Source organism: Sphaerodactylus townsendi, linkage group LG02, assembly GCF_021028975.2.
Source record: "Sphaerodactylus townsendi isolate TG3544 linkage group LG02, MPM_Stown_v2.3, whole genome shotgun sequence".
In the NCBI taxonomy this organism is placed as follows: Eukaryota; Metazoa; Chordata; class Lepidosauria; order Squamata; family Sphaerodactylidae; genus Sphaerodactylus; species Sphaerodactylus townsendi.
In genome coordinates this window covers 67,097,196-67,344,382 of record NC_059426.1, presented here as the reverse complement: position 1 = coordinate 67,344,382, position 247,187 = coordinate 67,097,196, and the positions used below count along the sequence as shown (strand labels likewise).

Genomic DNA, 247,187 nt, shown 5'->3' with positions numbered 1-247,187 from the left:
AAATAAACTAGACACTATAAATGGGTACAGGATCCTAACTGAACCAATATACTATGCTTCACAGGGAAAAAAACTGACAAGATGGAGCAGACCTACAGATACTGGCAAGACTGTGCTTTGCCACTGGCAAAAACCCTTATTCCATGTCTAGATAAAGCTAAAGATTGCCTCGCTAAGCATCCTTTGCTTATGATCAGAGACAGACCTCTGCAATCAGGGCTCTCTCTCTCCTAAATAGAAGACTTGCTCTAAATCTTCCAAAGATCGTACATGCCATACCTTATTGGGTCAAGAGAAACTGTCCTGGCTGCATGGTGGGCACAGTTCTAAGATCTTGCAGGTGCTGGGCCACACCTGCACAGGCACAGCTGCTGCCTGATAGGAATAAAAGGGAAAATAGCTCAGCAGCAGCAACCTAACATGTCATGCTGATTGAATACAGCAGCAGCCAATGAGATGTTCAAGCTTATTATGATGTCACCCCTGTATTTTTCCTTTAGGAGATTATGAACTAACCACTGTTCTGAAGCAGGGTGGGGGAGGGGGAAATGGAGGTTTTCCAGTGGCCTATGGCGCTGTTCTCTCAGTGAATGCATTCATATACGTGTGGGTGTGTAAAGTGCCATCAAGTCGCAGCAGCTGATTTAGGGCTAACCCCTTTTGGGGTTTTCAAGGCAAGAGACTAGCAGAGATGGCTTTTTGACATTGCCTTCCTCTGCACAACAACCCTGGCATTCCTTGGTGGTCTCCCATCTAATTGCTAAACAGGCTGACCCTGCTGGCTTGTTTTGTTGATGTTTTAGATTTATATGCCACCTGCCCCCCACCCTCACTATAGCAACAACCTATCAAATATAAATTTAAAAACAGAAACAGTTAAAATAGATTAAACTCCATAAAATAATACAAATAATAAAGATGGCATCCTAAGGTCCCAGCAGAGCTGACTCCTCACAGTAAGTGGGGAGTGGGACCAAGGGGAACATAAAGAAGAGGGATGATCAGTGAATGTAACAGAGCAGCCAAAAGTCCTCAACCATGTGCCTGGCAGAACATCTCCAGCTTGCAGGTTCTGCAGAGCCCTGGACTCTGCTGATAGAGAACTCCACCAGGCAGCTGCTGCAGCCAAAAAGGCCATGGTCCTGACCAAGGTGAATCGGATGGCTCTCAGGCCAGGGATGTCTAATAGATTTTTAGAAACAGAATGAAGCATCCTTGGAAATTGGAGGGACATGGCAGTAAAGTCAGTCCCCTGTGAGTCCCAGACTGTTAAGGGCCTTAAAGGTTAAAACCAGCACCTTGAACCTGCTCCAGAAGCTTATCACCAAACTCACCAAGGGGTCCTTAGCTTTTGAGGGCTGATGAGATCAGGCTGGCCTTGGCCATCCAGGTGAGGGCACACTGATACACAAATGGAAACGTGGAAGATTTAATGGAAAAGGTTATTCTACTAATCAGAAGTAGAGGAAAATGGGTGTAACTGTCATGCTTGTAATGCAGCGGTTCTCAACCTTCCTAATGCCGCGACCCTTTAATACAGTTCCTCATGTTGTGGTGACCCCCAACCCTAACATTTATCCATTTTACAGATGGAGATCACTGATGCAGAGAGTCTTAGGCAACCCCTGTGAAAGGGTCGTTCGACCCCCAAAGGGGTCCCGAACAGGTTGAGAACCGCTGTTGTAATGGCTGATAGCTGTCCTGGCTTGCTTTTGGGTCTTTTCACGTGGTAGTTTTTCATGGATGTACAGGTACAATCTGCAGCAATTTTTTCTCCAGGCTTTCTCATCACATTTTCTAATTTTTTGTCTTTCCACAATTTTGTTTTTTCTCCATAATTTCTCAGACAAACTTTTATGTAACTTGGGACAAAAGGAAGAATCAATGAAGGAATTGCAGAAAGATTTAAAAATGGAAAACAATGTCATTGGGGAGCTGGGATTAAAAACCATTGCAGTTTGGCAATCGAACTACAAGGAAATTGTGTGAGAATGTGCTTGATGCTTTGTCATTGCAAACGATGCTTGCTTCCGCTAGGAGGGTATTTATAACTAAGGGGCAACAAGCAGAATTTGCCTTAGGAAAGTCACTCAGCATCAACGAGACTCCTAAGCAGCTCCTTTTCTTTGACTCCAGTTAGTCCCTATTAATCAGTGTCTCTATTTTATCCTGTCTTCTTTGGAATGCTTTAGAATGGCTGCTAAGCAGATTTATATGTTCATTATTTTTAATGTGATGTCTCAAGCATCTCTATGCAATCAAGTGTATGTGTCCCAACTCTTAAGCCTGAAATTGTTGCTAGTACGTATATTCCCAGTTATGCTGATCGTATTGGGCCACATGAGTTCCTGAGGATTGCATAGTCTTAATACCTTAGTTCAAAAGGCCTTTCTCATCTAGAAAACACCAGTGTGGTATAGTGCAGTGGTTAGAGTGACAGATTAGGACTGGAAAATCTCAGGTTCAAGTTAGCACTCAGCCATGAAGCTCTCAGTGTGAACTTAGGCTAGCCATTTTCTCTCAGCATAATTTATTCTGTCTCAGCTTGCCTCAAAGGGTTGCTGTGTAGATAACACAAGGAAAACTGCACACCCCACTCTGAGTTGCTTAGAGGAAGAGGCAAGGGATAAAATACAATATAAATAGTCCTGCCCTCCAAGCTGGCACAAGAGTCGCCGTTACTGTTCTAATCCTTTTCCAATAGCTGAGACAAAGTTTCACACCTTCCAGGGAGACTTCTTCTCTCACCCTTTGGTTGGTGCTGTTCTGGAAGGAGCGGGGAGCAGAACTACAGCCACTTCCCACACTTGGTTTCCAGTCCTTTGCAGACATCCTCCATCTCTCCCCAGCCACTTTCCCTCATGCCCTAAACCAGTGGTGGCGAACCTATGGCACGGGTGCCAGAGGTGGCACTCGGAGCCCTCTATGTGGGCACGCGTGCACAGTTTGTCATGTGGGGGGAAATGGCTCCCCCACACACACATATCTGGGCTGGGCTGGGCCGCTGGACTTGATGTGCGTGCACCTCAGCGACCAGGGAGGACTTGGCTGGCAGGCCTGGTGCCTGTGCTCCAGGTGGCAGCTGCCCCGGCGGGGGCGGGGGGGGAGGAAGGCAGAAGCAGCAGAGATGTTGGAGAGGTGCAGAGCGGCGCATGTGGGACTTGCTGGAGGCTACAGCAGGTTGGCCCCTGCTTGAGGGGGTTATTCAGGTTAAATTGCCGCGTTGGCACTTTGCAATAAATAAGTGGGTTTTGGGTTGCAATTTGGGCACTCGGTCTTAAAAAGGTTCGCCATCACTGCCCTAAACCTTCTTTCCTGTCCCAAGGAGAAAGCTGACTCATCTCATAGTCTGAAAAAGAAACAGCTTGCAGTTTCTGCAAACTACACTGATGGATTGAACATATGCAAGTGTGCTGATTAGTATTTTTTTGACACATCACCACTTGGATCACAGCGACTGTCTTCTTCTGGCGCAGTGACACTCAAGCTTCTTTATTTATTTTATTTATGATCGGATTTATATACCGCCCTTCTCCCTTCCTATAGTTCTGTATAACCTTGGGACAAGCCTCCACGAACTCCTTCTAGTGGCTTCTCTGTATTTGGTTATTCATTAAATGACAGCAGAACACAATCTGATTTTTTTTTTAATTTCAACTTTTTATTATGCATCTCTGCAGCGCTCCAAGATTTATACGATTCTCCTTGGTCTAGGAGTTATAGGAGCAGCTGAAATGGGAGGGAAAGGCAGATAATTAGTACCTGCTGGGGAACCTATTTGCTTTGCCCAGGAACCTCCTAGTAATAGCTGGAAGATGAGTTGTTCCCCCTCGTGGCACGTAGGCTCCTCTTGAAACATGTGATTCCATTGCTGTGCTTGTGTGGGGGTTCATTTCAGCTCTAGGCCAGCTGAAATTTTCTAGAAAGGTATTGTTTCCATTCAGGAGATGGCTTACACCACTCGGCACTTGCCTTATTCCCCTCTGAGGCGGGCTATTAATGTTTGGAAGCTGACTGACACCACTAGTCCACTGGGCTCCTTCTGGGATGAGATCGTTGGAAAGATGGCTTCCTCTGTACAAGAGCCTCTTGGTACCATCCAGGACTTTCTTCAGGCCACCCAGGAATCTCTCTGAGCCATCCGATGTCTGCTTGCTTGTTGCATCTGGTGGTAGATTCTGCTGACTATTACCTTGGTCTTCAGAAGGCAAAGCTAGACCCATACTTCCGACCCTGATGCAGCTGGGTGCTACTTCATTTTGAGCCAAGGGTACCTTACTTCCAAAACCCGGCCTATATCCAGCAACTACCTCCTGCAGCCCTTGAACTTCACCTCCAGAAGAAGGCTCCAGTTTGTCAGGCAATTCATTACCCCCAGTATGTGACTTACATTCTGTCTGCAATTTGTTCTTGCTAGTAAGTACCTCACACTCCGGAGCAGAAGCATGTTTGGACAGCTGCTCATTCTGTCCTGTGTGCCATTCATATCCAGGAGAGGATCCATATTCATAATGAGTTTCATACACAGGGGAGTGTTTGTACCCGGATGGCATCTCATATGTAGAAGAGGACTCATAGCCATATTGCGACTTGTGAGGTGAGGTCTCATACTTGCATTGTGACTTGTGACCCAGGGAGGTCTCATGTACATATTGTGGCTCATGGATAGGAGACAATTCATACTCATATAGTGATGCACAAGTAGGAGAGCATTCCCAGCTACACTGTGAGTCATATATGGGAGAACACTCACATGTTTTTTGGGTCTGGTATATAGCAGAGCAGGGATATTCATAATCTTCCCCATTTTTCCTTGTGCATGTTGAAGGAGAGGTGCATCTGCAAGGTGACCCATAAACAGGATATGAGGGGCACCCATAATGTGATTCATCCATGGAAGGTGAAGGGTAGACAAAAGGCACTTCATCCTTCCTCATTTCATACCCCCCACATGGCTTGTTCCACCTATCAAAGGGCTCGTATCCGTCCAGAGTCTCATCATCATCATCAGGTGAGTCAAATTCAGGTTCCAGCTCACGTGCATCCTGTTCTTTGTATTCTGATGCCAACTCATCCTCTGCCTCTTTGTCACTGGCCACTTCTTCCGGGTTGTTGCTTTCTTCATCACCTGTAACCACAAAAAAGCAAAGGTGATTTGATGTTATTTTTGAAAACCTCGACCAATTCATATTACTTCTGCATTCCTTATGTTTTCAACAATGGAAATAGAACCATAGGTAAAAAAAACAGGCCCCTATAACTAAGTTACACAATTCCGCAAGCAGGGCTGACATGAAGGATCAGTATAGCAGGGCATCTGCTGAGTTGGGCCCACTTGCTCCCACTGAGAACAGAGATCATTCAGAGATCCCTTCAGTGTCACAGAAGCCCCTGGAGCAATCTCCTATTTCACTCCGAGAGTGGCCCCAATCGGAGCAGAATACAGTTGTTCCATTTAACCCTGTCATTTCTGATGTGGCTTAAAGCACAGAAGAGCCATGCTCTACTTTCCCATCCAAGATAACACACATGTGCTTGCACAGTGGGATTGTACTGGAGGCTATCTGGGCCAGATCACCTCAAAACCTAGTCCGAGACTAGGAGGCATTAAGAAACTGCTTCATCCCTTCCTTTGCTTATTGAGACAAAGTTTGTTAATTCTAAAGTATTTGTGATATCAGGAGGGACTGGACTATGACTATTGGTCCAGGACATCCAGTACAGAGGTTGGAAGAACTAGATCACATGGAGCAGGACATCAGAAGCCTGGGAAATCAATAAGTCTTTCGATAGTTAAAAACCTGCCTGCCTTGTAGCTTTGGCAAAGCATTCCCAAAAGACTACCATTCCCAAAAAACTACCAAAAGACTATGACCCACTGTGGTCTCTAAGCAGCACCAAGAATATACCATCCATGTGCCATTCAAACATCAAGAATACACAGAGTTTTTGCCTTAGTGAGTCAAAATGGGTCTCTCTTCTCCTAGCTAAAGAGAAAGTCATATTTTGATGTTTAGTACAGAAGTCCATTGAATGCAGCTGATTCCATGATTCAGGCTAGCAAGATGGAGGTGTTAAGTCTGCTGGCCCCTGAACTTCAGGAAATCTGCTTATCACAGAGGCTGCTCATGTGTGAGGGATGTGGATGGGTGGATTCACTCCAGCAGCTCTCCTAGCTGTCCTGACAACTAGGGGGGAGCACCAATAATTTTTATCAGTACATTTCAGATTCAGGTTTTTAAAACCTGGAAAATTTGGGGGGGGGGGACCCACACCCCCAAAAATTCAGTTCTTCCCATCACAGCTTCTCAAGTTCATGTTAAAACCATGGCAGGAAGAACTGCAACTGAGCCCAGCACAGCATTCAGTTTCCTCCCCCACCCTTCCCTCCCCGCCATTTCCCAAGCCCTGGAAAACTTGGGAAGCGGCAGTAGAGCAGAGAACTGAATGTGACACTGGCCTGAGCCGATAAAACATTTCCAGCTTTATCTGCTCCCAGGCTATTCAGCTCTGTCATATAGACTGACTTTGATGATGATGATGATGATGATGATGATGATGATGATGATGATGATGATGATGATGATGATGATGATGATGATGATGATGATGACAAAAATAAAAAATAGCAGTCCCCGGTGACAGCAGGGTCATTGAAAAAGAACACGAGAAGGTCACTAGATACCACGATTTGAAAATCGAGCTCAGTGTCTATGGCACAAACCAGCTGAGGTCATCCCAGTGGTAATCAGCACATTGGGCGCCATCCCAAAAACACTAGGGCAGCACTTGAAACATCTTCAAATTGACAAAATTAACATCTGTCAAATTCAGAAGGCAGCCCTGCTGGGATCCGCACGAATACTACGCCGATACATTACAACTTCCTAGGCCTCTCAGTGAGGCTCGAATTGTAATGAAGGCCAACAACCAGCTAAAGATCTGGCAGCTGTGAAATCTACAACAACAACAACAACAACAGTTATTGTTGTTGTTATTGTTGTTATTGTTATTTATTTATTTATTTGATTTAATAAACTGCCCACCCCTGAAGGGCTCTGGACAGTGTACAACAAAACAGTGAATAGAACAATACATAATAAATAATTAAATAAAATCCGTGATTTTAAACTCTAGAAAAACACAGCAGCATTAACAAACCCAATCGATAATAGTGATGGCGCCCAGTCCCAAGACCGGGGAGGGGGCGGGAGGGACTGGCAGTGCAGAATAGATGTTATATCAGCAGCGCCAAAGATGGCAACAACCCGGGGGCATCAGAGGGGGCAGGCAATCCATGGCTGGCCTCCCCAAAGGCCTGGTGGAACAATTCGGTTTTGCAGGCCCTGCGGAATTCACTAAGGTCCCGGACAGCTGATGGAAGAGTGTCGTGTGGACAAATACTTAATTAGCAGAGTTAATGCAATAATGAGGCAGACACAGTTACTTTACTGAAATGTATATAGTTTACTTACTAACAGTGAAAAAGGGTTACTTGGAAGAAAACAAGAAACAGCTTTCTAACTAGCTAGTGTGGGGCCAGGACCGCATCTCTGGTCCTACACAGCTGAATTAGTTTAAGAAAAACTTAAAGTTAGAAAAAAAAACCAAGAAGCAATTTTGAAACAGAAGATAAGTTTACTGGACAGCATAAGTATCTGACCAGGGTGTCCCCTTAAGGGTAAGAGGCACACCCACTTCATACAAAAGGACCAATTTTACAGACACAGAATTTAGACAGTTACAGAAGGTTTAACCCTTCCGGGTGGCTCTCGAAAGAGACACACCCAGTATAGGAAGAACCTTAATTTTATAGATACAGAATACAGACGTCACACAGTTCATCCCCTTAAGTTTCACGTATTATAATACATACCTCTTTCACGTGCTACAAGCATGTACCTTCAAATCCCATTGGATAGAACTGTCTCCTGGTCACATGAAGACAGCCTCTTATTCTACGTGTTCACATTCCTTCTGTTACTCAAACGCTGTTAGCGCGTGGCCCTCTACCCATATGCAAAGGGCTGGCAATACAACTAACTTGCTGTCTTTCTTGTTTCCAAGAAAAACCCGTTTTTCTTAGTTTTCTCCCAGAGAGAGATATGTCTCTAGGGTATGCAGCATTCTGACATTCCTTAGGACCATAAAACTTCTCTTTACCAGTTAACAAATATTGATTCTAACAACAATTATACCTTCGATTCTAAAACAATAGAATTATAGTGAAATACAAATAAATATCATTTCTGTATTCATTCAACATAAATAGAAAAACACTTTTTCCCATTTAACTAATCACATTCATTTAGCTAGTTCTGAAAACAAAGTCATAAAATGCATATTTCTGCTGTCACGTTGGCCCTCAGTGACAAGATCCTAAAGATGTTATCTTTGCTTGCCTGCATAGTCACTACAAGCTTCTAACATTCCTTTTGACCTGCTGCAAAAATGCAGGCTTCTAGTCACTTACACAGAAGCTCCATTTTGATTCTTTAAATCTTTGGTTCTATATGAACTTCCATATTCCTTGATTAAATACAATTTATAGACATTCTGGCCCGTCCCCACACTAGCACCAACAACCAGCTTACTGCTTAGACTATTACATGGCTACTACTGAGCGACTGGCCGACTGAACTGACCACGTGCAGACTGCAACACAAAGAACATATATCTAAAGCCTACGAGCAGACCTGCATGCAGCCCACCCAACCAATAGGTATCAATTACCTGGTCACTGACTTCTGACCTCACTAACTAATTAGCATGCAACAATTAACTCCTTCATTACTGGACTATGTGACTGGCACTTGCTAAATCCCACCAAAGAGCGTTCCACCAGGCCGGGGCCAGGGCCGTAAAAGCCCTGGCCCGAGTAGAGGCCAGCCGCATCATGGAGGGGCAGGGGGCTGTCAGTAAGTTGGCCTCTGCAGATCGCAGAGGCCGACCTGGGACATATGAGGTGAGACAGTCACAAAGGTATGGGGTTTTTGGGGGGTGATTCAGGTTTATCGAATCACCACCCCTACTCCCAGCTCTACCTCTTGGAGAGGCTGGACTTACCTCCCTCTCTACTGTGTTTTAATTTTATTTCTCTCCTTAATAATTGGCTTTTCTTCTGATCTGTTTGCATTATCAAGCAGATACATTCTTAATGATGTTTCCTGAATAAAATTGTTGGGTGTTAACACAAGAAAAAGCATGCAAGAATTAAGCTGCTAATTAAGCTGAGCTCAGCTCAGATCGTCTGTTGCCATGAACTGGAAGCTTCCAACCACAAACTGACGTGCCTTAATGACTGCCTTGATTGTTTTGCCTCATCTTACTCATACAATGTAATCATTTCATATATGGACCAATCACTGCACAGAACCATTCTAGATCAGACCTCAATTAAAAATGGAGTAAAAAAACAAGTTCATTCCCTCATTACATGCCCTTTAAAGAAGTCTAATTAGAAAGATGCCAAAGAGTGCACCCAGACAGTCCCTTAATACAGATTGATTGTGCTCTGGCATTATTTAAACAATGGGCCTCAGGGTGACAACATGGTGACCACATGCTTCCACCCTTTGAGCACGTGCTTATGGGAGTGGAGATTCTAATCCAGACAGTAATTGTGAGGACAGAGTTAAGGGATAATAGTTACTGAAGTGTGGCCTCAAAGGTGTATTCCGTGTATTAAGATATTTGCTCTGGAATCATTACCAGAATCATGAATTTTACTTCGGCCCTAAATCATTGCTCCTTACCACAAGCTTCAGCAGATTTCAGCTCTATGTCATCTTTACCTTCCACTTGCTCATCATCCGTTTCTGAAGTCCTGGGAAATGAATGACAGACAGGTGGACATGAAAGGTTCTCTTTTCCCACATCCCACAGAACTTGAAATGGTAATCTGTTTTTCAGAAAGTATTAGGATTGTCTCCTTGGTCCATCTGGAAAAATTCCAGGCTGTGCTTAACAAATCCCCCCTCTCTTCCCACACCCTTACAAATGGTCTTTAGTCTATAATAATAATTTTAAAAGCATTTATCTTGCTATCTTTCCAGCATAAGGAAAATCAAGTACCATCCCAGTCTTCCTGATTGAATCTCCATGTTCAGAATATAGTGTATCTTGCTGTGAGACAAAAGCAGGAATAGGCCCCTCATACCTGGTTTATGAACTTTCCAGAGAGGTCTGATTGATCACTGCAGGAAATATGTTGATGGTTTGGTCTGATCTAGCAGGGCTCTTATTAAATTCTTATGAGGTCTTAGGAGAACTGCTGCCAATTAGAGCAGACAGACAAAACATGGACTGGTGGCGGTCTGATTCATTGTAAGGAAAAAAATCATGCTTTGCCTGCTCTACGAAACTGTGTGGCTTCTGTGATCTGCTGTGTGGTGAGTTCTGATGAGGGAAAACATGCACAATTGGACTCGAAGGTAATATACACTTTACTGGAAGAATCCAAACATGCGCAAAAGGTCTTTGATGTTTCAGGGATGTGAAGTTGCTGCTGATGGGTATTCATTGTAGTTCTTTCTGGTGACAATAACAACCTACTAAGAGTCTTGCTACCTCTTCAAGCAGCTGTCAGTGAAATGAAGCAGGAGCAATGTGAGTGCAGTGATGACTTGTCATGTGTTGTCTTTTTCTTGTTTTGGCCTCAGAGATCTATTTTTGTTCCGTAAAAAGATGTATCTAGCTAGCTTCCATTCTTGCAACCCTCTTGGACAGCAGATGCCACTGCTTGGAGAAAGGCTCACTTTGCTTTGTAAATGGTTATCTGCTGATAAAGAAATACTGATGCTACCTTGGCTTTAGTTGAACTGAGTTATCAGAAGAATTTGAAGTGCAGGCTGTAAATTCACTGATAATATGGGAGCATACTTAGAATTCAGATCTATTGGCCAGCAAAAGCTTTCTTGACCTACTGGATCATCTCCCAGCCCAACCCCATTCCTACTGTCACAATTAAAAATTGACTGACTCTTTGCTGTTTGCAACAGGTGAGATTCAATTCCCATATTACCATCTGTTTAGAAGATGTTTTAAATTGAAGGTTTTGGGGTCCAGGGTGAAGAAACATAGTGATCTTCTGGGGCCAAATGTTATTGAAACACCTGCAGAAGAAGATAAATTAATTTCTAGATCAATTAACTGTTGACCAATGCCTCCCCTTCAGCCAATTTCTCTTCCCTCCTCCTCCATTTTTAAAATGAATTTTTCTTTTAAAAATTGTCATATTGAACTAGTAATGTAATATTGAGGCAGGGATACAAACTATCATGGTTCATTGGATCACCGCTGTCAATTTCATATTGTGTATTACTGCAAATCAAATTTGGCCCCAAAAAATGGTTCTTTGTGTGTGGGGGGGGGAGGGGGGGGAGTAGGCTTATATTCCTTCAGGTAATGGTATCCGGTCTAGGAACTGTTTTGGCTTCCATTTTAGGTTAGAAGTTCTCAATAGTATAAATGGAGGCTGAAACATGCCACTTCAAAATGTGACTGCACAGTAACACTAGAGCACAAGAGAGAGTATTGTTGTTCTGCATCATGGATTAGATTCCACCACCATCATGAATAAAATACATTTTCAGCAGTAGCATGTGGAATAAATGCAAGAGACAGTGGCGGGGAGGGGATACCTGAAACAACAGGGGGAAAAGAGGTGTGTGGAGTTAGAAAATGTTTTCAAGACACAGTGTTTGACTGCTGGCAAAAGCTGTGGTAAGCTGTGCGTGTAGAAAAGGCAGACTAATATGAGCTAGTAACACAGAAAATCTATTAATATTTGCATCCTGCCAGAGTCCTTGGGGCATCGTGTCCCCAAGAAGAATAGAACAACTAGCACAAGATACAGTGAAACAGGGATTTGAAAACTGGCCTTTTCCCCCAGTTCAAATCCAACACTCTTCTCTACTGCATCATACTAGACAGCGTGGACAAAAACAAAGGCTGGACTGGGGAAAAAAACAGCCAGACAGGCTACAACAGAAAGCACGATCCTCCCTGCAACAAGAAAAGGCTTGAGGAGAAGGACAAGCAACTAGAATTGTCAAAGCAGAAGAAGAGGAACCAAAAGGAAGTTAGAGCAAACCATTCAGGAAGCAGAAGAAAGGCACAGGAATAATACTATAATGAAAGTTAGTCATATTCTACCTGAGTCTTCTGAAATAGAGATGGAAAATAAGGGACCTCTTAAGTACCATGGAATATGGTCATCCTTTGTGGCTGAAAATACATAAAATTGGATAAATGCAAATTCAATTCTTCCCACTTTTCCCCTTCAGACTATTCCCCCATGTTGTTTTTAGTGTAATGAGTAATCTCCTCCTTTCTCTATCAAATCCTTCTTAAAGGACATTTTAATGTGATTAAAAATGTACACTTGACCTATGGCCAGTCCACAAACAATAATATAATATTGTCCCTACCTCATGGAAGAATAGCCTTGCAGAGCACGTTTATTTATTTATTTATTTATTTGAAATGACTGTCCATGAGCTTGAGAATTACAAAGTGGGTGTGTGAAGGGGTGTGTGGTGCTTAACCCCTAACAACAATTATAATACTGTCTGGATTCCCAAAATAAATGACTGTTAGAGGCTGTGATTTCTGCCAAAAAAAAAAAATCAGTCTTATTCCCCAGCCCCAGCCAGGACCCATGTTCAATGTGGTAAAACTCCTGGCTGGTTATCAGACAACCCCACAATGCAAAAAAATCAGCAAAGTTATACACTCCACTGGGAGTGCACAGTTGCTTAGACAAAACTATGACATAACGAGCTTCAAAACATCAACTAGGATGGCTTTCATTTTACTGACAAGTATTGATGTAAAAGCAGGGGATTATAATCAGGGTTCTGCCACCAGGCCAAGGAGGTTAATTGGAAATTGAGTCACGCATCCCTTGTATCTCATGCAGTTGAACCTACAACAAGCTATGTATTGCCCAGAGCACTGGGCAAGTGACCAGGAGTGAAAGATGTGGACTTTTTTAGTCCTATGGGCACAAGGTGATTATCCCTAACAACTCTGTATCTTTAAAGTGCAGGCAAATGTCTACTGGGAAAGAAACTTACCAGAGCAGGCATCTGAGGCTCCAAACACCTCCCGGAAAACATCCCAGGGGCTGCGGAAGGTAAAATTCAAATCTTCTCCCTCAGGAATTACTGGAAAAGGATACCAATTAATAAATAAATCGCCAATATATTGGAGTCCTCCCACCGTGGGTGCTTACACAGGTCCTAGCAAATTGTTCAGCCACTGGGACACTTCAGCCCTGTCTCCTTAGACTTGTGATTGGTATTTTGTTCCGAAAAGGTCATTGCAAATTGCCTCCTAAGTCATACGAGGTCATCCTTGGATGACAAGGACCAAGGACAGTTCAGGATGAACAACTGTCTTAAATCAATTACTTCTTCCTTTGTCACTCAGATAGTATTATTAAAAACAGCACCCAAAGCTTGCATAGTTTTCCAGAACTAGCACCATTGTTGTAGGAGAGTGGGCTGGATTCTTGTGGCTCTGCTCCTGAGTACAAAACCAGATACTAGACCAGGGTTCCCCAGTGTAGCACTTAAGAGTGCCTTGGTGCCTGCCAAGCTTCTCAGAAGAGATGTTCTTCTGGGCAGAGAGCTGTTGAAAAGCAGGTCTTGAAATTGGCTGAAATGAAAGGGTTTATGGCCCTTTCCCCACTTTCCTTAAGCCCCGCGCTACTCTCCTAAAGTAGCGCGGGGTTCAGCTGCCCTCCCCACTTCAGGGGCGGTGAGAACGCAGCCGCCCCGATGCTGCTTCTCTCGCGCCCCCTCGACGCGCGGAATTTCTGGCGCCTTTTCAAATGGCACCTTTTGTTGTGGGGATGCCAGGGCGCGCGCCAGGAATTGCGCGCGCCGGGAATTGCCCGCAGCAACCCTCGGGCAAAGGTGAGTGGGGAAAGGGCCTATGTTGCTGTCGCTACTGGAGAATAAAGTAGACTAGTAAGTATTTAGACTTTCCTAGACAGTGTGTGGTTCTATTCCCTCTTCAGCCTTTTCTTCTCCTCCCTTATTTTTTCTCCCCTTTCCCCCTGCGCTTTCCATCATTTCTTTTTATTGTCTTTTCTCTTTTTTATTTCCTTCCCTTTTTTATTCTCCTTCTGTGATTCTTTTGCAAAGCGAGGAAAAAGGTAATGTATTTGGCTCTGCCTCCTGCAGTAACCATTTGGGCTTGCCACAGGAGGTGGAGCCATTCTGGGGTCCTGTCCTGCACCTCCTCTAAAAGTTCCAAAGGTACCTGCAGGCTCAAAAAGGTTGGGGATCCTTGGACGAGATAGATGTAGCCCCAATGCAAGGTTAGTGGTGGGCATTGGCAGGTGTGTCAACTGGATAGCAAAGGAACTATTCTTCACCTACTGTTGAGAGTCCATTCCCGCCGTAGCAGTCATAACGTTCACGCTTGAGCTCTGAAAGAGAGAGAGAGAGAGAGAGAGAGAGAGAGAGAGAGAGAGAAATTGGCCTATTCAGAAGTCACATTTTGTTTCAGTTTCTGTTACCTGTGCATGAGACTAAAGGCTGGCTCTCATATGTCCAATGGCTTGGAAGTCTCTTCCAAGCAGTAAATTCTGGCATTACCCACAAGGCAGGATGTGGTCTCGCTGGTATGTCTTGTTGTGTCATGTTATATATACCACCCACCCATCCCTCCAAGATCAAGATAGTATTCCTCTTGAAAAGCTACAGTAGAAAACCAAAGGACAGATTCCTGAAAGGGCATTAAAGACATCCTCCTCACTCCCCTTTGAAGGAACAAGTGCTGTGCAAATCAGCATCCCAACGTGCAAATAAATAAACAATCCAGGTTACAAATAAATAAAGTGAATACTAAAGATTCCTAATTGAGTAAGAGAGGGGGGAAAAGTGACTAGTAAATGGATGAAGTTTCTTACTGTCTGACAGCACTTCATAAGCTTCTGTAACTTCTTTGAACTTCTGTTCAGCATATTTCTTGCTATCTGGGTTTTTATCTGGATGCCACTGCAGGGCTTTTTTCCTGTACCTGCACAGTCCCAGGAGAGAAAGTAAATGTCTGTATTTGAATACCATGGCATGCTGTTCAATACTAAACCACTGCTCCAACTAGTCAACTCCAATAGACAACCCTGGTGTGCTGGAGATAGTCATACACTGCCTTCTCTCTCCATTCTGAGCAGCCACCTTGGACAAACCAGGCTGAGTGACAACAGTGCTTTCCAAATTCCTGCTGAGACAAAAGAACTCCTTGAACTGTGTCTTTGAACTGTGTCCTTGATGTCTATCTGCCAGTTCTTGATGAACATTCCCTTTTATCAGGCCACTGGTGAATCACTGCACTAAGGTGGCAGTGACTTGATGTGGCAGAGGGGAGTGCACTACAGAATGCAGGTAAGGGATCATGTTGTGGCATGGTCCTCAACATTAACAATGCTGAGAAATAGGGTCAGATTCTCAATGCAACACATTTCTTCTCCTTAATAAAGCTCCCATCGTGCATGGATCTTGTCCAAGCAGGCCCCATGATCACCAGCACAGATTTTAGTGGTAAAAGAAGACCTCTTTCTCCTTTATCACCAGCCAAAAAGTTGGTTTGCTCTAATTCACAGAAAGCTTGCACGGTAAATCAAGGGAGGCTATAGAAACCCCGAATTTATTCACTATCTTAATCAATTCCATATCATTCTCTTACAGAAGACATGGTCCACACTTCCAATTACCAACCAATTACTAACCATCATATGTATTCTAATAAGAGAGGAAAACCCTTGGGAGGTCTGGTAACAACATTTATATCTTAAGGAATTGTCTAAACCAAACTTGATATATGCGAGCTAATAGCTCAAGCAATAAGAATATTGTATAGTAATAAAATTCTTATTTTAGTGAATGTATACCTACCCCCAAGGAACGATTCAGAAGTCACCAGCAGTGATTGGAAAAGACTGGTCTGACTTCATAGGCGATCTAGAAGCTAAGTATTCCCAGTCAGAGATATAACTAGTGAGTGACTTCTGTGCAATTACCTCATTCAACTTTGTTCTCAAGTAGATGTGGATCAAGAACTCCTTCAACTTCATTTCACGCCATATGCAAGGAGTTCCAAGGATCTTTTTTCCAATTTGTCTGGGTTTCACTTAGCCAAGTTGGCTCTTATTCATAATAAATTTTGGTTGAATGGACTGAACAATTTTATCATCAGTGATCATCCCCGCTTATTTTTTCCCTTAATGGGACTCTAATAGTCCCACCTTCAAATCAGAAGGTAACTAACATAACTCCCTCAATATATGGTCAATGCAAACATGCAATAAAACTAGGGGAGTGATAAGTACCACTAGCTGTATATCCTTGAGTCTCTCTGAAGTTACTGCAGATAATGTAAGCAGTAGTATAAAAAATATGAACAACTTGTTTTAGTGTCTCTCCTAGGGGAATCTAGGATGAGGAAAAATTACAAATGTAGAAATGGGTTTGATACCGAGTGCAGACAATTAAAAAAAACAGATACGTCTCTTATATAACCACTTCAGGGTTTCTAAAGCTAAGATTCCTCCAGCTGAACTATTTAACCTTAAACACATCTTATGAAATCTTATTAAAATAAAGCACCAAGAGTCAATAAAATGCAATTGGGAGCAATTATTACAAGCTACCCTAACTAACAACACAAAGCAATTTTGGCTACAAACAAATAGGGACATGTATCAAAATCTCCCTATAGCAGCTGATATCACTCCTTCCTTATGGCAAAAATATTATTCAGAAATCTTTTTTGATGACCAAGTAAATGGTCCAGCTCCCAGTATGAGTCCCAAGGAGGATCTACCTGAATGGGCTCCAGTAAATCATCAAGAGGTCACCAAACTGATATACCAATTAAAACCAGATACAGTGGCTGGTCCCAATGTTATTATAGCAGAGTAAGAACAGGTTATGTCAGTGTAAAATGGCTGCTGTTGAGACTGTACTCTTAGAATGTCCTATATATGATTCTCTTAATTCCATGTACATTTGTCCCTTGTTAGAGAGGTCAGATCTAAACATGTCAACATCTATTATGAATCTTTTATTTAAAAGCTCCTGTGATTTTATCTGTGAGAATGTTGCGAGCTTTTTAAAATGCTGCCTGGTTAAGCACAACTATCTTTCACAAAACAACATTGAGTTTGTGACTCTGGGGAAGGGATATAACTTATGCTCCCCACAAGGCAACAGTTCCACGTAAGGGCATAATGTGTATTGTGCAACCAGAAGAGTTAACACACATACTCACACCATGGTAAGAATTCTCTGCTTCATTTGTCTCAAGTTTTGAAAAACTATAGGAGTTCTGATCACAGGACACCCATCATCACATCTTAGTGGCCACAAGTTCACAGTCCAGCAGTGGGGAACTAACGTCCAGTTTCTCAATTTTTTCACATCTGCTAACTCCTCAGAAGAGATACCCATGCAGATCCATGGACTCCAACTGGAAGTTTCAAGACTGTATTTGGCTTGAAGTACACAGAGTCCATAGTGGTCTAGTTGGATACCGCAGTACAACTCCCATTCATCAGTATACACTGAATCATCAGGCAGTCACATGTTAACACAGTATGTTATTCAAAGAGGTGTTAGAAATCTCTTCACCTGTCTTTCAGTCATGGCTAGAGCCACACAAAAGATCCCAGAGCAGGTCAGTATAAAAAGCTCAAAAGAAAGACTTACGCCTTTTTAATATCACTGTCAGAGGCATCCCGGGGAACCTCTAAAAGTTTATAATAGTCCGGCACGGCAGCCATCTGTCTGTCTGGTGCAGTACCCAGGAGCAGTAAAGAGGGGGGAAAGCAGCTGCAAGAGGAACGGTGTCTCTGGAGGCACAGCCGACGTCCACAGAGCTTGAGTTGATTCTAGGGCTGATCATGGCCGCACTCTTGGCTGCACTGCTCCTTACAGCACAGCAGGAGGTGGGTGCTGTGAGCAACAGGCCCTGCAGGAAAGGAGGCAGAATTGTGGCCCAGACAAACTAGTCATTCCACAGTAAGAAGGGGCAAGGTGGTCACTCACCCAAGAGGTATATAGGTACTGATTTATACCTGCTCAAACTTCTACCAAAGTGTTCTCCAGCAGAAGGATCAACATCTATCTATTTTAACCCACATCTAGACTAGGGGAAACACCGCTACCACCTCACCACAAACCAGATGAGTGTCATATTTATCAGTCCAAAAAAACAGGTAAGGAAAATGGGTGTTCAATTGCTCTATACAAAACAGAACATTTAGAAGGATGGAATACTGGTTTAGAGCATTCAAACCCCTTTTCCATATGGCCCGCCTCACCTAATTCAATCACAGTTTTGAAAAACGTCAGGCAATATTCAGAAACCAGTAGGAGACCATTTTATTTTCCCAGAATACTCTAAAAGTCACAATTTTTCCAGTAAAAAGGGGGCACAGACATTGGACTAGCAAATCAGAATTCATCAAGAAAGTTGACAGCATCTCTAAAGAACACCAAACCAACATGGTGTAGTGGTTAAGAGCAGAAGACTCTAATCCGGAAAACTGGGATTGATTCCCCACATGAGCAGTGGACTCTAATCTGGTGAACTAGATTTGTTTTTCTGTTCCTACACACGATGCCTGCTGGGTGACCTTGGCCTAGGCACAGTTCTCTCAGAACTCTCCCAGCCCTACCTATCTCACAAGTTGTAAGGAGAGGAGAGAGGAAGGGAAAGGAGTTTGTAAGTGGCTTTGAGACTCCTTACAGGAGAGAAAGGTGGGGTATAAATCCAAACTCATTTTCTTCTACTATTCACTCAATAAAAGCATTAATCATTTTGAAAAATTAGGGAAATTGTGTGTCATCACCAATTACTGCTATTGTGAATAGTCCTTGTATTTTTCTTTATTACATTTGAAATTTGCATAATGATAACTCATTTGTATATTTCTTCCATTTTATTACCCTTGCTCTTGAGTTAATGTGCTTGAGTTAGTCCCCTTTGAAAACAGCTGAAATCTGCTTACTGCGTAGAGAGCCAGCACAGCATTATGGTTAGAGTGTCAGATTAGGATTTAGGTTCAAATTCCCACTCTACCATAGAAGCCTGATGGATGGCTTTGGGCCAGACACACAATCTCAGTCTAACCCAGGGGTAGGGAACCTGCGGCTCTCCAGATGTTCAGGAACTACAATTCCCATCAGCCCCTACCAGCATGGCCAATTGGCCATGCTGGTAGGGGCTGATGGGAATTGTAGTTCCTGAACATCTGGAGAGCCGCAGGTTCCCTACCCCTGGTCTAACCTATCTCATAGGGTCACTGTGAGGATAAAATGAAGGAAAAGAGAATTATATAAACTACCTTGGATACCCACTTGGGGGGGGGGGGGGGAAAGGGGGGTATAAATCAAGTAAATAAAACAAAATAACCGAAACCTTAATTTTGGAAATATATGAGGAGGTAGTGAGACCTCCTGCTAGCAAAACTGGGTAAAAAAAGGAATATCAGCTTTACTGGGTGAATTCCACTCACTTCTGCTTTCTGGGCATCTTAGGCAGTATATGGGTGATCAGAGAATCATTCCATAGAAAACAAGAGGTTTAGGGGGTTGTTTTCTACAGTAGAGCTGGAATTTTAAGACTTCCGGATAAGACACCACAATTATAGGACCTTTTCAGAAAGAGAGTATCAACCCTATCTAGAAGAAAAATGTAGTCTGGTGCAAAATCTGAGTTTTCCACCCTGCCCCCCACCCCATATGGGCGGCTGCCTTCCCCCATCACAACCAAACAACCTTTTTTTGCACCAGGTCTTGAAGTCAGTGTATGGACCTGGGGGGAAGGAGAAGGGGTGGGGGTGATTCCCCCCCCCATGTGACTAAATGGCCACAGCCCAGGGACATTTGACCCCATATGTCCTCTTGTGCAGTACACCCCTGGCTGTACCTTAAATTAGGCTGGGGATAGAGCGTGGCACTTGAGGAGAAGATCTCAATGCATTACCCAATGGTATTCGGAGTTCCAAATGGGGTGATACTCTACTCAGTGCTTTTTATCATATATATGGGCCCCTCACCAGGAGTTTCAGGCTGAGTTGCCATCAGTATTTATTTATTTATTTATTCAATTTTATAGGCCGCCTCATCCCCAAAGAGCTCTAGTATGCAGGTGACACCCAGCTATATTTGTCAGTGGACAGCTTATCATGTGCCTTCTTGGGAAATCTAACCATATGCTTGTAAGGCATTGTGAGGTGGTTAAAACAGAGCAGACTGAAATCAAACCTGTAGAAGTTGGAGATCCTTTGGTTAAGTGTGGGTGGTTTGGTTGGAGAGTTCAGTTTCCCAATCTGGATAGAGTTCAGCTGAAGCCACTCCCCTCCATCAAGAATCTAGGAGTGATCATGGATGCCTCTCTTTCTTTAGAGATCATACAGATCACACAGACTGCCAAACTGGTATTTTTCCACCTCCAACAGGCTCAGCAGCTGATCACCTATCTGGTCCTTATGGATCCATGTAACGTTAACCTCTAGACTAGACTACCGTACCTTGCTATATGCAGGGCTACTCTTGAGACTGCTCTGAAAACTACAACTGGTCCAGAATGCGGCAGTGTGGGTCCTGACAGGACCCCACATAGAGCCCACACAACACCAGCCCTCCACCAGCTGTGCTGGCTGCAGATTGAATTCTGGATCAGGTTCAAGGTGTTGGTATTAACCTTTAAAGCTCTCAATGTTCTGGGATCATACTATCTTTGGGATTGCCTCTCCCTATATATATCCCTCAGAGAGCACTATGCTCATCTTCTTCCAACCTTTTAGTGATCCCTGGCCCTAAAACCACCCAACTGTCCTCCATCAGAGCCAGGGCCTTTTCAGCCATGGCTCCAACCTGGTGGAACTGTCGAGCGAAATCTGAGCCCTGGGGGATTTAGACCAATTTCTCAGGGCCTGTAAGATAGAAATGTTCTGACTGGACCATCCTCCCGAGAGGATAATTTTGCTACGAAGCACCAATGTGGGAACATTTTATTAGTGATATTTTAATGTTGAATAGTAATTTTAAATTTAAATGTTATATTGGTTATAAGCCACCCTCAGCCTGGCTTTGGTTGGAGAGGAGAGGGTATAAATAAAATGTATAAGTATATAATTTATAATTATTATCTCCTCATGGTTGGTATTTCTTCTTCACTTCCTGTTTCCATCAAGACCCACTGCTTTCTTAACCCTTCAAGTTCCAAACTCCCCAGCATCCCTATTTCAACTTTTCACCCTCCCCATCTTTCCATACTACATTGCTTCCCATTGTTATTTGACATTGCCACTTAATGTGACTGTACCTGAGCTCATCCAGAGATTGCCTGTGTTCTTTAGTTTCACCTGATGACTTGCTGGGCACTTACTGTTGTATGAGCCCCCCAATCCTGTTCCTTCCCTTGATGATTAATAGCTGCAGTAGCCAATGGGAAGTTGAGGGTCATTGTGACATCAGAACTGTATACTATCCTTAAGTATATGAGATTAAAATAATGCCCAAAAGGCAATTTGTTTGGGAAAGTGTGAGTTAACATCTTATTTGATAGTTCTTGGTTCATATTGTTCCATTCTCACCTTTAACTTCTGCCATCCAAGTTTATACTTACCTGTCACACTATTTTATAACTTCTGACTTCAAAATATGTTTGATATTATTTGGGTTGGTCATAGCTTTGTCTATTCCAGTGACCTGGTGGGGAAACTAGAAAAGTCTTATATTTTCTTTGATATGTCCCCACAGCTCTGATCTGAAGTGGTACAATCCATTCTAACTTCTCAGAAATTTAACATTTCATTCCCACCTCATGTTCCTTCATGTGTGGATTCTTCTGGTTTTCTAGAAACAAAAACATGAATTCAGCAGAATCCAGTTAGACTTCGTGACAGTGAAGTTATCTTCCACAATCACAAGTAGTACATTCATCCCACTTTAACCAGTATCCATTCAAGTAATTAGCAGCAACCTATTTATACTTTAAATGCATATTGAATTTATACCAATTTAATTCTTATGGCTTTCTTCAGATTTTTTTAATTGGGTGAAGTTACAAGTTACAGTGAGCAATGTGGTTGTTTTCCTTGGATCAGACCTCCCAGTTGTGAAGTGTCATTTGTCTGGAAGAAATGGTAACAGATAGCTAAAGAAAAGTTGTTTAAGGAGTGAATCAATAGACAACAAAACCATGAATTTGTGGAATATTTTATTTTGGGAGGAGACTCCCTGCGGGCTAGAGAAATGCAAATACTTATTCCCACATCATGGCTGCACTAGTACTCATCGCCTTCTTCTTCTTCTCCTTCTCCCTCAATACTATCTGTTCCCACCTCTTCATAGTCCTTCTCCAGGGCAGCCATGTCTTCCCGAGCCTCAGAGAACTCCCCTTCTTCCATGCCTTCCCCCACATACCAGTGGACAAAGGCCCTCTTGGCATACATCAGATCAAACTTGTGGTCCAGGCGGGCCCAGGCCTCAGCAATGGCGGTGGTGTTGCTCAGCATACAGACTGCTCGCTGCACCTTGGCAAGGTCTCCTCCAGGAACTACAGTGGGGGGCTGGTAGTTGATGCCCACCTTGAAGCCTGTGGGACACCAGTCTACAAACTGGATTGTGCGCTTTGTTTTAATGGTAGCAATAGCAGCATTGACATCCTTGGGTACTACATCACCCCTGTACAAAAGGCAGCAAGCCATGTATTTGCCATGGCGGGGGTCACATTTCACCATCTGATTGGCTGGCTCAAAACAAGCATTTGTGATCTCAGCCACAGACAATTGCTCATGATAGGCCTTCTCTGCAGAGATGACTGGGGCATAAGTGGCTAGAGGGAAGTGGATGCGTGGGTAGGGCACTAAGTTGGTCTGAAACTCTGTCAGATCTACATTCAGAGCTCCATCAAAGCGCAGAGAGGCAGTGATGGAGGACACAATCTGGCCTATCAGCCTATTCAGGTTTGTGTAGGTTGGGCGTTCAATGTCCAGGTTCCTGCGGCAGATATCATAGATGGCTTCATTGTCCACCATGAAAGCACAATCTGAATGCTCAAGGGTGGTGTGTGTGGTGAGGATGGAGTTGTAGGGCTCCACGACAGCTGTTGATATCTGAGGGGCAGGATAAATGGAGAATTCCAGCTTGGACTTCTTGCCATAGTCAACAGAAAGTCGTTCCATCAGTAGAGAGGTGAAGCCCGAGCCGGTGCCTCCCCCAAAGCTGTGGAAGATGAGGAATCCTTGGAGCCCCGTGCATTGGTCAGCCTATGGAACAGGAAATAAAAGAAGGAAATGAATTAAGGAGTGGTGGGTTGAAGTGTTCTAGAGTTTTACTCAATCTTTCTCTTTCTGAATTCCTCAAGGAGCTCCATCATTAAATCCTTGAATTTAAGCATTGGAATTCAATACTATTTCTGACCAACAAGTCTGTAGGAAGAATTTTTCATTCTAGAAAAATCTTGTACTTCAAAGAATTTGCCACTATGTATATAGAAGTCTCTACTTATTCTTTTTCACATACCTCCATTTTCTTCTGAACACATTAGGCATAATCCAGTTGAAGTTAATTACACCTAAATTAGTGATGACTAATAACCCAAACTTATGTATGTTTATTTGGAAGTAAGCTCCTTCAGTGAGGTTTGCTATATGTGAGATTACAACGGTCAGTAGTATTTATTCCCAAACAAATGAGCAGAGGATTTTGGCCTAAATTCCATCCTACTGCTTTCAGTGCATTGTCTTGGATTGTGTCCATTCTTTTCCTTCTCTTTAGTCAACACAGATACAAGTACTCAGTGGCATAGAGGAGGTCTGGCATGGGGCTGGCCCCACACTTGACCTCCACGTGGAGATGTGGCAGGACAAGCCAGCCAGCTCCATTAGCAATCTCCATGTGGAGATTGTGAATGGGTCGAGCCCCGTTCACCAGCCTCCAACTGCACCATTTCAAGTAGATAGGCCCCTGACCAACATTATGTGAATTCTTAAACTCTCTATTGTAGTAATGCACTGCTGACCCAGCAGCACCGTGGTAGAACGTTGGGACGCCAACGGACCTACGGCCTTCTGGTCGCACCGCACCCCCACTCCTCATCCCCCTATGAGTCACGGGTCATGAACTGTCTGGCTCAGTCACCGGGCGCAGGGACAATGGTCTTGCCCCCAGGTCAGGATTAGGCTCCAGATCGCCATTACGCTCCTCAAGCACGTAGGCCAGGTGAGATCATGCATCACATGATGATCTCCCCTGACTCCTCCCCGCTTCCCCGGCCAGCTCTCCCGGAACTCCCCCCGGTCCTCCCTCCTACACGCCCCCGATAGAATAACAATAAAAGGTGCCAGGAACCAGCACGCGGGAGACTCGCTAGGAACACGGACCTCCGGGCTCCCGCTGCTGGCGATCTCCACCAGATGTTATCTCCGCGTCTCGTCTCGTTCTTACGCTGACCACGTGGGTCGACTACAAGCTGGTGCCGAAACCCGGGAATCCTCGAACCTCCACCCTGCTCACCGTCGCCTGGGGAAGGGCCGCGATGTTATCTCCGCGTCTCGTCTCGTTCTTACGCTGACCACGTGGGTCGACTACACTCTATTAAATTAAGTCATTTTTAAATAGTATGGGATATGCAGCTGTTTATGGTGCTGCTGGAACTATAATTTTCAACATTAAGATGACTAATATAAGTAAATAAATTTTCCCTCATTTAACATCATACATCAAGTGAGAAATATATTTAACATTTCTGTCTCAAAGACTTTCCGGCAAAGATTCTGAAACTCCTGTCATTGCCATACTTTTAGTGGTTCCATATGTCACGTTCAGCAGAACATGATCTAGAAGAATACAGATGGCCTCAAAACTAAAGGAAAATCTCATCAGAGTCACTAATCCAGGAGTAATTTCAGTTTTTACATTCTTCTCTGTTTGTTTTGTTTTTTGCCGCCAAGTCACATCTGACTTATGGCAGTCCCTGGTGGGGTTTGCATGGCAAGAGATGTTCAGAGGTGGTTTGCCATTGCCTGCTTCCATATCACAATCTAGATATTCCTTGGAGGTCTCCCATCCAAATACTTGCCAGGGATGACTCTGCTTAACTTTTGAGATATGAGATGAAACTAACTTGGGCTATTGAGGTCAGAGCTTTCTTCTCTGTACTTCAAATAAATAAATGAGTTTGTGATACCCAATAATGTTGAATTGATTGATTTATTCTTACAAAATTTCATTGAAGAGATTAATGTTGGTTCCTACTGGCGGATAACAATTGGGTCTCAATTGTCTCTGCTCTTGCCTCAGCAGAGACAAATGCCATTCTATGTACTGATCTTTCTCCACTCCACAACTTAATAAGCCATTGGAAACTGAGGCACGTGTACTAGACATTAATTATCTACACTATAAGTTCACTGAGTGATAGACCAGGGCTCCTTCCAGATCCCAAGTTCTTCCCATCCCCATACTATTAAATCCAGTTACCAGCTTCCGGATCCTGTCCAACACCAAGTCAATTATCTCCTTTCCAATGGTATAATGCCCACGGGCATAGTTATTGGCAGCATCTTCCTTTCCAGTGATCAGTTGTTCTGGGTGGAAGAGTTGACGATACGTGCCAGTCCGAACCTCATCTAGAATTCATAATATACAATTGGTCAACTTGTTCACATACTGAAAGTCTCTTTTGTCTCATCCTATCCTTTTGAAATGTGCCTTCTGTTTTTCTGTATCTGCAAGGACTGCTCTGGCCCAAGACTGGCTTGCTAGGAACTGAGCTTCATGTCATGGCCATAGGCAAGATACATAGTCTTCTTTCTAAGAGATGCTGAGAATTCATAGCCAACTTCCCAACACACATAACCAGAGAAGAGATACTCAGGAATGAACCAATACAAGCAAATTCATTGGAGAAAGGCATGAACTACAGCAATGGGTTTAAGTTGTTTTTTAATCTGTTGCTATCATTTTGAGCCACACTTGTGGCATGCAATACATAGTCATTTAAAATTTTGCATGTATGGCAACTCCAAGCCCATAATGATCTACACCAAAATGGGTTATTTTTTTTCCACCGCTTTGCTACACAAGTAAACTTAAATCGGTCAGGTCCCTTGTGGCCCAGTTTCATTCATTGGCTCCACAGCACAGATAAAACACTTGCATTACACGTTATACCTCTTAATGCAACAGTACAAGAGAACTTGGCCCAGAGTCTGGCTCTGAACACCAGGAAATGTAGATACCAGGAAAGTAATTGTTCCTGCAGACATGCCAGTTTACTGTTTGGATCTGAGCGCTTCACTATACTGTAAACATGTAGTTGATACACAGACTCATGGCAACACAGTTTTTCTTCTCATGTGTCTATTGACAAAAGTAGCAGCGCAAAGCCATTATACAATTGATGCAATGTGCAGATATTAGGTAAATAACATCTGCATCATAAACAATGTAGAGAAGGAGTCCAGATTCTAAATTTCTTATGGCTTATAAAGTATAACTGAAAGGAACCGTTGGGGGTGGCCTACACCCAGTTCAGGCTTGAGCCCAGCTTGATATAGTCTAAAATGCTGCTACTGGGAAGCACCTTTAAGGCGTAGCATGATTTTCTCTTAGGAGGCCCTCAAATTTGCATGCACATCCCATATCTTCTACTGATTTTCATAGTACTGTGCTTTCAAGGGCTTTCCCATTAGAAAATGGGTAGCATGTAATTTGTTTTATTTAGGCAAAATCAGACAGAGTTTGTGATACCCATTAGGCAGTGTGGAGAAGCCTGACGCAGGCAGCTGTTTTCCAGGAGACTACTAAAGAATTGTTTAGTAGTTGATTTATTGTTCTGTTTTTTAATCACCGCAGAAGCACTAAAATAACTTGGACCATCTTTGAATTCAGAGAAGTACCTTACAAGAGCGCAGAGAAGCCATTCTTAGCGCAATCTCTTGTGATGTGATACTCACCAATTACAGTAGGTTCCAGGTCCACAAAAACAGCCCTAGGGACGTGCTTCCCAGCTCCTGTTTCACTGAAGAAAGTATTAAAGGAATCATCTCCACCTCCAATGGTTTTGTCACTGGGCATCTGCCCATCTGGCTGGATCCCATGCTCCAGACAGTACAGCTCCCAGCATGCATTGCCAATCTGCACACCAGCCTGGCCAACATGGACAGAAATGCACTCACGCTGAAAAAGAAAGACAAACCAATCACTATTTAGAAGTGATGACAGCCTAGGACTACAAAATGTTGTCACTTCCACCGCAGGTTTTGAGAGTGATGATGGGCTTGGGTTTTCTTTATTAGGACAAGAAAAAAAGTATCTTCCCCCAGTCTTAAAGGGGTTGCATACAGTTCTTTCACAACAGTTAATTCAAGATAAAAGCATCAAACCTTCTTTCTCCCAGCTTTTATAAGTTCCCTCAGAGGCGTAGCGCCAAGGGGATGGGGGCGTACGACGCACCGAGCGGGCGGCCATGCGGAGGCGTTCTGGGGTGTGGTGAGGGCTAACAGGAACTGGGAATCGGTGCCCTCGCCCACCAACCACCCCTGTCTAAAATCCCTGCATGTGTGAGGGAATGGCAGTGCTCTAACCCCCCTTCCCCCTTCTAAACTCCTTGCATTTTCAAGGGAATCGCTGTCTTCCTGTCCACAGCGCCTTCACATGCCACTTCTCTGCAAGGTTTCTCACGTTTTTTTGCAAGGTTTCTCCCTTCATGTTTTTAATTCCACTTCGGGGGGGGGGGATGGCAGAAGGCACCCATTCATTGAAGGGACAGCTCAGAGCAGCAAGGAAGGAAAAATGGTCTCGTTCTGCTGCCAAGGAGGTATCTCAGCAGCAGAAGCCACTGGAGCAATGGAGAGGCATTCCCAAAGGTCCCCAACCTTTGCGGTTCTGGAAAGTACTTTTAACATGCAAAATCAGCACTAATAGACTTTAAAAAAAACTTTTTGCTGTGACTAAGGAGATTCTTGACTTACACTCTCCTCACCCAGGCCCATTTCCCTTTACATCTTCTCACCTAGCCAAAACACTCTTTTCCAGTTGCATGATTATTGTAAAAAAGAAGCCATGTGTTTACTTTTTAATTACTTCTTTTTTTATTATTTTATCATATTGGTATCCCACCCCAGCCCTTCGAGAAGCTTATGATGGTATACAGAAGATTATCCTGTTTTATTAATTGTCTGTTTTAAAGGCTGTAAGCCTGCACATAGAAAGCTGCCATGAACCCAGTGCCATTGGTCCATTACATTCACCACTGTCTGTTCTGACTAGCAGGTAAGTCTGCTGCAACTCAGGCAGAGAAAGATCTGCACAGCAAATGCTCTGTTACTGAGCTACAGGTTTTGAGGTCCATTGAATCTGAAATTCAATCAAGAAACTTGAGGTCCCTTCCACATATGCAGAATAATGCACTCTCAATCCACTTTCACAATTGCTTGCAAGTAGATGTTGCTATTCCGCACAGTAAAATCCAGCTGCAAAGTGGATTGAAAGCCGATTGAAAGTGCATTATTCTGCACGTGCGGAAGGGGCCTCAGAGCGGCACTACAGCCAACATATGCCATTGTTCAGTAGCAGCATGGTTATTTTTAGTGGCAAATATTAGATTTAAACATTTATTCTCAGAACAACCTTGAGAGGTAGAAATTTCAACAACGCAACTAAATGCCTGAGGAGGGATCTGAATCCAGGCCTCTCTTTTCTAAACCCAGCACTCCATTGTGCCACAAAAGCTTTTTTTAAAGCAATCAAATGGACCTATGCAGTGGTGGGGGGATTCAATAACAGGTTCCGATGGTGGGGGGATTCAAACAGTGGCGCCACCGCATACACGCACCTCCAGTCCCTATTGGGCAGGGAGGCTGCTTTAGTAACCTCTTCTTGGCACTCAGAAGAAATTAGTAACCACTTCTAGAGAAGTGGTGAGAACTGGTTGGATCCCACCACTGGACCTGTGTTTCCATAGTAGAAAGATACAAAGATACAAAGACTCTGAGCTTTTGTCTGGCACAGCAGACAGTCAAAGTTCCCTTAAACTATTTCAGCGTATGGTATGTTAATATTGCTCCTTCTTTAGAACTGAGACTGAGTCGAATGGTAGACAAATTAGGGGGAGAAACAAACAACTTTCCTGCCATATTACTACTGATTCTCTCAGCATTGTATATTGGTTAAGAGCAGTTTGATTCCCCAGTCCTCCACATGAGCAGCAGACTCTTATCTGGTGAACTGGATTAGTTTCCCCGTTCCTACACATGATGCCTGTTGGGTGACCTTGGGCCAGTCACAGTTCTCTCAGAACTCTCTCAGCGCCACCTATCTCACAAGGTGTCTGTTGTGGGGAGAGGAAAGGAATTTGTAAGCTGCCTTGAGGCTCCTTATGGTTGAGAAGGGGGGATAAATCCAAATTCTTCTTCTTTTCTTCTTCTTTATATGTTGGTTCCCTCCTCTCTTTTGTATATCTTTAATGTTATGAAATGAATCCCTACACAGAAATCTAACACGGCAGACATTTACAAAGGAAGGACACAAGGATGGCAAGAGGGAGAGATGGAATGGCCTTGATGACTAACTAGAGTGAGGCTTTAGCTCTCCCTCACCTTCAGGGAAGCTAACCAGTCATGGCAAGACTCACCATCTTGCAGAAGTTCTCTTCGACCCAGCAGTAATGAGCTCAGAGGATAAAGGATGGGAATGGAGCTGCTTTGCAGTTTCTGTTTTTATAGATTTCTAAAGCCCACCCCCAAGCAAGTGAAATTCTTTGTTGTTAGAGACGGACACGGTAGCCCTTTTCTGAATGGTTTCTGGGCTACGGCCAGACTCAACACGCACCAACTGTGAAAGGCAGAGCCAGGCTCTCCCTGAGTCCATAGTTACACCAAACAAATCCATAAGCAGGACATGATGCCTGTATGCGTGTGTTTGTGTTGCATGGTCCGCAAAAGATTCATGCATGGCATAGAAACTTTGATTAGCCAAACTACCTAGGAAAGTTGTCAGTGGACTTTTAAAAAATTGGACATTTGGCAATGAGTTCTTCCATCACCTGCTATGATTTCAGATGAGCAGCTCAGCAAATAGGTTAGAGGGCAGAATGGGGGGCAAAGCAGGGAGGAGACTGTGTGGGTGGAGAGCAATCCAGGCTCTCTGGAGCAGCAAAATCCTCCCTGCATTTCAACATAGTCTCCATGGTTGCAGTTTTGCTGAGTACACCACAATTACCATTTAGCAAACAAGGAGGAAACCAAGCTGGGTTTGGGTCAAAGTCCTCTGCTTAGTAATGAATACCATCTGCTGTGTTCCCTGTGCACCCCCTTTGCAGAGAAACAGGTTATGCCAGCATGATCTTGTGCTTGTGGCATAGTAATGGAGTGCCAGCTCTTTCCTTCAGCAGGGCTTATGCTTTAGCTGTCAACAGTGTGGGGGAGCACGTTTGCCAAGGCAGTACACACAGAGTGGGAGCAGTGGGGAAATTGTTGCAGCAGCCCCATCACAAGGTAGAAAACCCCTCCCTGGCTTATCTGTGTGGGTGCACTTTCCCTACAACCCCAGCATGGGGTGCACTGAGCTATGGATATCCTGATTGGGGTTTATACAGTACTTGATACAATTTGCAGAGTGCACAAGGCACATGGTCCAGTGGAAGGGTGTTAGCTTGTTGTTTGAGGAAATGAAGTTCATACGGAAACTTTTTAACTTAATAAACAAATGTGTCTGTATACCATATTTCACAGCTGACTTATGGCGATCTCTTATGGGGTTTTTCCAAGGCAAGAGACTAACATGGCTGTTTGCCATTGCCTTCCTCTGCATAGCAGCCCTGGTATTCCTTGGTGGCCTCCCTCCCAGTTCTAGGCAGGGCTGACCCTGCTTAGCTTCTCAGATATGATGAGATCAGGCTAGTCTGGTCCATCCAGGTCAGGAGAGTAAACTAATAGGAGTCCTCTATTAGAAGGAGGCCCATTCTAGACAGGATAAAACAGAGATGGCATTTTAAACTAGGACGGATGGAGATGCAGGAAAACATGTGCTGCTCTCCTGGTTGTAAAGTGGAGAAGAAAGAGAGAGATGGTGTTGGAAGGATGGAAGATTCCATAAGAGCAACAATCTACACTTCAAAGGACAGCACAAGAGAAGTGGACAGGAAGGATACACAAATCCTAATCTGCCCGTCACTTGGACTTTCTATAACCCTACTCTGAAGACTAAGGCTAGGAAACATCACAAAGTCCTTCAGTACCAAGACTTGAGAGGTCTGTAACTGACTGAAGACTTAGTATGCTAAGCTACAAAGGTGATTGGGAGCAAATTTTGTTGCTTGGGTGGGCACATAGCTTTCCTCCTTGCATCTGTGGGGTGATTATATGCCAGGGATTTTGGTGATGTAAGACTGCACCATTGCTGGAGAGATTATGATAAGATGAGGAAGGGGTAGACCAGTCCTTAGATTTTCTGTCTAGCTTGCCCCAGCATAGTGTAGTGGTTAAGAGCAGGTGGACTCTAATATGGAGATGCAGATTTTATTATCCACTCCTCCACATGAGCAGCACTCTTATCTGATGAACTGGATTTGTTTCCCTGCTCCTCCACATGAAGTCTGCTGGGTGACCTTGGGGTGGTCACAGTTCTTTGGAACTCTCTCAGCCCCACCTACCTTACAAGGTGTCTGCTGTGGGGGTGGGGGGAATGAAGGAGTTTGTAAGTCCCTTATAGGAGTGTCCTTATAGGAGAGAAATGGGGGATATAAATCCAAACTCATCTTCTTCATTGCCCCCAGGCACTGATGGTACATACGAACAAACCCCATGCTACATGGATGCTTCACCTGCTGTCACAGAGGCAGATATAGGTAGTGCCTTCCAAGACTTTGCATAGCAGTAATAGGCACATTTTGGAGGGCTCCAAGTTGGACACCACAGTTTACTATTTCTGGTGCTAGCAGCCTCACATCACTTGTAGGTCACCTTCAGGTACATTCAAGATCTCCATTCTCTTTCCAGGACAGCAGTTTAGCAGCAAGTGCTGTCCCCTACTGGGCTGTGTGGCCAATTAGGCATGCTTTGCTTGCATTTCCAAGGCAACGGACAAGTCTCAACAGAGAAAGAACAGAGCTGGGGAAAAAGTGAGGCCCATTTTCAGGAGCAGTGCTAGACTGAGAGGAACAGGCAGACAGGAGGGAGAGAGAGGCCTTCATGGTTGCTGCTAAGAAACCAAATTAATCTATCTTCCAAACTTGGGTTAATCTAATAGTTTAGCTTCTAGAGCTTGGTGGTAGATTTCAGATTGGGCCAGTGTGTAATCTAGTGGGCCATCCTGCCCAGGAAAAAGTCTTAGCACTGGCTGTCAGCTGCAGGCCTCATCCACAAACTCTTGACATTGAAGACATTGATCAGCAATGGATCCTATGAGGCCCATAAAGCGAGCTCTGCAAAGGAGCAGGTAAGAGTTTTCTATTGGCACAGCCACAAAAGGGTTACAGGTCTTTTTTTTTGGCGACCTCAATGCTAAGTACAATAAATAGGCATGGAGGGTGGGAGCAGTGGCTGCAGGTATCAGTCAAGGTCTGACTAACACACCCCCCCCCCGCCCCGTCTATGCAGGATAAATACCAAAATGCCCCATCTGCTTCTTCTAATGGCACCTTCCTTTGCATTAATTATAGACCTAGCTGTCTTCCATGAGAACCTGCTTTCTTTGGCTACGTCATCAAGAGATGGAGGAAAGAACTATGTCCCCCTGTTCTCCTACAAGTAGATCTTCTGCCTATGAGTACTCAAAACTGAATAGTCCAAAGTAGGGTTGCCAGCCTCCAGGTGGGAGCTCGGAATCAACTCATAACCAGACTACAGAGATCAGTTCTCATGAAGAAAATGACCAATTTGGAAGGTGTACCCCACTGAGGGCCTTGTCCTCCCCAGGCTCCATCCCCAAATCTCTAGGAGTTTCCCAACCTGGACCTGGCAACCCTACCCCACCCACATTCCCAGCCTGTGTCTGGGGAGACCCAGCAACCCTTGTCCACAGACACATGCCATCCAACCTCTTCCATTGCTTCAGCAGAGATCTTTAACTCCCGGCCTGTCTTGTGATGCTTTCTTCTTTGCGTCTGAATTGGTATAGTGGTTGGATCAGAGAAACCCAGGTTAAAGCCCCTACTTTACCATGACAGCTCATAGGATGACCTGTCGGCAGAGGTAATTTAACGCAACGGTAGAACTCATGGCAAGGAGAGAGAGAGTGGTGTAGTCTTCTTGCACACAACAGGAACCTTCTTCACTCATGGAAATAAACACTCTTCAACATGTTCTTCTTTCCATTGGAAGGCCTTCACTTAATAAGTTGCAAGATATACAAGACTACAAATATAAACTAATCTAGCTATACAGAACACTTCTAATCTATATACATCACACAGCTTTCCAAGCACACAGCTTTCTCTACAGACAGCTCATTACAGAAGAAGAAATATGCAGAGTAGGAGGTTACATATAAAGGTTCCCAAATCCAGCTTAGGCTCAGTCTCATACATTGGATACATTATCCTGCCTCAGCAACAAGCCGCCGATTGGTCCATAACTTTCCACCAATCCCTTCAAAGATCTACGCTTGTTACTTTTTACTGAAGCCTGTCATTTGAACTTTACATGACTTCTAACTTTATGATGCTTTCTGTTGGAATCTGAACATACATTCATCCATTTTGTTTCTGTCATCCATTTTACTAATCCTGACATGACCATGGCCCAGTTACTTTCTCTCAGCCTAACTTACCTCACAGGGTTGTTGTGAGAGTAAAATGCAGGCGAGAAAACCAATGCACCTTGCCAAGAGCTCCTTGGGGAAAGGCTGGAATGAAAATGAAGTAAATAAATAAATCAAGTTTTTAAGTGAGCATCAGCTGATTACCCCTCCTGTCTAGCCAGCTGGCCACACTGGCTTTCTGAATATGCAGAAGGAGATTACTGTGGGAAGAAAAAGAAGGTTGGAAATAGAGAATTATCTGACATTTGTGAAATTTGGGGGTTTTTTTCCATTGTGCCTTGTTGCAAGGACTTTGGTGGAAAGTCCCAGTGAGATATTCTGTCTGCTGATGCAGCAACACCCCCTGGTGGTTACATGTTTGTTGCAAATGCAGGAATAACATGGTTTAGAAAACTGTCTACCCTTCTGCAGGGTGAAGAATGAAGTTCTAGAACCCTGGGGGTGGGGGGTGGGGGTGCTGAACATATCATTTCAAAATGCAGGTGGGAGTCCTGTTGTTCAATAATGTCATATATATTATTCTAACACCTCTCTGCCAACAGAAAACTGCACACAATGTGATCATATTTTTAAAAATTGCAGTGATTTTTTTTACGTAGCCATGTCATCAACATTGGCATCCTTCACCTTAAAGCTTGAAATAGTATAGTCTATTATGCCAGCTCATTCTTCCACATATATAGATCAGGCTCGCCATTGCTTGTTGCTGTCAAGTAATATAAATTTTTGTTTAGAAAGGCCTCAACAGTGACAGTGATCCGCTTTCCACTAGCACCAGGGGGCACTGCTACCCATCTGATCTGTTCCAAGACCTTCAGCCATGCACTTGCAAGGAAGAACAGTGCAGATACACATTAGGCTTGCATTAAGGGCCTGCCATCCAGTATCAAGCAGTCCAAATATCTTCCCTGCATATATACATGTTTCCTGCAAAAGCCACATATAGGACCATGGGTTGGATCCAGACTAAATTTTTCATTAACGGGAGGCGCTTCCATTAATTATATGGACATTTCTGCCCTGACGCTTCTGTCAGAGTGTACTGATTTCCCCCAAATTCAGCTTCTTGGAAATGGGACCATTTCAGGGACCTCAGTGGAAAAGAGGAAGCAGAAGAGTTTTCTTCTGTTGATGGATGTGCCTTCCATTAAGAGGGATTGATCTTTGGATCCAACCCTTTTGTGTTTATATGGTCTGGAGATCAAGAACACATTAAAGACAATTCAGATCTGAGACTGATGTGTAATTGCTCAGGTCAATGAGGCCAAGACATCTTCTTAATTCCCAACTCCTTCAGCAACCTGCTGGAAAGAAAGCAGCTGTTAAGCTTCTAGCAAGTGCTTTCACCTTTGCCATGCCTCACTCCTGGCCATGGTCACATAGTAAGAAAAAGAGTAGGGTTTCACACACACACAGTCTGAACTTCCAGTACTGAACTGAAAGCTACAGGTGGCCATGATCCAATGTGCACCAAGGGAAGAGCATCCATCTACATCCCAATATTGCAAGGCCTGGCATTAGCAATTAGATAAGTGTCACAGAATCGTAGTAGGACTGGAGTCCCTTGGTCATGGCTGGCCAGACTTCTGCAATATTTCTTTTGCCTTCCCTTTTCCCTAGGAGTGGAAAGGAGGGCCTAAGAGTGGTCTGGCTTACCAGTAAGACTGTCAATACATCATATATATCAAACATTCAGTTACATTTCTTAATTTGGTATATTTGTCCTCTGCTCTTTTCCCAAGGAGCTGGGATTGCTTACCTTTCCACAGGGCCCTGCTACTGCTTCTTTTACATAGCATTCCCATGCATGTTAGGAAAAAAGTTATGTGTTCAACATCTATGTTGTAGAGGTATATGAGCTGGTGGAACTCATACCTGCATTTTAGAATCACAAGAACCCTATGAGGTAGGGTACACTGGGAGAAACTTTGTGCAAGGTCACCCTCCAGCAAAGATTTGAATCTGGACTTACTGCATCGAAGCCAAGCCACTGTCTGACATTGGTGCCTTTGGGAGAACTTTCTGGATGGAAGCTCAGTGTAGTAAGCAGAGATGCGCCATTCAAGTCAATGGGCTTAAAAGGGTCTCACTCTGCTTATGGTGGTACTATAGATTGTTTTATACCAGCCCGAGGTACTGCAATCTTATTCATCTTACCTTACCAGAAAATAGAACTGTGGCATTAATATTGCACAACTTTAATATGTAGGTGTAATATTTTTATTATTGCCAATATCATTAACACATATTCCCAGGTAACAGTTCTTATAAACTATATAGTTAGATCATCCTCAAGTTTCGTAATATACAAGGACATGTTCCTCTTCCCAGAGTTAAAAGACTCACCCAAGGACAGGAAAATCCCAGAACTCTGGGTTAGGGTCATAATTTGGCTGTTTTTAAAATGGGCTTGGTTACAGTGATTTGTCAAGAAATGTTTCAAATAACTGCTAAAGTCAGCAATGATCCATTTAAAGTGTTCATACTCTACATGCAAATAAGAAGCCCTGACTTTTTCCCTGCAGGCAAATTTTGCAGCTCTGGGGCTCTTTGCAAGTTATAAACCTGTCACAACCATTTCACCAGGATGAAAGGAACATACACTTTTAACAGCCAGGACTGCCAGATGGATTTTCTTGGCCAAATACAAAACATGCACTCCTTAAATCTGCAGCTTTTCATCTCATGTGCTGCTGAGGGTTAGCAATACACGGAATGCTTGTGGACTTCACATACTAGCCACCAGGATGCTTGATGAGGTGGTCTGTTAGGACATGGTTTCTTAACATGGTTCTGAGTTCTTGGTGGGACAGTGGAATGAAAATCTGACAAGCTGCCAAAGAGATGATTGTGGAACAAAAACAGCTCTTACAGGCCAAGGCTTCTGCAAGTTCCTTTCCCACCATTGCCACCATACAAAACATTTTAAGTCTGCATTCCACATGAAACTGCTGGGTGACCTTGGGCCAGTAACAGTTCTCTCAGAACTCTCTCAGCCCACTCTGAGGCAAGCAATAGCAAGCCACTTTGGAACATCTCTTGCCTTGAAAACCCTATGGGCCCTATAAGTCAGCTCTGACTTAACAGCACTTTCCACCACCACAGAGTTAAGGGGGCACAATGGGTTTAAAGGATCTTGTCATCCGACAGTGTCAAGTCCTGAAATGGGTATCCTGCCCTTGGCTAGCGCAACGGTATTCCTCCTGCCATAGCTAGTGGCAAAAAGAATTCTGTGCTTGCTTCTATGTAAGAGAACATGCCAGCATGATCCAGGTGAGACCAGCAGCAATTCTCAGGAAGGCATTCAATGCCAGCCACAGAGTTATAGTCAGTCACAAGCCTTTATTGGCATAAAATAAACATACAAAATCAGCATACAAAATTTGCCCATTATTGCTCACAATTATAGACACTGGTACTAAAATACTAAATACTAAAATATATACATGGTCCTTCTGTAACTATAGGACATTCCTTCAGCTAAGTTAACTCACTTAAACGTCATCGGATACTGACAGAAGCTAGAAAAATTACTGCTGGCTATATGTGGTCATAATACATAGACATTGGTTGGTATTCATCTAGACTTACGTCTATTATTGTTAGCAGAAATTTTGCTACATTCTCACACACTGTGGGATCCATGTTGTTCAAAAGCATAGGTATCTTAAGAGCATCAGTTAGATTGTTATACAGAAATGGGATAAGTGCAGATTGTGACATTCTGATTTTTGCAAATAACACACAATGAAGAGAGGGTATGATCGAGTGTCTCCACCACAGCCCATATTGCATGGACGCAGCCTCCCTCTGTTTATCAATTTGTTGATATCTGCCATAGAGCAGCATAGAAGGCGTTAGGGTGGATCTGGCCAGTGTTAAAGCTCTTCTTAATTTAGGGTTGGTGATCCCACACTGTAAATGGTGGCCATGTGTCCTTGTTCAATTGGAATAAGCCTTGGGGTCCGGGGGGGGGAACACGTTTTCCCTACGCAGCTGTTATCATATCCCGATACTCTTGTTCCTAATAGCTTAGTTTTCAAGCAGCTATATATGCTTCTGATAGGGAAAGAGGGACTAACGACTCTAATGAAAAAAAACCAAAGAGTGTTGATTTTTCCCTCGTAAGTTTCAACCACCTAGAATTTTACTTACGTAGTCGGAAAGCATGAGGGTGTAACAAACTGGAGTGATCCTGCAAATAGTGGATGCATTAGCCAGTATCTGACAGTTCTCAATAACCGAGCCATCGTGGCGTATGATATTTGCCCGAGTTCTAAACATAGGGCTGCATATGAAGCACAATTTGGTAAGCCCATAATTTTGTGGAAGAAACGGGACTGGGCTGTGTTTATATTTTTGTTTATAGCTCCGATCCAAATAGGTGCTCCATAGAGGAGCTGAGAGCTGCATTTAGCATTGAACACCTTCAATGCGGATGGTATATACTGGTGGCCCACAGTGAAAAAGAAACGCTGAATTGCTAGGGCACTGTTGTTAGCTGCAGCGAGTGCTAATTTCCTATGTACTGCCCAATTAAGGTTGCTAGTAAGAGTTATGCCCAAATATTTGAACTGGTTAACTTGTTCTATGGGTCTGTTATTGATGGTCCATGTATGACTAGGGGGTCTTCTAGCGAAGACCAATATTTTGGTTTTTTCATAGTTAATTACCAGTTCGTTCCTCTTTTTTTTCTCCACAGAGTTATAAAACACCCCAGGTCCCCAGTGCAGTGATTAGTGGGGTTAATCAAGCTGCCCATCTGATACTCTGGAGAACTGCTTGCTGAGGAATGTTCAGCTGTGTCCCAGTGTCCAGGGACCTGGGGAGCTAACGATGTTGTCGGTAGGCTTAACAGGACAAAACAGGCTGAGACAATTTCAATCTTGCAGCTCACAGAACAAAGTGAGGTAACTCTCTGCATATCCCTCACTAGTTCAGTATGAAACCTGGAGTGGATTCCTCCATGCATGCTCCTTTACACTGACACTAGAATGACAACACTATCTTGTATGTATTTTAACTCGTTTTTAATTGTTTTAATGATGTGTGTTGATTTTAATGATTTTAAAATGTAATTTTGACGTATATATTTTAAAATGGTTTGCTCCTTTGCCCCTCATGCCCCACTGGTGCCCAGGAGGGACTTGGCAACCCTACTAGGTGGCATTTGTAAAGGGAGAAAGGTGGGATACACATTTTATAAAGAAATAAGCATTAATCCATACATTACTTACTCGGTCCTCTCTCTAAATCTCTAAATAAGCTTCCAGCTGCTGTTCTGCTTCAGCTGCATTCGTCCTCTTACAGTCTGCTCCTGGTAGCAAGAGCATATGGAGGAATGTACCTCCTAGCCTTTTCTGGCAAACTCTAGAGAGGATCCTTGCTCCTGCCACTCAACACAACCTCTGTTTTCCCCAGATGTTTATTATTTCAGCAGACTGCCTCTAAGTACAGGCAACAGAAGTACTGCTTCTACTTGCTAGTTAACTAAACAAAATTCTCTAGCTAATCAATCATTGCCTCTTAGACCCCCCCCCTCCCCTTGAACTTGGCAGCCTACCCAACCACTTCTTCCTTCTCCCAATGGTTGTGTGCTCCAGCTCTCAGGGTAGGCAGGGTTGCTGAAGGGCTCAGTTTCCTCCTGCTCTGCTGGGGGTGAATAGACTGATTGCACAATGCTGGATTCTGCACATCTGTCAACTACGCCACAGGCAGTACAAATATACCCACCAGGGATGGAGAATAGGGAGGAAGGTCGTTTCTTACAAGGCTCCCTTTGTTTTCAGAACAGCCTGCAAACCTAGCCAGGTATAAAACAAATTTGCTGATAATGCTTTCAGTGGGTGGCTAACTGAAAAGGAGCTTTGCACAGCTAAAGGAGCTCACAGGCAACCTTACCAAGGAGATGTTGACACTGCGTCTCTATTCTCCCCCCACCCCCGTCCCAAAAGGAGCTGGTGAGCAACCCCCATCCAAGATCCACTTACCTCTGCATGCCTTGCAGCTGTTTATGTAACCCCTTGAACTGCCCTGCCTTGGCCAGCAGCTTGCAGCTGTGAAGTCAAAGCAGCCTCTCCTCCCTGCTATTGCCTTTCCTTTCTCTGGGTCCTTTCCACCACCACCAGGTAGTCACAGCTACCAGGTGTCTCACTTGACTGCTTTATTCACCGAGTTGTTTTCAAGATGGTAAAATTCAAACAGAATAGAAAAGTTGCACCAGCTGAATTCCTGACTGTCATACAGCAGTTAAAACAACTGGATACTTGCCAGTGCCTTGAGACATTCCTGACAGCCGAGCAAAACAAAGCTGAGGATTTATACTCTACAACCCTGGAATGCAGAGCTTATTTTTTCTTCTTTTTGACAAAGCTCCTCTTCCTGCTGAACAGTGGCAATGACAGGAAAAGCTGCAGTTTTGCCCTGTTCATTCTTATATTTTTCTGAAATGTGATGGAGCCTTCCCCTGCCCCATAAAAGCTGCAGTCATACAGGAATCCCTCACTGGAATGCAATTCCTAACTTCCAGATATACCAGCCTGGGTAGAACTTTCACCAGAGAATTCTGTCAGGCAATGTGGAATGTATATTTCATGTCTACAGATTTAAACATTTGCTACCTTCCTCCAAATAAGCAGCTGCATGGATAGATACATGATCTGGTTGGCAGAGGAAAGTATGGGCAGAATCCAGTTCCAGTCTGATGCATTGTACGCAAATGAATGCAGAAGACTTTTGCCTGGTAATGGTGCACAGAGGAAGGAGGTGGCACAACTCTCTGAACTTACAACAGCTCTAGAAATGAGGAGGGGAGGAGAGAGGAAAGCTGGTATGGAAAAGAAGGCTGGCTGCTGAAGATTTGGAGCTAAGTTATGTGCACAGCCTTTCTCCAGTGGAGCATGTCAATCAGCCTTTTAAATCCAGTTTGGCCTTTTTAGATGCTGTTGAGCAGTAGTTTAACTTATACTCATGGGGATTCTGGGCACTATGGCAATCCACATCCTAAGGATACAAATAATTATGACAAAGAGGTGTTGGGCCTTACCAATGTTCTGTATGGACCGAGGGTTACCTAACACACTGGAGAAGGCTGTGGCGATGGTAGGCAGACAGTCTTCAGGGAAACATGCCCACCATTACTGATGCTGCCACCAAGCAACCCCCTCCTTTAGAGAACACATATGGCAGCATGTGGAGCTGACTCACAAATTACCACAATAGGGCATTTCCTTCACTGCTCACACCTCTTAACAATTTTGGGGGTGAAAACTATCATAAATCATGTTCTTGTTTTCTATAATGATGTTTAGATTTTTTTTTAAAGCAATCCTTCAGTTCTATTATTCTTAAAAAGGCAAGTCAATGTTAAAACTAGAGGTGGAAGGGTGTTTTTTTTGTATTAAGAGACATTCCTCATGAACAAAAACTGCTGACAGTCTTATTCCAAGTCTCTGTCTCCTTCTCTTTCTTTCTCAGACTATAATCGTCTGCAATAAACTCTCACTGCTAAACATTACTATTTCTTCCTAGGCCTTTCCAGATTTTTCTTAGACATGTTTTGTTGGCTTTACAACCACTTACACTTCTGCCCAGACTACAACTCCCAGAATGTCCTCTTAGAAGCTACATTTCCTTCCATACTTAATGTCCACAATTAACAAGCATTCTTAAAAGTAATGCTGTGCTGTCTACAGACTCAAACATCTCAGAAAAGATACTTGGGGGCAAGGCAAAATTATCTGGGGTATTGAACAGCTTGTATACAAAGAAAAGTTTTTTAAAGTTTCTAATTCTTCTGGATGGAAAAGAGACAACTAAAAAGATTTATTTCATTATTTATGCATTTGTAGTCTACTGGTCTCATTGAGGCTTGGGGTGGCTTACAGGATAAAGCAGCATAATCAAGTTCCATAAAATCCTTTGGCGTTATATTCCAACAATGTAGCCTTTTAGAGTTCCCCAAGTTATTTCTCTGTCCAAGGGGCTAGTGGAAGAACACTGTTGTATTTAAGCTGGTCAGCTGGGAAGGTTTTTAAAAACTTTATTTATAGTCTGCCTTTCTCACTGAGGCCACTCAACCCCTCAAGGTTCTTTGGGCTTCAATCCTAAACACATCCCCTACACAGTATCTCATTCTATTCAGTGGGATTTACTTCTGAGTAAATATGCATAGCACTGAACTGCATGAAAATAGGAAGACTTGATCCATCAAAGTAATACAGAAAGTTTGTTCCTCCCATTCCTGTGGTCTGTTTGCCTATCTCACAGTGAAATAGTACTGCAAGAATAAATGGGTTTAAATGACTACCATATTTTTATTTCAGTGCAAGCTTCTGTGATCAAGAAGCAAAGGTCTTTATTAGATATTTAGATTGATATAGTTGTGGAGAGGGAACAGTTGTAAATACAGTCAAAGAATGGTGGTACAGCATGTTTCTGCATCCACATAAAGAAACACACACAGGAAGTGGTTATGGTGATTACAGAATATTTTTTAGAGGAGGGTTAACAGTTCTCTTTGGCTTGCGGTGATGATGACATCTAAAAAGAGAAGTCTACAATTCCCCATAAGTGGGTTTATGAAAGCTTCCTAAAAGCATGCTTCGCACACACACCAACCGTTACATTATTTCTTCTCAGCCCTACCTAGCCTTGACTTTCAGAGTAAGGACAGCAGAAAAACAGGTGTGCAGCCCAAGGCAGGCAGACTAGAGACCACATCTGGAATTCAGCTCCTGAGTAGCTCGAAGCATGTAGCTCAGGACAACTTTAATTCTACCAAACTGCAGTTCTACAAACTGCAGTTCTATAAAGGATGGAGTAGGAGCTGCAGTCCAGATGTGGACTGTGAGGGAGTTTTTGATAGAACTGAAACTATCCAGTTCCCAGCAGAGTGAAGTGCAGCAGAGTTGTAAAAAGAAATTATTTTTAATAGAGTTCCAAATATAAAAGGCTACAATATATATATTTAGAAAAGAACAAGACAAAACTAGTCCTGTGCTAAAAAACACAGGCAAGCAAAACAAGCTTACACAAAAAGTAAACAAGGAAAAAATACAGCAACATAGCACAGCTTACAATCATGCAGCATAATGAGCAAAAGGTAAAGGAGGAGAGATAGGGAGAGGAGGATGGATGGAGAAGTGGAGCATACAAGCTACACCATAATATGCAGACATTAAAGGTCACCCTCATTAACTACCAGCTGTCTTGCATTAACACACAGTAGCTAAATGGTGCAACTATGTTGCTCCTGCAATTACTTACAAGAGATGCCAAATATTCTAACAGTTTTGCCTTCTTGTGTGATTTAGCCAACAAGGAATCTGGTTCCCCCCTTCTTCCAGGCTTCATTGGTTATGGCTTTCCTGAGAATCTCCCTGATGGACTACAGGACAGGTATGTGTGATACTCTGCCCACAAAATGAAATCTAAGGTCATATCTGTTTGATCCAGAACAGTTTGCTAGAAGTAACAGGATGATTAATGCCAAGTGGGAGAACTACTAAAGTTTCCTAAACCAAACTTCTCAGTCAGACTTGCCCCAGGCCAGGTCATATCTGCCATGGAGACACGGGGAGTCAAGTGTCCCTGGGCGCCCCATTTGGTCACTTGGGGGGCGCAAAAATTTCAGGTTTGTTTGGGTGTTTTTTGTATTTTTTAGTGTTTTTTCAGTTTTTGGCCTGCAGGGGACACAGTTTTTAGGCTAGCAGTACCAAAATTTCAGGGATTTTTTGAGAGACTCTCCTGATGATACCACCCAGATTTGGTGAGGTTTGGTGCAAGGGGTCCAAAGTTATGGACTCCCAAAAGCCCCCCCATCCCCCATTGTTTCCAATGGGAACTAATAGATGGGGACTACATTTTTGAGGGTCCATAGCTTTGAGACCCCTGAACCAAACTTCACCAAACCTAGGTGGTATCATCAGGAGAGTCACGTAAAGATACCCTGAAATGTTCGTGCTGCTAGCTTAACAATTGCACCCCTGACAGCAGGCACCCCCCAAATTTCCCCAGATTCTTCTTTTAAATCCACCTTAAAGGGAGAATCTGAGGTCCCCAGTTTAAACACTGAAAGTGATGCTGTTTCAGCGTGGGGGAGAAAGAATCCACCACAAAACAGCATCACTTTCAATGTTGTTTTAACTGGATTTAAGGTGGATTTAAAAGAAGAATCTGGGCTCCCTAGTTAAATACCATTGAAAGGGATGCTGTTTGGGGGTGGATTCCACTGGAGATGTTTTGTGAGAGATGATGCTGACATTTGTTTGGTAAATGTTTTGCTGGGGGTGATTTGTGATAGACTTACATGCTTAACACCCATTTGCACTGGCTTGAAGCTGTTTGTCAGGCTAACAACCTACCTCATAGGGTTGGTGTGAGGACAAAATTAGGAAAGAGAGTTGGTGGGGAGAGAGCCATGTATGTTTTGCTGGGGGTCGGAAATGTTTTGTGAGCTGGTGCAAAAAATCATTGTTTGGGGGGGGAGGGTGGCCACTCATACTTGGGGGGGGGTGCCAAACTCAGGTTTTGTCCCTGGGATCCAGTTTGCCTAGATACACCTCTGCCCCAGGCATTTGAGGATTTTGGCTGAGGGTCTCATACTCAATTTGGCTGCTACACTTTGTAAAAAATTTCTTGGTTCAAATAGACCCACTGTGGTTCAATGATCAGAGTAGTGATTTGGACTGGGGAGACACAGGTTCAAAGTCCAACGGTTCTGGCAAAAAAACATGGGCCACTCACTTGCTCTCAGCCTAGCCTACCTCACTGGACTGTCAGGATAAAATGGAGCAGGGGAGATCCGCATATGCTGCTACCAGCTCATGGGTGGCTGCTGCATCTCTACCTGCTACCTCTGGCCCCCTCTTCACTTCCTTCTGATGTCAATGCCTGCCCTGCTTTGCTGTGTTTAACAGGAACAAGAATAACCACAGTGACACATAAAAATGGCCAAGTCAGGATGGGAGTAGTATCTTGGAATTACAACAAGTATGGTTACTTCCTTATTTTTCTAGCTTTGCTAGTTTAACAACCAGCTGGGTGATCTTGGGCTAGTCACACATTGTCACTCTAGCAAGGTTGTTGTGAGAATAAAATAGAGAGCAAGAGAACAGTGTAAACCTCTTTGGATCCCCACTGAAAAATAAGGTGTAGTATAAATGAAAAAAACATACAAATGAACAACATCTGGCACACCAATTAGACAAAGAGCAGCTTTTCCTGGAATAGAGATACTGGTTGGGGGAAAATTTTTTTCACTTAGTGTCTAGTTTAAGTGTTGAACTACTTTAAAAAATATAGCAGTAGAACCAGTATAAAAGAACACAACTTTGGTATTAGGACACCATGAGAGCAATATTAACAAATAGTAAAAGCCATTTTATTCAGTGGGACTTACTCCATGGAAAGTGTTCTTGAGATTGTAGTCCAGTCCACTGAGTGCAGATTGTTCCACCTGGCCCCTTAGCAAGCCGGGCTCCTACTTAGGTGGGTTTTCAGTTGCTGTCACTTGATGCCCACAGTCTTCATGGTATCCCCGGGGGTTTCTTCTAACTCTGGAAAGGTGTCACTTTTAATGGCTCTGCTCTTTTTAGCTTCTATGGCCTTGCACAAAATACTGGGAGACACCAGCTAAGCCTGAAAAAGATTTCAAGACTCAAAATTCAAAGGGAGAAAATACAAAGCACCTTCACCATGGCAACTGCTCTTTACCTCTCATACACACACAACATCCCACGGCTTCCACTTTGGGGACTGTGGCTTGTTATTTTCTTTTAGCACAGCTCCATGCCCTTTCCCACTAAAAGGTCTAAGTGGAATTGTGAATTCAACCACCACCACTTCCTACCCCTCCAACCTTCCCCCGAACCAAACACCAAGCCAGAACTGACACCAGCCCTCCTAAACCCCCTCCAACCCTCCCCCACCTTAAACACCAATCTGGGCTTGGCACAAACTCTCCCAAGGCCCCTCCAACCCTTCCCCCACCCCAAACACTAAGGGATTATTTTTAACAGTGGAAGCACACTACTCCCTCTTCTGTCAGTGCATTGATGACGGCACTTAGATCCTTAGGTGAGAAAGGGAAGCCCAAAAAAAACCTGTCCCTGCTGTTTCAATAAAAATGTCAACAGTTTTCAACTCTCACTATTCTGACTTCAGGTCTTGCTTGTGAAATGATAAATCAGAGGTAGTTCCTTTTGCAGCATGTCTTTAGCACAAAGACAATACCCCAAGGAAGTGCTACCTGTCCTAGCAAGCACATCTGGAAAGACCCAAGAGACAAGGCTCTCGTGCCTAGACCTGTCATCTCCCCAGGCAGGGCTCCTCTGCAGCAGTGCTGGGGAAGGGAGGGGCCTCTGTAGTGCTTGGGACACAAGCTAACCTGAGTGAAGAAGGAATTCTGCTCCCAGCCATCCTGCTTTTCTCCCCTTTCTGCATCCAGGTGCTACCAGGAGTGATTTCTACCATCACTGCAGCACTCTGTGGAGAAAAACCCCACCTAGTAGAACCAGGTTTTCTGTGCATTCCTCCAGTCTTACAAATTCTGGCCTCTGGGCAAAAGTCCAGGATGGTCCAAAAGCCCCTGCTGTGCTCAGTGAACAAGAGGGGGGGGCTCTCTCCATGGTGAGGCATTCTCCTTGCTCTCCCAGCCCCTTCCCTGCCAATAGAAGAGACAAAACAGTGCCCTGCCTCAGTCCCTCACTGACCTTCTTCTCCTCTGCCCTACCCCCAATACAGACAGGTGTTAGGAGGGGCCACCATGGCTCAGTGGGAGAGCACCTGATTGACATGCAGAAGGCCCTGGATTCAACCTCTGGCATATCCAGGTGAAGGATCAGGTAGCAGAGGTGATAAGAACATAAGAAAGAGCCTGCTGGATCAGACCAGAGTCCATCTAGTCCAGCACTCTGCTACTCGCAGTGGCCCACCAGGTGCCTTGGGAAGCTCACATGCAGGAGGTGAAAGCAATGGCCTTCTGCTGCTGTGAAAGACCTCAGCCTGAGACCTGGGAGAGCTGCTGCCAGTCGGACAATACTGACCTAGATGGATGGGTGGTCTGATTCAAAAGGCAGCATCATGTGTTCATGTGACAGCTGATTGCTGGCCCTGCTAGCTGTTGCTGGTGACTTTCTTGACACCCACACTTCTTGCTGTGGCTGAGAGCTGCAGATGGCACAGCTGTACAGTTGGGGGCCAGTGGCCCTCACAGCATGGGGCCTAGAGTAGCTGCCCCATATATGCCCTATAGATTGTCCCTGACCTGGAGGTTGCCTCGTACTCCACTCCAGTAGATCCCCATCCCCAACCCCCTGTCTGTGGTGCTTTCTTTACTCACAGAAAAGCACTGTCATGCCAGGACTTTTTAATGTGCTTTACCTTCTTGTTCACTGCTGGTGTGTAAGAGAACACACAGCTCTTGTTGTGCTTAGCTTCTGTTCTTTTGGTGCTCTTGTCAACTCACATTGTGGACCTTTGCAATGGCAGAACTGGCTTGCTGTGAGGCTCAGTTTCAGCACCGCCAAGCCTAACCAAAAAGTCAGACTGCGTCCTTGCGTTGGGGATGCAGCCTTTTTCTGGGAATATGCTTTCCACGTGGAGTTCTGCCACCTTATTGTTGTTCTTCACAAGTGGGGAGATTGCTAGGAGGTAGGTGAGGGTGAAAGCAAGCTGGCAATGCACCAGTTGGCAATACCTGTAAGAAAGTGGCCGAAGTGGTACTATTCCCCACCTTCTGCTTTGAGCACACAAAAGAGACGGTGAGAAATGTAACAGTGCAGTCCTAAGCAGTGATAGAAGAACTGAAACTATCCAGCTCCCAGCAGAGTGAAACACAGCAGAGTTGTAAAAAGAAATTATTCTTTGATAGAGTTCCAAATATAAAATTCAGGCTACAAAAATATATATACAAAAGAGAAAGACGAAATAGCCCTGTGCAAAAGCACTGGCAAGCAACACAAGCTTATGTAACCTCTATCTGTGGGTTCTGTGGGGCAGAACTTGGAAGGAGTTGCAAAGAACTAAATTTAAAACAAATATGGTTTACTTTCTTAACAAATGACACTTTTAACGTTAACATTTAACATTTACAATTTACAGTCCTTTTAGGTTGCATTTCAAGTCCTTATATTTACAGTCTACTGATAATGCCAAGTCAAATTCTTCTTTGCTGGTGGTTGGCTTATGAACACTTCAGAGGCTTGGTGAATGGGATTCAAGATGATGAAGGTCCCCAAAAGAACTCCCATCAAATACATGCATAGCAAGCCCTGAAACAATAAATTCTAACTTTTACAATACAGCAAAAATAAACAACTCCCGTCCCACTAGTTCCCAACAACTCTGCAGTTACCTTAAACAAGGTGTTAAGAGCTTATAAAGAATTACATCAAGGTCCCAGCCTGGTAGCCTTGCTTCCTCCAACTTCACCAGTTTTTGCAGCTTTCTGCTGCTTTGAGTCTCCACCCCTTTCTGGGTCAACCCATTCTGAACATAGGGGTTACACTTACACAAAAGTAAACAAGGGAAAATACAGCAATACAACAGCATGCAATCATGCAGCATAACAACAAGGAGGAAAAGGTAAAAGAAGAGAGATAGAGGAAGGAAGGAAGGAAGGAAGGAAGGAAGGAAGGAAGGAAGGAAGGAAGGAGATGTGGAGCATACAAGCTACACCATAATATGCAGACCTTAAAGGTCACCCCCATTAACTACCAGCTATCTTGTATTAACATACAGTAACCAAATGGTGCAACTATGTTGCTCCTGCAATTACTTACAAGAGATGCCAAATATTCTAACAAGCAGTTCCACACAGAAGCCTACTGAAGCGTACCCAGTGGGGATTAGTCCAGGCAGGAAACAGTCTTTAGGATTGTACTTTCACCTCTGTAGATCGTCTCTTGTCTGCTTATAATGGGATTAAAGTGCAATAGATTCCTTTTAGTCGTTTTAGATGTGGGACCACTATGTGGTTGAAAACCCTTCAACTTTTTATTTCTTCCGGACGTGCAGCTGTTAAAACATCTGTCTGCTATAAAAGCAAACGATTCTCACAGTAGGGTGATCAGATTGCCCGGGGAGGGGGGGGGGGGCTTAGCTCCGGTGCCTTTAATTATTGTGGGAAGACCTGTTAGCAAGCTGCTGCTTCTGTTAAGCCGCTCCTTCCACCATTCTCTCAACTTAATACATGGCACAGGGAGAAGCCCTGCTGCCTTCCCGTGGCTCTGGACACTTTCCAAGCAGTGCTGGGTCCGGCAGTGAAAAAAGTTTGCCCTACCTGCACGCAGCAGCTCAGGAAGAGGGCTCCCGCCTCGGCAAACCCATGCCTCCTAAGCCTTTAGGCGTGTTTTTTCTACTTCAGCAGACAGACCAGGCTTCCCCACTGAAACGTGGAATTTGTGGCTTTGTAGGGGAAATCCGCCCCTTCTCCCCCCCATCTCAGGCCTCCCGTAAACAACTACTAAGGGATCGTGCGCGGCCAATGTTTAGGCCCCTCCCCCTGCCATGACGCCCCGCCCCTCGTTTATAAAACAGATGCGGCAGGACGGCTGGAAGCGAGTGCAGCTGCTTCTCACTGAGACTTCGTCGCTCCGACTCAGCGTGAGATTCCGCCCCCGCGACTCCCAACCATGGTGAGGCGGAAAGGGACCCGGGAGGCCGGGAGGGGGGAATGACACCGCAGCAGCAAATTTGCCCACCGGGGGAGGGCAGAGGGTGATTTCCCTCCTGTGAGTCCGTGCAGTGCCTGGCATGGCATGTTCCTTGGGCAGGTATTTCGAACAGCCCCGCATAGCTTGACTGTTCCTGGGCAGCTTTCTCCTCTCCTTCCCCCGGGCACTTCTCGGAGTTCCGAGGGCTACTGGCTGTGTGACCTTGAGGGAGCAGGTGTGCCCACTTTGGGCCCTTCTCCCACCCCGCACCCCACCTCTCGCCAAGATGGCGAGGGCACAGGCGGGCCTGTCTGCTGAAGGAAGTCTAATTGGCGAAGGTGTTCTGCCCTGCTCCAAAGTCGGAGTCTGCACTGCAGGGCACGTGAGCTCCATGGCAGGCAGGGCTGTGCTGCACGTGGGAAGGGGTGGGGGGAGGAGGGGGAGCAGCAGCAGAAGAAGAACAGGGCAGGCCTGCCCTTTCTACCCGCCGGAGTTGGCCTCCTGCCCGGACCTGCTGCTCCGCGCGCCCAGGCTCCCGACAGCCACGCTGGATCGACGAGCAGTGGCAGCTGGCTCGGGGCGTAGGCTGGCAACTCGAAGGGCACAACTGGAGAAGCCAGCCAGGCCCGGCACTTGCTCGTGCCTCGAGCGCTCTCGGAGCCCCAGGAGACTGAAAGGCGGAAAGCCTCGACTGGCAGCGCTCGGAGTGGTTGTGCAGCAGCACCCACTCTCCACCCCCACCCGCCTTCAGTGTCACCCACCACTGGCCATTTACTATGGGGGTTGCAGGTTATTAATAGGCAGGTCGCAGCAGGCAGAGAGAGCTGGCCCAGGGCGTCTCGATGTGTCCCGCCGCCCCGCTCGCTTCCAAACAAATCCCAGGGCTGGAAATAGTAGGGCCGACGGCCGGGCTCCAGTCCAAAGTAGGTAATCCCATCTCCCGTCTCACCTCGGGGGAATCTTTACACTTTGGGGGAGGGAGGCCTATTTTTAGCTGGGCCAGTGAATGAGCAGGAAGCTGACGCCCGCCGACGCCAACACCCCAAACCTACCCCAGGCAAAGTCCTTGCCAGCGTTTCCCAGTCACTGGACTCGTTCTCCGAGCTCCGGGAGCCAGTTCCCCGCGGGTCGGGGCGTTTTCACAGTTGCTGTGAAAAGAACTTTTGGTTCTGCTGTGCGTCCCTTGTGTGCGCGCGCGATGTTAAGGAGGTGCAGAAAGCGGAAGAGATCCGGTTTACCTTCTAACATGCACGTTCAGGCGACGTTGAGTTTTTAATTCGGACTTCAAAAGGGAAGTGCCAAAAAACAACAACCCCTCAGCCCCGATGTAGCCGTCTTTTGCAAAATTATCTGGGGCCCTGGAGACGCTGTGAGAAAGGGCGGTCCTGGCTCAGAATTGTGGCGCATTTTCCTGGGCTCTGCTGTGTCTTCAATAGTGCTTCTATCATGTTCCTGTTAGAAACATAGCATTAGTAGCAACTGTGCTCCCACGCCCAGCCCTACGCTGGGCATTCCGAAGTACAGTCTTAATATGAGTTGTTTTTGCAGTATATGCTTGTCTGGGTAAGCTGACAAAGCGTGTGAGAACCTGAATCATGTCTATCCAGGCCTCTGGGGTATGGAGGTGGCAGAGGGGCTAATAGTCCCTTCCCCTCTGCTCCCAAATAGGGATTTAAATGAAGAATTGAATGGTTTGTTGTTGCTGTATGTATGGATAACAATGGTCAGCCAAACGTGCTTTTGAGCATGTCCAGTGCCCTTTTCTTCCATCACTGAGTATGAAATTAGTTGCCACATATCTGGAATAATGCCTAATTTCTGGGCTGACTTGACCTCTGACAACTGTTGTCTTGGAAATTTGGTGCTTGTTGTTAAGCCTCTGTAGCAAGGGGAAAGGGGGACCAATTTTCCTCCCTCTTCTTTCCTCCCATGTCAAGCAACAGTAGGCAAAGGGAGGAGTTTAGCTCAGCAGAATTCATTTTGTTGGATTGCTCAGTTTCATATTGCCCTCTGTGCACAGAATAGAAATTCATAATTTTCCTTCACTTGGGAGGAGAGGAGAACTGAAATTAACAGTGGCTGGGCAGGGCCTTTTCAAATAGTAATACTTGGTATTTACGTAGCACTTCAAAATGCTAAGGGGTGGTGGTTCTCAGGTTCAAACCCCTCCCATTACATGTCCGGCTTGCTTGAAACAATGCATGGAATGGAACAGCCGGAAAGCCCTCAGTCACTGAACCCACCCCATAAAAAATCTATACCAACGTCACTGCTCGGTACTTCAAACCTTAGTAGGGCTTACAGCAACCAATGCGATAACCAATATATTCCCATATGGGGAGCTAAGTCTGAAACAGTAGCTTGCCAAGGCCATCTATGAAACAAATCTGCTACAGACTAAAGCCTGGGCCTTGCAGATTTACTGCCTACTCTTGGTGACCGTATTATGATAGTTCTTCTTTTATTTGCAGAGACTTGAACTTGTATCCCAATGAAATTGTTAAAATTTCTGATTATCCATTTGGACTTCAAAGTGTCAGAAAAATAACATATAAAATGTGGCTGACAAGTTTCATGAATACGATGGGTTGTAGCAGAGAAACCACCATATTGTGGGAAGAAAAGGAGTTTGCAAATACTTAAGAGGGACTGAAGAGAGGCAGCTGAAATGAGGCTGCATATTTAAGGCACAAATGTTTGCTTTTTGAAGCTATGTTGAGTGTACAGCAAAAAGGCAAAAGGATACTTAAGTTGGTCAACCTGAATCCAAGTAGGATTTACTTGAGTAAATGTACAAAAAGTGTGTGTGTAGGATAGTACTGAAAGTATCCCTCTGCATGTTTTTATTCTAGGAGTCTTTTGAAACTGAGTTTTGCCAAAATTCAAATATCTGCAAAAAAAATTCTGCCATAGAGCAAATCTGAAAGTGGCCAAGCCTTAGCTGCATGAAGATTGGATGACACTGCCTCTAAAACTATCTCCCTGCAATGCAGCACTTGGCCTGACCTGTAGTTGTAGACTGAGCACAAAGTGCCTGAAATCTGACCAATTCCCTCCTGGGAGTGCAAGTGTGCCTTGAATGAGCTGTGGTTGGGTCCAGAATGTTGGAACAACTTTGATCTGTTTTTTAATAGGGATGGGATGATGATAATGGGGTAATCTGTGGGTAGGTATAGATGATCCTCTTTGCCAGTGGCTGGATGATATCCTACTGAAGTGTCCTCAATTTGACTTGGCTTGTATTTCTTCCCAAAGAATCCTCTGATTGTAGCCAAAAATTTCCTGGAGAAACAGGCCCTTGCATTTCTGCTGATAGCAATGCACACTGAGCATTGTGCAAGTCTAGATGTTTCTCACCACAGTGGAGTAATAACCTGATGAGAGGGTATCTGTACTGGGTTTGCTTGGAAGACTGTTTATTCAGGAATTTGTAGACCTGTTTCTCCCTGAGAGGATAAGCCTGCATTGTACCTTTTCAGACTGCAGATGGGGCTCACACAACTGATTAGTCTTCAACATGCTAGTTATCTGCCTATAGAAAAGTAATTCTTCTTTATTTATTTGAAACATTTCTCACTCGCTATCTCCTCAGACTCAAGGCAGCATAGAAGGGTTCTAGGAGCGCTGGTTTCTCCTGGCAGTCAGCATGGAAGGAATCATGTTGCATGACAAGTATTCTGTCAAGCAAGCAGTTTAAAGTGGTAGAACTCAAACAGAGGCTTTCCTTCTCTACGAGAACTAGGTCTCATTTGACAAAGCTACAGCAACCTCACCCAACCTTAATTTCTTTCCTCCCCCACCTGTCCTGACATGCAGCTTTACTTTTGAGTCATAGACTCTACAGTAGACCCGCATATTGTATTTTGAGGAGTCACCTGGTTCTTTCTCTCTTGAGGGATGTGGCTAATTTACTCATCCTGGAAAGGAGAGCAGAGGGACAGGGCTCTAGTCTGAATAAAAATACAATAATTTTATTTGCCCAGGCCCATTCAACTCTAATTTGTGTGTTGCCACAGCAAGAAGCTTACTTCTGGTATGGGTTGGGTTGCCAAACAAACTGTGTATACACAGAGAATTATTTGCCCTCCCTCTGACCCAGTTTTGATAACCCCACTGACTACCCATTGGCTCAATCTTGCAAGCAAAATGAGCACTTTGGAGGTTTTTCCACTTGGCTTAATAAGTTCAATGTTTGGTTGCTACATTATGACTTATTTTTATTAAAATGTTTAACTGTACCTTATCCTGAAAAAAGAGGGAGCATAGTGGCATGATGCCCCAATATAATCACAACCCCATAGTGAGAGGATATGTTCAAGTCATCAGTCCTGCCTAAATTTCTTGGTCCACATTTGCTCATGGAAATGGTAAGGAGCTCAGTTAATTACCCCCACTTCACTGTTATCTAGACTTGATAGATATGCAGTTGGCAAATTTGTTATAAGTATTCTGGTCCAGTATTCTTGCTGTTATCTTGACTGCCCCACCAGTGAGTGGGAAGTGAGACCATATAACCAGCATATGAATTCTGGTATCCTCACCTGGGGGAGGGCAGAAGAATAGGAATGCTTACTTGGGGTTTGAAAATTTCTGAGAATCTGGGGGTGATGTTTGAAGAAGAAAAGTTTGCATTTGTACCCCCCCCCCCCGGTTCCTCTCCTGTAAGAAGTCTCAAAAGGGGTTACAATTTCCTGCAATAGGAGCAGCAATGGCGTAGTGGTTAAGAGCAGGTGTACTCTAGTCTGGAGGAACCAGGTTTGATTCCTCGCTCTGCTTCTTGAGCTGTGCAGGCTTATCTGGGGAATTCAGATTAGCCTGTGCACTCCAACACATGCCAGCTGGGTGATCTTGGGCTAGTCACAGTTCTTCTGATCTCTCTCAGCCCCACCTACCTCACAGGGTGTTTGTTGTGAGGGAGAAAGGGAAAAGAGTTTTGGGTGCTGTGTGGTTTCTGGGCTGTATGGCCGTGTTCTAGCAGCATTCTCTCCTGACGTTTCGCCTGCATCTGTGGCTGGCACCGAAGGCGAAACGTCAGGAGAGAATGCTGCTAGAACACGGCCATACTCGGAAACAATACAGCACTCCAAATATTCCTGGCTGTAGAAAAGCCTTACTGACAATACACGGAAAAGAGTTTGTAAGCCCCTTTGAGTCTCCTTACAGTTTCTCTATAGTATACTCGGCTTACCTCACTCCAGTCCCATATGCTGCAGTCACTGTTTGGAGGGTGGAGCCAACATCTACTCCATACAAGAGCATGGTGCATGACCTTCCAATTCTGGATACGATTGTGCTTTTCTTAACAACTGTCACAAAAGCTTTACCTACCAGGCTCTCTTTCTTTCATAGCCAAAACCGAGTGGTGGTCCTTTGTTGAGGTGTAAAATCCATGAAATGGGTCTATCCTTGGATGCATTGGTTTTAATAATGAATGCCAATGAGCTTCAAAAGCTGATCTATCAAAAAAGAGATTGTATGATCTCAGGAAGTATAGTCACCCTGATGCAGCAGGCTAATAAACGCTGCTCTCCCCTTGCGCTTGGGTGTAGCATTAAAACCCTATAGCATGGCGAAGGAGTTGCGTCTGGTCTTAGAACCGAGGTTGCGACGAGCGCTGATCCTTGTCAGGTGGGATATTCTCCCTTCAGCTACCACTCAGGGTGGCAGAATACAGAAAGTGCCTTTCAATGAAAGATTTTGTCCCTGCCGTTCAGCTTACGAAGAATCAATCCAACACGTGATATTACACTGCCCGTTACACAGTTTAGCCAGGAATAAATATCTAAACCCGTGGTTAAAACCCCCCATTGATAATATTAATCTATCAATTGTGGTAACGATGTTGGATTGTGGTTCTGTGCAAAGTGTATTGGAAGCGGCTCGGCCTAACTTTTTTTGTGCTCCTGTCATCAAAGCAATGACGGTTATAACTGTACTGGAGATTGTATCATTACACTGAGGTCGCCATTTTTCTGGTATATTGCTGCTGTTTTAATTATGCCATTAAAGGTTTATATATATATACTTAGAGTCTCCTTACAGGAGATAAAGGGGGGATTATAAATCCAACTCTTCTTCTTCTTCTTTCCCTCCCCCCCCCCCCAACAAACACCCTGTGAGGTGGGTGGGGCTGAGAGTTCCATAGAACTATGACTAGCCCAAGGTTATCCAGCTGGCATGTGTTGGGAGTGCACAGGCTTATCTAGTTCCCCAGATTATCCTCCACAGCTCAAGTGGCAGAACGGGGAATCAAACCTGGTTCTCCAGATTAGAGTGCACCTTCTCTTAACCACTATGCCACTGCTTAGAGACCACAGTGAGGTATAATGCCAAAGTCCAAAGCAGCTGTTTTCTCAAGGTGAACTGATCTCTAGCCTGGAGGCCACTTGTAATTCAGGGAGATCTCCAATTCCCACCTATTGATTGGCAACTGTAGAGAAGAATGAGACTTAATTGCTCATCTCTTGCACTGATGTGCTTCCCTAGCTGAGGTGGTGCTCATGTGCCAAGGTGTGTGTGAGCCTGTGAAGTGTGCTTCATGGATGTGTGTAGTGGGGGAGAGGCTAACCTTGAAGAGGCATGTATACCATTTTTTTTTGCTAACTGCAGAGGGCAATACTTGCTGGGATTGTGCAGGAAAATGTTGTTGAACATGCCTTTTGCAGTGAGTGTGGAAAAACGCCAACTAGCAGTTTGTGTTAACTCCCTCAATCATGCTACTGCTTGTCTTCTTATTTTAGGTACTGCCACACTGTTTTTTTAATGGTCATTTAATGTGAAGTGAATAAAATTGGATGAGATCAAGGCTTCTGAACATAATGTGATTCTCTTGGCTCCTTTGCCTCCCAAATCTTGTTTTGGCTATACATAAAGGCTACGGTGACCAGCTGTCCCGATTTTCACGGGACACTTCCACGGCACTTTATGTAGAGTGTCCCAAGCGTCCATCGGCTAGGCTTATGCCATTGTCCCTGGGATTACCCGATATCGACAATGGCCCATTAGCAGCATTACACTGCCTTTTGCGGCGGCGCTCCCCAGTGATCAGGGAAACCAGAGGCGCCCCAGAAGGCACCCTCCTTTCTGGAAGCTTCCCTGTTCCCTGACTGGGGAGCGCCGCTTTCGCTGAGTGTTGCAGGCTGCTGCTGCACTTTACTCTATCTGAAAAATCTGGTCACCTTAACTTGAGGTGGAACAGATTGCGTATCCTGCTTTAATATGAAGGCTCTACTCAGAGTGCCACTGTGAAATACTTTGGATTTCTGGAACAAAAGGTTGGCTGCTGCTGACCTGGCACATACTTAGGATATTTCACTGGACTGATGGCTTTGACAAAACCCCTCCCTTTGCTGTGTGTTTATGAACTGCCATATATGTGTTCTGTCAGTACTCATGACCTTTGAGTCCTCCTGTACTCTGGGTTCTTCTTTAATCTTCTTTTTGCCAGAGGAAGTTTATCACTCTCTTCTTCCCACAGCGTGAGTGCATCTCAGTCCATGTCGGCCAGGCCGGTGTACAGATGGGCAATACTTGCTGGGAGCTGTACTGTCTGGAACATGGAATTCAACCAGATGGGAAAATGCCAAGCGAGAAGACAATTGGAGGTGGGGATGATTCCTTCACCACCTTCTTCTGTGAAACTGGAGCTGGAAAACATGTGCCCCGTGCTGTCTTTGTGGACTTGGAACCAACTGTGATTGGTAAGAGTACAAAGGTTAGGGGAGAAGTCCCCAATATCTTAAAGCCTCCAGACACCCTTGGTTTTTGGACTCGGGCAGAAGGCACTAACACAAAATGTGGGAGGTGGAGCCAACCACGTAATGTAAGGAAATGAGGTTATACATAACTCTAATAGTTAATTCAGGCAGAAACTCATTTTAATAGGATACCTTTTAAAATGAGCATATTGTTTAAAATGTTTTCTTGTATATGCACAGCTTATCTTCAGTCATGTAGTGAAGATCTGTGTCCTGTGGTGGCAACTGCTACTAAAGCAGCCTTTCTAAAATCTGCACAGCCAGTCAGAAGCCCTGCTGGGCAAAAACCCATCTGGCCCCACCCAGATTCTAAAAATACTTAGCTAGTGCCTGGAAAGCTGTTGGCAGACATAATGGTGCTTGCAGGCGCCATGCTGGAGACCCCTGTTGTACTGTCTGAGCCTTCTATTTGGAGCTTTATGCCCACTGCATGGTGCATATAAAAAAACCCAAAACTTAAAATATACCTGAAAAAGCCATTTCAGGGTTTTTTTTCAGATTCATTTTCAGAAAAAAAAATTGGTGGCAATTTTTTGGGCTGCTTTGGCCCCACTGCCATTAAAAAAACGTGGAGAGGGAGCAGAGCTGAACGCCAGAACCAATCCCTGCCTTAAGCTCTCCCAGGCTGCCTCTGAAGCCAGCTCAGACTTCTGAGGCAGCAGAGCGGAATACTGAGTTCAGCCCAGCATTCAGTTCTGTGGCTCAGAACGTTTCTAGTTTGATTTTTAAACTACCCTCCCTCCATTGAAAAAAAAATTAAGCACTATGGAGGTTTTCTTGTTATAAAATTGCAGTGTCTTTTGAAACCAAACCTGAAAAATACAATGAAAAAAAATGATGCTCATCTGTAGTGGACAGCGCTAGTTGCAGTCTCCTCACTGAGATTTGTTTTTGTTCCCCTTTCCCTGGGTGAGTTAGACTTGGGGGAAGTCAGGGGTTTTGGATTTTAGTACACTCAGTATTGGCAACTGGCACCCTCCAAAGCCAAACTGGAAACCCATGTGGAATGCTGTGGTGCAGTGGTTAAGAGCAGGTGGATTCTAATCTGGAGAACCTGGTTTGATTCCCCACTCCTCCCCCTGAGTGGCACAGGCTTATCTGGTGAACCAGGTGTGTTTCTGCACTCCTACATTCCTGCTGGGTGACCTTGGGCTAGTCACAGATCTTCGGAACTCTCAGCCCCACCTACCTCACAAAGTGTCTGTTGTGGGGAGAGAGAGGGAAAAGGAGTTTGTAAGCCACCTTGAGTCTCTTTAAAGGAGAGAAAGGTGGGGTATAAATCCAAACTCTTCTTCTAGTTCTCCAGTGAGCAGTCCTGAGGATTGTCAGCAGGTGTAGAAGTGGGATTTGACGGCAAGCCAGGGGGGAAACCCAAACTTCCCATTAACGTCTCTTTGTGTCCTTCTGTCAAAACTAACTACTGACCAAGGCTGTACTGCCTTAATTTAACCTTAATTTAAGGCACAGATATTGAGAAGACTCAAGATTCTGAAGTGGTTGAACCAAGCCATGCCTTCCATCCATGCCTTCCAGTTGTTGGGTCTCCTGTTGCCCTGCATGAATTTAACGCAACATGCTCAACCAATAGTCTCCTGCATTTATGCATGGCAGGGGAAGAGTAGCCTTGGAAGGCAGAGTGCTCTTCCAGGAAGTTCATCTGTCCTTGTTGATTTCTTAAAAGAATCCTTATTCGGTATATTCAAGATGCCTTCGTTGATTTATCAACCTGCTTGCTCGCTTATGTTAAGGGTTTGAAATCATCTACTACACTGAACCTTTTTCTGGCACCCCACCTCTTTATTTCTTTTCTAGATGAGGTTCGTGCTGGCACTTACCGTCAGCTTTTCCACCCAGAGCAGCTGATCACTGGCAAGGAAGATGCTGCCAACAACTATGCCCGTGGGCACTATACTATTGGCAAAGAAATCATCGACTTGGTGTTGGACAGGATCCGGAAACTGGTATAGATATAGTGTGTGTGTGTGGAGGGGGAGGAGAGGACATTTGGGAAGCTTATAGAAATGGAAGAGGTTTTGGTTTCCTCCTGGGAATAGCTAATAGGTTGAGAATGGCTAATTCTGAACCTAGCAATAACCTAGCGTTGCCACGTCTATCTGTGTGGCAAAGACCACATCCCGAGCTGCTCCTCCATATGTACCCATTTCTTTGTTCCACATCTCCTATTAAAGGAAGTTGTGCTGTAGAGGCTGTATTAGAAGCTTGCAATCAAACAGTCAGTTGGTTGCTTCAAGTCACTATGTAAGTGTCAGGCTTCCCAGCCTGCTCACTGGTACTCATTATGTCTTTTAATACAGCTGGCCCAATGCTCCCGTGAACATAGAGGCCACCATTAGAAAATTTACCTGCCAGAATCTAAATTATTAATGTTCAAGCTATATAATTTAACGAGTTTCTTTCATGTGTATTCGTCTAAACAACACCTAACTATTGCCATGCAAGCCAGTGTGCTGTATTATTGAGCACATTCCAAGATGCACACCCTCTTCATGTAGGGCAGTTGTCTAGGTCTTTTGTGTCTCATTGTTGCTTTTTATGAAATGAACAAACCATACTCATCCAGTTACACATGACAGAGGAAGAATTGTCAAGGAAGGTGGTAGAGCACCCTTCACATAGGTTCATCTGACCGTGCATATATTCTTCTTGAAGAACCAGGGAACTCCAACTAGAATGCAGTTTGAAAACTAGCCTCTGAACTTAGTGATCCTCTGTCCCCTTGTTTGCCAGCTGCATTCCTGCCAATAACACACAGTTCTTCCTGGCCCTATGTATACTTCTGCCCCAATTCTGCTCTCTGTTTGGCTGCTCTCTGTTTGGCTGCTCTTTTCTTGAGTTACTTGTTTGCTTACATCCCTCCCTTTCAGACCACTGCTTTCTTTTGACCCACTTTCTTTACCCCCCGCCCCCCAACTCTAGTCTTTCTGGCATTTTCCTCTCCCTCCTCTTAACAACACACAGCCTGTTCTAATATTGAATACTGAGGTTCCTCCATAGCCACCTTTCACCTCAAATACCCGTCCACAATTTCTTCTTTCTTGTTGCACTACTTAATCTCCATCCCTCTTTTTAGACTCCCTGCAGTACAATCAATACATGAAATGTGCCTTCTGCAGCTCTCTTCATTTGTGTCAAAGCCTTGTGAGTGCAGCTCCTAAAATAAGGGCAAGTTTTATTTGTAAAAAGAAAACCCTGCTACATGATGTATACTGGAGTGAGGAGAAAGGTAGGAATTGCAGGTCACTCCCCCAGAACAAATAACACCTGTCCATTGCAAAGTTTCACAGCTACAAAAGCAGTACAAGTGATTATACTGTGCCCTGGCTTTGAAGAGCTACTTGTTCTATACAGTAGAAGGGACAGAAATGCCATTCATGGTGATATGTGAAGTGTGTATGACCTAGTCTCCTGGGGAGCTAGATGAGCAACTAGTTAATTGCTGTATTCAAATTAAAGGAAATTTAAAGTTTATGGATGGAGGAATAAATGCCTGATGTGGGTCTAAATAATATATTTATGTGCAGGCAGGAATTGTCTGATATTTAGCAGAATTTCTCTTGGGGTCTTCAACAGGCTGACCAATGCACAGGACTCCAAGGATTCTTGGTCTTCCACAGCTTTGGGGGAGGCACCGGCTCAGGATTCACCTCTCTGTTAATGGAACGGCTTTCTGTTGACTATGGCAAGAAGTCCAAGCTGGAATTTGCAATTTACCCAGCTCCACAAGTCTCTACGGCTGTTGTGGAGCCCTACAACTCCATCCTCACCACGCACACCACCCTTGAGCACTCAGATTGTGCTTTCATGGTAGACAATGAAGCCATCTATGATATCTGCCGCAGGAACCTGGACATTGAACGCCCAACCTACACAAACCTCAACCGCCTTATCAGCCAAATTGTGTCCTCTATCACTGCCTCCCTACGCTTTGATGGAGCTCTGAATGTAGACCTGACAGAATTCCAGACAAACTTAGTGCCCTATCCACGTATCCATTTTCCTCTGGCCACTTATGCCCCAGTCATCTCTGCAGAGAAGGCCTATCATGAGCAATTGTCTGTGGCTGAGATCACAAATTCATGCTTTGAGCCATCCAATCAGATGGTGAAATGTGACCCCCGCCATGGCAAATACATGGCTTGCTGCCTTTTGTACAGGGGTGATGTAGTACCCAAGGATGTCAATGCTGCTATTGCAGCCATAAAGACCAAGCGCAGCATCCAGTTTGTAGACTGGTGTCCCACAGGCTTCAAGGTGGGCATCAACTACCAGCCCCCCACTGTAGTTCCTGGAGGAGACCTTGCCAAGGTGCAGCGAGCAGTCTGTATGCTGAGCAACACCACTGCCATTGCTGAGGCCTGGGCCCGCCTGGACCACAAGTTTGATCTGATGTATGCCAAGAGGGCCTTTGTCCACTGGTATGTGGGGGAAGGCATGGAAGAAGGGGAGTTCTCTGAGGCTCGGGAAGACATGGCTGCCCTGGAGAAGGACTATGAAGAGGTGGGCATTGACTCTTATGAGGATGAAGATGAGGGAGAAGAGTAGCTACAGGTGGGCATACGTTGCCTAATGGACCCTCCTGTAATTAAGTTCTTAAAATAAAATTGTTTTGTTCTAATCTGAATCCCTGTAGTTGCCTCTTTTTTGCATCTTGTAGCAGCAGCAGCTAGTGCTGACTGGTCCTCTGCAGGGACTGAAAGGAAAGGCAGCTGCTTTGGAGTTGACAAGTAATTTTGTAGAACCAGCTAAGTAGAACCATGGCCAATTGGCCATGCTGGCAGGGGCTGATGGGAATTGCAGTCCATGAACATCTGGAGTGCCATAGATTCACCACCACAGAGCTATACCCAATGTTTGTCTGCTCCAGCGGTGGATTGGAGAGATGGGGTATTAGATTCCCTTTTTGCATGACTGATCCTTAACCCTGTGTTCTGGCCTGTTCTTGGGAATCTGTTTAAACTGTGGAGGTATCTCAAGAGTAAGCGGCAGGAGGAGGCAGGAAAATATTTGTTTGCAGTTAGAACCTACTAGCATTAAATCACAAAATCAGTTATCTACTACTAAGAACATGGGCAAAAAGACATGAGCCTGGGTTGCAAAAGCTTAATTCACTATCACAATAGTGTTAAGGAAACAATGTTTTTTTCTTTGCATACTGAAAACTATTGATAAGCTGCTATTAAATACTGGTATCCCTTCCCTTTCTCCAAAATGTTGGTCCTTTTAGCAGCACACTAATTTTATGAAGTGGTGTGATACTGAATGCTGCTCAGTGAGTTTCGCACGAACACGGATTTGAGTCTAAATTTATTGCAGTATCCCACATTTTCCTTTGGGTATGCTAGAGTGATTTATAGTAGACAGCCCACAAGCTCTGGTGAGACCTGCTTAGCTTCAATTATGTTATTATTTATGTCCTGGGTAGAGGCAGGCTTCCATGTTGCCAAAACTGCAATTACTTGATACAGTATGCTGAGCAAAGATACAATTTTCTTCCTAGAGAGTTCAGGTTTCTGTCTTAGAATCTGTAAGAGGAACAAAGTTAAGCCTGGGTCTGCATGAAGTTCACTCTTCCTCAAGTTCGTCCCTCTCATCTAGCCCCAGCCATACTCCCTCAGTATCCAGATGTGATTTCTACATGCACTGCGTAATACTCATAGTTGTTATTTCTGTGTAGCCTGTGCCTTTCTGGCTTGTTTATGTGGGTAGCCTTGGCTCAAAGGGCTTAGGCTGTCGTTGAGGTTAATTGGAGGAGTTTGCATATTATCTCTGAAACAGGAGACCCTTAGGAAGATGAACTGAATTAAAAGTTTTGCTCTTGCACCTTGTCAAAGCAACTACTTCTTGACATTCACAAGAGCTATGGGTGGCAGAGAAAGAATGGCAGTGGCTTCACCCAACTTCATGCCCTAGTGCTGAATCAGGACTATCAGGCCTGTGTAAACACAGCTCCACCCTGAACTTGCCAGGGAACTTTTTCTTTTTTATTTCATGTACCCCACCCTTTCTGCTGTGCCTACAATGCTGATTATCAGTGGATATCTCAGTCTGCCGTACTTCCATCTCTTCTACTTTCAAACACTCATTATAGTGGTGGGAGAAGTAAGGGAACTTGCTATTCTATGAATCTTAGATACAAACTTTTTCCAGAAGCTGCAAACTCCTAAGCTGACTAATAGAAGCACTCAATTATTTCCTATGGTGCCCTCCCCAGAATTAGCAGATGGCCAATATGGGGAGAAAATTCTCATAATTTATAGAGGCTGCAGAGCTCACCTCTTCTACATACAAAAACTGCAGATGGGGAAGGTGCCAAATGGGAAGTCATTGTTGAAAAACATGGAGAAGCAATTCCATGTATCACTTTTCTCTGCTCAACTGCATGCTGTTGTTTATTGATCTTGCTCAGGACAATGAGTTAACATGGCTGGGTTGTGAAGACTTTATTCAGTACAGAGGCATTGAGGACTTGCCTATACCAACTGGAACAGGACACCAGCCCTTTTTAAGTAGTCCACCAGGATACTGTATCTGAATAATAAAAAACAAGCTGGGTATCTTCTCCCCACCCTGCTCCATAGCTGTGGCTAGAGTCCTAGCATACCTCAGCAATCTTCCCATGCTGTATATAGACAGCATTCAAATACAAACTGAGCTGTCTAGGCTCTATAAAATATTTGGGGTGCATGCTGAAGCAGCAGTTGCAATGGCAGGCGAGATCCAAGCATGTCCCAAACAGTACCACAAAGTCCAAGACAGGAGGTGATCCCACTGAAAGGAGTTCCTGAAGGATGAAAGCAGGGACAACACATTTTCCTGGCCCCGCTCAAACATGCAGGCCTTGTCAAGTCTTTCTGAGCAGCAACTTTCCTGCCGTCCACCTTCAGCACCCATTCTGTGGCCTTAGATGTGTGTGGTGTCCTGTCCAGGGGGAGCTGGCTGTATCTCTTCAAGCTGATTGATGACATTAGCAATGTATGGACGCTCCTGGGGATTTACCACCATTGTAGACGAGAGGAGATGTTCCAATGCAGGTGAGTACCTGAAAATTTCAGCCCTTAGCACAGGCTCTTTCTAGGATTAAGGGCAACAACAACCCATACTGCTCCCCCTTCCCCAGCTTACCTGGTATTCTGGGGCACAGTAATGCGGTTTTGCACAGCCAAGGCCACACTGTCTCCCTTTTGGAAGATCATGTCGTAAGGCCCCTCGCCAAACATCATGCAATACAGAACGCAGCCTAAGGACTGACATGTAGGGGGAGAGAGTTTGGAGCAGAGGTGTGGTCCCAGAAAGGGGATGTGCATCAATGGCACAAAGGCAAGACCTCCCTCCCCCTGGAGAACTTGTTGGACCTTACCCAGATGTCGGTACGCTCATCGATGACGCATTCACGCTCAACAGTGAACAGCTCTGGGGCTCGATAGGAGATGGTGCAACGCTGGGCAGCCCAATCCTGTGAAATGGAGGAGAGGAGAACAGAATCTTGAATCTCCAGTGGAACTTTGGAAAAGCTTTAATCCCAACTCTGAATTGTTTCTGAAACAATTACCAGATGTTAAAGAGCAATGGTACCATTAAAAGTTAACATGGCAAAAGCAACCATAAAGGGGAAAAGATAGGAGGGACCCAAAGAGGGAGGCCTGTCATAAAAAGTGGGACCGAAATCTCTGACTCTCTCCTTACCCCCAGGACTATCAGATTAGAACTATTCCAGAGATTTGGAATTCTGGCTTGCAACTTAATAAAGTCCTTTCTTGCAAAGAGATGCCCCTTTTTGCTTTCTTCCTACTTGACTGCCTTTTGTTGAAACTACACTACATTGGGGGCATCTAGAGGGAAGGTAGAAGCTGCTTCTCTTGGAACTGGCACAAGATTCCACCTGCAGCTCAGAGATACAGGCATAAACAGGCTGAAGTAGCATGCTGATGAATAAAGCTACCTTCATATAAGTCCATTAGTCAGACTACTGGTTCATCCAGTCCAATACTCTTTGGCAGTATCTGCATTGCATCTCAAGCAGAGCTTGTTCCCAGCTTCAATCAAGACTGACCTGGGTAGCCTGTGACCTTTCCCATGTGAAGCCTGTTTTCCACCATTGTGCTATGACCCCCTCTCTGAGATTTCCCACACTTCAGAACGAAAAGCTGTACAATGCCACATCTATCACAAGCAAGCCATCTACCAACAGTGGGGAGATTGCCTGTGCACCTGCTGTTCTAATCAATCTACTTTAGCAACTTTTTCTGGAAGGAACTGTTCTCCTACTCTCCTGATCCAGGGTGCTTGTCTCTTCACAGTTAAGTCACTTGTACCTGAACAGACATGGCCTCCCGGGAATTTCGCACCTCAATGTGTGCCTGATTCATAGAACCCAGGTCCATCAGAAGTGGTTGGTCATCATCATCCAGTAGAACATTTGTAGGTTTCAGATCTCTGGAAGAAGGTGTGAAGGAAATGATTCATTCAGTTCTCCCAGGGGTCTTTGCTTGCTTTAAACCAAACCCCAAGTCTTTTCCAGCCCCAGCTTTACCTTCTATTATTAATAATACTGCCATCTATACTCAGTGCTAAACTGTGGTTATTTACCTTTGCAATGCCCCCAACACTAACATACAGTCAGTCACCCATCTCATCTCTACGCCTTCCTTCCTGCGCACACGTTTGAGCTATTTCCCTTGTGCAAACATCCCAGGCTTTCCCTTCAGGCCCAGTTTCTCACCTGTGTGCATAGCCCTTATTATGGATCGCCTGCAGGCCCCGGCAGATACCATGAAGGATGGCAAGGATCCGTTCCTCAGGCATGAAGGCCCCTTTATCTCTCAGGATTTCAACCTCTTGCCAAAGAGTCCCTCTCTGTCAAGAGAAACCTGGGTGACTAGGATTGCACACATTTCCCCAAAATCCTCAGGCAATGGGAAGACGATCTATTGGAAGACATTAGCATCTTCCAAAGTCAGATTTATTATAGGAGGGAGGCACAGGCCACAAAAGACCATCCCCATTATCAAAGATGTGAAAAACAATAGGTTTCCTACATGTTGGCACTCTGCTCCTTTCTTTTTTCATCCCAATACCAATATTTGGCGGTATCCCTCACTATCTTACACAGTGTTCACGCTACCACCTTCCCAAACACTCACCTTAAGGAAGGGCAACAGGAGCCAGGCCTCATATTTGGATCCCCTCTCCATCATGGCATGTGCACACAAGGGCAGGATGTTGGGATGGTCAAAGAGCAAGTGCATCTCCACTTCGTGCATGGCCTCCTGGCGATCATCTTTGTCATGGCATAGGATGCGCTTGAGTGCATAGAAATGCCCATCATGAAACCCTTCTACAAGGTCCACATAGCTGAAACCTCTGTGTGGGGTAAAGAGGGTGTCAAAAACAGAACGAACAACTTGACAAGGGAAGAATTATAATGGTGGAAACATACAGAGTCCAGAAAAGTTATTTTCTCATATATATGCATACACAAAAAAGTATATATATATATGGAAACACAAAAACTGACCAGGAAGAAACCTGAATGTTGATGAACAAAGGCATGGCTCCTCTCTGCCCCTTAGCATAACTTTCAGAAATAGCTCAAAAGCATATTGTAGTTCAACAATCCTGATAATAACTAGTGCACTCAGCCTTCCACTGAATGTGTGTCTTGTCTATGGGGAACAATGACTGTGGGACAAAGCACCCCAGATCCTGAAGCCTCCTGCAGTTTCTTTAGAAACAATGAATCACTGTCAGACTCTTGTCTGATTTGAGATGCTAGTTGCAAATACTGTTTATCTGATAGGTCAGAGTGTTTCGCATATTTAAAAGTTGACCTAAAGATGAAAGAAAAATTCTCTTTGCCAGAGTTGTTCAAGAAAGATGAACAGCAGCAGGTTCAAACTGCAGCTAATGCAGGTTTTGATTACACATCATGAATGAACTTTCTAATTGTAATGAATGACTTCACTATGGAATGAACTGACAAGACCAGTTGTGACATCATCTTCTGTGGAAGGATCTGCAACTGAATCCTATGCATTACTTAGAAGTAACATAGAGTTCAAGAGGGAAGGCAGAATTGTATGGCCCGATCTCATTAGATCTCAGAAGCAAAGCAGGGCTGTTACTTGAATAGGAGACTGCTGAGAAAGAGTCTGCAGAGAAAGGCAATGATGAATACTCTGCTTCTCACTTGCACTGAAAGCCCCTTGTGAGTCACTATAAATACTTAGTTATTTAATCTATTTGCTGCATAGGCTTTTAAGGGATTAAGTTTTATAGGCTGATCCGTTGATTTGATTTGTTGATTTGCTGTTTGTTGGAACAGCCATGTTGTGAGCCGCCTCGAGCCCTTCGGGGATGAGGCGGCCTATAAGTTTAATAAATAAATAAATAAATAAATAAATAAATAAATAACTTGGTTACACCTTGAGGGCACTTACATATATAATAGTAAGTTCAAAAGAACAACCGGAATAGACTGAAACCTTAAGAGAAGTTTGGTCAGTCATATTTTGGGGATTGTTTATATGGAGGGAATGTTTTGCTTATAGCAGACAGGACTAGAAGACCCCTGAAATATCATCCAGCTCAGTCATTTACAAACAAAGTTCCATGAGCAAGGCAACTCTATACTCACCCCTCTCCAAGCCTATGAATTAAAAGGTAACGTTTGTTATTAATGGTGAGGGTTCCCCTGGAGCAGGTACACAGGGCATGGCCCATGATGACTGCTTCAACATCCTTTAGGCCCTACAGAAGACAAGAGAGCAAACTGAAGAAACACAGAGATGGAAAGGACCAAAATGCAAATTAGTCCAACACTGGACTACTGGATCAGATCAGTGGTCTATTTTATCCACCATCCAGTTTCACACAGTGATCAACCAGTTACATTGGAGCACTGACAAACATGAAACAGAGACCCAGGCCTTCACTGAATATCACCTCTCAGTTCCTGTATTCAGATATTTACGGCCTCTGGATGTGGAGGATGAATAAGGACTTTGATTTCCTCATTCACTATAGGTGCTAATGACCCACCCTTCACAGATGTCAATTGATTCAGTTGTATCTCTATGTGATCTCTGAACTGCCCTACAAAATCTGTTTAACATGTCTCACACGGTATTTTCCATAATTGAATTTTATGTTAATCCTGCCTTGCTTGTCTATTAACAGAAGGAACTTGTTCTTACCCTTTGGAATGGATTGATTATTCTTCGATTGGTTGTTGTTTTAGACAGGCCTCTGCATGCCACTTTCTAGTTTTTGGTTCAAGTAAGTTGATCAAGCCATCAGGGAAGACAAACTCTCCACTGTCACTAATGAGTCTGCCTGACTGGGCATAAGAAGAGAAGGAATGGATTTGTTTCCAACCTCAAAGATGGAAATCAAATGATTAATCAATGCATGTTATTTTCCCCATTTTTATTTATTTTATTAATATCAAATTTTACATAGGATAACATAAAAAAGAAAAAACATACAATAAGAAAATTAACAAAATTTTGTTCATTCTACAAGTTTCAACAGAATATCATTAATTATACCAGCCCATACAGACTGAATCTCAACAAAATTCTTATTTCTTTGATGTGCTGTTTTATCATTCAAAAACTCTCTTTTACTTTGGCTCATTAATTTCATGAGACTCTTAATCAAAGCACATTCTAAATGTGAATGGCAAGGCTTTGTGCTCACAGTTTCCCAAAATCTTTTCACTAGTTACATTAGTCCTTTATGCCCCAGAGAACTAGAAAGAGAAAAATCATCATTCATATGAACAGGATTGAAATATCTACTCTACCAACTTCCAGAACAGTTGTTACAGTGTGTCTACAGAGGCATGTAACTTGCAGCACACACACATCACAAGAAAACGAAGTCATACCACAATCTGAATAGATAACATAGATCATGAGTGGGAGTGGAAATGTGTAATTCACTGACAATTAGAGGTGTGGTGTTTACAGCTTTTTACAACATTGAAAATAAAGGTAGTATGGCTGGATTTCTGTCAGTTTCCCAGATCCCTTGTAAACCTTTTGTAAGTTACTCGCTGGTAAACATTAGTGCAGGTAATTTGAATCGGGGATCCTAATAAAGGACACTCTGCCCTCTCCCTCCCTTTACACTTGACAAGGACAACTCGTTTTACAAACGAGCAAATCGCAAATGAGCAAAAGAAAGCCGCATGCGGACGTTCCTGGGAAAAGGGGACTATTACCAACCTCTCAGCGCTTTCTCTCAGAACACCGAGCAAGCCCCTTCCCCTTTTTCCAAATCTAACGGCTAGAAAAACGCTCTACACATACTCAGAGACACCGTCGCTTGCAACATGCTACGTCACGTGTTTCCCCAGACTAAGCTCCGCCATTCGAGCTAGTTTTCGGGTCTGAATTAAGAGAAACTACTGCCACGACAAACGCCAAAGCCCTGGCCACCCTCCAGAGGCTAGAGAAAGGAGCAGGGGCTACTACGACCCTGCAACCTCGAACGCCCCGCCTACCTACAAAGAAAGGCAAAGGTGGGAGGGGAAACCACTCACCCAGTTTCGCTCAGGCGCCCAAAGCCTTTCTATGGAGCTTCAGCGCGACAAAAGCCGCTCGCGCTGCGTTAAACGTCATTATTCTGCGCCGCTTGCGTGTCCCTTAGCGCTACTAACCGCGAAAGGTTGCGTGGCAACTAACGAAAGAGGAAGAAAGGAACAGGCGACGGGGTGGAGGGATATGATTAAATAGGGAAGATATTGAATGGCGGCAAGAGTGCGTTGAAAGCAAGCCAGGAAAAAATGTTTTTGGTTTAGTTTCGTGTTGGGTTGGGAGGGTGCCAGCGTGGTGTAGTGATTAAGAGCGGTGGGCTCTAACCTGAAGAATCAGGTCCAGTTCTCCGCTCCTCCACATAAAGCCTGCTGGCCAGTCACAGTTCACTCACAACTCTCAGCCCACACAGAAGCAGGCAATGGCAAACCACTTCAACGTCTTTTTCCTTGAAAACCCTCCGGAGTCACTATAAATCATCTCTAACTTGATGGCACACACACACACTTATTGGGCTGGGATGAGGGAATTGACTCTGTCAATTTATTTATTGTAATATATACGGCAACTCCACCAAAGTGCCGGAGGTGGTTACAACAATTGATTGCAGAATAACCAGAGCAGGGAACCTGGTAAAATTTGCACTCTTGTTTTCCTGCTAGCAATGGCAGTTCTGGGTGTCTTAGTGGGGGCAGTGGCACACAGCAGATTGTCACAAACATGGTCCGGAATATAAGGGAATTGTTGCTGTTTTTTGACAAAAGATTTTGGAGGCTAGAAACAGAATTTGCCTGATCTCTGAGCTAAACATGCCAAATATGGAGTCCCAAAACAAAACAGAATTGTCCTCAGAGAGAAAAAAAGAGTAACAGATTAATATGGCATATCAATAAATATAACATACATATGGATCATGAGTGAGAAGCACCTGAGAACAACAAGAATATACAACTAAATATGGATTTGATGGCACAGTTCAAAGATGGGATATATGATTAGTGTCCAGCACAAAATCATATGTGTAAGAATGTTGTAATAACTATATTTGGTATTTGTTATGATTGAAAGTCGGAAGAATGAACTAACACAGTTTTTATATAAATTCAGAAGACTTTTTATAGATAATTTTATATGGTGTTTGAAGTTATAAGATAGTTAGCCAAAACCAGTAGCCTTGTAAAGTGGGACAACTAGGAACTGTTGCAAAATGATTTTTAAAACCTATATTGGAAATTGAAGTGATCTGGAGTGATTTTTCCAAATACGATACTGTTTGCCTGTAACTTTCTTACTGTTGATAAACCATTTTAATGGGTTCAGACAATTGCTCTCCTTTAATGAACTATATACTGTAATATCAATTGATGATATTTTCATATACTTTTAAATTAGTCTTAAAAGTGTAAATAATTATGTTTTAAGAAAATATAAAATGGAGGCAAGATGTTTTTATTTGTGTACAATATGTAATATTAACCAAAAGCATTGCTGAGGTGTACCTCTTGCCAGGAGGCAATGATGATATAGGACAGCTAACTAAAAACCAAGGGCTTTTTAACTGCCCTCCTATATCTGAATCCAGCTTGACCAGAGAATCCAGTGGTACTATCTACACTCAGTTTCCAAGACCAGGGCAAGGCTGTTAATAATAGGATGTTTTGGAGGACATTGATTCATAGGATTACCATGGGTCAGAAGTGACTTGACAGCACTTAACACACACACTACCTATACTGTGGAACTCTCTCTCTTTTAATTTGGCCTTAATTATCAATCAGTAATTCCCAAAACAATATAAAATAGCAATAAAATAATCCAGTATAAAAAAGAAGTAAAAATTATACACCATCTTAAATTTAGATCCCTAAAAAGAACCAGTGAAACAATGTAGTCATCAACAAAACCAGCATAAAACAACACAAAGTGTCATCAACTGAACAAATATGAAGCCAGGTCAATGAGATAGTATGTCAAAAAGCCTTGGTAAAAAAAAAATATGTGATACATACCACTGGATAAACAAAGGCTTGGCACCGAATGAAGAGCTGTGAGGACAGAGTTCTAGAGATAAATCTGTTTATTCAGAAGTAAGCCTTATTGAGTGGGCTTATTTTCAAACAAATGTGCATGTAATTATAGTTTCAGACATGAAGTTTATTGGTATTCCTGGTAGGTCATCTTTTCTCAACATAATTTACCTCAGAAGGTCGTTAGGAATATACAGTGAAAAACTAAGGTAGTTTCAGTGTAATCCTATGCAGAGTTACTGTCACTACTATGAAATGTAGATAAACCAAAAAAAATTCTATTTCCCCCTCCCAAAGATGAATACGTGAAGGGGCATTCCAAATACTGACTAGGTACTTCTGAAAAATGGAACTGGATGTTTCTTGTGAATTACACCAATTGGTAACCCTGATGAGGCCCAAATTCTTTAGACTATTTTATCCCCATTGTGAGGCAGCATAGAATGTTGTGATGCCAAGGATGATTTAGTCCTCACATGGATGTTACACGTGCACCACCCTATGATTACGTATGGAACTCCTACCACTGAACTAACACAGTGACTATTTCCAACCCAAGCCCACTGAATCTCTACAGATGAGCTGCTGTAAGTTGAACATGGATCAAGATCAACTTGGCCTTTGCACTTTGTTTTTTAAAGCAGACATTATTACTTTGCACTTGGCATACAAAAGGTCCCAGGTTAATCCTTGGCATCTGTAGTTGGATCAGGAGGTAGGTGATGTGAACAACACTGTACAGCACAGTTAAGATTCTTGTGCTTATTAATCACCAAGTGCAGCTTCTCTCGCTCGTGTGTGTGTGTGTGTGTGTGTGTGTGTGTGTGTGTGTGTGTGTGTGTGTGTGTGTGTGAGCTATTCGATCGCAAGGATGCTGACCGAGGAAGTCAAGTTTTTTATAACAGAAGATGAAACTCTTTCTGTTGTCTCATCTCAGGGTCTGCAGTTTGCATTTACGATTTACGGCCCCTGGGATGTCAGTGTCACCCGCTTCCCGTTGCACTAACTGTTTCGTTTCGGGTGCCGCCTCCTCCCCTTCCCAGCAGCCATTCCCGAACTTCGGAAGACGCGCCAGGTCCTGCCCATCAGCCGCTGGTCATGTGATGTCTGTCCCGACTCCCAGTCCCGCGCTGAAATGGCAGTCAAAAAAATGGGACTGGGGCTGCCTGTGCTAGTACTGGTGTTGTGGGTGCTGCCGCTCCAGGTGAGATACGAAAGGGAAATGCATGGAGGGGGTCTTTGAAGGAGGCAGCAGACTTCCGTTGCATGTCACTCTTGACTCTTCCTCCCTAGAATCCAGTTGTATCTCATTGGCTCCTCCCCGTCCTGCTATTCTGGGTGGAGCCAATAGGTTGAGTGCTAACTGGAGTATGGTGCAGAGTGTGTCCGCACTTCTTTCACATTCTTGACAGTGTAGAAAATGTTTCTTTATCCATAAACCAGCCAGGGTGAGAATGCCCTTTATCCTCAGCTGTTGTCCCCAGTGAGGATCAGAATATGCACAAAAGTTCAGCTGCAGGCAAGAAGTGAAAGTGAATGAAAGCAATACAATCTGGGTCTGCTGTAGGGTGGAGGTAATGTGAGAATGGCAAGTTATGTTTGGTGTGACTGAAGTCACAGTTTGGTGTGATTTGGGTGACACCAGAATATGATTCAGTAAGAGGGTCCCATTTAGCCATTCAATCGGTAAAATCTGCGGGGTTTGTGTGCCATTGAGCCTGGCTGGGGGAGTCAGACCTGTGTAACCCTGACTGGAGCCTTACATTTGAATTTGAGAGATTTGAAGCAGGGTGATGTGAACTTCTGAAAGTGCTTTTGAGAACACCTATTGCGTGTTTTTAGACTGTTAGGTTGGGAAGGTGGGAAGCACCTGGAGATTTGGGGTGTGGAATCTTGGGAGGGACTTCAGTGCTATAGAGTCTACCTTCCAAAGTGTCTGTTTTCTTCAGGTGAACTGATCTCTGTCATTTGGAGACCAGTTATAATAGCAGGAGATCCCCAGCAACCATCTGGAGGCTGGCAACCCTATTTACTAGCCTTGACCTGGAAGGCCCAGAATAGATCTCATAACATCACAGAAGTTAAATCGGGTTATCCCCGGTTAGTATTTGGATGGAAACCACCAAGAAAGTCCAGGGTCACTGTTCAATGGCAACTGCCTCTGAACATCACTCACTTTGAAAACCCTACATGGGTCTCCATAAATCAGTTGTAACTTGACAGCACTTTCCACCACCAGACTGTACTTAATCTGTACTTGCATATAGGAGTGTTTATTTTGGGTGTGCCATAAATCCTGTGCTTCTGTACAAAACAGGCATATTGCAGAAAACAATCATGAGAACTGTCAGTCTTGTTCCCCAGACACATTGGCCAGGAAAGTAGCATCTGTTGCTGTTTTCCGCTATGGTAGTTGGGCAGGGGATATAACACTCCTTTGCTCCTGTCAGCAAGGGCTAGGGAAAATGTAAGTTTAATATAATCATGTTTCCCCCCATCCTTAATACCAGGTCACTTCAGCAGTCCGCTCCTTCAGCATTGACTATACCAATAACTGCTTCTGCAAGGATGGTGTTCCATTCCGCTATATTTCAGGCAGCATCCATTACTTCCGTATACCTGCTGCCTACTGGAAGGATCGGCTCCTCAAGATGTACATGAGTGGACTCAATGCTGTGCAGGTGTAAGTGATCAGACAGGGATGGTGGACTTTGGTGGGGTTTAATTTTTGCTGTGGTGCCATCAAATTTAGACACCCTAAATATCAGCGTATAGATCAGGGGTATAGATGTTCCAGTCTTTGTGGTGCAGAATCCTTTTTGCAAAAGTCAGCCAGTCCTTGGAGCAGAGGAGATTCCAAAATACTGAAGGTCTGTCATGCTTCCATTTCTGCTGCTTGCAAGCAGGAACAGCATATGGGAGCTAGTGGCTGAAATGGACAATATGGAATTGCATGTACCAAATGTAGAGAAAGCAGGGCATACATACAGTGATATCAGTCCCTGCAATACAAATTATTGGCTATCTTTCCTATGAGACTGTGAGAATATCCTGTCCTATTATCTCCAGTTTGAAAACCAGAGGAAAAAGTTTCTGTTCTCCTCCCAACCCATATAGTTGTGTCAGTATTTATTAGGCTGAAAAACTAGATATGCAGAAATATAGGTGAAATACAGAGGGAGTACAGGTAGCATTTAGGGGTTTTGGCTACAGGTATGAAAGATACCTCTCCTACTACCAATACATATATCTTGGGGAATATCCTCCCTGCCACAGCCATCTGCTGCAGTTTGAAATCTGTATTTTCACCCTTTAGCTATGTGCCTTGGAATTATCATGAGACATTGCCTGGTATATACAACTTTGCGGGTGATAAAGACTTGGAAGGATTCCTGGACCTTGTGGCACAGTTAGGTCTGTTGGTGATCTTGCGTCCTGGACCTTACATCTGTGCAGAATGGGAGATGGTAAGGGCTGAGCAAAAGATCCAGAATGGTTTGGGGCATATTTGCAGCATTTGAATGCAACACCCACCAGCCCCCCCACCCCTTGAGTAAACACTTGATAATCCCATCCTCTGCTGGATTTTTGACCAATATTTCTCTAGTTTCCTTCCCTTCATATTTCCACGTTTTGCTCTTGTACGTCATACTATTTGTCTGGATGGTACCATTTGTCCTCTTTGCATAAACTGTTACCATCATAAACTCAAATCTATTTTCTCCAATCCTGGATTCTCACCTTGGGACCAGTTCCACTAGTTCAAATTGATCAGGACAGGGGGGTGAGCAATCACACATTTTGACCTCATTATGTTACCTCCTCATTTTCATTCCTAGGGTGGCCTTCCCTTCTGGCTGCTAGCTCAGCCAAATATTGTGCTGCGCACAACTGACCCAGGTAAGAAAATAACCTTAACCAAAGAGCACAGTGCCCCCAGCACTCTCTAGACAATTGGGTTGTTGTCTTCATTGCTGTTATTCATTGCTGTTATTCACACCTGTTACTGGGCAGATTATCTCAGTTTCCAGGACTCTGTTGATCTCCCCTGTGAATACTGTATAATTGACCAAAGGACCCCATTCCTCTTCTCTGTGTAACTGAGCCTCCAACTGTGACTTAGCACTGAGTAAGAAATTGTATAGGGGAGATACAGTCCTTAGCTAAGTCCTTTCGTACTCTCAGATTTTTTGCAGGCTGTAGACAAGTGGTTGGATGTCCTGTTGCCCAAGATCAAACCTCGTCTGTACCACAATGGAGGCAACATCATCAGTGTCCAGGTGCGAAGGTTGCAGATCCTGCTCAGTGCTGTCTCCAGCTTTAGGATCATATTTCTGCTATGCTTCTGATGGGCTCTTACTATAAGGTCTTTACCAAACTGGGCCTTACCTACATAAACACACATTGAGGAAATTGCACTGGAGTGTGTGTGCCTGTGCATGCATGCAGCATTCAGGTGAGCAGCAACCAGAAGACTTAGCACCCCATTGCCACTTCTAGTATTTTCTATGGAAGGGACCAAGCCAAGAAAGATGGTGTTTCATTTGGAAGGTGTTTAGTATTTGGATCATGGCAGAACAGTTCTTGCTGGCATGCCATAGGAGGCACAGTGATTATGAACAGACATCACAAAAGCATGGATGAGCCATAGATAAAGCCTGAGGAGGTACCTTCTCATGCCTGAAACCTCTTACTTTATACCTGGCCCACACTATCAAGTAGGACAGGCAGTATTAGCAGTAAGATCCTTCAGATACATAAAGGATTTCAAGAATAGCCTGTCTGCCCCTCTTTTGCAAAAGAGAAATGGCCTGATGCAGAGGCCGGGCACTACTAATATTGATGTAATATTTGCAAAGGCATATTGGAGATCTGCTCTGTAAGATCCCTGAGTCACCAGCCTTTAGCGCCTCTTGTTTCCCAGGCAGGTGGAGAATGAATATGGGAGTTACTATGCCTGTGACTATGACTATCTCCGCTATCTGCTGTCTGCCTTTCATGCTCACCTGGGAGAGGAAGTTGTGCTCTTCACCACTGATGGCCTCAAAGACCGTGACCTCCAGTGTGGAACTATACAGGGCCTCTATGCTACTGTGGACTTTGGAACAGGTAGTGGGAAATGGGTCAGTCTCTGATTGGATTGGTAAGAGTTAGACAGGAATCTGCTTTGACTTTCTCTTTCTCTGCCCTTTCACAGGCATTAACATGACACAGGCATTTGAACTACAGCGACAATATGAGCCAAAGGGGCCACTGGTGAGAGGGCCTGCCATTGTTAAGTGGGAGGATGGTGTCCCATGTCTTCAGTCACACTGGCTTCTCCCTTTGCATCCATTTAATCAAATAACTATCTGACCATATCCCTTCTGGGCTAATCCCTGCCTTTTTTCCTGTGATATTTTACGCCTGACTGCCACCTCCGTGGGACACAAATCAACAATACCCGTCAGTGCCAACCCCTTGTTTGCCCCTAGAGGTTGTTTATATGGTGCTGGGACCATGTTACTGAAAATCCTGTTTGACCAGTGCTTCCAAAAGTCTCTGATAGGCAGTGAGTTTATCTTACCTTCCTGAATGAATGCTAGTAGGGCCAACTCCATTTTGTAAGCATTTCCGGGGGCCTTGCAGCGCAATGGGGGCATACCCATCTGTGAGGTGTTTATTTTTCTGTGTTACAATTAGCTATGAAGCTTAGGCCCCTTTCGCACACGCAAAATAATGCGTTTTCAAACCACTTTCACAACTGTTTGCAAGTGGATTTTGCCATTCCGCACAGCTTCAAAGAGCACTGAAAGCAGTTTGAAAGTGCATTATTCTGCATGTGCGGAATGAGCCTTAGATTCTCATGGCCATTCATGGGATGAAGAGATGCTCCTGTCTTCTGCTAGTAAGTTTCAATAAGGGGAGATGGCAGAATTGCTAAATCCCAACCCAGTTTTACCTCAAAAGCACTGAAATTGACCTAGATACTATTTCCTTGTAAATATCTAATTCTGTCTTCCTCCTAGGTGAATTCTGAGTACTACACAGGCTGGCTGGATTACTGGGGTGAGCCACACTCCACAAGCAGTGCTGAAGAGGTGGCTAAGGGCTTACAGAAGATGCTAAAAATGGGCGCCAACATCAACATGTAACCATGAAGTTATAGGGAAGAGGGGTCTGCTGGGCAGGGGAACACAACCATTAGAAGCTATGGAGGTGGTTTATCTCTGCTACACTCTAGCACCCATCTCTTGTCCAGCCCCTTCCTCCACATCCCTGTAGGGATAGAATTTTTACTGTGATATCTCCTCTTCTTACAGGTACATGTTCCAGGGTGGCACCAACTTTGGTTACTGGAGTGGTAAGCTGGGGTCCTCTTAGGGTTTCTGTCAAAACTACAGAGGCCTATCTTCTGGCCAGGGAATGGAACCAATCCAGAGTGGGAAGGAAGAAGTCTAGTTGTCTGCTATGCAGTGGTGGGATCCAAAAATTTTAGTAACAGGTTCCCATGTTGGTCGGATTCAAACTGTGGCGTAGCGCCAATGAGGCTGGGCGTGGCACGCTGGGGGCGTGGCCGGGCATTCCAGGGGCAGGGCATTCCTGGACGGGGCTGTGGCCAAAGACCACACAAAGCCGCCATGCATGTGAGATCCTTAGAGGCGGGAAACGAATGCCTTACGCAGGCGCCAGGGCTGCCATCAGCACGCCGGTGCACCTCCTGCTAGACTGCTTCACGTTCTGCACGCTACTGCTGAGAGGAGGGGCGTAACTAAGGCAAAAATCACGTGGCAAAATCACCAATTAGTAACCCCCTCTCGGTACACAGAAATAATTAGTAACCTACTCTCGGGAACCTGTGAGAACCTGCTGGATCCCACCTCTGCTGCTATGTCTTCATAGCCTTTTCCACCCAGGGGCTGATTACAAGAAGATATTCAACCCCATCACAACTAGCTATGACTATGATGCACCCCTCTCAGAAGCTGGAGACCCTACTGCCAAGGTGCATGCCATTCGAACGGTCATTGCAAAGGTAACAGTCCACCATCCTTATGGCAGTGGGTGGGAGGAAGTGCTATTTATTGGAAGAGGACTAACATTTGCCTGCAGCATTGCTGAAACACTCATATTTTCCTTAGTCATCTGGTAACTCAATATACATTTTGCAGTTTAGACCAAACCATACTCACTGCAGTAATTCCCTGCCAGTGAAGATTAGGCGACACCGGTCATTTCTGTTCATGGTTGCTTAGAATAGATGAATGGAATGAGCTTGGTCTGTTTCAGGACAGTTGATATACTATCAGCTGCAATAGGCATCTGATTCCCCTCCATCAGTCTGACCACATGGACTTCATTTTTTTATCTAGTTTCAGACACTGCCTGCAGGTCCAATGCCACCCCCTACCCCAAAGTACGCTTACGGCTACGTGTCTCTGCCAGAAGTAAGTCAGCAATGGAAGCCATTCCCTCACAAGTGTGCCTTGTTCTTCCACATACTCTTTCCAACAAAGCACTTCTATTATCATTTATATGGGAAGTTATCCAAACCTCAATATTTCTTTCTTGGGAACAAATGTACCTTCAGGACAGTATAGTTAGAAAAATGGTGGTCTGCAGAGGGAGGGGTAATCAGCAGAAATCACCACCCCCATCCCCTGGAAATGGGTGGAGGATCTGTGTGCTACCCATCCTATCCTGAATAGATGCTTTATGAACAGATGGATAAGGCAGGAGAGAAGAATGATGAGCTCAAAAGAATAGGTGGGTAATGCTGGGAAAGACAAGAGGAATGTCTGTAAATGGTATAAAGAATATCCTGCATTGTAATAAGAACATATTTTCTTCCTTCCTGTAGCGTGTAAACCTACTGGATATTCTAGGTCTGCTGTCACCTGTCCAGCCTGTCCATACTCCCTTCCCACTGACCTTTGAGGTTATGAGTCAGGTAAGGAGTTGGACTGAAACCTGCCACAGCAAAAGACCCACATTTGTTTCTACCAGAAGATGTAAGAGAGGCTGTGGAGGAAACAGTGGTTTGAGTGTTGAACAAGAATCCGGGAGACCTGGGTTTGACTTTGCACTGGGTGACCTTGGCCTATTTTCTCTCTCTCTCAGCCTGACCTACTTTATAAAGTTATTGTAAGGGTAAAATGGAGATGAGAATGAAAAACTTGCTTTGTGCCCCTAAAGGGAGAGGCATAGGGCACAAATAGCTAAGTAAACAAAGCTGAGTTTTTGGCCTGCAAGCCAAACTCAGGTTGGCTTTCATTCTTTATTTCAGGCCCATGGTTTCATCCTTTACCGAACCATCCTGCCACATGACATCCTGGAGCCTGTCTTGCTTAGTGCCCCTAATAATGGAGTCCACGATCTTGCCTACATTCTACTCAATGGAGTAAGGGGGAGAGTATGGGCCCTTCCAGGGAATAGGGAAAGTGGTCTCTTGCTGAAGTTAAGAGCAGGATGCAGAACACATCACAAAGTCTTGCTGCAGCCTACAGTGGCCTTCTGTGATGGGCCAGAGGCTGCACAAGGGCAGGGGGTTTTTGATTGTAATTCAGCAAGGGCTCCACAGCTGGCTTACTTGCTGATCCCACTCATCTATCCTCTTCAGCAATATAAAGGGACACTGGAACGGGACAAAGTGAGTGGGGTGATGGTGACTGGACAGGCTGGGGACACCCTGGATTTGCTGGTGGAGAACATGGGCCGTATCAACTTCGGGGCCAATGTCAGTGATTTTAAGGTACATCTGAACAGTGGTACTGGGCCTGTTACTGTTCTGAGGAGGCAACATGGATTGGGTTGGGGTGTGTTTAAATTGAAGTGGGCTGGAAGTTTGACCTAGGCTGTGATGAACATTGGTCAGTAATGGGAACCAGAACCTAAACTTTCAACCCCCATCTTCCTGCCCAGGGTTTGATTCACAATGTCACACTGGATTCAACCATTCTCAAGGACTGGTTCATCTATCCCCTGGACATAGATTCAGCAGTGGCACATGCATGGCCCCCAGTTGCTCCAAGAAGCAAGGGGAACACAGGACCAGCTTTCTACACTGGAACCTTCACAACTCCTGGCATCAACTGGGACTCTTTTGTGAAGTTCCCTGGATGGACCAAGGTACAGTCATCCTTAGACTGAGTCCAATTTTACGAATTACACCATTCTGCTACTGAACAGCCATGCTATTTTGTCAGCTTGTTAGAACTTCCTTCACATCTTCTTTGTACATTATAGCTTCTTTGCCAAACTGATTGTTTCCCTGTTGTACATTCAGTTCCTAGAATTACACCTATGCTTCAGAACTGAAGAGGTATTAGTTCAAGAATCATAGTCTGCACCATTAAGCATACTTGATAGCTAAAATGACCAAACAGAGGCTATCGTACTTTGCTCACATTATGAGAAGATAAGAGCCACTGAAAAAGACAATAACAATAGGAAAAAAGAAAGCCCCAACATGAGATGGATTGGCTCTATAAAAGAAGCCAAGGCCGCCAGGTTAAGGCTGTTAACAACAGGATGTTTGGGGGACATTGATTCACTGGGTTGCCACAAGTCCAAAGCAACTTGATGGCACTTAACATACACATAAAACAGGGAATAAATTTCATTCAAATCAACAAGACTTGATTGGCGAAAATATGCTAATGGAGGTGGTGCTAGAGCTGTTGCTCTTGCCACTCCAGAGCTTCTAGCTTATGTGGCTATGCGGCAACAGGGAAGTGACTTTTTTCCTCTAAAGAACAGTAGTTCGGGATGTCAGAGTAATCAGAGACAGTATTTCTGAAACATCTTTGGTCTTTTTTCCTAGGGCCAGCTCTGGATTAATGGCTTTAACCTGGGTCGTTTCTGGCCAGCTCGTGGTTCCCAGCAAACTCTCTTTGTGCCTGGCTTGCTCCTCAATTCTTCAGCCCCCAACATCATCACAGTTTTGGAACTGCAGAAAGCTCCAGAGGAACCTATAGTGGTTTTCCTCGACCAACCCCTTTTTAATTACACACACAGCTCTACCACTAGGGACATGGAGTAACAGGGATTACAAGCCAGTGGTGGTACCCTCCTGTTCTTCTGAGAGATCAGTTTGTGTGGCTTTTAAGTGGAAACAAAAAGAGGCCCTTTCACATGCTGACGTCAAATGAACAGACGAAAGACTGGGATCAAGGCTTATCCGGTAATTGCCAGCTTCTAATTTAGAGGAAGGGAAAAGATGAAAGTCAGAAGCCAGGCGACTATGATTACTAGGACTACAGTTCCTTATCTTCCAGCTAGCATGAGTTCCATAAGTTTACTCAGCGTTTTGGGTATCAGACCCCATATTAAATATAGACCAGCCTTGCAGAGCTTTGCGATGTAGTTTTTCTTCATCATGTATAGAATGAAGGCATAAAGTACAGACTGAGGTCTACTGTGGGAAGCTATGTGAAAAATGTTATTAACACAAAGAGGACTAGTTGTAAGTGCAGCTACAAATTTCGGGTAAAAGCAAGGTGGTGACATGCTCAACATGTAAGTTCTGGCATTGAACAACAAAGTTTGGCTGAGTTGAACACTAAGGACGCAAGGGAAAGAAAGCCTACAGTTTTATTGTACCCCATAAACCATGTTTTGCAATGTGCAAACCAATCAGATCTATAAAAGAACCAAGTCAATACATGGCAACAGATCCACTCTTCCAGAAACCATGCTTTGCAGTGAAATGATCACAGTGTGTACATCTGTAGGAAAATTATCCCAGTTTTAGTACATGTGCAGGTGACAGAGAGAAGTGGCTCTCCCTTCATATAATACTTTTTTCATATTATAAAGGGTGCCTATGCTCCCTCTCCAGGAAGGACTCATAATAGAATCATACGTGATGCCTCATGGAGGAACACGTGCCTCCAAAGAGGAATGATTGTTTTCTTAGGCAGCTTCTGTAACTTGAGTTAAGAATGCACAGTCTTCCCTTGCCGATGTGCCTGCAGACAGTTCGTTGAGCAGAAGGAAAAGTCCAGGTAATGGAAGGGAACGCGGCCCAGCAGTGACTCGCCACACAGCCAGCAGCGTCTGCACATACCAAAAGGCAATATGAGCATACTGTCACATTAGCAGATGATGTCAGAAAAACAACAACACTCTAGTAGGGTACCTGGTATTCGTCAAAGTTGCAGTGGAGTCTTTAAACTGGGCAGCAAGTCTCCTCTCTGCTGCCAAAGCTCGCTGAGAATGAACAAAATAACATTAGAATGAAGGCCCAGAATTAGGGGGTGGGGAGGAGGCTACATCATTCTCTAGGCCAGGGGTCGGGAACCCGCGGCTCGTGAGCTGCATGTGGCTCTTCCGCTGCTGTTCTGCGGCTCCATGAGCCGAGCCGCGGGACCCTCTTCGCCCGCCCTGCTCCTTGCAGGGCGGGCGCTTCACTCGCCCGGCGGCTGGCCAGGCCGAGCCGCCGGGACCCTCTTCGCCCGCCCGCCGGGACCCTCTTCGCCCGCCCTGCAAGGAGCAGGGCGGGCGCTTCACTTGCCCGGCGGCCGGCCAGGCCGAGCCGCCGGGCCCATCTACGCCTGCCCTGCAGCGGGGGGTGTGTGTGTGTGTGTGTGTGAGCGGGCAGTGGGGGCGCGAGCGAGCAAGTGGGCGGGGGAGCGGGAGCCAAATGGCTCTTTGAGGGGAAAAGGTTCCCGACCCCTGCTCTAGGCAGTCCTAAACAAGCCTCATTTAGGAGATCCTGGCCGAGGCCCAAACTGCAAAAGGACTCTGCCTACTGGATACAGATCAGATTATCAGGGAAAATGAGTTACTGTCCATTCAGACTAGCAAGTTAGTTGCAACTTTTAAAGCAAAACCTAAACACAACTGGCCTATCCAGAGTTCCTTAGAAGTGCTTTGGGTTGGACAACTCATTTCACTAAAATAATGCACTGATAAGGCAAAGGTACTAGGCCTGGGGAGGAGCCAGTTTCCTCTAGAATAATCAAATGTTTAAAGCAAGAAAGAAGTTCACTTATAAGACATTCTGCTCCCTCTGCCTGCCTGCAAATTTCTGCCTCTGTTCTGCCTTGGAAAGAAACTTGGTAGAAACAAAAATGGTAACATTGATGTAAACAGGCAAAATAAATTAGCCTGATGTGAGAGTTTTACTGGCTCAATTATCTTTATTTAACAATAATTATTGACCACTTTTCTGTTCAGCCCATGTCTGATTACAGACATGGCTGTAATGCCACGTAAACAACACTAAGATACAACACTTCAGAATGGGAGCAGAGGTTCCAGATGCAGCCAGTTAATCTTAAAAACCCAGCATGGTGACAACTTTTGACAAAAGCCCACTCAAAGAAAATGTTCCAAGGTGTACAAAGACGAGCAATGAACATTTCAGACCATCTCTTGGAGCCATTCCCAGTATACTGATAGCAATCAAAAAGACCCAGAAACAAACCAAGGCAGAATGAGCTGTGCAGAGGGAGAAGGGATGGGAAAGAGAAATGGCAAGGACTGTAATTAGCACATGGCTAGTAGATGAGACAATCATGTCCTGTAGCTCTAGGCTGTTAGTGGCTTTAAAAGGTCCTTGAAATTATTCTTGAAGAAAACAGTGGAGCTGCCTTAAAGTTAATGTTATAGACGGATTCGTGCCCCATAATAAGGCACCAGCCATGTTCTGTGCTAGAGGGAACTTTTGAGGTACCTTTGGATACTCTACAGGTTATGACAACATGGATCAGTGTGGCTGGGACAGTGAATCTAGCAGGGACAACAATTTAATATCAGATGAAGATGAAAGAAGGCACTTCTACTTACTGGAGTATCAGCTTGGTTGGTGACATTACCAGATTAGTACAAGTGTTCATTTTTCTGGAGTGGGAGGAAATAGGCTGCCTTGAACTTCATGTTATGAATCATTGCCCAAACAGCTTTGGCTGTCAAGGGAAACTCTGAAAGTAGGACAGGCCTTTTCCCTTGGTAACAGGTGAATGTCTTGTGAGGAAAAGAGACTTGCCTTCTTGGGATCAAGGCACATCCTAACATAAGCAAGATATATTATGCCCTCATATAACTTATTTAAGCTTCTAAAGGAAAAAAAGATGTCTAGCCAGATAAAAAGGCATAGAAAAATACAAAAACTCAATAATAATGTCTGGCAGAAGACACTAAAGGGACGGTTAACCATCAGACTCAAGGAACATATTGGAAGTTTTGAGATCTAATTATCACAAGAGGATAAGACTAGAAGGCTCTTCATAAGAAGGGGCAATTAACTAGCCTGAGCTAATTGCACATTACAGGTGATTAGCAGATCGGCAAAATGCCACAGCCCATTCAGTTAAACACAGTCAATAGGACAGAACTTCTTTGTAGACAACACCAACAGAAGCTGCCTTTGTGTTACATAGCAGCCACCACAGAAATTACATTAGAAAGCTTTCGCTAGCATGTTTTAGAAGATGTGAATACTGAAAGTGAGAAGGATCATAGAACTGGAAGGGGTCCTACAGGTCATCTAATCCAGTGGTGGCAAACCTATGACATGTGTGCCAGAGGTGGCACTCAGAGCCCTCTTTGTGGGCACACGCACCGTTGCCCGAGTTTGGGCATTCAGCGGTGGCATAGTGCCAAGGGGTGAGGGGTGCATGATGCACTGGGCGTGTGCCCCTGCAGGGGTGTGGTGAGGGCATACCGGGGGCATGGTGGGGGTGTTTCGGGGCATTCAGGGGCATTCCAGGGCAGGGTGGGGGCGGGCGAGGGCTTGGCAAGGATGCAGGGCACATGCATGCTCCAGGCGCAGTTTCCCATCGCTCCGCCCCGGCACTTGATCTCTAAAAGGTTCACCATCACTGATCTAGTCCAACCCCTGCTCAATGAAGGATCAGCCTAAAGCATCCCTGATAAGTGTTCATCCAGCAGCTGCTTGAAGGCCGCCAGAGAGGGGGATCTCACTATCTCATGTGCACCCAGCTGATGCCTGTTGAAACACCTTATCAGACAATAACCACATGCAATGATCAGGGCCTCACCTTTTCACGGTCACTCAACAGAGCAAAACACCTTTTTTCATTCTCTTCTTGCTTCAGCAACTGCTGTGACTCCCGTTCTTCTTTCTCCCGCTGCTTCCGTTGGGCCTTGTGTGCTCGACGACGCTCTGCCTGCTTGGCTTCCATTTGGGATGTCAGTGGTCCAGGCACCTACGATCATACTACAACTGTACACTGCGAGAGACAGGGCCAGGGCCCAGCTGCAGCCACAAGACAAGGTGTCCTCAAAAGGAATGCAGTCTTCCCCTTGCTCTGAGCACACCTCCCACCATCTTGGGGGACATAGACTGTACAGATTATTCAAACTCATCCTTAATTGTTTTCTTCCCTCTCTGCACTAACTGCACATTCTCTCTTTATAGCATGTTCAAAATGAGTGGCAAATTCTACCCTACATGCAAAGTTGTTCTCTGCTCCAAATCACTACCAAACAAGAGTTTGACAAAGAGAAGTGAAAGATACCTCTTGCTAAGGCTAAGTGGCCCCAGAACAGCAATTCTCCAAGTAGCCTCCTTCCAGTTTTACTGGCTCTTATGCCAATGGAAGAACCCCTTAATTTGGAGAAAGGCTTTGGTTTGAGCAAAAAGGAGAGATGGGGGTATAAATATTTTAATTAGCAAACTTAATTAAGTGGAATAGGTGGGACAGGGATAGAAGCCATCCCATCATCCCAAAGAATGTACCGCAGAGTTTGGATGGCAAGTACCAAAGGGGAGGAAATAAGGAAGGAAGTACATACGCCCTTTAGCCAGCTACTGGATTCTCCTCTGAGTTGTGCTGTGTGAAAGGTCAGCAGAGAAACAGGACAGTAGGAAGGCAGGGCAGCTCCAAGCCTGAGCCAACTGCCCTCACTGCATAAGCTGCAGCTGTCCTCCATTCAGGAGGATGGCTTCCCATTCCAAGTGCCTGCTGGTTCCTCAAACTTGCACTCAAGAATCCCTTTTCACTCACCTGGGCTTGGATGTAATCATACTTCTCAGGCTGCTCATCCATGAATCTACGGAATTCATTACGAGTTTGCTTGTCAGCAGACACACAGTACGGTGGCTGGTTTTGCTTGTCCCTGGGTAGGAGATACACAGGACTGCTTCACAGGTCTGGATCTGCACTCTGCACCAAGGAAAACTAAACAGAGTGCACCACCATCCAAACACTTTTTTTGCCTCCAGAACTGGACCATACAACTGAACGAAGGAACAAGCCAAGCTCAATTTGCACAACGGTCACTTTCTGATTTGATCTGAGCAGGGGAGAGATGCCCAAGATCTTGCTGTATTTCCATGGAAATGAGGCAAACTAATCCTTAAGTGCCCTAGTCCTGAAATGAATCAATTCCTCATACTTCTGAAAATTCTGGGTTTACACTGCACTCTGTGTTGCTGGAGGGGGTTGTGGCTCAGTGGTAGAGCACCATGCAGAACCTCCCAGGTTCAAACCAGCTGAAAGGATCAGGTAGTAGGTGATGCAAAAGATCACCACCAGATGCTGGAAAGCCACTCTCACTTTGAGTAGACATTACTGACATGGATGGACCAAGGGTATAAAGCAGTGGTTCTCAACCTGGGGGTTGAACGACCCTTTCACAGGGGTCGCCTAAGACTCTCTGCATCAGTGTTCTCCATCTGTAAAATGGATACATGTCAGGGTTGGGGGTCACTACAACATGAGGAATTGTATTAAAGGGTCGCAGCATTAGGAAGGTTGAGAACCACTGGTATAAAGCAACTTCATGCGAGTTCATTAGGACAGCTTACAGGTTGGGCAACTAAGCAGGCAGCAATGGAGCAATGCTGGCCACATATGGCATCAGAAGTTTGACATATAGAAAGCAAGTTTGCTCCCTAAGGCCTGGGCCTGTCTGCTCCGGAGCACCACCATCTCTCTCTCCTTCTGTCGATCACATGCTGGGCATTACCTGATAGCCGGGTCAGCTCCAGTCTGCAACAGCAAGCGCACAACAGCACTCCTCCCTGCTGCTGCCGCCACATGCAAAAGGGTCCAGCCACTCTCATTCAGTGATGCATTGAGCAAATGGTGCATGTTGTTGCTATGACAATCTTCTCCCTCCTGTGCTGCCCCATCAGCCATTCCCAAAAGATGCTGCAGTGTTTTCAGGTCTCCCGTCTTGCAAGCTGTGAACAAGAGATCCTCCACTGGTGTGCTGGGAACTCCTGACAGGGAGAGAAGAATCTTGCATTAACCTGGCAAACTAGCAACAATTATGACTTTCAGCTTTTCCACTGAGGGTCCACTCAGCTGCAAAGCTCATGACAAAAAGTCACTTGATGTCAGGAGCCAGACTTATAACCTCCCTAGTACCAGGGTCATGCCATGGACACAGTGACGTGGGTATAGATTTTCATGGGGGGATTCGGGGGCGGGGCCACTCCGCCCCAAGCCTCAGTGCTTATAAAAGCAGCTCTCCGAGGCCAGGGACGGAAGACTCCTCTGCCCCGCCCGCCCACCTCCCACCGGCTGGGCTCCCAGCTGGCAGCCGGAAGTCCTTTCTGTCCTCCCCTCCGGGCAGAGGCGTAGCTAGGGAAAATGGAGCCTGGTGCAAAATCTGAGTTTTGCACCCCTGCCTGGAATCCATCCTCAAACAGCATCACTTTCAATGGTGTTTAGACTAGGGAGCCCAGATTCTCCTTTTAAATCCACCTTAAAGGGAGAATCTGGGGTCCCCAGTTAAAACAACATTGAAAGTGATCCTGTTTTGGGGTGGATTATCCACCACCCTGAAACAGCATCACTTTCAATGTTTAAACTGGGGACCTCAGATTCTTCCTTTAAATCCATGCCAAAGGCATAGATTTAAAAGGAGAATCTGGGGAAATTTGGAGGGTGCCTGGTGTCAGGGGTGCAATTCTTAAGCTAGCAGCACCAAATTTTCAGGGTACCTTTAAGAGACTATCCTGATGATATCACCCAGGTTTGGTGAAGTTCAGTTCAGGGGGTCCAAAGTTACCCTCCAAGCTGTAGCCCCCATCTCCTACTAGCTCCCATTGGAAACAATGGGGGATGGGGCATCCCCTTTGGGAGTCCATAACTTTGAACCCCCTGAACCAAACCTCACCAAACCTGGGTAGTATCATCAGGAAAGTGTTCCAACAAATCCCTGAAATTTTGGTGCTGCAAGTCTAAAGCCAGCGCCCCCTGCAGGCCACAAACAAAAAAACACTTAAAATACAAAAAAAACCACAAACGGGGGCAGAGCTTTAGACATGTAATGGGGGAATTGAACCCGAGGAAAAACCCCCCCCCCACTTACCTATGTACTTGCGTGGACATGAAATACAAGTGAAGCACCAGGATGTGCACTGTAGTGAGGAACAAGTCAAGTGCTAGAGCCATGGATCAGAATTCTCTCTACCATGGATTGATCTTGCCTTGCTCTCTTTCCGGCATTCTCATTTTATCAACGTGATATACTGCAGTGGTATAAGTCGTGATATACTGCAGTAATGAAGTTTTCTCCAACCCCTTGATCTCTACACATGCATGAGCAAAAAATCCCTCCAAATAGCAGGAGGAAAAAAGAAGACAGCTTTATGGAGACCTGTGCCCCAACAGCTGGGGCTGCATAACCAGAGGGATGTGACCCTCGCTATCTGAAAGAGATTGAATCGACCAGTCCCAACTGCCAGTTCCTTCAGTGGAAGGGGCTGCCATTCAGAATGAGACCAAAGTGATAAGTCTCCACAGATCTCCCTTTTAGTGGAATAGGTCTTAAAATGCAGGTACAAGTGAGGGCATCTCAGCTGGTATATGCTTCCGCACACAAGCTCACCCTGAGGCTCCAGCCATTCCTGGGCTTCAGTTGACTCTTCTCTGTTCAGTGGCACAGTCTCAGATTCTCCAGCACCTCTTGAAGGATCACTGCAAGACTCTGATCGAGGAAAGAGGAATAATGTGAAAAACCCCCACGATGGAAACATTCTTTCTCACCGTTTGTTTTGTTATTTCTTACCCCTCCCCCAGCATTTTATATCCCAGTTCAACTTATTCCAATCCCATTTACCGTATATACTCACGTATAAGTCAAGTTTTTCAGCCCTGTTTTAAGGCTGAAAAATGCCCCCTCGGCTTATACGTGAATCATCACTTTACCGGTGCTAGCAATCATAAGCCGCTTGTTGCTGCCCTTCCCAGAGGGCGAAGGGAAAACTCCCGCAGTCGGCAGGCTCTTCAGGCCTCTGCCGAGGCTGGGGGTGTGATCCGGGACTACCTCGGTGCGGCTGCACAAGCCACTTGTTGCTGCCCTCCTCAGAGGGTGAAGGGGGAGCCCTTGCAGCCGGCGGGCTCTTCAGGCCTCTGCTGAGGCTGGGGGCGGGCCGGGACAACCTCCGTGCGGCTGCACAAGCCTCTTGTTGCTGGTCTTCCTCAAACCCCAGCTGGGAGGCAGAGGGAGCTCCTTATTTGGGCAGTGACTCCCCCTGATGTCACTGCCCAAATAAGGAGCTCCCTCTGCCTCCCAGCTGGCTGGGTTTCCTCAAACCCCAACCGAGGTACCACTGTATCTATTTTATTTTATTGGTATCTATTTTTATTTTTGAAATTTACCAGTAGCTGCTGCATTTCCCACCCTCGGCTTATACACGAGTCAATAAGTTTTCCCAGGTTTTGGTGGTAAAATTAGGTGCCTCAGCTTATACACACGGGTCGGCTTATACACGAGTATATACGGTAGCATAAAAATCTGGACATTTGGAATTTTCTCTTGTCTTCAGTTTTCAAGCTTCAGTGGAAACTGGGTCCAAAAGAAGTTATGGTCGGGGTTAAAGACTCTTGATTTCTTGTTACCACAAAGCCCATGCTCTGAGGAACCAGCTACAACATAGATAATGTGTTTAGCTTAGTTAGTTCAACTGAATGGCTTGTCATTTGACTATAACTATTTTGTAGTTGCTACGTGCTTTCCCCAGTATTTTGCTTGCTTTTTTTCCACACCTGTTTGCATCCAATCACCTGTCAGGGACAACCGTGGGGAGTAAGGAATCCTCAGAGGAAAAACTAGGCCTGAAGAGTGAAGTCCAGCCAGAGCCCCAATAGGGGTAAGTTCAGTTCAGGCAGAACCCCAACAGGGAGTGAGCTTGAACAGCAGGCTAGTCAGGGCTCAGAGTCTGAAGTGCCTTCAGAAGCACCTTATTTCACTGACCTGGCACCAGCTAAGGTTTCTCAGGCAATTAGGTCACCTGATCAACTCAGACGGGTGGGGGGGGAGATACAGATTAAAACAAGTCGTGTCTGGCTGCTGGCTTGGCTGTGAGGATTAGTCACCTGTGGGGACCAATAGGAGGACCGCTTGGGAGGCAGGAAGATGTGGACACAGCCGTGCACTTGACTCCTGCCTCCCTGTGGACTGCACAAGTGCTTCCAAGTTGGTTTTTTGTTAGTTTGTTATTGTTCTAATACTGCACTTGAAGATGGCCTTCTCAGTTTAGAAGTTTTCAGGAGATCCTGAGTGTTAAGGGCCGACAGTTGAATATTCCACTTCAAGATAGAACATGTGCATATTGTCAGGATATTGTTGAGACCTTCGAGCATATTATGTTTTCTTGCCCGAGGTATGCGTTACCTAGACTCTCCCTACTTGTCCTGATTCTAGGGAATAAAAAAAGTTGTTCGGAGCATACATTGTTTGGGTTTTCTGGTTCACCTGCTGAATAATAGTGACGGCGGGATAACTGGAAAAACCACTGAATTTTTATTAGAAGTACTCAAGTCAAAGACATAATGGAAGCTTGATCACCTCTTCTGTACCAACCTTAAGTGCTTTGTCCAGTTTTATGCCCTGTTTCAACACCCGCTCTGCCTCCCCAACAGTTTTGCCTGCTCCCATTTTGAATTGCACAGTCAAGTCTTCAGTCAGATTAAGTTAACAGTTTCAAGAAAACACAGTAATAAAGACACATCTAGGACACTACCATACTTTTAACCAGTGGTCCTCACTATGAAGCTTTTTAACATGAACCTGTAGCTCTTCTGTAGCATCTGCCCCGTGTTTCAATAAAATGGGCAAAGCCCTTGCACAGTGGGGCTTGTGGTTGGCACCTAGTTTCCACTGTGAAAGAGCTCCTACCACAGAAATGGTTAACCTGTGAGCCTGAGTCGTGAGCATCATGCCAGAGATGGAAGTAAATGTGGCTCTTTTGGTTGATGGTAATTGCAAACGTGGCTCCCTGGGAGTTGCTATCATTGATCTAGGCCGGTTGCAGGACCTTTAACTCTTATAATCAGGATTGTTATGGATTCGATACTCTATCAGCCCCTGCCAGTGTGTGGGCCAATTGGCCATGCTGGCAGGGGCTGATGGGAATTCTAGGAAATCCGGCACATCTGGAGTGCCAAAGGTTCGCCACCACTGATCTAGGCAATCTCAGCTTCTCTTTCAAAAGAATAAGTTTTTAGCACCCAAAGAAAACAGCAAAGGGGCAATGCCTACTAAAGCCTAAGTGACTAGCTGCAACAGGAAATTATACATCTACCCAGTAATTTTGGGTAGGTCTCACCATATAGATTAAAAAATCTGCAAATCTGTTTTCAGGAGATTTAAAAAAAACAATGTGAGAAGATAATACAAAATAGTTTAAAGGTGTTGAGGTTACACAACACAACCTAATGATATTTCAGTTTCTACTTATTCCATTTTTCAGCAGAAGGAGATGAGTTGCTGGGCAGATTGGGGAAGAAGGAGAACAGAGCTTGGTAAAGATGGGGAAGCACAGATGGGCAGAGTGTGCCAGCAACAGTGGGGTGAGATGGGAGAGAGAAACTGAGCCAGAATTGAGGGATGAAAAATGGAGATGGGGAAAGGGAAGGTTGCCTCCCTCACAAGTCCTTCTGTCTTCATGACAATTAACCTCTGCCCCCAAGTATTCCACACATTTCATTTTATCATTATTATTCCCATTCTAGTACTACTGTGCTTTTTATAAATCAGGACAAGCTTCTCAACAGTGGAAAGCACTCTATAGGTAAACTGTTGCCTTGTATGCTAATACAGAAGTTAACTTCGAGTAGGTAGCCATAGCAGAACAAAATTCAACAAAGTCTTCCAGAATATAAGAGTGATGAAAGCTTATATTGGGAAAATATTCTGGCCTCTAATATGCTACTGGACTTGAAATTTGTAATGCAAGAGTGCAACATAACAATATAAATTAGACATTACATGATAAAATATTGGCTTTTATAAAAAACAATTATTCTAAATTGACTGAAGTCTACTATTTTATTTCTGACTTGATAGAAACAGAGACCACAAGTCTATTAGTGATCCCTTGCCCTGGGACCTTGTAGTAGGAAGATGCTGGAAAAGGCCAGAAGCTGGCATTCTCTGGTTTGAATCCTTCAAGGCAGGGAAATAGTCAGGAAACTATCCCCTTAGAAAGGATATGCACTTTAGAACAGCTTCACTACCCTCACAGACCCACCTGCCAGGATTTTGGGCTTTTTCCTTCTCTTCTTCTGATTCCGATTTGGTGCCACTTCAAATTCACGCAGGTCTAGCGTACTTAGTATAACCTCCACAGTCTCCAATTGACATAATGCATTTTCTTCCCCCTCTTCTTCATCATTTTCTGACCTTGAGGGGGAGTCTAGAAAAGAAAGAGACACAGTTCAACTCACATTCTTGCCTCAAAAGGTAAGAGTCACTGGGGATGGCAGAACCATCAGCTTCCCACTTTCAGACAGGACCCAAGCAGCCCCAGGTGCCTCCCATCTGAGATGGTAGCCTTCACCCTGGCTTGAACCTCCTGCCTGCTCACAACCTTCTTTTATGGAAAGCCCGCCCCATGATTAACTGCTCTTAGCAGTTTACAGTGGTCTTGCCACCCTGGAGTTCAAGAGTTAGAGAGCAAGGATGTAGAGAACTGTATTGGACCAGGCACAGCCAGAAAGGCACAGAACATGGCAGATTCCTCTAGCTATAGGACAATGCCTCCCAACTCACCATGATGCTGTGGAGATGCTTCAGGCTGATCAACTATTTTTCTCCAGGTCTTGCAAGGAGAGCCAATCAAATCTTCCACTGTTGTGTCCTTTTCTGCTCAAGAACCAGAACAATAATTTCACTGCTGGAAAATCTGTTGACTCCAGATGCATGTTTTGGATCAAAACTGACAGGCTCTCACCAGTAGACATGCAACAGCACATTTCACAATGGTATCATTTCAAGAGACGTGGGGAAGCAGCCACAGTAAAGTGAGCAGAGCTAGGGTTGAGCGAAGTACGGCTAGATTCAGCAAAACTGTATATGAAGTTTACAATTCAGTTTCAAGTACTACATAGAGAATTGTGGGGAAAGATCAATCCTTGACTCTTAAGGCACAGGACCAGCAAGACAAGACTATTGCATTATGGGTGATAGTGAGTACCCTTAATTACCAAAAGCCAGCAACAGAAACGCCACAACTGTGAAAGAGTCCAGTCTACCAATGATGTCAAAAGCCATGCTCACCATACACTTGCAGATCACGCAGAGCTCTATGCACCCGCTGCACCTCATGGAAGGTAGCTCTCCGTGTGCTGAAAGGAATGCCTCGGATCCGGGGATCATTTTGTTGAAGAGGGCCATTTTTACCAACAAAGAAGCGGGCACGGTTGGTGCGTGGGGCACGAAGAAAGATGCGCTCTGCACCTTGTAAATGCCCCTTCCAGCTGGCCAATAGTTCCTGAATATCCTGTACAAAATACAAACTAAGTAATACTTTTGCGAACACACAACTAAAATGTGCAAGTATGCCAGTGCAGCCTTTGGGCCCTGTCCTAAATGCTACAGTTGTCCAAATGCAAAATCAGCCACCAGGAGGTAAGCTGTTCTATGAAAACACGTAATGCTCTCCTGCCCTAGAAATCCTGATTCGAGTATATACAACATTTCAATGCTCTGGAACAGTCTTATGTATTGAGTAGTGAATCTGCAGAAAAAAACAAATTTTACACTAATAATAGCCTACAAGCCAGGAAGCTGCAAGGACTTGCAGGAGGGGGAATCTCATTTTTTCCTTTTAAATTTCCTCTTTCTTTCCCTGAAAATGTCTATTTCTTTACCCCTTCCAACCCATAAGCTTCAGCTTTCCCTTCTTTGTTCTCCCAGCAGTCTCTCCCTGGCAAAATTCTGCTTGGTTCCAGCTTAGTTTGATGGTGCTGGTTGTCAGGCTGGACCCAGCTGCATGGGTGCACAATTATGTTGTGGTTGCCTAGCAATAGCTACTGAGAACATTCCTTTCTTAAAACTTTAGCAACTGCTTCTATTATTTGTGCAGGGTGTTAACCCCTCTTTGTATAGATTTCAGATTTTCTAAGCAGAAGAGATCTCTCTTCTCTATCCATGCTCCATGGCTCCAATCTCCCAATTTAAGTATCCACAAATGGGGCCACAGTGATAATTGTATACTGATATCCTCTATCTCCATTCATGCTATTCTGCTTTGGAGTAGCCTCTATTAAGACCCGCCAAATAAGATTTAATTAGACATCTCACATTTGGGAAGGTAACTGTAACAGTTTGAGAAACACCAATGGTCTAAAGTATGCCAGGTCACTAGAATGTGCCCAACCCCCCTCCACTTGTGGGGGGATAATCTATGGCTGCTTTTAGAATCTGCACTCACCTTAAGCAAAGCAGCCTCATTGTGGCGCCGCAGGGAGGCCCCAGCAGATTTGGGCATACATCCCTGAGCATCCCGCACTCCTTGGGCTGTACCTCTGCGGGCTCGCACTGTGTACCTGTGGAAGGTCTTGTGCACCAGCACTTCACTCCTGGAAGAAAGCAAAGGAAATCCCATGGTGAAAAGCTCAAACCCATTGTCATAATTACAATGCAAACTGAGCATAATGAAAGTGCACTTGGGTCCCATACACAAAGCAAATGAGACTTAGCAGCTCATGGAGAGAGGCTGAGAAGCAGCCAAGTAATTTACACTCATCTCCTTAGTCCTCAATCCTATGTGAAATAGATGCAGGACCATGAGATGGCCCTTGCCTGGAATCAAACATGGAATCATTTCAGGCCTATACTTGAAGGTTCTTCTGTAGCTCCAATAAGACACTTTCATCTCAGCATGAAGGGGCTCCATGTGAAAGCCAGTCACCCTACCCATGAGTTCTTACCCCTTAAAGACAGCTCCTGCAAAGTGTCCTCCACCAGCCATCAGGATAACCCAGGAGGTGTCTGGGCTCTGCCTCTGAAGAGAAGCTACCAGTTGTCCAGGTTCTTCTACATTGCCCTAGAGATAACACACCCTCTTTAGTCAGTGAAATGCCATGGATGGAGTGATAGAAGCTCTCTGAGAACCGCTAGAAAACAGGAAGTAGGAACAGGATCGGGGAGGATTTTATTGTTAATCTGGACCTGTGGAAAGTAACCCACATCTTGGATAAATTCTGCAGGGCCAGGAAAAGAAGACATGGAGACAAGAGTGCAATTCAGCAATTTCAAGAATCCCAAAGGGCTGCCCCTCTAAGCAGATTTTGGAAGTTGTGAAACTGCTAATTATTTTATTTTGTAATCCTGTGGACAAAGCCCACTTTATTTTTAAAGTTTGTACCACACATACTGATTTAAGACACACACACTCATGCTGCAGAAACTCTGTGCTTTCTTTTAGAAAATAGTAGATGTGGAGGAAGAAACCATGTTGAAACAACCAGATGGGTTAGTGCCACCTTGCAGATGGATGGGCAGGGAAAAGATGAGCTAGGTGTCTAGGACAACTGTATTGGGCTTCAGAGACAATTCAGTATGTTAAGCACCAACTGCTGCCAGTCCAGAGTTTAGCAGCAATCCTAATTCACTAAGGCTGATTCTGCATGGGCCAAAAACAGTGGTGTGAAAACAGTATGAAAACAGTATAAACTCTTTTACACCGTTTTAAACCCTTTTACACCATTTTCACACCGTTTTCACACCACTGTTTTTGGCCCATGCGGAATGAGCCTAAGATTCTGAGGCAAGACAGAATGGTTTGAAAGTTAAAGGAATACATGATATGTGGGTGAGTAAGGGTCAGTGGCAGAATATTTCCTCTGAAACCCATGATGTTGCCCTCTACCGGTTTTCTGCCAGACAACTGGGATGCCATTTCTGCCGCTTAGTGATGAGCAGCTAGGTACTAAGCCAATAAGAGAAAGTCAGGAAGGAGGCCCAGAGGGCTGACATGCCTTCACAGTGTTCAGTACGCAACGATAGACTGTGATGAGCTGCCCTTGAGAATTTCTGAAGAGGACACGCTGAGAACGTGGACTCAGTGAGGTGCTCTGACAGGTACTCTTTCTGCTTTCATTGTCCCGGTAAGACAACAGGTCAGACTCACTGTCTGAATCAGGATCACTGGTATCAGAACCCGAGATGCTGGAGATATCACCTGTGTATCAAGACAGCAGCAGAGAATCACAAAGGTTGCAGAACGATACTCTAGAACCTTGTTTCCCACCCACAAGCGAAAGGAAATGGAACTAGCTCCTCCACAAGGAGAAAAGCCAGTCAGAAAATCTCCCATGTTAGACAGATCAAGAGCACAGTGAATTAGAAGTGCTCATTTGAATCAGAAAAACTGAGAATCTCTGCAGTTATTCTTGGCTGGTAGAAGCAAACTGAAAAGGTGCAGAGTGCTGCTGAACCGTTGTATTTAAAAATGACCCTCTGCTATGAAAATCAGAGGTCTGACAGACTAGCTAGTCCTCTTCACCTGCCTGCTTAGAAAGTTCTCTGAAGATGGATGCTTGGAACATTTTGTCTGAGCTAGAACAGAATGGTAGCTCCACCAGCCATAGCAGCCATAGCATGCACTCTGTCTCACCTGCTTGAGTCTTTGCTTCAAATTCTTCAGCTGTGAGCATCGGGCGGTTCAGTAGTCGCTGCTTCAGGTTAAAAAGATGCCAGTCAAGGCGATAATGCTCAGTCTAAGCAAGGAAGGGAAGGGACAGAATGAGGGTTCATTGGTGCAGCTATGACAGGTTCAGTGTTTAGCAAAACTTGAATGCCAGCTACAAGGGACAGGCAAAAGCCCTTTAACTGCATTGAGCATGGAGTGCCTGGAGCTTGGATCAGGATACAGAAAAGCATCCTATCAGCCAATATGAACTTACATCCCACCCAAAAAGTCAGTGTCCTATAGTGTTCTGTGATCAGGGGAAACTCAAATTTAAATCCTCTTCTGCCAGGAAGTTAACTGGACTGTTGTGCAAGTGAAATGGAGGAGGGCGGAGACCCACATTTGAAACCCTGAACTCTTGGGAGGAAGGACTGGATTTTAAAAAGGAAACTGAGAGAACCGCTCTCTTTATTTTGATTATGGAAGCAAAGATTCCCATCATACAGGGCCTCAGTTTTGCAGTGATTCTTGGATCATGCAATCCTTGGGTTCTATTTGAGGGCAACACACCATGACAGAGGTTGTGGCAACAGGTATAAGCAAGCCATTTGATCAGTTCTAGTCTAGTCCCACAGAAAACAGCCTTGATGGTGAGTCCCTGTTCACCTTTTGCCTACCTGCTCCTCTCGACTATCAAAGGCTTTCAGGCAGGCAGAGCAATACATCCGGTCTGACACCTCCAACACACTACAAGGTCGATCTGATTTGTTAGTCTCTGCAGCGAACAGGAATGAATAAGGGAAACAGCATTTGGTACAGAATATTAAGTAATATACCGTACATGCATCACAGATTTAGGGGAACTTGGTAAATGCAAAAGCCACGATACAAACAAGTATTATGCTAGTGTCACGATACAAACAACTGGGTGATCTTCATAATAAGGGCTGAGTTTGTGCCACATACCGTATATACTCATGTATAAGTCGAATTTTTTCAGCACATTTTTAATGCTGAAAAAAGCCCCCCCCACTTATATCGCGGGGTCATTAAAAATTTTGTGTTTCCTTTTACTTTGTCACAGCAGGGGGGCTTAGTTTTTATGCCAGCGGCACCAAAATTTCAGGGTACCCCTCAGAAGATCACTACTGATGATACCAGCCAAGTTTGGTAAAGTTTGGTTCAAGAGGGGTCCAAAGGTTATGCACCCCCCCCAAATGAGGTGCCCCTATTCCCCATTGTTTTCAATGGGGAGCTGATATTAGTAGATATTGGCTACCCTTTTTTGAGGGGTCCATAACTTGGGATTCTCTAAATACTCCTAAACCTGGCTGGTCTCTTATCAGGAAGGAAGCTCCTTATGATACCAGCTTGTGGTTTGGTGAAGTTTGGGTCAGGGGATCCCAAAGTTATTGACCCCAAAGGGGATGCCCCATCCCCCATTGTTTACAATGGAAGCTAATAGTAGATTTTTCATTTCTGATAATATCCCTCTTAAAATCTAAGTTGGGTTACATTTGGACATACAGATGATGATGAGGAATCCAGTTTTGGAGGATTTTAACTCTTGTGTTTTATCTTGGTTGCTGGTTGAGCTAAGATTTTTGTACTTTTAAAGTTATTGTTGATACCATATTGTTCTTGTTGACCCTCTTTTCCACTTATAGAGCCAGTTTACTGTTTTTCTTTGAAATAAATATTCAAAAACATTTAACCTACTGATGCCTCAATTGATGTAATTTTATTGGCATCTATTTTTATTTTTGAAATTTACCAGCAGCTGCTGAATTTCCCACCCTCGACTTATACTCGAGTCAATACGTTTTCCCAGTTTTTTGTGGTAAAATTAGGTGCCTCGACTTATATGCGGGTCGACTTATACGCGAGTATATACGGTAGTTGTTGTGAGGATAAAACAGAACAAGAGAACCACGTACACTACATTTAAATCTTGGGAGGAAGGGAACTATTGAAACACACTAAAATTAAAATAAAACCCACAGAATACAGCATTGAGTGCAGTTAGCTTCCTGCAAACATAGTTTTTTTTCTTTTTGGAAAGCTAGTTTCTAGCCTTTAGACTGCTTCCAAGTGCATAGGAAATGCCTTCTGAAATCTCTTGTAGTTTTGAGTTTGGCTGTCACCAATATGCAGATGATACACAGCTTTACATATCCATATACAACTCTCCTGGTGATGCAGGTTCTAAATCTGCATAGATAATGGTCACAAAAAGCTGCCTGGAAGCTGAGATTAAATAGCTAAGAGTGAATAGACTGAAACTAAATCCTGGAAAGACACAATGCTGGATGGAAAGGCAGAGGTTTTGAAGGATATTATGATCCTCACTTTTGACTGGGTTTAGCTGACTCTTGTCAACTCAGTTAAAAGCCTCAGGGTTACACTGAAACAAGCATTATGGTTGAAAAAGCAAGTTAATGCAGTTGTTAAAAAGGCTTTCTTCCAATGCTGCCTAGCCTGAAAGTTGGCCCATTACCTTGATATGGCTGATCTGGTCACCTAGATCCATGACATGGTGATATTGAGAGTAGGTTACTGAAATGCAGTGCACTTGGGTCTTTCCTCAAAATCAATTTGAAAACTCCAGTTGGTGCAGAATGCTGCAGCTCATTGTCAGGAGATAGATGCAGAATGCATATTACTCCCATTCTGCAGTCACTCCACTGGTTGCCCATCAGTTACCAGCCTTAATTTGAAGTACTGTATCATATACAAAGCCCTTCATGGCCTTGGACTGTCATATCTGTGAGACCACCTCTCCCCCACATGCTCCACCATATCAGTTTTGCTCATCTGAGCAGGATCTTCTGCAGGTGCCAGCCAACCAATCAACAACCATGTACACATATGCCTTCTCCATTGTGACCCCCACTTTGCAGAATGATCTGTCTGAGAAAGTCACAAAGGCTCCCGCTCTGGCTTTCTGCAAACTATGCAAAACAGAATCTTTCAAGAGGACTTTTTTTTGCAGATGATAGGTAGCAGCACTGTACAAAATGATTGACAAAGTTTCTAGGATAAATTATTAGATACTGGGGTCAATACTAGTATACACAATTTGCTGTCAGCTGGAGCATACTATGTCATTTTGCTTCATTTAATGTGTCATATAAACAGTTAAGCTTTGCTTCAGTTCTGTTTTTAAACTTCTGTTTGGATCTATAATCCTTATCCTACTTCACTGGTTACTGACTGGTCCATCCTGTTCATTTTATTGATTCATTCTATGTAATCTGCCTTGAGTCCAATGGGAAAGGGAGACTATCAATAACATAAACAAATAAATGAGATAATCTCTCTAGTTTCTTTTGAACTTGAAAACTCAAAAGTAATGAACTACTGAAATCTGGCAGTCCTTGGTCCACATTGTTTCCTAGCTTTATGCCTTTAGAAATAATTACCGGAAACTGCTACTGGGGTCATATCCTCTGATGACTCAGTGACAAGGAAAAGTCCATCCATTAAAGTTGAATTCTGGGCAGCCTCAAACACAGACCACACCTCAGCTGGCTCCATGATCTGAGAAGGAGGAGAGAAAAAAATAGGAATCTACAAGACTTCAGGGAACAGAATTCCCAGCGAGCAGCAACAATCACATTTGTAGCTCTTTCAGATTTAGTGAGTTCTCCAATAGAGAACAGGTAAGACAAAAGGCAATACTAAGATTCACCTCTCCACAGCAATGGGAAGCTATTCCCGGGCCTAGCTGAATTCCTGTTTGCAGGACCAATGTGAGGCTTCATCTACACATTATAAATACATTGTGTTTGTTGGGAAACAACACAAGAACTTTGTATCAAATCTGTGACAGGAATTTTGTGCCTCCCCAACCCCTATCATTCCTTTCCTGTTTGTGATTGCAGCATGAAGGAAAAAGCATCTTTAGTTTCTTCCTCCTATACCGCTTTAACACCCACAAATTTCCCCAAGGAGCCACTACTAGTTTTGTTTTTTTTAAATAGAATCACATTACTTAAGTGGCTACATATAAGTTTTACAACAAAGCCAATCAATCACAGCTCTATGGGGCAGTTTGTGTTTCTGAGAAGAGTCTAAAGTCACTTCTCCCTGCATGCAGTGTCACAAACAGATAAGTCAGCATGTTTGGGAGGCACAAAACACTTATTGCCCACATTGTACAAAGTTCCTTTATTGCCAGCTGCTGGTTTTTCTGGAGGCCACACAGTAGCACAGAGAGAAACACATCTTACTGTAACATGCCTGTGAAGATGTCATAGACGCAGGCAAAAAGTTAGAAGCTAAAACCACCAGACCATGGCCACACAGCCTGGCGAACCCACAAAAGTTATGAAAGCCTTCCACAACACATTCCTCCACCACCCTCCAACAAACAGGAGGATTTTGTAATGAGCAGACAGAACCTGAGATAGGATGAAAATAATACCTCAACCCTCATCAAATTTCCACAACAGCTGCTCTTTTGATGTTTTTGTGAGGTTAGCAACTCTCAAAAAGAGACTGGGCAAATTCAGCAGCACTTTGACAACTGTTAATGTAACAAACACGGAGCAGCTCCAGAGAGTCAGCAACACCAGAAGCACTTTAGAAAATCATTCTTCAACCCAAAAGCATAGGGCAGGGGTGTCCCGGAAACACCACTAATTTTGTCTGGTTTCCCCACCCTGGAAGAAAGAGACAAGAGAAAGGGGGGGGGGGGGATACGATCGTATATAATTACAGAGAGTTTGGATCCCTATCCCTATCAAAAAGTGAGATCCTGTGGGAAAGAAACAGCTCAATGCACGGAGAGTATATTATCCATAGGAGGTCTCCAATATCAGACTTATGATGTGGAGGCACTGAGGAAGATTACGAAATACGCAGCTTTACGTACAAAGCGGGGTTTGCCAATATCAACCCAAAATTTATTAATGGACTTTTCTAATTGAAATAAGGAATTGAATTGCATTATATGGGAATAAGGAACTTAATTGAATTTGGAGAAGACGTGGATGAATGGGAATTAAGACTGACATTGTTTGAAACTGAGTTCTTGTATATACTAAGTTGAGTTTTGAGTTCTGGTTGAAACAAACAAAATGAATGTATAATATATTAGTTTGTGTTTAAAACCTGAATAAGTTATTGAGCTTAATTTGCGACGTAGGATTTGTATGATACATGATTAAGAGATTAACGCCAGAGGACGGGGAAACTTTGACCCCCGTGCTAAACAACCGAAGGAGAGAGAAAAACTCTTCAATCGCCACTAAAAGAAGACATCGGAGAAGGAATGCAAAGCCAGCGGACACTGGGGACCAGGAATGGCGGCCGTGGGGGGCTACTTACAGTTCCCGGAGGCCAGTTCGAAAGCACACCCAACACCACAGGCTCGCCGCGAGATTCCTCGAGCAGGGCACTTCCCCTCCGCATGCCACTTCAGTGTGCGTCACTTCCACCTCCCTTTGCTACCTCCCTTCTCCCCCGTAGCGCATTCCCGGTGCTGATTTCTCATTGGAAGTCCCACATTCCACCTCCCCGCTCCATCCTGATTTCCCATTGGTAGCGGACGGCGCCAGTCGGGGCGGGGGAGTGAGTGACAGTTCGGGAAGTGGCGGCGGCGGCTGTCTCTCGGGGCTGGTTACCAGGGGCCCCGCAGAGGTGAGGCAAGTAGCCCAGGAGAGGCGGTCGCCACCTCGCAGTGTATCCTCCGTCCCTTGCCCGGTGTATCTTCCCTCCCTTCCTTCTCTACTTCCACTCCCGGGTAAACAAACCCGGGGCCTCTGCCTCCTCGGAACAACCACCGCCACCAAGCCTCTCTCAAGGGGCTGCTGGAGTCCCGCGAGGCCATTGCGCCCTTGAGCCGGTGACCGGGGCCGCCTCCAAGCAGTCCCTCCCAGTCCTGGTCTTCCTCCGTGACGAGAGGGTTAAAAGGCCAGGGGCGGCCTTAATCGACTGGCAGGCAGTTGGGGTAAATAGAACCGCCGCGGGGTTTTAAAAAAGCCTGGCCACGGGGTGTTTTCTCCGTGTCGGAATCTCCACCGTGGATTTCGCCTTGCTCCTTCATATGCTGCACCGGGGAGAGAAAAGTCCGGCGGGGATCCGAGGCTAGAGGTGCCGCATCCCAGATCCGATGTGCGAAGCAGACACCGTCCTGGTGTCCCTGCAGGTTAGTCTGCATGTCTTTGTGTGACTCAGAAAGGGATCGATCTTGGCGTGCTACAGGTACGGAGGTTGTTTGCTGTGCAATGTAGGGTAGGCTGCAGGAGCTGATTGTGTTCCTCCATGTAGCTGTGAGGGCATTTTCTGCAATTCTGGGTGTGACCCAAATAAAGGAGAACTATTTACACGTCTGGAAAAAAAAATACAGCTATGTTCTAAGCCCTGAGTGAAGCAGCATTTTATATGTTACAGGGTCATTGTGATACTGTGGATATTGTGGATCACTTTAGCACCTGCTGAATTATTTATTTAGAAAGCCCACCTTTGGTTCTCAATCAGGCCCTGGGTGTGCAGTTCTTGTTAAGAATGCTGCATCAACAGTGTCTTTCTAAGTGGAGTTACACCCTTCTAAATCAAATAGATTTAAAATGGTCTAGTTCAATTTAAGATGGAGTTGTAAAGTTGCTTAATCTATCAAGTTACTACTTATGTTCTTAAACAGAAGTGATCCAGTATGGTGTGCTGGTTCCGTGTTAGGCTAGGATCAGGAAGACCCAGGTTCAAATCTCTGCTCTCCTATGGAAGTTTTCTGGGTGACCTTTGGCGCTATATCCAACACTTTCAGCCTAACCTACTTCACAGGTTGTTATAAGGAGAAAACAGAGGAGAAAACAATGTAAACTGCTTAGGATATATCCTGGGGAAAAAGACAGAATCACAAATGAAGTAAGTAAAATAGTGTAACATACCTAACATCACCGAATACAGATTAGCTGTGCTATAACTGTAAATATATTTTTAAAATGCACTCTTGCTTTTATACATATATAAACCTTTAATGGCATAATTAAAAACCTTTAATGGCATAATTAAAAACAGCAATATAACAGCAACAATGGCAACACCAGTGTAATAAGTACAATCTCCAATGCAGTTATAACCGTTTGCTAATGACAGAGCACAAAAAGTTAGCCAACGCTTCCAATACTCTTACAGATCCACAGTCCAACATAAACTTAAAATATATTGGTGGACCATACGGATTATAGTTTGTTTTTAAAAGAAAAGCAGGTGTGGCAAGATTGAAGTCATTCCACCTCTGTTTTATTGTGCCAAAGCCACTGCTAATGTATAGCTTTTCAGTTGTCCTAGTTGTTGCTTTAAACCTGTTTTTCTTCAAAAAATTTGTCAGATAGCATAATAGCATTCTATACATTTGATTTTACTCCACAGCGCAGGATTTGGTGGCAGAGAGAAAAACTGTGTTGCAAGATGTTCATCTTGCATTTTCCTATTTCTTCTTTTGTTTTGGTTTCTCTTTTTGTTTTGCTTGTGTACCACACGTTTTAATGCTGTATCTTGTAAATGAAATGAAATTGCAAGATGTGTATGTTACATTACTAGGATTTTAATAGTTTCTTTTACTAAATTTTATGGTTCGTTGTAAAGGCAACTCATTAAAACAACAAACTATACAAAGTGAATTTGTAATTACTCCAGAAAGACAAAAGTTACCTTGTGAGAAGAGACTGCTATGTGCGTTGCATTAGTATTTTTGCCTTTCATAAAAATGAAACTGAAAGTGCAATCCTAAACCCTTCATGATTAAGAAGGGGTTTTCATATATTCTTGCCTTAGTAACAGTTTCCTGATCTTTGTCCTTGCTGTACATTTGTACTTTCCTCTCCCAATCAGTTTCCTTTCCTACTTGTTTTCTCTTTTGTTCCTACCAAAACCTTTCCAATATCTGTTGTTAATAAAACTAAGAAGGAAGTGTTGTGATTTTCCCATTGCTTGCATTTATTGGCTTTTAGTCAGTCCTAATTTTACAATCATGGAGCATCTGTGACCCTGGTAGGAGCCCAGCTCAGTGATACCATGGCTCACTTCGATACAGAATACCAGCGGCTGGAGGCTTCGTACAATGACTCTCCCCCTGGAGAAGAGGATTTAATGGTGCATGTTCCTGAGGGTGGCAAATGTGAGTAGATATAAGCTGTTAGGACTTAAGTACATGTTACAAGGTGGGTTGGTGCTGCTGTTACTACTCATTCTGACAGCAGCATTTACCTTGGTTGATCATGACATCTTGACCAACTGCCTTGCTGAAGCTGGGTTCCATTGGACAGCCTTGCAGTGGCTGCACTCATGTCTCCAGGGATGGGAACAGAGGGTAGCAGAGAGCTTCTGATCACCATGCCTTGGTGTGTAGTGTGCCACAAGGGGCAGTTGTCTCGCTGATTCTATTTAACACCTGCATGCACCCTTTTTTCTGGGTTTATCCAGAGTTTTGACTTGGGTTATCATCAATATGTGGATGACACCCAGCTATATCTGTTGATGGACGGTCATCCAGGTGGTGACTCAGCTGTACTGGCTGGCTGTTTGGAAGCTGTGGTAGAATGGTTAAAAGGGAGCCAGCTGAAGTTAAATCTAGCAAAGATGGCATTTTATCAGCTATTCCAGGGAGACAATTGGCACCTTACTTGTCCAAAATCAATCCTGCCACAGTGATCCATGAAAAGGTCACCTCTAGATTAGATTATTGCAACTTGCTCTGCGCAGGGCTACCCTTCGACCTTCTCTAGAGGTTCCAGTTGATGCAGAATACAGCAGCACATATCCTGACAGGGACCCCATGATGGGCATCAGTTCAACTGGTGCTTCACCAGCTGCATTGGCTCCAGATCCAGTACTAGATCAGATTCAAGATTCTGGTACTTACCTTTAAAGCCCTAAACTGTCTGGGGCCAAAGTACCTGCAGGATCGTCTCTCCCGATACGTCCCCTGAAGAGTCTTACTCTGCAAATGAAAACCTACTAGTGATTCCCGGGGCAAAAGATGTCTGGCCTATCCTAAACCAGGGCCAGGGCTTTTTCAACCCTGGTCCCAACCTAGCAGAAAATTCTGTCTGGCGAGACCAGGGCCCTGTGAAACTGGATGCAATTCCACAGGGCCTGTAAGGCAGCGCTGTTTCACCAGACATATGGCTGAGGCAGCTACGGTTTTCCCTCAGTTTGACTTCCCCTCCCTGCTCCCCTCAATACTATTTTCTCAGTGCTGTTAAGCTAAAAGTTTTTTTAAATTAATATTTAATTTGTTTAAATATCTAAAAATTTTAAATGTATTTATATTGTTTTTAAATATATTTATATTGGTTATGTTTTAAATGATTTTGGTCAAGTATTACGGAAATGTTGTGAGCTGTTGTGAGCATGTTGGGAAAGGGCGACATAAAAGACCAATAAATAAGTGAAACTTCAGCCCTGATCTTTACCCTGTCTCTGTCTTGCAGCTCCTTGGCATCACATTGAGAATCTGGATCTCTTTTTCTCTCGTATATCCTTAACTAACGGATGGGCATCAGTGGGTGAGGCTTGGGAGTAGGGATCAGTTGCTGCAAAGCTGAACAGAACTTACAAATTAATATCTGGCCAGAAGACTTCTGAATGATGACCAGCATAGTCCAGAGAGACAAAATTTTAAACAGTTATGTTTCAGCCAAAATATATTTTCAAAATGTAGAAATCTCTTCAATGAATGTTGAGGAACAAACAATAGGATGGGATTGGTTTCCAGCAATAATTCCTACTGCTGATGGGTGGCTGATTTTTGCTACCATAATTCCCCCTCAGGCTGTTTTTAGGAATTCTTTGTCTCCCAGGGTTTCAGACAAAGCAGTGAACTGCAGTGGGAGGCAGGATTGTGCTATTTCATGTTTACCGTTAGTGGATATTATCATAAGAATCCTACCCATAGTCTGTAAATAGTCTGGATAGCATGAAGGTTTGATAGATAAGAGAGCAACAACAGAAGAAACCAATTTTGAGCAACTTTTAATTGGGATTTTAAAGGTAGAAAGTTACTGCTTAAGTTACTGACTAGGTAGGATAATAGGTTGAACTGGAAAAGGAGGTCTCCTGTAAATTAGCTGAAAGGGTTTTTTGATGAAGCGGTGGTGGGTTCTGCATCATGGATCTGAGTGGTTCTCCTTGACTTAGGTTCTCACGTCTATAACCTTCATCAAAAGAATGGCTTCACCTGCATGCTCATCAGTGAGATCTTTGAGTTAATGTGAGTAGTAATTCCATCCCTCTTCCCCCTTACCTGGAGTTCTGTCAGTTCAAGTCCCCACATTCCAACGGGGATAGTACTCCTTATTCACTTTATTCTTCACTCCAACACCAAACTTCTGTAATTCGATGGGAACAGATATCCCCAGGCCTTCTGCTGGCCCTGGGAAGTTTGAAGCCACTAGGAGGTGAATCATTTCCTGTTCCACATGGCCTTTTAATGTCCATCCCTTTTCTCACAGGCAGTTCATCTTTGTTGTGGCCTTCACAACATTCCTCATCAGCTGTGTTGACTATGACATCCTATTTGCCAACAAGCTGGTGAATCACAGCCAGCATTCCAGTGACCCAGTTAAGGTGACCCTGCCAGATGCCTTCTTACCTCCCAGTGAGTGCAGTGCCAGGTAAAGTTAATATCTTCCTCAGTTTGCATCCAGTCATGTTCTTGTTGATCATGGTTCTGTTTTTAAATCACAAGCCAAAACTTGAAGATCCTCTATGTGTACAGTAGCTGTGCTCTGTTAGTTTAAACAAGCACTTCAGGATAGGAGACACTGAAAGGTGAACATGGCTGCCACTTGTATTGAGAGCTGCTTTCAGATGTCTGCAGCTGTGTTAGGCAAATTTGGATTCTTCAGTGCTATGATCACTGCCCTGAGCCCTTCGGGGAAGGGCGGTATACAAATCTAATAAATCAATCTAATCAATCTATCAAGATTGCCTGAGTAGTAAAGGAGGGGTCTGATACAACATTTTAAATATGCTTCCTAACATTTGGCTGTAAGTGCTTGGGGGATTTGTAGCACACATGTGATGTCAAGGATATTTCAGGAGATCTTTAATATAAACTTGGTGTTCACATGTAGTATTGCCCGTTTACTCTATTTTCAGACTTACAGTCTTGTTTTAGTGCTTTAAACCTTTTGCTACAGTTTAATGTACAGCACTGAACTCTTGTCAGAGCTGCCTGACTTTTAGTAGTGGGAAAAGGGCTGTTCTGTCACATATTTGCCCTATTATGACTGTAGTTCTTGCAGTGGCTGCTTCTTCCTCCCTGTGACTCCATTTCTCTTACAGGATTCAGACCAATGGCTTTCTGCTGTCTATCCTGGTGATCGCAGGGGTTTTCTGGATCCATCGACTAATTAAGTTCATCTACAACATTTGCTGCTACTGGGAGATCCACTCTTTTTACATCAATGCTCTCAAGATTCCTATGGTAAACTGCTGAAATCTAGGGACTGTGGATAAGTACATACCCCAATTCAGTACAAGTAAAGGGGAGTGTTCACACTAAACTGGAAAATCATGCCTCTAATTACTAGTTATTGGAGGAAGATAATCATTATTCCAAGCATATTACTTTTGCAAATTCTCCACAAGTATCTTACTGACTGCTGTTGGAGACAGAGTGCTGAACTAGTTAAACTTTTATTTTATTTTGCCAGTAAGGCAACTCTTATGTTTTAATTATTTTGTTAGCATAAGAAAACAGCAGATAAGTATTGCTAATTACTTCCTTTTTTCAGTCTTCTTTTCCACCATTTCTTTGTCTTAGAGTTTTTCCGGCTTGCTTGCTTTCTTGCTGCCCCCACTGACCATCTCCGGAGCTGTGCACTACTTGTGGTCTGATGCCAGTCCTATAGATGTTCAGTCTTATTCATGGGCCCTATTTGCTCATTACTTGCTTGAGTGACAGAGCTGGTATGCTCTGCAACTGCCACGCCTGGGTTTGCCAGTGTCTGTTCTTGGTCTCATGCCCAGCAGTGTCAATGGTGAAATCACTGCATTCTTCTCTCCCAAGAGCTGGCCGTATTTAGCCCCAGTCTACTAATTGGGAAATCATAATGCAAAAAGACTCTTTTCTTTGCTTTACTATAGTGTGAGTTCTACCCCATTCTTCCCCAGCAAGAAGGCCAGATCCAGGACAGCTCACAACAAACTCATCAATGCAATGTTCACAATATGCAACACAATTAATATAGTACAGTAAAAAGATTAAAATAACTCAAACCAATCAGCAAGTGATTAGGCTTATAAAATGTACAAAAAATCGGTGTTCCATCACTCTGTCCTACCATTCAGATGATGGACAATGATGGACAGTAGTCCAATAATTCTAGCTACGTCCATTGTAGCTGATCAGCCCCCTAATCCCAGTTTATTTAATGAGAGGGAAAGAAAAAGAGGAGGAAAGAGGACAAAAGATAGGAAAAGGAAAGAAGAGGGAAGGGGAGAAAGAAAAGAGAGGAGGAGAAGAGCAGGAAAGATTCCCAAGTGACTTTAGGTCTGGAATGGAGATAAGTCCAGACTTTTTATCTTCCCCACAGCCATCTTTCTTAATCATGTTAATTTTTTTAGTGACTGAGAATTTGCATTTTCTCTTGATGATGTCCAAGCCCAACAATTCATATTACTGTAGTTTCCAGCTTAGAAATCTTTGACTGAGAAGATAGACATCTGTTAAATACATTAAAAATACATTTTAAATACATTAAACAAAACAATAAACTTTCACAAACCTAAACTTTGATGTTCATTTTGCAGTTTGAGCCTGTTGCTAGCTTTCTATTTTTACATGTTTAAGTATCTTCAATGTATTGTGTGCAACTCAACCTTCTGTGAGGTTAAGTAGAGAGCATATGGAGGGAGAAGGGGGAAAGCTCATGACCCCATCTAGAGTGGGGATGAATCCACTGGTGGAAGCAGTGCCCTTCTTGTCAGTGGGATGTGGAACAGGACACTGTGCCAGCATCCCTGTGCCCCAACCGCTGCTGTAATGGGGGTTGGCTGGCTGGTAGAGAAGCCAACTTGTCAGCTCCCTCCTGCCCATTCACCTCATTGCACCAGCATCTGAGATGGCTGACGTATGCCACCAAAAAGGTGGTGTATGTTCAGCCCAATAGGGGCTTATTTGTGCCAGGGAGGTTTTTCAGCATTTTAAGCTTCCCCACGCCACTGAGAAGCCTCTTTGGGGGCACAGCCGAGTGCCTGGTCCCTTGGATGGAGCTGCAAGTTATGTTTCTTAACCATTAGAGCATCTTTGGAATTGCAGTCTTGGAAGTATGTAAGGGAATTTGGTGTTTTGAAATGGTGCTGCACAGAAGCCAGGGCCAGGAATGGAATGGCGCATAGACAGAGGAGAAGGATGGGTGATTGATGGATCATAGACAAGAGCCTAGAAATTTGTTCTGGTCAAGTCTTGCTGTTATTGCTGTGGCTGTAGAAACCTGTACCATCTAGCAGGCAGGGAGAATGAGTCTGTCTTGCTATTGGCTAATTACACCTTCCCTCTCTGTCCCCACAGTCCAATTTGCCCTACTACACATGGCAGGAGGTACAGGCACGGATTGTGCAAATCCAGAAGGAACATCAGATCTGCATCCACAAGAAGGAGCTCACAGAGCTGGATATCTACCACCGCATCCTGCGTTTCAAGAACTACATGGTCGCGATGGTGAACAAGTCACTGCTTCCTGTGCGCTTCCACCTGCCCCTACTGGGTGATACAGTCTTTTACACACGGGGCCTCAAATACAACTTTGAACTGATCTTCTTTTGGGGCCCTGGTTCACTCTTTGAGAATGAGTGGAGTCTCAAGACTGAGTACAAACGGGGCAGCAACCGCCTGGAACTAGCAGAGAAGCTGGGCACTCGCATCCTGTGGATTGGTATTGCTAACTTCCTGCTGTGCCCCCTTATCCTCATCTGGCAGATCCTCTACGCTTTCTTCAGCTACACTGAGATTCTCAAGCGAGAGCCTGGCAGCCTGGGCGCCCGCTGCTGGTCCCTCTACGGCCGCTGCTACCTTCGGCACTTCAATGAGCTGGACCATGAGCTGCATTCACGCCTCAGCAAGGGCTACAAGCCAGCTTCTAAGTATATGAACTGTTTCATTTCGCCCCTATTCACTATTGTGGCCAAGAACATAGCCTTCTTTGCTGGCTCCATCCTTGCTGTCCTCATTGCTCTGACAATTTATGACGAGGATGTGCTTGCTGTGGAGCACGTGCTCACTACAGTCACACTTCTGGGTGTGGCTGTTACAGTCTGCAGGTGAGTACATTTGGCTGCAGATGGAAGCCCTTGTGGCAGAGGTTTTTGTTTTCTGAGGGCGTTGCTAGGTAGGTGATTATGCTGGTTGCTAAGAGAAGCACCCAACCAGATAACTGACAAGCAGAAGCTAAAAGCATTCTCCTGACTAAAAGCACATCAAACAGCAAAAGTTGTTCAACACTGTCAAACACTAATGAGGTTGTTAAGATACAAACTGACTGTGCTGCTCTTTTCCCTCTTTTATAATTATTGGTAAGGCCCTTTCGAGGTTCATGAACTTGAAACTTGATCCTGCCTGTCTTTTAGCTTATCCAGGAGAGCCTCTTCACCATTTCCATAATCACACTGGTGCTGACTAAAAGTCATTTTCCCTGTGACATCTGTTCTTTGTGGAGCTATGATATATTGCAGAGAGTGGAACCTTAAATCTTCCTCCCCCTTTTTGCAGGATCAAGTGGGGCAGACCCATAAATGGGGTCACACAGTGATCTGGGGAAATAGGCTAGGGCAGCATGGAGCTTGTGTAAGGAAGTTGGACTAGAGAAAACGCTTCGATGTCCACATCTGAAAGCATCAGAAGACCTCGGAGAACTAAAAGGAACCCGTATGATAGTGATATATCAGGGGGAGGGGGCTGTAGGATAACAATGTCCATCTCCAAAATTTAGCTTTGTTATATGTATATTTTTTGATGGAAGCCTGTCATTGTATATATAATGATAATATTGACCTTAGATTGAAACCGTATTCTTGGAACTCACCCATCAACTTTACAGGAATCCAGACAATAAGAGTATGGACAGAGTTTGCACATCTGTGAAGAACTATTTCTCATTTCCTTCAGATAAAGAGTGGTTACACATGTTGGTATTGTGTCAGGTTATAAACTGAGAAAAAAATGTCTAGAATTCTTTGTCCTGTTCCATGGTGAACTGATTTAGATAAAGCTGTGGCCATTTTTTTAAATCTGCACCTCCAAGAGTATCCATCAGTATGCCCATCTACATTTGCTTCTTTTCATAAGGGGGAAATCTGGAGCTGAAAGTTTAAGCATCTAAGCCTTGAGAATAGGCTGCTTTCCCCCACAAGCTGTCTACATTGGCTTTCTGTATTGATGATCCCTTTGACATGTTCTAAAAGTCTTCTGTGCCTTGCAGATCTTTCATCCCAGACCAGCACTTGGTATTTTGCCCAGAGCAGCTGCTTCGTGTTATTCTGGCACATATCCACTACATGCCTGACCACTGGCAGGGCAATGCTCACCGATATGAGACCCGAGATGAGTTTGCACAGCTCTTCCAGTACAAAGCGGTGAGGCAGGGTGATTTGGTGGGTGGGAGGAAATTGTATAAGCGCTGTCCCAGGAGTGGGTAGAGACCCTAATTGGATCCCAGTACATCTTATCCTCAGGTTCCCCACTTCACTCTCCCGCTCCCACAGATACTGGGAAGATCCCCCCTATCCCACAGCCTGTGTGTCAAGGACAGGAAGAAGTAAATGATGTTTTCCTTAGTTACATCTGGAGTGTAACTCATGTCTTACGGCCCATGAAACTGTGCTGATGGTATTACTCGGCTATGGCAATTGCTTGAATTCAGTGGCTTTTCCCCCCCACCCTCAAGGTGTTCATTCTGGAAGAGCTGCTCAGCCCGATTGTGACTCCTTTGATCCTCATCTTCTGTCTGAGGCCCAAATCTCTGGAAATCATTGACTTCTTCCGCAACTTCACCGTGGAGGTGGTGGGTGTAGGGGACACTTGCTCCTTTGCCCAGATGGATGTGCGACAACATGGACACCCTGCAGTAGGTCACAGAAACATTGGATTGTTTGGGGTGGAGTGGGGATCTCACAGATAGCCATTTGTTTGTTTAATTCCTTGGGCATGATGTGAGTTTCTCATTTGCAATAATCAATGAAAAACATGCTAGGTAGTAGCTTCAGTATGTCTAATCTGGTTTATGGGAGGTGATCTGTGTATTTAAAACCTTTAGGTTTTAAAGGAAAAACAACCCTTTTCTCAGTCGTGCCTGTAAGTATTCTGAAAAGCAAATTAATGCTAATATTGCACTCAGGCATTTGCACTGACAGTGCGAATTCGCAGGCTTGTATTGTTCATCTCAAAGATTCATTCAAAAAGGGAATGGCTTGAATGGAAGCTTACTTGTTTTTACATAAACATGGTGGTCAATTAACAAGGAAGCCTGATCACCCTTCATAGAAGCCAGACTTGCCCTCTTGGGCCTCAGTCTACCTTTTTCCATTCAGTGCTTTGAAGTCACTGCTTTTAACCAGGCAAAGATCCAAAACGTAGCTACATGTGTTGAGGCTGTACCCTACTCTCAGATCTCAGTCTGTAATATTATTGGTTCTTATTGATTCCTGGTGAAAAGCAGTGTAAGACACTGTGTTCATCCTGAAGTTTTGAATGATTTTGTGTGGTAGTGTGTTCATAGACCTTCCTCTGTATGCATTTTGTCATGAGTCTCAGCGATTGTAAATGGGTGGAGGTACCAGATGAAGATGCTGGCTGGGGAGAGGCACACACTGATAATCTATAGCCCTTGCCCTCTGTGTTTTGCAGTGGATGTCAGCTGGGAAGACAGAAGCTTCCATTTACCAGCAGGCTGAGGATGGCAAGACAGAACTATCCCTCATGCATTTTGCCATTACCAACCCACACTGGCAACCACCACGTGAGAGCACGGCCTTCATTGGCTTGCTTAAGGAACGGGTGCACCGGGACAGCAGCTTGGCATTGGCCCAACAGGGTGTCCTTCCTGACAACGCATTCTTCACTTCCATCCAATCTCTGCAGTCGGAATCAGAGGTGCCTGGCATGAAGTGGGAGGGAAGGTGTGGGTGCTAGAATGGAGCTTAACTCTGGCTTATCGTAGAAGAGCGAAGCAGAATGAGTGGGTTTTGTGTCCTGCTCTGAGTGAAGAGCATTGATGCCTTGGTGATCAGTGGGATAATTTGCATCTCAAAATACAGAATACCGTGACCTAGTAAGGCTCCCTTAATTTTTCACAAATGTGCCCTTTCTGCCTCTCTTTTTTTTTTCTCCTCAGCAAGCTTGTTGTACTTCCCTTGACTTTGGCTCTCTAAATCACGTACACAGACCGTCCTCTCTTACTCATCTTTATTTTCACACTTCTCTCTTTAATATTCTTTATGGATATTAATAAGCTCATTCCCACTGAATATTTTGGCTTAGTAGTGAGTTCCCTGGCCCCCATCCAATTGCAACACCTCCTTTTCCTGGAGTTACTGTTTAGAAGGAATTAGAATGTTGAAGGTGTTCCAGCTAATGTCCAAGCTCTGCATAGATTCTCAACCTGTGTGTCGTGACCCCTTTGGGGGTCGAATGACCCTTTCACAGGGGTTGCCTGAGACTCTCTGCATCAGTGTTCTCCATCCGTAAAATGGATAAATGTTAGGGTTGGGGGTCACCACAACATGAGGAACTGTATTAAAGGATCGTGGCATTAGGAAGGTTGAGAACCACTGGAGGGTGCTGGTTACATATAATCCCAGAGGCAAAGCTGCTGTGTGATTGCAGTGGTAGAGCATTGCAGATGGTGGTGGGAGAAGGATGCCTGTGTTCCTGACTGAGTTGTGTTCTCTTCTTTTCTCTCTCTGCAGCCACACAGCCTGATTGCCAATGTGATTGCAGGCTCCTCGGTTCTGGGTTACCAAGCACAGGCCTCAAGGCATCTCTCTGCTGTGTCTGAGGTGGCATCTGCTATGTATTCTTTCTCTCCTCTCCAGTCTGCTCAGCCAACACGTGGGAATTCCCAGGCCGATGGGCCTCATCTCCGAGGCCCTGGCACAATGACAGGCTCTGGGTAAGGAAATGAATGTGTTAAGGAACCAGACCAAAAAAAGTCAAACTTTAAGCACCTGGAGTGCTTTCAGACAGCTGAGGCCTACTTCAGGCCTACTTCCCCCCTGCCCCCAACACAGATGTACATGGGTATGTGTCAGGGATGGGGAACCATCTATCCATCTATTCACACACTTTTTTGAGGCCATTATTTCAAGGAGCTCAGAGTGGCATACATTACTCTCCCTTGTCCATTTTATTTTCTCAAAAACTCTGTGAAGTAAATCAGGCTCAGAGAGAGGAAGCTTCATGGGTAAGTTGGGATTTGAAACTGGGTCTCCACTTTGTCTTTACCTTTTCCTGTCAGGATTCACTGAGTAGCATAAAAAATCACGTGACAGAATTAGCAGCAAGGAGAATTCTTTAAGACTGGTTAGGTGAATGTCCTGTAAATGCTTGCCTGCAATCTTGTTGTTGCCCTTTCTATCATCAAGCTAGGCAGCTGGCCCCCTACCTATCCCGCCCCGACTTGGCCACAATGATCTATGTGATGGTCATCTCCAGGCTAGATTACTGTAACTTGCTCTACGCGGGCCTGCCTTTGAGACTGACTCGGAAACTATCATCGGTTCAGAATGCAGCTACTAAACTTCTCATTGGTACATTGGTGAGGGAGCACATAACATCTTTGCCCCCAGCAGCTGCACTAGTTGCCAGTGGAATTCTGATTCGGGCTCAATACTTTGATTTTAACCTCCAAGGCCCTGAGCAATCTCGGGCCATTGTATTTGCGAAAGCGCATTACCCCTTACTACCCATGGAGGACACTTCAGTCCTCTGATAAAAATCTTCTGGTAATCCCTGGCCCCAGGGAATCTTCTGGTAATCCCTGGCTCCAGGGACATGTGACTGGCCTCAACCAGTGCCAGGGATTTGTTGGCCCTGGCTCCAGCTTGGTGGAACTCTCTGTCAGCTGACACCAGGACCCTGTGGGACCTTACACAGGGCCTGCAATACAGAGATGTTCCACTGGGCCTTTGGTTGAGGCCACCAATGAGGGCCAATATCATCAGCCGGCCTCCCCTGCAATAACCAATGCGTTGGTACTCTGATTCCCCCCCCCCCCCCGCCCGATTTTGCCCATGCTTAGACAACTGTTATTAAGGTTTTTATCTGAGCTGGGCCGGGTGGTTTTTATAGACTGCTTATTGATATAATAAATATGTTGCCATCTTGGGTTGTTTTAGATAAATAAGTTTGGTAAATTTTTATGTAAATTGTTCTAAATGTGTTGTACTCCGCCCTGAGCCCAGCTTTGTCAGGAAGGATGGGATACAGATCCAGTAAAATAAAATAAAAAATCAAAGGCAAAGGCGCTGTGACTTGTGATGTCCTGCTTGGGTTAGACTTTCTGGGCAGCTGGTGCATTCAGGCATGGGGCAAGAGAGGTGGCTGCTTTTGAATCTGAAGGGACAGGTTTTACAATCACAGCATGAATCTTACATTTCTCTGTCGTGACTGCAGGGCTGACGCACGAACAGCTAGTTCCGGCAGCAGTGCCTGGGAGGGTCAGCTCCAGAGCCTGATCCTTTCTGAGTATGCCTCTACAGAGATGAGTCTGCATGCACTCTACATGCATGAGGTGAGCTGAGCCCAGAGAAATATGCAGGCCTTTGTGTTGCCCCCACCTCCTGATTTTGCTGTGTAAGTTCATATAAATGTTCATGTTAATATACATTTCGCTGTATAAGCTCATGTAAATGTACATAACAAAATACAAGGGTCTGAATTATCCCGGCTTGGGAAGGAGGGAGAGGGATCCATATGCACTACCCCTTCCACTGTAGGGTCCTGGCGAGTTTGAGCATAGTTCTAGCTTGTGCATTAGCTCACTACTATTATTCCATCATCCAGTTGCATAAGCAGCATGCCCAGTTGGATCTTGACCGGCACTTGTGGCATAGGCGGGAAAGCGATGAGAGTGGTGAAAGTGCCCAGGAGGAGTCCGAGGCTCATCGGGGCACTCCAAGCAGCACAATTCCTCGGTCTGCCAGCTATCCTTTTGCCTCACCTCGCCAGACTGGAGAGGAGACTGCGGCTCTACAGACAAGTTTTCAGCGCCGGTACGGTGGTGTCTCAGGTATATATTAGCAGCTCTAAATACATACTGATGTCAGCCACCTGATGTTGAGCACCTTCACCCTAGGGAGACTGGGAAGCCCAGCCCATGGTAGGTTTCTTGCCTGAGCTGCCTGTGCCCAGGAGCCCCTTGCCAGCATTTCTGTTCTCACGCAGTAGTCTCTGCCTAGCAGTGATGAAAGTAAGTGGGTGCAATATGTTTAGCATAAGGTTTAGCTGTGGCACAAGAGTACTGCTGTAAGCTTAAAGAGAGTCAAAAATCTTTTGCCATTTGGTTGCAGCTGCAGTTACAGAAGATGCCATTTGTTGTGAAGTAAATGTTATTGCTTAACAGTTTCTCTAAACTGGAAGCTGGGATGTTGCTTATTGTAGGAGAGGAAGATGGGGTTCCAAGATCAAAACCCAGAGTAGTTGTAAGAGATTTTATTTCTTTCTTACATTTCTGCTGCTCAGCTAGCTCTGATGGTTGGGCAGCAACAGGGAGAGAGCAGCCTAGTAATGTCAAGCAGATTTACAAGGGGTGCCCCCACTTCTTTTTCTTTCTGTCCCCAGACCCTGGTATGATGCACAGGGCCCCATCACACTTTGCTCGGCTGCCGCTTGGAGGCTGGGCTGAGGATGGCCAGCCCGCTCGACACCCAGAGCCTGTCCCAGAGGAGAGCTCGGAAGATGAATTGCCACCTCAGGTACACAAGGTACTGCCTGATTCATACTTCAGCACTGGCCAGGAATGGACTGCAAAATGAGAAGACTCTTGAGTGGCCTCCTGGCCTCTTAAGTAAGTGATGGTCATCAGTGTGTTGCCATCACGGGGAACCAATTGGCTACAGATTACTTCAAAATTAGTTGATTTTGGAAGCAGTGTTGTGATTTTCTAGTGTGACATTTATGCCCTCTTCCACAGACATACTAGATCAGGGGTAGGGAACCTGCGGCTCTCTAGATAAATTCAGGAACTGGTCCATCAGCCCTGCCAGCATGTGGCCACTGTGGTATGCTGGTAGGGGGCCAATGGGGAATTGTAGTTCCTGAACATCTGGAGAGCCGTAGGTTCCCTACCCCTGTACTAGATGCACCAAACTTTATTTGGCTGTCTTGATGAAATGCCCCCTTTCAGAAGGTGCATGGCCTTGTTGGGGTAGGAGAAAAAGGGACAAGTCTAAGAACCATGGAGAAAGGACAAAGGGCTGTGTCATCCTTGGTTTCTGAGGCTTCAGTAGGGTTACTATATGCAAACAAGGCGAGGGCATTTGTGTCATTTTCAGCTTAGAAGATATGCCTACCTAGCCATTAAAATGGACCTTGGGCATTCCTGCTCTGCCTTTCCTCACTTTCTGCTGCTAAACAGTTTAGCATTAGGAGCAGAGCCCTCACAGTGGTGGTACATCAGGTGTGGACTGCCCTGCCCTTAGCTACTTGACTGGTGCTAACCGTGCCTTTTAAGGAGCCTCATAGTGTAGAATAAGCTGCAGTACTGCAGTCAGAGCTCTGCTCATGATCTTTTTTTTTTTAATAAATTTTTATTATTAGAATTTTTAGTTACAGCTTTAAAAACAACATACAACATACAGTATTACATAGTTCAAAAAACTCTCCAAAACATAATTCATTCAACAAATTGACTTTCAATCCAACAAAACTATTACTTAATTTCAGTACAAGTTAAAACTTCCTTCTCTTTCCATGTTTTTATATTTGTAAATATTTCTCCCTCACTCGTAGCAGTAAAGTAAACAGAAACATCACTCTTATATTTCAAAAAAAGAAAATTTCTTACTTCTTTCCATCCTCATTTACTAAACAAAACATGGAATTACTTTGCATGAGATCACTTTTTCCAGGAGTTGTATTTACTCCTGTCCTATAGCGGTAATTACTCTAATTCTCAACATAATGTTTTATATACTACAACTTATAGGTATTATTTGAACGGTTTCCAGATTTCTTCAAATCTTTTCTACATTGTTCTTTCAATCTCCAGGTTAATAGATCCAAGTCCAGTATTTCTGTGCATCCTCTTCTTCCCATTCCTCACAGATGGTATTTTCTTTCTTTCCAGCACTTTTGCAGAAGTTTCAATTCTGTCCACGGTTATCATATAAAGGAAAAAGAATAATATCATTTTCTTAATATTTTCCTATCATTAGATCATTCCTAACAGAAATGTTTCTGGCTTAAAGTGGACTTTAAAGTCTTCAAAATCCCTCGCGATTTGACTTGCTATTTTCCTCCAATAGTTGGTTTTGGATAAGCCTACAAGCTCCACCACATGTATGGATAAAGGACGCTTTCTTTTTCTGCATTTTCCAACATTTGTCTCCCTTTTTTATTATCCATTCTAGACAGTTGTACTGGACATGCATAATACCACTCACTCATTATAAACCTTATATAAAAGTTTTTCTTTTAAACTTGTGGATAAAAGTAGAATTTATTTTGGCGCTTCCAAATTTTTCCCACTCATCCCTGAACTATTTTTGTTTACATCGAATGACCATTTTAACATCACTTCTTTGACTTCATTCTGTTCTGTTCTAAATCTTAGCAACAATGTATATATTCTACTAATTAGTTTTCTACTTCCTTTGTTAATCAAATCATCAAATTCATTCTTCTTAATTTGAGTATCCAATTTTTCTCTATCTTTTTTAAAGGTCTTGTATATTTGATGGTACGTATACCAGTGGCTTATGACTTCCTTATTGTAAATTTCTTCTCTATTTTTTAATTCAGCTCCACTGTTTGTTATGTTTAATGTATTTTCATATGTTGGCCAGTTCCAATCTTTGTTGTACTCTTTTATCCTGTAGGGTTTCCAGCCCTTGAAGAAACCCATCTGGGCATTTTCTGGGTATAATCTTCTCTTATATTTAAACCCTATATATTCCATAATATTTTCCTAATATAATGGAGTTTTTGGAAGAGGTTTATTATCTTTCCTTCGCCTACTGGCCATAGATATCCATGCCATCCCTTTAACTAAACCATGTCAACTTCCAATATTAATGTCTTCACGGTTGCTTTTAGAAAAATCAATCTGTAATCCAGACTAACAAGTTTGCCTCATAGTATGTCTGTATATCCAGATAATTTTAACCCTCCTTCTTCTTCTTTTTCATCTATTAATGGTTAAATAATTTAATTCTTGATCTTTTGTTCCAAATAAATTTTACTAATATTCTTTTCCATTTTCTCTCTATCGCTTTTCCAGACATCATTATCGAATCACTTTAGTACATTCTGCGGGATATACATCAATTTAGGCATAATATTTTATTTTTATCACCGCCAATTCTTCCTAAGAAGGGACAGGTTTTAATTTGTTCCATCTTTCTATATATCATATTCAATTTCTGCCCATTTTTTTTAATAATTATTTTCTTACAATGCATTATTTTTGATTTTCTAGTATTATACCTAAAGTATTTCCACTTTTCTTTTCCCACCTTATATCCTGTATCTTTTTTTGAAGTTGTTCCTTTCTGTATTTGTCAGGTTTTTTGGCAAAATTTTTTGTTTTTTCATTATTCACTTTGAATCCTTGATACTTCTCCAAAGTCCAATTAATTTGTTTTGAATTATTGGTAAAATTTTTTTCCAGTTCCTCCACAAATAAGACTAGATCATCTCTTGAAAGCTCCTATAACTTATATCGCCCAGTCTTTGACTTTTTATTCCTTTCAAGTTTTGTCCTTATTTATTCTCGTCATTCCAAAACCTCTAATTGCAAATTAAATAATATTGGTGATGAGAGGGCAACCTTGTCTTGAATTGCCTTTGTTTTATTCTAAATTGTTTTGTTGGGTTTGCCCGTTTATTAATATCGATGCCCGGTAGTTTTTGATATAGTGATTCCAATTGCCTTCTTAAATTTTCCTTCTATATCCGAACCCTTTTTCCCTAAAACATTTTTTCTCATAAATTGCCAAGCTCACATTGTCAAAGGCTTTTTCAGCATCTAGAAAAAACTAGAGCTGCTTTTTTTTTTCCTAGTTTTGTGTCCCAAATACTCTATCATATCCAATACTGATTCTTATGTTCTCTCTACCACTCTTCACAGACATAAACCCTACCTGATCTTCTCCAATATATTCTTTCAAAAATTTCTTTTTTAATCTTTCTGCTAGAATTTTTGTAAAATACCTTATAGTCTACATTAAGCAAAGAGATATATGGGTCTGTAGCTTGATACTTCCAGTACTTCTTGTTGGGTTTTTGGTATCAAAGTGATGAAGGCTTCCTCCCATGACATTTTCAGCTTAGAAGATATGCCTACCTAGCCATTAAAATGGACCTTGGGCATTCCTGCTCTGCCTTTCCTCACTTTCTGCCGCTAAACAGTTTATAATTAGGAGCAGAGCCCTCACAGTGGTGGTACATCAGGTGTGGACTGCCCTGCCCATAGCTTACTTGACTGGTGCTAACCGTGCCTTTTAAGGAGCCTCATAGTGTAGAATAAGCTGCAGTACTGCAGTCAGAGCTCTGCTCATGATCTGACTCAAAGTTGGTTTCAGGTAATCGGCCCAAGGTTGACTCAGCCTTCCATTCTTCCAAGGTACCCAGCTTGCTGGGGGTAAACCGTAGATGACTAGGGAAGGCAATGGCAAACCACCCAATGAACAGCCTACCTAGTAAATATCTCGTTATGATACAACTTCAGATGTCAGGAATGACCTAGTGCTTGCACAAGGAACAACCTTTACATTTTAAAGTTTTTAAAATCTTCAGCATCAGATTAATACGAATTTGTTTGCTTAAGGTTTTGGTTGATTTTCTCCTTACCTTGGCCCCAATCCCATTTTGTGTGTGTGGCTTGAAGAATATTAATCCACTGGTCCCTTTTTAAAATGCTGACTAATATATAATTTTATCTCGGCTCTTTTGAGTTATTGGTCCAATTTTTAATAGCTTTTGCTGCTTTCCCAGATCCCCCACCCCCGATGCTGTTAATGCTTTCCCCTCCATTCATCATTCATGTCTCATTTTATTGATGTCTTATTGTGACTTGGATTTAATGTTAATTGGGAGCTGCCCCAACAACCATCAGGTTGATAGAACGTAAGTAATAAACTGGAACTAATTTTTTAAACATTTGAAAAGAATTTCATTAGGTGCAGCTTTTACTAGGCTTCATCCCGGTCACTTCTCTAGACTGCCCCAGCTACCGAGGGGTGTGTGGCACTCACAGGGAAGCAACCTGCCAGAGGTCCCTGAGTTATCTGGCTGCTTCAATCGGAGCCAGGGCTTCTTCAGCTCTGGCCCAGACTGATACAAGTGTAAGATATCTGATCAGGAAATTTGTCAATTGTTATGTGATTGCTGTTGGAAGTGATTCTGAGCCCAACTTCATATTGGTGGAGGCTGGGATATAAATTGAATAAAGTAAGATAAAAACAAATACAATTTCTTCTTCTCTGGAGCTGTTGAAGGAACTCTGGCCTCCTTTACATCCAGACACAGTGTCCTTCAACAGAAATTGTTTACAGGTGCTGTACATTTCACAAAAGATAAAAACATTTTTTTTTAAATTAAGAGAAAAAATGAGACTTTTCAGTAGGCTGAATTTTGTCCACCAATTTTGAACACCACATTTTTAGTGGCGTGTTTACAGACCTTTTGCATTTTCCCCTTCAGAATGACAGCCTGTGTCTTTGCAACCCCCAACAGGTGTAGCTGTGAAGGCTGAAGATCTTACGGGTGCTCCAGACTCTGGGCTCACCTTGGCTGACGTGACATTGGGTTACTCTGCCAGGCTAGCCATGAGTTACTCAAGTGTCTACGTCTTGGACATCAGTACCAGAGGGGAAAAGATGTGAGGTCCACAGTGCCTTTGTGGTGGATGGAACTTTATCCAGACATGCATCATGCCAGTGACACTCCAGCTGTGAATAGGCTGGAGGTGTGTGTGTGTGTGTGAGATTCCATATATATGTCCATGTCTGCATTCGTGTTGTCCATGTTGGAAAATCATCTAAGACCTACAGAGAAGGATGCAGAGCACACAAAACAGCAAGGAGATTAGCAGGTGCTCGCCCTGCCTGAAGTGTTCCATGGTGGGAGGAGAGGACCTGTTTATGGACTATTTAGTCAATAGGTAGGGAACGAGCTGTAATAAGCTGTGCAGACTGTAATGCAATTAAAGATGCAATCAGGAGATCAATTTGGACTCAGGAAAAGAAGGGCTCTGAGAGATTATTTTTCTTACAAGGATGGGGCACAGGTGTTTTTCAGTGGCGGTCTGAAATGCATCTGAAAAAGGTGTGTATCCCTCTCCTCTGAATCCCAGCCAGGATGATTCATGAAACTTCACCACTACTGCTCTTGTCCACCGTAGGTGCTTCCTTCCTGTGGGTGTGACAGGTTGCACTCTGCTTGGGACCTCATAGAGTTCATGTGAATAGGGGGACTCTCTTGCACTATCAAAGTACAGGCGTAGAAGGGTAATGCTCTTAGCAGGGTAGTTTGAGCCAGTTCCTGAAGTAATATCTATGCTTGCCAAAGACCACCTTGCACAAGAGTCCAGATTCTAGAGGTGAGCATTTTGCTCTTACTTTGTTCATCCTGCAAGAGCATAAAATAGAGTGTAAGGCTCTGTACCCTGTGGTATACTGGTGTGTATGGGAAGAGGGGATGGAGGCAGTACTGGTCTGCCCATTGAGTTTCCACATAACCTCCTGCTTTAATACCCTTCTTTGTGTGGATCAGTTGATGGAAAAAATCCAGCTGCCATAGAAATGCCAGTGAGAAAAGGAACCTTACATGCCCAAAAAAATCAAAACCTGCCAGTATCTATGACAGGGGAGTCCAACTCTAGTCCTTCAGATGTTCATGGACTACAATTCCCATCAGCCCCTGCTGGCATGGCCAATGGTGGACTTCACATTCTCATGAAAGGAGATGAACCATCACCCTGATTGAAATGATACTCTTCTGTGCACAGCAGAGGTTCAGTTGGTTTCATAATTATTGCATTTGCTCCACTGCCCCTCTTTTTGTGTGTATGTGGGAGTATACTGCCCAGTCCCAGCACTGCAGCATGAAACCATCTGCTTGGCACAGCAAAGTTCATGAGAAATCCTTTCTGAGCAGCCTGTAAACAGCAATCGTATCCATGAGGGGTGTGGTAAAATCCATCCAATCAATGCACTGGTCAATGTTGTCCCATCTTTCAAAGCCGCAGCTCTCCACTGTTTTGAACAAACCTGTAATTTAACTCCCAGTACTGTCTCAGCTTGGACTTTGAGCACTTTTACTGTGATAGCTGCTGCACCTCCCACAAGTTCTTGCCAAACCCATTGCTTTGTGCGGGACAAGGGATATGCTGCTACAAATTAAAAGTAATATGGAAACACAGGGGTGGGGCACAGGGCTGACTTAAAGCAGCCGTGCTTGTCATTGGGAGTCAGAATTCCTGGGTTCTTGGGGTTGATTTCAGCTGCTGGCTTTCTGCATCCCAACAAGGGCTTCTTTTCATAGACTATGGCTCATTCCGCACACGCAAAATAATGCACTTTCAAGCTGCTTTCACAACTGTTTTTGCCATTCCCAAGCATGCAGCTCTAAAGAGCCCCTGAAAGCAGCCGGAAAAGTGCACATTCAGCACAGAACTATGACTCTTCTACTTCTGGTAATACCTTAAAGAAGAGGAGTTATTTGGTGTTTTTAGGGTGGATATGAAAGGAGGGGTGCAGCAGATTGTTCTAAGGCTCTCTTCAGGCAAGAAATTTTAGAACATAAGGAGGTCCCTGCTGGATCAGACCAGTGGTCTGGCATCCTGTTTCTACCATGGCCAACGAACAGGACATAGGTTGAAGTAGGGTTGTGGATTCTTTCTTCCTTATACTTTCCTTGGTCACTGGCATATTTTAGAGAGTTCAGAACACTTACTGGTATAGCATTAATCCCCCCCCCCCCCCGCTTTCCCATGTACACATTTTTGGACACAAAAAAACCTAGCAACGTAGCCCCACAGATTGCAGCCTTGATCTGTGCTGGCCATGATCTATATTGCCCTGGGCAATGGTTGCCTTGCTTGTTCCCTGTGGAAGTGCTTACAGCACTGGACTAGCTATGACATGGGATGGGATTTGCCAGCTGCCCTGTACTGTACTTATCTTTGTCCCCTCTGCGTGTGCATGGCACACCCACCTGCTGCCTCCTGTTTATTTGTGGCACTGGAAAGGCTGGGCTGTGACTCTATGTGACTTGTAAAGCAGATTTTGCACCCAGCATCCTGTATCTGCTGATTAAAGGGAGGGATTCTGTTCCCTATTGATTCTGGGCACTTCTGTGAGCTTTTTGTTTTTTGGGTCTTGAAGCATGATGGGTATGTGCAACAAACTGAATTGCTGGATCCTGAAATGCCCATGTCATGTTTGGTGGTGTTGTGGGGGCTCATATGGTCTCCATATCAGCCAAGTGGTGGCGAACCTGAGATGGAGCTCATACTCTTATCAGATGTTCATGGACTACAATTTCCCATCAGCCCCTGCCAGCATGGCCAATTAGGGAAGCTGGTTCAGGTACCATGAACACACAATCTGGAATACCTAGGTCCTCCTATATAGGAACGTATTCTTATATGGGCTACATCTAAGGAAGGACACATTCCCATTTCACTGAGGCCTGATGATCTATTGTGTCCGTTTTGAGAATCAGGGGCTTTGGGATTCTGTGATTGCTGAAGGACTGACAGTTTTTATACTGAAAATACGGCACTGATAGTACATTAAGAACAGAGCACAACACGATTTTGGGATTGTTGAATTCTACAGAGCCAAATACTAATCCAACTTTCCTCATCTTTAGTAATGCTCATTTTATTTGGAGGTGAAGATTTTTGTATGACATTTTGGAGCATAAAGTAATTGTTTGTTTTGGGGAAATGGGACTTTAAGTGTAAGAACTTTGGCCACGGGGAGCCAATCTTGACTAGGCTGTTGTATCTGATCTTCAGTTCCATCTTCAACATGAAACACCGGTCTGCTTTTCTTAAACCCATTTTACTTGAGATAAGTCACAATAAAGCCTGACTATAAAAGAAAAGGGGTGTGCTGATTCATTGTGGGAAGACTTGTACCATTCTTTGGCCTTTCTGCTCTGATTCTTCATTCTGGGGCCCTGGTGCAAGGTAAGGTGGTCATATTTTGTAACCCAGCATGAAAACAAATTTCCTAAGGTGTGGATGGGTAACAGTGGCTTTATTCCTCCCCTGTTTGTTTGTTTTTAAATACAGAGGGTGGGATTGAAGAACATTGCTTATGTAAGTTTTAAAAATATTCACAGCTGTTGAGGAACAAGCAAGACTGTTACAGTTGGAATTCATCCAGGAAAATGTGTGTGTCCCCCGCACTATGAATAAATTTGCTCTTGTAGTCAGTTGCATATTTGGAAAGTGTCCTACACAAAGTAAGCCCAATGTATGGGAATATCAGAATAATTATGAATTCTTATCAATGTACAATAGAACAATAAGATACAAACATGTTAATCTAAGCTTTTAAAATGATGGACTGTTAATCTTCACTGTTAAGAATAATCCATCCAGAAACTCCCACAAACAAAATTACATCTTTCGAAAGTGCATACTCAAGTTTGTTCAAGAATGCAAAATTGCAGTGTGGGAATAGATAGGTGAGGGGCACTGTGCTCATACTGCCCAGAAGCGTTTTCCTATTCAAACACTAGTAAGACCTTCAAGAAGTTGATTGTTAGGTTTAGTTAACTGTTAAGCCATACAGGGCCAACAGCAGATCTCTTCCTGCACTGGGAATTCAGGATAATACACATGGCATTATGCCACAGCCCTATGAGGTAGGTAATGACAGACTAGCCTAAACTCATATTTTCACAGATTAGTAGGGTAGTGAATCCTGGCCCATTTTCAACCCTAGGATTATCAAAGTGAATTTGAACCCAGGTCTCTCCAGCCTACATTGTAGTCATACCATTGCACTGGTTACTAGGGTTGTCAGGTCTGGGTTGGGAAGTCTTAGAGATTTGGGGTTGAGGGAAGGGAGGGAGGGAGTGCAGCAGGGTATAATGCATAAAGTCTGTCCTTCAAATAGGTTTGTCTGGTTCTCATGGTAGGGCATAGGGTTTAGGGATTCCAGATCCTGGTTGGGAAACATCTGATTTGGGGTGGGTTCTTGCCAGTACAGAGACATCAGTGCGGTCAGGTGCAATATGGGATTCAAATAATTTAACAACCGGTTCCGGTGGTGGGAGTCAAATAATTTCACAATTGGTTGTTTATAAGCACCATTTTAACAACCGGTTCTGCCGAAGTGGTGCAAACCTGCTGAATCCCAGCAGTCCACCTTTCAAAGCATCCATTTTCTCCAGGGGAGTTGATTTCTGTTCTGTATAGATGAGCTGTGTTCTGCCGGTCCAATCTTCCCATCTGGGGGCTGACATCCCTACCTTCAAAGTAGCCATTTTCTCCAGGGGAACTGATCTCTGTGGTGTGGAGGTCATCTGTAACGCCGGGAGGCCTCCAGGTCCCACCGGGAGACTGGTAACCCAAACTGCTGAAATACGTTTTGTAAGGGCGTATCTGAGGCCTCTGTGTCCCCTAGGCCTGATTGCGGCCAGAGTTGAAATAAATTATTGAGCCAATTGCCTTTGAGCCAATTCTCTTAAAGATCAAATTGCTACCACAAGAGAGTAGAATTAATAAAGAAATAATTTTATTGAATTTGACAAGAGTGCATTGCCGGTGGGCGCTAGGACCGAGTAGGAGCCAGGGAACTCCGTACGCTCTAGGACCCGGGGACGCAGGTCAGGCCTGCTGCGGTGGCTCCGATCGCGCTGAACCTTTGTCAGGAGGCGGTCTGTTGTTGCACCGGCCGAGCAACTGAAGGTTGGACAGGCAAGTGAGCGTGCATCGTGCCTAGGTCGAGGAAGGGCCTGGCGGGAGGCCGGGCCGGGGTGGGGGTGGGGGTGGGGGGTGGCAGAGATCTGGTTGCTCGGTGAGATTTTCAACCCGCCTTGTTGTGCCGCCTTTGCCTGCTGGCAGGGGTCAGGGCGAAAAGTGACGTCGCCGCCCCCCTTCAGTTCACCCCAGATCATGCCAGCTGTATGCAATACATACCTCCTTCGCGCTATGGGGGACAACAGACGTCTCTCCATTTAGGATTAATCATGGATACTCAGATTGTAATCATTGCCCCTCCCCCCTCCCGTAGTTGAACGGTAATTCCTCCCACCTCCTTCTGTAGCCGACCCCCAAGTGATTACTAAAATACAGGGCAGTGGGATTGCTTGGCACCTTTTCCTTTCACGCCGGCGCCGCTCTCTACTAACTAGTAAAAGGCTGGGGTGGATTTGTAATTGGTTGACTGGCAGAACACAAAAAGTGCTCATCAATTACTCACTTTCATCCTGGAAAGGAGTAGTGGAGTGCCACAGGGTTCTGTCCTGAGCCCAATGGTATTCAATATTTTTTATCAATGACTTGGGTAATGAAATAGAGAGCATGTTAATCAGATTTGCAGATGATACCAACTAGGAGGGGTAGCTCATACCCTGGAGGACAGGGGCAGGATTCAAAATTGTCTGGACAGATTAGAGAGCTGGGCCAAAACTAGCAAAATGAATTTCAACAGAGATAAATGAAAGATTCTTCACTTAGGCAGAAAAAAATTATTGACAAGGATGAGTGATACCTGGCTTGACTTGACAACAGTACAAGTGAAAGGGATCTGGGAGTCTTAGTAGACCACAAACTGAACATGAGGCAGCAGTGTGATATGGCAGCCAAGAAAGCCAATGCAATTCTGGGATGCATCAATAAGAGTATAGTGTCTCTAGATAGAGGAAAGTTATGTCCCATTCTACTCTGCATTGATCAGACCTCACCTACAGTACTGTGTTCAGTTCTGGGCACCGCAATTTAAGAAGGTTATTGACAAGCTGGAACATGTCCAGAGGAGGACAATCCAAATGGTAAAAGGTCTGGAATCCATGCCCTACGAAGAGAGGGAGCTGGGGATGTTTAGTCTGGAGAAGTGAAGGTTAAGGGGGGGACATGATAGCTATGTTGAAATATTTGAAGGGATGTCATGTCAAGAGGGAGCAAGCTTGTCTTCTGCTGCCTCAGAGACTAGGACAGTGGTGGCGAACCTATGGCACGGGTGCCAGAGGTGGCACTCAGAGCCCTCTCTGTGGGCATGCGTGCACAGAGTTCATCGTATGAAAATAGTGTAATTATTTCAGGGAGATTATTAGCATTAAACCTAAGACCTAGTTTTGGGGATGCAGTGCAGGTAACCCTGTTAAGCACTGTTAAACCCTACTGATTTTCATGGGAAGAACGAAAGCGTGATCCTTTACCTAGGAGTAAGCTCGGTAACTGGCAATGGGGTTTGCTTCTGAGTAAACCCTCCTAGGTTCGTGATTTACCCGTTTGAAGTGTTGTGCAGTTGCTTCAAAGCAAAGCCACCGACTACCACGAAGCTTACTCCCGAGTAACGTGTGGCTTGGAGCCAACCTTTTTTTTATACTAAAACCTCAGTATTCAGGTTAAATTGCCATGTTGGCACTTTGTGATAAATAAGTGGGTTTTGGGTTGCAGTTTGGGCACTCGGTCTCGAAAAGATTCACCATCACTGCATCAGGACATGGAGTAATGGATTCAAGGTGCAGGAAAAGAGATTCCACCTAAACATTAGGAAGAACTTTCTGACTGTCAGGGCTGTTCAACAGTGGAATTCACTGCCTTGGAGAGTGATGGAATCTCCTTCTTCGGAGATTTTTAAACAGAGGCTGGATGATCATATGTCAGGAGTGCTTTGATTGTGTGTTCCTGCATGGGAGGAGGTTGGACTTGATGGCTCTTCTGGTGTCTTCCAACTCTATGATTCTATGAATACAAAAGGCAAGTAACTATTTATTTGTGAAGGAGAGTGGCATGTTAAAAACACGTGTGGCAATTGTTGTGCACTGTTGCTGTCACCGCAGACTATGTGGGCAGTGTTGGACTGGTCTCTCTCTCAGCTCAGCCTTATGGCCCCTGGGTGCCCTTTGGGCAAGACACTGCCTTCTCAGTAATAGTTCATCGCTTGGGAAATAAAATATAGAACAGCTGACCTGAAACATCTGAGGATGAAAGGGAGGAGATTTGACAAGGACAGCATAGTAACAACATGATGGCTTGACTATTTTTATGATGTGTCAGAAAGGGAAAAACAATGTAAGGCTTTAGAAGAAGACTTGAAAATAGCAATTTATTTTTGTGTGAGTGAAAGCTAAAGAAAAATCAGAGGTCTTTAACTTAGAAGCTCAGCCCCTTCCTCCTCTTCCCTACTTGTGATTGTTTTGATGTCTTTTGTGGAGGATTTTTCCAAACCCAAGAGTGGGAAGTAAAAACAGCGACTGATTTCTGCTCCAGGAGAAGGCAAAAAACATCAGCCACCTGACTCTTCTAGCCCAGCTTTTTGTCATTCTGCTGGTTAGTAGCAAGTGGTGTGGAAGGAAAGGGTGCCAAGCAATCTCACTAGCCTTACTAGTTTTCCTGTTCTTTTCTCTGTAAAGCATCTCGCTCAGCCTTTTCTTGGGGGCATAATATTATTGGCTAAGGACAAACAGGATCCTGAGTTAGATGGGCCAAAATATCTGCTCTGTATCAACAAACATACTCATGCTTACATATATAGGCATATAGTTAGAGTGTACGATATTCCTGTGTGCACGTTTGCATTTGGTACCTAAAGACATGGAGGCATGATGAACGTGTATATTTTCATTTGCATACTTTGGTGCCCATATGCACCCCAATTTCCTTTTCGTTTCTTTCATCAATGTTTCTACAGCTCCTCAACTGGCAGGATGGTGGTGCTACAAAGCTACTGTGAAGGGAATGAGTCTCTGAACCAAGCATGGGCTCAGCAGGGGTTGTACCCCTGTTTCTATTTCACTCTGGTGCCTGCAGTGTTGCTCAGCGTTTGTCTCCTGTTGGGTGCCCTTCAGTCTGCCTGTTATGCCAGGTTTAGCCGCATCATGGAGCCAAAATATATCCCTCGTTCCCGACTGTACTACATACAAGTCCTCTTTTCCCTGCTACTTGCACTGCTGCCCTTTGTTGCTTTGCTATGGCAAGCATTGGGTATGCGTCAGCTCCATGGCTATGTGGTACTATATGCCTGCCTATCTGCTGTGAGCTGGGCCAGTTCAATTGGGCTACTGCATTTGGAACGCACCAGAGTGATGGTACAAGACCGGATCCGAGGCCATGGAGCTATCCTACTCTTCTTCTGGGCTCTGGCCTTTGCTGCTGAGAACCTAGCCTTCGTCTCCTGGAATAGCCCTCTCTGGTGGTGGGGCTTAGAAGACACCAACCAAAAGGTGAGTCAATGCAGAGTCTAGAGAGGAGGCCAGGGGCATAATACCTGTCTGGTGCTGTAAGGCAAGAGCATCTCACTTTGCTAGGAGCACCCTGGCGCTAAAAGTGGGCCGACGTCATGGCAGATTTCACTGTTTGTTCTGGCCCTGCTGTGGTCTGTGTTAGCCATGTTCACTGGAAGAGGTTTACCAGGATCTGAAACACCCTGATTGTGCATTCAGCAAGGATAAAAGAGGCAGAAACTGCACATCTCATCCCTTGAATTAGTGCTGTGTGAACAGGTATCCAGATGGGAATTTGGGAATCAGTTATGAATTAGCTCACAAGTGGGATGAAGGTGTTGTTTTTTTAAAAAAAACTGGTGATAATCAAGAGTTCTCCTAAGGAAAATTGTGAATAATTTGAATGAGAGCCATCTGTGTGTATGTGCAGTACAACCATTTCCTTTTTATGGAAAAGAAGCCCTTAAAAAATGCAAGTGAGCAAGGAAATCATCAGGCAAGGCTTTACCGCCATGGAGATTCAGTGATGAGAAAGACCTTCCCTGTTGATTTTCTGCCTCTCATGCAGGTCTTAAACACAGAGAGGCCCTTTCCATAAGAAAAGGTCAACCTTAGAGCATTCCAAATGTTCACTTCTGTGGGGAGAGGTGAATCTTCAGCCACTCCATCAAGGATCTATGACCCTGCCAAGTAGCAGCAAGCACCCCAGCCCTTCCACTGGACTCAGATGCCATCCTTTTCTTGTGCTGGATGATTGTGTGGGAAGAACGGAGTCTAGCCTACAGTTTTTAGACAAAATGGTTTAGGGGAAGAGGTTGATCAAATGGTGCAAGCACACGCTAGCTGCTGTTGATGTTCTTAAGTGCCAGGCACTGCTTATCTTTTTCCTCCCAGCCTGCTTTGTTCAGTACACTTTTGCTGAGTCACTTTGGGCCAGAGAAGGCTTATGTGTGTGTGTCTATGTATGCCTGTGTGCTTACTTATATACTCTTGGGAAGATATTGTTTTGCTGAGTCATTGTAGCAGGACTTTTTCCAGTCACTCAGCATAAGGTCCCATTTGTACAGTTTTCTGGCTGTCGGTCTGAGATTTCCAGTTTCCTTGCATTGACAAACTGTGCACCTGGCCCTCTTGAAGCAAGACAAAAGAGGAGAACTGATCTCAATCCCATAGATTCCTTGTTAAGCAATTAAATGTTTATTTCACCCTTTATTTATTTAGAGAATTGGCATGCAGAACCTGCTCAAGGTAGCTCACGTCCAATACAATAAAAACTGAACTGATCCCCAAAAAGGGTTAGAAATGCCAGGGCATAAGAATATATTCAGTCCTCAAAAGAATTTAGATTGGCATACCTGGTTTCCTTGTGAGGTAGGCTGAAAGAGTGTGGCCCAGGATCACGCAGTGAGTGTCAGGGCAGATTGGAGATTTTGCCCCATTTGTAGTCAACTATTTGTAGTCAAATATAGTGTCAAATATCTCATCTTAGGTAAGTGATCAGGGCCACTCTATTCTTGTATGCCAACTAGTAAATAATCCCCAAAGGTTGCTTTTGACCCTTCATTTGGTGTAAGAAGATGGGTGTAACTTTTGGAAAAGTAATGGGATGCTGTCAGCACCTTCTGAAATAAAATTTGTGATGTATGACTTAATTGTCCAGTGGTTTCAGCACTGCTTTCCTACCCTCTTTTCTTCCCGTCATCCTGTGGAACAAATGGCTTGTCTTTATGCCATGCTCTTTATGCCATACCTGGTTTCCTTGTGAGGTAGGCTGAAAGAGTGTGGCCCAGGAGCAGCAGTGGCGTAGGAGATTAAGAGCTTGTGTATCTAATCTGGAGGAACCGGGTTTGACTCCCAGCTCTGCCGCCTGAGCTGTGGAGGCTTATCTGTGGAATTCAGATTAGCCTGTACACTCCCACACACGCCAGCCGGGTGACCTTGGGCTAGTCACAGCTTCTCAGAGCTCTCTCAGCCCCACCCACCTCACAGGGTGTTTGTTGTGAGGGGGGAAGGGCAAGGAGATTGTCAGCCCCTTTGAGTCTCCTACAGGAGAGAAAGGGGGGATATAAATCCAAACTCCTCCTCCTCCTCCTCCTCCTCCTCCTCCTCCTCCTCCTCCTCCTCCTCTTCTTCTTCTTCTTCTTCTTCTTCTTCTTCTTCTTCTTCTTCTTCTTCTTCTTCTTCTTCTTCTTCTTCTTCTTCTTCTTCTTCTTCTTCTTCTTCTTCTTCTTCTTGTCTTGTAACTTTTTGTCATTTATTCTCACAACAACTGAGGTAGTTTCTCTTGCCAATACAGGCCCAAGACCTCTGTGTGCATTGGCTGCCTGTTACTGTAATTTGGAGGAATCCTGTTTATGCAGCCTTAACTAAGAAGGCCTGAATGTTTTCAGTCTCATCTAACTCTCGTTGTTACTAGACACTATCAATTTTTTATTTAAATATTTTAATTCCTTTTTAGTACAAAGCACTCACAAAGCATCTCCCTTTTGTTTGTGATGGGTGCTGACAGTTTGTTGAAATATTGCAGGAACTGCAGAACACATTGGAAAAGGTGTGTTTTTAAAATTAATTTTGAATTACCCCAAACAAAAAGAAATAACAACAATGGTGGCAGGTCTACATTGTAAGCAGTTTTCCAAAGGTCTAAAACTATGACCATGTGCAATTGTAGCCTGTGTGCCAAACATTCATATACTGATAAAATTGTAGGTCCTCGATCTATTGGATTTCTGGAAGTGGACATTGATCTTCCCACTGTAATATGAATCTTCTTGAAACAATAAGGGCAAGGAGAGTCCATTTTGGTTGACCATCATTCAGTCTCCCGGAGACAGGCAAATAGTTTAAAAGTCCCTAAGCATTCTGAAAAGATCTATGCATATTGTAATGTAAAACTGATGTAAGAAACTACTTCTTCCCAAAAAGATTGATTAATTGGACAGGTGCCAAAGCATATGTTTAAGACATGTGTCTTGTAGGTTACAATGCCAACAGTTGGACACATCTTCATTTGTTTGTCTTTTTTTTTGCATCATGTCACTATTTGATAACAATAGGAAGGAATGGGGGACCTTTGCTTCCCTGTTCAGCAAGAATCAAAGTCTTACACCCCTCATTTAACAGCAAGTGTCCCCTGCCTACCACTCCAGAGAGCTCCTGCTCTTCCCCCTCCTCACTCAGCTAAATCCCATGGCCTAGCTTTTTCTACATACCATAGAACAGGAGGAACAGGGGTCAGAAAATGCTGGAAGCAAGTGTACCCCAATCTGTTTTTTTTACTGTTCTAATAAATGAATACTTTAAACAGTATTTTACTGGTCATTTGATTTCAAATTTGTTTTGGTCTGGTCAAATGCCGTTAATGGCACTTTCCCTTTCTCCAGGCTGTCTGACCCAGGACTAGATCTTGGGAATAGAGTATGGGATAGGACACTGGATTAGGAAGACCTGAGTTCAAAACATGTACTTGGGGTTCAATGGGCACTCCATTCTGAGCTTTCCATGAAGACTAGCATTTTGTTTGCCTTTTTTTTTTAAAAAAAGAATTCTTCATATTGGGCCTGATTTTAATTGGGTTGGGTTTAGGCTACGCTGTTTTCCTGATAGGAATGACCCAAGAAGCTGTTATAATACATGCTCTGATATGGACATCTGTATGTTTGCCCCATAGGGCAGGTAGCAGCTCCTCCTAGCTGTTTCAGATTGAGAATCTCCCCCCTCCTTCTCCTGCACTGTTATCTTGATCCAACATGGGCTCCTGAATGCATGATTTCTTTTTTTCAAGCTGCAAGCTTTTTTGCTGATGTGCCAGCATTATATGTAGTCAACCTTGAAGTTCAATTGCAGTCCCATCCTAAGCAGAGTTATCTCTTTCTAAGCTCATTGAAACCAGTGGGCTTAGATATATGTAAATCTGTTTAGGATGGTATGAGGTAGTCACTGACTCTTTAACATTTTGAGCATGCCATTTGCACTGAGTCCCGGGTTCAGTTGTCAGATAAGACTGTGAAAACTAGGGTCAGACTTTTTCTTACCAGTTGCTAAGAGAGGAGGGCAGCTGTTGGCTTTTAAATCCTCCTTTTGGGTTTTCTAAACCATTGGGTTGACTGTTGTGGGAAGTGGGATTTTGGACTATGACGAGTATTGATTGGATGCACCAGGGCTTTATTATTTGTAACAAGGGGAAGGGGGAGATAGGCTACAAGAAAATATCTGACCTTTGATCACCTCCCCCAGGTTCAGTTCAGTCTGTGGTTACTACGCTACATCTGCACCTTCACCCTCTTCACCTTGGGGATGAAGGCCCCTGGCCTGCCAAAGAAGCCCTACATGCTGCTAATTAATGAAGATGAACGTGACGTGGAAACCAGACAGGTGGGCCTCTGTGATCCTAAAGGCAGTCTCCTCTATGTCTGTCTCTTTTACGTGAACCAGCTGGGTGGTGTGGGAGCCAGGAACATCACGTTGTAAGGAACTGGAGTTTTTTGATTTCTCTTCAACTAACTGCCATTTGGAAGAAGGCCCTACAGTTGCCACAGGAAGTCAAGTCTTAGGCTGGAGTGTGCATTACAGCTGACACAGAGATGCCTCTAAAAATTGCCTTTGGGTGGCAAAGGATTTACACCCTGGCAATTAAGGTGTGGCACTCCTTCATGAATCAACATGTCCTCCCAGTGGGAGTGTGGAGATGCCCAATTCTCAGGCCAGTTTCACCAGGATCATGGCAGTGACTAATATGTGCTCTACTCCTCAGATCTGGAGTAGAAAGAAAACGGTTGACTATAGTGTACTATCTGTGCATGTGGTACCTTCACCTTTCCTTGCTATTTACATAACCCCTTCTAGTTCCTGGGAAAATACCTCCTGTGGCAATTGGAGCTCCACTGAAAGAAGACACAAAATGCTGTTTCCCTTCCTCCCCCCTCCCCCCCAGCTTGCTTGATTGTGTCTGCATGTAGCTCCTACAACCTCAGGAACAAACTTCCTGTGGAGTAGAAGAGGCTACTGCAAAGGAAAGACACCACAAATTCAGTTCATGGATGGTGCAGGTCAGTGTGAGGTCTAAGTGCGCCAGCCATTGCTGCTACTACTTTGAAGCAATGGGAACCATAGCTCAGTGGCAGAGGAAATGGTTGGCATGCGGAAGGGGCCAGGAACAGTCCCTGGCATCTCCAGATGAACAGATCACAAGCAGAAGGGCAGAGTCCATAGAATCTCCATGTGAGATCCTGGAATGTTGCTGCCAGGAGTGGACCCCAGGGGCCAAGGACCTGACCTGGTGCAAGGTGGCCTCTAGTGCTAAAAGGCTGCTGTGTCCCAGCAGCAGCAAGATGGTAAGAGATCTAGCAATTATTTCTTTCCTGGTGCAGTATTTCTAGGGAAAACCACGTCTGTCATCCTGCTGTCATCCTCAGTTAGGAGAGGTAGCAACAACAGAAATGAGAGGAGGACAAACAGGCAGCTTACTCTAGGTCCGTGGTGGCGAACCTTTGGCACTCCAGATGTTATGGACTACAATTCCCATCAGCCCCTTCCAGCATGGCCAATTGGCCATGCTGGAAGGGGCTGATGGGAATTGTAGTCTATAACATCTGGAGTGCCAAAGGTTCGCCACCACTGCTCTAGGTAGAAGTTCACTGAAAGGGCGGGGCCAGTTGTATAAAAACTGGCTAGTAAGGCCAGTTCAGGCATATAAAACTTGCTGAGAGGTGCAGTCAGATTATGTTGAGACACAACTTTTCTGCAGCTCTTCCCTTTTATACAGTCTGCTGGGAATAACAACATAATTCAGGTCTGTGGCAGCTACTACTGAGATAATATACAAAACACATGAAATGAGCAATTAAAATTCTAAACATTATTTATTAACTAACAATGAAGCCCTTTGTGGGAAAAAGATACAATGGGCTCCAAAAAAATGTTGCTCGGGTCACTCCTGGCACCCCCTGGAAATTGGCAACTTTACTAAGTCCACCCTTTTCCTTTGGTCCAGCCCCCACTTTCATTCTTCTTATTTCCCTGCCCCACCCCCATTCATTTTAATCCAGTTCATTTCCCTTTATCCCTCTCATTCCCCCCCATCCCTTTCAATCACCCCACCCCACCATCTTCTGCTCCAGCCGTAAAAAGTGGGTTGTTGCCAGTGTGCCTTGCTTCTTATATAGTAAGATGATACTGGATTTGCCTGTGATTTCTTGATCTTACTGTAGCCAAGGCATGAAATAAGGTCATCATGTTGTAAATTGATGTTAATCTGGTAGGCTAGTAGCCAATGGAGAGGATTTTAAGTATGGGCTGAGGCTGAAAATACTTGAACATTAATTGCTACAGACTTGCTTGCGTTAATGATCAAATCCAGCAGGTGTGAATGATCCCCAGCAGATGGAGCTGTGTGTTTCTCTCCTGGATTGCATCGAGTTGCATTGTAGATGTGCAGTCACAAGGAGGCCGGGGCAATCTTCTGTTTCAGCAAGAGGCTTCCCTCCCGTCTCCCTTCTCTGCTATGGTCGACTCTACTCTATCTTAGATCATAACCCACTGACAAGTCATACTGGTGTGAATGATTCTAATTCACTGCTGGTGGCTGGATAAAAATATGTGTGATACAGTGCCCCAGGATGATTTTTAAAAGCTTGAATTCTCTGGAAAAAGCAAGTTCTCAATTGTATATATTATGCAAAAATAAAACAATTTCACAGTTTCTTATTGTACACAATTTGCCATGTAAGTTTCCCAGGGCTATCTATCCGACTGCTCTTGGAATTTGTGTCTGTTGGGCATTAGAGCAAATCTTAAGATTTTAACAGTACTAACTGATGGAGTCGGCAATTCCTTGTTAGAAGCCTGGCCAGACTTCCATTTCTTGAGTAGTTCCCCCCACCCCCACCCTTTCACTTATTTATTCTTAAGTATCCGATGGCCTCCAGGTTATTAGTTTCTTAAAATATATTTTAAGAGTCTGGTAATTTTAACTTGACTTCTTACTATATGTTTGGTATTACAAATAAGAAAAATGATCAGTATAACTAGATAAGCTGCTCCTCTAGGATAATTTGACTAGCATAATGGGCATCTATTATCGAATGTGCCTTGAAGTGGAATCAACTGTTCCCATATCTTAGAATAGCTTGAGAATGGTGGGTGAAGTTGGAATCGCCATGGTTCCAATTCTGGAGATTCTTCTTCTTCATGCAGTAGGGGCTGGGTGGGGTCTATGGGCCCTCTGCACGAGTCCCAACATTGGAAGAGACTGTGTAGACCTGGTCCAACCCCCCTCTCAATGCAGGAAATCTAGAGCTAGAGCATTCCTGACAGATGGCTGTCACTAAAGAAGACCCTCCCCATTGTTCCTTTGTTGGACAGCCCTTACAGAGATTATTCTTAATGTGCAACAGAAATCTACCCTCCTGTACAATTAAGACCCTTGAATCTGGTCTTGTTCTCAGGATCAGCAAAGAACAAGAGTTTGCTCTCTTCCATAAATGCCTTGCAGGTATTTGAAGAGCAGGAACATACCTTCCTCCAGTATTCTCTTCTCCAGGCTAAACATACCCAATCCCTTCAATCTTTCCTTGTAGGATTTGTTTTCCAAACCAACAATTATCTTTTGTGGCCCTTATATGGACCTGCTTCAATTTATCTACATCATTCTTGAACTGTGGTACCCAGAACTAGAGACCGTATTCCAGACATGAGGTCTGAACAACATGAAACAGAATGGAACTATTACATCTTGTGACTTGGTGCTGTACTTAATGCAGCCTAAAATCATATTAGCCCTTTTTGCAGTGGCGTCATACTGACAGCTCATATTTAGCTTGCGATAGATTGCAGTCTCAGGATCTTTTGTCCAAGTGCCATTGCCAAGCAGGATGATATACCAGTGGGCTTGGTAACTCTCTGCAACCTCTTTGTCACAGCCTAGACCCAGGTACTGGGAAACTAAAGTTGGCACAAGTTAACTTGATACTTCATAACACTCGGGGGCGGGGGGGGGGGGATCACCAACCACCACCACCCTTCCCTTCCTCTTCTTGCAGATTGTGCTCAAATCACCCCTGTACTTAAGGGGCTGTGAGTCTTCTTCCACATGTGACAAAGCCTACTGTACCTGTCCTCTAGCAGGATTCTCACTTGAAGCATTCCTATAAGCAGTTTTTTTAGTTTCATGGTTCAGAACATCTACTGATTCCTCTGCTGCCACAAGGACTCTCTTCCATGCAGTTTTCTCCCCGTCAACCTTGAAGGTCTCTTCCTGCTGTTGTCTTTGCCTCTGTAGAAGCCTCACTGTCCATCTTCTCTCTTGTTCACACCAACATCCATTTCTATTGATGAACCATAGTTTCTTCCTTATTTCACTCCTTGCACGAAGGTTGTCTGAAACATCTGGATTTCCTTGTAGCAAAGGCACTTACTTGAATTGTGTGGTATTATTAAATAATGATAGAAAGCAAGTCTGTTGATCTGTTGCTGAACTTACACAGTTACATAACTCATATACATCTTACTTTAAAAAGTACTTTGATGCGAGAGTTATAATGTTGGGGTTCTGTGTGGTTTCCAGGCTGTATGGCCGTGTTCTAGCAGCATTCTCAGTATAGCCCGGAAACCACACAGCACCCCAGTGATTCCAGCCGTAAAAGCCTTCGACAATATAGTTATAATGTTATCACAGGGTCTGTTCGCAAAGGAAGCTTGTAGGCCAGTCCTAAATATATAGTTCTGATAAATCTCCATCCTTCTGTCCTAGCCAATCACAGTGAGGCCCAGCTCATAAATAGGTCATAAAACAGGATGAGTGAGTCAGCTACTATGATGATTGAACAATGGGGAGTGAAGGAAGAGAAGGGGAATTTAGGGATCTGTTGAAAGCAGTGGCCTATTGTGTTGGATCCCTTGAAATTAACTCTTTCTTGGCTGGCTAAAAACCTGACCTTTAGCCTTTCAATTAAACCCTTTAATCCTAGTTTAGATCTAGGTCTTAGTTGTACCGGTTTGTCTCTGCTGCTGAAGCAGAACTGAGAAAATGCATGACGTAAGTTGCTATAGGTTTGTCTCTTCAACCTGGATGCCCTGTCAAAGCAACCGTAAAGATGTTGAGATCCTGCCGTTTTCGGTCAAGTTTTCCCTTAGCCCCATGCCTTTCTCATTGAATTTCTGTGAATGTTCTTTGCTTCCCTGTCTAGCTGTGTCTCTCCCTGTGCCCTTTGCCGGGAATCTCCTATATTCTCCATCCCACCCACTGCTCAATTTCGGTCTCAGCCCATCTCCAGATGCCAGCTGTAACCTTTTCTCAGGCACCATATCAGAGTGGTTGTTGGCTTCCTTCCCCATGACAAAACAGGTGGAACATTTCAGTTTCTCTGCCCTAAAGTTCCTTTTCCTGTACTCATTTCCATTTCTGTCTCTCAGCCCCTGCTTCCAGATGACAGAGAACATCGCTCCACTTGGAGGGATTTGGGTCGGAAAATACGGTTGCTTTCCCTCTACCTCTGGCCAAAGGGGAATGTCCTGCTGCAGTGCCTGGTTGTATTCTGCATGACGCTTATGGGTCTGGACCGTGTCATCAATGTCTTTGTGCCTGTCTATTACAAGAAAATTGGTAAGTAGTAGTAAGTAGTCCAGTCAGTCAATCTTTACTACAGTCATAGACCAGTATAAGGTAGATAAAATACAACCTATTAAAAAGATAAATGTATAAAAGAATTTGTTGGATAAAAAAGAGAACTCAAGAAAGATAAAGGAACATAAAAGAAATGGGATAAGAACGTAAATGTTAAAAGGAAACAAATAGCTTAAAAACTAAAAAGGGGTTAGGCATAAGGGAACAATGAAGTTGGCAGATAGAAGAATACAATGATCAAATCACAGTATACTCTTATAGAGCAACTTTAATATTCATTAAGCCTAATTGATAGCACAGACTTTCCTACCATGTATTTCAAGTGCTGTTACACATGGTATGTTATACCAGGATTGGTATCTGTAATCAACAAGGAAGTATAAAATTGTCCTGTGTGACCTGGAAATCTCTGCTCCCAGCAGAGATCCAGAATGCATGCGAGAAAGCAAGCAAATGAGTGGCTTCCACACAGAAGTTTTACTCCAGACAAGTTTACTTCACACGGGTGTTGTCCCCTAGTTATCTGCTTTCTGTGTTTTCCCCTTCTTTGGTATAGTCTTTCCCAAACCTGGTTCAGTATGACCTTTTAGAATAAATCACTGTTAAGGTCTGTTTGCATATTATACAGATTAAAAAATGTGCATTTTTGGAAGTTCTGCTCCACGTTGGCGCTATTTTTCTTGGCTCAGCCCTCTATGGTACTCCCCTATCACCATAACAAGGCTTTCTTGTGCTTTGCTTTTTTAAAAAATCAGCAATTGACATGTCACTATAATATTGTAGCAATATTTCTGGTGAATTCTTCTGAATTTCTCAGCCTTCATGAAGAAGTAAGCACTTTAGCCATTTTATTGCAGAGATATGCCTTTTTCCTTATATCTTCACAATAAAAAGGGTTAGAGAAGCATATTTTAAAATATGAATGCTGGGTATTCAGAGGATAGATTATTATAATACTGTGGAAATATGTCAATTGCTGATTTTAAAATCCTAAAAAAGCCACTTTGAAGGTATTGGGGGGGGGGGGGAATGCCAGCCACGGGGGCTGAGTCAACTAAAATAATTAAACCTGTTATGCTGATCCTCCATTGTGGCTATATATGCCTCTGCAGCCTACTATGGCTGCTTCAAGATGGTGATATTTCTCCGTGGAGCTGTCATGCCCACTGTGAAGAATTTTCACCATGTGGAAGTGACCATGGTTGGATTTTTTGTGTGGAGGTACCCTTGGAGTTCCAGAATCCCCAGGGAGAGGAGAAGAGTATGTCCTCTGTTTTAACCAGTTTTCTGAATTAACCACTAGGGGGTGGCCTTCCACTGACTTTGGGAGAGTTCAAGGGACTGAAAAAGAGCCACTTGTGACTAACTCAGTATTGCTGCCTTCAGATTTCTGTTCGCAATATATCCATGGACTATGTATTGTCGAAGGCTTTCACGGCCGGAATCACTGGGGTGTTGTGTGGTTTCCGGGCTGTATGGCCGTGTTCCAGCAGCATTTTCTCCCGACGTTCCGCCTGTATATCTGGCTGGCATCTTCAGAGGATCTGAAGATCCATGGACTGCTTTGATATAGTTGCACATTTCAGCTCCAGCCAGCTGCACGTGGCATGCGTCCACATCAAACTCTTGTTTTTTAAGTACTGTGCATTAACAATGTGTACGGAGAATTATGCACACAACTTGTATGAAGAGGCCCTTCAAGAGACTCATTCACAAATGTCAGCTTCTGCCTGGTCCATTACGCACCTGTTGGGAACTGTGACTTGGAGTGGCTGACATAGCGTAGTGGACTTGGAATGGGAAGGCACCAGGCTCTGAGATAGAGAATCCTCTGGTGTGGAGCGGCTGTTTGACTTTTTTCTTTGCAAGGAAGCAGTGGCATCAGCTGTTACCCCCCCCCCCCCACACACACACTTTTGATTCTTCATGAATAGATCATTTTCCTGGTGCTTCCATATAGCTGCTCACAGAGAAGGAGAGAGTTCTCTGTACGAGGACCATGAGCAGCACATATTCTGTGGAGAAGGGGGCAGTGATCAAGAGAATGCAGGACTGTTGGCTGCTTTGCCTCTCCTGCCATGTTGCTCTGTGTGCCAGAGTAGCCTCTTCCCTCATGGGGTCATTCTACTTGTTACGAGGAAAGAGCCGGCACATTGGGGATAGTGCAGTCCTTGACTGTGTGCCCCTTTAGGTTCTTTCCAAATAGATGGAGGAGAGAGAGGTTTGCTCCCTGATGTGCTCTTTTCCACTTCTTTCTGCATCAAGTGTAAAATTCATCCTTTGTTGAATTTATCCTTTGAGTTCTTTTCAAAGCCCCACCCTACCCCCGTCTTCAGCTGAGACCTTGCTGTCTCCCTTTGCTCTCCCTTATCTCACCCTGCATCTTTACAGATCTGCTATGGCAGGGGTGTCTAACTCTGGTGCTCCAGTTGTTCATGGACTACAATTCCCACCAATTGGCCATTCTGACAGGGGCTGATGGGAACTGTAGTCCATGAACATCTGAAGCGCCAGAGTTGGACACCTGTGCTACGGGTACTCTCCAGCTCCCCTCAAGACCCTGTTATGTCCATTTCATTTGCTTTGAACACCTTCTGGAACCTTCCTTTCTCTACTCTGGATCGTATTTAATAATGCTCAAACAATTCCATTGCCAGATGAATCTGCAAAGTCAGAGTGAACTTCTTGGACGACGTTGCTTATTTTCCTTGCCACTAGTGCTTGGGTGGGTAAGATAGTCCCATGAGATCTACCAGTTACTCACCCCTGGTTTTCTGTCCTGAGTCTTGCTGTGACAACTCATCCCATTTAGTCCTAGCCCAACTTTGTGTTCAGCGCCTGGGGGAAGAGGGCGCAGCCTGCTGGGGCGGGGGTCCCTTTGTTTCCAGAAGCCGCTGGTGTGTGCCAGGTTCCCATGCCCCGGTGGGCGGTGCGAGTGCCAGCTCAGGGCAGCTATTGAGAGGTGTCTGAATAGAGGAGGATGGACTCTGGACCTGCTTTTCAGCCCTGACTTTTAGACTTTACAAAAGAGTCATTGCAGGCGGGAGGAACGGAATTGCGAACTGCATACAAAATTGCTCAATGGGAATGTAGCTGGGAGTGAGAGATGCTCTGTCCTACATGCTAAGCAGATGCTGGGCAGAAAGACTCCTCGTGGTTTTACCTGTGGGAGGCTACAAATCCTAACCAGATTTCTCGCTCCCTCCCTCCCCTCCCAGTCTAGGCAGATCCGGCTGCTGTTTCTGTCTGCCATGGCTCAGAGGTCATATTTGATACAATGCAGGGAGGCTTTAGAACACAAATAGCCAGGCTGGGTCAGACTAATGGTCCATCTAGTTCAGCATCCTATTTTTGCCAACAGTAGAGTCTTATTGTGGCATAAATACCCTGTGTCTGACAGTCTTAGGTATACTGTTCCTGAAAGTGCAAAACTGCACCCATCATGGCCAGTAACTACTGATATAGTTACTTTATAATATTATTATAGTTACCTTACCTGATACTGCTGGCCCTGACAACATTCTGTGGTAGTGAGTTCTGTAGGTCAGTTATGGAACAAGAGTCCTCCAGCTGCCTGTCAATTTCTGTTGAGGGAGTCTACCTGTGCCTCTTGAGTTGGTATAGAATTCCCAGGCTAGGCCAAACACTGTCGGGATTTGGGGACTTTTTGTTCAGCAAATAGATTAGCTCTTCTAGGTCTGAATCTGCAAGGGAGTTTCTTCGTTTTCCGTCGCACTCTTTGCCTAGCCTTGCAAGACTGTAGATTTCACAGATGCTGTCGTGCACCAAATGTTTTTGTAAAGCAAAGCCCTGGTCCTGCCTATTTAAAGCTGTGTGTTAGGGGGCAGGTATACTGTTTGCTTTACCTGCTTCCTGCTCAGTGTCTCTGCCAAGCTGGTGGCTGCACCATGAAGGCCAAGGCCCACGCAAGTATTGTCCTGCTTTGAACTCGCTCCTTTGTTTTTGTGCCATGCCACATGAGGAGTTGTGGTGAAACACAGTGGAAGGTTGGAATTTAGATCTTGGATGCCATCTGGAAGATCTGGATTGAAGATCCCCCTCTCACCCCCCCCCCCCCCAATCTGCTCTGGGCTCATTTTGTGAACTTGGGCAACTCACTGTAACGCAGCCTCTGTTCCCTATACTGAAAAATGGGAATAATAAGGATCTACCTCACCCTGATGGTGGCATGCCAATAAACTTGATATAAGGTTACAGAGTGTAAATCATCAGTGACATGGAATGATGTATGATATTTCACAGTCTCTTGCCCTCACAGGATGCCTAAATTTCCCCACACGCCAGTTTTTTTTAAACCTGTGCTTGGGAACTCTCTGTCGTGTGCTGGGTAAAGCAAGATAAGATGGAGGAGGGGGAACCCCCCCACAGGAGGAATGAAAGGCAAAACAGAGGCACTCCCAGAAAGGGTCACCCACCCTGCCAGTTAGGATTACCCAGCAAAGTGCCGCTTGTGGGGAACAAACAGGGAGCCTTTGTGTGCTTTGCCTGGTCTTGCACAACCCAGCAGGGGATTGAGTGTGTGTGTGTGGAATGTTTTGTTACCGTGTGGTTCCTTGAAAGAGCAGAAGAAGCAAGCAGACTTCTACTAGTTTTTCTCCTACCACAGGAAAGTGTGGGCTTCTGGGACAGGATGGATACGAGGCGTGCAGAGCACCAAGGGCAAAACTGTCCGAGGAGCGGCTTGTTTTAAAAAGAGCAGGACCTGGCCCAGGGAGTGATGCTTGACTGCTGGAGCAGCCTGGTGGAGCTTGGAAAGGGGGATCCAAGGCCAGTGTTTAGAAATCACAGGTTTGGAAGACCGACCGGCCTGAAGCAGTCCCACTCCAAGTGCTGTTGCCAGCCTGACCATCACCTTCCATAAATGGTGATGAAATGCTCCCCACAGATGTTGGAAGGTCCATTATCAACACTTCCCAGCCTTTTAAAAAGGGAGTTCATGTGGTACAGCAGTTAGCACGTCACACTAGGAAGTGGGGGGGCCCTGGATTCAAATCCCTGCTCAGCCATGAAGCCCTCTACAGTTCCTTGGGCCAATCACTCTTGCTCAACCTAACCTACCTCGTAAGTTCGGTGTGAAGATAAAGTTGGAAAGCGAACCAAGTGTGTATTCTGTGCATGGAGGAGGGGTGTGATAGGAAAAAAAATGTGCTATGTAAGTTGATACATAGAAAATAGCAGCTGTGGGGTGTGTGTGTGCCCAGTTTGGATAAAGACCACTGTACAAGAAGAGGCTGAGGTTAGATATAATCCTGCCTCATGCGCTTATGGTTTTCTACTTCAAAACCACCCCTCCCCCTGGGGCATTTGTTAGAATACCTAGCTCCTGTCTGTGGTGGACCTTCCTGGGCGGGGGTACCTCTCCTGCTGCTTATCATCCTCTTCCATTATAGCTGCCCAGTAAGCAAAGTATGTCCACTATTTTAATTTTTTGTGTTGCTTTACAGCACATCTTGACCATATTTTGAAGGCCTATTTTGAAGGCTTCCTTTTTTGTCTTTCTGGGTGTTAGCAAACTTTTGGTGGGTGTCCTTTTATGTGATAATGTTAATGCATAGAAGTGACACTGTACCTGTACAGAAACTTTAGAGAGAATCAAGGAAGCTAGGAGAGCTCAGGACTTGATATATGAGCTGTGAGAACAGGGGTGGTGATAGTGGCGCTAGCTGGTAATAGAGGTGCAAGTCTGGTGAGGAGGAAATGGCTCATGAAAGGATTTGTTGGAGGAAAAGTTTCCTTTGTAGTGACTTTTGTCTCCTGTGCCGCAGTGAATGAGCTGACAGAAGGAGTTACTTGGCACATGCTGGTTCGGACTGTTTTCATCTTCTCAACCCTCAAATTCCTCCAGGGAGGGGGTGCTGGTAAGCCAGTCTTACATATGTATGCGTATGCACCTGTAGATTTCTTTCCCACTCCGCTTCCCCCACCTGCTTTTGCTTTCTCACCATTTCTAACCTTCCTGCAAGCCTCTGTTGCCTCTCCCCAGTGGCGTATTTGCCTGGGACAGGGGATACCCAGGTGCCACTAATCTGGTCATGTGGGGGGCGCAAAATAGGCCCCACTACATGACTAGGTCCAGCATGAAGATGACGAGGCAGCAGGAAGTCCTGCTGCTTCATCGTCTTCAGGCTCCCTCTGCACTGCCCACGTCGTCATTGACATGGGTGGGACCAAGGACACCGCCCCCATCCCACTCCCCCAGGCTCCTGGAAGCCTGGCAGCTGGCAGCCCAGCTTCTGCCCTCCCCTCAGGGGAGAGCAGAAGAGACTGCCATCCTCCAAGAGGTGCTTTTATAAGCACTGTGGCAGGGCTTGGGGGGATGGCCATGCCCCTGGGGTGGGGTGGAGACATGGCCACACCCCCTGAGCCCCGCTCCCTGCCTCAGTGTTTATAAAAGCACTTGTCGGAGGACTGAGGCAGAAGCCGGGTTGCCAGCTGCTGGGCTCCTTGAGCCCGAAGGAGGGGGTGTGTCGCGCAGGGGTAGAGCCCCGCCCCCAGGTGCACTATTTCCCCACAATACACCTCTCCCTCTCCCTGACCCCCGCGCAAGAAGAAAAGGCTTCTAAGCACCTCTAGTCCTGTTTCAGGTTTAAGAAAGGACTGTTAATCCAATAAGCCCCAGCATCTCCTTCAGTAACCTACACCGTAATTCACCTTGTCTGGGACAGCTGGCTGTGAACACTGGTTTCAGTTGATATTTACAGCTTTCTTTCCCCCATCTGTGATTTTGCCAGAACGCTTCACTGCTCTCTGGAAAAATATATATTGTGTGTATACGTGCATGCATCAGCACACTTGCTCATAAAGCACAAATCAGAACCTGAGAGCAAGCTTTATCTCCTGCATGTGATATACATTTAAAATAGCTTTATAACAAGACACAGTGTCGGTCCCTCTACGTCAGTATTGTGGACTCTGATTGGCAGTGGCTCTCCAGGCTCTCAGGCAGGGTCTTTTCCAGCATCTCTGCTGCTTGAGGGCCTCTCACCAGAGATGCCAGAGATTGAACCCAGAACCTTCTGCATGCAAGTCATGTGCTATACCACTGAGCCACAGCCCCTCCGGTCAACTTCGTGTACCAGGAGCTTGATTTAATGCTCTGTGGTGGGAAGTAAGTAATGTTTACGCTGTGGGAGAGAGCTTGCTTACCATTGTGCTCTGTAGCTTGGATTGGGGCTCATGATTTGGCAGGATAAAGAGAACCACTTCAGACAGCAGATTTTGGGATGCTGGTGAAGAGCAACACATGGACATGTATTTTGTTTATTACATCGTTTAGAATTTGTTTATAATGTTGTGATGAACCTGTTGGGGTGGGGAGGTTGGGTATTCTGTCTCAGGTACTGAAATATCCGTCCAAAGTAGGGCTAATGCCCATCACCCAATTTGCCCTTTTGCACTGAACCCCTGCCTGCCTGCTTTGAGGAAGCATGGTTGGAAGCAGAGAACCAACCACTTCTGTCTGTACCTAGAACAGTAGAATTCAGAATCAGCCCTGTTGATGCTCTAGAGAGACTTCTGAGCTTTTTGGTCATTCTCAAAGTTCTAGAGTTCATTTGCCGGTTCTGTCTAGATCCCATTCATGGTGGAAATGGGACACATTCTCACCTGAAACACACGCACACATGTTTTCCCTTTCTGCAGGCTCTTCTGGCTTTGTTAGCAACTTGCGCACCTTCCTCTGGATCCGGGTGCAACAGTTCACCAACCGTGAAGTCCAGGTGAAACTCTTCAGTCACCTCCACAGTCTGTCCCTCCGCTGGCACCTGGGACGCAAGACAGGCGAGGTGTTGCGCAGTGTCGACCGGGGCACTAGCAGCATCAACAACCTGCTCAGGTACACGCACACGACTGCCTGACGGGGTGTTCATGAACTGTGGGCAGCTGATTCAGAGCTATGCACAGCTGTGTGTTCCCTTGTTGGCTCTAAGTGGTGGCAGTGATGGTGACGGGGGTGGTGATGGGGACTTGCTTATCGTGTAGCCTGACTCTCCCCATTCTCTTGTCCTGCAGCTACATTGTGTTCAGCATATTCCCCACTATAGCCGATATCATCATTGCAATTGCGTATTTCACTTCAGTCTTCAGCGCCTGGTTTGGCCTCATCATCTTCGTCTGTATGATCCTGTATCTCAGTGAGTGTCTGGGGATGGAAGGGAGGAAGAAGCAGCTGGGGAATGGGGGGGGGGGGCTGGCTCCTGCTGCTGTATGTGAACAAGAAAAGAATGCCAATGGCCTGTCTTCAGCTCCCTTGTTTCTTTAGTGTTGGGCTCTGACTCTAGGAAGATAATAGCATTAAAGACGGTGTGGAGGGATAGTGTTTTGGGTGTGAGGTGCTGGCATTTTATTTTGCATTTGTAGATTGCTGCGGTCTTGAGACAGATGTCATATGTTTGGTCAAGGGAGGTGTGAGTGCGAAAGGGATGGTCTTCATGTATCACCTTTGTACGTAGGAAGCTGTTCCCATAACATTAATACAGATGAATGTTATCCTTTATAACACTGCACCCTTGTGCAGTTTATTTTCCCTTGCACTGCTTTGCACGTCCCCCACTCCACCTCACTAAATGCTTGTATCGATATATCAATAGGAACAACATGAGCAGGGTCTCTTTCTAGCTCCACACCACCTCCCCTACTTTTCTTCTGCCCTCTCTGATAATTGGGAGGGTATTTTTTAAAAAAATTCTTTCAGAGAAGCCTCTATTTTGAAAACAAACATTTATTTTTGGCTTTTGCAGAAGAACAAAACAATCAGGGTCTCTTTTTATCTCCAGCCCACCTCCACCGCTCTGCTTCTGCCCTCCCTGATGATTGGGAGGGCTTTTTACAACTTTATTTCAAACAAGACTCTTATTTTAAAATGATTTTCCTGGCTGCAGCAGCATGGTTCCCTTCTTCATCAATATGTGATCCAGGCTTTGCGTCTTTCTTTTGTGGGGAGGATTATGTTGGGAAAGAGGCTACAAAATCGATTAACTTGCTCTTGCAGGTATATCATATAAATGCAATTTAAAGGACTTTAACAAAGCCCTTTATCTTCCAATTATGGGCATGACTAGATCTGTGCCTGTAAGAGGAGTTGATGAGTGGAGTTAAGAGAACCAGGAAAAGCTGCAGTGGCCCATTGAGACCAATAAGCTAGCTTTGGGGCAGGCAGAGAATGGCTCCACTTATGTAAATGGAAAAACATGAGGAAACCCCTCTGGAAGCCCACTGCGCACTGAAGAGCCCCAAGGTAAGCATTTTATGCTTAATGGGCCAATGTGCAGCAGTTTGCCAGAGCCAGTGTGATAAAGTGATTGGTTGAGTTAAGCTATGTCTGGGAATACTTGGGCTCAATTTGCCACTCTATCATGAAGCTTACTTTGGGTGGTGATGGTCAGCCTCTGTCTCTGTGTTATCTGTGTCTATCACTGTGTCTATCACTGTGTTATCCTTTTGTCCACCCCAGTCCTGTTGCACATTTGTGTGCTGGGAGTTCCTTCTCTGAACTTAATTCCCAGATGCAAAGGGCCTGATTCACATTGGGACCATGGAGAGAAGCATGCCCTATTGAGGAAATGCATGTATATTAATGAGCTACATGCAGATTTCCCCAATGGATCAGCTTCCCAGAGCCAATTCAGGCCATGAAAATGGCCCATGGGGTAGGGAGAAAGCTGAAGCTTCCCCTTTCTGGATACTTTAGTCCCAGTCCAAATTGGGCCTCCATGTGCCTGGGAATTGAATTCCAAGTGTGAAACTCCCAGCACACATCTGGTTGACAGGACTGGGGATGGGCGAGAAAGCCTACTCTACCTCACAGCATTGTTGTGAGGATAAAACGGTTGGGGACCACCCTGAATTCCCTGAAGAATGGACAGAACAAAACTAAAAACAAATCAATACCAGAAGTATATTACCCCTGCAGGGTTAAAGATCTTTAGAACAGATGCCTCTCCCTGTATCCGCTTCAGAGAGCACTACACTCAACCACTGGCATATCTAAGAGACCAGAGGGGGCAGGCAATCCAGGCACCATTCACCTGGGTCATGTGGGGGATGCATTTTGCCCCCTGCCCCCCTCTCTACCCCCCGTCCTTGACTGAACTCACCCCCCTACCCCACCACGGCTGAACTCCACTGCCACTGAACTCCCTGCATCACCATGCCGCTGCCCCTGCAAAAAAACCTCCAACAATTTTTTCCTCCTCTGAGTGGCACCGGCCGGCTGGCAACACACGGGGGGGGGGGGGGCAGGCCTCCCTGACCTTGTCCCTGCCCCCACTGTGTTGCCATCTGGCATCACTCGGAGAAGGAAAACGTTTGTGGGGGGGGGGAGGTTGTGGGGGTTGGCACGACAGGGGCGGAAGTAGTTTGGCAGCATGGGGGGACATGGAGAGTTCAGCCAGGGGCTGGGCACGGCACCCAGAGCAAGCCCTGGGCTCTGTTTTATGGTCATACACCACTGTGCTCAACAACTTTTAGTGGTCCCTGGCCCCCAAACCATCTGGCTGTCTTTGGCCAAAACTAGAGCCTTTTCACCCCTGGCTCCAATCTGGTGGAACTGTTTCAAGTGCCCTTTAGGATTTAGTTCAGTTCCACAGGACCCGTAAGATAGAGATGTTCCAGCAGGCATAAGGTTGAAGACATCGATGGTGGAAATTAAAGCCTGGCCCTCCCCTCCCCTCTTCCCTCCTTTATTTCTGGTGGCATATTCCCCCCCCTCCCCAGTTTATTGTTTACTGTGTAACTGCCAAACTGGACCATGCTCCCAAGAGGATATTTCTGGGATTAAGCGCCAATGTAGGACTATTTATTACTAATGGTATTTTAATGTTAATTTGTGGTTTTAAATTTAAATGTTAAATTATGTATCTATTGTTTATTATTGTAAGCCATCCTGAGCCCAGCTTTGCCGGAGGGAGGATGGAAAAGAATAATATTAATAATAATGACAACAGCAACAACTACAACAGGATTCAAATCTAGATATTGGCAAGATTGATAGCTTGAACAGTTTTCATATCTGTGCAGCCGGCTGAGAAAATGATGGTCATTCCTTTTGTGCTGGAATACTCAGTGTGATAACATAAGGCTAGAATGGCATGATTTTTTTTTTGTAATGATAATACAACTGTTTCCTATTCAAGTGAATAAATTAGACTGTGGGCCACTGTTTTGTATTTGGGGAATAAGTTGCTCAGGGGCTCCAATGTACTGTGTGTGTGATGCCTGAACAGCATACATCATGCAAAATAAACATGCTTAATTTGAATAAAGTGTAGCAGTCTCACTAAGAAGCACTCCTTTGAGGTGGAATTTAGATTACTGTGGTGCAGGGTTTTTTTTTAAAGTATTGATCATGAGTTTGTGTGGTGAAGAGAAGAGGCTTCAGCTGTGTCTTTGTGAAATGGTTGGTTGCTGCAATGACTCTGGCTGTCTCTCTTTTCATGCAGCTCTCACCATCCTACTCACCGAGTGGCGGACAAAATATCGGCGTGAAATGAATACTCTCGATAATGCGGCTAAATCTCGAGCTCTTGATTCACTTCTCAACTTTGAGACGGTACTCAGAACCCACACTGAGACTGCTGGGGAGGGAGAGAAGCGGGGGAGAATAGGTTGGTGCTTCTGGTTGTGAGCTGAACCCACAATAATGGCTCTTATTGTGTGGGGGAGCTGGGTGGGGCACTGGTTCCATATGGAGAAAATCCAGTCTGGTTAACGACATGTTTTTGGTATTATGACTTGTTGCAGGTAAAATATTTCAATGCAGAGAATTATGAGTCCAACCGCTTCAATGGTGCCATCCTCAAATACCAGGTAGGGAAGGATCCTTGGGCAGCAGTCAAGCTTCATTCGTACACAACCTTGGCATTGAGGGAGGGTCATGATACTGTTTATTAGGGTGATCCTTCTCTTTTGTGCATACCGTGCATGCAGGCACACAGCTCGCAGTTTGGAGGTCAGAGGACAGAGAATGACCTTGTTACTGCAATTTGTGTAGAAAAAAATCACTACAAATAAATGTATGGAAGGGCGACTTTGGGTCCAGAAGGAGCTGATAACAAGCAGTGGGAAGCAGGAGGGGTTCCCCCACATCAGCCTATTGTGGTCTCAAGCTGAGAGTGAATAGGATCAACTCTGATTTAGTACATACAAGTACTAAATGCAGCCAAAGGTGGCTGCTCTCTAAGTTGAAGGAGAACTTGGACAGGCTCCCTGTCAGCAATGTAGACAAAAGGGAAGACTCTATAGTCTTAAGACTTCTTTTGATGTTAGTAAGAGAGGTTGCTGTACTTTGACCCACAAAGTGACGCTTTGACCCACAAATGTGATAGTGTGCTTGACGGCCAGACTGAAACCTAGGATGTGTGGGAACCCTGTGTGTGTGACTGATATAGGTAATCTTTCCATGAGAGACACTAGGCCCCTCATTTCCAACATTTAATACAATATTCTATAGAAGACAGAGAGGTAGGGGACTTGCTAGTTATTCTGGCTGAGTTGCAGAGATGTTCTAATGGAACCTGGGTGGTTCCCCTTTCTGCTTCTCTCTTGGCAGGTAGCAGAATGGAAAGTCAATGCATCATTGGGACTGTTGAACCAGACCCAGAACCTGGTGATTAGTGGGGGGCTGCTGGTGGGCTCCTTACTCTGTGCCAACTATGTATCAGTGAAGAAGCTCCAGGTAAGTGTGTGTCTGCTGCAGTGCCTGAAACATCACTGATCTAGACATCTCTAACTACAAGGAAACCACAAATTAAGTTAGTCTGCATGCGACACATGCCCTGCGGAGGCCACAGCATGTAGACCAGCTTACCACATGGACCCTCCCCCCACTACTTGGAGAGTTTCTTCCCCACTGGCAGTGATTTGGAAATTTTCCATTCAAAGAGATGAAATGCCTATAAAGAACCACTTTATGTGGTGGTGTAACTGCCAGGCGGAGTCTGTTTCCATTGCCATCTGAGCCCATATTCTAGCCCAAAATCTCTTTATAGGGTAAGCTCATGCAACATACGGACACACGTGTTTGTCAGTGAGTAGTATCCACAAACAACCGTAGGATATCTGCAGTGATAAAAATCTGAAGGATGGAATGCCTTGTGACATGAGAGCCAGAAGGGAAGGGTAAGAAAGGCGACCAGATTAAACTGGGAGAATAAGGAGCAGGGATGTAAAAACTTTGGTGATTCTGAGGTCTCTTCACAAAAGCTAATAAGTGTTCGCTGAATTCAGCAATGACGGTAGACTGAAACCACACTGAGAATAATGGGCAGCCGAGGGTGCAGAAGATTAAAACAGAAACAGATTGGGACACTGGCCTTCTTTTGAGAACAAAAGCAATCACAAACAAGACCAAAGGCTGGAAAAGGTTTGTCACCAATTAAGAGATCTGAGGGGGGTGGGAGAACCCCACCAAATGGGAGCTGGTTTCCACCAACATCAGAAGAAGAGACCAGCGGGCTTAGAGTTGGTATTCCAGATGTGAAAACACACATTCCCACACAGAGTGGAATCCAAATGGTCGGGGGAGGGGACAAAGAGATGAAGGAGATCTAAAAGAGACTTCCAGGGGGAAAAAAAATCAGTGGGGGAGATAGAAGAAAGATGCAGCATAAATTATAAGGTGGGTATTTCCTCTGAGATAAAGGCTGAATGGCTAAATATGAATTACAGGAAAACAAAACATGGTGAAATACCTATCTATATAACTTCATTTTTATCCCACCTTTCCTCCAGAGAGCTCAAAGCAATGTGTATTGTTTACCTTTGCAGTCTTATGTGCAATCCCATATGGGACTACGCCTGCGCAGGTCTGTCGCAGAGAAGAATAGCAAGCTTTTCTTCAGTCATTCCTTTAGTGACTGAGTGCTCCTTCCCCTTCAGAGTCCTGGGCAAGATTTCCTGCTGAAATGGTCACAAGATCCAAGAATGAGAAAGCAATCCCCTCAGTTCTCTTTTCATTACCCCTTCGAGATGACATGTTTTTCAGTGTTCCTGTCTTCAGCCTCGTCTCCTCTTCTTATTTGACTTTGGAAGATGGAAAAGAAGGGGTCTGCCTTGTTCAAAATGTGGGGCAAAGATGGCTAAGAATGATGGCCATCTAAACTGCTTTTTGTGCTTTGGTGAAGGGTACATCCCTGCTTCATGCATCACTGGGAATGTTGGGACTTCATTCAAAGGCCAAGAAACAAACCAAGCCAGTGGAGAGGGTATGGAGCTCTCCTGCCCACAGGAAATTGGCACATTCTCAACACTTCAAATCTTCCTCACCACTGAGGAAATTGCCATCCACCCCTCGAGGATGCAGTCCTGGACAGGCCAAGTTGCATTGGCATAAGGTCACTCCTTCTGGTTAGGGCGAGCATGGATGGCTCTGGAAGATCACCCATCCACAACCACAGCTTTTCTTGAAATTAGGACATTAATCCATCATCCAATGTGCTTTCGCTTCTGAGATGTTTTAATTCCTCATTGGATAAGTCCTTTTGTAGCTTGGGATCTCCTTGACGCTGAGAGTCTTTGACTAGGGAGTCATCTCACAGTGATTCTTTGACCCAACTCTGTGAGTCCCCAGCTGATGTCAGGCATCACTGCGGCGCAGGTCTGTAACTTGTGGATCCCTTTCCTGTTCACTTCACCCCATAACTTCCATTGTCACCAGTACTGCTCCAGGGTGGGAAGAGAACAAAGATCCCTAGAAGACACATTTCAGTATATATGTGGAACAGAATATTTCTCTACACATTTTCACCCTTTCCCCTTCTACCCAAGGTAGTGCCGAAACTGCAGTCAGATCAGTCATTGTGCATTCTCATTGCTCCAGCATGGAGCAGGAGGCACTGGTTCTTGACTCTGCAGAATGGCCGAGTATATTTTTTCTCCCTGTGGGAAAACCTGATCTCTATGGAGAGCTTGATGTATGAGGATATTCAGTCACTCCATCTGGCAACTTGGCTGATAACTGCATTGACTGGCTGGTCAGATAAAAGTCAAGAGTGTACTTCTCAATTCCCACAAGACTTCCACCAGAAAATCCTATGAAGCTAAGTGGAAATATTTTTCCCTGGGAGCTATTCAAAGGGATATTAATCTGTGTTTATGTTTGTTACCTTGTGTTTTGGATTACCTGTGTCATTAAAGGAAGCAGGGCTGGCTATTACCTCAGTCAGAGTACATTTAGTAGCCATTTCATTTGGGTTTCAACTCCACCTCTTTTTAAAAATCCTTTCTGTGAAAGATTCCTCAACAGCCTGGATAAACTCTATCCCTCACACAGACACCTGGTTCTCAGTGCAGCCTGCCACTGGTGTTGTTTCTCACCAATCCTTGACATCCTGTGATACAGCTCCAGTGATATTTTTGGTTGCCTCCACCTCTGCTAGAAGGGTGGGAGAATCTACAGGCCTTGGTATGTCACCCTCCCTCAGAGGCAGAGCAAGGGGGAACTGTGCCCGGGGCATGCGTTCGTCCTGTGCCCCCAGAACGCCCGCCCCTGGCCCAGAATGCCCAGGGCGTCGCGCCCCACCCGGTCCCCTGGGTACTACGCCACTGCCCTCCCTTCACAAAGTTCCATGCAGATAAAGTAGTGCTTCATCTGAGCATGGAACACCTTCTAAAGATGGTGTTCTCATGTCACCCATGACAAGCCATAGTCCTCCCTGTTTTCTTTCCCAATTCTTTATCTGATGCTGAGAAGACCCTGCATTGCCTAGATGTGCACAGGGCACTCTTACTATTTGGAAAGAACAAGAAGTTTTAGGGTTGATCAAAATCTACTTATCTGCTTCTTAAATGCCCATATGGGAGAAGGCCCTTCGACCCAAACACTGTCCGTACAGGCTAGCAAGGCTGCCCATAAATGGAGTGTCCCACCACTGTGCAGGCTCCCTCCACAAAGGCCCAGGCTTCTTCAGCTGCATTTGCAGCTCATGTGGACATTAGAGACATCTGCTGAGCAGCGACATGGTCCAGTCCATCAACATTCATCTAGCATTGTGCCATTGATGTGGACTTCAGAGACGATGCAGCTGCTGGGAGACCATTATTACAGAGCTGGTTAAGTGATCATGGTAATAAAACAGAGTGGTCTGTTACACCAGTGCAGGTTCTGTTTTTGGAAGTGGGAGTGGCTTCATTCACAGTCTCACCCTACCTCTGTGGTGGTTTTTAGCTTGCTACTCTCCCATATGGGACTGCACATAAGACCACGAAGATGAAAAGCAATGTTGCACTTACCTGGTCTTCTAAGCAGGCATACATTCCTCCCTCCTTCACATGGTGGACTTCTCCTTTACCACTTTTGCACTTACCTGTGTACCCTACTTCCCTCTCAAGGAAATTTGTCTGCAGCAGTGGTTGGAGAATGGAGGGGATTGCTCCCTCCTCCTCTGATCTTGTGACTGTTTCAGCAGGAAATCTTCTTGCCCAGGTCTCTGAGGGGGAGGGAACACTCAGTTGCTACAAGAACGCCTAAGAAAAGCTTGCTATTTTTCTCTGCAACAAGCCTGAGCATGTGCAGTCCCAAGTGTGGCTGCACAGAAGAACACTTGATGAACAATACTTACAGGTAAGTACAACATTGTTTTTCTCCCCCTGCCAATTTTGTCCTCACAACAAGCCTGTAAGGTGGGTTAAACAGAGAGAATGATTTGCCCAAACTCATCCAGTAAGTTTCAAATAGGAATGGGAGTATGAGCCTGGATCTCCATGGTTCTTTGACACTAATTACTACACCATAACAAATGCCAAGAAAACCTGTGTTTGGAATTAAGCTGCATACAGTAAACTTTTCTTTGGGATGGTGCTTCATATGGGTTCCATAATTTGGCATGATTCCATTTGAGCAGGGTCACATGGCCCACTACTTATATTTTCTAACTAACCCCTGCTCAAGGAGAGCCTTCACAATTGTTAGATTCAATGTCATGCCATCTGCCTTACTACATGGCAGGTTTAATAACCTGGAAAAATCTAAAAGGTTATGTAGCTGTAATTCTAACGTAGTTGAAACATTGGCTCACCAGCTATTACATTGCACTAAATTTGCTAAAATTAGATCTAAATATGTCAATCTACATCCTCTCTTCCAATCTGAGTTAACAGATTTGATTAGATTATTTCTCTTGTTGAATAACTCTGTTTTTTGTGAAGAGGTTGCGAGCTTTGTTATGGAAATAATTCAGAGCCAGTAACAATATGTATTTATCTGAGGTTATCCTTTTTGCCTTTAAAATTTTTATGTTTGCTGTGTTTTGTTGCTGTTGTTCTATTTATGCCAATAAAGGCTTTGCTTTGCATGATTGTTCACCATTTTTGATATTTCAGAAATAAATCCTTTCAGTCCTTTGCCCCAAGACTGACTGGCTTGTGACTCTGAGGCCAGTTTTCATTAGTTATCTTGACCTACATCTGCAGTAGTCCTGATTTCTTTTTGAGAAAAATGTCACCTAATTCTTGGGGCACAACAAGATGCAACGCAGGAGATCTGTGACTGGATCTCCTGACATATATGCTTGATATTAAAAGCGGCTGTGAGTAGATCATTTGGATCAGGGCTGTAATGCTGGGACAAAAGATGGCCTATTCCTTTCGTGTTGTGCCATTCCTAGATGTGTGTGTGTCAAGAACCATCAAGTTGCTACCAACTTAGGGTGATCCTATGAATTAATGACCTGCAAAACATCCAATCATTAACATCCTTGACTGAATGCATCCATCTCATGTTGGGTCTTCCTCTTTTCCTGCTGCCTTAAACTTTTCCTGGCACTATGGTCTTTTCCAGTGAGTCATGTCTCTTATACTTGTCAAAGTTCAATAGCTTCAGTTTGATCATTTTAGTTTCTAGGGATAGTTCAGGCTTTATTTGATCTAGAACCTACTTATTTGTCTTTTTGTCAGTCCATGGCATCCGTAAAACTCTCCTCTGACACCGCATTTCAAATGAATTGTCTTTTGTCCTGTCATCTCTTTTCATTGTTCAACTTTCACACCTATACAAAGTAATGGGGAATACTATAGTTTGAGTTATCTTGGTCACCACAACACATGCTTACTCTTTGGGATCTTTTCTAGCTCCTTCTTGACTGCCCTTCCCAGTCTCAGTCTCTTTCTGATTTCTTGGTTGCGGTCTCCTTTTTGGTTGGTGATTGAGCCAAGGCATAGAAAACTTAACAATTTCAGTCTGTTCATCATCAAACCTGAAGTTGTATAATTCCTCAATAGCCATTACTTTTGTCTTCTGCATGTTCAGCTGTAATCCTGCTTGGGTGCTTTCCGCTTTAAATCTCATCAGTCATTTCAAGTCTTCATTCTTTTCTGCCAGCCAAGTGGAGTCATCCGCATATCTCAAATGGTTAATGTTCTTTCCACCAGTTTTCACTCCACCTTCATCTCAATCTAATCCATCTTTCCTTATGATATGTTCTGCATATTACTTGATAAAATTGCAGGTTCTTCTTCAAAAGATTCTTCTTCTGTCATCCTTCCATCTTTTCTGTATAGTTCTTCAGTGTATTGTTGCCATCTGTTCTTTATTTTGGCCCGTTCAATTAATGTATTTCCATGTTGATCCTTCAGCGTGCCGAACTGTGCTTTAAATTTTCCCTTGATTTCTTGGATCTTGTGAAACCAATCTCTTGGTCTTCCCTGTTTTGTTTTCTGACTTTTCTTTATACTGTGTAACTGTCTGCACTGTTTAAAAAAGGTTTTAGATGTGCTATGCAAACAGCTAATGGGAATTGAAGGGTTAATTCCCTCCAGCAACAGGGAACCTTGAGTGACAGGCTGCTCCAAGCCAGGGGATGGTTCACATCAGCTGTACTAAGAAGGGAAGACTTTCATTGAGGAGTTTTGGCTATTCTGTGGTCAGAGATCCCTGGACTGGTGTGGTTAAAGAGGGTTGGGGTCAGTTAAAAGTGGGGGACAAGGGAGAGAGTTCTCAGAGGATGGGCTTGGGCTCTGAAAAGAGGGTACCAGTCTTTTGGAAACCAAAAAGAGTCAGAGAATACTCTCAGAACTTATAACAGAGTGTAGGGGAAACCACAGGTTTTTAAACCACAGGGGTTTAAAAATATAAAGAATTTGAGTGATCGGTGAACAGCTTCAGAAACCCTCATGGGCATGTAATCTAAGAACTAAAGACTGTGCATGTACTGGCTTGATCTCATGAATTTTCAGCTCCTAATTTCACCTGACCTTTCCCATCGTTGCTGAATAAAATCCTGGTGTTTATTTGTTTACTTCTCAAAGAGCCTGGAGTGTCATTTCCATTGTGTAAGTTAAATTGGGCTCCTGTTCCTTCCCACAAAGTTCCTGGGCTGAGCCAAAAGTTAAAATATTGTTCTGCTGAAGGGTGGAACAGCCAGAATTCTTCAGCCAAAAACAAAATACATTATCAGGGTGGCTCAGCTAGTAAATGGACAGATAAAAACAGAGGGAAAATCAAGAGGCAATAAGTAGCACAGAACAGAAAGAGTAGGCCCACCCCACACTGGGTACTCGTTCACCTTTGATTGCAGACTCCAAGATTGCTTCTCAGGTTTAAAAAAAAGCCAGGAGAAAAGAGACACAGAACTCCATGTTCCAGTTCATATGGCCCTGACAACCAGGCCGAAGTTTGATTTGTGCAGGGTTCTTTCCCACCCCATTACATTTGTTTAGGGTGAGGTCTAATAGATAATCAGACCTTCCTACCGCAAAAGGATTGAACAAAATGTTCCATCATCCTTACTAACTCTAGAATTTTCAGTGGAAGAATTAAGAGATGATAAATATCTGCCATAACAGCAGCAAACAATGTAGCATCTTTAGTTGTTTGTTACTAAAGTTTCTAGTCCATGTGATTCTGAGGAGTGGGAGAGAGTGCAAATGTGTCTTTCTTTAGGAAGTACCATTTGTTTTTTGTAAAATCTGACCATTGAGGCAGCATTTTCAAGGGAGAGGGTGGTATGACGGAGAAGGGGCATTGAATCTTTAAGCCATATTCTTGCCAGAAACCTTAGTGTGTGTAAAGGGTCATCAAGTCACAGCTGACCTATGGTGACTTCAGCAAGGGGTCTGAAAGGCAAGTGAGAAGCAGAGATGGTTTGCCATTGCATTCCTCTTCAGAGTCCTCCTTAGTGGTTTATATATCGTACCAACCCTGGTTAGCTTCTAAGATCTGATTAGATTGGGTTATATGATGCCACCTCCCCCCCCCCCCCATTCCCATTCCTCTGTGAAAAACTGATGCTCCAATTCCACACACACACCCCGCACTGCACCGCACCATAGGGGTAAGAGCAGCTTTGACGCTAAGGGAAATAGTTAAGAAATGCCTCTCCACGATGTCAGTCTTTTTCTTCAGATTGCATCCTCAGTGGCTGAATTTTATAAAAACAACAATTGTTCCTTGAAAGATTCACAACCTGTGTTAGTGTCCTCGTCTGCCGGGCTCACAGGGAGTCACGTTACACCTGCAATCAGGTACAGATGCAGAGAGGGAAAGAGCTGTCTTAACTCTGAGTCTAGAGGAAAATTCCACGTAAGTCTGGGCAGAGGCAGTTAAGGGTTGATGGTAGGTCAGGTCAGGCAATCCAGTCCAAGCCTCAGTTCCAAGTAATGACTCTGCAAGTGAGTGTTTGGAAAACTGTCACGCTTTCAACAGTGTTGCTTCTGCAACTTCCAGTTCCCAGAGTTGTCTTTTGTATGTCTGTGCTGTGGCTCAGTCTTGATCCTGAGCTGACTCACAGCATTCCCTGCGACACCTTAGGGGTTTCAAGTTAGCACTGTGCCTTTAAGAGTGCAGTGCCTGCCCAGGTACAGAGTCTCAGCTGCCTCACAGACTCAGGTGAGCTGAGCGGACTGCTGGTTTTGGCCTCCATGTCTGGAGGTGCTTCTGCAAGCACTCTGACTTCCAGGTCTTGGCTTGAGCCAGTTCTGTTTGTGTCCTGTGAGGCTTCTGGCTGTGCTTGAGGCCCAGTCGACTGTGGCTGCAGCATGGCGGGGTCATCCTGCCAGTACTCCTCATCTGAGGACTCCCGACTGGCTGGCTGAGCCCACAACAGTTAGGTTCAGAAGTCAAATCTGGACTTTCAGTGGTCAAGGCTAGAATCTGTGCATTGTACAAGTCGTCCCACTCAGTGGTTCCACACCTCTCTCTATACTTCCCTTCCCCCCAATAGCCCATTTCATAACTCGCATACATTGTGATCTCCTTTTTGGGGGGGCAGAGTTCACATGTAGCTGTCAGCAATAACTTGAGTTAAAGGAACCCTTCTGCAATGTGTGTGAAGGAAGTGATGGGCTTATTGGGCTGTTGAAAGATACATCCATCCCTATTCAAAGAATTTACTCAGGTTTTCAATAGGTGAAACTGCTTTAAAAATTTCCTCTATGCTACTTATACAGGTGCAGGAGACTGGGTTGTCATGACAGATTTGCATAGAGGTCGAGGATGTCTTCTCCCTCACAATCAAACCATATATTTCAATGAAACAATTAGACAAGGAGAAAAAAGGTTCATCTCATTCCTTCGAAGTGACGCAGCTCTCATTTTGTCCTCTGTGTTAAGGGGTGAGGAGTTTGAAGTACAAGGTCAATCAAAGACAGGACTGCCTCATTTACTCAGGCTGGACAACACAAGCATTTCTGTGTTCTGTCTCAGGGGGGTACCTTCACTTTGACTGACCCACATGTCTGTTTCCTTTAGGTGGGCGATTATGTTCTCTTTGGCACATATATTATCCAGCTGTACACCCCACTGAACTGGTTTGGCACCTACTACAGGTAACCTAATGGGTAGTCTATTTTGTACTGTATTTTGGAATACCAGTAGCAAAATAGATTATATAAAGCTAGAATATTTTGTGAAAGTTGGGATACAGACTGGGATGTTAAGTGTTGTATTCTGTGTATTGTCGAAGGCCTTCATGGCTCGGGTCTAACTATATAGGTTTTCCTTATGTTGGGGAGTTAGAGTTCTGAAAGGAGATCTTGTTCCTAACGTTTCGCCTGCCATCTGTGGCTGCCATCTTCAGAGGTATATCACAGAGAGAAGTCTGTTACGTTGTGAAGATGCCAGCCACAGATGCAGGCGAAACGTTAGGAACAAGATCTACCAGCCCGGAAAACCCACAACAACCAACTGGGGGGTTCTTTTAAACACTCAAGTGAAGAGAGTATGGACTAGTTAACCTGAGGGGGATGTAATAATGGTTTACAAATGTTTCTTAAGCAAGGCCGGACAAACTTGTTGGCATTAAGAGATTAGGAAGGAAAAACAAATAATGATCTGTTGACAATTAATATTTTTCCTGAAAATCATTTTATTTATTTATTAAAGAAGGTTTTAAAAAATCCCTGCGCTTGCAATTAAAAGCTTTTGAAGTAGCTTAAGGTTTAAAAGATAACAAAAGATGGCAATCAGACCAAAATGATCATGATATCACAGCAGCATAAAAATTTTAAAAACACAAATAAGCATATTTTGGCCAGTGTAGAATGGAACTGTCAGGAACAACATCAACGGTTTTGTAAACATGTAGAGGGCAAGTGCATATATTGAGGTAGAAACCAAAAAAAGTTTATAAAATATGAATAATTTAAAACCAGAACCAAACAATTCAGTGCAACATAAAAGCTTAAGAAAAGAGCAACATTTTGTCGAGTAACTGAAGGTCAGCATATTGGGCATCAGATAAATAGTTAATGGGAAGGAATTTGAAGGATGTGTAAGTCCTGTTTCTAGTTCTTGTTCAGAACTTAGTCCTTGTTCAGAACTAAGCATTGGATTAAGAACTTAATTGTCCAGCCAGTTTATTTGGGGGCAGGTGGTTCCTCAGACGCCCTGGTCTGAGGTTGGTTGGGGCCATAAAGGCAAGAAGCAGCACTACAAATGTATGCCCGTAAACAAATTGACTCTCAGTGGAGTTCTTTCAACAGTTATGAGATACGTTCCCTTGGATCTGTTGCTGTTTGTAATCTGGCTGCTATATTTTAAACCTGTTGAGGTTTCTAAACTTCTTTTAAAGGTAGTCCATGTCTGAAAAGGATGCTTCTGAATTAGAAGGCAGATCATAAACACTGTGGGAGCAGTGAACACCAATAAATGTAAAAGTGGGCCAAATACATTTCTGAATAAAATGAGCTGGAAAAAGAGGGAAGCACATCATAAAACAAGCATTGAGTCTACTGTATAGACTAAATACATCCAAATATGCAGAAAACCCAGTGATGCAGGAACACTACTGTGGTTGCTCAGCAGTTTTTGCTCCCCTCCTTCGTGGGTTGATTTTATCCAATGGTTTGGAACAATATTAATGCTTATCAGAATATTAAGCTTAGTGTTGAGTTTATTTCTCAAAAGCAGAGTCAGCAATTGGAGGCTATAATACAAGTTGTCTCCTTCCCTTTTTTTCTAGGCAAAAGTTTCTCTCGCCACTGCATAGATTGTTCTGAGTGGCATATTTTACAAATCCCACAATAGAGAACATCCAAAAGAAAAACCCCGGCCTAGAAAGCCAATTGCAGGCTTGCAAACTGAGCCCTGCCTTAGCCACTGTAGATGAGTTTTCTGGAAAGGGTCTATTTTTCCCTGCGGTTTTTGCCTCTCCCGCCCACTTCCCAAACATCAGAGATGGTTTCAGATGAGATGTGATAGTATTTAGTGTGAACATGTGTTAAACATTTAGAAGCATTTGCTGGTGGGGGAGGCCTGACAGATGGGGCCTTGCTTTCATGCTTGAGCTCTAATTGATTGCCATATTGGACGTGTGAATGCGAAGCTTTCCCACTCCCTTCTCCTTCCTTTCTAGTGAGGGAATATGGGATAGTTCCTTTACCCACCACCTGCTGCAGCAGAGGTTCTGTTTTCCTTTTCAGAATGATCCAGGCTTCATTTGTGGATATGGAGAATATGTTTGAGCTCTTCAATGAGGAGCAGGAGGTAGGTATAGGCCCTGTAGTGAGTCAGCTACATCCTCTCCTCCTAGATGGGGGGTGCAGTGTGTTGGTTAGATCACTGATCTCTTCCACACCCAAAAGAGATCATGTATCTAACAGAAATGGGTGACATTCGCATGTGGGTCCAAAAATCTCTCGGGTAGGAGGTGGCGCTACCCATTGTTAGGACTCCAAAACGAAAACAACAAAAATAATTTGGGTTAAAAAGCTCAAATAAATAGCCAGTGACATATGCGTGTACAAAGTCATAGTGGGGGGGAAAATCTAGCAACCCAAGATGCTGCATGAAGTGGTCACAAAAGGTAGCATATGAACGAGATAAAAGGGAACATCAGAAGGATAGAAGGGGGACTAAGAAATCTGCATGATTTGTAGGGACTGGTGATCAGGGAACAGGGAGGAAAAAGGGGAGATTAGCCCACTGGACATGGGGCAGAGAAAAAAGACCCACAGCAAGAGGGGAAGAAGCAAGGGGTGGGTGGGATTTCCCCTACCCTTTGAGTCCTTGCAAGTTTCCTTTTTGTACCCTGGAATGCCAGACATTTAGCAATTCTTTGGGATGGCCCCATCCTCTGTTCCTTGCCTGGATGGAGAGGTAGAGCTGGCGATATTATATCCCTCACATTTTCCAGTCTGCTCCCAGCTCAAGTTCCCCCTCATGTCTGTAGAACTCATACTTTCAGGCTATTCTGATGGTTGCTCTCAAAAGAGCCTTTTTAATAAAAGGTGATTATATGGATTGTAGTTTATGACTAACCAAAATTAACTCCTATGTATTCACAGACAGTACTCTCTGAGTACCACAATATGGGGGGGTGGGGAGGGGGGCTATAAATTAGGAAGCCTAAGATGTCTCTGGAACTGAGGCTCAACATACTGCAGTTTCTGTAGCTGTGGAGATTAACCTTCCCCAGATCAGCTTCTTGCCCTCCCCTGGGTAAAATCCTCTTTCATGGGCACAGGTGGTTTGTCTAGCTGGCCAGGCAGCTTGTTGTCTCACAGTGTTGTTATCTGGCAGGTGATGGATATCCCAGGTGCTCCGGATCTTCGGTTTATGTCAGGACGTGTGGAGTTTGAGAATGTTCACTTTGGCTATGTGGATGGGTAAGATGGGAGGTACAGTGGCAGTAGGTCTGTGGAGTGACTCTGCAAATGAAGGGTGGGATGGGAGGTTGGAAGAAATGAAAGAAGCTGAGTCGGTGAGGGGGTAGGTGTGAAATATGTGGTGCTCAGTCTGAACGATCCTTTCTTAATAAAACTGCTGCAGTAGAAGTCTGTGAGTGAGGTGAAAGACGTAGTGTCTTGCAACTCCCACTTATCTGGAACCAAAAGAAATGAGACAGTGAGATTTCCCCTTGAGGGAAATTATGGATCCAGAGGAATGCAATAGAGACCTATTCCTCTGCCTTGTAAATACCAGATACAACCCACTCTTCACGGTCATTGCTCATTCACATAGACGCATTATGGGACACCTTTACCCACTGTTAAGCTTCTATGTGGGTTGCACTGGAAGAAAAGAGGGACAGCTTTGTGAGAAGGGCACCTAGATTTGCTCCTTTGCAATTTTATGAATTCCAGCATGCCATTATCTGATGCATAATATGAAACAGTGCTGGTGACCTTAACATTTGGAGGAATGGGGAGATGCACAGGCGGCTTCAGCAGAATGGTGAAGGATTTGAGCAGTGACTTATTCCTTTTGTTTACTCTTCCTTCCAGGAGTGAAATTCTGCATGATGTTTCTTTCACAGTGATGCCTGGACAGACCTTAGCACTGGTAAGGAAAGATAGAAAGAGCTCCACTATAAAGAATGGAGTTTTCTGATGTATCCTTCCTCCTCTCTGCAGTGGAGAGAAGTGAGAGCTCTCCCAGATGGGCCCTTTGCAAAGACTTCCCTGTCTTCCTGTGGGCAGTATCCATCCTGAAACCACCTCTCCCTTGTCTATCCAGGTTGGAGCATCAGGCTCAGGAAAAAGTACCATCATTCGTTTGCTGTTCCGTTTCTATGAGGTATGGGGAGGCTGCATCCGAATTGATGGGCAGGACATCTCCAAGGTAAATTGGGTTGCTGCACTGAGGAGATAAGAACTTGACAAGTGGAGAACCAAAGAGCAGATTTTCCGTCTAAGAACAAGGAATGGAGATGAAGTTGCATATGATGGGTGGAGTGCAAATGTATCCAAAGGAGAAAAGTCTTGAAAGAAGTTGGTGCCTATGGAGTTGGGATATGCAGCCAGTATAAAAAGCTCAATCATTCTTTGAGTGGCTTTGCAATGAAGTCTCAGTGCACCTGTGTGATCTCTATACTTGCCAGGTACCTATCAGGGGATGGATGTCTTCGCTGTGCCTTGTTAGCTTTTCTGGACATCTGGCTAGGCAGTGACGGGCAGAATATCATGTTCAGTAGATCATTGTTCGGGTCTATCAAGGCAATTGTTACATCTCAACTAGAAGCAAACAATGAGGACGAAGTTTTATGATGGAACTAGGATTTGGTGGGTGGGTGGGCACACATCTGGATCCTTGAGAGACTTAGGATCTGAAATAGCTGTGGGCATTTGCTAAGGAAGAATAAGGTTAATTGGGAGGAGCAGAATGTGCAAATAGAAGAAAACATTCAACACTTCTTCTGGTAAAAACAGCATTGGGCATTGAAAGATTTTTGGTCATGCAGAAGGATTAGAAATGGAAGCAAGAGCTTGGAATTAAAGGTAGACATGTTTCCAGGCACTTTAACAAATAAGGGAAAATTCATCCGTGTGTTGAGTTTTCTGGTGAAGAGGTAGGACCTTGCAGCATTTCACACCCAGGCTTAGTCTACTTGCTGAGATTGGTGGTGACCAATATCTTTTTGGCAAGTGTGCTATAAACCAGGATCACAGCATGAAATGATAGCAACTATAGTTGATCTTAGTCCAAAAGCCAAGAAGCGATATAAGTCAAATGAGTCATGCATATTTCGAGCTTTAAAACAGAGATTATTGGGCCTGGAATATTAAAAATTGTTCCCTGCTAAATCACCTATTTGCTCTTCTGCTATATTAAAACTATCAACCTCATATAGAAGAATGTCTCATTACTTCCATACCTTAGATAATCCCTCACATCGTAGAGCCTTCATGTTGGCCCGATTCAGTGTTCTTCCCTCAAAGGTACTGATCAGAAGATATGTGAGGGTACTAGTGCAGGAGATTATATATACATATATGTTGCCCAAGTTCTCTGGGCACAATCCAACATATCATTCTGGATTGCCAGTTGCATGTAGTTCCATGCAGTAATCTTCTCCTTTACTTTGTTTCAAAGATCTCACAGATAAGGATAGCATCATCCAATGAACTTAACCCCTGAGATTACTGCCACAGCTGCTAAGTTCTTTGCAGAAGTTGCTAAAGCTAGAAAGTAGACTACTGTGAATTTTTATGTTGATCTTGTGTATTGTGTATTATTTAAATACCATTAAAGGATGAGGAAAAAAAGAAAGGATAGCACTTCAGTGGTTTAATATTCGAGCAGCACTTGCTGTCTTGTGCACTGTGATCCAGAGACATGAGGTTGTACAGGATGTTGGCATTGTGATAACCTCTGTCAGAATCTAGTGGGTATCTTTGTGTGAACATTTGTGAGCAGATGTTCTCAGGGTTTCTGCTGCCCCCTCTCTCACCACAGCTGCTTAATTGCTGTCTCATGTTTGCTGCCCCCAGCAAAGCAGAGATGTGTGATTCCATTTAGGGATGGATGCTGGGGGAGGCACAGCTGTAGTGGGTCTCCGTCCCTCCCCTGGCCACCCAGGCTCATTGAAGAAGAACAGTAAGGATATCAGGAAGAGAGATTCCTTGGTGCCCCATCTGGGTGCCAGGATTTACCAGGGGACTGAAGGGCAGCTGCTCTTTTCATGTCTGTTCCAGATGTTGTCTCCTCTTTGAATAAGTGTGACTCCATCTTCCCATCCTCTAGCCTTTTTTTGTATCACTCTGTTAATCTTGCTGAGTTTACCTAGTTACTGTATTAGAATGTCTAATTAGCAAAGTGGGGAAACGGAGTTAGTTGGCATGGGCTTATCTTTGGCTGGGGACAGTCTGGTGTTGTCAGGAGGGCTGGGAGTGTCTTGAAAGAGGCTGCTCGTAGCTTACACATACATTTCTCTTATCCTATTCTCACCTTTGGTCAAACTTTTCAAACAATACAAAATCCACATTTGCAAGGGGAGACAATAAAGGGAACGTGAGCGGCAGAAATAGCGATCCCTGTTTACAGTGCCTTTATCTCTTGAGTGCAGAGGCATATGGGGACACAATGGCACTCAGAGACAAACCTTCTCCGAGCACCCCCCCATGCCTGGGGGCAGGGCTCGGGGCGTGTCCTCCCTCCTTCCTTCCTCCCCCCTGCAGTCCAGCTTCTGCACTCCCCAGAGCCTGGGGCCACACCCCCGAGGTGGGGATTGGGGCGGGGCCATGCCCCAAGCCCTGCCCCCGGCCTCCATGCCTATAAAAGCACGTCTCCGGAGGCTTGCAGTTGCTTCTGCTCTCTCCAGGCTCTGGGGAGGGCAGAAGCCGGGCTCCGGGGGGGAGGGAGGAAGGGTGGGGGCAGTGCCCTTCTCCCCCCATCCCTGGAGGTCTGCTGGGAAGGGCAGAAGGGCAGAAGCCGGGAAAGGTTGAAGCCAGGAAGGCAGGGCACCGTGCCTTTTGACTCTCTCAGCCCCTCCCATGATGTGGGTGGGGCGGGGGAGCCCAAAGACCACGTCATGTTGGGGTTTCCTAGGTCCCTCCCACATTGATGATGATGTGGGTGGGGCCGAGGGAGCCTGACGACAATGAGGCAGCAGGACTTCCTGCGGCCTCATCATCTTCACGAAGGCATCTGGTCATGTGGGGGTCAATTTTGCGCCCCCACTTGACCAGATTAGTTGCACCCGGGGACAGAGGTTACCCCGTTTCCGGGCTGATAAGCCACTGCTTGAGTGAGTGGGGAAAGACATCCTCTGTCTCCATTCTTTTTGTCCTTCATTCCTCTCCCCGTCTCCCCTCCCACCCAATGCTCCAAGAGACTGAATCAGGCTGACACAAAGTTCTAGACTAGAGGATACAGTGGCAACCAGCAAGATGCATATTGATTACAAAATAGATCCCTGTGATGAGAAACATAAGGCTCTGATGCCCTGTAAGTGTCCAGCAGCCCAGGTGACAAAACACCAAGTCCTCTCTGAGTATATAACCTTGGTTTTTTGGTACCCTGAGGATTTCCTTCTGCTGCCAGACAAAATATTGGCTGATCTGATCATCTGTATCATCCGGGCAAATCCTCATGCTAAATGTATTGTCGAAGGCTTTCACTTGTTGGATTTTCAGCTGGTTCTACGGAGTGGGTTCTTCACAGGCTGTAATGCCGTCGGTCTGGTGGTTTCTTGCTGCCCCCCCTGCCACCACTGGGCATCTTATGGCCACATTGTGCCCGGAAAACCCACCAGAACCACCTCATGCTAAAGTTGCCATAAGGCTGAGGTAGCCCTGCAGTGTTTTGAAATGCTGCAGGACAGAGTCTGGTCATGTACAGTATCTTTCTGTCTTGCCACCCCCTCTCCCTTTGCCTTCAGGTGAAGCAGACCTCACTGCGTGGCAACATTGGGGTGGTGCCCCAGGATATTGTACTCTTCAATGACACCATTCGTGAAAACATCCGCTATGGGCGTCATGATGCCACCAATGAAGAGGTGACAGAGGCAGCAATGAGTGCTAATATCCACGAGCGCATTATTTCCTTCCCTGATGGTAAGAGGTCTTCCCCATCTCTAGCTTAGCTGCGGCTGCTCCATAAAGGTGCCCACTTACTATGCCTGTCCATGTGAGCAGTTGTAAAAGCTTGGTAATTATATCTTACCCCCCTCAAAGTCTTTCTCAGTTATTCAAACCAAAAGAGCTCTCCCCTATTTTCATCTGCCCCCCCCCCCTCCATCAATCAAACCATTCTTATTGGGCTTCCAGGACAGCATGAATTATGAAAGACATTACCCAAGTGAACTGTAAACAAAGGCTTGTACTACAAATGAACAAGGTCTGTGACAGTCCAGTCTCCCTTTATCCCTCCCCCCCAAGCCAATATGAGCTTGAATGCTAGAGGCTTCAGCCAGTGAGATATAGGATTGGTCCTGGGGACTCTCATTTCAAAGTTTTCCCCTCTTTCCTGTTCCATGTGTCTTTCCCCCCACCTTGTGCCACGGCTAGTAGAGCTGGAGATTGAGAGAAATGTCTATGGAGATGCCAGATCACTTTTGTGGTTGACCTGGAAGTTGCAGTTAAATATTATAGGTAGCCCAAGCTGTATAGCATCCTGTTGAAACAATAGGATTACTGCCTACATTGCTGCTTTCTCTTGGCATTGCATTTTTTCTCATTGGCTGCTGGTTCTTGGCAGGTTATGACACACAAGTTGGTGAGCGAGGTCTGAAGCTGAGTGGTGGGGAGAAGCAGCGAGTTGCTATTGCCCGCACCATCTTGAAGAACCCCAAAATCATCCTCTTTGATGAGGTAAGGAAAGTGACCACGATGTTTACCTTTTTGCCAGTTCCTAAGGCCAGCTGTTGCTTCCCCTTTCCGCATATCTTCTCCTGGAAAGGCTTGGGAGGAGGGTAACACTGGCCTTCACTGATCTCCATTATTGCCAACTTGGCCTAATCTCTGAGCTGAGGTCAGTAATGGCAGCAGCACAAAGAGTACATCTCAGCTTTGGGGCTGGGTGCCAACAGATTCACCAGTGGGCCAGAAGATGGTGATTGACAGTTAGCATCAGAGTCTGTGACCTTCAGTTCTCCCAACAATTCACAAGCTGTCACTGTTCCTGGATTATGCAGGCGACCTCAGCGCTGGACACGAAGACTGAGAGAAGCATCCATACATGCCTGGCCAAAGTGTGTGCAAACCGCACAACTATTATTGTGGCTCACAGGTAAAGGCTGTAGGGATGTACCCTGTCACTGGAGCTGTGTACTCAGGGTTTCCACACGACTGCAGCTAAAGCCGATGGTTAACTTATGGGAGGGGTCCCTGCTTAGCATGCGGAAGGTCCCAAGTTCAATCTTCAGCACCTCCAGTTAACAGCATCAAATAGCAGGCGATGGGTCCATTTAGCTGCTATAGACAGTTAATAGTCATTGAGAAGCATCTTCCGTGTATATAAACTTATTTTATTGTCATGTGAGCCCGCCATATTTGGTGTCAATAGAAACCAGTCTACCAAAGTAAACCATGGTGCCTTTCAAGCGGTACCCCACTGCCACAGATGTTGCAGATTCCTTGGACTGTCGCATCTGTCAGGGACAGGCATAGAGCCAAGTGATAAGTATGGGACGAAGTGACTTGTCATACAATTCACACACAGTGTTCTGTGGCATTGTTTATAATAGCTCAAGATACAGTGGGAGGCTCCTGCCCTTTGCTTCATCAGGGAGAAGCTGTGACTGGTGCTTCCTCTGGCTTCTGTAGTGGCTGAGCTGGTCATCTGTGTTCCCAGCAAGGTGCTCACTTCTGTGTTATGGACAAGGGGCAGGGCTTGAATGTACTAGCTCCCTCCCTTCAGTGAATCTGTAGAATGGGAGCTTCTGCTGTTGGTGGGGAGACCTTGTACAAACTCTGAAGTCATATATATGAATGCCGTTTCAGGTTGCCAAATCAATGTGGCATGAATCAGCATAGTTGAGTGGCTCTCTAGAGCTCAGCACATCTTCTAATTGTTCAAAGATGCCTAGAATTTAATTCAGTCCACATGTGGTAGGATGACTAAAGAGGTGGAATTAGAAGAGAATTTAAGCCACAGTTTTCTGCAGGACTTGGGGCTTTCTGGGATAATGGGCTTAGGGAGGAACTCTGATGCAGACACCTTAGTAGGTAGGGCCAGTCAGTGGACTGCAGAGAGATCGTTGAGTTTTGGTAAGAGCCTCAGTGATGTCTGTTCCTGTGTAGATTGTCCACTGTGATTAAGGCTGATCATATCCTGGTCCTCAAGAATGGCCGTGTGATGGAGCGAGGAAGGTAAACCATTGTCCCTGCCTAAGACTGTTCCCTTTCAATCTCTGTCCCTGAACATGTAAATTTCTGTATCTGTCTAGTCCAGATCCTGCATCAAAAAAGCTGAATTCTGCATTTTGTTCAAATTATGCAAGCTGAGACATTTCTTTTGTTTTATGATGTATTCCAGTTTGATTAGTTTTTTTTTCTTTTGATTAGTTTTTTATTTTTTTAATGTTATTATATTTATACCCCACCCATTCCTAGCCAAAGCCCAGGCAGAACACTGAGACTCAATTTTTGCAGATAGTTTCCTGTCTGGTTTATAATCTGATTTCAGCAGCATTTCCCATATATTGTCTTGCATATCTATGCAAGCCTGAAGCAGTAAAATAGAGTTGTTGTTTTTAAATTAATGTTTCCATTCTTGTTGCACAGAGATTCACATGTAATGTCAAATCATGCTGTAATTAGGATCAGAGAGTCAACATCCTCCTCTTTTTCTGTGCTACAGCCAATAGGCAGAGTATACACTGTCTAGGCCCCTCTTCGCTGTAAATGAAGACTTATATGGGGAGAAAAAAGAGTAGATAAGCTGTAGGTTTCCCATTAACTGTCAGATCACTTCATGCAGAAAAGGAAATCAGAAGCAGTTTATGTCACAAATACAGGAGTCACCTTCCATGGATCCTTAGCAACTAACTCTCTGTATCTCTCAGGCACGAAGAACTGATGGAAAAGGGTGGCCTATACACTGATATGTGGGCGCAACAAGGGAGCGATTCTGGAAGCATCTCAGAGACAGAGACCAAGTCCAGTGGTGGATCACGAGCAGCTTCAGCCTCCACAAAGAGCGGAAAGAGCGGCCCATCAGCCACAGGCTCTGTGAGGAGCGCAGCTACCTCTGCGTCGAAAGCAAGCTCCATTAAGAGCACAGCTACCTCCGCGTCGAAAGCAAGCTCCATTAAGAGCACAGCTACCTCCGCGTCAAAACCAAGCAGCGTTAAGACTGCCAGTGAGGAGTCAGAGGGAAGCAGCAGCAAGAGGAGCTCTGCCAGCATTTCAACAGTGACAGGTAGCAAGAACACCACCACTGCTACCACCAGCTCTGAGGATTAGCTGAGCTCGAGGAAGGAGCTGCTGGAGGGAGCTGCAGGACATGGTTTGAAACCAAAGAAGCAACTGTCACTTCTGCCAGAATAACTTGTGAACTTCTACAGAACAGTGCTGGAGGTCATGTCCCCAAGTCACAGAAGAGATCCACTCAGAAAGTGCGTAGGGGAATGCCAGACCCCGTGTACACAGTGGAGTGCCATTAACACTGGAGCAACCTACACTGGGTGTGGTATACCATTCAGTGCTGTCAGTGATCCTGGCGGAGTGAGTGTCACTGTTTGGCAAAGGGCCGACTGGAACTAGATATATCCTGTAGATCAGAATGGTTTCCAGTGCCACTTTGCCTTAACTATGCTCATCGGTGTCTTTCCTTCTACAGCTAAGTGCGGTGGTGTAAGATGGAGAGATGCATGTGTGTTGCCAGCACTGTGTGTACATGGCTATATTTTTGTGGCTTCTGATTTTGAGGAGGTCTGTTTTAATATTCATAAACATTGTGTTTTCAGATCCACCTGTGGATTCAGTGTTTTCACTGCCATGTACCTAAGAGCAGGTGAAAGGAGTGATGTTTAGCTACCAGGGTGGGGGCGGGGAGGAGTCCTTTTCAGCCTTCATGCTAGTGAAAGAGCAGCAATTCTCAAACTAGAGATTGCAGCACATGTCAGATTAAGTTGGATCAAAAGGACATTCACAGTAATTGTGTAGAATAGGATGAAAACAGGAAGGGGCCTTCAATAATGCTGAAAACAGGAAGGGGCCTTCAATAATTCATAACAGCTGAAAGGAGCAAGGCAGGGAAGGAGGGACCTGTTTGTCCTTCCACATTTGGAAATGGGTTCCAGAAGGCCCCTGAGGTTGCTGCTTCTGCAGTCGTTCCCAGGAAGTCCTTGACTGATCGGACAAACCACAATAATATTAGCTAGGACCCCATTTTTATGTATAACACCAGCAGCATATATGGCATTTTATGGAAAGGAATGTCCATCTTGCTTCCTGAAACAAGGCCCTGGAGAGCTACCATGCACACTTTGGAAGTAAATACATACTTCAGTAAATAAATAAGCAAATAAAACTCCCTACTGGTTACCAAGTAGGAATGCAGGCAGTAAAGGGTTAAGCACCTCCTCCAGACAAAGGCAAGGCCATTTACAGATTATTTGCAGCTCCTTCCAAAGAGAGAGACCCTTTCATCTTCAGGGCATGCAGAGTAGCCTTGAGAAAACAAGCTTCTAGGAAACAGTATGCCACACCTCCTGTAATGAGACTGTGGACCGCCAGGCTTTTAAGGAAAGGTTTGGGCTATGCAGGCTGAGATGACTCTCAGCTTAGAATGGAAGGTGCTCTATGTTAAAGGGAAGAAAAAAGAACAGAACTAGGACATACAAAGAAATGAGGCAGAAGCAGGCAACAAAGAGAATCAACCAGAAGAGAAGCATTCTTCCCTTGGTAAATAGACATCCCAGGTGGCTAGGGTTGCTGGGTCCGTTCCCCCACCCACCCAGGACTGCCAGAAACTCCTGAAGATTTGGGGACAGAGCCTGGGGAAGGCAGGGACCTCAGTGGGGTACAATACAGCTCCGAAGCATCCGTTTTCTCCAGGGGAAATGATTGCTGTAGTCTGGAGATAAGCTATAATTGTCCCCACCTAGAGGCTGGCACCCCTATAGGTGGTTATGCCTGACTTGCTGAATGACCAGAATGGGTCACTGCAATAAACCCAACTTTCCATTCCTGATCGTTGAGCAGGAACACAGGTAACACTGAAGGATGGAGTACCTGGTGATTCATGGTTCCAAGAAGTTTCGGTTTATTTAGGCTGTATTTGCAACTGCATCATCAAAAGAACACTTGCAAGGTGTCTGGTACCTTTATAAAGCTTCTGGATGTCAGTCACACCCACAACTAAACAAGACTGTGGAATGCAGTGGTTTTGTACTGCAGCCACATAGTAAACACTAGTCATGTCATTCTGTACAGAACTGGTGGTTTTGGCTCTTACGTCTTGTGTCCTCTCCCAGTGTTTTAAAAGGGGAAATTGAACCTGAGATGTAATGACATGCCCAAGGTCTGGAGGCTTCTGTGGGTGATCCCTTCTATCACAGAATAATGATGACAGCCAACATTCTCACCTTCCTTCACTTCAGTGTGCTAAGCACTGAATCCCACTCACCGAGCAAGAAACTGCGGGCACAGATGCAATGCTCATGGTTAGTATAAGGTTTTTTAAATGTGTGAATTCTTCTTGAGAGGGAATGATTGGCCCAAGGTTACCATCCATTGGATATCATGGCAGAGAGGAAATCCGAAACTCATGTCTACACAACTGTAATCCCAATTCTCTAGTCACTACAGTAGACCAGTTTCTCGACAAGCACGAGGCCATGTTTCTTGGTGACTTTCATTGTCTCACATTTGCAGCACCAATTGGGACTTCACCCAAATAAACAGCAACCGAAATGGAGAAATCCGTTAACAGTGGTCCTTTATTCAAACAGCTGGTTGACTTACAGAGTGTTTCTCCCTATTGTTTTCTCACCAGCGAGCTCATTAGAGCTTTTATCTGTAGAGTGACACACACCACTTGTGGCTTTTCCGTGAAGGGAAGGAGAAACTGCCGCATGCAGGGCAACGGCACACTGTGACCACTGAAGTAGCTGCAGCTCCATTTGGCCCTCCCACACTTGTATAGTGCCCTGCCCTGCTTCCCTAGCACAGGTTTCAGATTCCACTGTCCTTCTGTCTTGCGCATCATGGCTGTATTCCTATGTGTGACCACTGAGCTGTCTCGCTAATTTTATATCTTTCAACGGGATGCAAGAGTGGGCTGTCGCACTTGGTTTCTCCTTTGGCCCTGGCATTTTGAAAGTCCATTGCAGTGCAGCAGTTTACTGAGGCTGCCTCAACCTACCGCAGCAATGTTCAGGGACCACACCAGGCTTCCCAAAGAGCTATGGCAGGCACCCTTTCTTTTCCCTTGAAGCCAGGGGGTGGGGAGGGGAAAGGGTCCATAGCTAGGGAACAAGTGGAGAGACCCTGGGCTCTGCCCCATCCACCTCAGTCTTCCTCCTGCGGCAGCTGTTGGTGCCTGCTCTGATACCACAACATGGTGGGCAGATTTTGACAGCCGTGGTAGCGCCGCTGACGCTCCTCCTCACCCAGGGGTGGCACTGAATGGCAAGGTGCTCCCGCTAATGTGACATTGAGCAACTGGGCTGAAGTGCCAGAGGCCAAGACTGCTGACCAAGGACCCACCTGCAACAAAGGAGAGAGATTTTCACCTGGCAGAGGCCTCGACTGGGTTTTCACAAGCCCCAAAGCAGAACTTTGGGTTGTTCAGAAGACTTCATATATATTATCTCAGTACTCTTCAATTAGGGGAGATAAAATGACCATTAAAGCTTCTCGCTGTGCTGAAAATTTAGGGTTGGACCCAGCAATGCTCGAGCATAAAGGAAAATGTACTTGGTGCAGTTTCACTTGTGCAAACAGCAGCACAGCAGCTACAGCAACAACACATGCGGCTCATAGAACTGAAAATGAAAGAACAATGCGCATCTGGAGCAGTGACCTGCACAACAAATCACATTGTTTCATCTGATTTAGCTTTCAGACTGTGTCAATAGGTTGTGCTATGCCTAGCAATTGCTGAAATGATGGTGAAGATACCATCACTTTCACTAAGTGCAAGTAGAAACAGGAGTAATTTTAGGGTTCTGCTTGCACAATGTCTACTGGGCATGTAGAAATCTGTTTACTGACTTCACATGTAGAAGTCTATTAACTGGTAGATTTCTCCATGTGCCTTTCTGTGGGCCAAAAGCAAACCTGACTCAATGATGCAGCAATCAGAAGACTGCTTGGATTCATGGGGAGCTGAAACATTCACTGAACTTGCTGCATAAACAACTGGCCAGATGTTTCTTTCCTTGGAGGCCCCGATAGATGCCGAGTGCCTCTCTTCCCCACTCTCAAGTTTGTTTTATCCTATTTTGTCACTCACAATTGGGAGGTGAACCCAGAGTGTCCTAGAGATGATACCCTTGTGCCCTTTGCACCGGACACTCATCTGTTGCTAGTGCTGCCCACCAAGATGTAATGCAAGAAACCGGAAATGGGTTAAGCTGCCAGCATGGGGACAACTTTCTCTATAATGACGTCAACTATAAAGCTGTGGCCCTCATTCAATCCTAACCTCTGCACTCTGTAGTACTTACAGGCAAGATGTGCTGGAGAAGACACTGGTCAGGCTGTAGCCCTGCCCAGAACTCAGCAAAAGTTGATCCACCGCTGGTGGTGATGCCGCTATGCACTAGCACCACATTGGGATGGCGCCGTGATACCCGCAGCTTCTTTGCCAGTGGTTCTGGATAGCTCTGGTCAAGAAAGAGGAAGACCCTGTGTGCTTTGCAGCTTTCCAAGTCAGCTAATAGTTCAGAGATGGGATAGCGCTCCTTAGGATCAGCCTGTTGGGAGGAAGGGACGTCTCATCAGCACCTGCCCCTTGGTGACAGCTCTCCCCACCCCCAACTACTGTACAGTTCAGAGATCAAGGGAATTCCACTGCCCATGAGTTAAAAGGAATGGATTAAGTAGGAAACAGCAAGCCAGGGCCAGCACCCACTGCAGCATGGGGGTTTTCTCCCTGCAGGCACACATGAAAGAAGTGGACAGGCCTTTGAAGGGAACAGATGAGAGGAGAGGGCTGGAGTCTCCACCTGCAATTCTGTCAACATCTCTGCTTCCACCAGTTGAGCTGGCCAGGACATGCTAGGACAGGTGGGGAGAACCCCCCTCCTCCACATCCCTCCTTGTGCGCGACTCAATTCAGTTTCTACTTCCAGCCACCCAAGTGCAACACACTTTCAGATGGTCAGAAATGCCTATAGGGGCTCTCCTGACTCCAACAAGGGCTCCTCTCAAACTTGGGGATACAGATGAGTTGAACTTGGCTTAGGTCATTAATAGCCAGTAAAGAAAGAATTTGTGTTTGCAAAGATGGACTGGGATATTTGATCATGAGGGTCCAGGGGCTGTTGCCGTGTGCCAGTGGTGTTAAGCTTTTATGCAAGGCTGCTGGGAGAGCCAGATTTGGCAGATTCATTTGATCCCCTTTGTTTTCCAACCCCAACCTGCCCCTCAGACCCGACTCACAATGCCATTGCGGTTGGCATCCCACAGCAGAATGGTGCCATCGCTGGCTGCTGGGCTGTTGAGGTAAAGCACCAGCGAGTCGGCACAGTGCAGACTCCGGCAGACCAAGGTTAAGTGTGAGCGAATCGCCAGCTTCTCTGTGGCCGGGTACACGTCGCCCATCTCTACGGCCACTGCCCGGGGAAAGAAGAGGGAAGAGGAGGCTTACTTCAAATAATAGAATCACAGAGTTGGAAGAGACCCCAAGGGCCATCAACTCCAACTCCCTGAAATGCAGGAACACATAAGTTTGTCTCTACACTTCTCTAATAATCCCATCCCTTATACTATAGCATCCTCCCAAGAACATATTTGTAAAGAGAGGATTGGAATGTGACGGTTTTTGCTAGCACCTGTTTTTACTGTTACAGTTTGTGCTATCTCTTGCTTGGCGTCCTTCCCAGACTGGTCTAGCCTTGTGTGTGAAAGTATCTAAGAAAGCGGACCCAAAAGTTCTCTTCATGTCTTTTGTACTTTTGAAGTTCAGTTCTCTCAGGGACTATGTTCAATCTAGCCATATTAAAGATCTTTCTGCTTTCATGAAGATTCTATTGTATTGACTCAGTTTGTTACAATATTAAGACATGTTGCCCTCAGCCTTCTATCCTTCCATTGGAAGAGACAAACTTGGGACAAGGCAAGATTTTTGCTGTGTTCTAACTGGCCTATCCTGTAACAGCCTAACAGGCCTTGGGACTTTTGGGGGCTATACCATACAGGCTGGTTATAATTAGGGATGAGAGCCAAAGGCATCTATCACTAAAGGCAGTCTGAGAGCCAGAGCGATGTAATGGTTAGTGTCAGACAAGGATCTGGGAAAAAGCAGGCTGAGATCCCTACTCTGCCGTGGAAGCTTGTCTGGTGACCCAGGGCTAGTCACACACCATCAGCCTAACTTACCTCAGGATAAAATGGGAGGGCTCCGCACTGGGGAGCAGGGGGCATAAATGAAGTAAATAAACGTGTACGTTCTTACACTCCACAGTCTCTTAGATGAGAGCAATGTGGTGGGATGTGACTCTGGAGTGGAAGACTCTGTTCAGCAAGTTGGTGAGAACAGAGCAAGTGGGTGTTGGGACTCAAATGATCTCAGGCTTTGAAGAGATGTCCTTGGAAAAGCCACCCTTCTAAGAAAACAGGAGGCTTCACCCCTTGCGCAGGACAACTCTCTTCCACAGATACCTGAAGCCTGCCCCTCGCTTGCAAAGAAGGCCTTAATGTGCTCTTGCCGGAAACCATTCCGTTGAAGCATCTGGGAGAAGAGCAACAGGTTGTGGGCATGATGTGGGTAGGTGACCTGCTCCTGCCAACCACCTAAGAGAGAGAGAAAAAACTGTGAGCCATTCAGGGAACAGGAGAGGATGAGACAGCAGGTGCTGCAAAAGGTCAGGAAGGAAGGTCCGACCAAGAAATATTTAACCCGGTTTTCTAGATCAAACAGCCCCTTCCCCTTTTAAGCTCATGCTTAGTGAAAGCAGCTGACACTTGGACTGAGATCAGATTCTTTCTAATCCAAAGCATTCAGTCCCTGAAGCAAAAAGCTCAGATCCTTTTCACCTCCTAGGAGGTCATACCTCCCAGTAGCCCCAGGTGCTATTTTGAAAATCACACCTGTTATCAGCACTGCATGATCGCATGTCTGATACATGCGGCAAGACTTGTACATTGCAAGCTGCTGGCGGTGGCATCGCCGGGTGTTCTTGTTCAGCTCACAATAGGCAACTGTGGAAGTGGAGCTAATGAGGGGCAGAGGCTGAGGGCACGGGTTGAATCCACGGAGGTCTGTGCAAAGAAAGATGTGAGAGAATGTATCAGAGGTGTTGGGGCCAAGGAGAGGCGGGGGGGGGGGGGGGGCGCAAGATTAAGAGAGCTTTACCATCTTCCCAACATTTATGTACAGCTTATCCTGTGAGCCTCTCTGAATTTACCACTATTATAATCTATCTTGAAAGGAGTCCCATGGTGCAGAGTGGTAAGCTGCAACACTGCATTCCAAGCTCTGCTCACAAACTCATTTCAGGTAGCCAAGTCAAGGTTGACTCAGCCTTCCATCTTTCCACAGTCAATAAAATAGCTGTGCTGCAGGGGGTGAAGCGTGGATGACTGGGGAAAGCAATGGCAACCTGTCCTGTAAACAGTCTGCCTAGTAAACATCGAGATATAACATCACCCCATGGTTCAGTAATGACCCAGGGCTTGAACAGGGGACTACCTTTACATTTACCTTTATAACCTGTCTTCTTCCATTAGCCTCCTACCATGATTTCCTCAGAACCTGAAAGCCAACATCTTGCATGGCTTACAATCTTGGTCATGTAATTCATGCAATTTTCACACAAAGGCAATTCTTGGTTGGTTTCTGCCACTTCCTTCCCTGCAGCTACTGTGGGATGTGGCTTTATGTTAGCAGAAACAACCAAAGTCTGAAGGAAGAAAGACATAGCTCAGGCACCTACCCAGGCAGTGCAGCTTCTGCAGATGTTTAGGGTCCTGTGCCACAACTACCAAGGGCAGAAAATGGATCTCACAAAGCCCAACAGGTGGCTCCTCACGGCGAACACGACCTGCCGACTGCTGGCTCCGCCCCTTGCCACGTCCCGGCCTGCGCTTCAGCTGGTTCTCACAGTGGCTCCTCTGGGCAGGTGTCAAGCACTCATAATTCCCTGCAAAGAAAAAGCAAACACCTCTGAATAAAAGAGAGAACCTCCACAGCTGGTTTGCCACAAAAGGGCTCATGCAGCCTGGCCAGTTGAAAAGCGCCAGAGCTGTGCTGATTCCCAGAGCTACGTTCTCAACAGCAAAAACGGCATTCCACTGTTCCCTTCGCCAAGCACTACAAGAACAACTAGGACCGTGGAGGCCAACCTTTGGCACTCCAGATGTTATGGGCTACAATTCCCATCAGCCCCTGCCAGCATGGCCAATTGGCCATGCTGGCAGGAGCTGATGGGAATTGTAGTCCATAACATCTGGAGTGCCAAAGGTTCGTCACCACTGAAGGAGAACCCAGCTTCATTCTGACACCAGGTGAATTTTGATGCAATGGACAGATTCAACTGAAATTCACAAACCAAAACCACCAACACTCAACACAGATATAATATTGCAGCATACTATATTTCCATTATAAACTATGCACAATGATTGAGGCACAAAGACACTTCCTAGTCTCAGACTCCCAGCACAAAGAAGGCTAAACAGGTTATACAGTCAGTTTTTCTAAAACTATTTGCAATAGTTCATCAGAAAGGAAAAGGAATGAGCCGAAAGTATGCTATGCTGTGACCCATTACCAAATCAGGAAAGGATACTGACAGAAGGCACATGTCTGGAGCCTACATATATAATTAACTCTTTTTTTTAATTGTGTGGCTGCTAACGCCCCTTCCAGAGCCTTTAGGAATATCCCTTGCACTCTGGAAATATCTTTGTACTTCAGCAACAACTAGTGTGGTATACTTGGTACAGGGTCAGATTGGGGTCTGGAAGACACCCATTTGAATTCCCACTTTGCCCTGGAAGCTGCAGGGCGGCCTTTAGGCCAGTCCCTTATTCTCAGCCTGACATACTTCACAGAGTTATTGTGAAGATACAATGAAAGAGAGAAGAATAATGTAAGCCACACTGGGAAGAGAGATAATGAAGTACTTTTTATAAAAATGTCCTTACCCTAAGCCAATAAAATATATTTAAACTGAACATTAAATTATTGGGAATTAAATAGTGGTCTAAGACATTGCTTGCCGTAACATATGTGTGAATTACATTTGTTCAGAAATACAACTTGATTCACAAACACACTGCAATCCTATGCAGTTACTCAGTCTGAGTATATTACGATTATTTCACTAAGTTTTTGTTAAAAGGAAACTGAGCAAATAGACACCAGCAGTTCTCTCAAAAGACAAATGCTAAGGGTTAAGCTATATAAAGTCACACTTCATAGCTAGAAAATATTATTGCAAAAAGCAGAGTATATGGGATTGTTGTGGTTACATGGTGCAGAAGGAAATGTATCCTCCACATGCTCAGATGCACTTTGTACCACCAAGCCCAGCATTAAGAGCTCTCATTCAAAGTAGGTTCTGGAGCTGAAGCCAAGCTCCGGGAAAAACCCTCAAACTGTACTGCTGGCCTATCAGCGATAGTTATGCTAAATGATAAAGTTCTCAGGCAGCGCAGTCTCTGTCCTGCAGCAGTTCCTATTATGGCTTCTATGCCAGACTCTCCTGGTGGCACAATCTCTTTCTTCCTGATTACAGAAGCCTAATTCCTTCCCGTTGGTAGCCTCTTTCTATTCTGCCTTGAGCATCTTCTGAAGCATTAACTGGTGATATTAGAATCCAGAGTCCTGCTAAGCATGGCAGAATCTCCTCCTCAGGGTTAGGATCAGGACCAGTAGGAACCTGGGTCTGTCTCCCCCAAAGCAGCTCCACTTTTAGGTACCCCAGTCTCCAGTCGAGCAACCTCTGCACAGACTGGGCTCAGGCTGTCATACGTATGAGGTCATTAACTAGGGATAGCTCCCTCCATATGGTTTCTTGATTGAAGGAGATGCTGTGGGTATCTGGATAGCCTCTCCTGTGTTTGCTTTGTTTGTCATTCTTTGTTCTTGGGGAAGCACCTTACATGGACTCCTAGAATCAGAATGAACCCCAAAGCCAACTGGCCCGGCCTTTTAAAAAAGTACGTGCAACCAAAGCCCTCCCCCCAGCTCCTAAAATCCAGACCCAAAGATAGCATAAGTCAGAGAACAAGGCAGTGATGCTCAAAGGCAAATGCCAAGCAGACTGCTCCAGATCTCACAAATGAGTGTGCCAAGAGGCATGTGACAAGGGAAAGGGGGGGGGAGCCCCAAGCAATACAACACTAGCCAGTCTTACATAAAGCAAAAATCCCTTTGCAACATCAACTGCAGTCAGGAGCGTATAAGCCATCTGTACTCGCAAAGACTCCAGGAAGCAACTGTGGTGGGCTCTTGGGTCCACTCCAGCCAACCTCCTGTCTCTTTGAAGAGAATATCAGGAGAGGGACCAGCGCCAAAGGTGGGTGGTGCATAAACCACCCAGTCATTTCTGTGCATAGAGAATGTTCTGCCAACAGAAGAGCACAGTAACAGGAACAATAGATCGAGGAAACAGAACACCTCAAGGCTTAATCACTAAGTAACAGAAGGGCTGCTGGGCCTTAGGCAGGGGCCAACCTCATCATTTACAATAGAACAATGATCTCAAGTCCTAAGACTGTGCCTTCGGAGGAAGAAGAAGAAGAAGTAGTAGTAGTAGTAGTAGTTTGGATTTATATCCCAGCTTTCTCTCCTGTAAGGAGACTCGAGGTGGCTTACAAACTCCTCTTCCTTCCTCTCCCCACAACAGGCACCTTGTGAGGTGGGTGGAGCTGAGAGAGTTCCGAAGAACTGCAACTAGCCCAAAGTTACCCAGCATGAGTACTGAATGAGTACTTAAGCTGGAGTTGCCACCTCCCTTCCGAAGTATAAAAAGTCCTGTCACCTTACTGCAGGTTTGATGGTGCATTACTTGCCAGGTGATGGTATTCACCTCCATGGCCAAATGGATATGCCGATTATTTCCACTCATAAAGCCTCTCTAAAAAGGGCATTTTCTTCAGGGCGACTGGCAACCCTACTGAGTGGTGAAGGCCAGGGGACGACTACTCCGCATATGCTCCAAGTGGCTTGACTTGGGGTAGTTTTGAGTGGCAGAAGAAAGCTCTGAAAGGAGTAAGGGGGACAGACAGAGGCGAAGGGTGCCCAGACGAGGGGGGAACGTGCAAGGAGAGAAACCGATGGCGAATGAGGCTCTCAGCCAACTAGTCTGGGGTAGGAGTGGGGTGTGAGTGTAAATGCTAGTCCTGGGACAATACTTTTTGCTTACCCAAATAGAGGCGGTCACGGCTGCGGCACCGTCGCGGGGTCACGTTGAAGTCGATGTAGAAGAGGAGGAGCGGGTGGCCGAAGCTGGCGCCGGGGCTGGGGTCGAGCACCAGGACAACGTCGTGCGCCGAAGGAGCGGCGCCGGTGGGACGCTGCGGCGCGGCGCTTTGGTTGCGGCCGGGCACCGGGGACACGCCGGGCCTGTCCCCCCAGCCGTCCGGCAGAAGGGCCCGCACTTTGTGGCCCGGCTGCGCGGGCTCCGAGACGTAGACGGCGGGCCCCGGCCCTTGCGAGAGCCGCGCCAGGCGCTGGCACTGGGGCCGCGGCAAAAGCCCGCCACGCTCCGGGCACGGCGCCGCCGTCAGGTGCCGCAGCGCCGCCGCCGCCCAGCGGGCCACGCGGACCTCGGAGAACCGGCTGCCCCCCGACGGGACGGCCGCGCACGACCGAGCCAGGGAGGCCGCCGCCAGCGCCAACAGCAGCAGGGCCATGGGGCTGCCTGCCGGAGCCTGCGCCCCCAGCAGCTCCGCGCTTTGTGCCTGGCCGGCGGCGGGACTCTAGTCCCCGCCCTGCCTGCCCCGAGAGGAGGAGGCTGCCTGTGCTGTGCCTGGTGGCGGGGAGGGGGAGAAGACTCGCCTGGCTTTGGCGGCCCTCCCAGCCCCGCGTTACCGCTTTGAAGCTCTTGGGATGCCCCCTTCTGCGAGGGAGGGGTCGCACGCTCCCCACCCCTCACGGGGCGGCCTATTCTAGCCCGGCTGGTCTGTTCTCCACCTGCAGAAGAAGCGAGGACAGCCCTTTTCCAAACATCGTTGGCAGCCCCGAGCCAAGATGCAAAAGGCGCCAGAGGTGGGCGGAAGAAGGAAAGTCATTTGGGCGCTTCTTTTGACACGTGCTTAATAGGCCGGGCCTTGCAAAAGACGCAGCAGCAGTTCATAGCGGCATCTGACCACGTGCAGTGCCTTGAACTCCAGCCCAGCCCTGGTAAAAAAAATTACCACCCAGGGACCATTTGGGCCCCTCCTTGTACACTTATTTGTAGTTTCGTGTGAGCCGCTGATTCCAATTCATGGACATTGTGGCCCAGGCCAGAGAGAAATTCCACGGAAGTCCCGAGGCTGACGAAGTAGTTCCCATTCCTCTGGCGGTACTGTGCTTGTGCGCGCCACAAATCGTGCAGTGGCGGGGATCTTGAACGGCCTCATGCTCGACCCGTGGCCCCAGGGATTCCCCTGACTTCAGTGCTTCTCCCGTCAGAAATGTTCATCCAAACGAGTCCAATGGATTTCGATGAAATTGCTCCGAAAGGAATAACCTGAAGCTCAGGAGTCGGGAATGAGTATTTGTCTCACAGGAAAGACAGTAAGAAGACCCTCAGGCTGCTGCATCGAGGCCACGAATTGCCTGAGGGTGCTTGAACCGGAGTGATGCCTACGGTTAGCAATAGGAATATGACAAAGGACCCCTCGACAGCAATCCGAACTTGACTTTCAGCTGCACCCTTCGCCCGCCTGGTCTCTTGCAGCCTGTGAGAACACAGAGGGGGTGGGGGTGGTTTGTGCATGTGGATGTCGAAGATCCGTAACTGTAGCCCAATCCTGTGCGTATAATGTCAGTATATATCGATGCTACTAAAACGAGGTGTACTACTGCCGCTGTATAAACCCGCCTAGGAGTCACATCGCTAATCCCAGACGATGGCAGCAGATCCGTCCTTGCTCCTGGAATTGAATTTTTCCTCAAGAGGGCCGTCGATTCCTGACCGACATTGTGTGTGTGTGTGTGTGTGTCTGCGCTGCGGGGAGGAGGGCAAGCACACAAGGAGGCAGTGTAATACAACGAGCCTCCCAATCTTGCTCAAATTGGCGAACCGCTGCGCTGACTCCCTCCGCCCTCCTGCAGAAATAGTGGCGGTGGGTCGGTGGATCTACTTCACAGAGTACAAACCTAGTTTCAGTCAACTAGGAGAGAATGAAGGGGCGCGACATGACAGAGATTTAAAACCAAGGGGATCCTCCTCCTCAGCGGAGAGGGTTTCGACCGGACAGGACCGGGGAGGGCGCGGTAGCGGCAGCGGCACCTCCGGCTTCGGGCTGGCGCCTTCTTCAAAGGGCGACTGGAACGCGGCGGGGCTGCTGCCAGAATGGATTTCATTCAGCATCTGGGATTGTGAAAAGACAAAGGGGCACCCTAGCAGCTCAGGGCTAATGGGTTTATTGCAAGGTGCCATGAACTTTCCTCCAACAAACACAATAAACCAGTTAGCCTCTAAAGCGCCCTGCGGCTCTTTTGTCTTTTCACATCTAGAGATTACCATGGCCATTTTCCGAATAATTGAATGTTTGCCTCAATATTTAAATAGGGATTAGGAGAGGTTCTTGAGCACCGTATTCGGGCTTCTGTGGAGTCCCTTTAATCAGGGCACTCTTTGTGTTGCCCTTGTCTTGAATTTTTACTTTGTTTTATACCAGGTGACCTGAATCAGGGACTCATCTTTTCTGTCCAGTTCAGGCATCCGACAAAACATCTCATCAGCCTTATGAATGCCTATGGCACAAGAACTCAGTCAGGACGTTTTCCATAAGTAAATTCTACAAAAATAAAATTTAATCTTCAGGAAAGGTGCTTCTACCATTTCAGTAAATGCACTTGAGTGTTTTTCACAAGGGCCACTGGCAATCTCCCCAGGTACCCTTCTGAGAAGAGGTATTATACAGCTAGAGGCAAGGGAAGGCAGTATAGTATAGCTTATTATTTCACCAGATCTCAGAAGCTAAGCAAGGTCAGCACTCAGAAGGGAGACCACCAGAGAATGCTCTATTAAAGAAGGCAACGGCAAACCACTCTGCTTCTCACTTTCCTTGAAAGCCCTTGCTAGGTTGTCGAATAGTTGGCTGCGATTTGACAACACTCTGTGTGCGTTCTGTCAAGCTGCAGCTGACTGATGCTGACCCAAAGAGGCTTTGATAAGAAATGCTCAGAGGTGGTTTGCCATTGCTTGCCTCTGCGTCAAGACCCTGGTGTTTCTTGGAGATCTCCCATCCAAATACTTGCAAGGGTCAGGATTTAGAGTGTGTGACTGGCCCAAGGTCACCCAACAAGCTTCCATGGCACGAGTGAGAATTCAAACCTGGGTGTCCCAAATAGTCCAACATCTTAACCACTACAGCACACCAACTTAATCCCGGCTGAAAACTTCTCAATAAATAGCTCTACCCAGAGAAAAGAAGCCATATAGGCTCACTAAAAGAATCTTCAGATGGGAAGCTTCATGCTGAAATGTATTAAGGGAAGTAATAGGGGATTGTCCAACATGGTGGTGTTAAGAGCAATGGACTCTAATCTGGAAAACCAGGTTTGTTCCCCCACTCCTACACATGAAGCTTGCTGGGTGACCTTTGGCACAGTGCTCTTAGAACTTTCTCAGCCCCAGCTACCTCACAGCCTGTCTGTTGTGGGGAGAAGGCAATTGAAAGCTGCTTGGAGACTCTTTAAAGATAGAAAAAAGCAGAATATAAAAAAACCAACTGTTCTTCAAGCAGCTTCTGCATGTGCAACTGCCTAATTAACATATCCCTCAGCAGTAAACAAATCCCACTATTCCTTTACCTAGATGTTTCCCTACCTATTTCCAAACATCTGTGTCAAGACCACTGCAGCTATGGAATGTCTCCATATCTTTTAGGCCATACTTGTGCAACTTGTGACTTCTCAAGTGGAATGCAGCTCACCAGTTGTATATCATAACCTGCCAGGATCTTGGCAACCCATTTTTACAATCCTATCCCAGCCTAGGAAGGCAGCAAAACCAAGACGTCTTTCATTGGTCCTGCTGGGCTGTTGCATATAGTTGATGGCTGTGTTTGGTTTGGTGGTTCACATGTCATAAATGACTGTTTTAGACCAAAGTCATTTTCTGATTATCTTGCCAGCTAAGGTATGCCACCAGTGGCAGCTGTTGAGGCCATATCGCTGAACACACTTGCTTCATTATCAGGTAACACTTTTATTCTTTTAAAAGTGCCCACTGCTTTAATTGAGGTTTCTCCCTCTCCTAACCTCTGTCTCCCTACAGCTTTGAGGTAGGTTCAGACTTAGTAATTCAAAAGTAACAAGGCATTTTCTTAATCTGGCTATTTTCATAGGAAAGGCACAGAGGTATACAGATTCACCTTTCAGTCTAAATGAGGACATGAAGGACCAGTACAAACTTCAATGAGGCTTGAGGTGCTCAGCCTGTCTCTTCATTTCTGCTGATGATATGCTGGTTGATTTACTGTTGATTATTTGCTATGTGCAAGAAAAGCCAGGATGGAGTTTATTTCTAATTAAACCACATTTTAAAAAAGCAACCATATCACATTTTCTGTTTTTGAAAAAAAATTACCTTACAGGGAGAGGTGGATGCAATATAAGCATACTAAAGATTACGCACAATCTCTTTAAAACGAATGGCAACCATACTTCTCACACACTGTTAAAACCATGGGTTAATTTCAGGGGTAGCAATCTGGCAATGTCTTCTCTTGTAATTGTTGTGGAGGCTTCTTACTCACTGGCAAGTCATCAAAGGCACAAGGACTCAAGAGGAATCAGTCTTATACCAGGATCATCTAAGTTTATTTAAATCTTGTGTTCTGTTTCAAAGTATGACACTCCCAAACTCTGCTTTTGCAAAAGATGGATAATAAATATTTCATTCAATAATTGCCAGCCCTTCTTCTGGAATGCCTTCTTAACAACTTAAGAATGCACCTCAGCCCTCCTCTAGTCTAAGTGATTCTACTTAGTATTTGTGCACATGTATAAAGAGACACAAGTAGAAATGTGGATCTCATCTTTAAGCAGCTGCAGTTCTATTGTGCAAAAGGGAGGTAGCCAGCGATAGGTTTCCGTGAAAATTTCAGATTATACTCCTTGGGGGGGAAAAAGGATCCACATAGTTGCAAAATACCATCTTTGGTTTACTACTATCGTTTGTGATGTGTGTAGATTCAGAAAGCAAACAAAAAACTCCTAAGAATGCCAAATGAGAACCTTGACAATTGCACTGATTTGAATCTCCACATCCTGGGTCAAGTTACACCAATATTACTCTATATGAATTAACCCCTATATCAACTGCTGAACTATTTGCCAGAGTAACCCCAACCTAAACATTGCCACCACCAGCCCTCATTCAAGGATGGATGATCTTGAATGGAAAAAGTGACAAAAAAGAGAGGCAACAGTGTGCAAATTTATTGGCTCCCACCAGCATTCTACAATGCCCTTTCCTCACTCTAACCCTATAAGTGACCCAGCAAAGGCACGGAATACTGGATGGAGAGGTGCCCCTCTAAGCAGACTGTAACGAGATGCCAATCAGCACCGCAGGCTAACTGAGTTGGACGTCCGCGGCTGTGAAAGACAGGGTGCCTGCATGAAGCATGTATCAGACAGAGAGACAAACAAGTAGACAGACATTCCAAATGGCCACTGAGGTATCGGCACCACGTTTGGGGCTGGCCAGCTGTGCTGGATGCAAGTTATAGAAGCTGGCCATCTACTGAAAGTGAGCAGATCCCCATCCCCTACCACTACAGGGCTACCAGACGGCCACTCCAAGGCTGATCTTTGGCAGACTTTGCAACAGGAGGCTAAGCATCAGGGTCCTGGCTGGCAGAGCAGTAGAGAAAAGATGAATCATCATCTGCCAGCAGGGAAAGGGTTTACACAGGACAGGCAGTGGAGATGGTTCCCTTGGCTTGCAGCATGGGAGAGACTCACACTGCATTGTGCTTCCATTACCTAAACACTCCTGCTGCTGAAACAGCTAAGTGTGCAAGTGTCAGACAACCAGTATGACAACAGCACAGGGAAGACCCTTCCCTTTTAAACAGAGGGGTAGATCTAAGCCCAGCAGCACCAAGAATGAAGAGGGAACCCCTCACTATAAAAGCATTTAGCACCACCTGCTGTCCAACCATGGGACTACCACAGAGGAAAGAGAGGCCCCAAGAATTGTTCCGGCAAACTCCATGAACACACCCAACTCAGGAAAAGTTTGAGGCCTAACTCAATTGATGCCAATGATACCAGTCAGTCCATTCTTTTCTCCTCTGTGACTTGCTACCCATGGTTCTGGCAGGGGGGCTACTATGTCAAAGTTATCATTTCTCCCTCCACGCGGTGGCAGAAACATTGACGCCATCTGCCCCAGAAGGCTTAACATGATCACAGTGCAACAGGTACCACCGCTGTGTGGCTAAAGATGCTCTGGGAGGGCAGAGATGCAGCCTTTGGTCAGTTGTTAGTAGCCCTGAGGGATCAGCAGAGATGACAACCCTTGAAAGTACAGAAGAGAGAGCCATTGTGGAGAGGAGCAGGTCTCATGCTGACAGGCACTCTTTGCACTCAAGAGAGGCAACAGTTGGACAGCTTTGTGCTTCGACCCTAGATCAGAAACAAATGAAGGGAGAGAACAGTCAGAAAGAGAGTGAATTCTCTCCACTCCCACTAGAATGAAACAGCAGCCTCTCATGCCACATATACAAGCTCACAGCGTTCTAATGTTGCCTTAATCACCCAGCAGAACTACTGCCCCTGCACCTCTATACTCACAATAGCTAAAGTAGACTAAAATTCCCTGATTCGCAGGAAAAAAATTTGATTTGTAAAATTCTGTCAAGCCATTATGGCAAATAGCTACTCAGAGACCCATCCTCAGTGAATTGGTCTAATCCAGTGGTCTGCAACCTGAGGCTTTCCAGATTTTCATGGACTACAATTCCCATCAGCCCAATTGGCCATGCTGGCAGGGGCTGATGGGATTTGTAGTCCATGAACATCTGGAGAGCCGCAGCCCCTTTGAAAGGCACCCTTATGGCTGATAAGAGGTAACAGCTTCTCACACATAAAGGCAACTGGAAAGCTCAGGCAGACTCAACAAGGCTAACATCCTACCCAGCAGAACTTCTATCATCCTGGGTACTGCTGGGAGAAGATCCAGGGGTGGCAAAACCACCAGTTTCTCACTGGACTCCAATAAGTGGATTAGCTTTGTTTTGGATGCCTCTGCAGGCCTAATCACAGATTCCCCAAACAAATCACTCTCATATTCCCAAAACAAAGCCTCCACCAATATTCTAAGGCTGTGCCCAGGACCGAGAGGCCCATCCAAGGGAACCCTCTGTGTGCTCACCTGTTGTTGTTGTTGTTGCTGTTGTCGCCGGTATTCCTCCTCACTGGCTGCCAGGGCCTGAGCCAGTGCCAGATCTTCCTCCTCCTGGATGCTGTTCCAGACAGAGACTGGGTGAGTCAGACCTGCTGTGCAATTAAGATTCCTCCCCCTGCGCTTTGGCACATCAATCTCAATACAGGGAACACACTCCACAGCAAGAATGAGGAGCACACATGCTGGAGATCTGTCTACAGAGCCACCCTGACATATATATTTAGCCTCAAAAATTTGCTGGGAGGGGTCTAGATCAGCACTGAAATGTGCATGGAGCTGGGGGTTAACTCCAACCCAGCTCATTTTCTTGATAAAATCTGGCTCCCCAATGATGAAAAGGAGGAGAAAAGACAGCTGCTGTAGAAGAATCTACCTAAAATAGTGGGAGTGGAGTGAGTTGATCAAGGAAACTGATCAAACTTCAATCTATTTCATGCCCCCCTGCAGATGCTTTTTGAGGCAAAAACTACACATCAAGGGATCTACTGAACTATGCATCCCCAGCACCACGAGTAGTTTGGCCCCTGGCTTGCTCATGCGAGGAAGCAGAGGTGAAATGCAGAAGCCCTCCCCCTCCCGCTGCAACAGAGCTAATGCCCATCAGAGGCCTGGAGAACTGGACCTGAAATGTCAAGAGCCACTCAGTGGACCAGAAGCAGCCTAACCATGCAGCAGTTCAAATAGAACTGGGTATCCTTCTACCCCCAGCCTGCCAGACCTCACACATGTGAAGCCTGGGTGAAGACCTACAGTCAGGTGGTCTCCCAGGGGTAAGGGCTACTGCATTGTACCTGCAGGGCTGTGGTTGGTTGGACACTGTTTCTGCCAGGGACATTTCCAAGGCTCGTTGCAGGGCCTCCTCCTCGCTCTGAAAAAAAGACAAAAACACAGTCCTGCTAACAGTCTGCCTGGATACTTTTTACTGCCTACAGGGCTGTACAGACACAAAACTGGGACACTGATTTTTTTGTTACCCTTAGAGCCCATGCACTGACCTGGAGAGCCCAGGCTAGTCTGATCTTGTGAGATCTCAGAAGCTAAGAAGGGTCTACCCTACCCTCCCATTTGTATGGGAGACCTTCAAGGAATATCAGGGTTATGAAGAGAAAGCAGGCATGTTGGAGTTTACCATACAGAGAAGTGGCTAACACACTGTTTAAAAGGATAAAAGGTAAGTGTTTACTGGGAACTACATTTAGGATAGGAAAGAAGAAAAGATAGCATGCTGCTATCTTGCTAGCTAGGAAGAGTCTCTGCAACTAACATTCAAAAAGAAGCAGGATATCAGACCTGAGAGTTATCAGTCTAAGGATAGACAAGAGGTGACACAAAAGGACGAAGGGATCACTAACTTTACAGCCCTCTCTAGCTGACTGCTTGCCCACCTCTTGCTGGGTCTTCTTCTCAGTTCCTTTGCACATTAGACATTGCTACATCCAACAAGGCAATGGCAAGCCGCCTCTGAACGTCTCTTGCCTTGAAAACCCCACCAGGGGTGAAATAAATCAGGTTTCATTGTTCTTCAGGTTGCAATCTTAAGTCAAGAAATATGCATTTTTGGTAATTCTGATTCCTTATAGCCTCCATTCCATTATCTGATTTCTATTTTTCCCCCTGAAGACGTTTGAAGCTGAGTTGGGTTAGGTCTGATGCAATGATCATTACTCATTCTGCAGGAGAACGGAATGCATGTGTGTGGAAGCTGCTCTCCAGTGCCAATCATCTATTGACAAAGGGAATTTAAGTGTCCAGCTTGGGGGGCCATCACTTACCAATCCATTCTGTAGGGCAACAGCTGGAGGTGGTGTGCTGCGGGGCTGGGGGGCACTGGCCATTTCACTGGCTCTGCATGTAAAGGAGAGAAGAGGGGTCAACCAGCACAAATCATGCACACACCAATTGGGGAGGGAACTCACTGGGATGATTCACTACTGCCCAACATGGCACAAAACAAGGCCAACACTCCTGTGCTTGAGAGGTCACTGGGTTCTGTGGGATTTTTGGGTCTCAAAAAGGCAGAAAGAGTGTCTGAAATGAAATCTGGTTTTACACCAGATGCAGATGCTGCAATGAGTCACTGTTAGATAGGCTCTAGCCAAACGTTACAGAAGAGAAACAAGAGGGATCGTTAATGTTATGATATCTTCTGAGAGTTCTATAAGCGGTAGCTACAGAAATAACCTAGGGAAAGCATCGGCCTCTGTGCCTCGTCTGTTGGCGGTCTAGGATAACTGTGTGAAACAGGATGCTTGAACGCTGGTCTGATCCAGCAGGGCTCTTTCTTATGTTCAGGAAGACAGGTTACGGAAAGATGGAGATATGGGTTGTTTTGATACCTGCTGGAGGTCGGTGGGCTTGAAACAGATCTCTTGGCCCCACTGATAGGTGTGGTGCATACAGGTGCTTTGGTTGACTTTTGAGCTCTATCAATGGCCGCATGCCTGCAGCAAGAAGCACAGCTCTCAGTAACAAAGCAGGGACAACAGCCTCATCACCAAACCCTTCCCCACCACCACCCTTGAGGAACACCTGTGCTACACTTTGTTCAACATAAAGAACAAAGTGCAGTCCTGCACTCTTTGGTGGAAGTCACAACAACGTGATTCCACTATTCAAAGAAGTGAAGTTTCTCTTGTGGCATTTTAAAATGTTATTTCTGTGTCACTTGTGTCTAAACCATTATTTCCCACGCCGTTAAGCTTAGCAGTTTATAAAATAGCATTTATATTGCCCCAGATGGCTGTTATCAGGACTTGGCTTCTTTGTAAAGTCTCCCTGTGATGGGAAAGAAAATGGTGGGCACAACTTTACAAACAAGCCAAGTCTTGTGAACAGCCGTCCAGGGTGATAGAAATGCTATTGTATCAAAGTGCTAAGTTTAACAGTGCAGATAATAATGTTTTAGATGCAAGTGGTGCTGAAGTAACATTTTAAATCGCTGCAAGAGAATTGGAAGAGGAGAAGGCAGCAGGCACTAGGACCCAACGGAGCATTCAAGCAGAAAAGAGGTCCAGGAAGATGAGGTGGATTTATCCACACACCTCCTTGGTTCTTTATGTTGAAAAGGGTATACTTCTGTGCATGTCATTATCAACTCATCTGAGTTGCAGATACAGCTAGCTGAGCAAATGTCAGGCACATTCACAAAATTAGACAAAAAACCATGTTGCTATCAATCCCAGAATATTTTCACAAAGCAGTCTGAACAATCAAGGATGGAGAAGGTATAAAACCCCTGACCAAAGACATGCACCAAGATCACCAGATCTGTGAGTACATGGATGCACCCCCCGCACCCCCCTCCCAAACAGAGTCTGCCCAGGATAGCCCCAGTTCTGCCTTTACCCTGCCTTGGAGAGTGGCTGGCTACCTCCAGCACAGTCATGATCCAGTGGGTGTCGGTGCTTGAGGCAGAAGTTGCCGTGACATTGGTCACAAACAACCTTCATCATCTCCCGCTGCTTGCAGCCAGGCCGCTGACACTTGTTGGTGAAGATCTAGACAGACAGATGCAGCTGTGACTGAGAAAGAACCAGGAAACAAGAAGCACCTGCCTGCTTTGCACCCAGGAGACTGGGAAGCTTTCCAACCCCAGGGACAGAAAAATGGCCCTTGAATACACACTACCCTTAACCTTGCACTTTGAACCTGCTGGGTTCTCATTCAGCTCTCAGATAACGAAAAGCATTTTGTAGCCTAAGAGATACACCCTAGTTCTCACATGTAACTTTCTCCTGCTGTCACAGCTTTTCCAATGACCTCAGTTTTTGGCTGATCACCCCTCTGTCACAGTCCCACTCGTGGGGCCATGCTGTGCACTGCTCCTCAGAGATGTTTCAGAACTCACTGGGGTCCAGCTGCAATCAACTAACTGCCCTCACTCACCACATGCAAACCTCACACTGGCAGGAGATTCAGGCTTCAGATATATCTGATTCTGGTGGGCTAAGAGCAAAGTTCCACCACAGGCAGTTACGCTTCCTACCTTGCGCTTACGCTGAGCTGGGTCCGATTTGCAGTCTTGGTCAATGTGTGTGCCCACCACAATATCAGGCATCTCTCCTCGCTTCACAGGAATGGGCATGCTGCAGAGCGGGCACACCGGGACCTGCACATCCTGGGGACACAGAGGCCGAGCTGGTGTCATGGGACATTCTCTTCAGATATTCAGTATACCCTAGTGAATTAGGTTGCTACCAAACAAACAGCCCCAACAAAAGGATTTTCAGATTATACTCCAGCTCTGACTCTGAGAAGCCTCAGAGGGGAGATCCAAAGTTTTAGGACAGCTACTAAGACAGCCTCTGTGCACACCATTCTTTTATGGAGTTGATGCAGAGATAAAATTAATGTTAGCAGTTGCTAATCATTTCCTTATTTTAAGGGTACTTTGTTGTTGCTTTAGCAAAACCCATCCTTTAATATAAGCTGGGCTTGCCATCATTCCCACCAGCGTTCAGCTTCTATTATCTAACTGACTTTCAGTCCCCAGCCCTAGCTCAGCACTGAACCAAGAAGGGAGATCACAAGGCCCGAGTCAGACGGGATGGAAAGGGTGTCGAGATAGCACCAAAGCTCAGGTCTTCAGATGTTTTGCTCCAGTGATCTAAACCACATCAAGTTAGAGGTGGAACAAAGACCACTGTAAGAGGAGACTGGGAATCAATACATGATACACAGTATAACGCAAGACACCGTGTCCGTGATTGATTTCCAAGCAGAGGTTAACATTTAAGGCAACGGCAATTTCACATTAAAGTTAGGAACTCCCAGCAGCCAGGGGCATTGCAAAGTAGCCACACTCTCAACTCTGTTTACCAAACAGAGAAGATGGAGAAAGGGTAGTGATTGGCTCGGGAATCAACGGGATTAGATTTTCTGATCTATGCACCATTACAGACATAAGGTAATCTTTTCTTCTAGTTAGTAACTAGATCCTGTTTTTTCCAACCACTTTTCACCAGCTACAATGACACATCCCTATATTAACTGGCATATTGATTAATTTGAAGTCAAACCTATTCAGGTTGTTCTGGGTTTAGCCTGGTTTTGGGATCAAGTTTTATTCAATTTCCTGCTTTTGACTGGCCGGTAACTGGAGAGTCATACCAAACTTGATTTGATTGGTTTTTCGTGAAGTAGAACCAAAGTGAACCATTATTTGAAAATGTCTGCTGAATGTGTTGACTCCTCTGAAATTTGTTCAAATAATCACAAGATTGAACTTTTATCATTTCAACCTATTTTGGGACTCAAATTAATTGCTCCAAAACCAAGGAAAACATGAGCTACAATGTTAGCAAATTGGCAGCAAATGATTGTAGAAGGCAGAAAGTGACTCAGTCATCAGGTGGAAAGGGTCTGGGTTCTGGGCTACCAATCTTGATCCTCCTTGATCTGAGACTGCAAATACCTTAGCAGACCAGGTGCTCAGGAGCAGCAGCAGCAGAAGGCCATTGCTTTCACATCCTGCATGTGAGCTCCCAAAGGCACCTGGTGGGCCACTGCGAGTAGCAGAATGCTGGACTAGATGGACTCTGTTCTGATCCAGCAGGCTAGTTCTTATGTCCGTATGTCCTCCAGGCTACACTCCACCTGTTACCAGTTCCACCACATGACTGTTTCAGACACAATGGTGGTTGAGAAGCACCTCTTCATGGCAATGACCACCCGGGCATAGCCTTCAAGGCAGTGAGCAAGGGTCCTTGAGAATCACTTGCCAGTAGCGGGGCAAACCCGATGCTTCCACAGGTTAAGTGAACCATCTCAAAAGTGTAGCCATCAAGGCCCATCAGGAAAGTTTTGGAATCTAATTGCCTCTATGAAGCTCAAACAGTAGACCAACCTAGCTGATTCCTACCAGACAGAGAGAGAACACAGGATGGCCTTTAAAAGGTGATAATCATAATTGTACGTAAAGCTACCACATCTGGCCTAGAGTCTACACTGACTGGAAGCAGCAGTTTCTCAGGCAGAGATCTTTAACATCACCTGCTACTTGATCTTTAAATGGGAAAGCCATGGAATGAAACTGGAAGCTTCTGTATGCCAAGCAAGACGCTCCACCACTCAGCTATGGTCTTCCACAGCGTGGGCTTGATTCCACATTTTCAACTGCTACCTACAAGGGTGATTTTCACCATTCGTTTTCTCTGTCACCAGACCTCCAACTGCCCCCTCATGGCAGCATTTGAAGGGGCACTGGGAACTGCTCTGGGAAAGAGAGTCAGTCATTTGCAGTGGGATCCAAGCTCACATCAACAGTGATTTCTTCAGACCACTGTCAAAGTGTGTAGCATCTTATGGACCATTTGCCATCTGAGACAGACATGCAGTTATTGTAAAGATCAGAACCTCCTGAGATACCATGAACAGTACTATTTTACAACCAAAGTTTTAGACTCCCATCTTTCTAGCCTTCCCTAAAACTGCAGGCCAACAGCTTTCTCCACAGCAAGATAATTCCAGTCTGTTGCTCTTTGGGCAGAATGGGAACAATGCATTTAATGAATGCCGGATGTAGTCAACTGGAACCCAGACTGTCAAGGCCAAATTCTGTCTTCTCCAGTTTCACTTACCTTTTTGTAAGCTGAAGTGCAATTGTGATGGGCATAGGCAACATGGTTGGTGCAAAATAGCTGCCCGCAAGCATCACACTTCAAGGGAAGAAAGTCTGGGAGCAGGAAAGGACAGGATGGCAACATGAGAAAGAGCCGTAACAGTCTTCCATGCAACCCTCTAACAGACAACCCAAGTATTCTACTAAATACAGTAACAATGGAATTGCCAGGTTTCCTTTATTTTAAGGGCAAATGCCTTGTTTCAGTTCCCAAGAACTTAATGGGCACACAAGAAACAGTGTGGATATAGAAGAAGAAGTCATAGTTACTAATGACCATAATGAAATTAAAAGTAATACCACCAAAAAAAGTCAGAAACAGGATCCAGCCTATCCACTGCCCCTTGCTCCCCTTCTGCCCCCTGGCTGTGGAGTGCCTCTTAATATCTGATTCATGCACCCTTGTTGCCAGCAGGGTTTGTAAACAAAACTACAGAAATGTTTTTTATAAAATGGGAAGGTTGGAGAAGCACACAGAGTAATATCAAGATGCAGAAACCACTAGAGCAGGGGTCTGCAGCCCACGGCTCCGGAGCTGCATGCAGCTCTTTCAGCCTTATACTGCGGCTCCGAGTGGCCTGGAGGTTGGAGGGTGGTGTGGGCGTGCCCCTCCAGTCATCCGGAGCAGGGCTGGAAGGAAAGGTGAGTGGAGGGGCCCAACCGGAGGCGGCTCTGTGCATGAGGGCACGCTTTTCGCATCCCCTCCACTCACCTCCCCTTCCAGCGCCGCTCTGGAGGGACATGTCCATGCTGCCCTCCAGCCCCTGGAGGTTGGAGGGTAGCATGGGCGTGTCCCTCCAGAGCAGCCACCATCCCCCTTCTGCCTCACGGAGCAGGCAGCTGCCTGCTCCATCGGGCAGAGGGGGTTTCCCTGCCCAGTGCCTCCGCCTCCCAGCGCTGGAAGGAAAGGTGAGTGGAAGGGCCGAACCGGAGGCGGTTCTGTGTGGAGCCGCCTTGGTAGATCTTCAGGGCAGTGGAAAACAGGTCCAAGTGGCTCTTTGGGTGGTAAAGGTTGCCAACCCCTGCACTAGAGAATCAGATTGCAGGTGGTCAAGTCTGTGAAAAATCTGGTACAAAGTGAAAAACCACCAATACTCTATGCTTATACATGAGCAGAACAACTTCTAAACATTGGTAAGCTATCCCATTTATCACTTTTTTATCCCACCCTTCCTCCTTGGAGATCAGGATAGTGTACATGGTCCTTACTTCCTCCATTTTACCCTCACAGTAACTCTCTGAGGTAGGTCTGGATGACAGGCAATTAGTGCAAGGTAACCCTGATCATGACCAATTGTGAATTTCAGTGTGGGTCTCCCCAGGTCTAGCCCAACATTTTAACTACTCATTAAACTGACTCTCAACAAATTTCTCCTTCAATTTAAGATAGTGTCTAGGTGTATTTACAGGTTTGCACCCCTAAAAATTTGCATCTCACCCCAATATACTATGCAGCATCTGATAGAGATTATCAGTACTCAAGCCACACCCAGAAATCTGGATCTTTATCACAGTGGATTAACTATATATTGGCATTATGGGGTGCAGTCTCTGATGCCTGAAGCACGTAATATCCACTGTTATTACTACATAACAGCTAAGAAACCTCTGCACTGAACTGTACCTTGCACATATATTGGGGATCCCAGAAACTAGCAAGGTTAGTATTATTATGATGGTGAAACAGGCTACAGAGCCCCCCTCTGAAATTCTTGACTACTTGTTTCCCTTGATGCTTACCAAAACACAAAATGGCTACAAGAACAAGTCTGAACACACCAACACAAGTGTCTGCCTGGTAAAGGCCTCTGATAACACAATCTTGTACACAGCTCTCAAATCCACCCAAGGTTTGTTTTACCAGCTCACTGTTTGCAGGTTATCCCTCTTTTGTATCCAGCTTTTACTTGGGTTCAAAACGTGTCCTTTGGGGGCAGTGTAGGTATCAGATTTGCTCTGCATCAGAACCTGAGAAGCCCCCCCTCCCCCTTCACCATGGCAGATCCTAGGAGGCCACTTCACACAAGGAGACCCCGAGAGTCCAGGCTCCCTTGCTTTCTGCTACAAATCACTCACGCGCCCACTACCGAGGAGAAAACAGAACAATCCTCACTTCTAGCCTCCCCTTCCACCAATATACAACTGGGAAGTTGATGTCAGGAGCCATGATTCTCCCTCCCCCACCCCCACCCTAGATTTTGACGGGTGTTGCCTGGGCTAGCAGCGCATTACCAAAAGCCTTGCCCGAAGCCCAGTCCCTCAGAGGACAAAGCAAGCAAAGGACGGGTTAGCAAAGAAAGATTCCTACCGAGGCGCTTGCAGGACGGCTCCGAGCAGTGAGCCCCTAAATCGGGGAACTCCATGGCGCCACTCGTGGAGCTGGACTGAGTGGAAATCCTACCTGTAGGGTAGAAAACAAAATGAGAGAGCTAGAGATCAGAGCACAGGAGAGAAAATGTCACCACCACAGGAGGAGATGCAACTGCACCCGCGGGGGAGAGGCGAAGGAAGGGGAGGAGCTTCAACACCTATGGGTGGCTGAAACAGTACGGAAAGGGAGAAGCTACGGCAATTAGATAAAGGGCAGGTACATTCCTGATGAATTACATGGGAGGATAAGCACAGTCGCCCGCCACGGGCAAGAAAGCCGACCAGGTTCCAAAGCAGCAGACAAGCTGAAGCTCCGCCTTCTCTGCTGCAAACAAGGAAACCTGAGCTGGGTTCACCACACCCACTTCCGCTCTCGGGCTCGATGACGTCATTCTGTAATGACCACACCAACAAGGCCTCAGGGAATTAGATGACTAGCCCCGCCCATCCTGTTTTCCGATCCCACCACCCCTTTCCGCCGCTCAGGGAAGGCGCCGGTCTTGCCTTCAGCCCTTCGGCATTTTGGGAAATGTAGTACGAGGCGCTTAGCCTAGTAAAAGCCGGTGCTGTTTAATGGCATTTTTTTTTTTTGCCGCTAGAGTGCGCTGTATGCCGGGAGTTCCAGAGGCAGCACGGGGCGGCGAGGGACGGGCTTTGTAGTCTTCAGGTTGCGCGTTCGCCGCCCTTTTCTTATGCCAGGCATAGTCGAATTCCGCCCTGTGTCTGTCACGCGCCCTGTTAACAGGGCGATGGCGGGCGAGCGCACGCGCGCTCTAGAAACCGCTCCACGCGGTGTTGTGGCCCCGCCTTGGGCGGAAGTGTTTCCGTGGTAACGGCGGGCGGTTCGGGACGGTGGGGGCCACCGCCCGCCCTGAAGCCGGTAAGTTAGGAGGGTTTTTTTGTTTACTTTGCTCCTACTAAACAACCTTACGGGTCGCTTCCCCTTCCCCTCCTGTCCTTTTTCACCAGGGCAATGAGCTCCCCCTAAAGCCTGAGCCTGCCCTGCTCTGGGGTCAGGGTGAAGTGCCGGGCTTTGGAGGCTTTCCCTTCCTCCTCAGGGGGCCACCACGATGTTCCGGGGTGGGTGGGGAACAGGACGGGTCCGAAGTAAACGCCTGGGTGCCCCTGAGGGACTCTGATGCCAGGAGGAGCCTCTCTCCCCATCCCCCATCCCTGCGAGCGTTGTGGCGTTAACCTATATGTCCCGCTTGCTCCTAGACCTGCGAACGCTCACTCCCCCCCTTAGGGCGATCTCGTAGAAGGAAAGGTCCATCCTTGTATTATTGCATTTGGGTGCGTTGTGGGTGACGTTTGTGTGATCCGTGGACAGTCCCTGATCAGATTCAAATTGGGAAAAGTGAGCGGAGCTTCTGACCTCAGTGATGTGACTACAGCGAGGCGGTGGGAGCTGTGATTTATAGCTCTGATTTGCCTGTCTTCGCCTCTAGTCTTGGGCCCATGTATGCAGCTAGCTCAGCTGCCTGGGTGGCATCTTAAAAAGTGAGTGGGTTGCCCCACATGGTAACTATGTTTGTGTGTAGTGGGGCACGCAAGGAAGGAGGATGCAGGTAAGCTCTGTACCTGTGGCGACTGTCACATCCCTTTCTCCTTATTCTGCATTTTCTATCACTTCTGTCATGCATCTAGTCTGTCAGCAGTGAGGCATTCTGTTTTGGAAAGGTTTATCATAATGACCTGGCAGATTGCAGTGGAGATGACTACCACCTGTATTTTACTGAGGTATGTTTATGGAGTTCCTGGATTTTCTGACCTGGACTTTGGTGATCATTCTTCTGGTATGTAGTGGTTGCTGTGCTATCATTCACTTAGTACTAGCACTGTTCCTGGTGCTGCGAGAGGAACATAGAAATGAAGTAACCCCTGCCCAGAGGGCTCACCTTATGCAAAACGTGCTGGAGGCAATTGTGCATACTAAAGGTGGTAGAAGGAAGGCTAGGATGGTTTTTGGAAAACTTTGCAAATGTAGATCTGGAGAAAGATTTTAAAAAGGAAACTGTCTCAACAGATTTTCTGACTGGAGGTTGGTTTTAAGCATCAATAATTGTATAAAAGGATGAAACAAAGGGAGGAGCAATAAACTTTCATGATGAAGGAAAGTGTGGGAATAGAAGATAAATGGAGAGGAGAAGGCATCAGATAAAAGTGGTCAGACTAGTCAGCCTATTGTAAATAGGGCTTGGAGGCTGAATGGCTGAAAAGCAAGGTTTTGATGCCTGAAGGGATGAACAATATAGTGACAGAATCATGGGGCGAAACAAGTATAGGAAAAGGTGTGGTAGTTCAAATGGAGAGGCAGCAGTGCAGAGAAAGGTAGCTTGTATCTATTATTAGAGAGACACATCTATGTAGAAGTGATGTTGCTGGGCTTCTGTTTGGTGTACACATATCCAAAAGGCTGAGTGACTTCGTAACTAGCTGTGGTAGAAAGTGTCCTCTGTTTTACTTGCAGAATGAGGAGAAATTGTTTTAGATGACAAGTTGAGATATGTTTAGCATTTCCCATCCAAGTATTTAGTTTTCAAGATGTCTCTCATATTTTGTTGTTCTCATGGTCAGAAGCCAAAGTACAGTCTGGATGGATTTCATGTATGGTAGTTTTTTTCTGCATTCCATATTTCAGTCTTGACAGTGTCTGTCATCTTGCATGGCACCATGGCACCATAGGATGGCACCATGAGGCATAGCCTTTTCAAAAGTTAATAAACTCAGTGACATCCTTCTCCAGCCAAGCAAGTAACCGTGAGCAAATTAATATGTTCTTAGGCTTTTGTGGTTGTATTAAAGCCCAATTCAAAGATCCTTGTTACCAGTGCACTGGTGATGGCAGCACTGGGATTGCTAGTCAGTATTCTTAAGTCTGATCAGCTGCAAGGGGGGGAGTGTGTTTTTAAAACCTGACAGGAATTGTAACAGAGCTCTTAACAACCCTGCCATTAGCCATAGATCACTGTCCTGCCTGGGATTTATATACTGTTTTGGAGAACTGTCATTGGCTGGAGGTTTAGTCTTGTACTTGTATTTTCACTTTGGATACTTTCAGTGGGACTGAAAAGAAGCATCAGTTCTGTCCTTGGTGTAACATGATGCCAGCCTGGGGGAGGGGGCTGGGTAGGCTTAGGATGTGAACCAAATCCCTCTACATGTCCCACTTAACACTGAGTCCATCTTTTTGAGTACTGAAGTTGCACTTCCTGGATCTGGTGTAATTCAAGATATGCCAGCATAGGGCTTATTTGCCATCCTAAATTGCTTGGGGACAAGGTTTAGGATGGCACCATGAGTGATCTGATTGGCAATTTTTGCCTCTGGCTTTAATGTATAAAGCATATGTTCCTTTACTCTTTTTTAGCATAGTGTCAAAAATTTTTGGAGGCGTGTCTAGTGGAAAGGAGAAAAAGTAGCAAGGCAACCACAAAGGAAACTGGAACTCTCTGGAAAGAAACTGGCAGCTTTATTATTAAGCTCTTTACATTTTTAAAGAGCAGCTAGCTGACTTTGCAGAATTCCTTTCATTAGAGGTGGGCAGTTCTGAAAATTATAGCAGCTGTGGTCAGAGCACTCCTTGAAAAGCTCTTGTCTGTGTGTAACAGATGGGAATTGCCCTTCCGTCATCTTGAAGCTAATTCAAGCACTGCTATTATAATTAAGAGAGCGTTGTGCTACCTGCGAGTGAGGCTTGGACAAGTGATCATTCTGTCAAGAAAATAGAGCAGTTGTCCTACAGTGGCTCAGCTTTGTTCAAATCAGAGTTGAAATTTTCAGGGACTATCATGGTATATTGTCACAGTTTCATATACTCACCATTGTATACTTTTGCTAGTATTTGGTGGTAGACCATACTATACTTGATCTTTTAAAAGCCCAGTGGAAGAATGTGCTAATGAATCTATCTTGCTCTGTTTCTTTGGTCCTATAATTACTATTTGTTCTAGACAAGGTGATGAGTTATGATGGGATTCCATGCCTTTTAGCTGCAAAAAATTGAACTGTATGTTTGTAAGGTATTAGAGCATTTTCCCAAGGGCTGAATAAAGCAGGTGAAAAATTAGGAACCAGAAAGACTGGAATGTCAGGACAAAACTCATTTTCTCTTTACCAGATCTTGATACCCAGTTTTTCTTACCTTCAGCAGCACTACAATGAGATTTTAAAGCTGATCCACAACCACGAGGTCTGAGAGTTCTTACAAATAACCCTCCCATTACCTCAGATATCATATCCTCTTTAATATAACTTGAGAAATATGTGGCCTGCATAATATTTGCATTTTAAATGTATGTCCTCATAGTGGCATTCAAAGCAATTTGCAGTGCAGAACACTAAAAGAATACAAGCTCCAGTCAACAAAAACAGCAACGGCAAATAAGCCCCAAATAAGCATGGTGTCGTGGTTAAAGTTGTGGATTAGGATATGGGGAATTCAGGTTTTAGTCCCTACTTGTGCCATAGAAGTTTGCTGGGTGACCTTGGGCTAGTCGCAAACTCTCAGCCTCCCTTGCATGCCACCCCTCCCTCCCCTCCCCTCCCCCACTTCCCTTCCCTTGCATGCCACCCCTCCCTCCCCTCCCCCTCCCTCCGCTAGGGTGGGTGGGCCATGTCCAGATTCCGAGCCCCCTCCCTCCCCTCCCTTGCATGCCACCCCTCACTCCCTCCCCTCCCACTTTTTTTCTCCAAATCCAAGGAACAACCCTGACAGTGTTGTTGTGAGGATAAAACAGGGGAGAGGAGAATGATGTAAACTGCTTTGCGTCCCCATTGGGGGGAAAGGCAGAATTTAAATAAAAGAAGTCAATAAATACAAACCACAGTGCAAGAACTTCTAAAACAGGGTAGCAAACCATTGGTCTGGTTAAACAATAGTCTTTCGAGCCTAAATGATGCTAAAGGTGGTACCAGGCCACATGGCCACTTTCTTTTTTGGATAGCCAGTATGTCCTGGATGAAGTTCACCTAGCCTTGCTTTTTTAATTACATACGCTCAGGCGCACACAGGGCGGGAGTACACTTTACACATAGTTATGAAACAGTTTTAAAAGAATTTTTTCCTTTTCCATATACTTCCATTGGGGCTTTAGTTTAGATTGATGGAATAGGGAGAGGGACTCTTTTTTTTACACTGTTGATAAGCATCCTCAGTGGGGATAAAAGCAGTGCAAAGATAGCATCTTTCAGCAGGAAAATAGCAGCGGAGACAGTTGTTGAAGGGCCCATTTCTTTCCCCTCCGCTATTCTGTTCTCCTCTCTTCAAGCTGATCATAGAAATGCACATAATGTTTACCTGTGTCCAGATGCTCCTGAATGGTGGATACATTTACCAGCCCCATAGAAGCCTGTCAAAAGGTAGCTCTAGTAGACTCATTTCTCAGATTTTTGTTTTGAGATAAAGTGGCAATATTGTAGCATCATGCCAGTCATCTAACATGTGTTAGAGTAATGTTTTTTTACTCACATTAAAAATGTTTTTTTTACTCAAAAGCAGTTTCAGAAACATAACAGGCAAGGTGACTTCTTTTATTGACCCAGGATCTCCACCTCTGTTGTACTAAAACATAAGAGTGGTTAGACCTAAAATCGGATGTTTCTGTTACTATGAGCAAAGTGTTGTCGTAGAAGCTATCATATTTTTTTCCTTAGGATACTAGGAAACTTAGAAACTTGGGCAGTATTGATGGGCCCTGAAAATTCTAGTCCTGTAGCACTCTTCATAAGAGTTTTTGGCTGCTCAAAAATGTATTGAGATTAATTTTCTTACAGAACCTTTTTGGTATCTAGTTGATGAAGAGTTCTGGTGAATTTGAAAATTTTTGTTGTTTTGGTTGGTTTTGGTAAAAGATTTTATGTAAACTTGTTTTTGGCGGTTACTTGAGGAATGGTATCTGGCAGATACTACTAACATGTTTGCAAGAGGAAACTCTATCCTTCTGCATGCTGGTAGCTCAGTGTAGCCTTTGTTTTTTGCCCTAATCCATGTGTAGAGGTTGGATGTCACTACACACTGGGATTTGTTGTTGGGTGTAGACTGAGTAATCTAATACATGCCTCTGTATCATGTGCCATTTTCTGAACTGGAACACGGCAGCACAGCTGCTCTGGCAGTCCATAGCTGGGTGAGCACTGGAGAAAAGTTTCTTTAGCAGTTGATAGATGTTGCTGTTTATCTGCTGGTCTTAAACCCATGCCTGATAAATCCTGAGAGGTTTAGAATGGCAGAGGATGTTTTCCAGGATATCCTTCAAGGTTGTGTGTTACATTGATCCATCACACTGCTCAGCAGATTGAGAATAGCAGTTGTGTAGTAGCATGCTCCGGCATAGAGCCAGAACAGCAAGCAGAGTCCTGTTCTAGAACATTAGTGAATGTTGATTGTTCTTATAGCCCAGAAACACTTTGCTTTGGGATGTCAGGCATGTTTCTTGTGATAGCAAAATCTGTTGCTTTTTATTGGCTAAAGCCTTCACGTTAGGAACTTTTTGTTAAGTCATGAATAAGATGTTTACAGTAGATTCCTTTTAGGCTGCTGGGAAGAGCATGCAGTACTATGTCTCAGTTTGAACACCAATAGTCCCATGCCACCACCAACTTCCCAAGGAGTCTTCTGGGTCATACAAAATCAATATCATTTCTGATAACTTAAATAGCTTATCTCATGGACATTCTGCTGTAGAACTGGTATTCCTTTTTAGAACAGCTTTTAAAAATGACTGCAAACTCACTTCTGCTTACAGAAATACAGATAATTTTCTTTTTCTGCTTGGAACCTTGAAAACCAGCTGCTATAAGGAAATGGATATAAAGACTCCTCTTCTGTGGGTCAATTTGTGTCTAAGCCATTTTATTTCCTTTTATATAGATTAGATACTTTGCACGGGTCTGCTTGCCATCCCCTTGCAATCTACAAACCTCACTAACAACTTTTTTTGAACAGATTGCCTGGAAAACACCTTTGCACGTTGGCAGATCATTCTGCATATTGAGGGAAGCCTCTCAACATTAATATCAGTGGCTGTTTAGTGAAATTTAAAATGTTTGCTTGTGCCCCCTGCTGGCATCAGAACCGAGTTATTCGGGTACTGTGTGAATCAACAGGGATCTGCAAAGAAGAAACTGGCAGTATTGAACTTGAAACCTGGTAACTGAAGAGTCTGACATACTTCATCTGCATGGCCGGCTCGAGTCTTGAATGTTTCAGCTATGCCATGAAATTGGAAGGGGATGGGAGCAATAATCCATTAAACCCATACAACAGGCAATGTTTTCAAAAGAGGAATACTAATTGTTGTGTAGCATGGAATACATTGGTACTACTTGGAGTAGAATTTACTTGCCTAGCACCCTCCTAACTTGTTGACCCAAGGTGCAGCATGATTTTGTGCATGCCCGTTATTCAAATGGTTATGGTTGCTCATGTTTTACGTTCTTATTTTGGCCAAGGCAAAGAGACAAACGCTTCTACCCTAAGCATGTGAGTGGAGTCGTGCCAGGGCAAGGAAACTTCCTTGCTTCCCTGCTTGTCACTGCAGTCTTCTGTGCCCCGTGAAACTGTACTCTTGCAAGTCCGTGGAGCCGGGCTGCTGAGAGCCACCATGGCCCCCCATGACCCTGATCAAAACAAAATATCATTAACAAAGCAAATCACTTTGCTTGCTGTTACTATCTATCTGTAGTAATACAAGGAGTGGCTGTCTGTCCATCTGTCCATTCATGACAGGCATAACTCATCAGAAAGTGAAACTAGGAGGTTCAAAATTGTCCACCAGGATGAATGTGAGAGTAACAGAGCCAAAATTGAAGTGCACCATAATATCCTGGCCCAGGTGAAAGACCTCTGCATGCTTTTAGAAGTTGATGTTTAGGGCAGGCATAAGTCATCAGAAAATGTTGTCAAACATTTGAGAACAGCCAGAATGATGGTGGATGTTGCAATACCAAAGATGAAAGGGAGTCAGGTTATCTTCATGATAGGCAATGTGTGATAAGAGAGATTTTCAGTACCCTGTCATGTGTCTCTAATACTCAGATCTGCAATCTACCAGGGAAAGTTGCTGGGTGACACACTGTCAACCAGATTAATCTCACAGGGTGGTTGGGAGGATAAAATGGAAGACAAGAGAACAGTGCCGCTTTGAGAAAGACCGGGTATGACATTTGTTATACAATTAATTTTAATGACATTAAAAAAGATAATGTCATTTGTCATATAGCAAAGAAGCCTTTACAAATGGCTGTTAGAACTTTCATCAATGTCAGTGATAAAAATCCAGTGCCTGAATGACAAGTTTTAACTTCTGTTCTACATTTATAATCTGTAAAACAGATTAATGTTCCATTACTATGCATGTAAAGGGTTGTGGGGGTGGGGGGGAAGCATCCTTCTACTACTCTGTTAGACCATGGGGAAATATTGACAACCCCCTTATGTTCATATAACTAACTAAAGTTTGCTACTGTACTACTATTGCCAAGTAGAATGAGGAGGAGTTGAGACCAAGACCTGAAAATAAATGGGTAAACAACATGGAAAAACTACCCCTTTGCAAGACCTGACTTACCTGGGTGCAAGACTATTGGAAATGGCAACCATATTAGCAGACTGCAGGCTGGCAACTAGTATAGCAGCCATCTGCCCTGCTCACTTGTTTTGCTCCAGTTCTGCGTTGGTTGATAGGCATAGCATGATTGCTTCAGGCTTGCAGTAAGGGGAGTCTAGCCAACAGTCAGAGTGTCTTTTACTGTGCTCAGGCTTCCCTGGACTCCTGGAACTGCATCAGGAATGTGCTGCCACAGGAGGTGGTGATGGCTACTAACCTGGATAGCTTTAAAAGGGGCCTGGACAGATTTATGGAGGAGAAGTCGATCTATGGCTACCATCTTGATCCTCCTTGATCTGAGATTGGAAATGCCTTAGCAGACCAGGTGCTCGAGAGCAGCAGCAGGCCATTGCTTTCACATCCTGCATGTGAGCTCCCAAAGGCACCTGGTGGGCCACTGCGAGTAACAGAGTCTGGACTAGATGGACTCTGGTCTGATCCAGCAGGTTCGTTCTTATGTTCTTACGAGGAGACTCATTGGAAAGGCATTTGGCTGGATTCAGCATGATGCTGGCTTCAGGGACCCTCCAGTTGACTTGGGCCCCAGGAGTTTTGTTTCCCCAGAATACTCCCCCCACTCCCCCACCCCAGAAGCCTTGTGATGGACAAATTGAAAGTCTGCAGTAGCAGGAAGTCTGGGCAAAAATATCTGTCTGCAAGTGGAAAATTCTGTTCCATCAGGGGAGCTTCTACTCTGCTGACAGACTAGCACCTTTGGACCCAAGCCACAAATAGTTTGAATTGAGATATGCATTTATCTGAAGGCTGCAGTCACAAATGGTTCTGCCCTCTGTTATAGCCATCATGGTGTCTGTTCTATTAACTCACTTTCAAAGTTGTATAAAGAACAAAGTGTGGAAGAAAAACAACCGGGGTGGAGTGGGGGAATCTTTTGGGATAGAATCAGTCACCAGGCTCAAGGTTAATTTATGTGTTTCCTTTTTCAGGCCAGACGTGGTAAAGATGCTGCCTTGACTTTTGTTCACTGCTGTACTCATTGAGGTATGTGATGGCTTTACATGGCCTCAGCAGGGCCAGAAGCCTATAGCTTAAGCCTCAAGACGGGAAACCCGTTCCAGGTGGGCATCCCATCAGGACTGACAGTACCACCACTAACAGCAAATCTCCAGAAAAACAAGGCGTGGTACCTTTCAAAGCAGCACCTAAAGCCCATCTGGCGGTTGGCACAGAATCATGTGACCCCTCTCCAGAACCAACACCCGGTCTACTCAGGAACCTCTTCGCAGCATTCCTGCTTCCTGTATCAAGACTTGTTATGTCGTGAGGCAGTGCTACTGAACCTGCCTCCATCTCATCTTCATCCTTTTCCAGACTTTCTTGGAAGTGCCCTGCTCTACCGACGTTCTTACTTCAGACACAAGCCCTATAGGACGCTTGAGTCCATCTGCTTGAAGTCTAGTACTCTGGAGAAGCAATCTCATCATCTCCCACCTGCTGCCTTTTGCTCTGTTCCCAATAACGCTATGTCATCCTCAACCATGGATCCGTTTCTGGTGCCAAGCACCCCTGGCGGGCATTCCAGTCCAGTGTCAAAGGGGTTTCCCCTCAGCTCAGGGAAGCAAAACTCCAGTTCCTATAGACCAGTGCTAAACAATAACTCTTTCCTGAGGCCAACAAGCGCTAAAGTGCCTTTGCAGCAGAACCACCACCACCAACCGCTCCCACCAGAAAATAAGAAGCTGAAAGGCCTGTCAAGGCAACCAGGGTTCTCTTGGACTCATTCTGGGGGAAACGGAGATTGGTCTGGGAATCTAGATAGGAAACTTGGGAAGAGCAGTGGCCTAACTCTAGAGCACACTGGTGCCAAATCTTGCGTCCCTATTCACAACAGCACAGTCATCAAAGTTGATCAGTCATCTTGGCGAGTTGAAGATGGGGAGAATAGATCTCAGAACCTGAAGGAACAAAATGTTCGGCTGACGGAAGCCATGAGGAAGCTGACTGCAAGTGGCATCCGAAAGGTTAATACCTACAACGAGTTTGGTCACCGCATTGACAGCTCCTGCCTTATGAATGCAAACTTCCACTCCACTTTGTTTAGTCGGTGGAAACCACACATTGTAGCACAGATCACCCCAAAAGAAGTATCAGCTGCTGTTTCCCCAAATCTGGAACACAGTGGCCGCCGACAGAGCCTTATTAGAACAGAAGGTGCTGAAATCTGTACTAAACGCATCAATGTTCGCCTTCTAGCCTCAGATCCGGAGCCTTCCAACCATACCACCTCAAGCCTGGTTGTCAACATTCCACCTGTCAGTAGTGCAGAGCAGGTGGTAAAAACCGAGCTGTCCCCACAGACAGCTGATGAAGAGACAACAATTTCTTCTCTACAGTTTGGCACAGATGCAAAATGGGGGCAGCCTACCGCTGTGAAAGATACTGAGTAAGTACTGTGGCTAGGGTGTGGGGGCCGTGCTGTGTTTTGTCTTCTGGAATTGGAATCCGTTATGTCCTGGGCCGAGTATAATGTGGTACAGAACCAACAATAGAGCACAATAAATTTTTGGGGGAAGGGGTTAGTGTAGCATTACTTTTGTGCTTTTTCCAAACATCTGATGCTCAGCATAGCCATTTTGCTTTACCGCTGGAGACCTGTCTGTTTGACAGGTGTGCCACGAGTCGAGACCAACAGGATTATCTAAGTGGCACTTTTCATTTCTGCTCTTTTCCCGTGTTCTTTCATCACTTTTTTTCAGTTTTATGACCATGGTACTCTTTTTCTAAATGGGTGACTGCCACCACCCTATAAACATATTGATTTAATTTTTTTAAAGCATGTGCGGAATGCATGGTTCTTCATTCATGAGAGCATATACATTTTTGTGTGTGTAGAGGTGATATACGTGTTAGAAAACTATATGTGTGAAGCAAGCCACCCTAAGATAAAGGAATGGATTGGAATGGAACATGCTTGGTGTGGTGGATGGAGTGTTGAAATCAAATCTGGAGACCTGGGTTTCAGTTACCATCCATGGTAGCTTCCTGAGTGACCTGGGGGCAGTCCTACATTCTCAGCCTAACCTACATCATAGGGTTGCAAGGATAAAATGGAGGAGAGAATAACAATGTAAGCTGTGGGGAAAGGTGGCAGTATAAATGAAGTCAATAAATGGTGCTGTATTTCTCACTAGTTTGATAATGATAGTGCAAAGCAGGCATAGAAGTTGTTTGATGGGATGACTCAGCTGGGTTTGCTCCTGTGCTGTTAAAATAACAGTCCCAGTGTAGTGAACACAGATCCCTTTTTTCCTTCATCACTGAGCAAGGTTTCAGGGATATATATAAGGTGCCTAGAGGATTCTGTTTTGTAATTCTAAACCTTGATTTTGAAGCTCTACACTTAACTTGCCCCTCCTGGACCAAGCAGATGTAGAGGATATCGAGGAAGAGCTCCCTGATGGCTTGGAAGATGTCTGCAGTCAGGACGAAGAAGGAGAAGAGGATGATGAAGGCTAGTAGAAGTGAATCCCCACCCTTTTTTGTAAAATACAAAAGTACACCTAAAAAGGTGCTGTCATGCAGTACCTTCAACAATCAGCATATTTGTATTTCCTGCATTTCCCTCAAAATAAAAATCTAGACCAGTAAAAATGAACTCCAATGATTCCTTTTATAGTACTAATGTTGGCATCCACTTGTCATATAGCAGCTCATTATGTAGCATAAAAAAAGCACTATAATAAAAATGTTATTACAGTCATAATTACTGTTGGCTTGAATAGGATAATTTTTACCTTTTAGGTTCTTTAAAATTGTGCACCATTTTTTGGTAATATCTAGTTATGTTAACTGATATTTAAGTGAGATCAGCTATTAAATTGCTTTGAACAATAAAGAAAAGCCATGGAGAAGTGCTCTCCCAATACGTTCCCCAAAGAACATTATGCTCAGCTAACAACTTGCTGATGATCCCTGGCCCGATGGCTGTCCAGCTGTCCTCGACCAGGGCCAGAGTCTTTTTGGCTCTGGCTCCAGTCTGGAAGAATACTCTGTCAAGCAAAACCTGGACCCTGTGAGACTGGCACAGTTTTTCAGGACCTGTATGATGGAGCAGTTCTTCCAGATTCATGGTTGAGGACAGCAATGGCATTCCATCTTCTGACCTCCCCTCTTCCCCCTGCTTCTCCCTTCCCCTTCTTCTGCCTTTTTACTTGCCTTTACTTGTTTTACTTTACTTTCTGCCTCTTAACTTGCCTTCCTGTGTTGCCCAGTAGCAGTGTGAACGGTGGCATTAAGGGGTATAGTTTTAATTTAACTATCATCCCTTAATGGAGATTATGGCATTGAGATGTAGTGGATTTTATTGTTTTTTATTGTTATCAGCAATGTTGTATACCGCTTGAGCCAGTATAGAGAAGGGCAGCCTATAAAACAAAACAAATAAATAAATCTCTTGAATTTTGCTGGTGAACTCTACTCCAGTATCCAGTCAATATTATTTATTTAGAAGCAAGACACTCTTAAATCTACTAGTCTGGATCCAACTAGGTTTTCTGCTCAACATCACCAGATTCTCCTCCTTGTCACAGCCCCAATCCTAGATGGATTTGGTCCATGCCAGTCCCATGATCCTCAGTACCACTTTCTTACTGGTCTAAGATCACCACTCCCTTTTTCACTGGCAGAAAAGATGGTTGGATTCAATTTATTGTCTTGAAATAGTACAAAATGAATTAATATAAGCAACCATTGTCATTGGGCCCCAAACTATTCTTCAGTATTTGGTGGTGGACCTTTTTTCAAGGTCATTGCATTAGTGATAGAGGCAATGATAAACAACTTATTATCTCCTCAATATTGCTAGAAATAATAATAGCATAACACAATGGGTATTTAGAGGGACTAGTATCTGCTTATTATGGTTTTTCTCTATGACCAGTTGTCTCCTTGAATAAAGGTTGGAAGAAGACTGCAGTTCAACAAACATCGTATAGTTTTATAATAATGCATAGTATCTCTGAGCTTGATATTTTAATTGTTCTGTTTTATTAGTTTAACATTCTAATTGGCTGGATTTATCATCATTTAATATTGCACTGTTCCTCATTCTTAGGATAATGTGCTGAAATAGAATCAGAATCATAGAGCTGGAAGAAACCACAAGGGCCATCAAGTCCAATCCCCTGCCATGCAGGAAAACACAATTAAAGCACTCCTGACAGATGGCCCTCCACCATTGTTTAAAAACATCCAAAGGAGATCTCCACCCTCCAAGGCAGTGTATTCCACTGTTGAACAGCCCTTACTGTCAGGAAGTTCTTCCTAATGCTTAGGTGGAATCTGTTTTCCTGTACCTTGAATCTAGATGGTTACCTTCTGAATGCAGGCTTTTGAGGTGGAAAATTATGAGACAAGTGTTTGTATAGATAAGTATTTTATGTTCTCCCAACCTTATGTCAAGGTCTGTCTTAATCTTACAGCATACACATGGTTTCCAAGCTTACGCTGAAGTGCATGCAGAGAACAGACACTCCTCCCTCATCTCCCTTTGGGAAGAGTTTGAACTGAAGTAATAAGAAACTGTGGTGCCCTTTAGATGTTCTCCCAGTTACACTGAGCTCTGAGCAGTTCTTATATGGTGGGAAGTATATTTAAACAGTCCAATCGTATCTATTGTCGTTGAGTCATTTTAAATGTTTCCCCAGATGTACAGACACTGCTCATAGATAAGCAACACATATTTGATGAGAAAAATATATAAATGGCATTTAAATTATCTAAACTGTCTTCATAAAAACAAAAGGAAGCTGAATTTGTTCATGGTGTCCAGGATTTTCAGTCTTAAATGGTCTTTGTCTCAACAGGTGAATCAGATGGTTCATCCTCAACTGGATTATCTCCCAATGGTTCTGTGGCTATTATATCCAGGTGAGTTTCAGGAATGGTGAAAGTGTTTTCTTATCACTGATCACTACACTGGAAATAAATCCGTAGTATGTGTTCACTTGCTTGTGATTTTGGCCATGTTTTAATCCACTGAGACAATCAATCTCAGTGTACAGTTTCACTAACTGTGATCCTAGCAAAGAAATACACACATTTTAAGAAGTTGGATTTAAAGACAGCCAGTGGGATGCTTGTTGTATTCTGGGCCAGTGCTTGTGATTAATTATGGGCCCCAGGACCCTAATCTACCAAGAATTAAACTGCATATAGGAGGTAACAGCTATTCTAAAGAAGGTGCTGCTGTGTTGGGTGATCCAACTCTGCTCTGTTACTGCTGCTTTCTTCCTCTTGTGGTCATATAGCTAGAAAACTTGTCCTTTCCCCCTAGGAATTGCATTGAGGGATTGGTGCCACCACTTGAGGGCCAAGAACGAATTCTCAAGCCAGCTCTTGTATGCAGCCTATTTCCTAATGTGCCTCCTACCATATACTTTGGTACCCGAGATGAGAGAGGTAAGGCGGATTTGAATTTATTTCAGGAAGCTAACAAAAGCCAGAAGAAACGAGTGTAGCAAAGGGTGGGTGGGGAGGAGTCATAGTTTAGGGCAGGAAGCTCTGTAGGGTTGGGATAAAATAGAGGGATGTATGTGGCAATTTGGAATATGGTGTAAAGAAAAGTGGGGACTTCTGACTAATTCTCTAGTATAGCACCAAAATCTTCTGGTAAAGCTTGAATTAGACATTCACACTTCATCTGTGAGTTAAGTCAAATGGGTAAATACTCAGAAGATGCTGGGGGGATGGTAATATTCCATTGGCCTTCAGTCGCTGGCCTTCAGCAGCAGATAGAATCATGTCTGTCTCTTCTTCCGTGCTTCCTGACCCAATCCCAGCAAGAGAAGGCATCCAGATCAAGCATTCCCTGGCTACAGAGATGGGCCTATTTAGCTAGCAGTGGGATTGTGATGTCTGCTTTACACGCAGAAAGTTCCAGGTTCAGTCCTTGGTATCTCAAGGTTTAAAGTTCAAAAGGATCTGGTAGTAGGTTATGTGAAGGACCCCTGCCAAAAATCTTGGGAGAGCCAGTGTCTATCAGAGCAGACAGTATTGATCTCGAATGACTAATGTTCTGAGTCAGGATAAGGCAACTTCCTGTGTTTGTGTTGTTTGTTTACTCATAGAAACATAGCGTTGGAAAGAGCTGTACAGGCCATCTAGTTCATCCCCCTGCTGAATGCAGGACAACCTAGAGATTCCCAGACAAGTCTTTGTCCAGCTGCTGCTTAAAGACTGTCAATGATGGGAAGCTCACCACCACCCTGGGCAGCTGATTACATAACTATTACTATAACACCTTTTTCCTAATATCCAGTTGGAACCTTTCTGCCCATAATCTCAACCCATTATGGCGAATCCTCTCCTCTGCTGCCAACAGGAACAGCTCCCTGCTCTAAGTGGCAGTCCTTCAAATACTAAAAGAGAGCAGTCATGTGTCCCTCTAAATCTCCCCTTCTCCAGACTAAACAGTCCCAAAGCCCTCAGACTCTTTCCTCATAGGGCTTGGTTGCCAGGCCCCTGATCATCCTCATAGCTTTCCTCTGCACCTCCTCTATTCTGTCCACATCCTGTTTGAAATGAGATCTCCAGAACCACACACAACAGGTGAGGCCTAACCAATGCACTGTCCAGCAGGACTATGACATCTTGCAATTTGGACGTTATGCTTCTGTTGTTACACCCTAAGCCTTTTTTTGCATTAGCCCTTTTTTGCTGTTGCATAACACTTGCTGCTCATATTTAAGTTATTGTCTACCCATACTCCAAGATCTTGTTCACACACTCTGCTATTCAGTAGTGTATCCGCCATCCAATATGCATGTTCCTCATTTTCGTTACTGTCCAGGAGCAGGGGTAGCCCCCACCCCCTCCCCGGACTTGCTCCCCAGCCCGCGGCCGGCGGGCGTTGCCCCTGCGATGCGGAACGCTGCAACAGGAAGAAGACCCGTTGCTGCGTTGACAAGGGACGGGAGCGCTCCGCGGATCAGGCAGAGTCCCGTTGACGGGAGACCGGAGCGGCGCCCTGCTGTCTCCTTGGCCGGGGTAACGGGCGAAGCCCCGGCTGCGTAGGGAGACGCGTCGTTCCTTCAACGGAGGAACGAGGCGCCGAAAGGTCCCGTTATGCAGCAACAGGAGAGAGGGGTGGAAGCCAGATCAGAACAGAACCAGCTGAGCCCTGTTGGGCTGGCGAAGATGCAGGGAGGCGGAAGGAAGGGTAGCCCTTGGGGGGCATGAGGGCAGGGTTTTCAACCCCACAGAAGGCCAGGGAGAGGATAAAAGAGGGGAAGCATGGGAAGGCGGGGAGAGAGGACAAGAAGGAGGGAAGGAGAGAGAGCGTGTGTGTGGAGGAGGAAGGAGGAAAGGACATAGAGAGACAGGGAGGAGGATGACAGTGGGGGAGTCTAAGTGGAGGAGAGGAGAAGAGGGAAGGGGTGAAGGTCTTGGAGAGGAGGGGAGACGGTGGACTGTCAGAGGGGGAAGGAACTGAGGGGGAAGGAGAAGTCAGCAGCCCAGAGGCTAGTAGGGAGGCTTCCCTACTCTCCCTTCCTAGCTTTCTGTGGACACTGGGTCAGCTGTGGGCAGCCGGAGCAACCTGTGGCTGAAGTGGCTGTCCCACTTAGTCCACTCCCTGGAGAACGGGAGTGAGGACGGAAGTTCCAGCATCTGGGCAGGGGAAGGTGGGTTGGCAACAGGGCTCCCGACGGGGACCCCGCCCTGGGCGCAGGACAGTTACCCAGATGTAGAACATGGCACTTATCCTTGTTGAATTGCATCTTGTTCAGTGCTTTCCGGTGTGTTCAGATCTTGTTGAATTCTTTCTCTATCTTCTGGAGTGTTTGTTGCTCCTTCCAATTTGGTATCATCTGCAAATTTAAAGAGTAGTCCCTCCACAGCCTTATCTAATACTCTGCATTGGTGTATTCATAGTGAGGAACAGGGAGTGATTATTGTGTAAACCATGGGAGCCCTTGGTCTGGAAATCTCAAAGCTACCCATTTCCCCTTGGAATGTGCATGTAGATAACCTGGATGCTTTTTGCTATGGCAGTATTTCTCACACTTCTTGAGTGTGGGCCTCCTTTTAAATGTTTTATACATTCTGCACTGTTTCCTTAACTCCAGCATCATCCATTTGCTCTACTGCATAATGCATAGAGATCCTTGCATGCAGTTGTGTGTGTGAAGCCTGCTCCTGTATGCAAAGATCTGTGAACCAGGGAACTAATCCAGCACTGATATTAGGAAGGAAAATGTAGTAGGAAGGAAAAGGATATTAGGAAGGAAAATGTAAACTCCCCATAAAAACCATACAAAGAATACCCTATCAGAACAGGCAGTAGCCACTTTTACAAATCTAATGTGCATCAATGAAAATGTTCTGCTCAAGGGATTTTAACTCACCCACATCTTGGCTGGTGAGGAGGAGAAGGGTTTGTGTGCTTCAGAATCTGGTTCCTCCCAGGAACTTCGTGTCCTCTGTCCAGGTATTTCATATCCACAAAGCGGACTTGCCTGTCAATTGGAGGAATACTGTGCTATTGGCAAGTGGTGAAATTTCTGCCCCGGGTTCTTTTTTCTCTTGATGATCTGATCCCGTAGAGAGCTACTGAGCAGAAATCTACACCTTTAAGCTTTCCTGCTCATTACAACTTCATTTAACTGATTTTTAAAGAAATGGCTGCTCCTTAGGTTTGGGTTTTCCTCTACCTTTAAGGTTTGCTTTCTTCCTAGTGGAGAAGCTTCCTTGGGAACAGAGGAAGATGCTGCGATGGAAGATGAGCACTGTGACTCCAAACATTGTGAAGCAAGCAGTTGGCAGGTCCCACTTCAAAGTCAGCAGGAGTGAGTTGTCTTCAGGGTGGAAATGATCTTTGGTTGCATGTCTCTTTGCCTTAAATATATTCATGCTTACCAAAGCCCACAGCTTTGCTTTGGCATAGTGCTAGATGCTGGGGAAATTTATTGTCTCACTTTTAAGACCTGGGTCACAGTACGAGACAGACTTCTAGAACTGATTACCTTGGTGTGACTTTCTTGCATGATGCTGCAAACGAGGTACCTGCAGTTAAGACTGTGGCTTTTTCACCACTTCCCTTTCAGATTTGAGCAAGCTTTCTGGTTCCACTGCCCTGGTATGTCCCCTTAGGCAGCTTAACGGATAGTTTTTGCCACAAGCTGCTGTTTTCTTGCATGCAAAAAAAATTGAATTGCGTTTGCAGACTTTGCCATACATGTTGTGATCGGTTGTGGACTACATGTCATAGCACAGAACTGTGACTTTTCTTTCCTGTAATTTCTTTAATAATTACACTAACCTTTCATTCACCACCATTTCAAGTAGGAGGAGAGTTAGACATGACAAATAATAGCCTCCATCCTGAACAAACAGAGCTTGCCTTCAGCATATAGCTTATGACATTGATGTAGGAAAAGAATAGATGGGCTACCACCGAAGAGAGGAAAAGTGGTTTATAACTGCACACATGTTCTTCATGTTTTTTTGTTGGAATTTATTTGTATGAGGCTTCTTCAGGTTTCAGTGGAAGGAAAAGCATGGTTACGGATGGCAACATATTGTACATTCATATTTGCCAGATGAAAAGTTTTAGGTGACTGAGACTTTCCCAGTTTTGTGTAAAAAAAACCCCCCAAAATGTATCCATCACATTGTCCAGTAATACTGAATATGATTTCTGAACTGCCCTGTTGCCCACAGGAAACAATGACTGGCTGGGCTGCTGGGGCCATCACATGAAATCTCCTGGGTTCAGAATTATCAGGGAACACCAGAAGGTAGGAGCTGTAGTCATAATTGGACAAGAGCAAACTGAAGTACATCATGCAAGATGGGGGCCAGAGGGCGAGATACACCCAGCTTCTGCTTACTCTCCTGTCCCCCCTCCCTGTTTTTCCACTGATAGCTTTCCTGTTCTCTGCTTTAGTGTTCCCTGCCCCCATCCCTTCATATGCATTGGTTAGCAGTCAATAGGACTGAATAGCTTAATACTTTACTCAATCGCTAGTGTGAACAGAGTCTCAAATGGGGCAGTGAGACTACTGATGCCCCAGTCTCCACAAATATATGTCAAAGCATACAATCATTCAACAATTCACGTCAATGAAAGCTTTTCTAAGCTCATACAAAACCTACAGTGAGCTGCCTGTATCTGGTAGTGACTGACTTGATAAATCTTCAAGGGCTCATGGGCATGTGGTATTTACATGAAAATATGCAAATTAACAAAACTATACATACATGTATATATTGAGACCAATTCAGAAGTTTCCATCTTACTTTCAATGTACATAAAATTTGTCCAAAGAAAGACATTCTTACAATTCTGTCAAGAGAAATACAAATACCATCATGTTTCCTGCCCCCATCCCTTCACAGTCTGCTGTTAGTGGCTGTGTTTCTTAAGGTATCCTAAATGTATAAGACACAGTATGGCAAGTACTTTATTTATTTATTATTTATTTATTAATTCGGCTTTTATACCGCCCGATCCCCGAAGGGCTCCTTTGATGCTTGCACGCTTACTGTATATAAACTATCTGTAGAGAGTATCAGCCAAGGGTTTTGGGATTAGCATGGGTGATATATGTTCTCATAAGTGTCCTTGAATTTGGAGGAAGTTTTTCTGAAAGCAGAAAGGAGACATTGTTCTGTTCTTGAACTCTCCTTCCCCATCTGCAGCTGAACCACTTTCCTGGCTCATTTCAAATTGGGCGGAAGGACCGGCTGTGGAGAAATGTGTCCAAAATGCAGGTGCGCTTTGGAAAGAAGGAGTTCAACTTCCTACCCCAGTCATTTATTCTCCCTCAAGATATCAAGTTGCTCAGGAAGGCTTGGGAAGATTGTGGAAGCCACCAGAAGTGGATTGTGAAGCCAGTGAGTCGGGATGACCTCCTTACGTTCTTTGCCCTGCCATGTTGTTTTCTACATAACCCAGCAACACAGAACTCCTGTTGCCTTCTAGTAATGGTGGGAGCTCCCTTTTTGGAGATGTATAATTTTCACTGGAGTATTCTGAGTACCACTTAACTTTAACATAAGTATATTGAACTAACCTTCTGATTGTCCTTTTCCTGCAGGTGGGAATTGCTTTGATTTGAAAAAGTCAGTGATATGCTCTTTTCTTTTCCTCTTTTTGAGAGGAAGAATAGTGAGAAAGGCAGGATGGATTTGCATCCTGTTAGGGTTAAGTAGACAAGATTCTGGGTGAGTTGTGAGGTGATCCTTCCAGCATTTTTTAAATGCCGGTAGAAGCTGGCAGGGATGTGATCTGGATCAGGGAGGCACTGGGGTGGGGAGTTTCATTCACTTCCCTGCTGCTGTTTCATCAATCAAAACTGCAACAGGGAGAAGGGACACATATTGGTCAGAAGCCCACCAGTGTTTCCCTGGCCTCTGAAGTCTTCATTTTCCCATCTTCAGGTGATTTGATACAACCAGGAGGGCTCAATTAAAAAAAACAAAAGCCCTAAGGTTTATTACAATCCACAAAGCTGTGTACTTAGTATTGATCCTTGAGCCTATAGATATGGCATGATTACAGGCTTTTAGAACCTCTGGCTATAGTTACTTCTCCTTGTCAAAGGCACATACCTGCCTTTTTTGACTAGCATTGCTTTATTCTTCCCATGGTGTCCATTTTAACTTTGAAGTGTAAGATAAAGGCAAATCCATGTTTATATGCATCTCTGTCTCTCTTCTCTAGCCAGCATCAGCCAGGGGCATTGGCATCCAGGTCATCCATAAGTGGAACCAACTGCCAAAGCGCAGGCCGCTGCTGGTGCAAAGGTGAGCAATGTTTCCCTAAAACTGTGGCACAAATTCATCTCACCTGAGCAGAGCAGCCAGCTGGATTTCTGGAGGAGTTGAGAAGCTAACTGGCCTTTGATTCTGTTGTCTTGTGGAACTAAAATTGCTCTAGGAATCTGGTTTCTTTTTCCTCTACCATCTATTCAAGAGGAGGGAAATGGCAGAGTTGCTGTCGCAGTAAAGTATCTTCAGAAACCTGGTTGACTTTTTCCTGTAGCACAAAATGGTATGACAAAAAAGCTGGACTAACTATAGTCTCTAGACCCCTGCTGGACCAAAGTAGTCTCTAGAATGATGAAAAGGGCTAAAAATAGTTTGATGTCTTTTTTCATTATTGAAACTCACGGGCCTCTTCTCCTTTTTCAGATATTTACACAAACCCTACCTCATTGGTGGAAGTAAGTTTGACTTAAGGATTTATGTTTACGTCACATGCTACGACCCACTGCGTATCTACTTGTTCAAAGATGGACTTGTGCGTTTTGCCAGCTGCAAGTAGGTTGCCTAGGGACTGTGTGCCTATAACAGGGTGAATATTAATAACCTAAAGCAAGAGGGTCAGATTGAATATGGCTCTTGTGACCTGGAGTGATTACAGCGGTCTCAAGATTGAGAATGCATTTTGACAGCTATGTTACTACCTCTAGGAACACCAGCTGAATGATGTTAAAATGTGTCCTTAAACAAAAAGCAGATAGTATTGGTACACCAATGTGTGCATCTCTTTGTTTACGAAATGTGGAGGGGAGAGGCTGATCACTCAGTGGTAAAGTATGCCTATTGCATTGGAAAGCCCCCGGTTCAGTCTTTGGGACTTTCCAGTTAAAAGGTCTCAGGTGACAGGTCTTGGGAACATGCTTGCTCTGCCAGAGACCTTGGCGAGTCACTGCCGCTGGCTGCTCTGGAGTATTGATAGGCAGTTCTAGCCTTAGGTAGGCTGGTGGTCTGATTTTTGCATGAGGTTCGTTCATAGGTTGAGTGATCTGTCTTCTGAGTTTGTTCTGTTAGCCAAATGTATATTGAGATGCTGCAGTATTTTAGTCCTCTGTTGGCTACAGATCAGAAGTTAATTAACTGACTTTTGCAAATGACCTCCATCCAAGCTGCTCCTAATGTGTAGGCAGGATTGTACCAGATACTCGGAGGGAGGCTTTTTGTTGCTCATGGGCTGCCAGTTGCCACTCATCTTCTTGCCATTTATTTCAGTGAGTCCTTCTCGCAAATTTTTATGACCGTTTTTTTCTTGTTCCATCCCAGATATTCCTCCTCCATGAAAAGCCTCAATAACAAGTACATGCACTTGACCAACTACAGTATCAACAAGAAGAATGTTGAATACAAAGCCAATACAGACGAAACTGCTTGCCAAGGTCACAAGTGGTAAGTGCCAACGGTGCAGGAAGAGGAGGCATTCTTTTGCTATCATGTACATTCTGATGTATGTTAGTAGATATTGTCTCTCCTGCAGCAGCGAGGATTGAATTGAAATCGCCTAGGGAGCAGTCCTTCTCTTTCCCTCAGAAAGGGACCAGGCTTTCCTTAATTGTGCAGAAAGGCAAAGGGCCAGATTGTCTTTCTGATTTTTCACACATGAAGGAAGAAGAGTTGATTTAGACTGTAGGATAACACTAGCATGCGTGTGTGCACACGCACACACATCTTTCGCTCTCTCTCCACAGGGCACTGAAAGCACTCTGGAGCTATTTGAACCAGAAAGGGGTTGACAGTGAAGCCATCTGGGAGAAGATAAAAGACATTGTTGTTAAAACCATTATTGCGTGAGTCTAAGAAGATTTTCCACCTTCTCTGTCTTCTTGATGGGGCCAGCTGACCTTTAGGGATGTGTTTATCCTGGCTCATTTCTTGTTGCTCACTGCTTTTGGAATCAAATGTTACTTTTACATACTTTCTAGGCTCCTCTTTGGCTCTTGGTTGGTCAGAGAATATCTTAATCTGTATTATTACCTCTTGTGAATAGTCCTATTCTGAAGTGGAGGACAACCATATGCAGGAAAACCTCTGTAAAGTTTTCACCACAGTCTTATTTCTGTATATGAAATATTTCTATTCAGCATCTCATCTGCTTCACTCAAACAGGTTTGTAACAAGGCAGATAATACAAGTACAAAATATTGTAGCAATTCAGTGGAAACCTACTGCCATAAGCAGATTGAAAGGTTAAAAATTAAAACCAGCCATGATAATGCTGTGGGGATGCTCTCAGTGTAGCTCTGCTCTGTGCTAATGGCTGTCTTGTGGTTCCTTCACACTTGAGGCATAAGAGAAGCAAATCCTGCTAGTTAGTCCTGCTGCTTAATAGTAATCAAGCACCGGCTTCACTTTCCAGGTCAGAGCCCTACATAACCAACCTTGTGAAGTTGTATGTGCGGCGCCCTTATTGCTGCCATGAGCTGTTTGGGTTTGATGTCATGCTGGATGAGAATCTCAAACCGTGGATTCTGGAAGTCAATATCTCACCCAGGTAGGCTGTTACATTGGTTGTGTGTATTCCAGTGCAGGGTTGATGATGTCCTGTGCCCCAGAGTGGTTCTGCCAAGGTATGCTTAGTCAGAACAGACTAAGCACACTTATTCTGCCTCCACCTCTTCTTGGAGGCAAGAAGCAATAGAAATGAGTAGTTCAGGAAGGAGGGACAGGAGGTACTGTGTAGCTGTACTTAAGCTGCTTGGGAATGGCCGAGCTCCCCATATTTGTAATTCAGTGTTGTGATCAGAAGTTTTCCTGTTCTTTAATCAGGAGAGAAGTGAATTGATTTCACAGGTGTTTCAAATGTCAAGTGCAGGTCAAATACAGGGTGTTCAACCAAGATTTTTAAATAATGTGCTCAATTTCTCTGCAGCCTCCATTCAAACTCTCCCCTTGATGTGAGTATCAAGGGCCAGATGGTCCGGGATGTCCTGAACTTGGCTGGATTTACATTGCCAAATGCAGATGATGTGGCCTCATCTTCTGGAAGCAACAGCTCTACAGCCAGGTCAGTGACCATAGATTGCAGATTGCATTAGCAAAGAGTTGGAAATAGGTGCTCTAGGCTGAAAGATGGGAAATTGTTAACAGTGTTACAGCACTTGACTTCAGCACATAACCAAAGCATCTAACCCAGTGGTTCTCAACCTGTGGGTCGCGACCCCTTTGGGGGTCGAACGACCCTTTCACAGGGGTTGCCTAAGACTCTCTGCATCAGTGTTCTCCATCTGTAAAATGGATAAATGTTAGGGTTGGGGGTCACCACAACATGAGGAACTGTATTAAAGGGTCGCAGCATTAGGAAGGTTGAGAACCACTGATCTAACCAGAGCATTGATTTACTTTGTAGCAGTTGTTTGTAACTGGATTCTCCTGTGTGGGCAAGGCAATCTATTTGCCAATTATTCCTACAGTGCAATTATAGTACAGTCCCCTGTGATGTGTGGATTCATTCAACCTAATCTGTCAGGTTGTGCGTATTCTGCACTGACATTGTGGAAGTGCAAAGAGTATATTGGGCACAAAATTCATCATCCTAAGAACCTTGGCTATCTTCTTAAAGGAAGTTTTGGGCCCTTATGATGGTCAAAATCTAGGAATCTTTGTGGTGATTAATGAACCTCTGTTTTCCCAGTGGACTTTATGGCTGACTGGGAATTTAACTGATTGTTTCCAAAGTACCATCTGGATTATCATTGTTTTCTTTTTTTTTTTAAAAAAAGCAAAGAACACTGTAGCAGTATAAAAATACCTGCAATGTGCAAAAAACTCAAGCCAAATGTAGGGGTGCATATTAAGTTTTTCCAGGAAAAACAAACATATGTTGGTTTCAAAATGAATATACATTGTTGCTCTGATTTCAATGCAGTGCATATTTCCTTATAAATAAGGCCCAGTGAATATGATAGGACTTGCTTCTAGTTAAGCAAGCCTAGGATTAGGCTATATTTGTTATGCAAATGAACAGTTTATAGAAGGAGGAGAAGGAGTAGTTTGGATTTTATCCCCCCTTTCTTTCCTGTAGGAGACTCAAAGGGGTTTACAATCTCCTTCCCCCCTTTCTTTCCTGTAGGAGACTCAAAGGGGTTTACAATCTCCGCCCTCACAACAAACACCCTGTGAGGTGGGTGGGGCTGTGAGAGCTCTGAAAAGCTGTGACTGGCCCAAGGTCACCCAGCTGGCTTGTGTTGGGAATGCACAGGCTAATCTGAATTCCCCAGATAAGCCTCCACAGCTCAAACGGCAGAACAGGGAATCAAACCCGCTTCCTCCAGATTAGAATGCATCTGCTCTTAACCACTTCGCCACTGCTGCTCCTTATAGCTTGGATACACTGAAGGGGTTCTCTAGACACATCGCCTATGGAACATGCCTATTGCCCAAATTACCTCCCCCGTGCAGTGAAAGGAGTTTCCAGCTTCAGTGGAAAGAGGAAAGCTCTGTGGGCAGAAATCATTTTGTCCCTTGAAATGCTTCAGTGGATCCATATCTATGATTCCTGTGCACTGGATACAGATTCTGGGCCCCTGTGATCTGTCTTGAGCTACTGTCTTGACTGTTCTTTTTCTCCCTGCTTGTCAGTTGGGTAATGAGAGTTGGTTCCTTGCTTTTAGCTGTTTCCCCTTAATTCTAGATTTAAGCTATATTGGCCATTGTGAGTTGTGGATGCTCTTTGTCATTTTCTGGTGATTTAGATATCAACAGCTGCAGCTTCAGTGTGCTGCCGAATGCTGAGTATTGCCATTGACCTTGGCTATAGATGGCAGAATGGAGATAATGGCTCAGTTGAATTACTGTCTATATAATAACTTTGATCATTGTTGTGCCCAGCTTGAATACTGCCTTGAAGGAAAAATCCAGGCCTTCTCTCGAGTTGTTCACTGCTGAGAAGACAAAGAAAGCATACTATCTGACCCAGAAAGTGTCTGATCATGTAAGTGGGATCATATCTTACCCAGATTCTTGAATCATGTGTTGTTTCACTGATGTGTATCCAGACCAGAGTTTCTTGGCTATATTTTTTGCATTATTTGGCTGGTGATTACTTGGTGCTCAGCCTTACCAGATAAGCGTTTTTTGCCAGAATGAAATTCCCAGTAGAATAAGGACAGTCTCAGTATGTCCCTGTGCCCCAGTTATGGTCATCAGAAAGCCTTCTGTTGGCTGTTCACCACTCAGGGTGGCTCATCTGACATCAACTAGATCCTGGGCCTTTTCCATTGCAGCTTCTGCTCTGTAGAATGGGCTTCCTGAAGACGTAAGGTGGGCCACTTCCTCGGAGATCTTCAGGAGTCACTGCAAGGCCTGCTTGTTTGCCAGGGCTTTTGAGGAGGTTTGAATGGCAGGCATCTTTTGAGCAGGGAAGGAAGGAAAGATTTAGGGTTATTTTATTTTTAAGTGAAAATGTTTTTTTACTATTGTTGTAAGTTGCCTTAGAAGCATAGAGTTGGAAGAGACCACAAGGGCCTTTAAGTCCAACCCCCTGCCATGCAGAAACACACAATCAAATCACTCCTGACATGTGTTCATCCACCCTCTGTTTAAAAACCTCCAGAGAAGGAGACTCCACCACTCTCTGAGGCAGTGAATTCTGCCATTGAACAGCCCTGACAGTCAGAAAGTTCTTCCTAATGTTTAGGTAGAATCTCTTTTTCTGCACCTTGAATCCGTTACTCCATTCCCTAGTCTCTGAGGCAGCAGAAAACAAGCTTGCTCCCTCTTTGACATGACATTCCTTCAAATATTTAAACATAGCTATCATGTCCCCCCTTAACCTTTGCTTTACCAGACTAAACAGCCCCCCCTCCCTAAGTCTCTCTTAGTAGGGCATGGATTCCAGACCTTTGACCATTTTGGTTGCCCTCCACTGGACACATTCCAGCATCAATATCCTTCTTAAACTGTGTTGCCCAGAACTGAACACAGTACTCTAGGTGAGGCCTGACCAATGTAGAGTAGAGTGGTGCAATTATTTCCCTCGATCTAGACACTATACTCTTATTGATGCACCCCAGAGTTGCATTGGCTTTCTTGACTGCCATATCACACTGTTGACTCAGAAGCTTGCAGGCTGTCATCAGGAAAGACACTGCTGACCTTGAACCATGTGGAAAGGCAGGGTATAGAGGTTTAAATAAATAAATAAATAAGGTAAATGTCTTTCCTGATGACAGCCTGTAAGTTTGTAAATTGCAAAAAAAGAATAACCTGAATGACAAGACAATTAAGTACTCAGTTCTCAGTTTAGGGTTTAATGTAATACTGTTTGCCTAAAGTCTGCGTTCAAAAAGAATTTCCAAACAGTTTGCCTGTTTTCTTGTAAGTAGTGTCTTCAGGCAGATCATTTTCTTGTATGTGTGATTTTGTATAGTTACTCAAAAGTATTCTGGAGGCATGACCACGAGATCTACCCTCCCCTGCTTATTTCTGTCATGGTGCCTTTTGATGTCTTCTCACTGCTTTCTTGGAGGTTGTACAAGGGATGACATCCCAGACTCTCAATTCAAAACCATTGTGAAGGTGTCAGAGAAAGAAGAATGAGGTGGCTACATGCTTTGTATTCCTCTTGGCTGCAGGAGTTCTACTCCACTATCCTGGATATCCTGACCCCAGATGATGTGCGAGTCCTGATAGAGACAGAAGATGAGTTTGCTCGGCGTGGACAATTTGAGCGAATCTTCCCCTCACGTGTCTCCATGCGTTACCTGCGCTTCTTTGAGCAGCTGCGCTACTTCAACATCCTTGTTGCCCAGTGGGAGTTGAAATATTTCTCGAATAGGACCAAGGGTAAATGAACAGCTACTGCCACATCATTACCCTTCTGTTATCAAGTTATTTGAGATATCCTTTCATCAATGGAACAGATATATCGTAGCCTTCAGACTCAGAACCTTCTATGTCCTTTCCCAAAGCATTATAGTCCTTCACAATTATTGACTGGCAGAGTGGAATTTGGGCAATGTACTAGATATGGTGTTACCATATTCCCCACTTGTCACAGTAAATTATACGGTCTTGCAGCTGTTTCTGTTGCATCAGGGGAGAAATGTGTTTATTCCTTCCACCCTTTGGTTTCAGTCCTGGCTTCATGAGTTCCTGTATATGTTTTATTTTGTAAATGCTAGGGTGAATGTCTAGCACCCCCCCTCCTTTTTGTGGGTGGGTGGGGTGGGTGTGGGAAACTTTAGAGTGTGGGTTTTTAGAATGGGGTTTTTAGAACAGAGTTTTATTGTGTTTTCACTGTCATGATGATGTTCCATGTTTTCTTGTAACTCACCTTGAGACTGTGGTATAGGGCAGTTAATACATGTAAATAGAATAGAATACAATAGTGGGTATTAATGAAGCTCACACATGTAATACCTGATATGCCAATCAGCAATAGCTTTTTTTCTTTCTTCATCCTGCTGGGAACATGTTAATTAGTAGGCCTGAACACTGCAGGTAGTTATTTCCACAAGGCAGCAGTTTACCTGACTTCACTCTCTTGTGAGCGTTTTCATGTGCCTGTGGCTTGTTTGTTGGCAGGAGTGGATCTGCTCAGAAGTTGGTGTTACAGAGGCTATCACAATGGGATAGTAACAGATACCACAATGATGGTAAGGATGGATTTCACTCTATGTGCTAAGTTTGCTATCATCTTTCATGAAGCTACCCATAGGACACCATCTTGCTTGCTGTTAATCAAACATTCAAGCGCAATGCTTTTATTTTTAATGTTGGCCCTAAATTTCCCTTGTCCCCAAAACTTTAAAATTTTAGGCCAATTCTGGGGACCTTGTAAGAGACCATCAAGGAATGCTGCCTGTATGTTACCACCTTACTTAGCTGTCTTACCCTGCTCTCTCAATTACAGTGGACCCTTCCAAGAACCCAGGTCTATTTGAAGAATGATTTCGTCTTGAATGGCATGAGTAAGGTTGAGTCTGGCCGAATCAGGTGAGATCATATTCTGCACGCCCAAATTAAAGAAATGGAAGGAGCTTGAACAGGAAGAGTGTTAGACTCAGCTGGGGCCTTGGAGTTGTCCTTGTCCTGTAGGCAGCTGAATATAATCTCTGGTGATATGGCACTTGGTAGTAGAGTGTACTGTTTGTTCTGTAAATCACTGGACTAGACAGAAATAATGGATTGTTGTGGGAAGTGTAGGTGGGGAAAAAAAGAAAGACTGACAGACCATGAGCTGTGGAACAGAAGACCTATCCTCTGTCTAGAACTGGGGAGGGGGGGAGGGGGGCTTAGTTTACCTCAGAGTCAATAGAATAAACTGATTGGTTTTATATTAATAAAATTAATTTTAAAAAACTTCATATGTTTGACAGCTGCCAAAAAAGAAACTTCATATATTTGACAGCTACAAGACATGAACAAATGTTACATGCACATTTTATCATTGTATGCAAATTCTGTAACAGACCTTTATATAAATATTAAGAAATACTCATATATAATTATTAATGTATATTATTTTTATTAACATTAAATGAGACTGCCAAAAATAAAAACAGAAGGGGTAAAAAGATATTGCTAAAGGTGTTTGTCTCAGACCCTAAATATCTGGTCAAAATATGGAGAAATTATGTAAATTATAGTTACTGCCTATTGCTGCTAGTAGGAATATTGTGTCTCCATCTTTATTGTGAGTTGTGTTGTCAAGGTTGTGTGAATTAGCCCTGGCAACTGTTGATTTGTAAGGATCACATGATACTTCAACTTGGACTTCACAAACTTCATTGCAGAATACAGTGATTCACAGCAGTATAATCTGCCCTCATACAAAAACCGAAATTTCAGGAAGGTCTCTGGAGACCTTCAGCTTTTGAACTTTTATCCCTAAACTAGGATAAGTGCCCAAGGACACAATCACAAGAAGGGAACAGCCACCTGCGCAGGGCACTCCCTGCGCTTGATCACCACTACCAGGGGGGTGGGCCATGCGGGAAGAAGAAAAAAGAGGAGGGGGAAGTCGAAGGTTACTCTGATTAAATTTAGGAGGATGAAACCTGAATGTGGGACTGAGCATCCACAACAGCATACACCCCCCTCTCCCAATTTTATGTACTGCAAGGATTCTGCAGCTAGTTTCAAGTGTGGGGGGAAAAGCCAGGAAAGACCCCTTTTCCAGGCCAAAACAGGCCTGTGGAGGAGCGACTGTAGCTGCTCCTGTCAGCCTGCTCTCAAGAACACTGCTGTAATGTGCTTTATAACTCCCTCAGAGGATCCATTAACCCTGTCCCTCACTCTCCACTGCTGAAAGTTGACTAAAGGGGCGGGGGTCACCTCCTTCACACTCCCAGACTGGAGTGGCAGAGACCTGTGAGGTCAAGCAGAGCCAATCCTGACTCACTGCCCATCCAGTCCCTCAGCTAGGGCTGCCCCACAGCCTTCCCTTAGCTCACCTTGGAACAGTTTGCAAGGTACAAACATCAGTTTCCTGGGCAGCCCTGCCTGGAGCCATCACCACGGCTGCTTGGTCAGAATTCCCAGCCTGGAGATCGTCCCACCTTCCGACTCTTCCCTTCTCCCTTTCCTTGCTTCCTCTCCTGCTTCAGAGCCTGCATCATTCCCCAAGAAAACAGGCCACGTTCTTGGAAGAGACCTGTGTGCAGATGCACATGCCACAGGCAGGCCCCTCGGCTATTGAGCTGGTCAAGGGGTCCCCTTCCAGTGTTGAAGGAAAGAAATATGCATTTAATAAGAAAAGAAAGAAGGAAAAGTAAAAGAAAACAGAAGCCACGAGATGGGAGTAAGCTGAGAGCGGGGGAGGCCCAAGAACTACACTTTATGTTGCAAAAAGCCACATGAGGCTGCAAAGCTGCAGTTTGGCTGCCCCTGATCTAGAAACTATATTTGACCCCTTGTTTACATTTTTTGAAAGGTGCTGTTTACATATTTTCAGGCCCTCCTCCTAAGCAACAATGTACATGATCAATTTTTAGCTTTGTGAAGCAATGTAGACCTGCCAACTGTAACCCTTTTCACAAGTCACAGGGAATACACAATCTGTGTATAGTATACATTTAATTTTTCCTTATATGTAATTCTCATGCTCAGGTCATGTACAGCTAAACATGTGATCCACCCCCACCCCCACCCAATTATCTAGGTAGTGGTCCCCAGTTTCATCTCTAAAGTAGATGTGCACTGGCTCTTCTCTACAAATAGATGTATACATATAAATACATAGAGGATATCTGTGTGTTCACTGTAGCATGAACAGGGCTGCTGTTCGCCTATTCAGTTGACCAGTGCTTCTGTACATTTTCAGACCTGTTGTAATCAGCAGTGATAACAGCCTTCCCATTTCACATGCCCTTCCACTCTGTTGTTAGAAAAACCTTCCTATCCTGTCTTATTGCAAACACTATTTTGAAGATATGTTTTAACTCTTTAATACTGTTCTGTTTGCTGGTGTTGGGCCATGCTATTATTCCCGTTCCCTTAATTAAACAAATAAACTAGTTTTAACTAGTCTTTTAATCTTTATTAACACTATTCTAATAATGGGGAACAGTTTATACAAGGAGACTTCTAATATTGATATAGTAGCAGTTCAGCTTGAATTCTTGGTTTTTTTCTTCGTACCTTGACCCTGTGCTATTATTTCAGTATGTGTTTGGCACATTTGAGCATCATACTCCCTTCTGCCTTCCCTGCCCATCAAGTGCAGGGATAACATGGCAATAATGAAGTCTGTTGAAAGTTACATGCTTTGGGGATTCCTGTTTTGTTCCATGCTGCAAGCCAATGTGTTTCTTTTCCCAACAGCAAAGCCCTTGTTCAGCGAGATGAAGAGGAATCATCCCGAAGCCCAGAAACAACAACTGCCACTCAGAGCTTACCTTTGATAAAATACGCAGCTGGAACTCTCAAGAAAGGCACGGTCCCTCAGGCCTTCAGCAACTCGAGCCTGGTAAAGTGATGAGGAACCACATGAGTGGCCAGTTTCCCCTCCCTAGCTGTGAGCGAAGGGAGAGGACACATACAACCTACCTCAGGTGATGCTGGGAAAGCCAACCTTGGAGACGTAGGAAGAATCTCAGCATGCTGACCGAAGGACTATTTTTTTTTAAGGGAATTGGGTCAAAGAGGATATGTTGCCTGTCTTGCTCAAAAGGGACAAAAACCTCAGTTTATAAATGTATATATATTTTGTGACAAAGGAAGTTTCTAAACACAGACAGCTTGGAAAACCTATTTAATTTTTAGTGTGAATTCCTTGCAGCTTGTTGACCTTGCCACGTTCCTCCTCACCTGAGCCTCAAGTGCCTCTCACTACTAAGTGCCAACGTGTTAGGTCAGACTGGGCATAGCAAATCCTTGTCAGTTTATAAAATGTCCTGCTACCAGGTAGCTCAACTGTACATGTTTGCTTAATATTTAATTCCTTCACAGTCAAACAGAACAAGGTTCCTGTTCACCAAACACCCTGGCATCACAAATTCTATAACACCAGTTAAACAGACATATCACAAAATGTTGTAATACGCTGTTAGAAATGGAAGCTGAAGAGACTTATGTAGTTGATATTCTCTGTATCCAAGTCCATGGTTCTCTGGTACTGTCTTCCTGATGGTGTTCAGTTGTTGATGGCATTTTTTACCTACTTGTTACTTTTTGGTGAAACAGGTCTTGCAGTGTGCTGGCCCAAAGTGCTAAATAGAAATGAGGAGAGTGCTGGTGCTGTTCTCTTAAATCACGAGCAACGTCTCCTTCAGGGTCTAGCATTGTGCCAGGCCCTCAGAAAGGAGTATTGGAGGATGAGCAAATCAAGGTTATCATTGTGAAACACCCGTCATATATGCATATCCTAAAACACACTTTGCAATCTCCCCCCCCCCCCAGAAGATTTGATTAAAGTTTTGCTTTTGATGTTGCTGGGGAGGATGTAAGTTCCTTTAAGGTCTGCAGCCTTATTTAGATGAGTGCTTTCTGATCAACCAGCCAGTGCCTCCTTATTTCCATTATTGCTACAGACTTCTGCCCCTTCTGATACAATCTCACTGCTTCCAAACTGTGCAGGGCAATTCTTGCTTCCTGTTGTCACCTTCCACTTCTGTACACATGCCTGGGAGAATACTGGGGCAATGGATTTCTGCAGCTTGTGCAAACTGGCAAGGGCTGTTCACTGTCCTGATGCCTGGGTAGTGAAGGACTGGTTTGATGATCTACTTGACACTGAGACCCAGGTACTTAAGAGTATTCCCATAAGTGCGTGGGCATAACTTCTAAGAAGCTGCCAGAGTTCTCTTGGGTATCTCTGAGACTGAAGAGGAAAAGCTGGCAATTGTGGCTTCAAGGAGTGTTTTTGCAGACTGAAGGACAGTCAGTCACTTCCCCCTCACCTCTTGGCAGAGCCCATTGCCAGTACTGTTTAGTTTCCCATGAGGTAGATAAGTTCTCTGAGGCATCACTGATTAATCTTCCATTATTCTTCCCAGGAAGAGGCAAGACCTTCAAATTTCCTGTGTGAACTCCCCCCTACGACGACAGGCACTTAGGTGGGATTTTTGATCCACTGGTCTAGAGAAAAGAATAGGCACAGATCCTATGGTATACCTTTCTTAAATATTTTCCCATGACTTCATTGGTAAGGCAATATTGTGAGTATCCAGTCATAATAGGCTCCAGCATCTCTTTAAGTTACAGATCTCCTTAGTAGCTAGATTTGAGTCCAGTAGTACCTTCGAGACTTAACAAGATTTTGCGGGGTATGAGAATTTGAGAGTAAAGCTCCCTTCAATCTTGTATCTGACAAAGGGGGCTTTGACTCTCAAAAGTTTATACCCCCAAATCTTGTTGATCCGTAAGGTGCTGCTGGTCTCAGATCTAGCTGTCCTACTGAAGATCAAAATGGCTGCCCTCTGAAAGCATCTCAAATTAATACCGTTGTTTCCAGCTTCCCTCTAATTTGAAAGCATGGGGCTATGATTTATGTCCTGCAAAGTTGCATTGCATCACTCAGAAAACGTTGCTTCCTCAGTTATTTAGATGCAGGGCACCTTTGATTTTGAAGAAACGGTTAAGATTACAAGGTAGCGAGGTTTCCTGAGCATGTAACACCAAACTAAAAGCAAATCTAATTCTTACTAGCATTACCAGTTAGATTCCCAAGCTTGTTTTGACTACCTAGCCTGTAGATGTTGGAAAACTGGTCATACAGAATGAGAATGAGACGTTGGTTAGTTGAAAGATAGTTGTGAAGGTGCTTTCCCAATAGCTTTGTAACACTTACTAGAAGCAGCTCTGCCTATGACATAAGTGGGAATCTGTAATTTTTAAAGAGTCTGCTGGGATAGAAATTTCACTGATGTTTCTTTCTTGCTCCAATGTCAGCGTAGAAAAGTATACCTTGCAGCTACTAGCTTTATCTAGCATGTTATGGTTTGATGGCATGACATTGTGAGTTGAAAGTCCTTTCCCCATTGGTTTTTCAGTTCCACATCCTATAAATCACCACAGCATATCTGCAACTCTGAACCCTCTTTCTTGCCTTGAGTCTAGGCAGCTAGACTGTGATTGTGGTTGGAGATGCTAAAAGGAGTGGTCTTTGCTATGATCTTCTGTGAGCAGTTACTGTTCTTTACCCTAGAGCTTCACCAAGTGTTGTAGGAGGGGGGAAGAGAAGAAACAATTGCATTAATCTCAGATGGGTGAAAATCTCTGCTTTAAACAAAGGTTGATCCTACAGGAGGCTTGGGTGTTTTATGTTTACTTTTTGCTTAATTTTTGCACAATTCAGGAACTAATCCTGTCAATTTTTTCAAGTGACAGAGCCAATCTCTCTTGTAGAATAAAACTCCTGGTGTATATTGGGGGTGTGTGTGCTTCCTGCTACTAACATTTTCTATCGGTCATTAGTGTTTGTGTGCGTATTTTGTACATCATTTAACTGTTAGAGCTATTTCTCACTGACACATGAACCAGGAGGGTTGGCATCAAATTATAAATCCTTTCTTAGGATTCATTTACTGGCATAAGCACTGTAACTGAGTTTATTCTATTGCTCCCTGCTATTTTTTTTAAGAGTGCCATGTTCCCTTCTTTTAGCTTTGTAAGGTGTTAATTCCTCTCAAAAATTCCATTTCTTTGGCTTTGTAACCCTCTAAAATCCCATAGTAACTGGCTTCGCCAGTGAACTAGTCTGACTCTTTGGATCATATTGAATTACCTAAAATAGCTAGCTGTGTAGAAGTGTGAAAGTGGATAGGGCTCTTCGGGTGTCTTGAGGAATTCTCCCAGCTGTCAATCTCCCTGGTCTGCCTTCTGAACTTTTATCACCATCAACCCTTCTTGGTACCTTAAGTAATTACTAGCAAAAGTTTACATAGTGGGAGTACCAGTTTGCTGTGTTACCTGTGCTTCCTGCTATTCAGTGCCACTAATGGTTCCCAACAGAAGAGTATCTCTCACTCTTTTCCTATACCACCTAAAAGCAATTATATTTTTCTGTCTGCCAATTCTGCAGAAACTTTCGTGGATCCCTCGATATAAATTAGTGGACCCAACAAGACCTGGATAACAGGAGGAAGTAGATTTGGTGGATAAATTCATTCCTTTAGCTTCTATTTTAATGGTCTACATTCCTTGTCCTCTCTATTGGTTTTGTATTTAAAACAATCCTTGTAGCAAATAGGGGCCTAATAGTCTGAGTTGCCAGGATAGCTCTGGCAAGAAATGTGCTTGATGTTTTGAGGAAGAGGGGGCTGGAACATACATTTTAAGGAGGCTGTTCCTGTGTTTTGCAAAAGGCTATATGAGCTCTACCATATCCAGAATGAGAAAACTGTTCCTGGAGCACAAGCCATCCCTGCACTTTTTCATTAAAGTTTCAATCTGCGTGGCACAGCTTGCTCTGTCAGCAGAAAGAACTCTTTATCTTCTGTTAAGGTTGACATGCGAATGGTCGGGGTGTATTGGTAGTGATTTTGGGCTTTTGAAGCATATGTGAACCAGAGGTGGGTATGTATTCAGCCTAAAAGGGTGTAATGATTAAAACTTAAACCCAATCTTTGCTAAATTAAGGATTTTTTTTAAAAAAATAAATCTTTTAAGTAACCAGCATTTCTCAGTTTCTTAGCCCTTATAAATACAGTGGTTTGCACCCAGTCTGAGCACATCAAGTGAGTTCTTTGGGAAAAGTGAAAATCAACACCTATCTGTTCCTGCGGTTTCCAGCAAGACATCCACTTCCTAGTTGGTATAACACTGAGTAGTTCAAACAGCTGTGAAATATTGTTTGCAGCTGTTTACTAGTCAGTAGCAAACTCACAGCTGATTGAGGGATTCTCTGGGAATGAGGTTCTGGCCCCACAAACTCAGCAAAATAGCTACAGATGGTTGGGAAAGAGTATGATAGGTTGCTTCTCTTTTGAAAGTTGCGGGGGGGGGGGGGGATACAGTTATCTCATCCACATCCCAGGGGTTAGGGGTGCAGCGCCCCCACGATCTGGAAATCTGCGTAAACCTTCTTGGCCCTCCCTTTGTACTAGAGAATAAGTCCAAATTTTTTCTTTTAACTTTTAAAAAGAAATTGTGTCTATTTATGGTATTAAAAGATGAAATGTGTTAATATTATACAATACTATACATATATTGTATGCATTTGTGAGTTTCTAAACCTTTTCTGTGTCACCTGCAGGCCTTTGCCTGTCATCTGCAGCTTCTGCAAAACTCGCAGAAATTTCCATTTAATTTCTTACACTGACCCGCAATATATCAAAACTGCGGTGAGAAAAATAGTGATGTGGAAGGGATAACTGTATATGCTTTTGATATCTGCACAACAAAATGGACAGTGGAAAGGAGGCCCCCTCCATTGGATGGGGACAGGTGCAGTACTTTTAATCTGCATTAAAAAGGAAGATGAGAAAAAGCTATTTTTCTCCTTTTCTGTGCAGACCTAGCCAATGGCTTGGAGTAAAGAGAAGAGAGGGGATATCAGCCCCTGATCACCTCTTCCCTTAAATTCATTGTATCCCAAGTCTGGGCAAGTCTGGAAGGCCACAAATTTTCAGGATGGGAGATACTGCAGTTGAGGAAGGAGATAAGGAGAACCCTAAACATGTTCAAATTCCAACTTGTTTTTTTAGTTCCATACTACTGTATTTAGTAATGCTGAATTTCCATATAGAATAGTACAGCCCACACCCTTCCTGCTTTTCCTAATATTAGTACAGCCAGTAAAACAAAAGTGACAACCTTTAACTGTCCTTTATTGGAAATGCCAAATCTATATTGCCTTCATCTACCTACAGTCTGAACAAAGTTGACTTGTAGAGGTAAGACTATAAAAGCTAGCTGCAAGAGTATCTAGCAACTGTTTTCCATACATCCATGATCCTTTATTATTTTTGAGTAAGGCACACAAGGGCACTTCTATTTCATTTTTATCCGGCATGTTTTGTAACTGTTTTGATTTGGCATCAATCTTTCATCCTGGGTCTCCACAGTCAAAGTACAACACTCCTGCCTCTACACAACACTGTTTTACATTTATATTAAGAGGCTTTAGAAGAAGAGTTTGGATTTATATCCCCCCTTTCTCTCCTATAGGAGACTTACATCCCTGCATTAACTGTGGAAGAACATTTGATAGAATTCTAACGTAGGCATGTTTTAACTGATTCCTCTGAGTCTGCTATTATGCACTCTTTGCTCTTATTATGACATTATATTTCTCTCTGAACCCCTATGGTGTGCTTCTCCACTCCATACTGGCCTATCTCCCTTTTCTCTCTTAATCTTACTGTTCAGGTCATTCCTTGGTTGAAGAATAAAACACAAACTTGCACTTTGGATTCAGTTTTAAGAAGAAAGGGTAATTTTAGGTGGCAGATTTCTCAAAGGGAAGACCTGAAGTCTGAAGGGTGACATGATACAAGAAAGTGCAGTGGCTTGCATGTTTGAGTGGGTAATGCATGAAAGACCAATTTCATGACCACTGCTCAGATCAGAAGTGGTGTAACTGCCAGACCTCTTCCTGGGACAATGGTGTCTGTGTATAGTCCCTTTTTCATTTTTGACCATGTGCTAAGCATGCATCGGGCAAATCAAGATGAGTTTTTAATGTCAGTATCAGGGCAAGAGTTTGCCCTGTTTATTTATCCTTGATTTTGTACATGTAAATCTCACAGTTAACTTGAAGCTGTTTCTGTTTTGGAGGGAAAACACATTTGCCAGAGATAGAAACTGAAGGTGATTATGTAGGTGAATAATGAACATAAGAACAAGCCAGCTGGATCAGACCAGAGTCCATCTAGTCCAGCGCTCTGCTACTCGCATGCAGGGAGCTCACATGCAGGATGTGACAGCAATGGCCTTTTGCGGCTGTTGCTCCCGAGCACCTGGACTGTTAAGGCATTTGCAATCTCAGATCAAAGAGGATCAAGATTGGTAGCCATAAATCGACTTCTCCATAAATCTGTCCAAGCCCCTTTTAAAGCTATCCAGGTTAGTGGCCATCACCACCTCCTGTGGCAGCATATTCCAAACACCAATCACACGTTGCGTGAAGAAGTGTTTCCTTTTATTAGTCCTAATTCTTCCCCCTAGCATTTTCAATGGATGCCCCCTGGTTCTAGTATTGTGAGAAAGAGAGAAAAAATTCTCTCTGTCAACATTTTCTACCCCATGCATAATTTTATAGACTTCAATCATATCCCCCCTCACACGTCTCCTCTCCAAACTAAAGAGTCCCAAACGCTGCAGCCTCTCCTCGTAGGGAAGGTGCTCCAGTCCCTCAATCATCCTCGTTGACTTTCTCTGCACTTTTTCTATCTCTTCAATATCCTTTTTGAGATGTGGCGACCAGAACTGAACACAGTACTCCAAGTGCGGTCGCACCACTGCTTTATATAAGGGCATGACAATCTTTGCAGTTTTATTCTCAATTCCTTTCCTAATTATCCCCAGCATAGAGTTTGCCTTTTTCACAGCTGCCATGCATTGAGTTGACATTCCCATGGAACTATCAACTAAGACACCCAAATCCCTTTCCTGGTCTGTGACTGATAGCACTGACCCCTGTAGCGTGTATGTGAAGTTTGGATTTTTTGCCCCTATGTGCATCACTTTACATTTTGCTACATTGAACTGCATTTGCCATTTCTTAGCCCACTCACCTAATTTATCTTTTTTTTTTATTTTAAAGCCTTTATTGGCATAAAATAAACATACAAAATCAGCATACAAAATTTGCCCATTATTGCTCACAATTATAGACACTGGTACTAAAATACTAAATACTAAAATATATACATGGTCCTTCTGTAACTATAGGACATTCCTTCAGCTAAGTTAACTCACTTAAACGGGCCATAAATCTGATACTGATTACAGAAGCCCCTGGCAAAATTACTGCATGGCTATATGTAGGTCATATAATAGCCATATGAACATTGGTTGGTATTCATCTAGACTTACGTCTATTATTGTTAGCAGAAATTTTGCTACATTCTCACGACAACTGTGGGATCCATGTTGTCTCAAAAAGCATATAGGTATCTTAAGAGCATCAGGTTAGGATTGGTTATGTACAGAAATGTGGATAAGTGCAGATTGTGACATTCTGGATTTTTTTTTGCAAAACCTTTACACAATGAAAGAGTGGTATGATCGAAAGTGTCTCCACCTGACCCATATTGCATGGACATAGCCTCCCTCTGTTTATCAATTTGTTGAAATTATCTACCATAGAGCAGCATAAGAAGGCATTAGATTGAATCTGTGCCAGTGTTAAAGCCTCTTCTTAATTTAGGGTTGGTGATCCACTGTAAATAATTGGCCATGTGTCCTTGTTCAATTGGAATAAGCAGGGTCAGGGGGGAACACGTTTTCCTCGCAGCTGTTATCATATCCCGATACTCTTGTTCTAATAGCTTAGTTTTCAAGCAGCTATATGCTTCTGATAGGGAAAGAGGGACTAACGACTCTAATGAAAAGCCAAGAGTGTTGATTTTTCCCTCAACTAGTTTCAGCCATACCACCCTGCCTACGGCCATACCACCCTGAACACGCCCGATCTCGTCTGATCTCGGACGCTAAGCAGGGTCGGGCCTGGTTAGTACTTGGATGGGACACCTAATTTATCAAGGTCCTCTTGGAGCTCTTCGCAATCCTTTGCGGTTCTCACCACACTACATAATTTGGTATCATCTGCAAACTTGGCCACCACGCTACCCACCCCTACTTCCAGGTCATTTATGAATAGGTTAAAGAGCAGTGGTCCCAAAACGGATCCAGTAATGGCTCCAATAACAAATGGCTCCAATAACAAAGGGCCAAGCCAGATGTGTGCTAGCATTCCACATCTAGAGCGCTCAGCAATTTTAAAAATTCACTTATCAGATGTGGGGAGTCCAGTTCAGATCCAGATTGCAGCACAGGGCAGCGTTTATCCCCTACACCAGCCTGCCTCAAAAAACCATTGTTTGCCCAATAGGTATAAAACATGCAAGCTATATCCTGGCCTTGAGTTGTATAACTACATCAGCTGCCTCTTATCTCCACTGCTTTGCTAGAGCACAAAGTCTGTAAGAATTCAGTTGACAGCACATCTCGAAGCTTCTTTCCTTGTTCAATAAAGTGTCAATCAGGCATCAGTCTTTTATTCCTCAGGTTTGCAGAGCAAACTTACCTGACAGAGATAAAGTTTCTGTGTTTACGAAGGGTATGTGATACGAACAGGACTCCTGTCTTCTGAATGTTGAATATCAACTGTATCTAAAATTGCTGTCCCTCCATTTTGTTGGCCCCACTTCCTGCCATTCTGTGTATTTATTTAGTCAGATCTGTGCAGCATTTAGGCAATATGCACCCACACACAGTTTCGTTGCCTGCCATGAAGCGGCCTGGCCTCTATTACTGGGATCAGGCTACAGGTAGCAAAATAAGCTGAGAGGGAAAGTGATGCTGCTTTCTTTTCTTTTTTTGAGATCTTGACTCACACTCCAGACATTCTCCAATGCTGTTGGAGAAGGGAGGATAGCTCCCACTGAACTATATTTAATATTCATGAACACTTGCTCTGGAGTTGGGTAACCAGGCAGGAGGTGGGGATGAAAGTTCAAGGCAGAATGAGAACCAGGTGAGTATTTTTAAAAATCTGCTTGTTCTAGCTGTGCAAAAACAAGATTCCCTTACCAAGTTGCTGGGCAAGACCACAGCAGACTCATAGACATACATACAAGAAACCTAAGAACAGGAGATTGGGCAAATATTGTAGCCTGCTGACATCTCTCTGTTTACACTGTACTAAAGTTTAACTGCCTATGTGTAGCACACATGGCTAAGGAAATAAATTACGACTTGGGAAATCCCTGGTTCAAATCTCAGTTCTACCCTGACCTCAAAGTCTCTTAGCTTTAGCTGCTACTTCCCAAACAGAGACAATACTAGCCATGTGCTCTCTTCTCTCTCACTTGTCCATTTTATGTATTCTAGATTACGGCAGATCAGTTTGCAGCCTGGAGGTGAGATGTGGTCTGCCAAGCGGTCTATTTGGCTCCTGGCAGCTTTACCAAATTTAAATCCACATATGCCCAGGGGAGGAATGACCATAGTTCTCAATAAGCAGTGAGAGTCAATCATGTCATATTTTGTATACAATTTGTATACAATTTTCTCTGCTAGCTGATGCAGACTTTAGTGTCCAACTGTGAAGCAATAGGATTGGCAGCCAAGGTTTGGCCTGTTTTGCTTGCTCCATAGCAACCCACACTGAGGATGTGGGCAATTAAAAGAGAACCGTTGTGATATAGAGAGGCGGACTGTAATCTGGAGAAGTGAGTTTTATTCCCCACGCCTCCACATGAGGCCTGTTGGGTGTCCTTTGACCAGTCATGCTTCTCTCAGAACTCCTTCAGCTCTGCCTGTGTCACAAGCTGCCTGGTGTGGGGAAAAGAGGATGTGATTGTAAACTGCTTTGAGACTCCATATGATTGAGAAAAGTGGGATTTAAATCAAAACTCTTCTCTTCTTGTACCTACACCTGGCTTCCTGTGCCCATTGCAGCAATGTCTTAGTAAATGGCACCCCTCTTTACCTGGTGCACATTCCTCACCCCTCATCAGCTTGTGCCGGGTCTAGACATCATCAAGAACTCCTTTCCTTGAGCATCTTTTCCATTAATATGTGTAGTGTATTGTTATAATCAATTTTGACTAGTCAGCATAAATAAGTAAACAAAATACAGCATCCTTCTAGTGCCAAGGGAACTTTTACTTATTTTATTCAATTTCTACCCTGCCCTTCCCCACTAAGCAGGATTCAGGGTGGCTTAAAACAACTGAATACTCAAATAATTAAAATTCATTCCTATAACATTCAATACAATTATAATATAAAATATAGTTATATTATTAATCTAAAATTAAAACTTTGGCATTATTTATAGGGTTTCTCCCAATTGAAGAATGCAACTACTTGGAGCAGGAACAAGAAAAGTTGCACTCTGTTTCTCAGACTTGCTAATAATAATATTAGCCAGACTGGTTACCCTGAAAAGCTGAAAGACAAACACTAACACATATTCTGGAATTGTCCTGTTGGCCGCATTTCTTTTTTATTTCTCAACCTTTTTTATTTCTCAGCCTTTTCATTTCCTTGTTCTGTGCTAATAATAGAGGAACTGTCTGATTCATAAGCAGCCTTGCTCCACAGTGTTTTTGACCCCTTCCAGTCCGGCTTCCGTGCTGGGCATGGGACGGAGACTGTTCTCGTCGCCGTCACAGATACACTCCGTATGCAGCTTGACCGAGGCGGATCGGCGCTGCTGGTATTGTTAGATCTTACCGCAGCATTTGATGTGGTCGATCATGACCTTTTGACCCACCGCCTGGCTGCCTCTGGAGTGCGGGGCACTGTCCTTCAATGGATTGCCTCCTCGTTTCTCTGGGGTCGGAATCAGTGGCAAGTGAGGCGCGGGGATGGGAGCCTCCCGGAAGTGCTCCAGCTCTATTATCGCGATTGTGTACCCCAGGGGCATTATTATCCCCGGCTGTTATTTTAATATCTACATCGCGACCCCTTGCTCCGCTGGTAGGGAGTTTTGGGCTGTCTTGTCATCAGTATGGGGATGACCCTCAGCTCATTCTGTTGATGGAGGAGGGAACAGCCACTGCCCCTGCAGCTCTACAGCATTGTTTGGAGGCGGTTGCTGGTTGGTCATAGGACAGAGCAGGTGCTCAAAACTGAGATCCATCGAAGACGGAGATCCTTCTGGCCTGGGCCGTGAGGGAGAGAGGGGGATGTTTCAGCCGCCGGTGTGGGAGGGGGTCACATTGGCACCGACCCCCTCCGTCACGCAACCTGGGGAGTCCACCTGGACTCGCTCTCTATCAATGGAGACCCAGGTGGCCCATATAACCTGGGCTGCTTTTTTTCCATCTTTCGCTCAGGCCCGGCGGCTGGCCCCCTTCCTCTCCCAGACCGACCTGGGCACAGTGATCCATGCACCGGTCATCTCCAGATTAGGACTATTGTAACTCTAAGCATCTATCGCGGGCCTTCCTTTGCGCTTTGATTCCGGAAGTTAAGAACTGAGTCCAAAAAAAAATGCAGCTGCGCGCCTCGCTCACAGAGCAGTGCCATATCTGGGATCATATTCAGCCTGTGCTGCGCCAGCTGCATTGGCTTCTGGTAGTGTTCCGAATCATCTTCAAGGTGTTGGTGCCCTGACCTTTAAGGCCTTACAGCTGCCTGGGACCTTCCGTGATCTTCGGGACCGCATCGCTTCCGCACATGTCCCTATACGGCCTCTTCGCTCAGCGTGAGGCCAATCTACTGGTGGTCCCTGGCCCCTCGGGATGATACGGGCTGGCCTCCACGCGGAGCCAGGTGGGCTCTTTACAGCTCTGGCTCCCCAGCCTTTGGTGGAGGCACGCCTTCCACCAGTTGTCCGGGTTCTCGCGGGATCCTTTAGACCCGAATTCCCGCGAGGGCCTGCAAGACGGAGCTGTTCCGCCGGGCCTTTGGAGGAACCAGCCGTTGATGGTGCCCCATGGCCAGTCTTTTTTACATCTGTGCCTTCTGCCATCACTGGGATTTGCTGATCTTCCCTCCCTGAAAGAGGGTTTGGAAATGGAATTGTCGGACGCCATTGCAAGTTAATTTTAGTCTTTATACTTAGTCTTTTCTATTGCTGCTTTTAATGGTTTTAGTTATTTTACTTGTATATGATAGGTATTGTGCTGTACACCGCCCAGAGCCCTCCGGGGATGGGGCGGTATAATAAATTGAAACATAAATAAATAAACATAAATAAAGTGTTCATAATCATACACTGAATTAACCTTAAAGACTGGAAAGCAACTACTCCGCTTGAGATGAATGAATGGGTGAGCTTTGCTGCTCTACAGCCAAAACACAGGCCGTCTGTTTGAAAGAGAAAGATGATTGATAGCTTTAGTAGCATCTGGTTGACTGATTTGGGGAGGACTGACAGTGGGTTCCTCCTCATTTTATCCTGACATTCTGTCCAACATTTTTGTTTCTTCTTGATGTCATTGCATGTTATAGTATACACATAACTGGAATAAAGTTTCTGGAGCACAAAAAGTGCGCAAAAAAGTAGCTTGGAAGGATAACGGATAGGAGGACCTACTAAGACAGCCACATGTTGATATCCGGTCTAT

At 44.8% G+C, this 247,187-nt stretch overlaps 10 protein-coding genes and 1 long non-coding RNA gene across 37 annotated transcripts; 5 read left to right on the top strand and 6 right to left on the bottom strand.

Annotated features, from left to right (window-relative positions):
* Positions 1 to 22,225: 22,225 nt before the first annotated feature.
* LOC125427490 (tubulin alpha-1D chain) lies at positions 22,226 to 29,753 on the bottom strand. The gene is made up of 4 exons (XM_048486986.1): positions 29,665 to 29,753; positions 26,987 to 27,209; positions 25,509 to 25,657; positions 22,226 to 23,293 (listed from the first exon to the last, which is right to left on the bottom strand). Exons 1-4 carry the CDS (start codon positions 29,665 to 29,667, stop codon positions 22,310 to 22,312), a joined length of 1,359 nt encoding a protein of 452 aa, XP_048342943.1. The 5' UTR covers positions 29,668 to 29,753; the 3' UTR covers positions 22,226 to 22,309.
* Positions 29,754 to 33,349: 3,596 nt separating this feature from the next.
* Positions 33,350 to 49,315, bottom strand: LOC125427495. 2 transcript variants are annotated; one of them, XR_007243695.1, is made up of 4 exons: positions 48,575 to 49,313; positions 47,175 to 47,490; positions 45,193 to 45,431; positions 33,350 to 33,875 (listed from the first exon to the last, which is right to left on the bottom strand). It is a non-coding gene; the product is annotated as an uncharacterized LOC125427495 (long non-coding RNA). The 2 variants fall into 2 exon arrangements; XR_007243694.1 differs by lacking the exon at positions 33,350 to 33,875 and having other exon boundaries at positions 44,260 to 45,431; positions 48,575 to 49,315.
* LOC125427491 (tubulin alpha-4A chain) lies at positions 43,173 to 61,846 on the top strand. 2 transcript variants are annotated; one of them, XM_048486989.1, is made up of 4 exons: positions 43,173 to 43,190; positions 56,925 to 57,147; positions 59,017 to 59,165; positions 60,796 to 61,846. In XM_048486989.1, exons 2-4 carry the CDS (start codon positions 56,967 to 56,969, stop codon positions 61,765 to 61,767), a joined length of 1,302 nt encoding a protein of 433 aa, XP_048342946.1. In that variant the 5' UTR covers positions 43,173 to 43,190; positions 56,925 to 56,966; the 3' UTR covers positions 61,768 to 61,846. The 2 variants fall into 2 exon arrangements, with proteins under 2 accessions (XP_048342946.1, XP_048342945.1); XM_048486988.1 differs by lacking the exon at positions 43,173 to 43,190 and adding an exon at positions 49,282 to 49,429.
* Positions 61,847 to 63,650: 1,804 nt separating this feature from the next.
* STK16 (serine/threonine kinase 16) lies at positions 63,651 to 72,968 on the bottom strand. Of its 8 annotated transcripts, none has more exons than XM_048486996.1 (9): positions 71,771 to 72,968; positions 68,418 to 68,560; positions 67,859 to 67,971; positions 66,366 to 66,585; positions 65,945 to 66,078; positions 65,538 to 65,658; positions 64,583 to 64,678; positions 64,348 to 64,469; positions 63,651 to 64,264 (listed from the first exon to the last, which is right to left on the bottom strand). In XM_048486996.1, exons 3-9 carry the CDS (start codon positions 67,942 to 67,944, stop codon positions 64,126 to 64,128), a joined length of 918 nt encoding a protein of 305 aa, XP_048342953.1. In that variant the 5' UTR covers positions 67,945 to 67,971; positions 68,418 to 68,560; positions 71,771 to 72,968; the 3' UTR covers positions 63,651 to 64,125. The 8 variants fall into 8 exon arrangements, with proteins under 8 accessions (XP_048342953.1, XP_048342948.1, XP_048342950.1 ...); XM_048486991.1 differs by lacking the exon at positions 71,771 to 72,968 and adding an exon at positions 69,770 to 69,892; XM_048486993.1 differs by lacking the exon at positions 71,771 to 72,968 and adding an exon at positions 69,770 to 69,888 and having other exon boundaries at positions 68,418 to 68,556.
* On the top strand, positions 72,854 to 82,119 carry GLB1L (galactosidase beta 1 like). 2 transcript variants are annotated; one of them, XM_048486984.1, is made up of 16 exons: positions 72,854 to 72,992; positions 74,299 to 74,471; positions 75,105 to 75,255; positions 75,628 to 75,688; positions 75,974 to 76,068; positions 76,717 to 76,897; positions 76,986 to 77,044; positions 77,797 to 77,918; positions 78,091 to 78,131; positions 78,685 to 78,803; positions 79,141 to 79,215; positions 79,629 to 79,718; positions 80,055 to 80,168; positions 80,388 to 80,519; positions 80,690 to 80,896; positions 81,591 to 82,119. In XM_048486984.1, the coding sequence occupies exons 1-16, from the start codon at positions 72,924 to 72,926 to the stop codon at positions 81,807 to 81,809; spliced, it is 1,908 nt and encodes a 635-aa protein (XP_048342941.1). In that variant the 5' UTR covers positions 72,854 to 72,923; the 3' UTR covers positions 81,810 to 82,119. The 2 variants fall into 2 exon arrangements, with proteins under 2 accessions (XP_048342941.1, XP_048342942.1); XM_048486985.1 differs by lacking the exon at positions 79,141 to 79,215.
* A 227-nt stretch (positions 82,120 to 82,346) lies between these two features.
* On the bottom strand, positions 82,347 to 103,023 carry ANKZF1 (ankyrin repeat and zinc finger peptidyl tRNA hydrolase 1). 4 transcript variants are annotated; one of them, XM_048486980.1, is made up of 17 exons: positions 102,942 to 103,023; positions 102,037 to 102,274; positions 101,033 to 101,150; positions 98,288 to 98,385; positions 97,596 to 97,698; positions 96,958 to 97,160; positions 95,908 to 96,023; positions 95,409 to 95,556; positions 94,253 to 94,475; positions 93,746 to 93,838; positions 93,225 to 93,389; positions 89,579 to 89,677; positions 87,707 to 87,962; positions 86,743 to 86,854; positions 85,774 to 85,941; positions 82,908 to 82,978; positions 82,347 to 82,825 (listed from the first exon to the last, which is right to left on the bottom strand). In XM_048486980.1, exons 2-17 carry the CDS (start codon positions 102,046 to 102,048, stop codon positions 82,705 to 82,707), a joined length of 2,106 nt encoding a protein of 701 aa, XP_048342937.1. In that variant the 5' UTR covers positions 102,049 to 102,274; positions 102,942 to 103,023; the 3' UTR covers positions 82,347 to 82,704. The 4 variants fall into 4 exon arrangements, with proteins under 4 accessions (XP_048342937.1, XP_048342939.1, XP_048342940.1 ...); XM_048486982.1 differs by having other exon boundaries at positions 85,774 to 85,926; XM_048486983.1 differs by lacking the exon at positions 82,908 to 82,978.
* A 131-nt stretch (positions 103,024 to 103,154) lies between these two features.
* On the top strand, positions 103,155 to 124,022 carry ATG9A (autophagy related 9A). Of its 5 annotated transcripts, none has more exons than XM_048485128.1 (15): positions 103,155 to 103,761; positions 105,613 to 105,735; positions 107,051 to 107,094; positions 107,765 to 107,829; positions 108,071 to 108,232; positions 108,906 to 109,047; positions 111,136 to 111,884; positions 113,042 to 113,195; positions 113,507 to 113,686; positions 114,466 to 114,711; positions 115,527 to 115,729; positions 117,232 to 117,349; positions 117,622 to 117,847; positions 118,399 to 118,624; positions 123,514 to 124,022. In XM_048485128.1, the coding sequence occupies exons 2-14, from the start codon at positions 105,633 to 105,635 to the stop codon at positions 118,590 to 118,592; spliced, it is 2,586 nt and encodes an 861-aa protein (XP_048341085.1). In that variant the 5' UTR covers positions 103,155 to 103,761; positions 105,613 to 105,632; the 3' UTR covers positions 118,593 to 118,624; positions 123,514 to 124,022. The 5 variants fall into 5 exon arrangements, with proteins under 5 accessions (XP_048341085.1, XP_048341088.1, XP_048341087.1 ...); XM_048485131.1 differs by having other exon boundaries at positions 103,156 to 103,761; positions 105,569 to 105,735; positions 118,399 to 118,532; XM_048485130.1 differs by having other exon boundaries at positions 103,156 to 103,761; positions 105,569 to 105,735; positions 118,399 to 118,541.
* Positions 124,023 to 128,642: 4,620 nt separating this feature from the next.
* On the top strand, positions 128,643 to 175,390 carry ABCB6 (ATP binding cassette subfamily B member 6 (Langereis blood group)). 2 transcript variants are annotated; one of them, XM_048485126.1, is made up of 21 exons: positions 128,643 to 128,716; positions 131,658 to 132,189; positions 136,426 to 136,563; positions 141,601 to 141,790; positions 147,598 to 147,690; positions 149,474 to 149,666; positions 149,843 to 149,964; positions 153,271 to 153,380; positions 153,572 to 153,637; positions 154,380 to 154,505; positions 163,512 to 163,588; positions 165,683 to 165,746; positions 166,782 to 166,867; positions 167,486 to 167,543; positions 167,718 to 167,822; positions 171,361 to 171,535; positions 172,179 to 172,291; positions 172,615 to 172,709; positions 173,723 to 173,791; positions 174,487 to 174,662; positions 174,702 to 175,390. In XM_048485126.1, exons 2-21 carry the CDS (start codon positions 131,674 to 131,676, stop codon positions 174,884 to 174,886), a joined length of 2,757 nt encoding a protein of 918 aa, XP_048341083.1. In that variant the 5' UTR covers positions 128,643 to 128,716; positions 131,658 to 131,673; the 3' UTR covers positions 174,887 to 175,390. The 2 variants fall into 2 exon arrangements, with proteins under 2 accessions (XP_048341083.1, XP_048341082.1); XM_048485125.1 differs by having other exon boundaries at positions 174,487 to 175,390.
* A 1,958-nt stretch (positions 175,391 to 177,348) lies between these two features.
* LOC125426618 lies at positions 177,349 to 186,943 on the bottom strand. Its single transcript, XM_048485133.1, has 7 exons — positions 185,968 to 186,943; positions 182,530 to 182,736; positions 181,685 to 181,855; positions 181,256 to 181,387; positions 180,035 to 180,207; positions 179,098 to 179,346; positions 177,349 to 178,135 (listed from the first exon to the last, which is right to left on the bottom strand). The coding sequence occupies exons 1-7, from the start codon at positions 186,455 to 186,457 to the stop codon at positions 177,938 to 177,940; spliced, it is 1,620 nt and encodes a 539-aa protein (XP_048341090.1). The 5' UTR covers positions 186,458 to 186,943; the 3' UTR covers positions 177,349 to 177,937.
* Positions 186,944 to 190,561: 3,618 nt separating this feature from the next.
* Positions 190,562 to 202,929, bottom strand: ZFAND2B (zinc finger AN1-type containing 2B). Of its 6 annotated transcripts, none has more exons than XM_048483780.1 (10): positions 202,394 to 202,918; positions 202,107 to 202,199; positions 199,758 to 199,852; positions 197,165 to 197,296; positions 196,525 to 196,676; positions 195,516 to 195,620; positions 194,952 to 195,024; positions 193,971 to 194,047; positions 193,147 to 193,237; positions 190,562 to 192,398 (listed from the first exon to the last, which is right to left on the bottom strand). In XM_048483780.1, the coding sequence occupies exons 2-10, from the start codon at positions 202,159 to 202,161 to the stop codon at positions 192,360 to 192,362; spliced, it is 819 nt and encodes a 272-aa protein (XP_048339737.1). In that variant the 5' UTR covers positions 202,162 to 202,199; positions 202,394 to 202,918; the 3' UTR covers positions 190,562 to 192,359. The 6 variants fall into 6 exon arrangements, with proteins under 6 accessions (XP_048339737.1, XP_048339738.1, XP_048339741.1 ...); XM_048483781.1 differs by having other exon boundaries at positions 202,406 to 202,918; XM_048483784.1 differs by lacking the exon at positions 199,758 to 199,852 and having other exon boundaries at positions 202,406 to 202,917.
* TTLL4 (tubulin tyrosine ligase like 4) lies at positions 202,609 to 238,617 on the top strand. 4 transcript variants are annotated; one of them, XM_048483775.1, is made up of 20 exons: positions 202,610 to 203,048; positions 208,915 to 208,999; positions 211,725 to 213,181; positions 214,131 to 214,249; positions 216,603 to 216,666; positions 217,073 to 217,197; positions 220,473 to 220,583; positions 221,458 to 221,534; positions 222,439 to 222,633; positions 223,463 to 223,545; positions 223,933 to 224,061; positions 224,824 to 224,946; positions 225,246 to 225,344; positions 225,914 to 226,048; positions 226,427 to 226,561; positions 228,385 to 228,487; positions 230,130 to 230,340; positions 231,082 to 231,152; positions 231,410 to 231,492; positions 234,322 to 238,617. In XM_048483775.1, exons 3-20 carry the CDS (start codon positions 211,797 to 211,799, stop codon positions 234,473 to 234,475), a joined length of 3,402 nt encoding a protein of 1,133 aa, XP_048339732.1. In that variant the 5' UTR covers positions 202,610 to 203,048; positions 208,915 to 208,999; positions 211,725 to 211,796; the 3' UTR covers positions 234,476 to 238,617. The 4 variants fall into 4 exon arrangements, with proteins under 4 accessions (XP_048339735.1, XP_048339732.1, XP_048339733.1 ...); XM_048483777.1 differs by lacking the exon at positions 202,610 to 203,048 and adding an exon at positions 203,645 to 203,736; XM_048483778.1 differs by lacking the exon at positions 221,458 to 221,534 and having other exon boundaries at positions 202,609 to 203,048; positions 223,467 to 223,545.
* Positions 238,618 to 247,187: the final 8,570 nt, after the last annotated feature.

Coding starts and splice junctions, on each gene's coding strand:
- LOC125427490 (XM_048486986.1), bottom strand. Junction 25,658..26,986: donor CCTGGAACCTACTGTAATTG/GTGAGTATCACA, acceptor TATGAATTCTAG/ATGAGGTTCGGACTGGCACG. Junction 23,294..25,508: donor TGGACAGGATCCGGAAGCTG/GTAACTGGATTT, acceptor CCTGTTCCATAG/GCTGACCAATGCACGGGGCT.
- LOC125427491 (XM_048486988.1), top strand. Junction 57,148..59,016: donor CTTGGAACCAACTGTGATTG/GTAAGAGTACAA, acceptor TTTCTTTTCTAG/ATGAGGTTCGTGCTGGCACT. Junction 59,166..60,795: donor TGGACAGGATCCGGAAACTG/GTATAGATATAG, acceptor GGTCTTCAACAG/GCTGACCAATGCACAGGACT.
- STK16 (XM_048486996.1), bottom strand. CDS start 67,944: ATGGGCCATGCCCTGTGTACCTGCTCCAGGGGAACCCTCACCATTAAT. Junction 65,659..65,944: donor AATAAGGGCTATGCACACAG/GTGAGAAACTGG, acceptor ACCTTCTTCCAG/AGATCTGAAACCTACAAATG. Junction 64,470..64,582: donor ATGAGCGTACCGACATCTGG/GTAAGGTCCAAC, acceptor CCTACATGTCAG/TCCTTAGGCTGCGTTCTGTA.
- GLB1L (XM_048486984.1), top strand. CDS start 72,924: ATGGCAGTCAAAAAAATGGGACTGGGGCTGCCTGTGCTAGTACTGGTG. Junction 78,132..78,684: donor CAACTTTGGTTACTGGAGTG/GTAAGCTGGGGT, acceptor TTTTCCACCCAG/GGGCTGATTACAAGAAGATA. Junction 79,216..79,628: donor GCTACGTGTCTCTGCCAGAA/GTAAGTCAGCAA, acceptor TCCTTCCTGTAG/CGTGTAAACCTACTGGATAT.
- ANKZF1 (XM_048486980.1), bottom strand. Junction 96,024..96,957: donor GCGTACTGAACACTGTGAAG/GCATGTCAGCCC, acceptor TGTTATCTCTAG/GGCAATGTAGAAGAACCTGG. Junction 94,476..95,408: donor ATGAGGCTGCTTTGCTTAAG/GTGAGTGCAGAT, acceptor TATTTTGTACAG/GATATTCAGGAACTATTGGC.
- ATG9A (XM_048485128.1), top strand. CDS start 105,633: ATGGCTCACTTCGATACAGAATACCAGCGGCTGGAGGCTTCGTACAAT. Junction 107,095..107,764: donor TGGATCTCTTTTTCTCTCGT/ATATCCTTAACT, acceptor TTAGGTTCTCAC/GTCTATAACCTTCATCAAAA. Junction 109,048..111,135: donor ATGCTCTCAAGATTCCTATG/GTAAACTGCTGA, acceptor CTGTCCCCACAG/TCCAATTTGCCCTACTACAC.
- ABCB6 (XM_048485125.1), top strand. CDS start 131,674: ATGGTGGTGCTACAAAGCTACTGTGAAGGGAATGAGTCTCTGAACCAA. Junction 153,381..153,571: donor CACTTCTCAACTTTGAGACG/GTACTCAGAACC, acceptor GACTTGTTGCAG/GTAAAATATTTCAATGCAGA. Junction 172,292..172,614: donor AAATCATCCTCTTTGATGAG/GTAAGGAAAGTG, acceptor TGGATTATGCAG/GCGACCTCAGCGCTGGACAC.
- LOC125426618 (XM_048485133.1), bottom strand. CDS start 186,457: ATGGCCCTGCTGCTGTTGGCGCTGGCGGCGGCCTCCCTGGCTCGGTCG. Junction 182,737..185,967: donor CCGTGACCGCCTCTATTTGG/GTAAGCAAAAAG, acceptor TTTTCTTTGCAG/GGAATTATGAGTGCTTGACA. Junction 181,388..181,684: donor TCATGCAGTGCTGATAACAG/GTGTGATTTTCA, acceptor TCTCTCTCTTAG/GTGGTTGGCAGGAGCAGGTC.
- ZFAND2B (XM_048483780.1), bottom strand. CDS start 202,161: ATGGAGTTCCCCGATTTAGGGGCTCACTGCTCGGAGCCGTCCTGCAAG. Junction 194,048..194,951: donor TTGCCCTACAGAATGGATTG/GTAAGTGATGGC, acceptor TCTTTTTTTCAG/AGCGAGGAGGAGGCCCTGCA. Junction 192,399..193,146: donor AGCAACAACAACAACAACAG/GTGAGCACACAG, acceptor TTTCTGATCTAG/GGTCGAAGCACAAAGCTGTC.
- TTLL4 (XM_048483776.1), top strand. CDS start 211,797: ATGGCCTCAGCAGGGCCAGAAGCCTATAGCTTAAGCCTCAAGACGGGA. Junction 228,488..230,129: donor CCCAGAAAGTGTCTGATCAT/GTAAGTGGGATC, acceptor TCTTGGCTGCAG/GAGTTCTACTCCACTATCCT. Junction 231,493..234,321: donor GTTGAGTCTGGCCGAATCAG/GTGAGATCATAT, acceptor TTTTCCCAACAG/CAAAGCCCTTGTTCAGCGAG.